Raw genomic sequence first — 288,358 nt, forward strand, 5'->3', positions numbered from 1 at the left:
ACCTTTAGAATCCTCAGGGTGTTGGAAAAAAGAAGATACAAATTTGTTGTGGATACCTTTATGTGAGCAAAATGATTTTGGAGCCTAAGCGGGAACTACCCCAAATAGCCCAAAAAAGATGTGGCGGGGTAGGGGTGAAGGCCTGGCAGTGAAGGTGTTAAACAAAAGCAAATAAAGATATCTGGGAGGAGCCTAAGCAGAGATCTCATGGTGAGATTTTATTGTCTGTCAGCACTTCTACCAGAAAGTGCTGGCATCCATCTTGGGACCAATGCATATGATTGCAACCCATTGTACTGAATGGCAAGGTTTGAGGGTCACAAAAAGGAGAAATCATTTGTTGATAGTACCATACTAATTTAGGAATAGTGGTGTGCTCTGAGGTGAGTTTCCCCTGTGAAAAATCCTTCTGCTGGGATTTCATCAATCATGTTTGAGAGAAGGTTTCTCTTTGATTTTCTCTTAGAGGTTATAAAAGGTACTCTAGAAGTTAAAATAAGAGTATATTTTCGGTAAGTTCACACTATTTTTCTCAGCCATATAAAAATGAAGTCTGTCCTTCCCAGTAAAATATGGACTTCTAACCGGAGCAGCCTGTCAGTTGATTTCCTTGTGTTCTATTGTAGCCTCCCAGGGTGTTCTAAAGAACAACTAGGCGACTAAGGGCCATATGTACGATTGTCAAAATAGTGCCTTGCAAATTGCGAGTATTTTGCGACTCGCAATTTACAAGGCACTATTTTGGATGTACAACAGTGTGTAACACACTGTTAGTGATTCCCAATGGGGTCGCAAATAGAGAGGCTCATGAATATTAATGAGCCTCTCGCAATTTGTGACCCCATTGGGAATGGCAGGCCCTCCCAGGTATGGTGGCCTGCTGGGCTCAGCGGACCACCATGTCTGGGACTGCTTTTAAATAAAGAAGTTTATTTAAAAATGCATCCCTTAATGGGAAAAGTGATGCATTTTTTTTTAATAAAAATGAAAGTTTTCGTTTCATTTTCTAAGGGCAGGCAGTGGACCCTGGGACCACTGCCGGCCCTTAAAAAATACTTTGCCCTGCGTTTGCAAAGGGGAAGGGGTACCCTGGTGACCCCTTCCCTTTTGCGAACCCATTACCACCTTCTTGAATAGGGTGGTAATTTGCGAGTGTTTTGCTCCCGCAATTGCGGACACCAAACATTGTTACATTGGGTTGCTCTTGCTATTAGAAAGGGAACGCCCCTTCCTAATAGCGAGTCGCAAAACTCTATCTTATGAGTCTCAAAATATTGCGACTAGCAAAATAGGCTTTGTACGTTCCCCATGGTGTTTTTGCACGAGCAAACTGGTTCGCAAACCCGTTTGCACATGCAAAGATGGTTTTACATCTAGCCCTAACAGTCTTACTTATGACAAAAGTATTGCACACCTGTAGCCATCTTGATTGAATCAAACTAGTAAAATGTAAAACATTCAATTTAGAAAGGAGCAAATTAAGGGGATTCCTTTTGTCATTGAAATTATGGTTAGAGATGTTAAAAGAAAAATAGGACATGTTTTAAGTGAGTTCCCAAATGTCTTCCTCTTCTATTTTATTAAAACAATCTGACATGCAGACTGAAACATGCACTTTCAACATCAGCTGCAGACTGCCAGGTAACTCCCTGGTATTCAGCAGTTTACTACCATGTTCTGATGAGCAATTAAAGTGCTAACATTCTGAATATATGCCAAAAGTGTTGGACATCTGACTGCCATCTTGTTGGAATCAAAGTGGAAAACTGAAAGCATTTTCTACTGAGGATACTGCAGTAGATGGAGATTGGGGAGCTTCATAACAAATATGTCTCCTAAGATGGCCATCACAGAGAAAAGAGCCCAAATGTAGCACAAATATCATCCACATTTAGCCCAAGTATAGCCCAAAGTCAGAAGGTGTGCAAAACAATTAATCGTTGAAATAAGATCCTCTCATTTTTATAATTTCTAAAGGAAACGTTTTAGGTATTACAGTTTTGATTACATCTAGATGTCTGGTGTGCCATACATTTGTAATAAATAGAGGGCCTCAGTTGCAATATTTTGATGCACAGCAATCCTTCCAGCTGCTGTGCGTCAAAAGAAAAGGGCAGGAATGTGCCGTATCTACAAGATACAGCGCATTTGTGTACTTTTCCCTTGCACTGATGCACAATGGGCTGTCATGCACCAAATCAGGCATACTTGAGCTATGGTGCAAGGGTAGCTGTGTTGTAGGGGTGATTGTTTTTGTGCAGGAAGGGACACTTTCCTGCATAAAAATGATAACAAGAGGTATTTTTTCTTTCGCAGCACACATAGGAAAAGGAAAAACAAGCTGAAATAGCCCCGCCCCCCCAAGCATCGTAAACCCACCAGACGGCGTTCAGCACGGCATTCCCGAGAGCCAGGGTGTCTGAGGGTTTTTGTGTTGCTGCTTTTTTTCGTTGGTGTCGAGGCTTAAACGGAGCTTTGCCCTCGGTGGGTCTGCGGCCGGGAGCTTGCCGGGTTTCTCGCATCGGTGCTTCCGAATGAGGAGAAGGAGCACTTCTTCGGCAGCTGAATAGGAGTAAACAGCAACCCCTGCTGAGGTGAGGAGGGGGTGTGTGCCTTCCAGTGAAGGCCTGGACAATTGTAAGAACTATAAAAGGTGCAGGAAGGACAACGTGAGCCTGACTACAAGTGCAAAGGTGGCAGTATATGGAGGGGCTTGTGGAATAATTAGCCTCTATCTCTGCTGTGACTGCACTGCTTGTATGCAAGTTCCCAGGGGCGCAGCATTTAAAGTATTACACTTGCACCTTGTTGCCTGAACTGCGGAGCCCAGAGGTCAGCGGGACTACAGGAGTCAGCTTGCCCCTCCCTCCAATCACCGGGAGACCTTCATCACCTCTCGCGTCTCCCGCTTCGTGGGAGACACTCGCACCTTGTTGCCTGAACTGCAGAGCCCAGAGGTCAGCGGGGCTACAGGAATCAGCTTGCCCCTTCCTTCACCCACCGGAAGGATAAATTTACGCATATCAACCCGCGACGCGGGACGGCGCTGGGCTAAGCCCGGGCAAATGACCGGCCATCTGTGGCAGTCGGGGGCTGGTGGAGGCTGGACTGGGCCCCCCTCTTTTATCTGCCACACGCCGTATTAAGTTATCAAAGGTACTGTGTAAATACCGCTGTTATCAGCTGGGCCTATTGAACCTTAATTGCCTGTTTCTAGTGCAATCCCATTGCAATAGTGTGACTGGTCCTGCAGTGAGGCTTTCTCTTGTTACCCTATTGTTATGGGAACTAGGAAGGCTATGGAGGGGGGTACCCATAAATAAAAAAGGTAAAAAAGCTAAGAAATTTCCCCATGCAGCGACAAACTGTGTGTTGGCTAGAATAGAAGAAATAGTCAATGAGTGTGAAGAGGTTCTGGGTCGTAACAGCACCAAAACTGCGAACAGCGCCACTTGCCAACTTGATGAGGCTATGTCTTTGGCCCAAGGAAGAGTAATCCCTTCTATGTTTACCAAACACAACCCCCATAAGCATCCTGCATGCGAAGATCACAGCACACCAGCTCTGTTTAAAGAGGGTGTCGACTTAAACCCTGTTGGACCTGGCCCTTTTGGCAGGTTCACCCCGAAACTTTTTGCTTTTTCCTAGCCTGTTTCTAGAACCTGGTGTTGGTGATTTTAGGCCTCTGCGCACTTTTTCACTGTGGTACAGTGTAAAGTGTGTGAGCTCCCTGTGTATGTATGGTGAGTGACCTGCCCTCCCATAGGAATGAATGGGGAATATGTATGCCCATGGTAGTTCCTGATGTGTGGGGAGTTCAGGGTCGAGTTTGATGTGTGCGAACTCGTGAGATTGAATGCTGCGTAATGGTGGATGCGGCATGATTGTGTCTAGTTTAGAAGTGCCACTTTTAGAAATTGGCATATTTGTGTAGTCTGTGGCTGGCGTGTGATTGGCTGGTGTGCCTGGCCCAGGAGTGCCTGGGCCTGCTCGTGGATTGACTGTCTGGTTTGAGGATGACAGGGGCTGGGGAGTCCCCAGGAGGTTGTCTGAGTCAGCCCGTGGATGAAAGGCTGCATCTGCTGCCAGGGAAGTGGGAGGAGATAGCACCTGGGAGTGAATGAGGCTGTGCCTGCCTGCCACAATGCTGGCTCCACCTCCCCTCTGGGCGACTGTCACCTCTGTCCCTAAAACTGAAAGGAATTCCCTATAACCAGTTCTAGCTGGTTCTCACACTGCCTGCACCCTAAAGACTTCAAAGACTTTGCTCTGTATAAGAAGGGGCTGTGTCCCCTTCCAAGAGGTTCTTGTTTTTGGACTTGAATCTGCCAGGGGCGTGCTGCTGCTTGGGCCCAGGGGAATCCCTGGGCCCTGCCCAGCCCCTAGACACCTGATGGACTGCTGATGTCCTGGACTCTGGAGACCTTTTACTGGGTCCCCTTTGCTTCACTTTGCTTAAGGACCTTGCTGGACTTGTGGACCTTTACTTGTCTCTAGCACTGGGAGTGCTTTGCTTTCACCCCTAGCGCCTGGTGGCGCTTTATCTCTGCCTTTAGCGCTGGGAGCGCCTTATTTTGCTGTTCTAGCGCCTGGAAGTGCTGTATTTCCCCCTGAGCGCCTGGGAGCGCTCTATCTGTGTTTTAGCGCTAGGAGCGCTGGGGATTGTCCTTTGGCGCTTAAGAGCGCTTTATGTGCAGAAGCCGGTGCCCACCCGGCATTGCCAGCGAGATTGAGGATTTCCTTACTAGCGCTACGGGAGCGCTTTATTGGTAATTAACGCCGGTGCCCACCCGGAATGACCACGTGTGTTCACCGCCGCAGCCCAGGACAAAGAACTATCGGGAGAAGCTTCCCGGAAGAGCCGCACCACCATTGGTGTACTGCAGGAGGCTCGTCTCGGTAAGCGGCGCTCCGATTGGTCGGGAGCGGCCGCGTCAGGAGGGGCTCGGCTGACGGTGCCGCGCTGCCATTGGAGGAGAGCCCCGAGTGAGGAAGAAGGAAGATGGCGGCCCTGCAGGGCTCCCATGAGTGGAGGGAGCCCTGCAACATGGAGGGGTTGTCCTGTGAAGAAACGCGGTGCAGCGGGACCCGACGAGGCTCCCCCTGAGCGAGAGAGAGCCCCGCCCTCTGCTGCCGCGCCGAGTGCCGCCCAGCCGTGTGTCCAGGGAGAAGGAGGCCACGGATCCGGTGAGTAGGGCCCCGGGGGCATGTCTTTGCTTTCGAGCCCTCGAGCAGGGCTCCTACGTTGCAGGGCACCATTACCCTTCAAAACCCCGTGGGGGCCGGGCATATTTCTGGAGCGTCCCCGGAAGGTAGCGGGCTGCTTCCCCTTTAACCCCCACAGCGTCAGGGGCATTTTGTTTACTTCGAGTCCTGAGAGGCTCTAGGTGCCCCAATGTTACTTCGAGTCCCCAGGAGGGGGACTCCAACGGTGGGGGCCATTTTGTGTTTGGTGCCACGAGGAGCTCTGGGGGCATTCTTTGTTGTAGAGCCCCGAGAGGCTCCCTGCCCACCTTGTTGTTTTGCGAGCCCAGAGAGGGCTCTTAGGGGGCAAAGTTAGTGTCAGAGCCTGTGTGGCTCCAACATTCGCCGCAGTGTTTGGTGACAGAGCCTGTGTGGCTCCAGCAGTGGGCACAGTTTGCGCCTAAGGGTCAGTGAGGACCCTGTCGCACTTTTGTTTCACAGCTGCCCAGCAATTAGTGGGCAGCTGCACCGTTTAGGTCTTGTGATGGTTCCCAGGTGCCCAGCAAGTAGTGGGCACCTGCAACGTTTAGGTTTTGCGCCAGTGGCGCACCCCTGACTGGCGCTGCATGGCAGCGCGCCCTGACATTCTGGACACAGGGCTCTTTTACTCCCTCTTTATAAGATGGGGGCTGGTATGTGACTTTATTTAGGCACAATGTGATTATCTATGTGATGGTAATTGCCTAATGTGAGTTTTGTGCAATGTGATATGGTGCGAGGAAATGTAATGCATTTATTATGATTACGCACCTTGATCTTACACCTCTGAATGTTTTGGCATCATTTGTTTTTGCGCTATTGAGTTATGGTCTGGCACCTCTGAATGTTTTTATACATCATGTGTCTTCCTTGATTTTACACCTCTGAATGTGTTGGTTGATGCATCATGTGTTTTCTTTCCTTACACCTCTGAATATTTTATGCATCATGTGTTTTCTTTCCTTACACCTCTGAATGTTTTATGCATCATGTGTTTACCTTTTTCCCTACACCGCTGAATGTGTTTTTGATGCATCATGTGTAATGTGTTCTTGCTTCTACCCCTAAATGTATTTTATTCTTAGGTGGTTGTGTTTTGCCTAGTATAGTTTATACTAGAGAGGTTATGTGTCCATGCGTGATCTAGGCCTATGGTTATTAGTATTGCGTAGTGTGTACCTACCTTTACCAGTAGTTACTGGTTGTCATTTATAACTGTTATTTTGTGCTATACTTATTATAATTTCTGACAGTATTTTTATTTCTACTAAGTGCTGATTATGACAGTGGCCCATGTGGCCCTGTCTTGTGAATAGTCCCTTGTGAATATTGCCCGTGCCAGTTGGCACAATGTACATGTGTGATTTCTATCGGATGTGTTTTGACAATACAAAAGTTATTTTAATATAACCTTGTGTGGAGTTCCTTTTGGTGTGTGCCTAGGATGTTGTTGCTGTTGTGTGCTGACGCAAATGCTTTACACATTGCCTCCGAGTTTAGCCTTACTGCTCGTGCCAAGCTACCAAGGGGGTGAGCAGGGGTTATCTTGGCGTGTGACTCCATTGCCCTGACTAGAATGGGGGTTTCTGCCTGGCTTTGGCGTCAGCCTTAGCCTACCAGAAATAGCCAGTGCTAACAAACCCCATTACTAATCCAGTAATAGCAGTTGAATCCCTCGGGGGTTATATCAGGACCATTGCAGCCCTTGAACATGAAATTGCAGATATGACTGCATTATCACTGGGGGGACACACTGATAATGTAACTATTGAGAGTGTGCCCAGTTGTGTTGTGTGTGGGTCTACAAAGAAGGAGTTACTAGAGAGGATCAGAGAGCTGGAAAAGGACAAGGCATCCCTAAGAGACAAGGTTGAGGGTCTAATTGCCGGACGGGATGGCCTACCCGTTGGTCCTGCCCCACCCATCCCCCCTGGGCCCAATAAGATGGTTACAAGGGTTGGAACAGAGTTCCCCAGGGGTCACCCTCCCAGTCTACCCCCTTTAGTATGCCATCAATCTCAGGGTTCCCTGGGTACAAACACCACACCACCCAATGCTAGAACATACACTGATTCTGTGAGAGCTAGGGTACTTAAGGGGCGACCTATGGGCCAGGCTTCTTTTATGGTAGGCAATCATTGCTTGCCCCCCCAAATCTGCCCCGAGTAAGCAAGTCACTAGCTCAAGACCACAAGGTGACTTAACTTATTGTGACTACCATATGCCAACAATATATAAGACACAGGTACCAAGACTCATCATGGCTGGGGGCTTTGAAAATAGTGAATCCATTCATAATAAAGCAATACATTGGTTGAGGCATACAAGGGGTTGTAGATCCATTATACGGGAGGACACGGCAAAAGTGAGGCGGGTTACAATGTCCGATTCTAAGACCGACTGCATTGAGATACAGTTTTTTGACCCTATGATTGCAGAGAATCTATTGGCACTTAAGTTTAGAATGTACCCCGAGCATTCCTCTATCCAGATCCAATGCAATCCGCTTTGGTCAATGGCCCGGGAGGCGAGAGATTCTGGGTTGAGTTTACTCAACTGACTAGAGGATGTTTGGCCATCCGATCTTCCCCCTGTTCCTCAGGGTTACACACGGAGAGAAAATGTTGTGGATCCTGGTTCATCTGAGCCAGGAGGCAAAGCAATGGAGATTATAAAAGACAACCTTGATTTACCAGTGCCAGATGAGGCGAGACACACCGATCTTACCAACATAGTCGTAGGGGTGATCCAATTGCTCTACTGGAACATAGCAAGGTTACAAAAAAAATGAGCTCTTCCTGAGTGGAATGAATGTATTGGCAAATATGACATCTGCTTGTTCCAGGAGAGTTTGGTCCCCCTACATATGCCTGGGTTTTCTACATATTACATCCCGGCGATTAGCTCAGGCAGGGGACGTCCATCGGGGGATCTCCTTGTTTGGATTAACATTGGGTTAAATTGGTCCATAATCAAACACAATACCCCTTCCCAGGATATCTGGCATTTGACAATTAGAGGGAACAAAAACGCTGTCCACTTGGAGATTTTTAATATCTATGCTAGAGGGTCTCCAGGTGCCCAAACGACCTCCACTCTATCAGTCTTAGACCTAGAATTGTCTTCTATCGATACCAACGCGGGGATCATCGTTGCAGGCGACTTCAACTGCACGTTTAAACCCCTGAGCGGAGAAGACATCCTGGGTACTGGAGAGGAGGACACCAAATGGGCCATTCCAATACTCAACATAGCGCCAATAAAGAAATGGACCCAAAGAGCCATACAAATTAATGCCTTGAAGAGCAGTTAATGGCAGGACCCGCTCTGATCCCTGTGGATCAGTTCCCCGTACCGCATTGATTATATATTGTTGGATTTACGTCTATGGGCTGACCTCATTGACATGGAGGTTATTCCAAGTCTTGATAGTGACTACAACCCTCTGTCCATGCAAATTACACGAGAGGAGGACACCACATCCATCATGAGGGGTAGAACTTTGATGCTTTCAACAAGGGAGGTAGTACCATCTAACTGCAACCGACGTCTCAGGTTGCATATGGTTGCTAAGCAGGGTGAGTCACTTGCAAATATTATGGACCTTCTGGGGCAGAGGATCTTGGATCTCAAACTTTTTAACACCATCCTTGAGGATCCACAGGATTCTAAGTTCCCCGGGCTCTATCACAGGACTATAGGCAGGCTGGATGAGTTCTTCTGTATAAACGGCAATAGGGATCAGAAAGCCCATACCCCACAATCGACCAATTTGTGGTACTCTGCTATATGCAGGGAAAAAAGACAGGACCTATCTCTGGCCCTTATGGCAAAAGACCATGTTAAAATAAGCCTAGCTAGAAAGATCTATACTAGGACAATAGAACAAGCGAAGCGTTTGTGGGAAGAATCACACTGGCAGGAGCTCAAATCCACTACACAGCTGAAGGATTTTACTACATTTTGGAAGCTCATTAATATAAGCACGAGGAGGGGAGCAAATCCACTTCCCAATCATATTTCAGGTCGCCAATGGTTTGACCATTTCCATGGCTTGTATTCTGGAGGTGTAGGGAGTATACCCTCTGATCAGGGGACTCGACCAACCATCATTGAGATCCCCAAATCAGAGGAAATATTTGGGCTAAATGAGGTGTCATCGGCCATTGCAAGCATAGCGTCAGGCAAGGCAGCGGGCCCAGATGGCATCCCTGGTGATTTTTTATTACATGATCAAAAGCTTTGGGCCCTTTTCATCCTCCAGGTAATAAACCTCATTGCGAGTGGACATCCTGTCCCTGATTCTTGGAAAGGCGCCGAGGTAGTGACCATCTATAAGAAGGGGGATAGGGAGGACCCTGCCAACTACAGACAAATTAGTTTAATCGATGTAGTACAGAAAGTGGTAGGCAGGGTCCTCCTTACGAGGTTAAGGTCGTGGATGGATGAGGTTAATGTCTTGTCACATTTCAGACAGGGTTTAGACAGGGGGTTGGCACAATGGTTCAGGTCTTCAGATTCTATACTATCTACTGGAAATCTGTGATCATTGAGAAAGGCAGCCTTTACTTGGCTTTCATTGATCTAAGAATAGCCTTCGACCTGGTCCCTCGTGCCAAGCTTTGGCAGGTATTCTCTGACTTAGACACTCCCCCTTCGATTCTGGACTTCATCACACGCCTCCATGAGGGGAATTACGCCAGAATTAGGTGGGGTCGTCAGGGTCACCTGACAGAAAGGTTAGCAGTAGAGAGAGGGGTATGCCAGGGTTGTGTTTTGGCCCCGACTTTGTTCTCCCTCTTTGTTAATGGGGTGGTAGACCATCTGAGGGAGGACCCAGCCGACGCTCCAACCCTAGCAGGGGAAACCCCCCCACTCTGCTTTTTGCCGACAATACTCTCTTAATTTCAAAAAGCCCGATGGGACTACAAAAACTATTGGATCGGTTTAGTCAGTTCTGCAATTCCAGGGGACTATGTATTAATACATCTAAAACCAAGCTAATGGCACTGGCACCATCTAAACGGGTTCAGGAACACCATCAAGTTGAATGACTCCCCATTAGAACTAGTCGAAGCTTTCGACTACTTGGGCATACGGGTCAACAACTCGATGAAGTGGAACTCCCACTTGTCAAAAATGCTGCTTAGCCACAAACGAGTCTCGGGGGCAATAGCAAGACATCAGCGACTTTCCCATAGTAGACCAGTAGCCCCTGCCATTAAGGTATATGAGGGAAAAGCCCTGCCTTCATCCCTGTACGGGGCGGAACTTTGGGTATTTGAGAACACCACAGACTTAGTGAGATCAGAGAATACGGTTTTTAGAGATCTGGTCTCACTCCCTCCATCGACCCCATTAGTCCTGCTCCGTCATGATTATGGGAAACACCCAATCAACTAAATAGCAAGGCTACGCCCTCTATTATTCTGGGTGCGCCTGAGAAGGACCCCACAATTGTGTAATTACGCTTCCGCCTTGAATGAATTAGTCCGACTAGACACGGGCCACAAGATCAATTGGATATTCAAATTGAAACAGCTTGTGGGGGACATTGGATTGGCAGAGGCATGGGAAAGCCAGACCCCGCCGCCAAAACAGGCAGTAAAGAAAGCTTATTGGGAGTGGGTCACTATAGAAGCCACATCAAATTCCAAGCGGGGCACTTTGACGGAGCAGTTCCTAGACCACAAGGCCGTCTCTAATCTGGAGCCCTTCCTTGATTTTATTGAATCTCCGAGAGAAAGGGTTTTATACCTGAAGTTGAGGTTCGGAACACTCCCACTCAATGATTTCACAGTAGGGTGAAATCCTAATAATGTGAAAGTTAGCATGTGCCCTGGCTGTGCTTCTCCCACTGAATCTATTCCTCAGTTTCTTTTTGCCTGTCCGGCGTACAAACACACGAGAAGAAAATGGCTGAAACCCGTATGCATCAACCTGCGAGCCAAGAACTATAGGGAGGTACTGCACATTCTAAAAACCGACACATCCTCCCTTTGCACAATTTGTGGGAGAGCTAAATACTTGGGATGTGCCTGGTTAACCAGAAGCAAGTTATTGAGGGGTGATAGTGCTAAGAACCAGGAACCAAAGTAAGGTCTCCCTTTTACACTGTGGTTTTTATGGTATATGAATTGTTTTTATCTTTGTATAGATTTTAAGGATTTTTTATATTTTGTATAACTTGTTCTTAAATAAGACGAATGTCGTTTGTGTATTGATTGTATGACAATGAGATACCGTTTTCTCTCCCAACACTGGATTGTCCTAAAGTGATGAAATTAGTCTGTTTATACTTTTATGATATTTTTTATATCGAATAAAGTCATACAACAAAAATCTTTTTCCTCATTGTATCTATTTTTTTACGCCTCCCCTGGGGAGGTGGAGCAATCTTACGCATTTCCAGGTTCACTAAACCTTATAAATATGGGAATGTGCCAGGTTCCATGTATTTTGTGTGGGAATACCCACAAAAATACCTGTGGAATGCCAGTTTCATGCAAAGTAATGTGTGAAAGGGTGCCATATTTCCAGGGCCATGCAGGGTGTATTTACATGGCCTTGTAAATATGGGCAGGTACAATGCACCACCATTGCATTAAAAAAAAGTGACATACTTGTGGAAATAGGCCGCATAGAAAGCTAGCATTCTAGTTGTTCCTTAGAATACTGGTGGAAGGCAGATATAATGGGCACAGACAGGGATAGTTGAGGACAGGGAGGAGAATGATTGGACCACACTGGGCAGGCTGGAGGGACAGTGACAGTTCAACGGACCATGGATGGCAGGAGCAACAAACTAACCATGCAAGGGAGGCTGTGGAAAGATAACAGACCATTGAGGGCCGAAGGAAGAGACAGTGGCAGTACAACCATCCAAGCCAACAGACCCGAATCAGGCAGGAGACTCCTGATGTTTTTCAGCCCAAAAGGGATTTATTGTGTCCTCTGCCTAAAATCTCCTCTTTTTCATTGTAAGTACACTAGAAAATCAATCCCACCGTTTTTATTTCCCAAAGTCTCATGCATACCAAGTTCAAAATTTTGGCAAGCTTGGTACGTGGACAGAAGGAATGGAGTAGGGACATGGACTTGGATACAGGGAAGGGGCACCGAAATTACCTTACAGGGCAGGTGTTAGGGGTTGCAGCAGCACAATACACCACACAGGAAAAGCGGGATGACAGTGCAGCACAACAGACTATAGAAAGCAATAATGAGGGGAAAAGGCTATGCACATGGGAGGCAAGCGGACCACACCCTACAGACAGGAGGGACAGTTCCAGCATAACGGACCATGAATGGCGAGGGGATAGGGGCCTGCACATGGAAAATTGATGGCAGGGGGTGGGGCTGGAGCAGCACGTTAACAATGGAGCGCCGGGGAAATGGGTATTGGAAGCACAGCACATGATGGAAGCCAACAGTGGGACTATAATGTTAGACACACAGAGAACGGAGGGAGTTTGGGTGGGGGTCAGGTGCAGCAAGCTAATCACACAGGGCAGGTGGGAGGGACTGTGGTTGCATAGAAGGCTGTGCATGACAAGTTGAAGTGTTACTGGCAGCACAATTGCCACAGTAGACAAGAGGAAGGGTGCAGGGGGAGCACAAATGACCATGGAGGTGAGAAAGCCAGATTGGCTACTGGCACCACCTTCATTCATCCTTGGCCATTCTTCTCCTACTCCATGGGAACTCGCCTCCTTGCTTATTACCATATTTCTCCTTGCCAAATCCTTCTTCTTATTATTATTATTATTTAAATTTGTACGGCGCACAGCTACCCCAAGGGGTTTCCCCACGCTTGCTAGAAAGGAAAGGGGACAAGTAAAAAGATTACTGATTGAACAACCAAGTTGTGAGTCCTCTGCGAAACTGCTCATTGAGTATTTCCTTATCTAAAGTCAAGGAAAGAGAATTCCACAGGGAGGGACCTAGGTAGACAAAAGATCAAGCACCTATGCGCAACAGTCTACCTCTGGGAACAGAACATTTCACTTGCAACATAGAGCGGAGAGAACGTGCATGTACGTAACGATGGACCAAGGATTTAAGGTATAGAAGGGCTGTGCACATACCTTGCTATCTCACAGAAATAGAAACCCTTCTTTTACTAACTTATGAAGCTTTGTCCGCACCTGCAACAGAAACAAAAATGCAAGCATTCAAATTCTACATTGTAGACTAAAGACTTAATTAGATGTAAAACTTGAGCTTGTGCTGAAAACTGTGCTTGAGGCCTATTAATCATGTTGCTCAATAGTGTACAGGGTTAGAGATATGTTTGCATTTCTAAATACATAACAAATGCTGTTTCTTAATGCATGAATACATTATAAAAGTTTACAAAAACAATGATATTGCAAAATACACCAATATGCATATAATTTCTTGTAACACATGTAAATGCCTAAACATTAGTCTACACATACACTTTATTTCACCTAACTTTAATTTCTCTTAGAATATTAATATATATGTTGCAAAATTTGTATTAGTCACTTTTCCGTGCAGCACGTTTATAAGTCTCATTAGGTTTCACATGGAGAACTTTAAATATACAATATCCCATCTTCTCTTAGGAACCTTAGTCACACAGAATATATTTGAGTGCTAACTACACAGTATTACGGTGCACACCTACTTAGTGATGTTGCTCCAATCTCGCCCCCCTTTGATGGCGTATCAAGCCATCAAATATTCCCTTACCTTTTTTTAATCTTTTCAGATTTGTCAATCTAAACCCTTGACTTGGCAACTGCTTTTTGTCTGAATTCCTCCATAGGCTTCATTTCATTATAATAACCAATCTGCTTTCTCTCCAGCTCTGTCTTCTCTTCTTCGAGAGACTGCTTTGCTTGCCTTATATCTCCCATACGCCTTCACTGCTGCAATATTAACTGCTGCACAAAGAGTAATAATCAAGAAAGGTCTCAAGTGGGAACCAAAAAAACTACTTCCCAAGTTCGCAAACCATCAACCTATGGCATTAAATCCATTTCTGACTGAATCTTAAATACCTGCAGTTTCCAATCCACTCAACCCTCTCTGTATGTCAGTAATGTTCTTTATATATTTCTGTAAGTCCTTATGTTTATCTGGGATAGTGGTACAACACTGTTAGACCTTCAATATCCGGTAGAGTCTGCCATCTTTTTTGAGAAAAATGTCTAAAGCAATCTGATTCCACAAACCCATAGCCCTAATAGCAAACATGTCAGTATTTAAAAGCAATAAAGCTCCAGCAGTACTAGTAGATAACCTATCAAATACAGTGGATACATTTCTAATCTTGATATCATTAAATATCATGCTTATATTTGGTATTATGGCATAATAAATATCTCCCACGATTTCTCCAGCACTAGCACTTTGTTTAGACTTAGATTTTTCTTCCCAAACAAGATGATCAAAATTCTCTACATGATAAATCTTCGGAAACATTACTCCTAAATAACATGTCCCATGCTATTTATTAGGCAATTTGGAATAGACACACTTCCCACAAATTAAATAACTTCCGGCAATTTTCAGGATCGCTACCATCTAAAGACACTTGCCAAGCTCCTCGAACCTCAAAGGTATGGTCACGTTCACTCTTCCCCACAAGAGCAGGATCATATTCATTCTTGTCATTTTGTATCACAGCTTCCCTTGATGTTGCCAATCTAATGTCAATGCTCCAGTGTCCTCAGCTGTCTGGTGATCCTTTTCTTCTCGTGGCCAAATAGAAAAGTGAGTTTATTTACTTTCATTAGTTTTCACTGCTCTATATCTTCTACTTGATTTAAAAATTACTTGTCTACATCAGTGAGAGCACAGGTCAAATTATGTCTATGTGCATAAGCAGTGTTTAATGTTTTAACTGGGTCAAAATACTAGCAGTTTCAGTAATCTGAGCATGGAATGTCTATTCAGGAGCTTGAATAAAGGAACTTCTGAAATAAAGAAACCATAGTTAAATAATAATACTGGGAATTACCATTTCCACAAAAAATACTCAACAATAAGCTACCAGTAATGCCATATGTTAGAGGTATACGATGGTAAATAATACCTTCAACCACCGAAGTAGGCAACTGCATACAAAGATAGCAATCCCTTGCCTCCATAGTATCAACATACTCATAAAACAAACTAGTGCATTCCCCTCTAGATAAATCAAGATGTAATCTCTGCTTTCCTAATGAGCCTAATCCTCATCTACCTCATGTGATAATTTCTGGTCAGGTATGTGATTTTCTTCTACAGCGCTAGCTGAATCTGCAAATAATCCTAAAAGCAATATTAGGCTCAACACAAATTGTTATTATTGTACCTATTATGTACCAACATCTTCAGTTTGATTTATTAGTTTCCATATTATTTAGACTCGGACCAAGTGGGTAGAGAAATAGAAGCAAACCCAGTCTTTATGTGTTTCAACTTTATTTACAAATGTGTTTACAATTCTTCGTGAGGCTTCCATAGCTGTACTCATTGTTCTTCTGGATGACAACCTTAAAGTTATTCTTCTTCCATTTAGGCCTAGGTAATCTTCTTTAATGCAGCTCAACAAAGTTCATTCAACACCTCTAATAATAAAAGGACCTTGTTCATTAATGAGCATGTCTAACATGATGATTTTCAGTCCATCAACGAGCACAGGAAATTCCCCTGAATCCAGACAGGTAAATTCAGCTTCATTCAGTTCTCAGCATCTCAAAGCACTCAGTCTTGTTGGGTAAGGAAGGTGAAAAGTAAGAAGAAAGTTAGATCAAGTTCCAAAAGTCTTAGCTGAATCTCCAATATTATTCCAGAATCCAAGAATGTGCTCTTGTCATATGCAGCAAGTTAAGTCCACTCAGAAGACAAGCCTTTCTAACAAGGCATAGCACCCTCTACCTCTTGCTCATTCTTAGATCAGACCTTTCACATTTATCCCTACTCAGCTCAGATTCTCCAGAAGCTTCAGATATGGGTGCAAATGGTCTTTTAGAGGACAGCTTCAGTCTTCTCCTCACATGATTTTTTGGCTAGCTTTCTTCCACAGTCGCTAATGGCCCCACAGCACTAGTTCCTTCGTTTGAGTTGGAAACTGGCTCATTCAGCACCACAGTCCCAGCTTCCTCTGAGTCAGCTTCAACTTCAGATTTACCTGTCCCCCTCCCCGCACCCCCCAGAGCATTCTAGTGTTGCAGGCTTGTCTGGTCCACACAACTTAACAAGCCTCTACCCATGGCCTTTTGACCCCTGCTGGCATCTATTCTGGGAGAGGTGCAGATACGTCTTCAAGGGGACACGGGTCTCCTTAAGTATGATATGCATGCACCCAGTTAGAAAGGAAGCCAGACTTCACAGCAGTCCTAGTTACCAATATCACCTAATACTGACCACACCAACAAGGCTCTTGGTCGTTCTTTCTCACATGCTTTTTCACCATGACCCAGTCGCCGGTACAAAGGCCAGGACACTGATCCTGATGTGGTGGGGCTATTGCTCCTTCAACCTCGTAAGACACAGAATGAACCACATCAGCCAATCCTTACAGTAATTGAGCACAAAATAGTCTGTGATGTTGACAAGCATATTCACTGGCACAGCAGGCAATCACATAGGCCTCTCAATTATGATCACATGAGTTGATAATCCTGTTCTTTAGTCTGGGACACTGCGAAGATTCATCCCTACAAGAGGCAAACTGTTAGGCCATTTTAGAGACTTTTAAGCACACACCATAGCCAATCTTGATTTCAGAGTGCTGTTGACCTGTTCTACAATACCCGGAGCTTCTGGCAGATAGTTGCAGTGCAATCTCTGCTCCACTTGAAATGCTGCACATCAATTTTAAGAACCTCCTAATTAAAAAGAGTTCCTCAGTCAGATTCTACAGAGGTTGGAAATCCGAATCTCGAAATGAGCTCCCTTAACAATAGCTTAGCTACTGTGAGACTGTCACATCTCCTAGCTGAGCTGCACAGTCTGCAGTGGCCTCACCTCACCAACCAGACATTCATCACGCCCTCCTGGGACAACATGCGCTACACAGGCAAATCAATGAGCTACACTGCACATGCCACCTAGAAGTAAGCTACAGAGTTGACTTTAGAGGGACATTGCTGGGGCATCATTGTTAATGCAGTGAGTAGGACCATGTACCTGTCCACCACAGGCGGAACTCTGCGGAATTTCACTAAGTTTTTAGATAACTCTGCAAGCTCTGCCCACCCCAAACTATAGCTCTGCCCTGACTACAAAATGACAATATATGTTGAATGAGGAGCGGCACTACAGCAAGTGTGTTTTTACTGTGCATGCACTCTCTGGGCTGCCTGAGAGCCTATTGTCAGTGTTTTCCGACACAGACAAGTAACAAACTAACAACTACCCACATTAATGATGCGACCATGCCGTGTCAATAATCAAGCTGAGCCATGCTGCTTAGGCCATCATACCAAGTGGTCTGCCGGTGGGTGGTTCAGTAAACTCACAATCCGGAAGAGCAACCCAGCCGTGCACTAAATTGCAGCAGGGACTGGGGGGGGCACCTTGACCATTATTGTTTTACCACAGACTGCATTTATTGCCCCCCCTCAATTAGACACCTCAAGTAGCATGCAGCAGCTTTCATTTTTAGGTCAAGCCTAGAAGCAGTGTGCATGCGTTGTTCTGGAGGCATGCTGTATTCAGTCAGTGGCTTTTGAACACACCCACCACATGCCCATCGCTTTTCATTGGTTGCTTGGTGTGCTTTACTAATTCCATAATTTTCATTGGTGAATAGTGTACAATTGTCATGCCTTATGGCTGTTTGTTCCCACTTTGCTGACTGCCCGTGCTACATGGATCCTTTCAGTAGAGGCCATATGTTTTTTTTAACTGCACTACTTTTTCTTTCTGCCCTCTCCTCACCGCTGGCTGGCACACGGGGCTGCAGTTTGCTTAATCTCCTCATTTGTGGGTATTCTTTGAAGATGTCACATATGCATATTTAGTTTTATTGATAGCATTTTATATATTCTAAAAAATCAGAGTAGGTTTCATAATTCTAAGCAATGCTGGTCATATGCTAAAAATATTTCTCATTGTTTACAATATTTTATTTTATACCATGGGAAGTTGGGCTCGCACACCAGTAGGCAGAAGGCTGTTCCTAGGCATGTCTGACCAGAAAGAGGTAATTCCAACTTCTGCTCTGATAAGAACAGTGCCCATTTATCCTGCTCTGCCGCTGACAGCTGTCCTTCCTGTCTTTCTTCCTCTTCTTCCACTCTTCCCGTCTGGCTCACTCCTCTTCACTGGTTCTTACCCTCTCTTTCCTCCCCTTTCCTTTCCTTCAATCGTTCCCCTGTGAATGGATCCAAAAGAGAAAGAAACACTTTTGCTGGAAATGTCACCTTTTTCTCACATTTTCTTTTCCATGGTGCAGCTTTGGGACAGAGAGACAAAGGTTCAAAATAAGAGTCAGCCCAAACGGAACCCTCTAAAAATAAACCTTAAAAAACTAAAATCATGACCGTAAACTATCACAAGAAGATGAGTCCTAGCTGTTACATGTTACATGGACAGGAATCGTCTAAAGCAAGTAACAAGCTACAAATACCTGGAGGTACTTTTAGATCAAACAATTCCTTCAAGCCTCAGATGGAATCCTTGCAAAAGAGCCATGACTTACCTGGCACTTAAACCTCTGAAGAAGATATTGCCGGATCTATCATTAGATCCTTCTTTTAAAAGTCCTGCAAGCCAAATTACAGCCCACAATTACCTATGGAAGTGAACCATTAAAAGGAAAAGACGCAGCAACTCTAGACAGCATGATAGCAACCTCCTACCGTGCAATTTTTTTCCAGCTCCCTAAATATGTTTCTCCGGCCCAAATAAGGCTGGTATTTGGGCTTCAAAATCAGGTGACGCAGAGAATGGGAGCCTATGTAAAATGCTGGCACAAACTTGGAGCTGCCGAAGACGACAAACACCTCTGTGTAGAGCTGACCCATACTAAGAAATCGCCAGTCAACGAGTACCTCTTGGATTCCTTCAAGGCTCTAGGTCTGACAGACCTTTGGAACACCGCAACGGCTCACTCAGCATTAAAAAAATAGTTACAAAGTCAACAAGACTTGTATCAGCCATAAAGGATAAGAAAGCACTGTCAAAGCGAGCTCATGGCAGGGTTGTGCTCAACAATTAAGAAGTCTGTAAACCTCAACCCTATTTCAATGTAGGTACAAAGATAGCGATCAAGGAAAAACTCTTAAACCTTTACTTGGGAGTTGGTTTGATTAACCATTTCTACCATGGGAAAGAAGAGGAGGGGACCAGTCATGCACGTTGTGTGCTTGCGGTTTCGAGAACCTTACCCACATCATTTGTATTTGTGACAAACTAAAGGAAATAAGAACTACCTCACTAAATCCATCCTATAACCAGCATGGTATTAGGTCCTGCAGGCAGGCGGTAATCCTGTGCTTAAATCCAACCTTAGTAGAGTTGAACTGTCGCCTTACAAAATTCTTTGATCTCACTGAACAGAGACTGAAGAATCTATCTTCACTGGTTACCAATTAGCTTCACATAATGGTCTTCGGTACCACTTTAGTCAGCTCTGTAAAGTCACATTAAAACTCTTAGAACAGTATCACAAGCTTACTAACAGACGTAAATTGAAGCTGTGTTCTTAGCCTTGGAGCACCTTGAGTGGCTAGAGTACCTCTTGGAAGAAAAAGAAAAATCGAAAGAGCAAAACCTTTGAGAAGGACTTTGGTGGGTTGACTGCCTAATAACATAACACACACTAAACCGACTTTTAAATTGAGTAAGCACCAACTGTGTAGAGGAACTAATATTTATGAGATTATTATTTATACTGTTATACTCTCAACAGAAAGTGGGTCATTTTAAAATTGTTTGTATCCGCGCATTGCATTTTAATTTTAATGTATTTTTAATGTATGCAACGGTTTTGTTTAATAAAGCTTAATAAAATTTACCTTACCTCTTGTCGGAGCCATAATTCATGGTCCATTTTGAAATCCACTCAAGTGTACAATACAGCATACAGACATTCTTAAACTGATGCATCTTTAAACTTACACAGTGGACAGAGCAGTCCATAGTCTACAGAGTATTCTGAATTTCATCTAGCGAGATTTTGCAAGTGAGTGTCCAACTCTATTTGGCAGCCAGTAATGGGCTATAATCTGTGCTATGCGTGGAAAACGTCTGGTGTAATGCGCTAATCTATGCTGTCCTGGTGCCCTATACAAATAAGACAAAATGTCTGATTCTTCTAAATTTATTAAATTCTTGCAGCCGCAAAGAAAATAGTCCTGCAACTGTAAATACTTAAAGAAGAACAGATGTGGAGATCCAAAAAAGTATGAAGAGAGGCAAATGAACAAAACCCGTTATCTTCAAATAGCTGCCCCACAGTCTCCACACCTAGCCTTGCCTTTCCTTGCACATTGAGTGTGGAAAATACCTTTTTTTGGATCCAGAGAAGGCTCCAAAACTGTTGACCTCATGTTATTAATCTAATAGCAGTCAAGGGATTGGTTGTGAAAAATAGCAACATCGCCAGCATAGACTGTGACTTTAAGCTCACAGCCATTGGAAATGACTGTTTGAATTCCCTAATTAAGGGGTCGATTAGGATGGCGGATGGACTTTCTGTCTGGGGCAGGTACCGTCCACCACAAGGGCAGAGGAACCGTGCCCCCAATTAGGATGCACCCGCCACAGTGGCGGGTGCATCCCGCATTTTTCACATCGCGGCGGACGGTGCATAAAGCACCGGCCGCCGCAATGTGAAAAATGCATGTTGTGTGTTTCACAACACCACATGACAGGCACCGTGCGGTGCCTGCCATGTTGTGCTGTGAAACGCAGGGGGGTACCATAGGTACCCCCCTGTGCACCTCCCACCCCCCTTCACCCTGGGGCCCGCAACAGCCCCCCAAAGCTGGAACCGTATGCCTTTTCGTGGAATGCCGCCACGGAAAGGCATTCCCCTCAGGCCATCCTAATATGGCTGCCAGTGTCTGATAGACACCGCCACCATATTAGAGCTTTTCCGCCACGGTCGCAAGCCAACCGCGGTGGAAAAGCGGCGGACGGTCTTCCCGTCCGCCACGGTCCCGTCCGCCATTGTAATATGGTGGGGGGGAAAATAGGTGGCGGACGGGCAAGGATGGCAGATGGATCGCCACCGCCTGCAAATAAAAGTGGGGGAAACAGGCACCCCTGTCTGATGCCCCTAAAGACCTTAAGTGGAAGAGTGCAGTTCATGCCATACAATAACGTAGCCCTAGAATTCTTATAGAGGTAATGTACCCACTTGGCAAACCTGTCACCAATACCAAGAGCCCCCATTGTTGCCCACAGGCATTCCCAAGTCTCCCGGTCAAACACCTTCCCTTTTAGCACTTCTTCCAGCTATAGCAAATGCTGTAATAGCTGTGTCGGTATGACTTGTGGTGTCCCTACCAGGTACAAAGCTGTGTTGTTGAGGCAACATCAGAGTCTCCATTAAAGGGGCCAGTCGGGTTGCTAATACTTTTGAGAATGCCTTTTCATCGATGTCAGGCAAGTTCTAAAACAGTGCCCTTTTTTTTGTCATGCAGGGGTGAGCAGCCCAATTAGTAGAATCCAAGTCATTGTCCATTACACACTTGTAATCACCCACCAATATTAAATCCACCACCAATCAACTAATTCTAAGCATAGCAAATCAAACATTCCTGGATCATCAAAATTTGGACCATATTCTCTACAAATAACATAGTTCTCACCTCTCAATGAGAGCTGTGCAATCACCGACCCAGCCCTTTGTATCAGCTGCAGTTTTAAGAACCTTAACCTCAGAGTGCTTGGCCAACATTATAGCACACCTCAAATAGAAGCAAACTGCAAGGTACATATAACAATATCATAGCCAAGGTGCAGTCAAATAAAACGATTCCTATGCTAAGTGAGTTTCTGTTAAGCATAATAATTGTAGTTTGTACAACATATTCCACTCTCATACTAATTTACGCTTCTTAGGGTGGTTCAGTCCGGCAAGCTTCCAGCACATAATTTTTAATCGATCCATCACAACGGACACTAGATCCTCAATAAATCCATCCCATTGTAACATCTCAAGGGTCTGCCATGACAAGTAGCCCTTTCAGACAACATATTACTGCCATTCTGACCTTTTACATCTAATGCCTCTACACCTCCAACCCTTCACAACCAGGGCACCTGCTAGCAAACTTTGAGTGCTACTCTCACCCCCCCACCCATTGTCCCCCTCCCAACTATGTCTAAGGAAAGGAATCATCCCATGCCTGTGCTGTAAGTTGGAGTGAAAGCAATGTGCGATTTCTACCCGGGAACTTCGCCCACCTCCACACTACCGCCCTCACAAATTAAAGAATGAAGGTGAACCTTTTTACCTAAATAGTGTGCACAAGAAGTTGAGAAAAATGGTGATAACAGGAGGAGAAACAAAAAAACAAGCAGGAAAAAAAAGGTAAGCATATTCAAACCAAATAGACATTTCAAGCACAGGTCAGACATTAGTCCAGCAGATAATTTAGCATAAACACACAATCAAGACCCCAATATTTCAAATTAAATAGTCGCTGTTGGAGCGTGACAATGACTACGAAATTTCTCTGCATCTGATTCAGTATGATAGAACTATGTCCGACCGACTTTATTAATATTGAGTTTGGCTGGTTCCTAAAGGAAGATTTGTGCCCCATCGCTTTCAGTGGATCAATCATTTGGTGTAACTTCCAGCACCTATCCATAGTGAGCTTAAAGAGGCCTGATCATGCGACACAGACATTGAGTCAACCACACAGGACCGTTGGGGCAGACTTTAAGAGATCTCCTGCCTAAGTAGAAAATTGGCCACAAATATCAGGATAGAGAGAGGGTCCATTGGGTTGTCATTAGCAGAGAGACAATGCACCCACTGAACTTGGGGGTCAATATCCCAGTCCGCCAGGTCTGGGAATGCTTTTGCAACCAGCTTAACGATGAACTGCTGTGTATCATCTCCTTCTTTTCCTTCTGGTATTCCCCAAAACCTCAAATTATTACAATGTTGCAGTATTCAAGATCTTCAATTTTGGACTTGGCCTGCACCAGCTGAGTCATGTGCCTCTTAATAGACTTAATGGCTGCTGACCCAACTTCCTCAGTCCCTGCAACCCACTGCTGGAGCGCCACAATTTCTGTAGTAAGCGCTAACACCTATAACCCTCTATCAGAGATCGTTACAATATCTCATTGTCTGCTCTTACTTGGGCATAATGTTGCAGTGCCTCTGAATGCTGTACCTGCATAAGCTGCATAATTGTTGACAGTGATGGCTCGAGGGTGCCCCCCGGTATCAGGTTGCTAGTTGATGCAGCTGGAGTAGAATGCTCTTAGGAGCCATCATCAGATGAATCCAGAACTGTTCCTGAGTTAAACTTAAGTCAAGGCTTAGGTTAGGGCTAAGGGAGAACTAGAATGCTGAACCAACTTGGGGGATGCTGACTGAATGTCCTCTCCCCTTTAAACATGGCCAGCAGTGGTTAGCTGTGAAGTTAGAGACTTTACCTCCCCTTTAGAGGTGACCCAGTTCGGCAAAGAACTGCCCTTAGAGTTGCTTTTAATTTAGGAGGTCGCTGAGCTGCCATGCCAAGCTTTTTCAACATTATACACAAGTCTTAGTTGCTGCTTATTTATTTTATGCAACTAACAACCATTACCAAAGCCAATAGTCCTGACTTCTTGAAGGTATGATGTATTTGTTGTATCATATATCTGGATGTAATGAGAAAAACAACAAAATACAAGCTGGGTGGCACACTATGCTAAGCACAGATTTTTAGCTTACCTTTTTATTAAGCCACTCCCTTAATTACTTTGGCCACGCCCCTTTGAGAGACCCCTTAGTTTTTTCATCCCCCTTAAAGCCCTGCCTAGACTCTGCCATGTGTTCTATGCACTCTGTCCCCCTCCAAAGCCTCCTTGGGTGTGAGGACAGATTCCGCCCTCATGCTGTGTCGGATCTTCCTCAGCAGTTTGAACAACAGAAGGGGGAACAGCAGCACTGGTAACAGATACAGTGTTACCTTGTTAAAGTATTGTGGTCGCCACTGAAACATTGCAGCAGACTGCTGGTGAAGCCGCCGATTTAGAGGAATCCACCCCCCTGATACGGTTCCCTCCATTAAGATATCCACAAAGTCTGTGGTCAGTGTCTCCATGCCGGGGACAGACTGATCCTCTGCACACACCTGAAGCAGGCTGCTCGCTGTGCCTGATTTCAGTAGTTTAATAACAGGGCGGCCAACACTGGAGACAGGACTCTTCTCTGCCACACTTCAGGGAAAAGTAAGAGCTCAAAGAGCTACTATTGAGGCTGGACCAGAGACCACTGCTGAACTGCCCACCCTCCAATGAGCATGCTTGTTCATCGGAGCCATGCCGCAGGGCCGGTTCTAGGATTTGCGAGGCCCTGGGCCAAAAGAGAATGTGGGAGGACCCTCTAATTTACATAAGTTATCCCTTGCAGGGAGACAATTCAGAGACACTGCGGGAGGCCCATAGTCCAGCATTTTAGCGCCCCCACAGTTTTAACTTCCAGGCCACAAGCAATTCTCCCACATTCAACCCCATAGGTGTGAGAATTGCTTGTGGGCTAAAAGTTAAAACTGTGGGGGTGCTAAAGTGCTGGACCATGGGCGTCCCGCATTGTCTCTGAAAGGTCTCCGTGCAATTGGGACAAGAGAAAGCGTCTCCCTCCCCTAGGCCTCCTGACACAATCCCTGAGAGGCCCGGGGAGGGGAGCCCTCACATGGACCCTAATTGCAAGGAAACACGTTTCTTTTAGAGTTTTGACAGGGAAACAACAGGACATGCATCAGTGTGGGGCACCATGCTGGTGGGCTGAGTGTGAGGCCCTGGGCAGCTGCCCACACTGCCCATGACTAGCGCCGGCTCTGCCATGCTGCTCGCGGAACCACAGGGAGCCGAGAGAAGCTAAAGAAACAAATAGTACACAAGGCTGCCCTGCTCAATTGTCACATTGGAGTTCACCCCTATAATGACACAGGATTCAGCTGCCGAGAATTTGCAGCATCAGTAGGCAGCATGTGAGCAGCACGGTTAGTGGCGGAATGCCATGGAGAGAACACCCAGCAAACGCATCAACACGCCATCTTCCTTTCCCTTGAATAATCAGACCCCCTAATGGACTTAAAGAAGTTTAATGAGCCGCAAATTCAGTTCCTACTTATATTACAAAAGCCAAGGAGTTTGGAAGTGGGTATCTGCTGATAATAGTTTAGTGTATATCAAAATTTCAAAAGGTATAGTCACAAAGAATAAGGGCACCTCTGTCGCGTGTTTTTTTTTTTACGGTTTTCTATAGCGCACTCCTACCCTAAGGCCTCGTAGAGCTTGGACCGGGTGAGCAGAAACAAAACCAGACTGTACAAATTAGTGAAAGTGAAAAGTTTTCAAAAGTCTGCGAAACTTTTGTAGATCAGTTTCGCTGCGCAAAGTGAATGGCAAAGAATTCCAAGAGGTGGCAGCATTCCATGAAAAGGAGCGTCCCCCCGTCTGGCTCGTCGTACTTTCCGTGGAATTGCAAGAGAGGCTGTGCTAGAGCGCAGATTTCTAGAAGGATGGCAGGGAGTCACTAAAGAATGAATCATAGCAGGGCTGAATGCCACATAGCTTTATGGGCTATGCACATCGCCTTAAATCGAATCCTAGCCTGAATTGGCAGCCAGTGGAGCTTCCTCAAGGCAACTGACCCCGACTGCCTTAGAGGCAGCTCCAAAAGTAAATGGGCCGCACAGTTATGGGTCACCTGCAGTTTTTTAATGATGGCCAGTGGTGCACCCAGATACAGGGCATTCCCGTAATCTAGGCGGGACAAGATAAGAGCCTGCACCATAAACCTATGAGCCTGAAAAGGAAGAAAAGGCAGAATTTTTCTCAATACCCTCATCAGACCGAAGCAGGTGGCGGAGAGCTTGGTAGCTTGATGGTTAAAGCAAAGAGTACTATCCAGCTACACTCCGAGACTCTTAATCTGATCTTTAGGCACCTGCATAGTGCCCAGACAGGTCGGCCAGCCCAAAGCTGCTCTGGGTGACGGGGACTTACCTAAGAACATCAGTTCTGTCTTTTCCGGTCAGCTACCGCTTCTAGGCAGCTGCCCAGAGGGCTAGATGATCCCTCCGGGTGGTTAAAAGCAACCACCAGTTGGGTATCATCTGCATAGGTGACAATTTTGATGCCGGAAGGAAGCACTATCCCAGCTAATGGCTCCATATAGATATAAAAAAACGTGGGGTTCAGGGAAGATCCCTGCGGAACCCCACAGCTAAGGGGCCATAGTTTAGATAGAGTAGCACCCTCCGAGACCTGAAAAAATCGGTCTTTCAAAAAGGATTGCAGCCAAGTGAGGGCCAACCCTGTCACCCCAAGATGTTTTAGTCGGGAAAGCAAGATGTTAAGATCCACAGTATCGAAGGCGGCACTGAGGTCCAGCAAGATAATTGCTGATATGCCGCCTTGGTCCAAATGCTTTGGTCACCCTCTATCACTGCCAAGAGCGCTGCTTCCGTCCCAAGCTTAGGAAGGAAACCTGTTTGGGAATCATGAAGTAGATTGTTAGACTCCAGGTAATGGACCAAGATGGTATTGATATGTTTCTCAAGCAGATTGCCCAACCATGGAAGGAGAGAGATCGGGCGATAATTGGCCATGATGGAAGGATCCAGGTTGGGTTTCTTCAATAATGCTCTAACTTGGGTGCATTTCCACACCAGCGGCACCTTTCCTGAGGTGATGGAAGCGTTTAGAGCATTCAGGATCACTGGCCGAATTACATCCGTAACTAGCGTAAGGTGGCACGGAGAGGCTGAATCAATTGGAGAACCAAATGTTAATCTAGAGATTAGTGTGTTAAGTAGTGCCTCATCGAGCAGGGGAAACTCCATTAAGGGACACTGTGGAATCAAAGGACTACTCTCAGAGCCGAGAAGAAAGAATTTAACCTGAGAAGAAGTAAAGGAATGGGAGATGAACTGAATTTTTTGATGGAAATATTCAGCCTGCTTGTCACAACGATTTTGGGCCTCTTTAGGATCAGGGAGTTTTTGTGGAGTGCTAATGAAAGATCTGGCAATCCGAAAGTTCTCCCTAGGCGAGCTGTCTGTCACGCTAATCCTGCCCTCATAAAATACAGATTGCGCAGTTTTAATTTCAGCCTAATAGTTTCTGATTGCTTCTCTATAAGCGTTTCTACTGTCAGCTTCTGGAGCCTGCCTCCAACTCCTTTCTAGTTTCCTACACATTTGTTTCAGTTCTCATAGTTTGGGAGTGTACCATGGTGCCAATTTTGATTTCTTTTTTTATATGACATTTTCAAAGGGATTAAGGAATCTAACAAGGTTTGTATCCAAGCATAAAAATTACTGTTGTCCTTTCCAGGGTCTGAAACAGACAAAGGAGTGGTAGCATACAGTGAGGTAGACCACTGGCTGACGGAAAGATTAGGCCATTTCCTTTCCAACAGTGGAGCCGGACTTTGCACCGCGGAGAAGGCCATGGTTTCCCATTCCATAGGAACAAGTAGGGGATTTTGAGGACCAACATGGAGTTTTAGGTCATTGCTAAACACAACATCAAGAAGCTGGCCCTTCATGTGTGTAGGTGCAAAGCCCTTCTGGACAATTTCGAGAGCTGATAAATTAGACAGAAGATCCCTTGCATGGTGATCAGAGTAGTCATCTAAATGTATGTTCAAGTCTCTGAGAACTGTGAAATTCGCTGGAGATAATGCTAACTCAACAACAAGGGACGGAAGGCTGTTAAGAAACTGACCCATTGGTCCTGGTGGCCGATAAAGTAACAGGCCAGAAAAGGGGACAGTTGGTGAAATTTCAAGTGCAAAGCTCAAACTTTCACAGTCAGGTAGTTCCTCAGTTGAAGAACGACAACGAAAATAATCTTTGAAGATTATCCCGAGGCCCCCACCTCTGCCATTTTTACGATCCGCTCTATGTAATAAGTACCCTAGCTGTAAAATCTGAGTAATGGCTGGGTCAGCCTCATCCCGCAACCATGTTTCAGATAAAAAAAGAGCATCAGGATTAAAATTTACCAAAAGAAGCAAAAGTTCATCAGAAAGCTTGATAAGAGAACGACAATTCAGAAGAACATTTTTTATTTGGGACCAAGACCCCTGAACTGGCTCAGTATGGGGATTAAGTTTAAAATCACAGTGGGGACAATTTGAAACAATATTAACAGGACACATAGAATGTAGACACATATCACCAGTGGCTGCCCTTAGATTCCACAATGTCTGTGAATTATAGCTATAGTGGTAATTCTTAATATTATCCAAATTACCAGGGGTCCTGACCCCTGGTCCCGGCTGGGCTCGGATGGGCGCAGACGGGCTTGCCTTGGGCGCGTCCGCTGCACGTGCTTATGACGTGGTAGCTATATAGTCTAGGGTGCTTCAGAACTAGAGCGCTACCCCACCGGAAGTAAGATTATGCTCCCGAAGGCCCTCCACACAACCGGCAAGAGCCGCGATGGACCGGGGCGGGGAGAATAGGCAGGTAAGAGTGCTCACAAACAATAATTTTAAAAAGTATGACTATTATTAAAACAATTCAGCGCAAGTAGCATTAAACACAATCACACAGCAACTGGCAGCATCTCTTGCTACAGAGAATCATCGCATCCGCCTTTCTCAAAACATTACAACTGCAAAAAGAAAATGGAGGCCCTCACCTGCCCAAGCTGCCGACTTAATTTAAACAGGGAAACCAGAATGCAACTCCCAGGGGTATCCCCCAGGTACCTCAAAAACAAGAAAAAGGTGCCATCAGCAAGAACTTGTGAAGAGGCTTGTTTCACAATAATTACTAGCGGCTGACATGAATTCAATCATTCATCCTTATGTCTTTGTCCTCCATTCAGAAAGGCGATTTTCTCATGCTAAAATCTTTGTGTGCAAGCTGCTTCATAAACCTGAGCAACTGTTATCACATTTTCATCAATACCTTTGCTTTCAGTTGTACATAACGTGTACATGGCCCGATGGATATCGCAGTTTTTTTTAAATAAGAATAGTTAAAACTGATTGCAATCAGTTCACATTACACAGATTCAAAGTTACGAAAATAAGATTGACATGTTTCTACTTACATGTTAGGGTGAGGATTACTCGGGACTTCAACAGTTAAATTGCTTTATGGAAAATTGAAGGAATGGTAACCATTAGCTTTAACCAGTTCTGAAAGTCTAACTGTCCCCGACAGGAGGCATTCTAGGCAGGCAGCCATCCTTCCTTCATAATGCATGCAAGCAGTTTACAAAGGAACAGTGTCTTTGGTTTTATAAAAGAACATCATAGAGCGTAACAGCAAATTACAAAAGAAAGATTTCAAAATGCCATTCACCAAGGTAATAGAACCATACACAGATAAGAGTTACGTAAATGTAATGCTGGTCTTCAAGGATGGCTGCTAATGCACTTGCCAGTATATGCCTGGACATGACGTGTTGAGTCTTTTCCAATTGTTTGGGAGGTTTAGACCTTCTAATTCTAGTTCACCGGCAACATGGGTATCACCACAATGACTCCGGACTGGTCAATGAAGGGGAGCCTCAAACCCTGGGTGTGGCTGTTTAATCCACCATCAACAATGGAGAGTCCAGTCACAATCCACTTTCAAGCTAGATCTCATGCATAATGCAGTGGGCATGATCATGGGAAGCATTTTCCGGTGCATGCAGCATTTGCATGAAATCCACATCTCCCAGGCCGAACAGGGACCAACTAATGGATTGGCGCTGGGAGAGGGAGGGGTCATACCACAGGGGAGGGCATCAGTTCTGCAGGAGTCATCCAGACAACATTTGAGTCCTCAGCTTTGCAGCCAACCTTCTGGGTGACTATGCATCCTACATAGGGTTCTTGAAGTAATGGGACCAGCAAGTCATATCCCTTTGTCGAGCCCAGCAGGAAGCTACATCCCACAGCAGCAATCACAGCAAGGACAGAAACCTCTGCAATGTAGCTGTCCGGGTGGGTGGCCATACTTGCTTTGGTTTGTCCATGGAGTCCTGGGGCGAGAGGAAAGCAGCTGGGTAAAGAAGGAGCTAGGGAGGAGGTTGTCCACCTAATTCCTAGAGCCCATCTGGGAGCTCCAGGTTACACAAATTGTCTTGTTTTCTATTAATTTCTTGTTTCCTTATAATAAATCCGAAAGTCTTTTAGAATTTGATATAGATGGGGCATCAACCAAAAACAAGGATATACCTAACTCATGGCTTACCTGCCCCATTCAGAGGTAGGTGTGTTTTAAAGTTTCTGTCAGAGGAGCATCATCTGCCTCTGCCTGCAGTAATGCTTGACTGATGGTCAATCTGTCACTGGACCATAACTCTGTGTAAATCAGAAAGTCGGCTCTATTTAGGGCTGTTCTTCCATGGTACAGTTTTCCTGTTCCTGTGGTTGGTGGTTTGTTTCTTTAAATCCTAAAGATATCCCGACCACCCTATTACCATGCATTCCAATTTTGCTGCAACTGGCTCTGCAGAACCAGTGGAAATAATTTTGGAAAAAAAATCCCCACCATTTAGGTGAGGTTCTCAAAGTATGGTTGGTAGCCTCGTATTGAGAAGCAGGAAGCATGAACCATAGTCTGAATTACCACCTTTGTTTTCTCAGCCTTGGAATCTTCTTGAAAATGGAATGTAAATATTTGCCCAGTTATTTATGGCCTGGCTTGCAGCCGCAGTCGTTGACAGACAATTATGTGAGGTTTGCAGTAAGGGCATTTGTCTCTGCCAACATGTTGGGAGTCAGGAGTACATACTTTGATGGGGGTCAGGAGTACATACTTTGATTGGGCAGAATCTGTGCGATTCCACAAAAAAGTGCTTGCCCGCCACACAGCTGTGAACATTTTGTTTATTTATTCAGCTTGAATTTTCAGGGGCCCATAATGCCATTGTAATGTTATTTAAGTGTCTGAGATAAGTTGCTGATTTATGGTGTTTTTTTCTGGGCGCAAAGTAGATGGAGATGGGCAGGCATTAAAATACAGGGAATGTTTGGGCTGATTGAGAATGCATTCATAAACCGAACCTTTTGGCATTGCCAAAGATTGTTGTATCCAGTCCCTTGTCAGTAATACATCCAGCTATCAAGAACGCTTTAGACTACGGTTTAGAATGTGGCATGTGTTTTCTTTGAAAGGGCATGAGGTCAGTGCAAGAATTGCATCAGCAAACTAAAGAACCTGTTTTCAAACATCATAGAGAACTCTATCCACACTTTCGTTGGTCTTCAGAGGATTGAACGAATTTTAATCGAGCAATTGCTTCAATGGAAAAATGAGTTGTCCTTTATGAATGCTATATAACAGGTTTTAAGATAATTTATTCTAACATTTAATCTTATAACACTTTTGATTAAATGAGTTTATTCCAAATGTATCAAATAGTGGCGATTTAAGATTGCCTGGTTTGCAGTGTCCCTGAAAGAATACAATTTGGAAAATTGACTTTCTTGTCCCAGAATAATGTTTGATCAATTGGTCAAAAACCAGTAGCTAAGAGCCTTGATAGATTTGCACAAAATTATTCATAGGTAAAAGATAGGAAGTAAACGTAGCATCCCTGAGTTTGCAACGCTCCTATTAAGACCTTGTATACACTGAAACCAGAAGGGTGGGATGAAATGTGTAACAACATGCTCTACTCACAAAAAATGCCCAGGATATGTTGAATATAATCTGAAAGGGGATGAGAATTTAAAGAATGTTTCAAAGTCCATTTCCCTTTTGCACCAATAAACTTTCGGTCCTCTGTGGAGTTTTGATACCCAATGTACAATTTGTGAGCATAAATATTTTCAAACGTGTTTTGTTTATTGTATTTCAGGTCCTCCAGTTCAGCCTCGCTATGGGTTCCAAGGTCATCCTGGAGTTCCTCCAGTTGCAACTCAACCCGGTGTGGATGGAAATATGTGGATGCCAACACCTGTTGCTCCTCAGAATTGCGCACCTGGATTGGAATACCTGTCTCAGGTACGGTTTATTTTTTTGGGGAAAAACACCAATATAACAGGGCTTCCGTTTCAACTGCTAAGATTAATACGATGGCAGCCAAGGCCGTAACTTTGAAGGTACTCAATGGTTGTCTCTGCATTTAATGCCATTTTTATTTTTTACTTCTCAGAATTTAGGCCCGCATTGTTCCCAAACACACCTGGGTCCCATGTTGGCCACTAATAATAAAAGCTAAAATAATTTCTCACTCACCTGGTACATTTACCTTGGATGTTGGACTCATGGAGGTACCCTCAGGGTCTACACAGTGGAGAAAAAGGACATGTTTCTCATTAGCACGGCTGTTGCCATTTAGCAGGGTTTGGTCAGAGTGGAGACCTTTCAGACCTTTCTAACAAATTGTTGTGAACTACGTCTCGTTAAGGTTCTTGAATTAATGTTATTAAAATAGTTAGAGTAGGCTTTGTATTCGCATTTCAATATACATTCTGGTCAAATCTAAATCACTTTAATTGAAAATTGGTATATTTAATTAGGAGTAAACTGGTAAATTCACTAAAGAATGCTTTAAATTTCACACTTTGATATTATTGTTCTTTCTCAGGTAATGAAGGTGGTGGTATTGGATTTAATTTCTACAATTACATAGTGCCTCCCTTGGTGAAGGGAGGGAAAAGAGTAAAGAAGTTAGCGGAAATGGGCAATATTTTTATTTACCATTCCTAAAATCTCTCTTAATGTAGCCTTCATAGCATCCTGTCCCACTGAAATGCATGATAGGTAATATGGGCACTTTTTAGTGAAATACTGCCTCAATTTAAATACTATATTACTTCTAAAAGCTGCAGGAAGGTTATTTGTATTTAAGTTTTGAATTGCACTGAGCATCAGAAATTACTAGACACTTCTATTTTCAATTCCAGTAGTGCTTTTCTAATGGATTGCATACCTTTACATAGACTTTGTGTTTCAAGTCTCCAATCTGGGAAGATTATGAGAATAAATATATTTTTTCTTCTTCTGTGGATGAACTGTTCCATTCCCAACTAATATATACACAGCAGATTCGTAGGTGAGACTGGAAGTTGCTTTTTGAAGCTCATTGATAAATTTGTGAGCAGCTAGCACACAATATGTATCACTTTATCACCTGGCTGTGGTCCCTTGCCATCACCTATCAGTGTGGACTGCATTTTCAGTCTTTCCAACCAAGGGGGTCATTACGATGTTGGGCGGAATCACTTCTGCCCGACTCGGTCATGGGACCTAAAGACACCCGGTCGTCTGACCTAACCTGCCCATTAGGATGCAACCGAATACTGTCCGGTCGCATTCGTACATGTCACTATGAGAGCATGCATTATGGCCGTAAAACTGTCATAATGCATGCTCCCATAGTGAAATGGGAGGTGCAGATCATTTCTGCACCACAAGGTGCCTGTCACATGATGCAGGGATTATTCTGCTTGTGTTCTGTTGTTTTGGGATATCACTAAAATATTGTTTCTTCTTCCTACTGCTTTTTTAAGTTTCTGTGGTCTAAGCATGCAGGGTTTAGAAGCATCTTTTAGGTCTTATTTAATTATTTTGTAAACTGCAGAGAATCAGGAAATATCAACCTCTTATTTTATATATTGGCTAAGTTTGATTCTTTCACTGATAGGTAAAATGGTTGGTTTCATGAGAATCTTTCCCAATATCTACAGTCACGTTTACCCACAGACATCAGCCCCTTTTTCTAGCGAGTCAGTATTGATAGTAGGTGAATTGCCAAACACCTGAGGCTTTAAACATTCACTGCAAGGTGTAGTGACAGGTATATGTGAAGAGAGTGCTGTCCCGAAACATCTGAGTTAGTGATAAAAACATGACATCAGACGTTTGGAAAACATGTAAGGCAGTGTCTCTTTGAATGCTGCTGCAAAAAGTTCCTACTAATTTCAACAAAGATTGGAGTGATATTGTTAGTATTTGCAGTAATTCAGCTATGTATATGAAAAGATTGTGTGGTGACCTGTCTAAATCGTTACCTGAGTTCTAGTGCTTACCTGAAAGAGATCCTTGCCACTTGCTTGATGGTATGCTGAAAGCATCTTTACAATCTTCAGAGTTCATAAAGAATGCTATTGACCATGTAGTCCATTCTGGTGCACCGTTTCATTATGCACATGAACTAAAACACAAATATTTCCCATCTTGTGATTTGTGTGGCATCAAAGAAAGAATCGTCCCAACTGTGTCATTTAGCCGGTGGTTCTCAGTCCTAGAGATAGTGAATTCTATTTTATCCATGTGGCGACCATTTACAGAATTTTTGCTTAGTGAAGATGCCAAAAGCAAGAAATGTGAGGATCTTTGGTCGCACATTAATAGTGATGTGAAAAAGTACACTACTGCATTTTTAGATTTTACAGGAAAAAATGACTGCTGTAGTGGACATAATAAAAAAACTAGAGTCTGAAAACACCCTTGTCTACCAATTAATCAGTGTATTTTTTTAACTTTATTTTAAGTTTTTAGAGAAAAGAAAAGGAAGGAACATTACAGCAGTACTTGCAGTATATACACGATACAATCACTTTGGCATACACAATAATTGATATAGCAATGTAAAGCCAGTATAGGTAACATCTTCAGCACCTAGTCCACAACCCTCCTGTTCCATACCAAAGAAGGCTGCTGCGTCCTGTGGGTACCTGCAATACTCTTAAGTTTCATAATAATTTACAAATCCAACTTATTCTGTCGCCCTTCTTAATTTGATGCAGTTCTGCCTACCGTTACATGCACTATAATGCGACCGCAGCAAGCAATAGCATTATTCTACCTACACCAGTCCTGTCCTGTTCTGTGCGGGTAGAATCCTCTGCGGCTTTTTAATTTCAAATTTGTTTTATTGGTTTTGAGAGCAAAAATAGGCAATACAAAACAGTAGGTATGCAGCAGGCATATATAGCGAGCGAGGCATACAGGCGCGTCTTCTCTAAAAGTCATCAAGTAAGCAAGAAAAATATGCCAACACAGATATGCAATGCCGATGCTATGATTAAGGTGCCGTGCAATAAAGTCAACTGACCAGAACAAGAAGAAGAACCAAACCCCCCTCCCTCTTCCCAACATCCCCTCCCTCCCCCCACCCCGACCAGTATGCCGTTTGTCTGAAACCTCTGTTATGACATGTTCAGAGCTGTATGCTTCAGGGCATTCGAGTTTATGGGGGATCTTGTGGTGGTCCTGCAAGCCGTAGAATGCGGAGATACTTTGGGCATGTGATTTCGTGAAATTATTTGGACATGAGGGACAAAAGCGGCTGCCAAACCTTCTGAAATGAGTCTGCTGTATGTGTAAGCGTGGCGTGAATACGTTCCATGCCTAACGTGAACCATAGTTTATGCAGCCATCCAGTGTGAGTGGGTGTGGTGGTTGATCCCCAGAGTGATAGGATATGTTGTGACGCTGCTTGCATGGCAATACCAATCTGTTTACCGCGAGGGGACCTCAGAGGAAATGTAAGTGCGTTGGGTAGTCCCAAGATTGTGTATGCAGGGAAGCGTGGAATTTCAGTTTCAAAGGTGGAATCGATATCATCCAGAACCGCCTTCCAGTATTCCTGAAGTGCGCGGCAGTCCCACAGGAGATGGGTCAAAGTGCCCCTTTCACCGCAGCCCCTCCAACACAACGCACTTCGAAGTGGATTGCTTTGATTGAGTCTGACCGGGGTAAGGTACCAGTATATGGCCAATTTCACCGCCGCCTCTCTGGCACTAGTATTATGAGTGGTGTGTGCAGCTCTGTAGTATACAAACCCCCATTCCTTGGGCGATTATGCCCTGCCGAGTTCCGTTTCCCAGCGTTTCTGTCCCTCCGTCTGGCCTGGGCCGGCCGCGGGTGATAGCATCTTGTAAAGGTCTGAGACAAGGTGCCGATCCGAATCTTTCGTGACCAGCCACTTCTCGAATGGTGTCATTTGCCGACTAACTAGGGGAGCGCATTCCGGGCTCAAAAGCCAGTGGCGGAGTTGGAAGTATTGGAACATGTGAGGCTTGGTCACTCCATAGCCTTGTACAATATCGGTGAGGGGGAGAAAGCCCTCTAAGTCAAAGAAATGGCCGGCAGAACGGCAATCCATACCACGCCATTGTGGAAAGGCACGAGAGTCAGCGCCCGGTGGGAATTCCGGATTGTCTAGGATCGGAGTGAGTGGGGAGGGGAAAGTTGTTAGGCCTCTCTTGACCACCACCATGTCCCAAGTCCTCATAATGGTGCGCGTGATGGGGGATCGAAGAAGATATCGTGGTCTGTGTTGGCGAGCAAGGAATGGGATCTTCCATAGTGACGTCTGGGCCATTGCTCTATCCTGAAATAGCCATCTCTTCTCGGACTCTGGCCTATACCATTCCACCAAGTAGCGGAGTTGTGAGGCTTGAAAATACTGCAAGAGGTTGGGGATTCCGAGACCACCTTCGTCTACACCTCTGTGCGCCACTTGTTTATGCAGCCGCGCGTGTTTCTTTTCCCAAATGAACTGATGGAAAGCGGTTTGCAGGTCAGCAAGTGCGCCAGACGGTGGCAGGGCGGGGAGAGTCTGGAAGACATACAAAATCTTAGGTAAGGCTGACATCTTCACTGCCGCTATGCGGCCCAGCAAGGAGAGGGGTTGTTTCGACCAACGTGTAAGATCGGCCCGAATCTGAGAGGCGAGCGTTTTATAGTTAAGCGTCACTGTCGAGTCCGTGGAGGAGGTGAGAGTAATTCCCATGTATGGGAGCTGTGCGGATGTTTGTAAATCGCAGCCAAAGTCAGGCGCCGGAGTGCGAAGGTGGGCATTGCTACCCAGAGGCAAAATCAAGGATTTCCCCCGGTTGATTTTGAAGCCAGACACCGCCCCAAAGCTCTCCAGTTCCTCCAGGAAAGCAGGTATAGAGTGGGATGGTTCATGGCCGAAGGTGATACCGTGGATGCGAGGATTGTCTCGGATTTTCTGCGCAAGTGGCTCCACGTATAAGGCGAATAAGAGGGGCGAAAGAGGGCACCCCTGACGTGTGCCTCGCTGTATCTCGAAGGGGTCCGCTTTAAGGCCTCTTAGCCGGACCCGAGCTTGAGGGTGGTAGTAGCAGCTTGCGATCCAGGCTTGAAAGCGGTCGCCTAACCGGTAACGCTGTAGGACCTTCTGCAAGTAGGTCCAGTCGACTCGGTCGAACGCTTTCTCTGCGTCGATAGCCAACAGCGCCGAGTCTGAGTTTTGGAAGTGAGTCTTATCCACTAGATGCAGTAGCCTTTTAGTATTATCGCTGCATTGGCGGTTCGGGATGAAGCCCGATTGATCCGGTTCAACGATTCCCGGTAGGCAAGGGCCCAGACGGGCCGCTAGTACCCCTGTGAACAGTTTCAAATCTAAATTAAGTAACGATATGGGGTGGAACACAGAACAATGTGTTGGGCTTTTGCCCGGCTTGGGCAGTACTACTATCTCTGCCGCAAGCATATCCGGGGGTATGGAGCTCGGGCCCTCGAACGAATTAAATAATCTCGTGAGTACCGGTGCTAGTATCTGGCCAAAGAGTTTATAAAAGCCTGATGAAAAGCCATCAGGTCCCGGCGATTTGAGCGGGCGCAGGCGGGAGATAGCGGCCAGGACCTCGTCCAGGCGGATAGGAGCATCTAAGGCCTCTGCGTTCGTTTGAGACAATGGTGTGACTTCCGCTGACTGCACTCTGCGGCTTTTTTCAACAAATATGCATGAAGTGGCCCCCAAATATCTTTAGATTGACATTTAACAGGCATTAACACATTATAATTCTCAGATTGCATAGAACAATAGGCCTGATCAGTGTGCCATTCAGATAATTTAGGTAAGGGGCCACGCATCCACCTCATTGCAATCCTATGCCTGGCAAGTAGTAGGCCTAAAGAGGCCAGCCTATGCACAGCTTTTGGAATGTTTTTGTCAAACCCCAGTAGAGCATCCAACGGAGGCTCTGGTATTACCCGATCCAGCATTTTATTCAATGCGGTGAACACCCCGCCCCAAAATGTGCAGATACCAGGGCACTCCCAGGCCAGGTGTGTGAAATTGGCATTTAGTGCTGTACATCTCATGCCTCTATCGTCCTCCCTCAGCCTGTATCTATGTAGATGCACCGGAGTGTAATAAGTTCTATGAAGGTATTTAAAATGAATTAATCTGTGCCGTCAGTTCTGCAATATAACTTTAATATTACTAAAGCAGTGGGACAATTGTGCAACTGTGATTTCCATTCCTCCCATTCTATCTGAAATGTCTGCTTTATTGGGTTGCCTGACCTTTGAGGAGTATGTAAAGTATTGTGATGCCATGTTGTGGGGATTCCGATTGTAACAGATACGTCAGTGGTTTTATTTCTTGCGGTTCGGACATGTTAGGTCCTAATGTCGCACGCAGTGCCTGTAACACTCTGTACTATTGGTAAGTGTCTAATGCAGTCAACCCTTGGGCCGGAATGGACACCTGTTCCCACGTTCTCACAACACCGTCCCAGGAACAGGTCTCCCATGTGTACTATTTTCAGTTTATGAAGAGTTTGTATTGTTGCACGGTCATTACTGAGTGGTAACCATTTGCACCAGATTATGGGTAGGTTGGGGGAGTATATTAAGCTCAGCTGTTGCTTAACTGCTATTCTGGGTAACTGAGACCCTGTGCAACCTACTGGATCAAATATGCCGGGTTTACTCTGAGAGTCACCAGTCAACAATTTTAGTAGCGGGGTGGGGTAGACTATATGATATTTGATATGAAGATGCGGCAAGTTATGAGGGCCATGTATCCAACCATGCGCATGTAGTGTCTGTGTGGCTCTGTAATATCTCTCCATAGCGGGGGTATTAAACCCCCCCTCCGAACATGGCTTGGTTAGATTTTCCCATTTTACTCGAGGTTGTTTTCCAACCCCGGCAAGGCGTGTTAGCAATGTGTGTCAGCTATGAAAAAAGGATTTAGGTAAACTGATGGGAATGTTTGAGAAAATAAATAGAAAGCGAGGGAGCACCACCATCTTCCTTAGTGCGATAAGGCCCACTAAGGACAATGGGAGTTTAATCCATTTTTCAATGACCTCAGTTATTTTTGTATTTCAACATCCGTAGTTTTCGGACAGTACAACCTCTGGATCTGTATGTACCTTTATGCCAGGAATCTAACTGGGTCCGTAGTCCACTCTATATGGTAGTTAGTATGAATGGGAGTGGTGATAACTGTTAACAGAAAGATTGTTGACTTATGCTAGTTAATATATAGGCCTGAGTGTTGCCCAAATCGCTCCACCTCCTGCAACATTGGTGCTAGGTTTTGCTCAAGGTTACATATATAGAGTAATGTATCATCCGCATATGCTGCAATAGTTAGGTTATATTGCAGGGATAGTATACCCTGCACAAGAGAGTTCATTTACTCAGAAAGGATGACCAAGCGTGGGGCCCTTGGACCAAACACAGCAAGAGGTAGAAAAGGCAATTATCTCCTATCTGAACACTCAAGAGTGGGAAGATATGCTTGCCAGATATTCACCAGATCAGCCACAAAGAAAACCCCGGCCTGAGCACCCCAACAGGAACCAGCACCCGCAAAACTAACTAAAAACGAGTCAAAAACAAGTGAGCCCTCAAATGAACAAGCTACTAGTACTTGGGCCTCTCTTCTAAATACAATTCAACTGGCTGTGGAAGCGCTCCAATACCAGTCAGAAAAGATGGAGATCCAGCTCTCATTGTTGGCTCTATTCACATCAGGCATTGATGAAAAATTAGGGGATATGAATGGCCTGATAAAGAGAGCCCGATCTGACGCATGCGTCAGCTCCAACCAGATTGTTTACAAGATCGCCACCATGCCCTCAATACTGAGCAGTGTCCTAAATTAGATAAAATATGAAACTGCTGGTCCCACAAGCAATGGCCAGAATAACCCAGATACCATGCGGGCACGGGCCAATTTGTAAAACCACTAAATAGTAAGTCGCCCCCAGACAACTCACAAGAGAATACTGAGAAGTCAGGCGGGCCTGGAAATAGAGGAGTAAACAGAGAAATGTTAACAATCCAATTAGAAGGGGATCAAACTTCGAACCTCAACTCCAAACAACGCAGAAAACAAAAAAGGAAAGGACGCCAACAAAAGGCCACTGTAAATCCAACAGCCTTCTATCCCATTTTCTCAGGAAAGTACACCAAACGGGACATCAACTCGGGGGAACCAAGCCCACAAAAACAAACCCCGCGGCTGCAGAACAGTCCTACTAAGCTGGTGGAACAAGGAGGCACTCCATCTTTCCCAAATACAGATAGGGCCCACACGGAAAATAGGGGAGTAAAAGGACAAGGACCCATAATTAATCCATCAACTACAAAATCAAGTAACAGCTATGATCATCAGCCGCAGCACTGCCAAATTCCAATAGGTGAGTCCTGCATACCTTCTAAAACTCCTGAATACAACCAACAGACAAATGCAACTGGGGAGCAACTCGTGGGACAGTCCTGGGCAGAAATAACGGGCACTGCAGGTAATAAGAATCAAGTTATGGGCAACATGGGGATCATCCGGGCATCAGAACGGGGCTAAACAGGGATCAGGGTTGCACAGAGGATAAACATGCCATCACACTTGCTAACGACTGTTCGAGCTGGAGAAACCCACAAAAGCTGAACCACCAAAGCGTGCAAGCTACAAAACAGCCAACAACAGCCAAACAAAGGCATGGAATGTCACGCCAAGAGGTCAAAGCAAACGAGTGGAAATCCAAGAAACCAGTTCTATACATCAACCCGCACCAACAATAACCAACACGGATTATTGGCCAATACCACAGCAAACATGCACCATGCAGCGAGAACCTCAGGCTATAACGATTATTACTAAGTTGACAATTCAATTTATTTTATTATGCTTTGGCTCTCGACCGAGGGCCACATAAAATATACAGAAATACAATAGAAAACAATACAAATGCAGAGGTTATCCGCCCAAGAAGTACCTAACTTACATACAGACTAATTTACACACCAGAACAGTAAATAATTGGCAAGTCAAGAAGCATCTCCATGGAATATCAATAGATAGCTAAAAAACCTTTAAAAAAATTAAAAATGTGGAAGCAGAACATTTCGTTAGGAGGACAATACAGTGCATGAAGAAAATCATTCAGGGTTAAAATGCCAAGACGGAGACAAATTACTTTTATCCATCTAGAGCGCCATTTACATAACGCCGGGCAAATCAATAGAACATGCATGCAGTCCTGAATATTTGAATTACATAGATTGCACAGAGAGGTGGAGCCATACCATTTAGATAGTAGGAGATTTAAGGGTATTAAATCATAGCGTAGCAGGAACCAGAATCTTCGTATGCCGTGTGGGAGGGACCATCGCACATAAGGTTGTGGCTGCTTCATCAGATAAGTATCATAGAGGATATCAACATTCCTCTTTCCATGAATTAATTTTTTGTCCGATTGGAAGCAGAGGTCCCAAGAGGCTGCTTTTAAAACAAGTTTTAACTGTGTAGGGGAGTACACAAAAAGAATTGTTTCATCTAATTTTAAAAACTTTACGGCTATTCTGAAATTACGAACAAGTTGGGAGAACTCATTGAAATTACCTAATAGTTCATTTTTGAGAAACGCTCTCAATGTCCCAACTTCCGCTCTTGCAAGGCAAGCCACCCATCTTACTAGGGCGCAGAGTCCCTGCACCCAACTGCTCCTTAGACCGAATTCGAGCCTACAGGCGGCCAGAGAGCATGCAGTATTTAATGAGGAAAGAGATCTTAAAAGTTTCCCCTCAATCCTATGGCAGAAGTCCCACTTTTTCACCTCTATTAACTCTATGCCATAGAGGATTGTTGCTGGGATTTTAGATCTGTACACCTCCAATAAAATCGGGAAGTGCCGTTTCCCCGTTGCATGATATAGTGAATTTAGACCTTTGCCATGAGCAAGAGCTTTGCGCGAGCAGTGCTCTATATGGAGTTTCTCACTCAGATTGGCCGTAACAATTTTCCCCAAAAAAATATATGACTTGACAACCTCTAATTTTTGCCCCCCGATGCACCAACCAAAATCTGCTGCTCGACACCTCTTTTTACCTACTATACACATAACTTTACTCTTGGTTATGTTAATCTTCATGCAGTGAGCCACAGCATAACTATGAAGAGCATGTAGCCGATTTGAAAGTCCTTTGGGAGTTAGATCAAGGATGAGAACATCGTCTGCATACATCAAACAAGATATAGGGGTCCCCCCCACCAAGGGGGCGATGCCCTCTGTGGCAGACAGAGCGGCGGGCAGATCAGCCGTATATAAGGAGAATAAAAGGGGAGCCAATAAACAGCCTTGTTTGAGGCCATTACCCGATGGAATTGGGTCAGAAAGCCCCCCTTCACCCCCCAACAGGACCCTACACCAGGTCTCTGTATGGAGGGCCCGCACCAGCTCCAACAGGTAAGGCGGGAGACCAAGCGCAGCCAACTTTCTCCACAACATTCCACGGTCCACTTTATCGAACGCGGTGGAGAAATCAATAAAGGCTGCATACACCGTCCCCCGTCGCACCTGTACATATTTGTCCGTAACCACATGCAGAACAGTAAGATTATCCAGGGTTCCGTGATTCCTGCGGAACCCAGTCTGAGCAAACGGCAGGATATTGTTTTCCTCAACCCAAGCGGAGAGGGATCCTAGAAGGCATTTCGCGAAAACCTTCCCGATTGAGTCGAGGAGCGCAATCAAGCGATAATTACTTGGGCAATCCCTAGTTCCCTTCTTAAAAATGGGGACCAGGATACTCCCCCTCCACGAGGCGGGTACCTTTTTAGTCATAAAACATACTTTAAACAGAGGGTACAAAATTTTACTCCACCCGAACGGGTCCTGTTTGAGGACCGTCATGGGGAGTTCGTCTGGACCCATTGCCCCAGAGACACGCATATTTTTTATGGCCATCTCAATTTCCTTTACTGAAGGATAATTCGTAAGGCCATCCGCATCAGGACCAATGATACCAACATCACCTATGATAACTTCAGGGGCGATAGTATCAGACGTACAATTCCCTGCATACAGGTCCCGGATATAAATGGACCATACCTCTTCCGCTATAGGAATAGGGGAGGGGCTTAATCTAGACCCACACCCCTTACCTATTATTGCCCAAAAATCTCTAATCCTGCCATGTATAACAGATTCCCGCAGGTCAATCCAGATAATGTCTTCCTTAGCCTTTTTTATTTTTAGCTTAAGTCTATTTCTCTTTCTTTTTAGCCTGGCAATCTCTCTTCCACGTTCAATGCCTCTTTCTAGATATTGTTCCCGGACAAGGTTGTTAATTTCCTTATTTAAAATACACAGTGCCCTGGGAACTTCAACCCCTCTTCTCACTCGTGAAGATTTTTTAGCACAAGAGATGACCTTCCGCAAAAATTCTTCAAAGCATACTATTTCGTTACCATGCCACTCATTAAGAACTAGAATAGTATCGGATAAAAGTTCCTGCACCCCTTTGATGGCAAAGGAATTCCAATAGCACCTTCCCGTAGAAACATGGAAGGCCGCATCGCTGCCATTAAGGGACCAGGGTGCAGTAGGCAGGGTTTTTAAGGAAATAGTTACCAGTAATAAAGTATGATCACTCAGAGGGGTAGGTATAGTCTTGAGGTCAAGAATAGATGGAAACAGGCCATAATCAACAATGACATAATCCAAGATGGAAGACCCAAAGGGAGACTTATGGGTAAATTTTGCAGGGACGTCCGACGGGAATCTCCCATTTACTATAAGCCCGTCGACGGCCATTAGCTCTTTTAGCAGGATCTTCCCTCTTCTATTTGTCACTGACTTTTCAGGGAAGAGAGCCTGGGGGACAAAGTGCGCCTCTTCTTTAGACTTATTCCTGAAAAGCTCCAGACTAACATTAGAAATCTTACAATTCAAATCACCCATAATCAAAACCTCCGGGGGAGATGGGACATTTTTAATTTGATCTACATAGCGAAAGACCCGCTTCATTAACACGTTAAAACATTCTTCTGGAGGAATGTAAACATTTAAAATCACAATAGGGGCCTTAATGCCAGCATTAAACAAATTTTCAATAGTTATGGCATGGAAAAGTTTGCTGGAATCAATATAATGGGAGAATCTCCATTGCAATTTATTAGATAATAAACAGGCGATTCCCCCCCTGGCGTGTCCTTTCTTGGAAGGGGCAGCAGGCACTTCCAGGACATAAAAATCTTTAAACACATTCAACATATTGACACACCAGGTTTCCTGTAAACAAATCACATTCGCTCCTAATGAGAAGAGAAAATCAAATTTCTCTGGGCTGCTATGAATCCCTGATGCATTCCAAGAAATAATTTTCAGCGAGCTGTTAAAGATGCTGAAACAGTCTGGGATTGTCTTTAATTTTTGTAGTTAAGGCTCCGTGCAGCCAATTCCACCGATCCTTAACCTCTGTGCAAGAGGAAGTCTGTATTAACGGGGGTGGTTTCGCTTGCAAGACCAAACGTTTTCCCTTGGAGACCTGAATCTTCAGATCCCCAAGGGAAGAGGGTACCCCCTTGATTTTATCTCCTCCAAAAGCCTCCCCAGATGCATACTTAATGTTGCCCAGGTTAAAGATCGGGAGAATATCAATACCCGTGCGTTGGAAAATCTCAGCTTGCTGCAATATCAGGTTTACAATAATTGGAGAATAGAATTTAACCCTTATACTAGAAACCTTGACTTCACCAAACAGGGTAACCAACTCAATATCCCTAGTTTGGATATGGTGGAGGCTTTCACTCTCACTAAAGCGCTTAAGAAGCCAGGCTCTATTTAGGGGAAGGTCCACATCAAATAAAGGTAAAAAGTCCAAGACAAGAGTGTCCACTGGAACTTTAGATGTAAATTGGGGGACATCCGCAATAGGGCCATCAGCAGTCTCTAAAGCTAAAGAAAAGGAAGGCGCCAAGGGATTAAGAGACCCGGATGGAAAATTACTTGGGTCTCCATTCACAGGCGGTAGAGACTGACTTGGCAAGGGACCCCCCATTCGCAACAAAACCTCCTGGGATGATAGGGGACCCGGTTCACATTCACCATTTGAGGGTACAGAAGAGAAGGAGTTCAACTCAGCATCCGCCTTTGCGGGTAGTGAGCGGGGTTCTGAATCAGCTACTTCATTCTCCCCTTCGGCCGAACAATTTTGAAATATTATTCGGCGCTGCCTTTTCTTCCTATATTTACGAATAGGTTTCTTTTTATTCCCTTTATTGTTTCCATGTTTGCCGATTTTTTTCTTTACAACAGGTTTAGAGTCATACACGTCTTTTCTATTCTCAGACGTAAAGATGGGAAAAAGGTCTTGAACCCCGTTACGACCAACAATAGGATCATTTTCATCCTCAATCTCCAAAGCAGAGTTCTTAATGCAGTTCGGCGCTGCAGTTAAGGGGATAGCTACAGTATGTAATTGGGGAGATGTCGATACATCCTTCGTAATGGCGACTTGTGCACCGACATTTATTTCACCCGCTTGTAAGCAATGTTCCGTCATGGGGAGAGGGGCACCTTTCAAATCAGTTGATTTTTGTAACAGAGCCTTCAGGATTTGGGTAACTGAATCCAAGATGCAATCTGAGCTGCCAACAAATTTCCCCAATAAGGCTAATATCGAGGATAATAATTGTTCCAGGGCAATCATGGAATCAGAGATGGGTTTTTCACATGCCTCATGGGGGTGGCATATACCTGATAGGTTAAGACCCAAAGACCCAGAAACATCTAACAGATTGGACATGTCCTGATCATTTAAGGAGGGGGTACTACTATGCAGCATAAGCCTGGAAGGGGTCACATCGCCCGGAGATCTACTGGGGGCCTTAGTTTCCACTTTAGCTATATTTACACATTGCCCACAGGGTTCAGGGTCGGTGGATGATGACAACAAACCGCCACCCGACCCGTCAATCTGTGGAGTATAAGACAGCAGTGGATGCATCGTATGATCTCCTTCAGGTCCCACAAGATCAGCCGTGCCCTCTCCCTTCCCTTCAAAGTTAGCCAGAGGAGAGGACACCGCCAATACAGAATGTGGTGCAAAAGACAGCACCGAAGTGGGTGGGGGCGACATAAGAGCAGAGGTATGGATCTCCTGGCCCTTGGCACCGGTGGCTTTATTCATCGACACGTTAGCGTTCTTAAGGGTCGGCAGAACCCAGAGATCAGATAGTTGGCATTGACCCTTCAATGGGGGGTTATTCACAGATTTATTTCTTATGCGGACAGGGTTTTTTTGTGAGGCCAAAATGCCTCCAAATTCCCTCCCTGAACGCAATGTTTTAAAACTTTTTTAAAAGTGTACCTCACGAAATAATAATACAAAAGTACCAACTTCCAGAAGAATTAATATAAAATATTTAAAAATGTTTTCCCAAAAATAAAAAATATAGTCCTGAAGATCCAATGGTGACCGCCAAAAAAGAACAGTTCTAGGGAATATCAACACAATGTCAGAAGATAAGTATTCCTGGGATCGTCCAACACACTCAGTTCAACGCAGGAATACACAAAACAAATAACTCAGTCTATGTAAATAACCGGGCCCAGCCCAGCCTACCTCGGCCACTGAGGGCCACAGAGGGCCCGCCCTTTGCCCGGGCTTAGCCCCGCGCTTTGCTCCGCGCGCGTCCCGCTAGCGCGTCAGTAGCGGATGCTAGATAACGGGAGGGGCGGGAAGAGGACCAGCTGCGGCGAGTTGAGCAGCGCTGCGCCTGCTGGTCCTCGCAGTCCCGACAGTTAATGGAACTAGTGGCAGGTCCCCCTGCAGTGAATCCGGCGCTGGTGCAGGTGCGTTACCCACGAGTGGCGCCCGCGGAGCGGGGGCCGCGAGGCGTGGGTAGAGAAGGCGACCAAGTGTTAGACGGCAAAAGTGTCAAGCTGCAGACACTCCAGCAGCGTTTCCTCCAACAGCCAGGTAGAAAGCAATGAAGCACCACGCAGTGTTTCGTCAACCCGCAGTTTTTCAAGACCAGGCGGGAGGGGCGGGAAGAGGACCAGCTGCGGCGAGTTGAGCAGCGCTGCGCCTGCTGGTCCTCGCAGTCCCGACAGTTAATGGAACTAGTGGCAGGTCCCCCTGCAGTGAATCCGGCGCTGGTGCAGGTGCGTTACCCACGAGCGGCGCCCGCGGAGCGGGGGCCGCGAGGCGTGGGTAGAGAAGGCGACCAAGTGTTAGACGGCAAAAGTGTCAAGCTGCAGACACTCCAGCAGCGTTTCCTCCAACAGCCAGGTAGAAAGCAATGAAGCACCACGCAGTGTTTCATCAACCCGCAGTTTTTCAAGACAAGGCGGGAGGGGCGGGAAGAGGACCAGCTGCGGCGAGTTGAGCAGCGCTGCGCCTGCTGGTCCTCGCAGTCCCGACAGTTAATGGAACTAGTGGCAGGTCCCCCTGCAGTGAATCCGGCGCTGGTGCAGGTGCGTTACCCACGAGCGGCGCCCGCGGAGCGGGGGCCGCGAGGCGTGGGTAGAGAAGGCGACCAAGTGTTAGACGGCAAAAGTGTCAAGCTGCAGACACTCCAGCAGCGTTTCCTCCAACAGCCAGGTAGAAAGCAATGAAGCACCACCCAGGCTATAATATTTTGCCCCTGTACACCACCAAGGGTCATCAGGACACTCTAAACAGAGGCAACATTATAAGATTAATGAAGGCAATTCCATGTCTCATGGATCTGTGCTCAATGGACCTTCTCTCCATAGAGTTTATAAATACAGCAAACTCACTATTGTCAGAGGCCACAAGGGCAACTTGGAAATCAGGTAAAAAAGCAGAGAAAATCCTAGCCGAACAGGTGACCTTCCAAGATAGGGGAATTGATGTTTTGCCTTTCAAAAGAAATAGGGTATCCATTTCCCTTATTACCACAAAATTCCAGCATGGTACCAACACTGCATCAAACACACACAAGTTCCGTGCTCAGAGGGGCTCAGGGGTGATCCCTACAAAAAAATGCTAGTGGCACACCGGACTCTCAAGAAGGACCATGGATAGCATCAGCCGCCCAGAGCCAATCAACAAATAGAGACCTAATCACTCGAACTTTAACTATACGTGCAGAGGAGTGCTGCCGCTTTCTCACATGAGGAAGGCAGGGGCTGAGCAAAGGGGAGGCCATTTCGATTCTGCTCTTGGAATACCAATTGATTATCAACAAAAATAGAGGACATGGATTTCTGGGGATACGTTAACACTTTTGACATCATCATGCTGCAAGAAACCTGGCTCACGGACCCACAGCATTTACAGGGGTTCATGTGCTTTGTCACACCAGAGACAAGGGGCGGCAAATTTGGTCACCGGTCTGGAGGGCTTGCAATCTACGTGTCTATAACATGTATACCATCAGCGGCACTCCTGGATTCAACTTTGGCTTCAACTTTAGCAGAAAGAATCACCATTCTCCTCCAGGGCAAAAAAATATATAAGTATATCCATCCCAAACGAAAAGTAAAGGACTCAAATAAACTTACGGACCTAGTGACAAACTACAAAACAGAGAAGAAAACTGCAACGATGGTCGTGTCAGGAGACTTAAACCAAAACCTCTTTGGCACTTCTGAGGGAGAGGAGGTCCGCATACAAACAGAAACCCACAACTTCCCCACACAATGCGCACCAACTCGCGGACAGAAGATTTCCAAAAAAAGCTGCCTCCTGGCCGACTTAGAACACCTACATCTACGAGCGTTAAATGGCAGATTCACCGATGATTCACCTCCTGTTAACTCTTACTACTCGGCAACAACGAGGTCTGTACACGACTATACGTTTGTAAGTCTTTCACTGTTTCCATACATTAAGGGGCTCAAAATGGGGGACAAGGGGGAGAGCAATCAACGCCCACAAGAACTGCAGTTAATAACTTCAGTATGTAGCTCTATTACACAAGTCCTATCCTGGGGTCCACATACATCTCCAATTTAAGAAGGATCAAATGCACCGTAAATAACATTGATCCTCGGGCGGAAGATGCAATCGTACATTTTAATTCTCTTGCGACAGGTCCAATGGATCAAACAGCCCAATGGTGACAATTTACAGCTACATAATTAGATCGCTTTGCAGCTATTCCAAACAAAAAAGCAATTCGCAGGCCATGCGTCAGAAATACAGAATCCCGAAAGGCCAAAGAGACCGTCTCAAGTCCCTCAAAAAAGCATTAAATCGTACAATGCGCAGACTTAGAAGATTCCCGGGAGATGTTAACACTTGCTCACTCCTGAGGGACCAAAGGATATTACTTAATAAACCTGAAATTGGATATCACTAAAGACAAAGAAAATGCAACTTGGGCAAAGCTGTTACATGATCTAAACCGTAATGACAGCCCCCGTTTTTGAAAAACTGTAAACATGATAATCCATCCACACCATGAAAGCATATCATCACATATCTGGGAAGAAAGCTGGGTGAAATTCCTAACTATTCACTTCAATACCAAAGGGGAGATGCCGGAACAGAAGATCCGAATCAGTGGCTAATAGAAGAACTCTCCGGAGCGAGCGACACAGAGACAGGGGAGACTAATTTATCAATGACAGAATTCACAGCACCTTGTGCAGCTGGCAGCCCATTGCTCCTTTTAATGAAAAAGCAGATTTCAAAAGGAAGGAAAGAAGGGGCACCAGGACCAAATAGCATCCCTCCTGCGCTGTTTAAAGCTACGTCAGAGGACTGGGCTGGTATCCTGCAACCTCTTTTTTAAGAAGTCAGGCTCCTGAACAGATTACCGGAATCATGCAAGGGCTCAACAATCGTGCCAATCTACAAAAAAGGAGACAAGGCAGAGACAAGCAACTATCGGCTAGTAGCCTTAATCGATAACCAAGCGAAATACTTTGCAGGTACAATTCTAGAGGAACTTACAACTTGGGCAGTGGCAAACAAGATAATACCACTAAATCAAACTGGCTTTCGTAAAATGGCGGGCGCATCAACTAACATTCTCGCAATCTCACTATTGATAGACGCAGCAAAAACATCAAACCTTCCCTTACACTTATGTTTCATCGACATTAGTGCAGCATTTGATAATGTGGAGTGGGGCAGACTGTGGGGGAAGCTGGCACGCTGGGGAATTCCGCAGTCTATCCTAAACATCCTGTGTCTTCTCCACACAGACACCTGGATGCAGGTGAAATTAGGGAGCGGAACTCACCTCTCCTCTAAAGTCCCCACAACCAAAGGCTTGAAACAGGGTTGTGTGCTTGCTCCCACCCTGCTCAATTTATTCATGGCCGACCACCCCAAGGCACTCGATGCCTGCAATTCACATTCCCTGAAGCTAGGTGGAAAAACACTGGCCAATCTTATGTATGCAGACGACGTAGTTCTGCTCAGCCACACTTATGTAGGTCTCCAACACCTACTAACGGAAATGCAGAACTATGCCACAGAAAACAACTTAAAAATCAATCTCAGTAAGACTCGGTCAATGGCAATAAACAACGAAAGAAATCGGCAGAGGAGTTGGTTTCTGAATGGTAATAAACTTGAATCATCGCAGGACTACAACTATCTAGGAGTCATAATTGACAAGGAAGGAACCTTCAAACGCCAAAAAGAGGAAATAAGAAGGAGAGGGTTGGCAATAGGACTTCAGTAAAAAATCTTGCTAACAAACTGACGGGGTTGACACTGAGCCCGCTGCTGAAGGTAGTTCAGGCCAAACTACTCCCGACGATCACCTATGGCAGTGACGCATTGCGGGGGAGGGACGCCAAGATATTAGATAGTACGCTGGTTAAAGCCTATAGAATCAATTTTTGCCTCCCTCCTTATAACTCACCGGCTCAAATAAGGTTGGAGTTTGGTCTCCTACATCAATCCCTGGCCAGGCATGGGTTATCTGCTGGCACAAAATTAGAAATGCCACTTCAAATACGCTGAATCAACTGCTGTGTCATGAAATTGAGCACAGGCACACCTGCCAAGCAAGGAGATATCTCTGGAAAGCACTGAGCTCATGGATCTTTGGAGTGCTCAACTTGGTCATTCAGTTTTCAAGAAATTGGCATGGAAATGTGTAAAACAAATTGCGGTGGTGGAGGACAAGACAACCTTTGCAGACAGATCCCATACCTGGATGACCTTGAACTCTTATAAATTACTTGCACCACAAAAGTACTTTAATCAGGGCCACACCAAAGAGATAACAAGCATTTACAATGCAATAGGTTTTGCAGCATTAAAGTTTGAGTTACTGGCATTGTAAATGACAATGCTTTGCATTAATTATTTTTTTTTAATTTGGAATTGGTATATAAACATTGTTTGTTAATGGTTAGCTGTTGCTTATGCTACGCAAAGTTGGCAGTAATATAGAGTACTAGTCTTGCTTGTTATAAGCATGCTGATTTAAAGCGCTCTGATACCTGCGGGTAAAGTTTGCGCCATATAAAAGTGAAAACAAATAAATAAATAAAAAGCCTACCTGTACCACATCCGTTCTTATTCTTTGATGCCACATATCTTTGGGTCCCTGTATTTATTAACTGCACCCGGCTGTGGGAAACCTCCATGGCAGGAACAACGTGTTGCGGGGCAGACACGGGCAATGTAACCACTGTCTTGAGGCTGCACCGCGGGGTAACAGAGTAGGAGCAGGAATGCAGGCAGTTGGTAGTGCTGTGCCATAGCAGTGTAGTTTTCTGTGTATGCTGGGCATGGGGGTTGCTATTGGCTGACAAGAAGTGGTGAGACGGCTCCTTCTAATGTTTAGCAACGGGGTTCCATTCATAAAAGTCATTTGTTATGGACTAAAGTTCACTGCGGTTTACATTTTTGATTATGTTGCTGCCCTCTGTAGTACCAAGAAACTGCAGGATTCCAGCGCTTTATAACCTACCAAGACCTGATGGCATTATATCAGAATCCAAAATCCGTTCAGAGCACAGACAAATGTGGGCCTTGTATGTGTGCATCAGACGTGTGTGAGGCTGCAGGAGAGAGCAGCGGTGCCCATGCGCAGGACACACGTGGCATGGAGGGTGATAACACACAAAAACATGTCAATAAGCCACTTTGATACGGTGAAACATGAATAACGTCTGGGCTGCATGAGTTTGTAACTTGTCCCAGCAGGAGGCGCTCTGCAGCCCTGACCTCTGCCCTCAATGCACCAGGTACCGTCACCAGGAGGGGTGGGGACCCTTACTCACTCTATTCCTCACTGGTGGGCAGTTCTAGGCTGGTCCTCTCATGCCCACAGCTCCAGTTCTTGCCCTCATCGCTGGGTTAAAAGCCTGGACTTCAGTGGTTTCTCCATTCTGGTGCGAGAGCGCCTCATGGCAGCAGAGTACAGCCGCACAGACACATGGAGAGGATGTGGCCTAAACAACCAGAGCGGACGACTTCGGAGTGGAGGATCCGCGTTGGTTGGAGTCGCGGCGTCAGCTCAACATCCTGTGATTCTGGGCAAATCACCTACTCTCCCCCCTGCATAGCAAAAATGAATGTGCCCATTTGTAACACAGCTGGTGCTCGTGTAAAGCGCTCTGATACGTACGGGTCGAGGTCGCGCTATGGAAAACTGCAAATGCAGCGCCAAGAAGCAGGGGCAGGCAGCGCTTGTCCTGCCAGACGGGGCTACTCCCCTCGTCCAACTAAATCTCTGCTCTGTGGTAAGCATTCACTGATGTGGAGAAAAGTGCCACTGCAGGCCGGAAAACAATCTGGGTGGGAGGAGAGAACATGCCCCCCCTCCAGCTCCATCACCTGAGTGCTTAATATCCTTCACCCATGCTGCCAGCCTCTTCCTCAAACCACCTGGCTTTCCTACCTCCCTGCTTTGCACCCCATGTGTGCCCACTGCTGTATCAATATCTAATTTATGATTTATCCTTTACTCCATAGGGGTTTGTGATCTCATGAGTGCTCCTAAGTGAGTATGCATTGCGGTGTGCAGTGACCTTGAGTACGCGCCTCTCGGCGTCTGTGCACTGCTCTCAAAACCCTCTTGTTGGCTATAACTCAGCCGATGTGGAATTGTTACGTTGTTCGCGTTATGTAGATGAACAAATCAGTTTTTTCTATCGTTATTTTTTCACATTACATGACATATAAAATGTTTCGGAATCGGAAAAAGTTATCAAGCTAAAAGCACACTGAATAATGTTTTCTAAGGTAATTGCCCACCACAGAACTAACGCCGTGTGTCGAGTGTGCCCGAACACGTCTCTCCGTTTCTCGCAATGTGTGATCAGCATTTAAATGACAGTGACAGGTGTCCTCTTAGTGGAATTGTAAGCAATTTTCTGAATGGAATTCATTCAGCCCGGCCGGTATTGATCTGTGAGCAATGATAGCTATAATGCATAAAATGTCTGCCCCTTGTGATGTCATTTACTCGTAAACCGGCTCCTTTTTGGCAAGCTCGTAACTCTCGACACCCAGCCGCGGTAGACAGTGGTTTTACAGAAGCTTGCTGAGGTGCTGTTTGGACAAGTAGCAGGTTACACTGTGGAGGAGCACTTGGTTACAAAGGGGTTGTATTTACTGTTCTGTAACAAGCAAACTCACCGCCGCAGCCCGGCTTCAACAGGAAGCCAGGCAACCTTTGTTGGGACGGGGGCGGGGCCGGACAAATACAGGAAGCAGACGGGAGCCTACCCCGCGCTCCTGTGCCCACCGGAAGATTTGCGTCTCAGCTAGCGGGGCTCCTGTGCTCGTGGAGAGTCCCGCGGCCCCCGCCTGTTGCCCAGAATGACCAGCTGGCTGCTGAGGGACACTCGAGAAGAACCTGGTGAGTGGGGTGTGTGGGGGATGTGTGCGCGCTTGTGTCTGTGTTTGCGCGTGTGTGTATGTGTGCGACGGCGGGGGTGGGAGGGGTTCTCAGTATGTATGTGTGCGTGCATGGGCCCTCGTGTGTGTGTCTCTGTGTATGCGCATGCGTGTGTGGTGTTGGAGCTTCCCAGGAGACAGCAGCTGGCCACAGCGAGCGCGTTCACATGCGCGTGGCCCGCTTCGATCGCCTTCTCGGACAGGAAATGCGTGCTGCCAGGTGCTGTCTCCTGGGAAGCAGAGTCGGTAACAATAGATATCTGGCGAGACAGCGCTTCGCGCTGTAATCGCCACGAGACCCTAAAAATGAAATTCCTAAAGCACAGACCGGGCATCCTCCCGTGTATCCAGCCTCTTTCACCATGGCTGAGGGCCACAACCCAAAGCATGTGTAGGCTGTGCAACTCCAAGCAAGGAGACATTTTACATCTAATCTGCACCTGTAAGGATCTACATCAAGATTGGCTACTGCTGTTAAAAGCTCCCCTTAAGCAGTTAGGTATACGCACCAGGAGACAAGCAGTGTTGGCTTGCTTCAATCCGGGAAATACGCAGCTGAACTGCAGATTAGTAAAATTCTTAAAGTTGGCCGAACAAAAAACACTTAATATTGGAACAGCCATATAAGTAAGCCACACAAGGAAGAAGCCCCAGTGATGCAACTAATTTATAATCCGTGACCGGTCCCCCTAAAAAAATAGAGCATTAGCCCTGTTCTTGAACAAAAAATTACTGAGCAAGATCAAACAACAAGAACAATACAGACTAAAGGGCTCGATCAACATGCCCACATCCAGTACCAGCTAGGTACAGTGAATGCACTGCACTTTATCTTGCAAACAAATGAACCTTGGCATAGCCTGTATAGCTAAATTTCTCTGCATAGTAATTGTGGTCCCTGTTTTATGGTTTTTACTATTGTACAATAACAATTTTAACATAGTTTTTGTTCTCTTTTTAAGCAAATGTTGCAGTGGTTTTAAATAACTATGCAAAGTAAAAATAAACTTAAACTTAAACACTCTATATGTGTGGTATTCACGCATTGCACATGCCAGCGGTTCCGCCACTAAGGAATATAGAAGGGGGGAAGTGAGCATCCCAGCCTCGTGCCTTTGGCGATTTCTACCGGAAGAGACAGAGCACCATTAACTTGCACATGTGCTACTGGCTGAGCATACAGGACCTCCACTAGTTTTAAAAAGACATCCCCCAAGCCCACTCGTCTCAAGAGTGCATATAGAAACCTCCACTCTACCGGGTTGAATGCATTCTCAATATCTATAAATAATGCTGCTGCTTAAACATTCGGGTTGATTCTTGCTATGGTTCCAAATAGGGTGCATAGACTACTAGTTAGCCAGTGCCCGGGGACAAAGCCTGTCTGTTCCAGCCCCACCAATTTAGACAGAAGGGGTGCTAGTCTGTTCGCCAACACCTTGGCAAACAGTTTTGGATCTGTGTTTAGCAGTGACAGGGGTCTGCAGGAGGAATAGTGTTCTGGAGGTTTTCCAGGTTTTAATAGGGGACCAAAGTGGCCTCTCCCATAGATGGTGGCATCTTGCCCAGTTTAGCCATCTCTTTAAATAGATTTACCATGTGAGGGATCAATTTATCTCTTGATATGCCTTATAGAAAGCAACAGTTAATCCATCTGCCCCAGAGGCCTTTTCGTTAGGCATTTCTTTCAGTGCTGCCAATATTTCTGTAGGCCTTAGGGGGCTATAAGTCTCCCTCTGTTATTCTCCAGCCATGTTTTAGCTATATGTGCAAGGTATTCCTCATCTGATTCCAAGGCGGAGGATTGATTTGTGGAAAAGTAAATTTTGCCATGTTCTGTGTCCCTACGCGTCCTCCATCATATGTTATCTGTGCATGATTAATATGCATATGTATTCCCCATGTTCGATTAAAAGACGCAATTACAGTTGTGTCCATCTCTAGTATGTCAGTTTTCAGTTCTCGTGAATACTACGAATATCAGGCCTATGTAAAGTTACGTTGCCACGTTTCTCAGTGTGCACGTTATTCCATTGTAAAGTCCCCGTTTCTAGGCCTCAAAAGGGCCCGGACACCAGATTCAGCTCCTGTCTCCTGAAGCCCTCGCTGAGGAGCGATACAGCCCCCACCTGTATCCCTGACCCTTCACTTACTTCCTGCCTCACAGTGCCCGGTTCAGCCTGGCTCTGCCTCTGAGTCTGCCAAGAGTATGTTATGATTCTAGTTATCAGTCCAGCCCTCCTTCTCTGCATTCCTAAGTTACTGAATCGCATCAATAGTTTCCGTCATAGTCTAGCCTTTACGTCTCCATGTAAGAGAAATACTGTATTTATGGTCATTTAATATTCTTCATCACGCACTACATGTAGAATAATGCATGCTCCAGTCTTAGAGTCTGTTAGCCTTTACCCCGATAACTTTTGGATTCTATCAACATGTTCTCTAAACATCAGATACTAGATACTGTTTAGGTACATGTCGCCCTGACTCTCCAGACTTCAGTCTCTGCTCCTAACACAGAGTTCGTAGCCCCCAGCTTCTCCTAGTAATACGTCATTGCCAGTTTGCGCGCACCATCAGGTTAGAGGTCCCGGCTCCTTAGGTAGCCCCCTCCATGTTTCCGCCCCATTTATGACATATTCTGTTACGTTTACATCACATGTCTATGTATACGCCTCTTGTTACACCTACTTTCACCCTTATCTTTCGCGACTACTACGCGTCACACCCTTTGCTCCACCCACTGCTCCGCCTATCATATGTACTGTAATGCAACTGTTTTACTATATATACTTGTGTATTGTTATTAAATGTTACGCCAGTCCTTTCCCCAGAGCGCGCTCATCCCAGATCCAGCCCCGGCAGCTGCCGGGCCCTGCCATCCTATTCCTGTGCAGGTTGTCCTGTTCCTGTCCTTTATGCTGTAATAAACCTGCAAACTCCTACTACCTCGAATCTTGACTCTTATTTATTGAGCTATCTGTTATTGCTATGCCTAGTCAAACCTAGATCCGGTATTATTTATTTATATACCACATAATGGCGCCCGAATAGGGACTTGCCCTTTCCCCACGCGTCGGTGAAGCCACGCCGGCCCCCTGACCCTCTGCAGTCGTGACGGAACTCTTCTGCGCACCGGCAGATATTTCTGCTTCAAGTATCCCTCAGGCCCACGGAGGAGACGGAGGAGGCGGTCCAGCATCCAGACGAGACGGTGGAGGAACGCGGCGAGTCCCGACCAGAGCCCAAGCCGAGAGTCCAAGGTCCGAGGTATCCGGAGGCCCACCCGTAACAGAAGTCCGAAGTTCGTCCGTCCGGCGTCGAAGCAGTCCAGTCTAGTCCGAGGCTTTCCGTTCTTGCTGCCCGGTGAGTACCGTTGCTGGGGTAGTATCTAGACAGGGTCAATCTAAATTGTCTCTGGTCCGATGGGTCTGGGTACGCAGATCTGAAACGAAGTGTTCACCTAGGTGGATACGGGTCTTGATGCGTCCCTTTATGGGACCGGTATGTTCCGTGCTGTTTCAGCAGCGCATCCAGTAATTCTAGCCTGTTCCGTTCTCGAGAAATTCATGTGTTTCTGTTCTCAGTGTTCCAGGTAGTATTCTGTCCGAACTGTTGCTTCATAATGTTATTCAATGTATTTTCAATGTCGTGGTATGCCTGAATTGTTTTCTCAATTGTTATTGTTCCTCGTGTATTGTATTGTGTTCAGATTCAAGTTTGCAATGTCCCTCTTTTCGAGATTACGTCAGTTAAAAACTAGAAAGGGTCTGCTAGAAGAAGCAGTTCCTGTCCCGCCTAGGGACAGTCCAGGTCATTTTATGTATCATAAGCGCCATATTATATCTAGATTTATGGGTAGAGTATACCAAAGAGTTAGAGGAAAAGTATAGATGGCCCGTATCAGGTACGTGGGATGCCGAGTGCATCATGAGAGTAGAAGAAGCATTATGGAAAAAGAAAGCCAGACAGTCACAGAAAGATGCCATCGAGTTATGGCGCAAAGAATCTCATAAAAGAACCGAAAAAGAAATCAGAAAGTCAGAATTAAGTAGAGAATCCTTAGAACGAGCCCAAGAAAGGGAACTAATCGAGATAGGTGAACGAGTCAAAACCGAACAGTCAGACAGACAGAGGAACGCCCTCATTAAGGGTATGTACCCTCTTCTTGCCGAGGGCTTGCCAAAAGCGACCCCGGAGGCATCCAGTAACTTTCCGCCACCATTAGTTCTGCTCAAGCTACGTCACAAACCGACCGCAGCTGATATTTTCATCTCGTCCTATTTGGACGACACAGTCCCGGAATATGCAAATCCCGCTCCGCCAGTCCCTGTAAATCAGACAATTCCTGCTCCTCCAGACACCGGGGCACCCCTTGCAGTACCTGCTACGGCACCCCCGGTCCAGCCTGCATTTCAATTTCCCGCCGCGCTAGTACGAAGAGCATCAGTCGATGGTTCCAGTTTAGGGGCCGCAGGAGGAGGTCCTCCTCAGACCCCACCGCCAAATAGACGTCCAGGAGCAGTCGAGTTACATGAACGTGCGTTACAGCGTACGCCTAAATATCAGTCCATTGCAGAAATCAGGCGAGCTCTTACTGAATGCTGTTATGATCCAGTTCCAGGCGAGGATAGTATGGTTATATTTTCCGTGCGTGTTAGGCAGGTGTCCGAGTACTTGGTCACTTTACCGAATATGAAGGAAGATCTAGACAGAATATATCGTTTCATCCGTACAGGGGATGATCCAGAAAGTATTAGTGAAGTCATGTCTCAAAGGAAAGTTGAGATCCAGCTCATGATATTAAAGTTTCTGATTAATTGTCTAATAAGGTAACAAGATTATCCGACCAAAGATCAAGTCGAAATGAGAACCCTGACAAGGTGGAGTGAGAATATAGCTGAGGGTAAGCACAAGACTATCAGTAGTATAGAGAGTATGTACAAGAAAATTCGTAAGGAAATACTAAAGTTACACGAACAACGTAAAGCAGCACAAGTAAGCGAGAAAGAAAATGACTCTTCTACAGAAGAGGTAGAGGACGAGAATCCCACTAGAATAGCGTATGTAGGAAAATCTAGATTTCCAGATCGCCATTTACGCCTAGAACACAAGTCAACTTTCCATCACCCGGCACCAGAACAAGGTTCTCTAGAACAAGTATTTCAAGCTACCGATCACATTCTGAAATCACGAATCGGTTATAACGAGTTAAGTACTATGCATGAACAAGAACTAGTCCGATCAGCAGTCCGATGGATTACTGATTCTACCACTTTTCCAGACGAAATAGTGGCACAAATGTTTCTGAAACTGCCCCCAGCCGAGCAACGACTGGCGGGTATGTATATGATCCAGCACCTCATTACATTGTATGAGGGTCAACATTCTGATCCAGGTCCGTTACATGATGTCCTGAACGAGTTACTCCAGTATAAATGGAAAGGTTTAGGTACTGATTTAATTAGTGTCATTCTAGAACAGCGCCACAAATATAGTATGTTTCTGAACCCGCATTTTGTTCATGTCTCACCTCCAGAAAGTAAACCCTTTTACATAGACAGACAGAATCCGTTACGAGAAGTACACCCAGTTAGGACAACAGATGGTGAAATGCAAAGAGTGTTTGTTTACACTCCGATTACAAAGATGGAACTGTTAGAGATGAAAAAATTAATTCCCTGTCATGATAAAGATCCAGCAGGGTTCCACCGAGAATTAAAAGACATGCTCCGTATGGGAGAATACACGTATCCAGATATTATTAAAATGTTAAAGGTCCTGTTGCCTGCAGGGGTATATGAGAAACTCAAGGAAAAAGAATGGGAGGTGGGAGAGAAAAAGATCGATTGGGCAGTTCTAGAAGCTGAAGATAAGGCACGAGTACCAGGTACCGGTCTTGGAGATAAATGTAAAGAATTACCTGAACTGTTAATACAAGTTTTGCCCAGACTATTAGCAACTAAAAAGGAAGACTGGGATGCAATCTCAGCATGTAAACAGAAACAAGACGAAGACACTAGTGATTTTTACTCTAGATTTGAAAAATGTTTTATTATAAACAGTGGCCTCAAGACGAGTAGCGAGTCATACCCTCATCTTTTTGTTACTAAACTAGTCGAGAATTCAAGTCCACAAGTTAAGAATCGAGTTTTGAAAGTCGAAAGTACCTGGCAAGCTAATACCCCGTCCCAGATGTTACAGATGCTTCAATACCACCAGAATAGAATCAGAGAAGAGCAAGATCATGAGAGAAAGCGTATGAAAGACACGAAAATGAAAGTACTAGTTGCACAATCTGTTCCTCAAGACAGTCAGAAGAGGGGACCAAATCAAGCCAGTCATCCTGCAGCTCCCGTTAAAGGGAACTGCAATTATTGTAAACAGCCAGGTCATTTTATAAACGAGTGTGCAGTTCTGAAACACAACATAGCTACCGGTAAGACTAAAGAAAGACCACGTCCGCCTAGACAAGAACAAGTTTCACAGACTCCTCAGCCACAGAATGCACAACAGACAGTTACTGTACCGCAGCCCATCGCTGCAACACAGCATGTTACACAGCAGATGTACCAGTATGCTCAGTCAGAGTATCCAGAGTATCAACCGTATTCATGAAACAGCCTAGAGAGGGAGGTAGGCTTGCCTCTCATCGAGATACCTGTAGATCAAGAAGGTCCCTATGTCCACAGTCAAGTATTAGGGAAAGACAGAAAGTTTCTGATTGATACAGGGGCAAGTAGGACCACCATCAGCCACGCCGAAGTTCCAGGGGCTCCGCTCTCAGGCTCTAGAAATATTTCCCTTGGATTTTCGGGAAAGCCTATTGTAAATGAAATATCAAAGCCAGTTACCCTAGAAGTAGGTCCACTGTCCCGCACTACTGATCTGTTACTTACTAAGTCATGTCCAGAAAATCTATTAGGCATTAAGACACTGAAAGAATTAGGTGCAGTTATATGCTGCTCCCCAGAGGGAATACGATTGTTCCTACGTGACTTCAAGGGTCACTATGTATTACGAGATTTTGATCCGAGATTGTCTAATGTCCCGCAGCATCTATGGGCGCAAGGTCCAACTGATGTTGGCTTTATGCAAATCACACCCCATCGTGTGACTCTTAAACCAGGTGTAGTCCTGCCACGAATCAGGCAGTACAGACTGCCACCTGAGGCTGTAACAGCCTTATCCAAAATTATTGACGAGCTCATCGCTCAAGGAGTAGTTGTAGAAACTGACTCCAATGTATGTAATTCTCCGATCATTCCAGTCATGAAACGTACTGATCCAAATGCACCCCCAGTATATCGATTAGTGATTGACCTTCGAGAACTTAATAAATGTATTATTCCCCAGTACCCAGTTGTCCCAGATATCTCTTCCCTATTGACAGCCATTGATTCCGAAGCTTCATTTTTTACAGTCATAGACCTCAAGAACGCGTTTTTCAGTGTCCCCATTCATCCAGACAGCCAGTTTCTTTTCGGATTTTGTTTAAATGGAAGGAGCTATATGTTCACACGCGCTCCTCAAGGTTTCACAGAAAGTCCTAGTATTTACAGTCAAGCACTCAAGAGACAACTAGACAACATTCACATGCCAACTGACACTGCCCTGCTCCAGTATGTCGATGATCTACTGATCACAGCCCGTTCTGAACGTGCTTGCGAGCAAGCCTCACTTACAGTCTTGTATTTCCTTGCCGAGATGGGGCACAAGGTGTCCCCTTCGAAGCTTCAATTCTGTGTCCAGCAAGTGGTCTACTTAGGACACTTACTGTCCAAGAGGGGTAGGCAGTTGACACCAGATCGTATTCAGTTAATAGCGAGTCTTCCTCAGCCCAAGACCCAGAAGGAGGTACGTGCTTTTATCGGCCTTACTTCTTATTGCAGACAATGGATTCCTCAGTATGCATTTCTAGCCAAGCCACTGATACAGTTAACGACACAGGAGGCAGCCGTATCGACTGTTCTCCCTTGGACATCTGAACATACACTTAGTTTTAATGAATTAAAGAAAGCCCTATGCCAAGCTCCAGTTCTAGCTACACCAAACTACAGTAAGCCTTTTACACTTTTCGTCACTGAACGCGAAGGTACAGCATTATCTGTTCTCACACAAGATCAAGCAGGACAATACAAGCCTTGTGCTTATTTTTCGAGCACATTAGATCCTGTAGCCCAGGCTCTGCCTGCGTGCCTCAAGTCAGTTGCAGCCACAGCACTAGCTATCAGACAAAGTGATTCCATAGTTTTAGGACACTCCCTGACAGTACAAGTTCCACACTCCGTGGAAGTTCTTTTAAACCGAACACAAACTCAGCACTTGACCATTGCACGTTTAACAGGTTATGAATTGACACTGTTCCAGCCACACATAGAAATCAGACGCTGCAACGTCCTAAATCCTGCTACACTGTTACCGTCAGTTACTTTGAATCCTGCCACACACGACTGTGTGGAAGTAGTTAATATTATGACTAAGCCAAGACAAGATCTGACAGATATTCCATTACCAGATCCCGACCTGACACTTTATGTGGATGGTTCATGCATGAGAACAAGTACAGGAGAACTAGTCGCCGCGTATGCAGTAACTACTGACACTGAAGTTATTGAAACACACCGTATTGACACCCTGTCTGCTCAGGCAGCAGAGCTAGTTGCTCTGACTCAAGCCTGCATACATGCCAAAAACCTGAAAGTTAATGTTTACACAGATTCACGTTACGCATTTGGAGTCGTACACGACTTCGGAGTGCTCTGGCAGGAGAGAGGTTTCATGACTTCTCATGGAACGAAGATTCAGCATGGTCTCCTTATCCAGGCTCTGTTAGATGCCATACACTTACCGACATCCATTGCTATCATGAAATGCAAAGCACATACGAAAGTTACTGACATTATTTCCCAGGGTAATGATCTAGCGGATCGCACAGCTAAGCTTACAGCACAGGCTCCAGACATTTCAGTTAAGCCAACACAGACACTTACTCCAGATCCGACTACATGTATGACAGTTAAGGACCCTACTCAAGATGTCATAGATATCCAGTTACATGCTACTCCAGATGAAATCAAGAAATGGTCCGAACAAGGAGGGGTCCAGACAGATCAAGGATGGTTAACGAAGGGTAGAGCCACATGGTTTCTCCCCGACTCTATGGTTCAAGTCATTATTAATACCGCACATAGTCCAGCACATTTAGGAGAAAAAGCTATGTTAGACAGTATCCAGAACATTTGGTTCAACAAGCATTTACGAGCTGCAGCCAAGCAGAAAGTCCGTACCTGTATGATATGTTGTCAGTTTAATCCAGGTAAAAGTGTTCCGGTGGAACAAGGTGGATTCCAGCCCCCTGACCACCCTTTTGAAGTCCTCCAGATGGATTACATTCAGATGGAGCGATGTCGAGGTTTCAAGTATGTCCTTGTAGTTGTATGCGCTTTGTCCAGGTGGACGGAGGCATATCCAGTCCCAGATTACACAGCCACGACTACTGCCAAGCAGTTGGTTCGTGAATTCTTCCCCCGTTATGGACTCCCTAGAGTCGTATATTCTGACAACGGCCAGCCATTCTCATCCGAGCTAATGAAACACGTGTCCCTTTTGTTAGGGTACCAGTGGAAGTTCCATTGTGTACGCCATCCTGAAGCAGCTGGTCTCGTAGAGAGACATAATCAGACCCTGAAAATTCGAATTGCAAAAGTTTGTCAAGAAAAAGGTGTAGACTGGCTAGTAGCTCTGCCAGTTGCCCTGTTCTATATGCGCATGGTCGCACATTCCAGATCAGGTCTGTCCCCGTATGAGGTCGTTTTCGGCCGCCCCCCTAACATGTGGGGTACTCCTAGACCTCGAAGTATTACCGATGTTTCAAGTAATATGCTGACAGATTACCTAGCTTCCTTGATGTCTGCCCTCAACTCTTGTCGTTCACAGGTTGCTGCTGCATTTCCAGACAATACCGAGGTGGCACCGCATGAAATCGTTCCCGGATCCATGGTCCTAGTGCGAAATTTTGATCGTTCAAGTCCGCTGGAGCCTCGCTGGAAGGAGCCCCGACAGGTCCTCCTGGCCACCCGTACAGCCGTGAAGTTGGAGGGACGCAAAGGCTGGGTGCATCTTTCGCATATCAAAAAGTTTTATGGATTGAAACCAGTTTCAAAGAACATTTCCGAGGATTTAAAGGACTGCCAAAGTACTATTCTTAAGGACTGTCCCGCAAAAGACACTGTTACTACACCCTCCCTGTTAGAGACAACTCCGCAACAGGAGTATAAGAAAAAGTTAAGGTCTAGTAAAATAAGTCAGCCAGTTTGATTGTCTAAGTCCTCCCCTAGGTGAAACGGTTAGACCGGTTTCTGACATGTATAAAATAGACCCCCATAGTGAGAGAGTTAGTCAAAACTCAATCCGATGTATCGTTTTTCTAAGTTTCATATTATTTCTCAGCATTATGATTTCCTGCACCAGTTATGCATTTTACTTGTATTTTCCAGTTTCTCATGTAAATAAGTCTTCTAATGTTACAGTAGAGCACACGTTTAGTGATCTGCCTCCTCATGAACTCTCTTACCGCCTCGCTATGCGTAACAATTCTTTTATCCGCATGTTACATTACTCACACCAGACCAGCAATGCCACTAATTGTTGGGTGTGTGGTCGACTCCCCCCTTTCCAGACACCGAAGGGAGTTCTGCCACTCTTTCCTTATCCATTTTCACATAATGGTTCGTGTGGAGCATGGTCCACGTTAACGTCATCCTCAACAGATATGTCTTTCCTTAACAGTACATGTTTCCCAGACAAGCAAGGTCTTCCCCACAGAACAGGGTTAGATCTAGAAAATGAAGTTTACAACTTAGGTAATTATTCTTCAAATTTTATGGTCCTGAATGTTCAGTCTGATACTACTCCAGACTTACCTGCTATTTCAGTACTACCAGTCAAAGGCGAATTATGTGTCCGAAATAATGGTTCCGTACATGTAGGCCATAGTGATTGTACTACTATTGTCAAGTATAGTGACAGTGGGAAATCTATTTTCAAAGCTTCACGTCATTCTTATTTTTTTTGTGGCCAAACCGCATATGTTCGTCTGCCCCTCGATTGGGAGGGAACCTGTTACATTGCCTTCCTACTGCCACCAGTTTTCCTAGCCCCATCTGATTATCATAGAAACACACATCTAGTACACATTAGACATAGAAGGGAGATCGAGTCCCCGATTGTCGATTATACTGAAACTGCTCTAGAACAATATACAGATTTCAATAGAGGTTTCTTCTTTTTTATAGGCCCTATCCAGAATAGTAAGCTAATCCGTAGGTTAACCAGAACCCTTGAAGCTGTAGTGAATGAGACTGCCTCTGCTCTAGGTAACTTAACCGAAGAGCAATCTGCTATGAGATTTGTCGTTTTGCAAAATCGTCTCGTCCTTGACGTCATACTGGCCGATAGGGGCGGGGCCTGTAGAGTCATCGGATCTAGTTGCTGCATTTTCATTCCAAATAACTCGCCGTCTGTTTATTCAGCTATAACCAGACTCCATAAAATTGCCCATCTGTTACACCAAGATCCAGGCACCTGGACATGGTCCGGTTGGTTCTGGAATATAATTTCCGCCTGGGGATGGAAAGTATTGTCCTTTCTAGGTATTGCAGTAGCGATCATATTCAGTTGCTGCCTCTGTATACAATGTGGCCCTGCGATTTGCGGCATTTGTGCTACCTCTTGTATTCCTAGTCCCAAGCCCCGTTCTAAATCCCGTTCCAAGAAAATTCGAGATGAGCAAATGATACTGTATGAAATGATAGATGGTATCATGAATATTGATGTTTCCTGATGGAAACGTAGTGACAAGGAGGGAATGTGGAAAAGTAAATTTTGCCTTGTTCTGTGTCCCTACGCGTCCTCCATCATATGTTATCTGTGCATGATTAATATGCATATGTATTCCCCATGTTCGATTAAAAGACGCAATTACAGTTGTGTCCATCTCTAGTATGTCAGTTTTCAGTTCTCGTGAATACTACGAATATCAGGCCTATGTAAAGTTACGTTGCCACGTTTCTCAGTGTGCACGTTATTCCATTGTAAAGTCCCCGTTTCTAGGCCTCAAAAGGGCCCGGACACCAGATTCAGCTCCTGTCTCCTGAAGCCCTCGCTGAGGAGCGATACAGCCCCCACCTGTATCCCTGACCCTTCACTTACTTCCTGCCTCACAGTGCCCGGTTCAGCCTGGCTCTGCCTCTGAGTCTGCCAAGAGTATGTTATGATTCTAGTTATCAGTCCAGCCCTCCTTCTCTGCATTCCTAAGTTACTGAATCGCATCAATAGTTTCCGTCATAGTCTAGCCTTTACGTCTCCATGTAAGAGAAATACTGTATTTATGGTCATTTAATATTCTTCATCACGCACTACATGTAGAATAATGCATGCTCCAGTCTTAGAGTCTGTTAGCCTTTACCCCGATAACTTTTGGATTCTATCAACATGTTCTCTAAACATCAGATACTAGATACTGTTTAGGTACATGTCGCCCTGGCTCTCCAGACTTCAGTCTCTGCTCCTAACACAGAGTTCGTAGCCCCCAGCTTCTCCTAGTAATACGTCATTGCCAGTTTGCGCGCACCATCAGGTTAGAGGTCCCGGCTCCTTAGGTAGCCCCCTCCATGTTTCCGCCCCATTTATGACATATTCTGTTACGTTTACATCACATGTCTATGTATACGCCTCTTGTTACACCTACTTTCACCCTTATCTTTCGCGACTACTACGCGTCACACCCTTTGCTCCACCCACTGCTCTGCCTATCATATGTACTGTAATGCAACTGTTTTACTATATATACTTGTGTATTGTTATTAAATGTTACGCCAGTCCTTTCCCCAGAGCGCGCTCATCCCAGATCCAGCCCCGGCAGCTGCCGGGCCCTGCCATCCTATTCCTGTGCAGGTTGTCCTGTTCCTGTCCTTTATGCTGTAATAAACCTGCAAACTCCTACTACCTCGAATCTTGACTCTTATTTATTGAGCTATCTGTTATTGCTATGCCTAGTCAAACCTAGATCCGGTATTATTTATTTATATACCACAGATTAGAGATATATACGCCTGTGTATTAGCTGGTAAAAGCCTCCAATACCCACGGTGTGCTATCCACCAGTTCACCACTTCTGTTGTAAATTTTTGTGACCTATCCTTCACCTTTGGCTGGTCTAACTGTCACTGTTAGGGTGGCGCTGGGTCTGGCTCCCTCTGCATAAACTCTAGCTATGGCATATGTCCCTAGATGTTTAACTTCAGTTTCTGGCAGCTCATTATACTCGTCAATCTGTGCTCTAATTTGTGCGAGTAGCTGGGGATACTCTTCCTGGAGCCTACACTCCAGTGCTTTAGGCATGTTCTCTACCTTTTGTAATTGAGTGCTAATGGGTTTTAGAACCCCTCCATGTTTAGAGATAGGCATGCCCCTTATGTACATTTTAAAAGTCTCCCAAATAGAGTCCATGGTGGATACGCTGCCCAAGTTCGTGGCAATTGCATTGCCCAGTTCTGGACGGAAAACTGTATCTAATAGCGAGTATTGAGAAAACTGCCATGCTCGCAAGTTGTTGCTTAGAATATTTAGTATTATCTGTAGAGTTACCGGGGAATGGTCAGATAATGTGCATGCAAAATGTGTGCAGTCCTGTATGAAAGGGAGAAGTGCACATGAGGCATACCGACAGTCTATTCTAGTCTGTATGTCATGGACAGAGGAATAGTGCGTGTACTCTCTGCCCAATGAAGAACGTTAACGCCAGACATCACAAAGACCCTCCACCTCAGCGATACTGGCTATTGTTCTTGCAGTGCGCGATGGACGCCTGGGGGCTCCTTTTGACATGTCCAGTTCCGGGTTCTGTATGCAATCGAAGTCCCCCCCAGAGTATTGGCATATGGGAGTGTCTAATTTTTTGTCTTGTAGTGCATAAAAAAGTAAGGATCATCGTAATTTGGCTTATAGACCCCCACCAGCAACACGTCATAGTGCCCACACTCCCAGCGCTTACTCCACTCCGCGCCCCATAACACTTACATACCAAGAAAACTCATGAGACAGATTGTGGGAAAGCAGTGGTGCAGGTTTATTTTGCACAACAGGTAGAATAAGGTGGGCCATCTTACGGGCGATCCAATGCGGCAGCCCCTCGCTGACCCGCATGCCTAACCAGCCATCTTGCACGGCGAGTCGATGCTCTGACGGTGCAGTACATTATCCCTTTATTTCGATCCACTCCCGCCCCCCCTGTCAGGGCGGAGCGATGAGGCACACCCCCGGTCGGTTCAGGCCCCCCGCCCGCCCGAAGGACTAACGGGGCGCCGACGCTGTTTCCTGGAACCCCTTCGGCTCCAGGTTCTTGGCTCAGGCACCCCTACTGTGCCAGGCAGAGGTATTGACTGTATCCTTCTGCCGCAGAGGTACCCCTACTGTCCATCTGCTTCCAGATCGCCCTGTGACTCCGCCTGCAACACAAAAAACAGACCGTTAATAGTTCCTAACATGCCTGCCGCTCTGCTGCTGGGTCTGAGCCAGGGAGGGAACAGCGCAGAGCAGTCAGGAACGCGACGGCAGAAAAGACCGAGCCTTTCTGCCGCGCTAAACTTTAAACCCCTTAAGGGCCGCCCCTCCAACCTGGTGGCCCGCGCCCATTGGATGCGCCTGAAAGGGGGCGGCCAGGGGCTGGCTTGCACCGTTTTGCACGCGCGGAATGTGGGACTAAGATGCTGTCTCGCTTAGCTCCCCTTCGCGTCGCGCGGCCAGCGGCATAGTGCCCACACTCCCAGCGCTTACTCCACTCCGCGCCCCATAACACTTACATACCAAGAAAACTCATGAGACAGATTGTGGGAAAGCAGTGGTGCAGGTTTATTTTGCACAACAGGTAGAATAAGGTGGGTCATCTTACGGGCGATCCAATGCGGCAGCCCCTCGCTGACCCGCATGCCTAACCAGCCATCTTGCACGGCGAGTCGATGCTCTGACGGTGCAGTACATTATCCCTTTATTTCGATCCACTCCCGCCCCCCCTGTCAGGGCGGAGCGATGAGGCACACCCCCGGTCGGTTCAGGCCCCCCGACCGCCCGAAGGACTAACGGGGCGCCGACGCTGTTTCCTGGAACCCCTTCGGCTCCAGGTTCTTGGCTCAGGCACCCCTACTGTGCCAGGCAGAGGTATTGACTGTATCCTTCTGCCGCAGAGGTACCCCTACTGTCCATCTGCTTCCAGATCGCCCTGTACTCCGCCACAGCTCTGGAGGAGGCTTCCGTCGATGACAGAGCCCCCCACCCACCTAGCTACTTTCAGTCGCTGTTTAGTGCACCTCTATCATAGTACCCTTCACCACACCACTTATGGATATTTCTTAGGTCGGTTCATAGGACACGCCCTTCGTTACATAAGCCGCACCTCTGACGGGGAAAACTTAGCTACTGTTCTTAGGCCACGCCCCTAGTTACATAAGCCACACCTCTTACAGGCACCTAGTTGTTGCCTTCACTTTTCGTCTGCCAGAAGGTATGTCTTTGCTCGCCTGAAATCTAATTACATAAATCTCCTCATTCTGTACTTGGAAGGAGGGTGCTGAAATAACACATTTGTTCACTTCTCCTTGTTCCGCTGAATATGCCCGTTAATTGGGTAGGACAGGGGACAGCAAAGACATCTGGAATCTTACAGGCCTCTCTTATGTATAGCGTGACAAGCCCCAAATAGTGCTAATAAATCGTTATTTGGGTGGGTAGGGACCGACAAAGCATCTTGTAATCTTACAGTGCTTGGACTTATATATAGCATGAACAAGTCGCAGGGAACCCTCTCTTAAGTCCCTGTGGAGCATTTGCCATTTCTTTCCACATTGTCCCTGTACCTGAGTTTGGTGCTATTACGCAACGCGCACCCACCAATTATCCTTGTAACATACTGTTTGCTACTTCTCACATGTTGTTTACCTTTTCTGCTTACACAAGTGCCACCATCGCCTATGTTACGTTTGCTCCAGTGCCCGAGTGTCTAGCATAAATTCGGTTGACCCTCTTCCGGCCTTGCTCTATTGCAGCTACCGACCGTCTTCATTCTCGCAGGAGTAGTCATCCTCCCCATTCCTTAAGCTTACTTAAAGGCGAACTCGGCGGCCGTGCAGAGGAAATAACTTATGACCTTTTATGTCGGGGTTTTAACTGTACTTCACCACCAGGTGATCAGTATCTTACCTGTCGCACTCAGTTAAAACAGAATCGATCGCACCTTTGCATGATAACCTGTCATTCCCTTCGTCTACCCCCAATAATTAGGGTCCAGTTACTTCAGGGGTTGTAAGTATTTCCCGTTACCCCGGTTTGAATTTGACACTCAAAAATTTGCTTTTCTGGCTCTTTTTCAGAAGTTATTCCTTCTCCGTTTGCCTGGGGTCTAAATACTTAACTTTACCTTGTCTAAGAAAGCAAAGTGATGGTATTATGCAAGTTATCATGTAGTCAAACTTATTTACTTGCAGCGTGGGCACAGTAGCTATAATAATTATGACAATGGATGTCCTGGCAAATCACTTCGAGATCATAATGGTCCTAGCAGGATATTGGTAAACACGGATATGGGAGAAGTGGATGGGCACAGTTTCTACAGTCGTGATAGTGCAACATGCCTATGGTTACCCCACTTCCTGTGGATGCCAATCGAAAGCTGATTGACACGATGACTATTTACAAGCTTGTGCTAGCACACTAGGACATCACACAATGTTACGAATATAGCTTGCATAACGTTAATGCCTCCAGTGAAAAGTACAACATGTAGCATGCAATGACTGACTTGAATTTTGTAGCTTGTTACTTGCAGCTCACAGACCGGAATCCTTCTAACATAGCACTGTGGACAATGCAGGATATGGGACTCTGTACCTTGTCACCCTCGCTGACTCATGTAATACATCGTGCATGCTGCTTTATTTACCCACTTACACAATGTCTTGTCCATGTATAGTGTGCATGATACCAAAAGGCGCTCTGCCAGCTTGCTTTGGGAAGCGTGGTGCTAAAGTAAGCAAATGGGCTATAAGTTTGATATTTTAAGTAAGTACCGGGGCAGACAAAGACAACTGGATTTCTTACGGTGCCTGCACTTATATATGGAGTGAACACGCTAACAAGCTGTGTCCCTTCGTTTTCCCCAGGAACCCGATGGTACTGGCGTTCACATATTCGCATTGCTATTACTTGTGTCTCCACCCTTATTGACACAGGGAGGTTAGGGAATTTATTGGAAGTACCACTAATTTACTCACTATTGTCAATGTAAAATGCCGCACTCATCTCCCCCCATTCCTGAAATAAATTTCTATTACTCTCACCTCCCCCCATGGAAGGGTGAATTTCCCCGGTAAGAAAACATGGCGATCTGACCTAGTGGCGTTACTTACCCCTGCACATCACATTCGGGATCCATTACATAGGCACCGTTCACCTTGAACCCAGCACTACCGTTGTAACCATTTAAATTAAGCCCATTATTCAGATGCTTAAGCCTGAAAATGACCATTGCACTTTGGGTGTGTAATTTAGTTTCACATCCTAACTCGACCCTTTCCGTTCTACCCAGGAACCCCTCATCCCAGGCCTCCCAACTGAACTCCAAGTTCCCCTCCTCTAAGGGCATTACCAATACAATAATGCTCTTCCCATTATCTGGGGAAGGCCTTATCATTATAGCAAGTTCTATTCACCATGACCTTGGGAGTGACTTCCCATGGGGTTCTTGAGGTTAGAGAGTCTGCCATTTGTCACAGTATTATCTGTCTACCTGTTCTTAATACTCTTTGTACCGGTCTGTCACCTTTTCTCAACACACACTGTTTGCTACCCCTACCTCGTGTTTGCTTCTGGTACTTGGAGTGCCACGCTTACTTACTTAACATTTGTTCTTGTGTATGACTGTCTACCACCTATCGCAGTCTTACCCTCTACTTGTACTTAGTAGACTCATGCACTCTATGTCAGTTTTTTTCCCCTGTGGATCACCATTTGGGGTGACTGTATTGGTGACTGGTCCTACTGTAAGAAGAATGGTCACACCATTTGGGGTGACTGTATTGGTGACTGGTCCTACTGAAAGAAGAATGGTCACACCTGGCTATCTACCCTGGACTGCCACGTAATTGTTGAAACTGTTCCCACGGCACCCTTCCCCTATATATCTTGTGAAGCCCCCCCCCGCGCCTCTGATGCAGATTTGTGCTATCTGGGAGGACAAGTGTATTCCTGGGTAAACTATAGCAGTGAGTATCTCCGGACTGCATTGTAGCAGGGTGGAATAACTTAGGGTCCCTCCCTCACCGGATTGGCGCCTGGGGCCAGTGGGCAAATGCTGACGCAATAGGCAGGAAGGGGAATGAAGGGAGTAGCTCCAGCCCGCGTATTTCTGGGGTAAAGCAAGGCCCCAATACATAAGTACTCTCACTTATCTGTATGTGAGACTGTACCCTACATGTTTTCCTGTAGATCGTATTATTGCTATATGGCAATGAGCTTATTTACAGGGCTTCCTGCCGTTACATCGACTGAGACTAATCTGGTTGATACCCCGAACATTGTTGCTCCTCCAGCACAGAGGGTTTCGAGCACGAAGGTTGCAAAGGAACACTGGATGGCTTAGGAGCCTGCTGGAGGAGGAAATCGATTGCATACAAGAGCCTTAAAGGGGGGATCTCAGCTCTTTCCCGGAGTGCAAGGGCGGAGGAATAAGGCTAATAAGTTATCCTCTGGAGTTTCAGATATATTCGTGGAGCTCGAAGTCTCTCCTCCAAGATCCTATCTCGACCAAGACTCTGTATCCCCGCATTTAGAGATCCTGTCTTTAACTCGCCAGGGCTGGAGCAATTAACTGAAAATTGGCATATGCGGTAGCACCCTGTGCATCTTCTGCAGCTCCATGCTGTCTGCATAAAGCATGTGCGAACAGAAGCAAATTGTCCGTCACTGACATCTGTGCCTACTGAAGATGCGAACTACTCCATCCGTGCCGAGTTGTGTTTGTACAATAGTTCCTCAATTCTTTTGCACCCAGGGATGCACCTCGGAAATAATTGCATCAACCCGTCGAGTGCTGACCGCAGCCAATTTAATTATTTATTCTAATTGAAATTTTTTATTTATTTATTTATTTATCTCCGGCGTATTCAGTGACGTTTTGCAGAGCACTCGTTAGTAATGCACCGCTAACTTATTCAATGGGTTACAGTAACTGACGTCATAACGTGGCAACCTTCTCTTATTATCACCTCTACTTATAATCATAGCCCGAGTTTCTTAAAGTGCCCGGGGCGCCACAGACCTTAGCTAATGCTGTGAGATCAGGGCCTGGGCGGAGGTTATAAACTGTTTGAGTACATCTTAATCTAAACAGTGTTTCCCAGCAACCGTAGCATCAAACACTGTACAGTTGAGAAGATAATGACACCGGTGTGAGACACCTCATCTCTTGGATACGTTGTCCCCTTTCTGATAAGGCATTGCTATTTATTAAGTCCTTCGCTGAGGTTTGAGCTCGGATGTATCATCTATTTGCAGCAGATGGAAGCCTATAGTACTGTAAAACCCTTTTAGCTAATGTCTTTATTTCTGCATTAAAGTCTAGTTATGCATCACCGCAGACCCATAATAGGACAATGACATCACTACTCCGCTCCTAAAGGTAGTTGTGGTGAAAGCACACGAACGTCCGCTGCTGAGTTAAAAGGACGACCAACTTTGCAGTTGTCTACACGACTATGACCAAGCATAATTGAGTCACTTCGGACCGCCCTGGCCTCCCACAAACCCGGGCCTGAGTGCAAGCAGCTGTGGCATACAATCCGACCCGGGAAGCTAGGTACCTAAACCCCTGGCCAAAAGGGGTGGGGGGCTGGCTGGCTGGCCCCGACAGGGGCCCCCCTGGCCTGCCCTCACTACACACTTCGACCAAGTGACGAGGACGACCGTGGTCGCGTGACCACTTCTGCTGAGCCCATGATACACAGCAGAATGGCAGTAGTGAGGATGATTATGAGGAAGTTCACTGACAGCGCCCAGGACTGCAACAGTGAGTGCACTAAGCACCCGTTCCCTTACGCGCTGCACCTTTACATTAAGCCCGACGTTGTGTGGCAATGGAGGCGCTACCCAACAAGTGACCTCGACACGGGGCTGTGCTGAGACAGTCTTAGCCTCAGACTCAAATTTCCCCCCCTCTGGATCACTCCCCTCCCACTCAGCACCGGCCAAGACGGAGCCCACGGCCCCCAGAATGGCGCAGCTGGAATGCCCGCTCCGGGCGCCAAACCGCTCCTGGCTGGCTGGCAGGGCCACCGTGAAAACATTTTTTTTAAATTTTTTTATTATTATAGCGCGAGCTGGCCCGAAGGTAATGGAGTGCTTTACATGAGGACCGTGTTTGCATGACACATCCAGATGCGGGGAGGATGGAGTGAAAATTCACCGGATGTGGACACGACTTGGAGGCTAAAACACTGGTTTCGAGCACCATTGTCGGGAGTTTGTGCTGACGGCCCATCTCCCCTCTTAAGTAGGTGGCAAGGGCCCCGCTGACCACGCTACCGGGGGAGGGGAGAGCACCGGGGCATGTTGTGCTCCAGCCCTGCCCCCACCGCCATGTCTCCGATCCATGGATTGTGCGGGGTGGAAGAGAGGCACGGGCTGAACGCGTTAGCTACCAATGATCCCGGCTGCAGGAGGCGCACTACCGCAGCATTGGGAAGCAACCCAGCTCGAACCAGTGTGGCCCATGCCCGCAGCGGGTTCCGTGTTGTGGGTGGGGGGAAATAATTCCGAAATTTGATAAATGCAGCAAATCAATATATGCAGCAAATTATTCGACGGAAGCGGAGCCTTGAACCACCCACGCATAGATTAACGACGCAAAGTCCTATGACCAGGCGCGCTAAAACTGATTCAGTTGAGCGATATAGGGCCCCTAATGCCCCGTGAGCGACCTACCGCGCCCTCTGCATGCTCCGCGCGGCCATTGATCGTCGCCTGACACGCACTCGGCAGTCGGTCGCCAAAGAAGGGCCGGTGCCCGCACCCCCACACCCCAATTGCTGTCGTCCGGCTACACGGCCCGCCCCATCTACCTCTGTGTGTGTGTGGGGGGTCCAAAGGCCATGCACACCGCATGAAACCAGATGTGTGCTTCTCGACCATGCCTGCCCCGCACCAGTCGACTGAAAGGCCATCGCCACACATGTAGGTGGGGGGGGGAGCGCTACTCCCCAAGCAACTCCGCAAGCCCCCGCCCGGCCTTATTTAAGTGCCCGTGACCCTCGGCGCTGATACCGAGAAGACCTGAGGTTTTCCCACGCTGCTGATCGAGCCCACCCGGGCAAGCATGAGCTGCAGCTGAGCCATCCTCTGCCCCCGTCTTACCTCGCCCTGCAAAAGTCCCGCACTGAACCCAGGGGCAACACTGTGCAACCTGGTACTGCGAGGGGGGGGATTGTAGCTGAGCTGCACTCACCGTTGAGCCGATACAAATGCTCTCGAGGCACTCTCGGGCCCGAGGACAGTGACGAGGCCACGAACCACACACGACCTTTGAAATGGCGTTGGAGCGAGGCAGGCAATTAGCAGGATGGCCGGCAAAGCCCCGGGCCGGTGGGGTTTATTCGCATAATTAGAACGGGACCGCGCGCCTACAACGCACCCTGAATCATATGAGGCAATTTCGGCACAGGGGTTTCCGCGATCAGCCCAGGCTGTTTCACGCCAAGCAACACCCCGCCCGACCGTTGCCGTATGCCGCCATCCGGCCGGGCCGGTGAGGCTCTACAATTTAAACCAGTAGCGCAAATAACGTATTCAATCGCATTAGTTTAAAAAGCATGAACGCTTAACTTCTTCCACCCGCGCACTATGCCCGTGCCCGCTACCAACTAGGACAGAGTTCGAGCCGCGATGTGGGCCCTTCACGTGCGTAGCCATGGGATTGCATTGTCTATTCTCCCTACAACGTGTTAACTCCCCCCACAGACCCGAGCCTGCGCTCACGATTCTTCCGCCCGCACTACGATGGCGTGGCCACCACTCCCCCCCCCCGTGGTCACCACCACTGGGGCCACGTGCAACCTGGTCATGCCCAGGGACGAGGCCGGGGGGAGGTGAGACAGCAGCACATACCTGGCTTAGGAAGGACGCACGACGATACCCGAACCGATGAACAGCACAGCACAAACAGCGCAGAGCAGTCAGGAACGCGACGGCAGAAAAGACCGAGCCTTTCTGCCGCGCTAAACTTTAAACCCCTTAAGGGCCGCCCCTCCAACCTGGTGGCCCGCGCCCATTGGATGCGCCTGAAAGGGGGCGGCCAGGGGCTGGCTTGCACCGTTTTGCACGCGCGGAATGTGGGACTAAGATGCTGTCTCGCTTAGCTCCCCTTCGCGTCGCGTGGCCAGCGGCAAAGTTCTCTTTGCGGCACTTTGCCAACACATTTCTATTTCCTGTACTTGTAAGCTTGAATTTCTATGTGCCCAGGTGAAGATGCCTCTAGCGTGGGAAGTGAATGTGTATGATATGCATGTGCCTTTTATTCTTCTAGGGGTCTGTAGCCCTGATTTTGGAATAAGGTGTGATTCTTGTAAGATAGCATCATCGGTGTTGTGCCTATACAAATAGGCCACCACTTTACGTATTTTTCTCTGATTATTAAGGCCCCTGACATTCCAGGACATTAATCTGATATTGGTTCTAGCTTTAGGGGGCTGCGACAGGTGTCACTTTATGTATCCAATCTGATTTATCATGCGATGTATATGCACTGACGTAGTTCGGTGTGTACATTTTCTGCTGATACATTAGGCATAGCAGATAGACTGCTGAGTGTAAATAACTCCCCGTTCCCCACCCACATCATATCAAAACTATTAGACATGGCACTTTTATAACACCCCAACTAACCTCCCTCCCACCCTGAAACAGACCCTCCCGCCCAGAAAGTTTTTCCACAAATACTACCCAGGTGTAATACACTCTGAGGTGGTAGCCGCCAGACCTGAGGTGTTACTAGATAGCCTACGATTGCACACCCACTGTATTACCATCCAGGCATCTGGTTAATTGTACTTTATACCTATGCAGTGGATTTACATTATGTAAATCTTTACAGTGCAATTACAGCAAAGCGACCATGCCCAGGAAGGTCAGTGCAGATATTGTCTAATATAACTGTGCCATAACTTGTATCCCATTTACACTTACGAAGCCGGTGGGCCCGGCTCACATAGATTATCCTGTTCAGAGTCCTCAGGGTCACCGTCCTTCTCTGCTGCCGGCGGCCAAGTTGGTTTTATGTGATTTTTCAGGACTGTACTTTCTGAGGTCCCGTTGCATTTGGTCAGGATTGCCTTATATTTTGGATTTAAGGCAAAGTTCACCCGGAGTCTGCCATTGCATAGTCTAGTTGGAGTTCCTTTAGTTTATGCTTTACAGGCCCAAATTTCTTACTTGCCTCCTGTACTTGCGGAGTGAAGTTTGGAAAGAGGGCTAATTCTGATCCCTCATATTTAAGTACTTTCAGGTCTCTAGAGCATCTCAAGGAAGCATCTCTGTCTCTATAGTTCATAATTCTCGCAATCAGAGGGCGAGGTGTACCACCAGGAGGAAGTGTGAGGCCCAGAGTGCGATGGGCACGTTCCACAACGAACACCTCTGAGAATGGTTCACAGCACAAAGTCACCAGCAGTTGTTCAACGAATAATTCCATGTTTCCAGTAGCTGTGGTCTCAGCTAGACCTAGTATGCGCTCATTATTGCACCCAGAGTGCCCTTTGAGATTTTCAGCTTTGTCACGCATTGTTGTTAATAAATTAGCCATTTGTTTGTGCGTCGTCCCCATTTCTGTTTGTGTGTCCTTCCCTTCTGATATTCTGCGCTCCGTCATATTGAGCTTTTCAGCGTGTTTGTCTACACGTTCGGACATCTGGTCCATATGGAAAGCCAATGAGTCCATCTTGCCATCAATGGATGCCAACCTCTGTTGCATAGCCACTAGTATTTGTTGAATGTCACCTCCAGCGGCAGTTAGGTCCTCATTTTGCTCCGCAGTTGGGGGATGGGATCCTCGTCTTTATTCCTGAATGATTTAAGCTGATCAAACTGGATTTTTGTTTGTGTTGTCGTCGTTCACCATGTTTTCCACCCCCTGAGTAGTTTTAAAATTCATCTATGTAGACCAGCCAACTCAAATGGCACACCAAGTAGGCAGTAGGTGTCCTGGCAGTGGTCTGTTGTTGCCCTAATGAGTGGAACAATTTGCCAGGTCATCAGGGTCTGCCCGCTCCATGACCAGGCCCAACCAGATGCGTGCCAGGAGCCACTCTATGGGGCAGCCAAGATCAATGCCCTTCTGTCAGAATCCGCTGTTATTATTTTTGTGCCATGCGGGACAGGGCCAGAGGGCAAGGGGGGCACTGTGAAAGGAGAGCAGCACTATCTCGTGACCATAGAATGACCGTTCCCTGCCACCGAGGGAAGAGAGGGGCGAGGAACCACCACCACAGCAGGCACAAGGGAGCACAAGCACACTTCTTCTCACTGTCCGTTATTGAAGACGTAGTGCTTTTGTGGTCGCACCCTGAGTTCGGCGTGGCACACTAGGCCTTACAGCCCACATGCTGAGTCTGCCGCAGCCTGTTGCCATGCTGTTATTATTTTCACACAAAATCTCTGTAATGAGACTCCGCTGAGACTCGCAGTTAATTCAGTGCGCTTCATAGTGCTTAGAAGGTCAGGGCAGTCGCCGGGTGCGAGCCCATGCTGCCCTGCCCTCTGCAGTGTTCCGGTGGTCGCACACGTGAGGGAGGCACAAGCAATGTCTGAGCCGGGGTCCAGGTCTATCACCCACACGGACAGTCTTAATGCAGGTTCACTCAGCCAGTAAGCGCTGCCACGCCTCAGTCTGCGCCAGTGATTTCAGCCAGGGGCAGACCGATGTCTTCTTCCTTGCGTTGTCAGGGCAGCAGCCCCTGAGTCCACCTGCGAATCTACGTCACGCATCTTTCGCTGCACAATGCACCCAACAGGCCTCAGGAAGGTTGCTGCTGAGTCACTTGCCACTGCCAGGGACAGGAGCCAATCTAGAACACCAAACTTTCAGGGACCATAGTTTTCCGCTTGCTGCACAAATTCCACTGTAGTAGTAGAAAAGCTTTATTCGATTTTAGAACAAAATAAAATCATAAAAGCAACAATCATTATATACAATTACATATACATCATAAATAAATACACAATAAAAATAGTATTAAACAATATATGTATGTATACACATGTGAAAGCCTTTCAACCATACAATGGATCAAATAAAAAGTTTGGATTGTGTCTGCTAATTATCTAAAATCAGGCATAACAATCTAGAGTGGTACATTTCTAAGTCTCTGTAGATCACCATAAGTGGCTCGGATTTTCAAACAGGTCTTAAGAAACATGGCAATGCATTTGGCATTTGATACTTGGTCTAAAAATTGTAGGGCCATAAAAGCTGGGCGGCATCTTCTCAGTCCCAGGGATAACAGGATTGGAATGATCCAGCGTTTGCGTGGTACTTCATAATATTTACAGAACAGTAATACGTGAATATTGGACTGTTCAGAAGTACCATCGCAAGGACACTGGATGATAGAGTTTGACCAATCCTGTCTTCCTGGGAATGTTACCAAGCGGAAAAACAAATTAAGACTTAACCGAGTTAGCAAATATTTTTCATAGGTGGACAAACAGAAAGTAAGATATGGCTGGATGCCCTGAGTACATTGGATAGTTAAAATATGGCGATTGGTAGCTTCATGGATTTCTTGTGCCATACGAAGTTCCCCCAAGTGAGATAAACAAAGTGATCTTAGGGCCTTTCTAGTAACGGTAGTTAAAATTACAGGTTCTTTGAAATATTTGGAAAGGCCCAGATCATTAAGGAAGTTATGTACATAGGACAGCCATGGAACATCCAGCCAGTTGTCTAAGACCAAGCAATCTGCAATTAGTGCACGGGTCAAGCTACACTGCTCCGTCGTCCAGATGCGATGCCACAATAATATTGGCTGGATTTTTATGTAGTCAGCAATATAATCCATGCCTAATTCAATATGGCAGGCAAAAGTTGGAGAGCACTGTGGAACAGCCAAAAGGTAGCGTATAAAATTATTCTCTGCCTTCTGCAAGGGGACCACAGATACATGGCCCCACACCCCAGCACCATATACAGCTACGCTATGGCACTTGGCGTAGTATATTTGCAAGAGTTCTTTTGGGGGTGGTTTCCCTATTTTACGAGAAAAAGCTATCAGCGCAGAGGAAGCTCTTAAAAATAGAAGATATCTACTATCAATGGCCGATTTCCAAGAGGAGGAATTATCAAATACTATACCTAAATAAGGATATGTCCTAGTGCAGTCCAACTTAGCTTTTTCAATACATATCGGTTTTTTCTTATTTCTCTTTTTGCCTAGATTCATGACCAGTGTTTTCTTAATATTGACCCTTAAGTGTAATGAAGCCATAAATTTACAGTATGAGTTAGCTGGTTCTGGAGTTGTACTGGGGTTCGAGCCATAATTACCGCGTCATCCGCGTAAAGTAACGCGGGAATCTGACGACGGGCGATTGTTGGGAGGTCCTGACTCCCTTCTAACATGGCCTTCTCAAGGCCATTTGTGTACAGGTTGAATAGAAAAGGAGCCAGGAAACACCCTTGTCTGACTCCCTTAGTTACTGCAAAGGAATCGGTGAGCTCCCCATTCACCCCAAATCTCACCCTTGCCAATGCTCCTGAATATAGCTCACGCAAAAAGGATACTATTTGGGGGTCCACTCCCATTTCCGCTAGGATTGACCACAGCCTAGAGTGTGAAACACAATCAAAGGCTGCGGTCAAATCCACACAGACCAGGTGAAGATTGCCTTTCTTCGCCTGGACATATTTCCCAATTAGAAGGGAGAGATTCAAAACCTGCTCCACTGTACCCAGTCCCTCCCGGAAACCGTATTGCAGGTCTGTCATGATGTTGTTATCTTCAGACCAGACCCGCAATCTCTCCAGGATCAAGCGACCTGCAACTTTACCAAGGGAATCCAGGAGGGAAATGGGCCTGTAGCATGCTGGGTTGTTTCGGACACCCTTCTTAAAAATGGGGAGCAGGATAGATGTAGACCAGGATTTTATGAGACCACCTCTTAGTGCCGCTTCAATTACTCTGGTTAGTACTGGCGACCAAAGCTCCTGGGTATGCGTATAGATGTCCAGCGGAACGCCGTCCGGCCCAGGAGCTTTACCAGGCTTTGAAGAGGACAGAGCGTCCACTGTATTTTATGCCATAATCTTTCTGCATGATGCTGATAATTGCAGGATAGTATGGGCGGGTGCTGGAGCTTGCTCAGTCTGCAGCCATCTTGGAGTCAGGAAAGCCAAGCCCCTCGATTCAGCGTAATTGGTGTTTATGCGAAACATCTCATGAGAGTAGGCTGGGTGACACTTTTAGTGACTTTTACACTGCAACATGTTCCATGTTACAATTCTTGCCCTTGGTGAGCAAAAATTATGTTGCGGAGCAATTCAGGAAATTGTATTTTACAGTGCATGAGAAATGGCTTGCAATGATGAACAGAAATGTCCCTTCACCAACCATGGCATTTGAAGTCGATGAAGCCTCACTGAGGTACTTTGCACAAGTTCTAGATCCCTTCTGTAAAGGGGAATTTTCTCTGGGCTTTGAAAAGTACTGCTTTATTTTTTATCGATTCAATAACTCTGAGGGCATATGCGCCCAGTTCAACGCATATGCTGCAGAACCTGTCCCAAGGAATTTCAATCTTCAGATGCACTAGGATTGACATGGAAAGCTATGTCAGTGGCCAGACTTAGCAAATTGTCTACTGGCCGTTTTGGTGTTGCCTGTATCACGTGTCAATGTTAAGAGGGCCTTTTCACATATAAATGTTTACATGGGAAGGAAAGAGTGAGTGTGGATGACCAAAGACTCACCAAAGAAGTATTGGATGGTGTACTACAATAAGTTTGATTTGCAAAATTGTATTTGGACCTCATATACCCTGTATGTACACTGTCTATGCACATACACTATCACTGCAGGAAGCAAGCATCAGTAAAAGCAAAACATTCCATAACCACCGGAAAAACACTGCTTCTGTATTTTTTAATGGAATGAAAATGTGTAACATTGATAACTTCTGTTTTTAAGGTATTAAAAACACTGAAACCCCCCACCAGAATTTACCAAAAATAGCAACTGTAAATAGGAAAGCCTACAGATACTAACGATGTGACCTTCAGAACTCATCAAACATAATAGCACTGAGAAGCAAATGCTCCATGAATTGTCGCCCAGGTTGATAGCTTTCAATATTGTTAGTCAGATAGGCCGGGCCCATACCATGCAGGGACTTAAAGACCATGCAGAGTAGCTTGAAGATGGCTTGTTTCCTTACAGGAAGCAAGTGTAAAAGGCGTAGGAGAGGGAGGAAGGGAGTTTGTGCTGGTTTGTTAAGGGCAAGAAAGGCTGCAGTATTTTGCAGTATTTTGCACCACCTGCAGCTTGGATAGCAGGTCTTCCCTAATTCCTACTAACAAGGAATTGCCATATTCAAGGCAACTGACAAGGAGCGACTGAATGAAGGTCTTTCTGGTTGTCAAAGGAATCCAGGGAAAGATCTTGCTGAGTAGCCGCATGGTCCGGTAACAGGTATCTGCGAGAGTTTTCACCTGATCTTCCATTGAAAGCTTGTTGTCTATTCTACAAGCTCTTAAGGAGGCTGAAGGGATGGGCTTTCTCATCAAGATTAATGACACCTTCACATTTGCCGGTGCCTTAAACTATCGCCCCCCGGGCCCATGTATGGGCTTCCTTGAGAGTATTGGGGAGGCTCTGAGCACCCTGGCACTCCGGTTCTCCAACTTTACGATACTAGGGGATGTCAACATACATCTTGAGGCTTCCATAGATGCGTCTGCAATCTCTTTTAGGGACAACATGGATGTGTTGGGGCTAGCTATTCTTACCACACAGCCCACTCATGAGGCAGGCCACACTATCGATTGCATTGCTACTAATTTAACTTCTCTTAAGGCTAACCAACCCAGGGTCCAGACTTGGACAGATCATGCGCTGCTACCCTTCACCATATCATTAGAAGGGACTAAGAAAGGCAAGCAATCGGGAAAAAGTAACCAGGTTAGACAAGAGGAATTGAAAGCCGCTATGGGCCATCCGGAATTGGCCAAACTGGCTAGGGATTGTAGGCCTCACTTGATAGGACACACGGACGTGGATAACAACACCATTAGGGAATGGATGTCCGAACTTAAAGACAAGGCAGGTCCCATGAGAAGTAGAAATAGACCGGGCAATAAGAGACAATCCGCCCCGTGGTTCGACCAATTGCTTAAAGCAAAACAAGGGGAGGTGCGTAGAGCTGAGCGTAGATGGCAGAAAAACTACTACGATGAGGAGCGCGGTAAATACACATCAGTTAGGAGCGCATACCATATAATGATCAAACAAGCGAAAAGGAAGTTTTATACGGCAGCGATAGAATCGGTTAGGAACAAACAAAAAGCCATTTTTAAGATCGTTAACTGCTTTAATAAGCCCAAAATATTAGTGCAGGAAATCCCGCCCTCGGAGAGTCTCTGTGATACCATCGCAGATTACTTCGAGGAAAAAATACAGGGCATTACGAAGGACTTTGCAGTTCCTGTGCTAGAGTCTGAAGAGGGGAGCCGGAAGGGGAGCCAAGCGAGGGATCAGCTAGCAATCTTCCGTCCAATCAGTATGGAGGAGACACATGGGGCAACATTGGCGGCTAAATCTGGGTCTCCATTTGACCCTTGCCCCATTTCGCTACTACATCGGATTGTAGAAGTAGCTAATCCTGTGATAAATGAAATCGTGAATACCTCACTGGCCACTGCTAATATTCCCGCTGAATGGAAACTAGCGGCGGTCAAACCGCTGCAGAAAAAACAAATGCCCGATCCTACCACGCTGTCCAACCTCCGACCAATTTCATTGCTCCCCCTACTGTGTAAAATCACAGAATCTTTTGCTAATCAACAGATTACTAAGTTTCTGGAGGACAGTGAGGCTTGGCACTCGAACCAATCAGGTTTCAGAGCACATAACTCCACTGAGTCAGCGCTCCTATTTACCACCGATACCATCCGCATGGCGCTGGACCAGGGTAAGAAGGCCGTCTTGATACTGTTAGACCTGTCGGCGGCCTTCGACACGGTCTCGCATGCCATCCTGATTGAGCGGCTAATAACATCTGGCATTACTGGGACAGTCCTGGAATGGATTAAGAACTTTCTGAGTGGTAGGAGACAAGTGGTTACTTTGGGCGAATTTTGCTCAAAGGAGAAACTACTTACGATGGGAGTACCGCAAGGGTCGAGTCTGAGCCCGACATTGTTTAATGTCTACACTACCCCTCTGATTAGGCTGATATCATCATTTGGCATTGATGTGGTGGCATATGCCGATGATACTCAACTGATCCTAGTCCTTGATAAAGACACTCAGGACTGGGAAGCCAATCTCAAATGCTGCCTGACGGCTACCTTTGACTGGATGAGGAGAAACCATCTGAAATGTAATACGGGAAAGACTGAGATCATGCCGATGGGCCCACAAAACGACTTTGTCCCCAGACTATGGTGGCCGGAGAAGGCAGAAATACCGCCTCATACTACAGACTCGGCTCGTAATTTGGGGATTAACTTTGACTCTGATCTGTCCTTCAAGCAACAGGCACTGAAGGTAGCAGGGACATACCTTGGTATCATTAGGGGGCTAAGGAAGTTTTTTGATCTACTGCCGCTGGAGGCTAGAAAAACTGTAAAAGTTGCCCTTGTGACATCAAGGATAGATTACTGTAATAGTCTCTATGCTGGTACTAACAAAGTGGTCACCCATAAACTCCAGATGGTGCAACATGCAGCAGCCAGACTGGTGCTGAAGTGGCCGAAGAGATCATCAGCAACTGCTGCACTAAAAACCTTGCACTGGCTACCCATAATCAAAAGGGTCCTCTTTAAAATACTGGTCATCACCTTTAGAGCTGTTCACTCCTTAGGGCCCAAATACCTATGAAAAAAGTTCACCAGGTATCATCCAGCCCATACCCTGCGTTCCTCAAATGCTAATCTGCTATCTGTTCCAGCTTTCAGACTTAGTACGAGAGGGGTTAAATCTCTACCAGTTCTAGGTTCAAAAGCTTGGAATACTCTTCCTCCACACCTTCGCGCACTGGAGAGTGAAACGGAATTCCGGAAAGAACTTAAAACTTGGATTTTTAAGCTACAGGACACCATAGCTAGAACTCTAGTGTTAAAGTGGGATTAGTCAACATTAGCAGCCGAACCTTTTTACATCACTGGGTCATTCTGTTGGCGCCTAGATGCTCCTTGGAGCGATAGTAGCGCGGTATAAAAAACGCCTTACATTACATTACATTCTGACCCCTAGGTTTTTAGCCCACCCTCTAGGGGCAGGTGCTTCTCCTAATTCTTTCGGCCACCAGTCAGCGCTCCAAAGTTTTTCTGCCTTGCCAAACAACAAAATCTCAGTTTTAGAGGAGTTAAGTTGCAGGAGGTTTTTCCTCATCCAGCTGGAAATGTTCATCATATAAGTAATACACTTTGCTTTGGTTATGCGGGGTTGTTCTCTATGTGTACTATCAGCTGTGTGTCATCAGCGTGGGATATAGTTTCAAAACTGTAATTTCTGATGATAGAGGCTAAGGGGGCAACATAAAGATTGAACAGCGTGGGGCTCAATATAGAGCCTTGTGGAACCCCCTTGTCCACCACAGTTGTCTGTGACACAAATGAGTCCAACTGAACACATTGTTTTCTGTCAGACAGGTAACTCTGAATCCAGTCAAAGGCCAAGCCTCTGACACAAATCTTGAAGCCTGCTCAACGGGATACGATGAGAGATGGTGTCAAAGGCTGCCGACAGGCCAAGCAGCACTATCATGACTGGAGAGTCCTTGTTTAGTGCCATACTGGGCGTGTCTGTAACCTCTAGTAGAGCGTCCTCGGTGCTATAGGATGCACGGAACCGGACTGGGATGGATCTAGTACTTTGTTGTGTTCTAAATAACTAGAGAGATGTTGGTTAATTATTGTCTCCATGATTTTGGAACAACAGGGGAGAAGAGAGATTGGCCTGTAATACTGTAAGTCCGTAGGATATGCTAAGGCCTTTTTAAGCAGAGGCTTAATGCATGCATTCTTCCTTGTGCCTGGGAAAGTCGCAGTCGCTAATGAGATATTACATATCTCTGCAAGTGAATCTGCTATGACCGGGGATAGTTCAGACATACCCGCAGGAGGTACTGGGTCTAAGACAGACCCCGAATTTGCCTGAGCTAGAAGGGCGGCTACCTGTTCGCCGGTAATGATAGGGAAGTATTCTAATATCGGGGAACAGGGATTTTCCTGGAGAGGGGCTCTCTCATGAACATCTTCTTGAACATCCTCATGAACCATATAGTTGTGTCTTTTCACTATTTCAGTTACAGGCAGGAGATCTGTCAGAACACCTACAAGTCCAGCAGGGCTGGGCCAGAGTCAGTCACAGAGGCTGAGCTGCAGTCTGACTTCTGCACAGAGGTCCAGATGTCTTGCAAATTGAAAATATTCAGTGGTGTTGAAGGCAGATCAGGGTTGGATGGGGCTTGGGCAGATTACTTTTCGTATTTCCTGACTATAAATGAAAACAATTTACATTATCCTGAATATCTGACAAATAGCCTGCCCTGTGGTTGCACTGGACACCCTTAAAATAACATTCAATTTTGGAAATGAGATCCCGTAGGCAACGGATAGTGGAATCATTTTGCCCACAATCACAGGATGTGGGTTCATGTGCAGCCAGGATTGGAGATCACGTCACCGGATGCTGACTTCCCTTGTGACTGTGTAATCAGCAGATCACAGCCCCACAGACTGCCTAAAATCTGGGAAGACTTACCTTCAGTGCTGCCATTCTCTTTCTCTCACCAGGAGCTGCAGATTTCGCAACTAGTTCCTTTGGGTAGCCCTGTCCTCTCGGCTCACTCCCGGTCCAGGAAATGTGTGTGCATGGAGCTCACTGTGTAAGCAGTAGAGGGCTCCTACACTTACCTATTTTCCCCTTGGTCATCACCCCCCAGGAATGAAGTGGTGACACCATGGGGTCCGACTTCTTAGTTCCCTGAGGGCCTCATCCTCCTGTGAGGAGGGGGGCAGGCTGTATTTTGCAATACACAGCCCATCATCCCAGTGTCAAAGGGAAGAACACTTGTGTTGTGCTGCCCGCCTCATGCCCAATCTGACCCCCGCAACTCCACCAGGCAGGAGCTAGCACGAGGACTGGCGATCATTGGCAATCCCTGACCCCGCCATTGGCTGGATCAGGGGCTGCCAATGCTCATTTGGAGGTTTGGGGATCACAGCAGCAATGCCCTGAACCCCTACATTGCAGAGCCTGGCGAGGGCTCAAGTGTGCATGTCGGGCTAGTCGAAGGCAGGCACTCGTCCAGCCTAACGTGCACTTCGCCCTAAGGAGGCCTGGTACCTGCCTATCATCAAGCAGGTTCAGAGTGGAGGCTTCACCTGCCCCCACTAATGTAACCTCTTTGCTAAGCATGCTGTGCACTCCTAAAAAAAAAATGGAATCACCCATTAACATTTTACGGCAAAGAAACAGGAGGGTGATGCCCCCGCTCCCCTATAAAGATACCGATCCTCATTTTCTTGAACAAATTAGGGCGATGGTGACTACTTCCTTTTTGGTGAAACATTTTGGACAGCAAAGACAACATCATTTGTTTTAATTTGTTGTTACTGTTTGTCTGCTTTTCTAAAACTGCTTCCATTTCTTGTGGAACCAGGGGAACCTCCTAAACAGTGGAAAGTGTGGTTAGACTTGTTCCAAGGTTATGGACAGGGGTTAGAGGAAGTAGATTGCAATTCACTAAGACCTCTTTATTTGTTAAAGCATTGTTTGTGGCCAATCGTCCTACAGAAAGAGAAAAATTGGCCTTCTGCTATAAATTGTTAATCTATATGTGTACAATGTTGTCTTGAAAAAGATGCATTAGAGATGTGGATGAAAAAAAATATTATGTTGGGGAGGTACAAACTTCATACAAGAGCACAAAAAGAGGGGGGATACTATAGACCACTATTTACCCACTCTAGGGCTTTGGTGGTCACATTGAATTTGAGCACTTAACATATGACCAGGTGTGGTAGTGAAAGCACCTTAGAAGTGTTAGAGGCTGCCTACTGGAGGAAATATTATCAGATTACATTGTTGCGCTACAGGATAACACTTTAGGTGGTCACAGGTAAATTACTATGTGAATTAAAGGATGGAAAGCCACTACCTACCAAGGTAATGTCTTGATTGTTAATCAACAGACTGAAGGAAGGTAAGCATAGGTGTCAGGATTGGGAAATAAAGTATAAATTGAAGGTGTACCAAAATATGAGCGCACATGTTGATGGAAAGGAAAAGAAAAAGAAAAAGTAACAATAGATGGTCTGATGTATCTGTTCAGCAGTATGTTACAGAAAAAACTTGGTTTTATTGATAAAGGGTGTGCTGGTTAGTCCAACCCATTAAGTGCCGGCAGTCATGAGGTATATCATGAAATTAACTAATGGGAATGTGTGAAGTGCGTCAAAGTGCTGAAATAAGAATGAGGCGAATTGAAAGAGGTATAGGTGAAGATGAAGAAAGCAGTTTCCAGGAGTTGCGTGGAATTAATAGTCCCAAGATGGTTCAGTTAACAGATCTGCGACAGATAATTTTGATCCATTACATGACTTTAACTTGCCATTAATGACCACTTCTGGTGATGGTGTGGAGTAAACTGGTAAAGAGCCCTGACATGGGAGTGTGAAGAATCATCAAACTAGGTTGGAATTAGTTTGATTCAAGAAGTAGTTCAAAAGTGCTTAAGGTAAACAAACACTTCAATGATTTTGTTCAAAGGTAGATGTTTTTTTTTCTTTTACATGTGTATGTATAAAGTGGGAAATGTGTGGGATTGGCTTGGAATGTCCATGGGTGTAATGAATAAATATTGTTTATGACTGTTGGTGCATGACTGTAAAGTAGAAAAGAGGCGTATGTTGGAATAGGTTTAAGTGTAGTGAGTCAGTTGGGTGCTGGATGTAGTTACGGTCACTGAACAGATCACTCTTCTTCCACCTTGGACATATTTTTTGTAGAAATAAAGATTGACTATGATTCAGGTGACTTTTCCAACTGGACTTCAACAAATCTCTTTGTAAGCTATGCAAAGAACACAAAAGATAACATTCATCTCAATCAATGTATTGGAGTTATGTGCTTTTCCTGGACCTAAAGACCTTTTTATCCCTAATCACGCCACATTGAAACTGATTCACATGGCTAATACTCCTACTCTATTTTACATTAGGAAACTTTATGCTGCTTATCCCTTCTCTCTTTCAATGGTCAATTGAGACCTTAAGAAGGAAGGGTAATCCATATTTTGTGTCTGTCTCCCATTGCAGTGGTGCTGACCTGCTGACCCTTATGGCGGGCTTTCTGAGTAAACACTTACTTATGATTCAAGTGTGGTGCCACAGCCAAGACAATCTTGCTTCCAATTGTGAAGGCTCTACTGTCATGATGTCCTGCACACCTTCAGATTTCAGACTCTGTCAGGGGTAGTAAGGAAAGAGTGAACTCTGGATGCTCACACACACTTACTGTGCAAGCAGAGCCTGCATTGTCCATACCCCTTGACACAGATAGGACCAAAACAATTGTTTTCTCTTCCACATGCACACAGATTTCCTCTAGGCCCTCAAAACCAGAGGATGTTTCTCACTGCAAATACATTGGTATTGCATTTTCATGAAGTATGTCTTAGAAAAAAAACAGCCCTACAAGCCACAACCATGTCCTTCTTTGCTTTGATTTCAATTGTGTAGGTTTATCTTTTGAGCCTCTTTTGAAGTTGGTGCAGCTCAAATAGACTCCCCAGGCCCTGAACGGCTTGGTATTGATGCCTCCTGTGATCTGGAAGGGATTGAAGGGCTCTCAGAAAAAGGTTTTAAAGATTTCAGCAAGTACAATGATGCGAGCAGTGAGAGTGTAGATAGGCTTAACTGGATCAATATGATTGGCAAAAATGTATATTTTAACATTCTTTATTCCTTTCAGCTGTCCCCATAAGAAAATATCTCATCACATTGTTTACATGCAATTAAGTGGGAGCGTTGAATTTGTTTGTTGGTTTAAAAGAAAATGTCCCCAGGTATAGAAATTACCAAATACCCTAAATAGGTTTGATATCACATTGACACTAATGGAAAAAGCTTTGTTTCCCTTGGCTATTTCCTTGCCATTGGCAATGGAGAAGCTCTATTTGCAGGTTCATCCGTCTATTAGTCTAACTCTACACTCATTGGGTAGCAAAGGTTCTTTTTCTTAGTTAACAAAATTAGCTGATCCTAAATAATGCAATGAAATCATGAGAAGCAGCTTAGTATCACTCCTATTTGGCAATTGTTTGATGTATCCATCCAGAATCGAGCTCAAGTGGGGGTCGGGGGTCGGGGGGAGATGTGCATCTATGATTTGAATGTCAAGATCAATCTTTGCTATATTTTATTAGAGTATTTCATGTTCTTGTTTTTATGTAAGAAATGGTTAAGTCCTTTGTTTATTAAATTCACTATCCACAAATGGGCCTATGTACAGAGGTGTTTAGGTCATTCGTAATGTAATGAATTTGTAATTGCTGTCCACAGTTTTTATGTAATTTAAATAGATGTCATTTATTGATGCGAAAAGCTATGTAATGGTTTTAGAAGACTTTGGGTCTGATTTAGACTTTGGCAACCAGGCCACTCCATTGCAACTGCAACTGAGTACCCTGACTGCCAAACTCTCAGGCAGGCCCGTACTCCCTATGAGTCGAGGAAGCGAAGCCATTCCACCATCCATCTTACTTATAGTGGGCAGTCTGATTGCTTAATTTTTTTTTTAATATACTGTCAGAACCAGAATTAGGAACAGTAAAAACAAACAAATAACCCCACACCTTGGATAGAAACTCCCATGATGTTGTGGCCATTACTTTAAATTTTCCAAAAACAAACTCTTGCTTTGGGTGTTTGTTTTTGAAAAGTATTACTTGTGGAAGAGGATCAACGATTTTTTATAATCTATGGACAGTTTTTAACTGTTTTTAGAATTGTATGTGTAAAATGATATGTTTCGTGTTTTTATGTATGTATCTTTTATGGCTAAAAGCTGCAGAAATAAAGATTTCTGAATCTGAAAAGTAAACACATTTAATAGTTTGATATAAGTGTTCATCACAAATAACAGATGTACACCAAACTTTTAAATGGCTTTTTATGAACTGCTGTGACAGCAGGTCATACAATTCCATATATTTCACTGCACTAAACTTTGAATTTTCCAGACAGTCTAGGTAGGGGGAAGATGTAAAGTCCTCTACCACCTTTACTCAATTTCTATACAAGTTGCGATCCAGTGCCTCAAACAATGGCTTTATGCTTCATAGGAGGGTATGTGTGGGGCAGAAGGGGGCGTATGAGGGCCACTTGTGGGCTTCCATTACAACTGGTATAATCAGTAATCAATTTATATGGTTGTAATTTGATCTGTACAGCATTTTTAATGACATCTAGTCAAACCATGTAGTCAACTCTTCCACTTGAGCCTTACAGAATTCTCAGTCTTTACTGACAGTCGAAATGCAATTTCATATAAGGATTCACTTCCATTGTTGCTTAATGTGCGTGTATCAATTTTCCTTAATTTGCAAAATCTTTGTCTTTTTTTGTTGCAGATAGACCAGTTATTAGTTCATCAACAGGTTGAGCTGCTGGAAGGTATGTGCCTTATTATACTGATGTAGTCATTTTAGTTTCTGAAGAAAACAGTTTCTTATTATTTCAATGTATCAGCTTCTAAGCAATAAACAATTTTGACCATAGCAAAAGAATAGTCGGCTACCTTTTCTTGCATGGTTTCTTAAACATAAAACATGGGGCGGTATAAGGAAAAGATAGGGTTGAGGTGGAATTTGATCGGCCAATGTTCGATTTAGATGTCTGTATGAATAAATACACATGAACAGCATAGGACGAGGATTATCATATGTCCACATTCAATTAGATTGAATGTGTGCAAATTGACATTAAAAAAAATATGCAAGATTAATTTCTCTAAGTTCTTTTGACTGTCCCTGGAGTTAATGAGTGCTCTATACAATCTGTATAGTGCATAGGGTATCGCTCCCTGTTGCCTATATTTTTTCTAATAATATGGCGATTTGAGATAATAGTTGTAAGGTTACAGTTGATGGTTTCTCAACAAGATTTTGCTCGCAAATCCAATCACAGAGTCCCGCACATTCTTACTTGCCACTTATGTTCCCCATTTCTACTTGTGAATTTAGTGTCCACGTCGTATACTTTCTCTGTTGTGATGCATTTTCATACAAAGGGCATATGCTTAGATGTCCCAACATGCTCTTTGCATTGTCAGCTGACATTTTAAGCTATTGGTCCCGATTCAGAAACATTTTTGTGCACCTGGAACTTGGGCGTACAGATACTATTCATTGCTAGTGTAAGTTTGTGTTGCATTCACAAATAACGAATGTGCATTTCTAAACAAGATTGCTCATACTTAATATTATACCAATGTGTGTATTATTGCAGATCAGCAAATTCGCACCCGGTTGTGGATTGTGGGTGTTCCACAATGGAGTATCTGCCTTACCTTTTGAATACCCACGCACATATGAGTATGTGCCTGTAAACAACCTTGGGCAGTCAAGTAACCCACTTCCCCACCGCGGGTAGAGTATGAAATGTACTCCAAGAGGGTCAGCTTTAAATCCGTAACCAGAGTGGGAACTACAAGGAAGCGCCCCTAAAATTGGTGAGGGTATAGGAGAAGGGGTTCGCCAAGCAGGAAAAATTTGCAGATGCAGTTGGACTTTGGCAGCACACTTCCACATGTCTAAATACATACCTGCTTCATATAGAACAATTTAAAAGTGCTGGCAAGAAAACTTGAATTATTTTCTCACACTAATTATTATGGGCAGCATTCTAGAATATTTTCCTTTGCTAACTTGGCATCTACATACATGGATCAACTTCAGGATCAAACAGTCGTGGTCTTACCCCAATAGAGACAGTCCCTTTAGAATGCAAGGCCACAACTCTTCTGCAGTTTCAAGGAACCACAACCATGTTTCGGCCTTGTCAGTGAAGCCCAGCTTGAATCTTATGACACAACAAGCATGGAAACCATATCCAGGCATACTTATCACGATTGATAAAAAGAGATCATTTTAATGTGCTACCTGAGACACCCAAGTGATGTGGATTTGCACCGATATGTTGTTGCTTATTCTGTCATCGGAGTGGAAGCTTTACTTTTCTAATGAATTCACAGATGGAACGTGGCTTAGTCCTGGCCTATTGTAATGGAGCTGCACCACAGCATCAAGGCTGATATGTGGTTGGCCAACTTCTGATGACACAATGGGCTGACAGAACACAATGCCTTGGAAATTCACCTGGATTAATCACCAGTGGTCCTATCAAAGCAGTTCCATTCAATTATTACTCGCTGTTCATTGGCTGCTGTCATGCATGTGAGAAGGTACAAAAGAATTCCAAAAGTAAAGCTGCAAGAATGACTGCTACACCTTCCCAGAAGTACTCCTGGAATGATTTGTGAATTCTTAAACCACACATTTACTTCAAATGTATTAATATTTATGGAGGAGTAAAGTTTCCTTTTTTTGGAGTTCCCCTTTGAAACTTATCTGATGGAACCAAAGTAGTACCAATCAGAGTTATGTCGAATTCGAAATGTAAAGGGTGTGGATAGTACCAACTTTTGTAAATGCTTTCAACAGCTTCCGCCAGACTGGTTACCACACAAATAGATCCAACTGGAATTCCATCATCGGGTTCTTCTTAACTGAAATTTGATTGGTATGTTCATAAATAGCAGTTTTAACCAGGCACTAAAACAGTAGTCCTCCACATTGTTAAAACTGTTTTGGTGTTGCACCCAATCTCGAAAAATCGAGTTTCCACCCTATTTTGAAGATTGTGTTTGGATTCCTTTATTGCACCTCATGGAAAGAAGTTCTTTAAAATTATTTTCTCAAACACCACGTTACTCTACTTGAAGCAAAATTATTTTGACAAATCTAGTCAAAATATATGGTTCGATGTTCTGTGACAAACTGCGTAACATTTTTCTTTGCTGTAGAATGCTGGCAAGCTTCCTCATCATGCGGCCATGTTAGTCTGCTTCTCTTGCTTCTGACAAGATGTTGTTTTTCAGCATGGCTGAAAATAAATCTGTGCACAGCCTTGGCATCTATTCACAGAATACACCCAAGGGAAATGGGTCCTCAAATATATATTGACCTCAAAGCAACTGTTGCCAATATAACCAGCTGCTGGCACTGTGGAGATGCTGTGTCCCTTTTGGGGTCCCCCCTTAGTGTGGTAAAAGCTTTGGCAATGTAGTCAGTAAACAAAATGCAGTTCTCACTTTCAGTGGTGGTGTTCATGAATATGAATCATTTCCATATAACCTGCAGTGATAGTAGGATAGTGTGACCGAATACCAAGTACCACTGTTGTGGTTCTTATCATACACTGATTGGTCAACATGGTGACATACAGGGTATTGTGCTTTAACTTTTTCATTATAAGCTAACTCCACTTCTTTCACATGCATTTGAGGTGGGATTGAGTAAAGTCCCTCCTGGGTTCCCTCCACACGTGATATAATCATTTGTTATGGTTGCAGTGTGTATATAGCCAGAACTTGACCCAAATGTATTGGAGTGCTTCACACCACCACCAGTTATATTACTCAAGGGACATTCATTTTATGACTAAACATGTCGGAGGCAGCTATGCCTGGTATATGTACATCCATCAACTGTATCTGGCAGTAAAGGCTAAATCTAATAGTCGTAAGCAAAACATACTAGAGTTCTTTCTAGTGGTGCTCACATGGTGACAGCACCTAGCCACATTGGGTGCAATTCGCTGTATAAGAAAGTCCAATTGAAACGTAGATGAGTGATTTAAATGGGCCAGTACTCACTGGTACCGAGTACCAGCACTCATTTTTTCCCCTTGAGTACCTGCACTTTTCCTAGAACAAAGAGAGCACCTGTAGTCATGAGGACCTGACTTTAACCCAGGCAGCGCTCCCTCCATCACTCAACTCAGCAGCAACGTTAACAAGCACTGCACAGAATTAATCACAGGAGCTCTTGTCGCCAGGACACAGCGTGAGCTACTTTGGAAGTCATCAAAGCAGGGCTGTGTCTACAGAGTGATTAGCTTATCCATTGATCTTTCACAGTGGGCCTGAGAGGGGCTGTAAAATCTAATGGTTGATGGTTAGATGAACTATTCAGGAGAGACCAAAATACATTTGTTGATGCTTTCACCATTGCCAGACATCTAATTGTCTACTTGCATGTGTAAATAAGAAGGGATCTGGTTACCAAACTAACTGGTCTCTATTTTATCGACCTTGGACAGACAGTAAGTCAAGTGAAAAATGTGAAATGCTCTTTGAACAGAGGTGTTTGCAGCCAGTGTTAAAACACTTAGGCCTGAATGCCACATGGATGTGCACAGCTGTGTTTATATGAAAAGCCAGTAACTGTGTTGCAGGCTAGGGATATGCGTGTTATTCACACTCATGGTTGCCATTTATTGCACACTGTCATCGAAAACCAAAGGCAAGAAACATACATTTTTCATTTATTTTCGACTCCCAGGTGGTCGTCTGTACAAGTTACATGATACAACCACAGAAAACCTATTTAATTTGTAATAAGCCCCATCTCTAACCAGCACTTCATGTCATCGGTCATATTTTGATTCAGAAAGACCATCTTGCCATTTATAATGTGACTTGCAAGCTTGCTCCTTTTCTTTTTAGTATTTCTGTCATCGACAATTGCGAATGCAAAAATGCATTTGACATTTAGTATAGTAAGTATTGTGGAGAGGATGTGGCCTTACGGCTAGGGCAGCTAACCTCCACGGTGGGGAACCAGATTCTAGTCTCTGATGGGATGCCTAACATCCTATTATTCAGGGCAAATCACTTAATCTCACTGTGCCTAACAAAAATAAATGTGTCCTTGTGTAATGCAACTGGTGCTCATGAAAAGCGCTCTGATACCTGAAACCTTCTGGTCAAGTTTGCGCTATATGAAACTCTAGATATAAGGCATGTAACATGAATTATTAGCTGAATTAACACACATGGGATCATGGTGTGTATTTTTTTTAAAATTTCAAGAAAGAAGTTCCCTTTGGGCAGTATTACACAACATGCATATTTACATGGACAGCACTACATTCACAACAAAAAGATGAACAAAGAGGAAATGTAAAAATAAATTCTTTAAAAAGTATACAATTTATTCAGATAATTATTAAAAACATGATCCAGCCCTATCATCAATACATTACTAATCAATAAGGAGATATAAATACATTTGGACATACACAGTTAAAACAAAGAAATGGGAATCACAATAAGGAAAAATAATTCCTATTAAGACGAGGGAAATACAATAGTCAACCAGAAATCAACTCTGATTCATATTTCAGTTGCAGTCAGAGTTGTTGTCTCCACAGACTTAGCGTCATTTCCATCATATATGCATCGACGCGTTTCGGCAGGCAAGTAAATAAATAGCCAACAACTTCTTCAGGAAAAATTATTTTGTTCCCACACTAACATGTAATATCTGTAATATAAAAACAGTAAAAAATAATATGTTACATAGCCCCAATAGTTAAAAATAGACAACATATATTTTTACATAACCTCAATGCTCAAACTGTAAATCGTTTATACTAAGACAACAAACACAACAGACATGCTAGCATTTCATATGTTTGATAGTCAGTGCAAATAGATAAAACACAGAATAAAATGGGGTTGAAGAACCTTCATTTTCTGCCATAAAGTCAAATATAGTTTAGGATATATATTATGGTCTTAAGGTAAAAAAACCTTCATTAATTTCCAACAAATTGCAGTAACACTAGGATGTGCCGAGCATCGGGCAAACCACGCCTCCATATGCTGACATTGAATATGGACCAATGGGCTTAGTGAATGACCAATATCTGAAAAAACACATTCCTATAACTGAATCCTAGTCGCTAAGGAGGTTATTGCCCAGTACATATCAATCTCCATTTTTTAAACCAAAGGGATGCACATATAATTACCTTTATTTGTCGAGTTTAAAAAGACCTCCAATGTTGAAAACTTTATTTAGGAGGACACTTTGTTGGTTTCTGCATATAAGAAAAAAGAATACACAAAGCGCTATTCTAGCATGAGCCAGTATATATATATATATATATATATATATATATATGAAGTAAAATCTGGTTCTACAGCAGTTGCATAGTAAGGAACACACCTACGTTATGTTCTCTAGCCCCACGGCTATATATCCAATAAGTGATCATTCAATAAGTGTTGAGCCGGTGCTGAGATTCAGTGAGTCTACAGAGTGAAATCTTTTTGTAGCTGGCTCTGTCATGTGCTTTCTTCTCTCCTCTCCCACTCCATAAAACAGCAGGAAAAAAAAATCAAAGAAATTGTTTCTTCGCTCAAAATTGGCACTGGCACTTACCACAATTGAGAAAAACCAAAGGTGATGATGGACGGAGCGCTGACAATACAATCACTCACCCCCAGTCAACTGATCTGGGTTAAACCATCATCGTTCTTTAGCTCACTCCTCCACCCTAGTTCAGACATGGCCATATGCAAATCAGTCTGACCCTCTGCCTCATGGGAACAGTCCAGCCCGAACTGCCAAGCCATGTCTTCCCTGGACCGGAATCAAGCTTCCCAGGACCTGTTTCTGGCATTACAGCCGTCTTCAGCCGGACTTGCTTGACTCCAGTGGCAAAGTGAGTAAGGGACTCACGTCTGAGCATACCCTGCCAACTTAGAGCGAAGAAAGAAAAACCAAAGTTGGCAGTTCGGGCTGGACTGTTCCCATGAGGCACAGGGTCAAGGCTGATTTGCATATGGTCATGTCTGAACTGGGTGGTGTCTAGTGCAAAAAAATTATGGACTTAGGCCCAGATCTCTGTACTGGGGTGAATGTATGTCATTGTTCTGCATTCTGTCCATCAACTGTTGTTTTGCATTTGTCACCCCGAGTGGAATGGGTATGCTCAGACATGAGTCACATGCTCTCCACACCACTGGAGTCAAGCTATCCTGGCTGAAGACGGCTGCTAGCCAGAAACCGGTCCTAGGATGCTTGATTCTGGTCTAGGAAAGACATGGCTTGGCAGTTCGGGCTGGACTGTTCCCATGAGGGCCAGGGTCAAGGCTGATTTGCATATGGCCATGTCTGAACTGGGGTGGTGTGGAGTGCAAAAAAACGATGGATTTAGGCCCAGATCTCTGTACTGGGGGGAATGTATGACATTGTTCTGCATTCTGTCCATCAACTGTTGTTTTGCATTTTTCACCCCGAGTGGGATGGGTATGCTCAGACGTGAGTCCCATGCTCTCCACACCACTGGAGTCAAGCTATCCTGGCTGAAGACGGCTGATAGCCAGAAACCGGTCCTAGGATGCTTGATTCCGGTCCAGGAAAGACATGGCTTGGCAGTTCGGGCTGGACTGTTCCCATGAGGCACAGGGTCGAGGCTGATTTGCATATGGCCATGTCTGAACTGGGGTGGTGTGGAGTGCAAAAAAACGATGGATTTAGGCCCAGATCTCTGTACTGGGGTGAATGTATGACATTGTTCTGCATTCTGTCCATCAACTGTTGTTTTGCACTTAGCACAATTGCACTTTGTGTAAAGGTATTGGCACACAGCTGTGGGAAAGGAATTTCGCAAAGTTCTGAGAATAACACACGACTTGGACAGTGGATTCATGGGATTTATAAAGAAACAAAACTTTTTTTGATGTTGCAGTTTTATATAGATTGTATATAGTTTGTATATGGAATTCAATCCAAAGGTATTGAAGCGCTTTTCCGATTATATTATACAAGGAAACATTAATTTTTGGTAGGCCCTGGAAGATTAAGTGATATACCAGAATCACAGGATGTTGAGCTGATGCTGAGACTCGAACCTGGCTCCTCAGTTCCAAAGGCAGCAATTCTGCCCTTTAGGCCACATTCTTTCCATACACAACTTGCTGTACAAGTGAATTAGTGTGGGACGGTTATGCTAGTGCTCAAATTGGACATGCACTGTCATAATGAAAGTAGTGTTTGAAGTGCAGCAGTGTACTTGAAATTTGAAGTCAGTCTGTTTGTGGCTGTCGTATGGAAATTGAAAGAAGCATGATCACACAACCCCCATGTATACAGAAGCCTTTCTTATTGTTTTTAGGAGCTAGGTCAAGTCTAAACCCGAAGGCATTTTTGGTCTGTTTTGCAGACATGCATCCTTTCCACCTCATTTTCTTCCAGTGCTCAAAATCAATGTCCCTAGTCTAGTAGAATGTTTTGATTACTGTTCATGCCAGCTAATGATTTGGCTGCAGCATCAGATTTGGAAGGCGGGCATTGGGTGATGGGCTGGTGCCTACGGGTCACCTGTGGGCCGGCTTTTGTTAGCAACTCTGTCAACCGGGCTATAGAGTCTTACTGTCTCTTCCCCGCCAGGCCACTGTAATGTGCGGGCCTGCATCAGGGACTTGCAGATTTGGAGGAGGTAGTTCCCAGCAATGTCGCTAGGTCAGTATTCCGGCCACTGTCGACAGAGCAGACGGTCAGAAGCAGTGTCATACTTCCCTGCTTTGCAGTTAAACTGTAGCACCTGGCTGAGAGCAGGTTATGTGGCCGATGGCCATCATCACCTCAGCTACCCTGGAGCAGCAGCAGCAGATCCGTGCTTTTCTTCGTCCCCTCCTATCCCCTGCCAGGCCATTGCCCGGAGGCTATAGTTGAGTGGGGAGGGGAAGAGTAAGTGAAGTAGCCTCGCTGAGAGCCTGTTGTTGGCACCTTGGCTCCTGAGTCTTTCAAGCCTTGGAAGGGGGGTGGTGTATGTTTCCATAGGCCTCGTTGTGAGGCAGCTTTCCCAGAGAGAAAAATTGAGAGGATGTAATGTTGGTGTCAGTGGTTCTGAATTTGGAAATAGGGTAGAGTGCCAGCCTCAGCTTAATATCCTTTGATTCTGGGCAAATTACTTAATTGCCCAAGGCCTAAAATAAACATGAATTTGATCTTCTGTAATGTGACTGGTCCTCATACAATTGCTGCCCTTGGGCTGAGTTCATGCTAAAACTGCAATAAAAAAATAACATGTTTCAAGAGTCTGCAAAGTCTGGAATATTATAATAAAAGAGGATTCATTATATAATAATAAAAACATGTGTATCCCTCCTTAACCAAGCTTTTCTGTCTTTGTTTAGTTTTTAACTCTGTCGCGGATCATTAAAGGAGCTTTGGACCACATTTTAAACTGTGTTCACCTTATGTTTATTGTTTAAAGTACATATTGATCAGAGGAGAAACTCCCAGCTTTAGGTGATTTTCTTCATTTTCCTACCGGCCAGGACATCAAAATAACAGTAATGCCAGTTGAAAAAACAGGCAGGTGGTAAACATAGCCACAACAGGAGTTGCGGCCTTTGGGCCACTTTATTTCACCTCACTCACCCAGCCAAAATGCAGGGCTTCTAGTTTTCAACAATGTTTCTGGTTCTATGAGCTTTAAAATACAGAATTTATCAAACATTTCTCTAAAAATGAGCCCAATGAGACTAGCCAAATGCTGTTTCATAAACAGGTGTGATACGGGAATGTGTACCACTTTTATGGGGGTGCCCTGGCCCAATTGTGATCTCAATCTGACCCTGCTTGGCTGCAACTTTCACAACAGGCAAGTGACATTTTGAAGGGGTGTTTATAACAGATCGGACATTATTCTGAAAAGTAGCATTTACTTACTTTCATACCAGATGGCGATGCTAGAATGCGACCAAGCCACTATAAGTCTTCTCAGCCAAGAGATACCATTATTGATCAGATCCCTGGTAAGCACGGTAATCATGTGCTACTGGCACGGTTCTCCACTGGCACTTCCACTTTAACTCCCAAAGACAGTTGAGCCATATGTGTACCTGCTTGTAGCATGCACCTGGGCTATCAAACATATACAGCAATGTTCAGAGCCATAGGCTTCAAATGCATCTCTGAATTTATTTTCATGGCTGCATTGTTTTTAAAATGGTCACCTCCCCTTTGCTTAAGGAGACATAGTGGTTTCAAGCAAGGTGAGCAGTTACTAGAAGCTCCCATTACCTCTACCATTCATATGGCACCTTTCAAAAGTCTGCACCATAGATCCAAAGACTCTTATGGGGGAGGAATCGATAAGCAGGTCTCATCAAATGTACCCGATATCTGGTTTTCAACCTTTGTCCAAAGCAAACGTTTTGAATCCAAGAAAAAGCTCTAGAATTTCAATGACATACCAAAGGCAAGTGTAATATCTTTGGTCTTGACGGACAACTAAGACTGGCCTGCTGAACTGCCTTTCCTGTTAGAGCTCAGTACGAACATTGAGTTATGCAGACTGATTATTAAGCATGTAACTTTCATCCTCTCCTGAATCACTATAAGGCGCCTCCTTCAGGCTGTAGACACGTTAGTGATGCAATTTCCAAATACAGCTGACTATCATTGGCATGTCGATGAATACAGACTCCGCAGACCACCACCAGATCTTCCACCATCTAATCAAAAAGACTTGATGAGAGTTTTACAAGTAGAGCAGATTGCACCTCAGTGGGGGAGTGGGGTGGGGAGGGCATGGGGAGAAAGGTATTTGAGGGACTTGTCTACTATAAATGTATGCAAGCAAATGGTAGAAACCCATGCATGGAACCATGCATCCTGCAAGAATTGTTTTTATGCTCTGTGGTGAACAGGGCATGCATTTCTGAGCGCAGCACCAGATTTAAATAATAAGCAAATTTGTTTTGGTTAAACCGGTCCCGCCCCTATCTGTCACCAAGACAGGGTGTAAAAAACATAATTGACAGGGGATGTAACGACAGCTTAAACCGCTCAACACGCAACAAAGTAATCTGAACACGTGACAGGCCAATGAATACATCAACTTTTTTTTATGTTTGAAAAAGCTTTATGGAGAAAATTGTTAACAAGCATAGGTATCAGCAAGAAAGAACAGAAAAGCGATGCAAAAATGATATAAAATAGGAACAACGCTGATATCAATATTAAGAAACAAACAGCTTTTTGTGGAATTTTGAAGATGAAGGAAAAGGGGAAGGGAGTGAAGAAGAGGGGAGGAGAGAATTAGAATTTAAGCTAGCAATATATAAGCATAAATAGTAAACAATGAATAGCAGCATACATATAAATGAAATAACATCCACAAGGAGGTTTAACATTTTCTGAGTTGATAAGCATAGATTTCTTTAATGCTAATGCTAAACGATCCAAATAGGAGGTAAAAGGTAACCAGAGAGATCAGTATTACGGGGTGGTTTACAGGAGGAGGCAATAGCAACATCCAGTCTGTGAAAATGGCATAGTGTATTCCACCAACCTTGTATGGAAATGTTCGTGAGGACTTCCAATTAGATTAAATGTCTTGAAATGCAAGAGCAAGCATAAGGTCAAAAAGGCCATGTGAATGTGTAGGTAAGTCCAAAGAATCAGAAAGACTGCCCAAGAAGAGAAGAGACATAGAATAAGGGACAGTAAGCGTAAAGATATGTGTAAGATATGACCAAATTTTGTCCCAGAATTTAGACACAACAGGACAGAGAAAAAAGAGATGAAGAAGATCAGCATTAGGAGTACCACACTTCCAACATTTAGAATCAGAGGAGGTTGAAAAACGTAACAAAGAAAGAGGAGAAAAATAAAGTCAATGATATAGATAGAATAAAGATTGAGTAAGAGAAGCAGAACGAGAAATTTTTAAGGATCTGGACCATATCTTATCCCAGAGAGCAACAGACCAAGTACAATCCAAGTCCACTTCCCAGGAAAGTTCCAACTTAGCTTTGATACAGTCTGGACTAGGAGAAGTAAAACATGTATAAACCAGAGACGCTTTAGGAAGGGTAGTGAGAATTTTCAGGAGAGGAGAAGTAGACATATGTGATGAGGAGGATGGGATGGAATAACAAAGGTCAAGAATTAGTGCCATAAGGATGGTGAACTTCTGTAAAAAGGATCGCGGACAATGAAATAAGAGTTTAAATTGGGGAAAGGAACAAGGCAAAACTCCATCGAAAAGTTGGTTAACCCACATGATGCCGTTTATTATCCAAGTGTTCCAAAAAAAGGGCCTATTATTTAAAAGGATCAATGAGTAAAACCGAATGGGGAAATTTAAAAAGGATTCAAGTGTGACAGTAGCAGGAGAAACCAGGGGCTTTAAAATAGAAGAAGTGTGTTTGAATAAGGGAAATGAGGTTTGAGGAGATTTGGCAGAGAAGCATATAATTTCATCAAAGGAAAAGGGGAGCAATAGTGTTCGATCAATAAGAAGCCAAAGTTGAGAAAAAGGGGAAGGGTCTGGCGAAAGCCATCTGAAGGCTTGACGTAATGAAAAAGATTTATGATAGAGAAGGAAATTTGGAAAATTAACTCCACCATTAGATTTGATTTTTTGAAGAGTTGCAAGAGAGATTCTAGATTTTTTGTTTCTCCAAAGAAACTTTGAAAGAGATGAGTCAATTTGTGTAAAATGGATTGCAGGAATATGAACAGGTAACATAGAGAAGATGTATATTAGAATAGGAGGTATCATCATTTTAATTGAATCTAAGCGACCCCACCAGGAAAGAAACCGCAGATTCCAGGCGGAGAGTGATTTATCAACACGGAACAAAACAGTGGACACATTTAATTTAATTGAAGAAGGAATAGAGTTAGGAAACCAAATACCAAGGTATTTGATCTTTGAACTATTCCAAGCAAAGGCTGTAGAAGAGAAAAGATGGGGAAGACAAGTTTTAGTTAAAGGAAGAATTTCGGTCTTATCTGTATTAATTATAATTAATCTTATATCCGGAGACCTTTGAAAAGAGGTTAAATTCAGATAATTAAGGGGGAACGGATACTTCTGGATCAGAAATAAATAAAAGAATATCATCTGCATATGCAGAAAGTTTCAGTTGATTATCCCCATATGGAAAGCCAGAAATGGAGGGATTATTACGGATGGATGACAAAAAGGGTTGAAGTGCTAAAACAAAAAGGAGTGGGGATAAGGGACAACCTTGACGTACACCAGTTGAAGAGCAAAAGACGAAGAAACCTGACCATTTACAAGCCCGAAGCTTTGGGTGTCGAGCATAAGAGAGAAATAAGGGATAGGAATTTGGAGCCAAAGCCGTGCCATCGTAATGAGGCGAACAAGAAAGACCAATGCACTCGGTCAAAGGCTTTTTCTGCATCGACAGAGATGGCGGCTAGAGGAATCGAAAGAGATGAGGCTTTATTCAACACATGAAGAAAAAGTCGAGAATTGTCGTAGGTGAGTCTGCATTTAACAAAGCCACATTGTTCCTTACCAATAAGATGGGGCAGGAAAGGGTCTAAGCTGAATAAAGTAATTTAGCGAATAGTTTATAGTCCACATTGACTAAAGAAAATCGGACGATAATTTTTACAGAATTGGGGATCATGACCATCTTTAGGAATAAGACAGATGGTGGCATCTTAAAAGATAACTTCCGCCTTACCAGATGAGCAGAATGATTGAAAAAGCGTGACAAGTCTAGGAAGTAAGAGATCAAAAAAGTGTAAATAAAACTCATCTGGAAAACCATCAGGACCAGGTGTTTTACCTTTAGTAAGGGATGATAAAGCTATAGAAAGTTCATGTAATCAGATATCAAGATCAAGATCCGGAAAGTTAGAATGAGAAGGAGAGGATTTAGGAAGTTTCTCAAGATAGGACTGAATAAGAGAAGGAGTAGGAGGAGATTCTGGACTATACAGCTGTTGATAAAATTTTTGGAACTGATTAAGTATGTCCTTATCTTTATGAAGGAGGTTTTTTTCAGAAGAGTAAATAGATTCTATAAGAGTATGTTCTTTACGTGACTTCAGATAATTAGCTAGAGGTGTTCCCAGACTTATTACGACCACCATAATAACGTGCACTACTACGAAGGAGAATCGAAGATGCGTTATTCGTAGTGGACTTATTGAACTCCAATTTTGCTCGTAAAAGTTCTGGGGAGATACATTTGTCTGAAGAAGTGTAAACTTTATGTTCCAAAGATTTTATATAAGCCAATGAGTCTTTCCACTTCTGGAGATATTGCTTCTTCTTCTTAAAAACAAAATCAATGATGAAACCTTGGCTTTAAAGGAATCCCAGAGTATATGGGGTGGTGTATTAGGGTCACTATCATGCAAGAAGAACTCATTAGTAAAAGAACGGAAAGAGGAAGAGAAATTAGGATCAGTAAGAAGGGAGCTATTGAAGCGCCAGCGGAAAGATTTGAGGTGTGGTGAAAGTAAATCAAGGTCTATTATGATGGGAGCATGGTCTGAGATTACTATGGGTTCAATAGAAGAAGACAATAAGTGTTGAGATAGGGAATGAGAGAGAAAGATGTAATCAAGACGAGAAAAGGATGAGTGGGGAGGAGAGAAAAAGGAATAATCTAAAGTATCAGGATGAGAGAGTTGCCAAAAGTCAATGAGACATGATAGTGAGATAGTGTCAAGAAATTGTGAGTTCTATGAAATATAAAGCAAACTGTGGATTTACGATCGAGGAACAGATCAACAATCTGGTTACAGTCGCCACCTAAAATAAACAAATCATCTTGATGTTGAATATCTTTTTTGTGATTAAAGGCCAGGAAGAGGAATCGGGTTGTGTGGGACCATAAACATTCAAAACAGTTAAAGGTATAGAATTATTTAATAACTTAGCTAATATCCATCTACCATCAGAATCATTTTCTTGTGACAAAACTTACATTTTAGTTTTTTGTGACATAAAATGGCAACTCCATTCTTTTCGTTAGTTGAAGGCGAAAACAAAACCGTCCCCACCCAGCTCCTTTTAAGTTTAAGGGATTCAGCCTCTGTAAGGTTGGTCTCTTGTAAAAGAACTATATCAGGGTTCTAAGAGGCTAGAAGGGAAAGGACTCTCTGCCTCTTAATAGGGCTACTAAAACTTTTTACATTCCAGGAGACAACTCTGAATTTTCAAGCAGTATAAATTCTATAGAAGCAAAAGCCACAAAATCGCATACAAATGAAACATTGTCAAAACATAAGATAAAGAAGAAGTGAGAAAAATAAAGAGCATCAAAAAAGGCACTGGAATGAAGGAAAACAAAGGAATGGAAGTTTGTACAAATGTAGGCATAAAAGAAGGATAAAGGCAGTAGAAGTATGCGCATAATCAGCGAATAAGAATAAGAAAGAAGGTAGAAAGGAAAGGGAGAAGAGGAGAAAATACAAGGAGAGACAGTACATATCCAAAAAGGATGACTGCAAATAACATACCTGAGGGGAACATAAGAGAAGACAATGGGGAAATGGTAACACTCAACAAGACAAACCAAGAGAGAATGGGAATCCAAACCGTGTCAGGATGGGAGATGAATGAGAGGAGCCATATGAGTTGAGGGGAAACACATCAACAAATCTATATAAATAAGTATAAGAATAGATTAACAATAGGGAAATACATTAGGTCACATATAATGGAGAAACAATCTGTGTGGAAAACATGGAAAAAGCAAAGAGCAATAGTATTAATGTCAAAGAGTATGCAAACATATCATCAAGAAAAACTTAACTTAACTAATCAAGAAATCTTAATAACCAGAACTGCATTAAATAAGCAAATGCGAAACAACAGAAGGAATCCTGTTGGAATTAAGAAGATTAAATAGTCATCCATTAGTAGAAGTAGACGTATCCATACGGTTATTGGTTTGAATGTGAATAAAGTTCCGGAGTTCTGCCACGTCTTGAAAGGTCCAGTAATTACCAATTACAAACCTCAATTACCAATTAAAAAAATTAATTGGCAAATAAAAAATGTAATTACCAATTACAAACCTTAATTACCAATTAAAATACTAATTAGCAATTAAAATAATTAATTACCAATTAATAATTAATTATAAATAAAATAATTATCAATATCAATTAAAAATAAATAATTACTTAATTACAATTAAATTACTTCCCACCCAATTCCCCTATAAACCCACAACCCGCTACAGAACTTAAACGCAAAAATGAATTAAAATTAATTTACAATTACTAAAAATTAATAATTAATTTACTATAATTAAATTACTTCCCACCCTATTCCCCTATAAACCCACAACCCGCTCCAGTACTAAAACATAACATTAAATTAAAAATAACATTTTTAATATATAAAAAATAGTACACATATAATTTAAAACAAATAAAAAACTTAACAAAAACATATAACACATACATATAAAATTCATAATAAAATACATAACAACAAACAAATATCGATATTACTAACATCAAAATTAGTAACATCGATATAATTGATATCGATATTACTAACTTCGATATTACTTACATCGATATAAAAAAAATCGATATTACTTACCGTAGGTTCGATATTCTGTCCAACGATATTCTTGACCTCGATATTCTTCACCTTCGATATTTTTAACTCGATATTAATGTAGGTCGATAATTTAGAATCGATATTTTGACTGTGCACCAAAATAAACGCCCAGGAAGTCCTACATGAAACAGTTGATAAAACATTAAAACACTTTAAAACAAACACATGATTTAAAAGCCTTATTTAAAAATTTACATTTACATTTAAAATTGTATGAAAAGGGGAGTGGAAAAGCTGTACAAAAAAGTGCATAGTGCTATAGTCAAGATACATAGTTGTGGAACAACATGATCAATTGGAACATCTCATTTTGTTCCATCTGATCACCCACACCCAGCCCAAGAACTTTGCTGTACCAACCCCAATCAGGCCTTCCACTGAGGTTTTTAAGATTCGGAAGGCCTCACTACTGGAACTAGTGCCGAGACTAGAACATACAGGTTTCAACCAGATAGGTCTTGGTTTAGAGTAAGCTTGGCATGCAAAGAATACGTGTGGCAACAATTCAGTCATATCTGGACAGAAAGGACACAGTCTGCTGTTTGTATTACTCCATTTGGAGTTGAAAGAGTGTATAGGCAAAGATCCCACCCTAAACTGGTGAAATAATTTCCTATCACGTGTAGACGTGATCAGGTCCCAATACCCCTCAAACTTGGGCTCATGTTTTACTTCAAGAAAAGATTTCAACAGGAAAACGACTGGAACAAGATGCTCAATGTTTCATATTAATCAAGTTCGAATAAGCTGCCTTTGCTCCAATTTGCTTGGAAAAACACTTCCAGCTGCAGCAGTCCATAAATAGCTCATTCCCAGTTCACATAATAAATTTTTAACACAACTAAACCACACAATTTTTCGATTAACATCCAAATCCCTCACTTCTAGCAGGGCCAATGCATAGTGTGCAAGCTTAGGAGTCACCCAAAGCCGCCTCCAATAGGCTAAAAGCCTATAATGTGCCACATCCCTTATTGAGTGGCATCCCAAATCCAGAAGAAGTGGTGCTAAAGGGGTGGATTGGGGGAGATCAATTAGGGACCTTAAGAATTTATTTTGGCCCACCGCTAAAGTTTCTAAATTGGCATAGACCCACAACTCCACCCCATACAGGATTGATGCCCCAACTTTAACGTTATAAATCTGTAGCACAGGTGCTATGAGTTTAGTGTGTGAATGTCTGTGCTCCTTGAGCAATGTACTGGATAATTGAGCATGTTTAACATACAGGCAGTCAAATTGTGGCTTCCAACTCAGTTTCCTATCAAATAATACCCCTAGATACGAGAAGGTCTCTGTATGTTCCAATGATCCTTCGCTCATTCTAACATTGCCGGTCACTTTTTTAGAGTTATGCAATACCATATATTTGGTTTTATCGACGTCTACAATAAGGTCGTGGTCTGCAAAAAACTCTTCGAATCTTGAAAGGGCACGTTGAAGTCCCTGTCTCATCTTCGAAAGTATAAGAGTGTCGTCGGCAAACATTAGTAACGGGGTCTTAACCCCGGCTAAAACAGGAGCATCTGTCGGGAAATCTTCGAAGTAATTCACTACCCCGTTGATATAAATAGAGAAGAGCGTCGGTGCTAGGACACATCCCTGCCTAGCTCCCTTCTCGACCGGGAATTTTTCCGTAGTCCCACCTGCCGTGTCCCATCTCACCTGGGCAAAATTATCTGTACATAACTGAACCCTAAAAGCTAAAAGTTCAAGCGGCATACCAAGTTTTAGCAGGGTGTGCCACAGCTTAGGTCGTGGCACAAAATCAAAGGCTGACTTTAAATCTACAAAGGCAGCATAAGTAGAGCCTCTCCCCAGAGTTACAGTGCACCAATATATAAGAATGAACTTTAAAACCTGGTCCACAGTGCTGATGCATTGCCGGAACCCCGCTTGCAAATCAGAAAGGATATGACAATCCTCCATCCATGCCTGGATACTACATAACACCACCCGGGCTATGACTTTTTGGATGCAGTCGATCAGGCTTATAGGCCTGTAATTGCCCGGTATCGAGCGATCCCCCTTTTTGTGGATCGGTTTAATTACTGCTCCTGCCCAGGAGCTGGGTAATAATGCCCCTTTAGCTATGGCCTTCAACAAAAGTTGAATATACAGAACCCAGGAACCAAGATCGAATGGAAACAGGTCCACAGGGATACAATCTAGCCCGGGAGCCCTGCCTTTTTGAACCTTGGGGAGAGCCATTTCAACTTCTTTTTTAGTGATATATATAGCGGAAGTAGGAGTCGGCATTACAAAAGCATCATGAGCTGCTGGGCCACATTCAAACTGATATTTGTAATGAAGAACCCATTGATCAGGCGCCACATAATTAATTGGAATTTTACTTGACTCCCCATTCCCCCATTTCACCAAATGCCAGAGAGCGGTCAAATCTTTCCTGCTACATGCTGGAAGCAGGTCCGCCCAGTGTGCTTTGTCCCTGTCCCTTTTGGCTTGAGATTGAGCTACCTTATAGGCCGACCTTTTCACTCTGATCAAACTACCATCTTTGCTCCTAATAGCAGCTGCTAAAGATCTATAAGCAGCACGGCAGGTTGAGTTATACCATGGAGCAGTTTTCTGGCATGGTTGTTTGGATAATTTTTTGGGTTTGGCAAAAAAAAAGAGTTTAAGATCACTAAAAAGCTGTTCATGAACCTGTGCAGCTCTGGAGATGAATACGTCGTTGGCAACATCAGCCTGAAGGGTCGCTATAGCATTAGTTATCATTGTACTAATTTGGTTCAGATGATCAGCATTATTCGCCACATTTGGCCATCTAAGACGGCGAGTATCCTTTGTTGAGATGACTTCCACAAAATCAGCACGTGGTAACCCTCCATCACCTTGATTAGGAAACCTATCCCCCAAGGAGAGAAGGAGAGGATAATGATCGCTTTCCAAGCGACAATGGACCTTCATGTCTAACAGATAAGTCCATAACTCCTTATTAATAATAATGTAGTTTATACGACTTGTGCGTTGACCACTAACATAGCTTGGCTGCCCCCTTTTTATCTAATATGGTACGCCCGTTTACAGCTCTTGCCCCATGTTCCAAGCAAAGTACTTTTAATTGGAGTGATGAGCTTGTCCACCTTTTTATTGGCGTAAGCTCAAGGGCGGAAATCAACCATTTTTCGTCCTCTTCTGCACTAAAGTTCATATCTTGGAAATCCAGGGGTTCAAAAGTGCAATTAAAATCTCCGGCTAGTATTATGTTGTTTTGGCCTTTATGGTTAGTTAAAAAATCATCAAGCAGTGCTATGGTGTTTGAGGACTTCCCTCCTTGCAGCCCCCTGGAATAAACGTTAATATATAGAAAGTCAGGAAGGTTACCCTTATAAAACCTGACAAAAAGAATATCCCTGGAGTCAATGTAAATTTCCTCTAGCTTATACTGTAGACACTGCCTGGCCCAAATTGTCAGACCCCCTTTGGGTCTGACCCACTCTCCCTGTTCTGCACTTTTATGGAAATTAATGTAACCTGGGTGGAATACCTGGTCCACTGCCCAAGTCTCTTGAAAGGACAAAACATCATGTTCCTCAATTAATGCAGACCAGTCAGATGAGGCAGTTTTTTTTTTTTTATAAATTCTTTTTATTAAGGTAAAAAGTCAAAACAGTGGTCAACAGAGTCACACTTAAGACTTACATGGCGCACAGTAGTTCACACAGGGATACAACAGTACATAAGTTTCATGGCATTTACATCGCAGTATATCGTGTCTCTTAGATGTCTACCTCAGTTAGCGAGCTGCGAGGCTGGGGTGGTTCACAGATATCGCCTCTGTATTCGTTCCATTTATCCCATACCGCCCCCCATTTTTTGGGGCATCCCCGGGCCATGTACACTGTCCTCTCTTGAAGCATGCACCAATCCATGTCTCGTTTCCACTCGGTGAGCCTTGGAGGTGCATCTGCCCCCCAGTGTATTGCAATGTTACGCTTAGCTACCATCTGTCCAAGCGTCACCCAAAGCTTCCCTCTCGCCGGTAGGTCTGTTGGCACCCATATGTTCAATATGCAACATTTCACCTCTGGGCGCAGTTCCACTCCCCAAACACCCTGCAGACACCGCACCACTTTTGCCCAATATGACTGTAGCACCGGACATTCCCATACCATGTGGAAGAAGGAGCCAACCAATCCGCATCCCCTCCTAAACCCATCATCCTCGCTCCTACCCATCCTCTTCAGCCTAGTGCTGGAAATGTATACCCAGTGTAGGATTTTAAGTTGGATGAGCCTCTGTCTGGACGAGATTGCCACCTCTTTAGGGGAAGCGAGTGCACACCTCCACTCCTCCTTGTCAATTTCTAGACCATCCGCCTCCCATCTCCCTTTTAGGCCCAGCAGTAAGTCAGGCATGTTATTGATAAGCTTCTTGTAGGTGAGTGAGATAGCGTGTTCCTGTATGTGACCATCTAGCAGCCTATCCTCCAGGGGGGAGGCCGGAGGGGGCACAGAACCATGTGGAATGTTCATTTGAAGTGAATGACGGACTTGCAGGTGCCTAAAGTACTCCATGGTCGCGAGTTCAAATGTGTTTTGTAAGTATGCGAAGGATTTGACCCCTCCAGCGTCCCAGAGGTCCCTTACATGAGAGATACAAATAAGGTCCCAGTTCCGGAACCCCTTGATGCGGCCCAGTAGGCCCAGTCGGTCAGAGATCCAGAGTGGGGTGGCCATGGTGAGAGTGTTGTGCCAGCCCATGTTGCGTTGGACCACGTGCCACAGTTGTACCGAGCGAAGGGTCGGCCCTGTAAGAGCATGTCTGGCAGGCCTGGAGTATAGCGCTGCTTCGTCATTTTCCCCCGGCAAGAGCCACCTGTCCATTCCATATGCCGGATCGTTACCATCACAGTAGGTACCTTGGTTGATAGCTGAGAGATGCGCAGCCCAGTGGTACCTGCGGATATCGGGCAGGGCTATCCCCCCGTCATACCAACCCAGAGTCAATTTCTGCAGGGCAATTCGGAGAGCACCGGACCAGAGAAGGTCCCTCTGCGCCGCCTCAATAGCCGCGAAGTAGGAAGATGGCACTAGATCCGGGTAGTTCTGCAGGGCATATAGGAAACGGGGCAACTCCATCATTTTAAACAGAGCCGCCCGGCCCAACAGGGAGACCGGGAGCTTCTGCCAGGTGTTGGCATCTCGCTTAAGTCGTTGCAGGGGCGGGAGTAGATTCCTGTCGTACATCATGGCTTTGTCCTTGGAAATAAAGATACCCAAGTATGTGAAGCCCTCGGTGACCACCTTAATTGGACACTCGCGTGGAAGCACAGGGGGCTACCATGCAGGACGTAGAGGAGAGACTTACTCCAGTTGATGCTATATCCAGAGTTCTTGCCGAAGTTCATAAAAATGTCAAGTGCTACGATCAAAGACCACCGGGGCCGCGTGAGGTAGAGGATGAAGTCATCAGCGTACAATGAGATCCTGTCCTCCCAGCCGTCCGCCCATCGAAGCCTTTTCAGGAATACGTCTTGTCTGAATCAGGTGGCCAACGGCTCAAGGGCAAGGGCAAACAGGAGGGGAGAGAGCGGGCATCCCTGGCGAGTCCCTCTCCCAAGGGAGAAAGCCTCTGAGACCTTGTTGTTCACGACCACCTGAGCGAGTGGGTCCACGTAAAGGAGCCGCACCCATGAAATGAAACTGGGTTCAAAACCCAGTTTGCGGAGAACTGCCATCATGTACGGCCATTTGAGGGTATCAAGGCCATCGCGGCGTCGAGAGACACCACAACTGCGTCCTCGCGTAACGTATAGACCCTCCCCAACATACCGTTGAGTCTGCGGAGATTGAGTGCCGTGTTACAGTGGGGCATGAATCCAGACTGGTCTGGGTGGACCAGTGTGGTGAGGACCGGTTGGAGTCTATTCGCCAGGATTTTTGCCAATATCTTAAGTTCTGCGTTCAGCAGGGAGATGGGCATATACGAGGCACACAACTCCCTGGGTTTCCCCTCTTTAGGAATTGCCACGATCATGGCCAATCTCTGGTCGCGAGGCAGTACCCCTTTAGATTTACTTTCATCAAACATTCGTTTAAGATAGGGGCTGACGCCGTCGGGTTTGAGCTTGTAGAGCTCGATCGGAAGGCCGTTAGGCCTGGGCGCCTTGCCGGGATGGAGATCTCCGATAGCGCGCTCCACCTCTGTCGTGGTGAGTGGCGCCTCCAATAGATCGCGTTCTGCGTCGGAGAGAGCCGCATCTTGCGGTCTGCCAAGAGTGCAACCGAGTCTTCCTCTGGATTGTCAGACCCCCGTTCGTCAACTGTCCTGTAATGACGGGCAAATTCAGCGACAATGTTGTGGGGTTCCGTAAGTATGGTGCCGTCCGCTGTATGAATCTCAGCCACTACCTTACTAGCCTGATGCTTCTTATCAAGCCAGGCCAGGAGCTTACCTGCCTTGTCCCTCTGGTCGTAAATCCTACCCTCCCTACTGGTACCCATCTTCTTTGCTGCCTCCGTAACCAATGCCTGGTACTCAGCGGTTTTCAGGGACAGCCGGTGACGCGCCCCGGGCGTGTCCTCCCTGTGCGCCACCTCTTCCAGAGACCCAAGGTCAGCCTCCATCGCAGCCAGCTGCGCCTCCCTGTCTTTAGGGCGGCCAGCAATCGCCGATAGGGCCTCACCTTTGAGGACCGCCTTGAAGGCCTCCCACAGTGTAACTGCCGAGTCCACAGAGCCGTCGTTACCAATAAAATAATTGGTTATTGAGAGGGTAAGTGTCTTTCGGAGGTCCTCGCTCCGGAGATGCCAGGCATTGATGGGTGCTATGCATCCCTCCCGCCTATTCTCGATGGTAAGGTGGGCCATAACTGGTGAGTGGTCGGAGATACCTCGTGCCAGGTGTGTTGCGGTGCGGACCTCTGTGCCACGTTGTAAAGGAGTGAGGATATAGTCCAGATGGGAGAAAGAGTGGTGTGGCCCCGAAAAGAAAGTGTACTGTGTGTCCACGGGATGTGCTAGAGATGAGGCAGTTTTGCTAATGAGGCCCGCTATATTCTGCGAAGCCATTTTCAAGCCAACACAATTATATATAGGATCACTAATTCTTGGTTGGGGGCACGTATCACACAAAGTCACAAGGGGGTCTGCTTCTGTTCTTCGGGGTGTGCCACAATCCAGTGCCCTGCTCTGTCCAGACGAGCCTTTACACTGTAATGGCCCACAAATAATGTAGGAAGGAGAAGAATCTCTTGTTGTGGGGGAGGAGACTAAGTCACCCCCACCTTTCCATCTCTTTAAAATGGGAACTAGAAACATCTGCCTCCTGGGACATAAGACAAGTAGGGTTGAATATTAAAAGTTGTTAAAATTAGTTGATGATGGAGGGCAGAGGGCTTCAAGATCTCTAATGTCATTCTCTGGGTGTCAAGCAGCGTTAAACACTCTCTTCTCAAATCCTTTCTGGATACTGTTTCAATAGAAAAGGGATTCGAGTAGTAGTGTAACTGGCCCATATCTCTAAAAAAGTTATGGACATATCTCAGCCAGGGAATCTTCAATGCTCCTTCCAATGTCAGTATATCTGTAAGGATGTCTCTGTTTAATTTAGTTTCAACTTTCGTCCACAGCCTGTGCCATAATAGCACAGACTCTATCCTAATTAAATCAGAGAAAAACTGTAAGCCCAGTTCAGCATGGCAGACACATCCTGAGGTACTTTTCGGTACGGCTAAAATGTATTTTAAAAAGGAGTTTTCAGCTATCTGTAAAGGGGAAAGATCCACAAACCCCCATATTCCACTCCCATAAAGTACAGCAGAGACACATTTAGCCTTATATACTTTAATTAGTTCCTCTGGTGGTTGCTTGTCAAGTGTTCTGGCATAGATAATAAGCGCAGATGAGGAGCGTAAAAGAGCTATTTTTTGCGGCTATTGCTTGTGCCCAGGAATCGTTCTGGGGAAAAAAGAATACCCAGATAAGAGAACTTTTTAGCGACTGCACTTTATCCTTTTTTTAAGGAAGGCTGGAGATAACACACAAATATAAGTTATAACTGATCCTTGCTGTTTATTTTTTTATCGTTTACCATGAAGTTTAGTTTTTATCTGAATAATATTATCACTGAATGCTTAGTGATTATGATATAATGAACTGGAATGTTGTTTTTATTTTTAAGGCAAGAATACATATCTCTTTTTTTTCTCTATAGATGACTCTATCTTAAGACATAATCGATCCCCGTTATTGATTCCTTTATTTATTTTTAATATGACGCTTATGTGTTTGGTATTAAGTAATAGTATGATTCATTGTGTATTGACTGTGATGTAATGTATTTATCTCTATTTTCCGCTCATTTTTGTTTTTAAAAGCTATCCACCTACTAACCAGTTTATTTAACCACTCACTCATGAACCCACACAACCATACAACCACCGACCCATCAAGCGCTGTATACATCAATTCATTTACCTATCACCACCACCTTGTGTGTCTATTCATCAAAGATTTTGCATGTGTGAATGTCAGTGGAAGAATGGGTGAATTAGTACATGGTGGGGTGGCTTATGGATTGATTAGAGGGTTTATGGAAAGTGGGTAAGGGGACAAGTAGATGAAGAAGTGGATTGGTGGGTGAGTGGGTAGGTAGACAAGTGAGTAAATGGGTAGATGAGAACAAGGACAAGGGAATGGAGTTCATATGTGTAGACAGTTTCATATGCTTAGAAACTGAGGCTTGTTAGCTTTGATCGTGCATGTGGTGGTTGGTGCTAAAATGCCAAGATATGACCAATCCTGAGCAAGCAAATGCTGAGTATTTCATTAATAAAAAATAAAAAAGGTTTTTGAGGTCTAAAAGGGTCAATGCCTCTCAGTCCACAGTGGTGTGTGGGGTTTTCTGGCAAAGTTAGGCCAGAGGCCGCAACTGATATTTGGGTAAATTGGAACTGAGGGTTCAGAATTCTTCTGACATTTATCCTAAGCACTTAAAAATAGGCACAAAATGTTCATGGGCAAGATTTCAACTGGAACAAATTAAAAATGGTTGGGTGTGTTTTTGTGGTAAGTGGATTCAAAACCTGTAGGTATTTCTGCCCATTTTTTCGTAATTCTAGTCATCTCCAACATATTGAAAACAGAAAGGTGGATTTTCCTGCAGCACAAGGATTCCTCATAGTATGCGCACAACGTGACATTCCCTCCTCCCCAAATTCTGTCACCTTAGCCCCACTATGCCCAAGAAATCTCAGAATCAAGGTAGGTTGTCTATGGCGTAGCCTTTTATTCACACCAAGCCAGGAATTAACCACAGACCATTACCAGGTAAAGTATCCTTCTTGGATATACAAGAATTATTCACAGCATCACACTTTAGCTGCATCAACATGTTAACAGCAGTAAGGAAATGAAGTACAACATTACATTTTAACTTTAATTTGGCCCTACACTAGAATAACTTGGCCATACATTTGAACTTTACACTTTAACTTTTTAACTCAGCTGTACACTAGAACTTGGCCGTACATTTGAACTTGGCCGTCTCAGCCAACAATGTCCCACTCTGCTGCGCACATTGTGCCGGCAGGCCCCAACGCGCTACAGCCAACAGTTGCACTACTCGAGATCCAGGGCACCGCATAACGCACCGGCCCACAAGGGGTACCTGCCCACAGGCAGCCTCCCCAAAAATTTTCTCAGTCCATACTTCATCGGAGTAGAGTCCAGGACTACAGGCAGGTCAGTCCCTCTTTCCCACCGACCCACTGCAAACGTGGAGTCTACCCCATCCTGGGGTCCGTGTAATGGCTGCATCTCCATTGTTGTGCATCCGTCTTTGTTGTTAACTGTCAGTGCTCCGCCACAGGGTGAGAAGCTCCCTGGAGCACTCGCCCTCCCGCCCAGACACTGACTATGCTCCACAACTGCTGCCTTTTGCCTACAGACGTACTTTATTGTTACAGAACAATGCCAAAATCCTGACTAGAATAAATGGCATACACCAGAAAATATATGAGACAACTTTACTGCATGCATATTTCCTCTCCCATCAGTGGAGAACATATTATTTGAAACGACTGGTGAGCGCAGCATGCTGGCAGGCCCTGCCTTGCAACAACTTTTAAGCCTTTCCCAGAGTCTCATGTAGACACCCTTGCCTGTTTACTGTTCTATTTCCAATACATCCCACACATATTAATGTGACATCCGATGCATCCCACCTGGACACCTTTACCTGTTTATAATCGGTAAGTAACGGAAAATACGCGGCATAAATTTACCATATGTCTATGTCCTTCACCATTAATGGAGAACATACCTGTTGATAGCCCCACTGAGCGCAGCATGCCAGTAAGCCATGCCTTGCCACAGACTTCCCCCGGGTCCTAATCAGATCCCTCGCCTGTTTATAAACAGCATTTACTTTCGCTGGGCCCAGTGTGCCATTAGGCCCCGCTTTGCAACCACCTTTCTCAGGTTCCCATCAGGACATCCCTGCCGGTGTATAAATGGCCTACACTGGAAAATACGTGGCATATATTTACCATATGTTTATGTCCTGCACCATTAATGTAGAACATATCTCTTGAAAGGTCCACTGAGCGCAGTATGCCGGTAGGCCCTGCCTTGCAACAGCCTTCCCCAGTGTCCTAATTAGCATTTACATTTGCTGTGCCCAGTGTGCCATCAGGCCCCGCTTTACAACAACCTTTCTTAGGTTCCCATCAGGACATCCTGATGGTGTATAAATGACCTACACCGGAAAATATGTGGGATAACTTCACCACATGCCCATACCGTCCATCATTAGTGGAGAATATACCCAATCATAAATGGTTTACCCTGGAAAATATGCGGGATAACTGAACCACCTGCCCATTTTGTCCACCAACTGTGGAGAACATACCTTGTAAAACGTTTGCTGTGCACAGCCTGCCAGCAGGCCCCGTCTCGCAACAGCTTTTCCCCAGGTTCCACCCGGGGCATACCTGCCTGTTCCCGCAGGAAGTTTGCTGAAAAAGGATTCTGACCACTACACCAACTACGGGCACTGCATACCGCATTGGCCCCCTGGCAGATTTTAATAAACATCAGATAAAGCCAGCACTGTGCACAACCAGCACTTAAGTTTGAATAGTGGGCATTTGGAGTAGAAGCAGATTCGGCACCTACCCTCAATGTTGCACAATGGAAGTGCTGCCACCGGGATACCTGATCCCAGGAGACTCCTAGTAATAAACTGAGGATCCCCTTCCCATACTGTTATTGTTTTACACTTTATGAAGAGTACTAACTCGCTACAAAGTGATGTACTTTGATAACAATGCATGTCAAGAAACTGTTACCTCGCAGGTGCTTATTGATGTGTTAAACTAGCTTCTATTAGCCCAGTGTGCTGTTTAGCATGGTCCCAGACTGATTGTCCCAACTTTGGGTAGAAAGCGGTCCTTTTGCGACGAGTGCCTCCAGAAGAATCTTGCAATTGCTCCTAAAACTTATTAGTAAACCAGGAAAACCCAATGAGAGACTACCGATTAATGATGGGAATTAGTTCACCCCCGTTGCTATCACCCCAGGTGCCAGCATAGGTATATGGGTAACACTCGCAGAGGCTGCCCCCAAAGGGGGCTCGAGAGCCGGCGCCATAACCAGCGCCGTGCCCCCAGACACAACTGGTAGGGGCCAGTTTTGGGCACCAAAAATAAGCAGGACAAAGGAGACGCCCGCCCCCTTCACACAGCGGCCGCGGGAGAAGAGCTGGCCAATAGGGACCGAGGTGAGAGGTGAGCCCCCCCCCAATAGGCAGGGGCCGACCTGGCCTGGAAGACAAAGGGGGGGGCATATAAGCACTGCTCCCCCAAGGCAAGCTCCTATCTTATCGGAGCGGGGGAGCAGCACCGGCGTCGGAGCCCAAATTGTTGAAAAGGGTTCCTTTATCCGAGTGTTCCAGGGGATGGCGGCGGAGCGCACCACGACTGAAGAGCCGGCCGCTGCTGCCCGACGAAGAAGTAAAGTTTGCCAGAGACGTCCGGGGGCTCACCCCGTTCCACATGCAGAGCGTGAAAGACGGCCCGGGAGATCCCCGGCCAGCCCCACCAGCTGGAGCAGGAAGCAGTACATCGGCGAGCGGGAGCCTTTACGGCAGCACCGTGGACCCCGGGTGGGGTTCATCCAGGAGCAGCAGGACAGCATCAGAAGAGGCAGCACCTCGCGGGAGCCAGGGTCCAGGAGGCTGGGACCAACGACCAGACGTCCGAAAGCGACCGGGGCGGAGCAGAGGCCTGAACGGCGACCCGAATGCACCTTCAGCCAGAACGGCGGTGCCCACGAGGAAGCGTCCAGGGCAGCTGGCAGGTGTTCAAGGATGAAGGAACAGCGGCCAGTGCGGGACCAGCCAGCGGTCGGGGCGGGCGGTGGTGCCCCCGAGACACAAAGGCCGGGGCGGGCGGCAGTGCCCCCGCAGCCATCACAGGAGGTAAGGAACAGGGCGGCGCGAGTACGTAACACAGCACACATATAGATACAGCTACCACTGGGAATGAAGACATTCTACAAAGCTACTCAGCAAATCCTTGCACACATTTTACTTTAGTACTAATTTATGATTACGTAACGCTGAAGATGCCTTAAGTTTACATTGTGATCGTTTGCGTCCTATTAGTATTGAACCCTCTGGAGGGCAATGAACCACATAATTTTAGGTGCCATCTTGGTTCACCAGAGGTCCACTGTCTACGGCCTTGCGTCCTTAGGGGTGAGAGGTCATCTAATTAGAGAAAGCGGGCTCTAAGTGGGCATGTGCCCAATGGTCCTGAGAGGCACCTCTCCAAGCCATAAGGGGTCTTGCTTAAGTGGAAGGGCAATGTTTTTGCATTGGAGAAATGTAATAATGCGCTTCCCGCATGTGTCCCCCTGACCCCAATGTACGTTTCTCCTTTCTGATTTCCCGAGGGCGCCAATTTTATTGCCCGTAGCACTAGCAGCTTGCACGAATTCTCCTTCGAATGAACTGCTTGGGCCCCGACTCAGTCCGAATGCCAGATGCTCCCTCAGTCTCAGGTCTGTTGATCTTGCGAGTGCTGACATAACGTTGCTTTTCCATGCATGCACTTCATGTCCTACTGGAATCTAAAAAAGCTGCCTTCTCGACTTAAAATGGGTTTGGCGCTTCACCCAGTCTAATGTTGGAAGTAACACCGGTAGAACAATGCCAGATAGACAGCTGTAGGTGGCTGGCTGGGCGGGAATCCAGCACCGTTCCATACCACCTTCACAAGAGCTCTACCTTTAGGCATGGCTCAGGTGTAAACGCGTGGTAGAAGTAGCAGCGAACAATGGCAGCGTTAGTACAATGTTGTAAAGCCGCTTCCTCCCCATCGGTACAGCGGCCCAGACTGGATGCACATGGGCAGTGAACTGGTACATTGGTTCCGTTCAGAACCATCAGCCAGAAGAAACACATAAGAGGAAGTAGTGGGACTGTAGTTATTTAGTTACACGTGTACAATGATGAACACCAGCTTATAGAAGGCGTGAGGTTTTTCAAGGAGTCTGGGGTTCGCAACCACAGCTAACGGCTCATGTTGAAGCAGCTGTGAGCACAACATGCTAATCCCGTTTACGGTTAGATTACGCTCCCGAGAAAGGAAGCTTTACGTGCCTGCTTTATTATTGGCAGGGGTTTGAAATGTCATGATGTCATTATCGTAGATGCGGTCAAAACAATCTAGATGGACACTGAATCATTGCAAACCCATTTTTAAAAAAAAAAGAGAACAAAAAATAAATGTATTCACTTTTTTGCATTTATATAATGCTTGTTACCATGAATCATGGATAATTTGCATTTTCATGACATAATTTGACCTGCCCTGCCGAGACTAAAGCCAAAAGAGTGCACTTTTCACTCACATTTAGCTCAATGAAATAGGCGCCTGAGGCAGTTTGGGGGGTAAGTGACACCACCATGATGACATTAACTTTTCACTCGAGTAGAGCCTACTCCCCAGTTATCGAAGCAAAAAGAATCAGAAGTTTGTAGCCTTAAGATTTGAAGTTTTGCTTTAAACACTGTCAATTAGAATGGGAAACAACCGTTACAATGCATGCATTATAGCACATGCTTTTACCCCGCATGCCAAGCTTACAATGCAAGTGGTGCGGTTCTGGGCCCAGCCTGTCAAGTCTGACGTGCAAGCAGAGAGAGTAATGCATCCGTCACATTGTGGGCTCATGCCAGGCCAGGCCGCGGAATGGGTACACCCCGCAAAAGCAGACGACGAGCACAAGGAGTTGAAAGTAACCAGTTTCACCGTAGAGTGGGATTATAGAACATATGGCGTCATCGAACCTAGGAGACACATAGCTCCGTAATAGAGAACACCTCGGTGCATAGCGGGCAGCAAGGGTACGGAGTGAGGTGCCCCGTCGCACGAAGGGAAGGGTTACATTCCGGTCGTAGATGCAGGGTTGCGCGGGTCTCTGATATGCTTACAACTTCTACCGCTAGGACACGGTGAGCAACACAGGCACAATTCATGCCAAGTCATGCAGCTGCTTCCAAGGGGGTCCCTCGAGAACGGGTGCTGCAGACCAATTATAGCCGGTGCTCCCCGCCGGGGTAAGCCTCACCATCCCCAGGCCTGTTGTACCTGGTTTCTGCCCGCTAACAAGGCACTTAATCCCCCCCCCCTGCCGGAACTTGGAATGGAAGCACGGGGCTCGGGCAAGGCGCCCCCAATACCTGCAGGCCATTTTGCGCAAAAAAAAAAAAAAGGCAACGAGGAAAAGGAACACGTTACATAAAGGCAGGGGGACTGAACTGATGCTAGAAACGAACGCTCTACATGAGGCTGAATAAGCAGTGCCATGCGGGCGGGGCCTTGCAGCATCGCCATCTTAGTTAGCGCCCCCACCATCCCGAAAGGTGCGTGCGGCATGGTGGGAAAGGTGCGTGCGGCATGGTGGAAAGGCACCTCGGCAGCCGCTGGCCCCCAAGGCTACGGGATCAACTACAGTGGTACTGGCTATGTTTATACTGCCGGTTAGCAGGCCGGGTTTTTTGAGTATTCGAACCAACAATTGTGTAATGGCACAGAATAACAAGTTTTCCTGACACAGCTTACGTTTTCACAAACGAAGATGCATACTTTCGATTTCTGTTGGTAACGCTGTGACGTTTGTGAAAGAATAACTAAACAGCCTTCAAGTTATGGAGGGTGAGGCATTGATCTGAAAAATCTTGGTTTGATAGATATTTACCTTTGACGGCTCTCATGAGCAACACTGTCTTCATGAAGCCACGCAACACATACTGGTGTGAGTTGGTTCAAAAACGGCAAAGGGTTTAAAGACATGCCTAAACAGCAAGTCGGGGCACGTGAGCATACTACCTGGGCTGTGATAAGACGGGGACGCCTGATTGGATTCCAGGCCAAAATAGCAGGCTCTGACAGAGATTCGCTCACACGCCACAGGCTAATTGAGTCAGGGACACCCAGCGCAGGTCCTCCGGGAGCGTAGGCATCGGAGTCGCGCCCGATTCTGGGGGAATCAGGGCAAATAACCGCCCGCGCCCGAGGGTTTAAGGTAGACTACGGTACTCATGCTAGTAATGAGAATAGTGATGGGGAGTGACGTCAGTAGAGGCCCCCAGGTACTTTATCAGAGAGATAGGTAATACAGGAAGGTACAACTTCGGAATAATTCCTTAAGCAGGAATAATTACAACTTACCCCAGCGCTAGAGGCTTGTTGTGTAAGAAATAGTGGTTGCAGTCGACGACCTCTTCACGGAGAGGACTCATCGGCTCACTGATGTATTCAATTGGGTATCTCGGCCCAGGAAACAATGCTGCCAAAGACTGCCTGTACTTACCGAAGCAGCCTTCAATATACAACCAGCAGGGCACGTAGTTGTTTCACTGAACGTACTATATCTAAAGGCCAATGTCAAGGTTACCCGAACACCTATGCAGGCTTCTCATTTCAGCAGAGTGCCCCGGACGCCGACAGTCTCGAACCATGCCTATAATCTGTTGAGACACCCGTATATAAGGGGGAGTGCACGAGACATCAAAGTGCAATCCACGTCCGTATTCTGTTCCCCAGATTAAGTGGTCCCCGCCATATCAGGGGGGGGGGGGACCCCACCACCAGGACGCTGGTGGAGTGGCTTACACCGCCAGGCAGCGCATCCCCCCCAGTACTGGGTGATATTTGAATTCCAGAGGGATATCGCTCTCTTGGTGGAGCAATCCTCAAACCAGTTTCTAACGTTATCACAATAGAAGGAAGCGATGGAAGTGTACCAAGCACCGCATGGTAAAGAAGGCTAAACTTGATCTACATTTAGTGGAGGTGAGAGGCCTTGGCCTCAAAGGGATCTCGGCCCATCAAGGACAATGGTCCGAAATATTGGGGCGGACTTTACTAGAGACAGGAGGATGGAATTAGGTGCGCTATTATGCGTACAGGATCCTGCTCTGAAACCTTCAGGTTCAAATGCCTTGCCCCCAGTGAGCAGTTAATGGCAAGCTTAGTCTCGAGGGAAGTCAGTGAAGCCCCCCAGCGCCCACGCTGTCGAGTCCTTACAGCAACAGTGGCAGCGGAACACTTGCCCCCACCAATCTAAGAACTCTACGGCCCACCTAATAAAAATAATGAACGGGGGGCTAACATGACATATGAAGGCAACGCACTGGAACTCGGGTACTTACCGCCAGGCTGACCCCAGGTAAGGCGACGAGGATCAGAGGAGCAAGTTTTTCACAAAAAAAAAAAAAAAACAGCCAGGGGAGGGCGCTGGGGGAACGAAACGGGAGGAGACAACAGCAGAGAATGGATGCTCAAACCGGTCCAACCGGAAGGGAGCAATGGTCCTGGTAGGACGCAAAGATGGAAGATCAGGACGTAGTTGGGGGGAGCCGCGGGGAGACGGAAGCCTCCCAGACGGCGTGGCGAAGAACTACGCTGATAACGGTTGGTAGGGAGGCACACCGGAGGGCGGTGTGCCAGAATAGGTCCACTCACCTTCAGATGCCTCACGGCTGGGTGAGTTGGGCCTAAGGATAGGTGTGTAGGACCACTCACTCTGGGATGCCTCACGGCTGGGAAGTTGGCCTACCAAAGATTGGGGGGAGTAGCAAACGGGGACGGCACTCGCAGCCCAGCCCCTGCCGGAAGGCAGGGCACAACAAGAATCGGACTTGGTAGCGAGGTGGCCTAACTCCGGGACAGAAACTACTCCCTCCCGCGCAAAGGGAGCGCAAAAAATCCAACCTAACAAAGGAAACGACCCAGAAGGGCCAAGAGACAATAACAAGGAAGTTTGCCAGGACTTAACAGGCAAAATATGCAAAGTATATATATATATGTTTCCTTGTATTCCTAATAAACTGCGCCCAATAAATGACCACCACAAGATGAGCGTGTACGTTGGTTTTCTTGGCACGAGAAGGAATACTATATGAGAGAAGGTATTGTACAAGTGGGAGTGGGGCACTGCGGGGGTTATGAACTGAACACAACTTCTCTAGCCAGACCTTTTTACCTTGGAGAAAATTAACCACCATTGTCCATGACATTTGATAGACTTGTTGCATCATATATATAACTGGATGCAATGACAGAAACAGCAAAATACAAGTCAAGCGGCACACTATTGTGGTAAATAAATAAATAATACCCTATTTTTGACTAGACTTATAGCATAACAGATAGCTCAATAAAATAAGAGTCAAGATTCGAGGTAGTAGGAGTTTCTGCAGGTTTATTACAGCATAAGGACAGGATCAGGACAACCTGCATGGGAATAGGACAATAAGGCCCGGCAGCTGCCGGGGCTGGGTCTGGGATGAGCGCGCTAACATTCAATAACAAAACATTGATTTATATACATAGCGCAAACACATAGCATTACATTGCAGTAGGCGTAGCAGTGGGTGGAGCAGAAGGCGTGACGCGTAGCAGTCGCGAGAGATAACAGTAAAAAGAGGTGTAACTGGGAGTATACATAGACATGTGATGCAAACGTAACAGAATATGTCATGAATGGGCGGAAACATAGGAGGGGGCTACCTAAGGAGCCGGGACCTCTAACCTAATGGTGCGCGAAAACTGGCAATGACGTGTTGCTAGGAGAAGCTGGGGGCTATGAACTCTGTGCTAGGAGCAGAGACTAGAGTCTGAAGGGTCGGAGCGACATGTACCTAAACCCTATCTGGTATCTGATGTTTAGGGAACATGTTGATATAAACTAGAAGTCATGAGGGGAAAAGCTAACTTGATTCTAAGACTGGACCATGCATTATTCTACATGTAGTGCGTGATGAAGAATACTAAATGACCATTAAATACAGTATTTCTCTAACGTGGAGACGAGAAGGCTAGACAATGACGGAAACTATTGATGCAGTTCAGTAGCTTAGGAATGCAGAGGAGGAGGACTGAACTGATAACTGGAACTATAACATACTTTTGGCAGACTCAGAGGCAGGGCCAAGCTACACCGGGCACTGCGAGGCAGGAAGTAAGTGAAGGGTCGAGGATACAGGTGGGGGCTGTATCGCTCCTCAGCGAGGCTTTCAGGAGACAGGAGCTGAATCTGTGGTCCGGGCCCTTTTGAGGCCTAGAAACGGGGATTTTATAATGGAATAACGTGCACACTAAGAAACGTGGCAACATTACTTTACATAGGCCTAATATTCGTAGTATTCACGAAGACTGGAAAATAGCATACTAGAGGTGGACACAACTGGAATTGCGTCATTAATCAGGCATGGGGAATAACATATGCATATTGGTCATGCACACATAACATATGATGGATGAAGCGTAGGGACACAGAACATGGCAAAATTTACTTTTCCACACTATGCTAAGCACATTTTAGCTTATGTGTTTTGTAAACCACAACCTTAATTACCTTAGCCACGCCCCTTTGAGAGGCCCTTCAGTTTTTTCATCCACCTTAAAGGCCTGGTTCTCGTCACTTTTTGATTTGTTGAATTTCAAGATGTCTGACATCGACAATGAACATCGGGGGTCTCATGACTTTCCATTTAATGAGCCTTCGGTCAGCTCAGCTGTTTCGTGTTTCTCTCCTGTTTGAGCCAAAGGCTTGTACTTTTTGTACTCACAGATGGCAGGAATGTTTTTACGGACGACAGGGTCACGCGCTTGCCTATCCATTGTGACCTTTCCACTGCCACAAATCTGTTCTCCACATTTAGACAATACATAACATTTATAGGTGTTAATCCCCGAACGCGGGTTCCCTATCCTCCACACGTTCAACACTGGGGTGCAGCGGATGGACGTTGGCAGCAGCTGCACCCTTCGCAGTAAGTACCGGCAGTAAGACTCTTAATTGCCTCTTTTTTAGCACGCTATTGTGGTTATTGTGACACTCCTCTAAGCAATAGACTGGGAGCAACAAGTGAGAATGAACTTGCGCCATTCTTTAACCCTACACGCACGCCCACAACAACTGCCCGCATATCAATAGGTTAAATCGCTCCGCGCAACGCCGGCCAGCAAAATTCCGCAAACTACAAAACTACATCACTCACATATCAATAGAAGCCCTAGCTTAGGGCAAAACGCTACACCAGGCCCCCTCCAACACAGCCCGACAGCGACAGGAATCTCACTCCATCGTCGACGCTCCTTTCATCCAGGCTGTACACCAATGGGACAAAGAGAACGAGTCTCCCCCCCCCCCCCGTGCCCTGTGGCACAGCCTTCAATATCTAGGTTTCATTTAGTGCACGTTTCATTTCTACGTCACCCTGGCTAGCCAACCAACTTCTTTGTCCAGGTGCCCCGGTGGAGGCCCAACCCTGTGGCGCTACTAAGGGCACCCATCCCCTAGATGCGGGGGCTCCTGTCAATTTGTGCAGTAAACAATGTGAGGAACAAGAAATACTTGTGTGGTCGATTACCATACATGGCTGAGAAGTGAAAGTACCACAAATGTAATTGCATTAGTGTAGTTACATTGGCCGGTCCCAGAGAGTGCACTGAAACATGTTACTCAGCATGGGATGCTGTGTGTGGTGCCTGACCGCTAGAGTGCTAGGAGGGCCCGGCCTGTAGGCACAGCACACAACCTTCCTGATGGGAAGTTCAAGGGAAGCGTCAAGGGTCCCGTCAATATAATTACCTTATTTAAATTATCATTAAGGTAATTACGTTGTCAGGCCCCTCACATACTCTGCAGATTAAACATCAAACAATGGATTATGTGGCAAATACGGCAAATCTATAATTATGCGAAAAAGCTGCCTCCAAAGAATCGCATAATTCAAGTGGCCCTGCCCAACAAAAGCAACTGTGGTGGGCTGTAGCCTTGAGTTTCTTTTACCGACGAATGTAACCCTAATTTTGCACATTTTTACCTCTGTATAAATTCGCCCAACAATTTCACCTAGCCCTAACAACAGTTGGATCACGGAACTCGGATTGATATAAACTGCCTAAAAAGATATTCATAAAGATCTGTTTTGAAGTCCGTCTTTGGGAATACCATGGAACGGAGCCTCTCCCAATTTGTTCTCCGAGTGTAGAAATGCCACACATAGTCACTCAGTTTTTTGATTGTCATTCATGATTTTTCAAAGTGTAAAAATCTAAAATTATGTTTTATTTCTTCTAGTTTTAACCGGATTTGAAACGAACAACAAATACGAGATAAAAAATGCCTTGGGACAACGAGTTTATTTTGCAGCCGAAGAAAACGACTGCTGCACGCGAACGTTTTGTGGATCCGCACGACCTTTCGTCATCAGTGTGATTGATAACATGGGTCGTGAGGTCATGAAACTACAAAGGCCTTGTAGATGTTCAAGCTGCTGCTTCCCTTGTTGTCTTCAAGAGGTACGTACATTTTATCTTACATAAGTCTTAGAATTGGGCCAGCCATAGAGAGGGAGAACCATGGAGTCCTAGAGAGAGCCAAGCCGAGCCATCAAAGATAAAGGCTTTTACATAACACAGCAGATATCTTATAAAGTATGCTCCGTTTAAATTGCATCGACTTCAGTTAAAATTAATATTTATTGAGTATGAATTCCTCTCCCACACACCCCTAACCACCATGCCCTTAAGTCCCTGGTGCCTTTACCCAAAGGTGTAGGTTTATCATGTGCACTATCTATATGGCCAACATTGACTGTGGAGTAAGGTTGTTGTCCATTAAGCTATAAACAACTGAGGTCTTTTTTTTATCGAACACAAATTCTGAAATTCATTCCAACAAGGGGGCGTCAGATTTGACCCTTAGTGAACATGAGGCACATTGAAGCAGAGATTTGCCTGCGATCACATAATTTGGTCATGTGGGGAAGGTGCGATTTCAGCCTAGGTTCTTCGATTACACATTTCCTAATGAAGCCAATGTATGAAGATATTCTTCTTTCTTCAGTTCACATGGAGGGACAATGATGTGTTTTCAAATATTTCACGACCTAATTTACAAAATTACAAGTATTGCTTTTCATTTCTGTATGAACTTGTTTAACGTCTCAACGTCTTTCTTTAAACAAGCATTGGCAAAGCCAACAGGTCTGCCAGTATGTGATGTTGCACGCAAACTATTTCTACATGCCTGAGTTTGCAAGCATTGTCAAAGTCAAGCCCGTTGACTTTGCCAGTGCATTTGTATTTTTGGTGCTTAGACTATTTTTGTTCCAGTGTGAACCTGTCTGCAGTACTTCAGAAAAAAACAAGTAGACTATCTCATTGATTTTCCCAAACTGTTGTAGACTGACAATTCCCCTTTCTTCTCTAAATCTGTACACTGACCTCTTCAACACAAACTTCACTGGTCCTCTCCTCTACCCTGAGCAGCCCTCAGCTTGAAAATTGCAGGTCATGACAAGCAGTCATTTAATTGCTCATTTACTGGGTCTCCCTCACATGACTTGATTTAGAGCTGTAGGCGCCCGTGCGACAATTGTTTTTGCCCCCTCTCTTACACCATGACCACCTCCTTGGATTCCCTCATGACCAAGAGGTAATCATGCCCCTCATCTCTCCACTGCCCCTCTTCTCTCCATAGCCCCTCTATTGCATACATTTGATTTGTTTTGAAGCGCTTGGAAAGGCTGACTTTACTACATCTACCAAAACAAACAGTTTTCAGCTACATTTGGAATAGATAATGAAAGACTGGGGAGGGGGACGGAACCTCCTAACCTATTTTTTGCAGTTTGCATGCAGCTCGTTGGTGACCGTTTGGAACAGTCACTGGTCTTTATAAGGGTTGTATCATATGAACTGCGGTAACAAAAGGATCTCTGTGACAAAAGCAGTAATCCACTCAGCTATCCACAAAACATACAGATCTGTGATCTGCACGGTACGTGTTCATTGCAACACTCTTATATTCATCCTCTGTGCGACTTTATGGCGAGCCAAAACTTCCCCAGACCGAGCTCTGATCTCTCTCAAGCAGGAACATTAATCACAAGAATTATCTTGACATTTTTACTGCTGCCTGAAAATTAGATGCACAAAGAACCCCGCTGAAGGCGTTTTTAAATCATAAGCTACTGCTAAACACAGCACTCCCCTGAGGTCAGCACCCCTTCCCCAGGTTAGCGCCTAGTGCTGCTGCACTAGTTGCACTGTCCTAAAGCTGGCCGTGCTCCCTGATTCTGTGGTACTTCTGTTAATGTACTTGAGACCATCCACATTAATCTTCTGGCCTGACCTGTGCTTGGCTACACATGCTCCTCTGCTTTCCTCAATGCCAGTGCTGCTTGTTTTGACTATCTGACCCCTGCTTGACTTTAGATTTGTCTTACTGGACAGGGGCGGCCTTAGGCATGTGCAAGCTGTGCATCTGCACAGGGCCACCAAACCCCAGGGGCCATCACACCAATATATATCCTTAATATAATAATCCTCTGAGGATGGATACATATTTGCATGGCGACCCCTGGCATGGATTTGGCGACCTCCGGCTCTGTTCCACTTCCAAAGACCCCGACCCCCCCTCTTCACTGGCCTCCCTCTTCCGGGACCCCCTACCTACGCTCCCTGCCCAGGGCCGCCATGAGCCTAGAGCCGCCCCTGTACTGGCCACACAGTCCAAATATTCTCAAGGATTAGGCTTTTCCTCATATCTGTTTTATTTTTAGGTCGAGGGACCGTCGCACTGCGAAGCAGTGGGCGGAGTCCCGAAGAATTAATGTTTTGGAGTATGGGGCCATGAACCCGCCTCTCTCCTCCATTCTCCTCCTTTGGCTGGCTTCCTAAACGGAGGCCAGCCATTGGAGGAGAAGGGAGTCACTCCAATAAAGCCCTGTCTCTTTCGGATTCGGGGCGTGTTTTTTGCGTTCTTTAGCCCTGTGACGTCATCTGTCACTCAGAGCGCAAAGAACACGCCCCCGATTCCGAAAATTTCGGAGGATTGCGGCCGCCATTGTTGGCCGGAACAGCCTCGCTGCCACTGGAGGTAAGGTTTCTTCTGACCCTGATTGTGCTGTTTTTTCTTGTTCTACTTCCAGTGGTGACTCATTCTCTCCCTCGCGCTGTGTTATCTTTCTCCCTCACTCTCTCCTTTTCCTCCCTGCCCGTTTCTCCTGGTCCTGTTTCTATAGTTTCTCTCTGGCCGGCCCCGTGTCTGCCTCTCTCCTCTTTTGCTTTCGCTCTCCGCCACAGCCGGTGCAGGCAGCACCTCTCCAGGGACAGGAAAGAGAAGTCTCTGCTGCGTGGACTTTCGTAATGTTTGGGGAATTTGCGGGGCTCGTTTCCAGCCAACGGAGTAATGGTGCGCAGTTTGAATAGCCTGCTCCTCCTCTCACCCTCCGGTCCCTCCTTCCACCCGCGCCGGGCGCCTCACTCCAGTTGTGAGAGGGATCATGGCGCTGTCCGGCAGGGGGGTCTGTCCGGCTGAGCGAGGGTCACCCCTGTACTGACCGGGGTCCGAGGGCGCAGCCCTCGCCGCATCATTCCGCTCCTGGACTTCATCTGGCCCTGCTTCTCCTGGGCCAAGGTAAGGGGCCCCCAGCCCTCCCTGACCCCCGCAGCACTCCCCGACCCCCGCTTCAGGGTGCAGGAGAAGCCACGGAAAATTGACAGCGTGTCCAGGAAGACAGCTGTGCAGGCAGGGAGTGGTGGTCTGTGCAGGCAGGGAGTGGTGGTCTGTGCAGGCAGGGAGTGGGGGCTGTGCAGGCAGGGACTGGGGGCTGTGCAGGGAGGGGCTGTGGTTATGCATGTAGGGGCTGGGGGTTGTGCCGGCAGGGGCTGGGGTGCGTGCAGGCGGCCGGTGCGTGTGCTGAAGCAGCCTGGGGAGGGCGTCTGCGCAAATTAAATGGAAGTTGTACCTACCAAGCATGCAGCACTTTGTAAAAGTATTTATATAGTGCTTGCCACTTACTACCCCTAGCGAGACGTTGAAGTGCGAGTAGGAAGCTCTATATATACTATAGCTTGAATCAAAGTGCAACTAAAAATAACACAGTAACTGTAAAAGAGGAATTTAACCCCCAAACATTCGCCTTCGAGAAAGACTAGTAAGTACACAAGTTACCTTTGCAGAGCTCTGAACCAACGGGGGGGCGAGGGGGACGCAGGCTTCATTGCGGACTCATGCGGCTCCAAGAACGGCTCTGCAGCTGCAAGGGCTCTCGGCCTCCTGACACCCAGCGGAAGTTGCGATGGACAGACAGCGCAAGAGAAAAGAAACCAAGGAATGAGACTGCAGAGAGCGAGGGAGAGAGGGGCTTCCGGCGTTTAGTGGTTTTAATTTAAAAAAAATATTATCGTCGATATAGTGGTTTAGTCTTGGTGCTGGAGAAGCTGGCCTATCACTGATTCATTGGTTCAAAATCACAAGAGTTCACGAGGGAACGCCAGCTGGCTGTGGGCTTCGGAGACATAGTTAAACGTCCCAAATTGCATGACCCGGCGAAAGAGAAACAAAAGAAGCTCTCCCTCGAAAGAGAGGGCCTTCTTCAAACCCTTGAACAGCTATTGGATTCCAAAGGGAGCAGCAGCTCGAGACCAGATTTTCCTTTGCGTAGCCATAGGTCAGTGTCTCTGGGGTCTACATATTCCACTGCTGGGCTTTCGTTCAACTACCCGGGGCACTCTGGGAGTTGTAGTTTTGTTTCGATTTAACGAGACTAAAGAATCGGAAAGATGGGTTTTGCACCAGTAAAGCCGAGGGCTGTAGCATGTGAACCCAGATGGCTCGGGCAACTGGTAACTAGGCCCATCGGGGATTAATCTTACCATGTGCTGACACAGACGTGTACTCGTCTACAAACAAGGAAAGAAAATGAGCATTTCACATCATAAGCTGTCATGTCATTTCAGGGCAAAATTCAGGAAGATTTTTGCTCATTACACAAAACAAGCATTCGAATGACGTGCTGCATCGCCGCCGAGCGGTCTCAGGTCACGCGTAACTACAGTTAATTCCGCTGCGCTAACACAACAGCACATTGCATTCTTAGAATTTAAGTTTTCCTTCAAAGACTGTAAGTAGGTCTAGTTGGTGAGTTGTTTACCTCAATTGTGCCCTTAGGGAAGCACTTGGCACAGGTTATATATAACACTATCTTCAGTCAAACTCTACTTTCCTCAACATCACTTTAGAATTTGCACCGCAGACCAAGCTCAGCTCCCTGATATAACAAGCCCACAGGACTGAACGATTGATAGGTTTGCTGTGAATCTCGAGGGCCATAGGAAATAGTAATACCTGTTATTTAGAGCGCTTAGAAAGGGTAAGCGTGCTGTATTTAGCGCTATAAAAACACACGTTATATCGCACTATTCATGCTCTTCATCTGTGCCTTCGAAATAAGTTGTTTTACTCTATCAGTGACCGCATCCCTTCCTCTAAACATTGGAGCTCCTGCGGCCTGGAGCCTCTGAGAACAGCTGGCGGTGACCCGGCCCTGACCCCTTCGGTATTATGTGCAAGGCTTTCAGGGCTGGAGAGCAGTCAGTCACACTGTGCTGCCGCTTGTCAGGTCTCACACCAGCACTCAGTCCTGAACCAAAGTGCTGAGACTCGAGCCCACGCTTATGAAGGGGACACTCTAAACTACGAGTCCCAGAATGCCGAGCTCTGCTGGCTAAAAAAACTCCAGAAAAGGCTGAAGGTTGGACACGTGACCGTAGTCAAATTAACATCGACGAAGCCACGCACTAGGATCATCTCTGGGTAAGGAAATAGTTTGTCATTTACTGTTTTTGAGGTATTTACATTTTTTTTGTATCAATTACTTACTTGCCCATGCCTGATATTCCTTATATTGTATCTGCTCTCCAGTGGCTTCAAAGAATAACATTTAAATAAGATGTCAGTTCACATTTTCTGTGCAGTTAGCCATGAATGCAATGTAGGGGGTGGTTCTTGGGCACTCCACACTTGTGGTGGAATCGCAACATCGCAATGGACCTGGAGATTTAAAATCAGGGTAAATGTGCTTTGCTCTTTAGGTTTGCATTAACAGCAATCGGAAGAGAATTTTAAGCCTCTTAATCCAATGTATATATTTTCAACATTAATGAGGACTGCGGATTGATGTATATTTTTTATGACTATGATCACTGTTTGTGACACTGCAAAGTCTTCTTAGACGTTCAGCCTCCTCCTTTGATTCCACGATTCACTTTTTTGGTGTTTCTAAGGACTGAATGGTTGAGATTTGGTCTATTCTCTCTGGTTGAATTTTGTGTCCTTTTTAGGTCGAGGACTGCGTCGCACTCTGTGTGTGTGTGGGGGGCTCGGTGTGTGTGTGTGGGGGGGGCTCGGTGTGTGTGTGTGTGGGGGGGGCCTCTGTGTGTGTGTGGGGGGGCTCTGTGTGTGTGTGTGTGTGGCTCTCTGTGTGTGTGTGTGGGGGGCTCTGTGTGTGTGTGTGGGGGCTCTGTGTGTGTGGGGGGGCTCTGTGTGTGGGGGGGGCTCTGTGTGTGTGTGTGGGGCTCTGTGTGTGTGTGCTTGTGGGGCTCTGTGTGTCTGGGGCTCTGTGTGTGTGGGGCTCTATGTGGATAGCGTTTTTTGTAGGTGGCTCTATGTGTGGGTGGCTCTGTCTGTGTGAGGGTGGCCCTGTGTAGGTGGCTCTGTGTGTGTGTTAGTGGCTCTATGTGAATGACTCTGTTTGGGTGGCTCTGTGTGTGTGTGTGGCTCTGTGTGGGTGTAAATGCAATAGGTCATGCATATGCGAGTGATTAAGCTATTGGCATTGGAAATGACAATGCCATTTATTTAACGATTAAGCTATTGGCAATGTAAATGACATTGCTATTTATTTAGGATTTAGAAAGAAAAAAAAAGTCATGAGCAATGCCAATAGGTCTACCTTTAATAATGCCGAGACCATCGCATTGTAAATGCTTGTTATACAAGGCTATTTGGGGGCTAAATGTAGTTCCCCAGATTTCCCTGGTGGTATCCTGTCACATTGTTATACTATAGGATTATCCAGTATTGGATCTTTCATAGATTCACATGCTTGAATCATTCCCCGTTGGCGAAGTGGGCATCCCATGGTACTGTAATAAAGCAGCATGTATTAGTATCATAGACTATAATGACAATGGCTAAAGAAAGTTGAATAGCCTATCTACACCCTTATTAAAAAAGGACCAAACTAGAACTATAACCAATCAGGAAACAGCACTCTCTAGAACACTCCCAACAGAGGCTTAGTCCCTCAAATTTTTTACCATACGTCATTTGAAGGGAGTCTCCCTGAGCTCTGCTCAGCTATCCACCAACTGGTATGTTAAAACTTCATTTTTATTACTATATTGACAGAAATGCTTTGAAAAAGGGCTCTCTAGACCCTGAGGCTGTGGTGGATATCTCGTTTTCATATGGATAATCCTTTCATGGATTACTTTCATTACCTCTACCTCATCATTTGGTAAGAGGGAATGCTGCTTTTATAGCATCAATAGGTATAATTACCTTGAAGAGTTGTGGAGAAAAAGGGAAAAATGTCAAAGGAGTAACTTAATACAGACGCTCTCAGAAGGTCCTTTACAAGATTCATCTTGAGTCACAAAGGGCAGTTCACAAGGGAAACAGAAAGACCTCATGAACTTTGCTGTCGGAGCCTTAATCTCCTTACTATCACCCCTGAAGTTTGCACTTTCCATTGCCATATGGGCCTGTCAAGAGCAAGCCCAGAATCTTGGCCTACACTGTCTCAATGATGCCAATGATGTCCATGACAGAGCTATCAATAGCGACTCAACATCGACAGCTCCACGGTACTCAGCTTTGTCGACAATGTGCATCCCATCAACAAAGGTTTCGTCAGCTTACTTCATGTCGGTCGATGATGGCCCCATTGGCACTTCACCATCGAGTATCACTGCTGAGGGTTGGGTCAATGACGGCGATGTTGGTCGACGATGGTGGTTGTGTGCCATTGTCCATAGTGAGGTCTGGTCTCGTCGTCATTGGTGGCTGACGTTGAGGGCAGCCGTCAACGGCGGCTGCCGCTGACGAAGGCCATTGACTACACTGTAAACGAAGATGCTGCTTTCCAAATGGAAAAACAACGGCTCAGAGCACAGGAATGTTGGAATAAATTAACACACAAGCCTGAATTCAAATACCAACTGTCATTACGGAAGAAAAGAATGCTTTGATCATTAGGCATGCGATCCCTGAAGCGAGCAAAGGTCTATTATAACCTTCAAAGCCAAAGAACAGAATGGAAATTCACTTGGAGAAAATTGCCCCGGTGAATACATAAGTACAATAGAGAAGGTGGAACACAGAAAACCACACATTTCAATAACCTAATGAAAATTGCCTTAGCCATAGACAGAACACCTTAATAAGAAGGATTCAAAAAGAATCAACAAGCACTGCAAACACAGGAAGAATGCAGAACAAATCCAGTCTAAAGGTTCTGAGGAGAACCCCATACCTAGGACGGGGCTCGAAACGCATCGGCGTCTAGCACTGCTGGGATAAATCAACCACTAAAAATGATTCAATGCAGGGAGCAAGTAGACTATTAATATATACCCAGAAGTCAACAACCTTTTGATTTGATACACAAAAGTAGCACTGCATAATTAAATACTGGTTATTGTATTCTAAACTGACTGGATTCAACCTCAATGTATTCACTATTTATGTTTTAGGTATATATTTAATGTATTTTCATTCAAGTTGGATGTTTACATTGTTTGTTGAGTATACGTAAATCACTATGACAATGGTGTGTCTTGTGGTCAGGCATGCTTTACAAATGAAAAGAATTATTTAAAAAGTCCTAGTCTGGGAAAATCATTTCAGCCCCAGAAATCAGACGGTTTGGGTCCTTTCCTGGTTTTTAATTGTTACGGCCCTACCCAACCGCCCTAGGGCCAACCCCCCTAGTGCTATACCAAATGGAGGCATTCAATACAATACTAACAAAGGGAAGTACTCCAGTGGCTGGAGATTTCTCTACAGCTGGCAGTAGATTGTGTGCTAAGGGGCTTATGCTTAATAACAGGCCTAAAGAACCTAAAAGTTTATAATTAATCATCTATGTGATTAGGGCTTTCAGAGGCTGATTACACGGTTATATGGCTTTGCAGTTATTCGAGACCGGTGTGAGAGAGAATACGTTAATGACCCTTTTTAGGGGTGTTTCACCTTCTTGTTGCTGTTTCATGGGCTGAACAGTGCTGTCTAGAGCACTGTGTCCAGCAGTCCACTGTCTCGCTCTATTGCTACGGTGATGTGTAGTTCAGTGGTTGTCTCTTGTGCCTCTGTTAAAAAGGCTTCCCGGAAGCAGGGGTTTGGGTCCTAGCCAATGCTGGGGAACTTCAAATGTAACCTGTAGGGACCTACAATGTGAAAAGAAGTACTAGGAGACACTGCCACATCATGTCCTTTGCCCTTCACAGCAGATGCTTTGGCTGGGCCTTGCTTTTCTATAAACTATACTTCACAGGGGCCATTTCGTTTGCGACTGCAGCAAGATACAGCGTGCTGTAACACTGCCACATCACCAAGCGTGTCCTGGTCCCACCACTTGGAGATTCTCGGTCACTCCTCCATCGGGAATTCCACGGTATCCAAGTGACGACCCTAAATCTCCATGTGGAAATCACCAGGAGGTTTTAAATTCCTGATTTGTCCAGTCTACCAGGAATGGAACATCTGACTTCTTACTACCCTATCCCCACCTTGCCCAGTAGTCTTGCATCCAAAACAATATATAGCGGATTTGGTAAAAATCTGCTAATATTTTCCAACTGGTAATGCCTGCAAAATGATTTATTATTTTGTAGAATAATTTCTAGTGAGTCCCACACTGCTTTATGTTTGTAGAGGAGCAAAAAAAAGTGGGCAACACAGCTATCTCTTGTCACTTGTACATGTTCAGTGTAGGGCGAATTCACTGGTCACTCTGCTGGGTAGCCATGGCTTGAATTTATTCTTGCAGAGGTTTAACATCTCCCTGGATACCCCTGCATCAGTCGCACCGGATTGTGGGGGTATGTTCTTTTACGGTTAGTGCAGGAAGTTTTCCGCAGGGTTCAGCTATCGTCCTGGATAGGCCATCAGCATTGGCTTGGTCTTCCCCTGGTTTCTGTTCCATCCTGAAGTTTATACCCTGTAGGGAAATGGACCACTCCAACAGTTTTCACTCATTTGCATAAGCCACCTGAGGAGTCTTTAGACAGTCAGAATCAGGAGGTGAGTACCACACAGGTATGGCCTCAGCATCTTTAGTGCCCAGACCATAGTAAAAGCTTGTTTATCAATAGCATTCCGCCTTTGTTCCTTGGGGAGTAACCTCCTGGAAATGAAGACTACAGGTCACTGAAGGCCCTCTTCATTAAATTGTGGTAGTACTGTTCCAAGCCATGCTCTGAGGCAACTGTATGAACAATAAACTCCTTGGATAAGTCAGGGGCCTTGAGCACAGGGGCTGTGCACATGCCCTACTTAAGAGAGTTGAATGCTGTTTGACATGCCTCTGTCCAAATCTTGTTTCTGGGCTGCTGCTTAGAAGTCAGCTCTGTCAAGGGGGCAATAATGATGCCAAATCCCTAGACAAATCTCCTGTAGTGCCCACTGAGGCCCAAAAATGCTATAAACTCAGTCTGGGTTTTCATGGGCTCCCAGGGCATAATAGTCTCTACCCTGGCCTGTAGGGGTTGCACCTTACCCCTGCCCACTAGGTGACCCAAGTACACCAAAGACCTCTTCCCTATCAGGCACCTACTTACCTTGATAGTCAGACCGGCCTGTTGGAGAGCCTGAAGCACCTCCTGGGGTGAAAAAGGTGGTCTTTCCAGCTATTACTGTAGACAGTTCTGTCATCCAGAAAGATAACACCGAAGGCTCCATACCAGCAAGGACCTAGTTCATCAACCTCTGGAAGGTGGCAGGGGCATTTGGGAGCCCAAAGGCATCACTCTAAACCGACAGTGGCGCACTGGAGTGGAGAAGGCTGACTTCTCTTTTGTTTCTTCTTTTCGGGCAATCTGCCAGTACCGTGATGTAGGATCACATGTACTTAATTACTGGGCAGACCCTAACTGGTCAAACAGCTCATCAGTGTGGGGGATGGGATAAACATATATCTTTGTGACTAAATTGAGGCCTCTTTAATCCACACAGAACCTGAGTTCAGTTATGGTGGCTGGTGAGGTGGAATTTGTTACCAGTACCACAGGTCTGGACCGGGGGCTACTGAAGGGTTCTATCACCCCCAAATACAGAATTTTGGAACTTTCAACCTTAATTCTGGCCCTCACCTTATCCAGACAACCTGTAAGATTTGTTCTTTACAGGGAGTTTGTCTCCTATGTCCACATCATGGGTACTCAGGTGAGTGGTCCAATGGAGGAGGGAAAACAAAGAGGACTGCTGCCCTAGCACGTGGTGGCAGTCCCTCTGCTGCCCAGGAGTCAGACTGTGGGGAAAGGATTACTCACTCCACTGAACACTCTTCCTCCTTAGTGTCTAAGAGGTCAAAGAGAGGTTCAGTCCACTCTTTCTCTTATCCATCTGTCATCAACAACATGGTGAGCTCAAACCTCTCAAAGTGGGGTGTGGGACGATTTACATGGAGCACCCTGTACAGTTACTGAAGGGTCTTAATGTCCACCAGATGGTGGCCTACCCTTCCTCTCAATCACCTCATAGAGCCCAGTCCAGCAGTCTTGGAGGGCCCTGGGCTCCACAGGTTTAATAATCCACATTTTGTAGCCCAGGTTTCATTTCCAAAGTGGTAGAATTCTGGTCATACCACTGCTTCATCACTTACTGACTAGCATCTAAGTTGTCTGAAGCTTGCTTCTAAAAATTAGTAATTGGCTTTTAAAGGCCAGCATGTAGCTCACTACGTACTGGAAAATCTTCATGGGAGCTTATCCCACCCTTCTTTCACCAAACTCAGAGGTCCTCTGAATGAGTGTTCATTCAGAATCTCAAAGATGCTGAAGCCCTCTTCCTCCTGTGGCACCTCTCTGTATGAAAACAAAAGGCATGGCAAGAGGATATTCCAGGCATTCCTCAACACCTCAGGCAGGCCTCTGATCATGCAAATGTAAGGCCCTGCAGCATTGGGGGACTACAATGCCCCTTGTTATCCATGTACAGGAGCGTTAGACTCACTGTAAAAGAGGTTTTCCTCCCAGTAAATGTGAGGACTACCAGTGGCATCACCTGCCGCTTGGGCTTCAGCCTGTTGCCTCAAGGGTTAGGCACTCCCTCTATGCCATACAGACCTCCTTCTTAGTGGGTCCTCCTTCCACATGTCATCTTGAAGGCTGTTGCAGGGCACCAAGGGGAGCAGTACCCTCCTCAGTGGGCTACGGAGGAGACATCGCAGGTGCCCTATCCACCTCACCGAGAAGACACTCAGGGCTGGTTTTGCCACGCCTCTATATTTGCCCTTCTTAGCAGTTGGCTGGGCCTTTATTCCAGGCTCCAGCCCTCCTTTACTTCCATCCTGGGCATCAAAAACAACAACAAAAGAGTGTTCGTAGCTCATCGGGAAGGCGAGATTCAGAGCACTAAGAGAAAAACAACACCCATTTGGTGTTATAGCAAGCCCTCACTCACCGACCTAGTCGGTGACATGCTTCATCATTGGGCCCCACTGGGAGTGGCCGAGTGCCACCCCAGTGTGCTTCAACGCCAGATTTACCGCGGAGCGGGTAATGTGAAGTTGTGACTGGCTAGGTGGTTATATAGGTGAATAAAAGAAGTGTAAGTGGTGAGGTTACAAATGTCTTAATTGTATCAAAAAATTCCTTTATTGCCTGATCAATAAGACATATTAAAATATGTGTAGGAAAGCTGAGCCAAATAGATTGGATGGCTTGTTTCCTATAAATGTACGTGCTGGTCAACATGTTTCTGCCAATGTTGGTGTTAATTTACCTGGCATTCGTCAGGACCTATGGTGTACTAAACCCCGGCGGTATGGACACGCTAAGGCCCACCCTACCAAGGACGTGAAAGTAAAAAGTTATGTCAAAAAAGTGCAACAAAATGATAGGTACTCGCAATTTTGTAGACCACGCAAAAATTAAAATGCACCTGTGGAGGGAAGGGAGACAGACACACATGAAAAAGACATACAAACAATTAGATAGCTTAAATCAGAGGTGTGTCAATTGTCAACAGTGACTCTGTGCTCTGGTGATACCAACCACACATTCCCACATGGGGACTAGCGGTAAATTCGGGGCTCCGTCTGTGGGTATGTGTAGGTCTGCGGTAGTATACAGCAGACCTATAATGCCTTAATCGATGGACTAGGCTCTGATCGATAGGCACAAAGCTGCGCCCATCGCGGCGCGTGTCTGTATGAGAACGCCTGCAGCCAGTGAGCTGTAAGTGATCACGAAATACTAGCGCTACACATCCGGAACTGCGCTTGGTATAGCGCGTGGGAGCAAGTGAAGGATCAATTAGCCAAAGGCCAGTGAACTCTGATTACTGCAGGTGAAGTTAAAACAAAAAATAAAAAATAGTTCTCACTTGACAGGTGAGATTCTATCACACCATAGACCTCGGGAGGGGGGTGGTGACGCAATTGGCACACCCTAGGGGAGGAGGGGAACACAGGGGTTAGACTACATCAAATGCGCGAAAAGGGAAGCAAACTACTTAGCTGGTAGCGATTCCGTGGTGTTTCAAGCACTTACGCCCTCAGCATCAAGCACTCGCTTGGTACCTGCTACTGCCCTCGGGAACCGGGTCTTGTGGATGAAGGGCTGAGACCGGTGCCGGGATAATATGGACAGAAAGCGAGGACGCTCACGTTTCCTGGGTGGGTGAGGCCTGCGTGGGAGCGCGTGGCCAGGGCCAATCGGTGGCCGTGCTGTAGTGAGGATAGGGGGACGTTTCAGAGAAGACTAGAGCGGAGAAAATGTTACCGCGATGAAATTCCTGAAACTTTATTGAATCCCGTGCTAGTGTGAAACACCATACGCGGGGGGGTAGCAGTCTGTGCAGGCAGTACAGTTTTCACAAAGGCGGCTAGAACAGATGCATTATCCAGAATACATAACGCATATCCAAACAACCTGTGCACATGGTGCAATGCAGGTGGTACAGTTATTGAATGGACACATTAGTCTGAACACATAGTGCATGCCTATAGCGTATGTGAATATGTGCAGAGACCATTATAAACCCGGTGACCACCATGAAAGGCCGGGGTTCTCCTAGGACCAGTGCCAGCTAGCGAGGGTACCGCAAGAATGATGAAAATCTATGCCTAAAGGGAGGTCCCATGTGGGGACCAGGGCGAGATTCAAGGTCTGAGAGTAGACCATGTGACACGAGATGGTGGGATCAATACTACCAGAATGTGGGGAGATGTTCCCACTGCATATGTTCAAGAGTAGCCAAGTGGTAGAACAAATATAGGCCGACCAGAGGCTACTGGTCATGTCCGATGCTGATTGGCTCAAAAGGATGTAGTGGGATCTACAGGGGGACTGGAGTAGTTCATTTGAGAATAGAAGACCACAGGATTTCATCGTTAAGTCCGTGGATGTGGGTACCCAAACGGTACACCCACCTCTGCTCTTTCTCAAAGAGTCTGTCAGTAATGGTTGTGCCTCCATTTAGTTGCTCAATTATGGTCCACCTCAGATCATTTGTGGTATGGTTAGTCTGCAAAAAATGGTCACTCATTTTGGTTGAAGCTTTCCTGCATCTTATGTTGCTCCTGTGTTCACAGATCCTCTGTTTGACTTTCCTCGTTGTCATTCCGATATATCGTAGCTTACTGGGACATGTGATTAGATAAATCACATTGGCAGAGTTGCAGTTGGTGTGGGTGTTCTGTATCCAGGTTTTCCCTTGTTCTAGTGAGAGAGTTTTGGTGGCTGCCCTCAAATGGCAAACACTGTAGTTGGAGCAACGGAAGTGTCCCGTGATTTTGGGCAGGCCCCATGCATTAGTGATACTCCGGATTGGGGTGTACTAGGGCATCCTTCAGTCCTGCGTCCTTTTCTGAAAGAAAACAACGGTTTTTCCCATGTCTTTTTTGTGCTTGTGATAATTTTCCAGTTTTTGTTAATGGATTTTTTCATCAGGTTAGAAAGGCTGCTGTAAGTAGTCACGCAAGTCAAAGGTGGCTCCTCAGGGGTTCTCTCAGCGGTCTCAAGGAGGGCTTCCCGTGGTTGATTACGTGCCCGTTTGAAGCCCTTGCTAAGGATGTTGCTCGAGTATCCTCTTGCTTGCAGTTTGTTGGTGAGACGTGAAGACTGTTGTTTAAAGTCCTCAATGTTGCTGCAGTTTCGTCTGATCCTCAGATATTGGCCATAGGGTAGATTTTCCTTCAGGGGGCGAGGGTGAAAACTGGTGAATTCTAGCAGATTGTTTTTCGCGTTGGGTTTGTAATGGGTTTTTGTCATGAGGGATGTACTTGTACTGGTGATGACCACGTCCAGGAAGACCACTTCGGTCAAACTGACCGTGTTGGTAAACCTGAGGTTTTTGTCTGCCGTGTTGATCCATTCCAGGAACTCATCGAGGAGGACCCTGCTCCCTTTCCAAATTAGGAGGATGTCGTCGATATATCACCTCGAAAAATAAATATTTGGGGCGAAAGGTTTGGTGGTCGGCAGAATGTGTCTAGCCTTGAAATCATAGACATACAGGCCCACCACACTGGGGGCGAAAGTGCTGCCCATAGACGTCCCGGAGCACTGGAGGTAGAGCTGACCTTTGTACGCGAAGAAATTCTCCTTAATCGATGGACTAGGCTCTGATCGATAGGCACAAAGCTGCGCCCATCGCGGCGCGTGTCTGTATGAGAGCGCCTGCAGCCAGTGAGCTGTAAGTGATCACGAAATACTAGCGCTACACATCCGGAACTGCGCTTGGTATAGCGCGTGGGAGCAAGTGAAGGATCAATGGGCCAAAGGCCAGTGAACTCTGATTACTGCAGGTGAAGTTAAAACAAAAAATAAAAAATAGTTCTCACTTGACAGGTGAGATTCTATCACACCATAGACCTCGGGAGGGGGGTGGTGACGCAATTGGCACACCCTAGGGGAGGAGGGGAACACAGGGGTTAGACTACATCAAATGCGCGAAAAGGGAAGCAAACTACTTAGCTGGTAGCGATTCCGTGGTGTTTCAAGCACTTACGCCCTCAGCATCAAGCACTCGCTTGGTACCTGCTACTGCCCTCGGGAACCGGGTCTTGTGGATGAAGGGCTGAGACCGGTGCCGGGATAATATGGACAGAAAGCGAGGACGCTCACGTTTCCTGGGTGGGTGAGGCCTGCGTGGGAGCGCGTGGCCAGGGCCAATCGGTGGCCGTGCTGTAGTGAGGATAGGGGGACGTTTCAGAGAAGACTAGAGCGGAGAAAATGTTACCGCGATGAAATTCCTGAAACTTTATTGAATCCCGTGCTAGTGTGAAACACCATACGCGGGGGGGTAGCAGTCTGTGCAGGCAGTACAGTTTTCACAAAGGCGGCTAGAACAGATGCATTATCCAGAATACATAACGCATATCCAAACAACCTGTGCACATGGTGCAATGCAGGTGGTACAGTTATTGAATGGACACATTAGTCTGAACACATAGTGCATGCCTATAGCGTATGTGAATATGTGCAGAGACCATTATAAACCCGGTGACCACCATGAAAGGCCGGGGTTCTCCTAGGACCAGTGCCAGCTAGCGAGGGTACCGCAAGAATGATGAAAATCTATGCCTAAAGGGAGGTCCCATGTGGCGACCAGGGCGAGATTCAAGGTCTGAGAGTAGACCATGTGACACGAGATGGTGGGATCAATACTACCAGAATGTGGGGAGATGTTCCCACTGCATATGTTCAAGAGTAGCCAAGTGGTAGAACAAATATAGGCCGACCAGAGGCTACTGGTCATGTCCGATGCTGATTGGCTCAAAAGGATGTAGTGGGATCTACAGGGGGACTGGAGTAGTTCATTTGAGAATAGAAGACCACAGGATTTCATCGTTAAGTCCGTGGATGTGGGTACCCAAACGGTACACCCACCTCTGCTCTTTCTCAAAGAGTCTGTCAGTAATGGTTGTGCCTCCGTTTAGTTGCTCAATTATGGTCCACCTCAGATCATTTGTGGTATGGTTAGTCTGCAAAAAATGGTCACTCATTTTGGTTGAAGCTTTCCTGCATCTTATGTTGCTCCTGTGTTCACAGATCCTCTGTTTGACTTTCCTCGTTGTCATTCCGATATATCGTAGCTTACTGGGACATGTGATTAGATAAATCACATTGGCAGAGTTGCAGTTGGTGTGGGTGTTCTGTATCCAGGTTTTCCCTTGTTCTAGTGAGAGAGTTTTGGTGGCTGCCCTCAAATGGCAAACACTGTAGTTGGAGCAACGGAAGTGTCCCGTGATTTTGGGCAGGCCCCAAGCATTAGTGATACTCCGGATTGGGGTGTACTAGGGCATCCTTCAGTCCTGCGTCCTTTTCTGAAAGAAAACAACGGTTTTTCCCATGTCTTTTTTGTGCTTGTGATAATTTTCCAGTTTTTGTTAATGGATTTTTTCATCAGGTTAGAAAGGCTGCTTTAAGTAGTCACGCAAGTCAAAGGTGGCTCCTCAGGGGTTCTCTCAGCGGTCTCAAGGAGGGCTTCCCGTGGTTGATTACGTGCCCGTTTGAAGCCCTTGCTAAGGATGTTGCTCGAGTATCCTCTTGCTTGCAGTTTGTTGGTGAGACGTGAAGACTGTTGTTTAAAGTCCTCAATGTTGCTGCAGTTTCGTCTGATCCTCAGATATTGGCCATAGGGTAGATTTTCCTTCAGGGGGCGAGGGTGAAAACTGGTGAATTCTAGCAGATTGTTTTTCGCGTTGGGTTTGTAATGGGTTTTTGTCATGAGGGATGTACTTGTACTGGTGATGACCACGTCCAGGAAGACCACTTCGGTCAAACTGACCGTGTTGGTAAACCTGAGGTTTTTGTCTGCCGTGTTGATCCATTCCAGGAACTCATCGAGGAGGGCCCTGCTCCCTTTCCAAATTAGGAGGATGTCGTCGATATATCACCTCGAAAAATAAATATTTGGGGCGAAAGGTTTGGTGGTCGGCAGAATGTGTCTAGCCTTGAAATCATAGACATACAGGCCCACCACACTGGGGGCGAAAGTGCTGCCCATAGACGTCCCGGAGCACTGGAGGTAGAGCTGACCTTTGTACGCGAAGAAATTCTCCTTAAGTGCGATGGTCGCACAGTCCAGGATAAACTTCATTGGGGTGTTGTATTCCCAGGTTATTGAATTCAGAGCTGAGCCTAGTACCCTGATGGTGTCATCCTGAGGGATGCTAGTGTATAGGCTCTCTATGTCCAGAGTAGCCAAAATCACTGTGTCCTCTTCAAAGGACATGGTTTGTAAGAGCTGGAGGAGACTTTTTGTATCCTTCAAGTAGGTAGGGGTGTCTTGGATGATCGGTTTTAGGAAATGGTCACAAAAGATCGAGAGTGGTTCAAGTATAGAGCCAATGCCTGACACTATTGGGCGTCCAGGAGTAGGAGACTTGTTTTTGTGTGTCTTTGGCAGCGTATAAAAATATGGGACGATGCCTTTGCTCTTTGTCAGAAAATCTGCCTCGTTTTTGGATAGATGCCCATTCTCTTCTGCTTCCTTAACGATGTTGATAATGCGACCCTGAAGTTCCGCTGAGGGGTCTTGGTTAAGAGGGGTGTAATTCCATCCTGGGCAGCCATGGTCCTTTTTGTTGCACAGATTAAATCAGGTAGACCAAACTTCTCTACATGAGTCTTGAGCTCTACTTCTTCAAGGTAGTATGCTTAATGTCATTACCAAGTAAACAGTTCACAGGCATGTCAGGGCTTACTGCAACTTTCAGAAGACCTGACCCCCCCCTATGGGAGGCTGGCTTAGTATGTGGTGGATACCTAAATGAGTAATACAACTTGCACTAATCCAGCAACCCTTAGGGTGATTTTAGTGGTCCTCGATAACCATAGAAAGCTCTCAAAGAGGTATCTGTGGAGAGCTGCCTTAAGACTTATATTGAATGAGTGTAAAGCAGCTTGTTTACCACATTTATTCGATATTGTAGATTAGATGGAAAGAAAGCACACAGTGTCTATAAAAATAAGTCTGTTTATTATACAACACAATCATTAACCCATCGGTATATCTCCTAGCCGGAGATACCAACAGTACTCATGTAAATACTTCAGAGAATTCAGGTAAGTAGCACAAATATACACTGGTCTCCAGGGGGAGACCAAACCATATATCAAAGAAGTGGAATGCGAACTGCCAGGAAGAATGGGACGTGGACCAAAGGTTTCATAGGAGCTGAGAAAACCAGGAATCACCCGAGGTAAGTATTCAGGAATACCATGGTGGCTGTGTGCAGAGGGGAAACATATTTGTGTGCCCAATGGAAGTCTATGGAGAAGTAGCAGTTGTAGTTTTAAAGAAGTACCCTACCCAGAGGACCCAAAAGAAACTCTTTAAATGACAGAAGATTGGAAAGCCACCCCTCTTTTACACAAAAGAGAGTGAGAGAGGAGCAGATCAGCTGCAATCTCCCATTTACAGTCTTAACACATATAAGCAACTCTGCCTTGTTAATTCTCCTTAAGAACTCAGGGCTTTTAAAACAAGGATTCTGACAGTATATGGTGATCTCCCTCTGCTTTATCTTTGGTAGTAGGGGTATCCAAAGGTATTGGAGTAGACGCCTCACTCACTAATCGTCACATGCTTAATCATTGGCGCCTATCCACACCCGGGTTAGATGGTTCTACCCGGGCAGACTCAACCATTGATGAGATGGGAGTTCTTATTTTAAGCAAGTAGTGGTCATGCAGGGATCCAAATGCGTGATAATTAAAAATGACTTCAGGTACACCCAAACACTGCCATGCCTGTTAGTAACAAGACCAAACATAACCACGGTGGGAGGGAGGGAACAGGACTGGAGCGAGGAGGACCCAAATCAGGGTAATGTAGATTACCGATTCAACTATCTGACTGTTCCTGAATGTCGAAGCAGCCTCTGCAGCTCCTTTTGAATAAACAAGGTAGACCTTCCAAAGCTTGATGCTGCATAGTTTCTCAGGAGTATATGGAGTTTCCAGAAGAGCCCTAGAAATCTTGGACGTTTGCATTCACATGCAGACATAAGTCTGGTTGCGAGCTTTTGCATTCACAGATCTAGAAGGGTTTGGGATGTTACACTTTGCTGGATAATAAGCATATAATAAAGGTGAATTTATCGTGCTATTTTCAAGAAGTTTATCTACAAATAAGTCCAAATTTATTGAATAACAGTTTACAAGAAGGAAGGAACCATTTCCATAATGCTCATGAAGTCTAATCAGCCCTGAAGAAGTCCTGTAACTAACGAAACGCGTTAGCTATCTGCTTTTTAATCAAGAAAATTAAATAAAGAATTGAGCAAGAATTGTGGAAGCCTCCGTTCACTATTTCTTGGGAAAACTGATAACACTGAAATAGCTATATTCTAATAAGATCTTTATTTGTAAGATATGACACATATACTTGATCATTGAAGGGTGCACACCATTTGTGTAAAATACCCAAACACTTTGTTTTATTTGGAGGGCACCTGGGCCATGTATAGAAATGTGAATGTATTGGGTTTTACTGAATATGATTATTCAGTTGTACCTCTTTTAAAGTGCCAACATGTTTCGGTCCTCGCTAGGAGCCCACGTGGGTCTGGGGCCTTTTTTTCAGGGCTATTTACCTACTTCTTTTTTGTCCCTGCTTCTATAAGGTGCACGCACTCCATGCACTAACTTGAGACCTAATGAGCTCACCTGTCTTCTTTTCATCCTCAGTAGACTTTCTAGCAGGAGGAGAAATGTAAAAAGTCAAATTTACAATGGTGTGTTTTCCCTATGTATTCCACCCCACCTGTGAATGCTCCAGGAACCAGGTTAACTGCACCAGGGAAGCTGTGTGCATAGGGGTGAAGTGACCTCCGAACCTCCTGTAGATGACAATGGAAGTCTTGGGAAGAAAGACCTTTGGAGAAGTTTGTGAAAACGTCCAGTGGAACCCAAGCGTGGATTCTTGAAGAGGAGAACCTGCAAGCAGAGGGGGCAAATTCAATGCCACTTGGAGGTGACCAGGAGGCACGTAAACACAATGCCCACCTATGTCAGGAAACTCAGAAGAGTTGACAAGGACCTTGTCTCTGCAGCTGTGGTTACCAGGCAAAGCTGAGAAAGACCAAGCGCCATGCAAGAGCTGTCTCACGTCAGATGTCAGTGCCTACGTGGTCATTGGTAGCCGCAAATGGCATGGAAAGTAAAAAGATGCAATCATATGGACCAAGGTCAAAGGCGTTCATCAATTGCAGGAGAGTGAGACCAGGCACAGAGCAAGCAGCGGGAGCCCAGCAAAGGAGAAAATTACCCTCAAGAGGACCCACAGGCTGAAGGCACAGTAGAAGCAAGAGGACTTCCAGCAGCTCACCAAAGATGGAGGGCCACGATGCAGTGGCGCCTCGCATAAGGCGTGCTGTGGGACAGTGGGGTGGGGGAGGGGCGTGATGGGGGGGTAGTAAACTCTCACATATGACAAAACAGAGGAACGTAACTTTTCTAAATTCCGTCGTATGTCCGAGTTTACTATGCCCCCACCCCACCCTACCCCTCCCCCGCCTCACCGCCCCGCAGGACGCCCTATACGAGCCGCCACTGCCACAATGCAAGGACTGCAGAGAGGACATTGGTCTTTGAGTGATGAGGTGCTGGAGACCGAAGATATCTGGAGTGCAGAGCTAACAAACCTTGGCAACGGTAAGTCGACCAGGTGCACAGGGATATGGTCCCAGGGGCTCCGACAAGGGGTACTGCTCTGCAAATTGAAGGGAAAACAGGTCAGGCCTCTGGAGAGGCACAGAACCACCACTTGTGTTGATGAGTCTCGAGAAGTCCGTAGGACAACAGGAGCAGCAGACCGGTCAGCTTTGTTGCAGTGCCTGCAGATGAAGGGGAGTGACTCCTTCATTCTAAGGGAGATTTCTTTGACTGTCCTTTGAGCCCACAGGTCTTCTGGAGTGTCTGGGTGAATCACAGACACAGACAAGCGGAATACTTAGCAGAACATCGACACCAGGAGGACCAGGTGTCTTAATTGATGCAACTTCGAATTTATTGGACTTAGCCTGTAACTAAGTGTCCAGCAGGTCAAAGAGTGTCTTGGTTTCAAAGGTGAGTCTTGTTCTACGATGAATCTGAGGGCCCACCCCTGGGGGAGCCCTTAAATACCCAAGGAAAGGGTTGGAACAACTTGGGGGGGTTCCTTCCAGAGGAAGGCAGGACAGAGAGGAGGATACTCCCCTGTCCTTTGTCCAATTTCATACCAGAGTGGGAACCAAGGGCTCCTGAACTGGCTCAAACCGGAGTATGCAAGGAGGGCTCCAAATGTTCCCTTCAATGCAGATTGGTGGTGCTGTAAAGAGCCCCCACCCAGCCCAATCCACCAAGTCCTGCTTGGGAGGTGTATACACCTCCCTGTGACAGGAAACCCATATTGTAGCAGCAGGAGGACAGAACAGTGTCTGTGGTCGGCAGCAGAACTAGTTTGTTGGCAGACACTGAAAGGCTGTAACCGGGAGTACAGGGGTCTCCTATAAGGGGTCCCCCAGTACATGGGATCATTAGTCCAACACCAGAATCGGTGTTGGGGTATGATTTTAACATTTTTGATTCCAAACATGACCAGGTTTGGTGCAGCCATTATATAATTAGACATCTTGTAATGACTAACCCGGGGCGAAGCACTACGCTACGCTTGCGTAGTTTGCGAAGTTTCCGCAACTTGGCACTACGCGAGCTGCACGTAGCACAGTTCGCGGTCCTCAACGTCATGTTCGCGCCCGTGAACAAGCAAAATTACATCCCGGCGAGACTCTCAACGCGGGAAGGTCAGGTTTCTCATTGTGAGTGGTCGTGCATGCTCGCGACCGCTCGCGATGAGAAACAACCAGTTCGCGTTGAGAAAGCTGCCGCTCGAGTAAAAATCTACTCGAGCGGCAGAAAACTACAGCTCGCACTGTGCAAGATGTCGTTTTCAATGATTGCACAGTGCCGGATGCTTGTTCGCACTGTGCAATCATTGAAAATGCATCTTACACAGTGCGAACATGCTACTAAGCAGCTCGCGTAGTGCTACGTGAAGTTTGTGTACTGCGAAGTGCACTTCGCGTAGCTTCGCGTAGGGCTACTTCGCGAACTACGCCCACCCTTAGTAATGACTGATGTCCACTATATTTCCTAAAGTGGCTGACCGCACTTCTAAAACCTGGAGAATCGACTCAGGGGTTTGTGGGGGTGCCCTGCTCATTGAAGCATCATCACACTTATAAGCACCCTTCCCTCAGGACTGTAGGGCCTACCTGAGGGGTGACTCATAGATTTTAAGTGTAGTGCCTCAGATATAAAAAAAACATATATCTGTACTGAGAGGTGGAAGCACCATCTTACACAAGCTGCAATGGCAGGTCTGCAGTCACAGTTTAAGTGGACTCCCATGGGTGGCACAGTACATACTGCAGCCCATGGGAAACCTCTGGTGCACCTACGCCCTGGGTACTTCAGTACCATGTACTAGGGTCTTATAAGGGTACACCAATAGCCAATTGTGGACCGCAAACCACTTTTGTTTGTCATCCTCCCCGCATAACTGTGCACCAAATCCTTGGGTGTTCATTCTCTAACTTCAGTAATAGGCTCTGTAAGTAAGCTGCCAGCATTACTGCTCGACTTCATTTGCATGGCTTTGATGTCCAGCTCTTGGAAGGTTAGCTCATGGGCTAGTTTCTTCTACTTCAGAGCTAACCTCTGCTCTTCTAAAACTTGCTAATTCTCCAGCTTCAACTTGGTAAGCTGTAGATTATCCTTTCTCTCCTCCCTTCTGTCTGCCAGCTGCTCTGGTGACAGGTTCGTGGAGGAGACACTTTTCCCTGCTCCTGGACCCTCCCTGCTTCCATCATGTTTTTGGCCCCTTCCACATGCAGTCCTAGATCCACCTCAGTATCCAGGATCAGCTGCTCATCCTTCTCCTCTGGGAGCCCAGACTCTCAGTGCCTTTTGCAGCTCCACCTTCCAGGTGAAGCCTTTAAAGCATACTTGGAACTCCTTGGAAAAATCTTTACGGTGGGCCATATTGTATGATTTTAACTGGGCCAGCTCCAGTTTAATTCCTGAAGCAGGAAGCTTCTCCAGAGAGAGGCACTGGTTTGCGAAATTTTTTTAATTGAATTGAAAATGGTTTGAATTGCTTTTAGTATAGAGTTGCAGTGAACAATGTTTTACCATATGGTATTGCACAAACACAAGTCCTTTCCTCACCGCTGATCACCAATGTTAGAAACTGGGTTTCTGGTTTTCAGAGTATGCACCCTGTACAAGCAGGAACCACAATTCTAGTCAGGATAAGTCATATTCACACTAAGAGATGACCTGTGCTCACCCTCCAGTAGCATGCACAGAGCAGTCTGGCTAGTCTAAAGTGTGTAAAGTATTTGTGCAACACAACACACAGTAACACAATGAAAACGCCAAAAAAATACTCCACACATGTTTAGAAAAATAGTTTAATATTTTCTAAAACAAGACCAAAACAACAAAAATTCAATAAGAGATCTAAATTTAGCACTGTAGAGGTTAAAAGAGCTTGCGCTGGACCCAGACAAAATCTTCGGTTCAGGCCTCCCATGATGGAGAACAGGCCTGCTACAGTACCCTCATAGGGCCTGCTGAGCAAAAGTACCCGAGTCCTTGTCACAAAGCACAAAAGGCAGGATGCATCGATGATATCCTGCAAATGAAGATGCGTTGATTTCACACACGCACTGATGGTGATGCATTGGTTTCTGAAGACGAGCCTCGGAGCCGCGATTTTTTGATTTCGAAGCTGATGTGCTGGGGTTCGACAATCTTCTGAAAGGAATTTTTCAGTTGTCCTACTAAGGTGGCACCAGCAATGCAGTGGTTCCTGTGATGCTGCTTGGGCCCCAAATGTGATGTGCCCATTCTACTCCCATCACAGGGTTGATGAATTGGGTGCTGCTTCCAGCATACAGAAGATTTTACTGGTGCATGTATTTGGGTCCACCACTAGTGAACCAGGCACAGGTGCAGTGGTAGAAATTTAGATAACCCTGAGTCCCAAGCAACAGGAAGCAACCAAACAAGCACTTCGACATCACTTTGGTTGCAAGGCAGAGTCCAGCTCTCCCTCAGCAAGGTCAGAGAGCAGCAGGCAGCCGAGCAGCACAGTAGAAAAGCAAGTTTTCAAGATGAGCAGTCCCAAAGAGTGCCAGTCCTTGATGCAGGACATCCGTTTGTCTGACAGAGATTATTTGGAGGTCCAGAAGTGTTTGATCTGAGGGTTTCCTGGACCCAGTACTTCTACCCAGTTGTGCCTTTGAAGTGGGGGTTACTTGAAAGATGGGTCTTTGAAATGCACAGCAGTCCTTTCTTCCCAGTCTGGGCTCCAGACTATCTGCAGGGGGTAGTCTGCCCTTTGTGTGGAGATGGGGCACTGTTGTTTCCGTTCCTCCCTCCAAAACTGCCAAGGGTGAGCCATCTGAAAGCAGATGGGCAAACAGACACACCTACTCTTCATGTGTTTGTGGCTGTCTAGAGGAAATATACAAAGTGAAGCTGTCAACCTCCCCAGATGTGCATCGGAGACAGGCTGTAGGCACACAGAGCTTTAAGTGTAGAGAAATGCTCACTTTCTAAAAAGTAGCATTCAGAAAATAGTAATGTTAACTCTGACTTTACAATTAAAGAGGATTTATCATTACCTTTCCAAAGATATGAAACACTACAGAGCTACTCCTTTCTAATCAGGAATTACAGCTTAAAAGTGTGTTTAGGAATTCCCAAAGTAAACTTATGAGAGGAGTAGGCCTCACAGTAGTGAAAAACGAGTTTTGGAGTTTTTTACTACCATGACATGCAAAACTTAAAAGTAAATGTCCTGCTTATATAGCACCTTGCCCTATGGGCTACCTAGGGCCTACCTTGGGGTGATTTATGTGTATTAAAAGGGGAGTTTAAGGCTTGGCAATGAGTTTTAAATGGCAAGTTAAAATGACAATAAAACCTCACACACCGGCTCTGCAGTGATAGTCCTGAGACATGTTTAAAGGACTACTTGTGTGGATAAATCCATGCTCTAGGGCCACTAGCAGCATTCAAGTTACAGGCCCCGGGTATAGGGTATACTCCTTTACAATGGACTTACAGGTAAATTAAATATGCCAATTGTGTGTACACCAATGTTACCTTGTTTAGGGGAGAAGCACATGCACGTTTTCCCTGGTTAACAGTGTTAAAGTGGTCAGAGTCCTAAGGCAAGCAGAAGAGGGGGGTAAACAGGCAAAAGTCTTGGGATACCAAACCTAAGGCTTACAGGTCTAAAAGTTTCCTTCAGTAGCTCCCTGAGGAGTATCACTGGCTTTCCAAGTAGGAAGCTGTCCTGATGGGATAGCTGGTGTGCTGCACCTCATCCCATGTGAAACCCGGCAAATACTCCTAGGACCCGATGCTCAACATGAAAATGTAGTCATTATGGGGTTGAGGCGCACCGCAAACCTCCTATGCAGATGCAACCTCCGCAGTCATGTCGATTAATGAGACCCACATTCTAAATTGCACCCATATTTGGAATGTTAGGTGCTAGAAAAGGTTTAAACAGCTGCAATGCTTATGAAATGCTTATGCTTATGAGCTTCCCTTTTTGCTTGCCAGATTACTTTTTTTTGATTCGCTTTTAACTGTGTTAGCTCCTTCTGACTAATGGGGTCATATCCCGTTTGCTGGAGCCAACGTAATGTTTTATTTATTGCCTTCTTAGGCTCCTTAAGGTTATGGATCTTAGGTCTGGAGAGATGATTCTCCTGGTTGTCTAACAAATAATGTAGACTCTGTTTTTCAAGAGTTTCCCCAGATTTTGAGCCGGAGCCGGCTCTTGCTGTTTTCTTATCTCCTAAATTTTTTATAAAAAGTTTTCAGAGTGTTATCATGTTTGAGTTTGCCAATTCTGGGTTGTCTCAAAGTGATTCTATGATTCTAGGATTATGAGAGCTTTCGGTTTCATCCCAGTGTCTTATGCGAAGGACACACAGCTCCTTTTTCCGTTCAAATCTCTTACCTCCGAGGTTAAAACATCCTTTTCTGAAGGCATGAAGGCAGTCGCCCAGTGGATGTCCTCGAACTTCCTACAATGTAATGTGGGTAAGACTGAGGTCATGCTCTTCGGGGAGGCTAAAATGTTATGGACCCCTGATTGGTGGCCGTCAGACGTAGGCCCTGTTCCCGAACCCAAACAGGTGGTAAAGAACCTGGGGGTACGATTGGACCAGGAGCTATCCCTAAAACAGCATGGAAACAACATAGTGGGATCCTGTTTCCATGTTATAGGTCTCCTTTGTAAAGTGTTTCCCCTACTCCCTGATTTCACCAGAAAAACTTTGGTGCAGGCCCTGATGCTTAGTCGCCTCGACTATTGCAACGGGCTGTTGGCATCGGCCAACGACGGAGTATTAACGAAACTACAAGTGGTACAAAACACCGCTGCTAGGAGGGTCCTTAATGACCCTCCCAGATCCCCCTCAAAACCTCTCTTAGATAAACTACATTGGCTGTCAGTTCGCCAAAGAGTTACATTTAAGACCTGTTGGGTAATCCATAAGAGCTTACACGGATTAGGACCTTCATATTTGGCAGAAAAATGTATGCCATACAATCCCGTCCGTACCCTTAGGGCTAGTAATCAGCTCCTCCTCCGAGTGCCTATTGTAAATAAGACAAGACAGGGCAGCAAAGCTTTGTCAGTGGTTGGTCCTGTACTATGGAATAAACTTCCTCTTATGCTTAGGCAGTGTTCGGACCACCTGACTTTCAGGAAAAAACTGAAAACTTTCCTGTACCGGAATTAGCACACCTCTATAATTGATTGCTCCCTGCCATCTGCTACTGGCGTTTGTGCGCAGAGATACTCCTTCAGGAGTCGATTCAAGCGCGGTATAAACCCATAAATAAATTAAATAAATTCTGCTGAAGCCTGCAGTATTTCAGGTTGATTGGTTTTAAATGTTATCCTCTGAAGTTCTCAGCGTGTACGGAGCCTGGATCCTCCACAGGCTAGTCTAAGTTCGAACCGAGTATGCTCATGGTGATTTCCTCTGGTAGGTGATCGCTTCGATCTTGTGTCACTATCTAAAAGTCTGTAATCTTGTTGATGAGCGATAAAGCTACGAAGGTGTAATCAATTAATGTGCTGGCAGAAGCATTGTGAAATGTTGCAGCCGGAGGCTGATCTCCGGAGAAGCGTATGTTTAATGCCATAAAGCTTAAACGTTCCATATCTCTTATTAAGTTCCTTGCACACAGGATGCTCCTTGACAGATTGAGGAACATGGGCATTGAAGGGAAATCATTAGCCTGGATTACATCCTTTTTGGAGGACAGAGAACAGGTTAACTGGACCCTCAATTTTCAGCCTCAATGCCCTGCATACAGGTTGGAGTTTCGCAGGGATCCTCTTTAAGTCCAACTCAGTTCAATCTATACATGTCACCTCTAGCATCATTGGCAGAGGCACAGGACGCCAGAATAATCTCTTATGCTGATGATACACAGCTGATTTTTACATGAAAAAAGGTGAAGACTTCAATGGGGATGCACTTAGATCCTGCCTTACTAAGGTTTTTAGATGGTTGAAGGAAAACCAGCTCATGTGCAATCCTGACAAAACTGAGATTGTCTTCCTCGGCCAACCCGCTGTGAACAATTGGAGCCAATGGTGGCCTGCAGATATTTTCCCTCCCAGTACTGCCCAAAACCTGGGTACCTACATTGAAAATGAGCTCTCGATGCGGTCCCAGATTCGGTCCCTAGAGGGAACCTGTTTTGCCCTACTGCGGATGCTGAAGAAATTCCTGCCTCTTCTCCCCCTGGATTCCAGGAAGACAGTGGAAGACAATGGTGCAGGCACTGATTATGTCCAGATTAGATTATTCCAATTTCCTCTATCTGGGACTACCAGACTATCTTCTCCAGCACCTTCAGGTAGTGCAAAATTCAGCAGCAAAAGTGTTTCTCAAACTGAAACCCAGATCCCATATGACTCTCCATCTCAATTCCTTAAAGGGGCTCCCAGTGAGGGAACAGATAAAATTCAAGACCATGGTTATTTTCTTCATAGCCTTCCATGGCATGGGTGCCACCTACCTTAGAAAACTAGCTAGCTGATTCACACCCACTAGAGCACTCAGATCATCCTCCGATATGGCCTGCATCCCCAAAACACGTCTGGTACGTAGAGGGGGTAGGTCCTTTGGCTTTTTAGGAGCCCCCCCAGATAGGAATGAACTTCCGGCAGCTCTGAGAGCATCAACAGTTCTCCCCTACCTAGGAATACAGTTAAAAATATGGTGGTTTAAGAACTAAGCCTCCTAGTAGGGCAGGCATATGTGAACTGTTAGTACCGGGACACTACAGCTGGAGTAGCTGTGCGCACTATAAGTACTGGTCATTCATTCATTCAAGTACTGATTAGGTTGTCTTGTTGCTCTGTTCCTGATGCAGAATGTTCCAGGCCATAACTTGCTGTTCCAGAAACTTGCCCCTTCTTTGAGAACCCACTAAATGCATATTGAAGTCGCCTATCATCAATAGATTAGATGTTGTTTCTTCTGAAAGCAATCTGGTTATTTCGGATCCCAGCAATTTGACTGTTTTGGTTTTATCACATATATGTATGTACCATAGGCAGAGCTAGGCACACACTCCTGCTCAACGCCAGGATACACTTGCAGGTGGTTATGCAATTTACAAATACCCATAACAATGTAGGGAGAGGTTTTGACTGGGTTGCTGAATGTACAGTTGTAAAGGAGTGCCTCCATAACTACAGTAACCTAGTGAGACAACCTCTAATAGCCATTGGGAAGGGGCTAAACAAAGCCATGCATAACTTTTCAGAATAATGGTTAGGAGATTAGGGGTCTACAGGGCCAGACAGGAAGCCAAAACCGGCCCCGGCAAAGTGCTCGGACTGCCCCCCTTCCCACTCGGAGGGGTTGGAGGTGCCGCCGAGCTCTTTGCGGGGCCGGTTTTCGGCCAATTTTGGTACAGGGCCGATTTTGCAGCTATGCTATGCAAAACGGCCCCCACCTGTGCGGCGCACCGGGGAATTGCCCGGTGCTCGCTATGGCCAGTCCGGCCCTGGGGGTCTAGCACACTCCAAAGCTCTGAGGTCCACTCTCTGGTCCTCGCAGTGATGTGGGGAAAAAATGATCCACTATGTTTGTCTACCAGTGCTTTAAATTGAAATGCAATGGTGCAGGTTGTCACTATTTAGAGTGCCTGTTTGCACCTGAGAAGTGCGAGTACTCGCCCATTAAATGTATAGCAGCACTGTTGAGAAGTGGAAGAACTCTCAACTTAGGGAAGTGCAAATACCCAGTACCAGGCAGTCCCTGCCCATCTAAAGCACAGTAGACTACCCCAGAAGTTTACTGTTTGGCAGGGCTGCATAGATCCCATTGACAGCAGATGTAATTCTGCTATATTCAAGGGTTTTATTCTGACACAGAATTTACTTTGTAAAATGGGGGCATTTGCATAGAAATCCAGTTTCCAATGTGTTGTATTTATAGACTGTAGAAAACTAGCTTGGTTAAGTGTACTTTATAAGTATGAATAAGTGCAGTTGTAGAATAAGCTTGTTTAAGGCCATCAACCCAATAATTTTACCCAATTTAGTGGGTTCTTGAGACAGTTCAGTCCAAGCTGTTGGCTGCAAACAGCATTTTTGGGTTTGAGAACTGATTAGCATTAGATGACATCACAGAAAGTGATAGTACGCAAACTTGACAACAACATCAACACGAGGGGGAAGTTTCCTCAGTAAAATAACACAATTAAAATACATTTAATAAAGTCACACCAGGGGGGTGCGGCCAACCATCATGGCCAACCAGGCGTAATTCGGATCAGCTCCTCCCCAGGCCCAGCCACTTATATGATTCCTAAGGCACTGCTATCCCCCAAAAACGAGTCGCCTGATGTTGTAAGGCATGTTGGAGATAAGGGGGGCCTTCCAGAGGAGAGCATCGAGCCTCGGGTTCAGTGTAAGTGGCAAGGACTGTTCTGTTCCCGGAGCCGGCGGCGCATCCGAAGATGGCTCCCATTGAGCTCTGCCATCGGCTTTACCGCGAAGGCCCCAGGACTGGATAAAGCAGACGAGGAGGGCAGCAACACAATCCGCCTGGCCCCGGGACGCTCCTCCAGCCACCTGAAAGAATTGTTCCACACGCCAGCACTCATGGTGGGAAATGTGGGCCATATGCTGAGACCACCAGTGGCGGAGGGGGACCCCCGGTGGAGTTTTAGCGCTTGGGTGCCTGTGCTGCCCCTAACGTCAGCTACGGAGGAAGGCGGAGGGGCTCCCCATATACAAGGGTGGACTGCCAGGAGCGAGTGTTTTTCAGCGGGCCTGACCCTAAGATGGTGGCGGTCAGGCACCATCACACAGCCTAGTGGGGAAGCCCGGTTTACTGACTCTGTGTTCCCTGTGATCCCCTGAACTCAGAGACCTGTCAATGCCCCTGTAGTGCTCCTTAGTCCGGCCGCTGCCCCCTCAAGATCTCTTTCCAGGTGTGGCCCCAGGCGGAGTGAGATCGGGGACACCAGGTTGGTGAGCAGTGGAAGCTGTGCACAGAGGGGTCTCCAGGAATCCTTGGGGAGTGACAAGGCCCAGGGGAACTGCCCTCCAACCAATGTTTTCAAGCTGTGCAGAATGGGTGACTATACGGTGAGGGGATCCATCACTCCGGGGTGCAGCAAGGGGCAGCATGGAGGAGTGAGGGGGTCCCTTAGTTCCGTGAAGCCAGGCTGCAGCGCAAAGCTTTCTGGACAGTGGCTTGCCCCTTCAAGAAGTGGTCCCTGGCTAGCGGACAAAAGTGAGGGAGCAGCAATCAGACAGAGACTCTGTCTTCACAATATGGTGTTACTAGAATTCAGTGGTGCCCCACGCCAATGTCACTGAGCACCCATTAGCCACTCCAGAACGATCTCTCAGCCAACTCAGGGGTGCTGATTCAAGGAGACGAGGCAGGCACCGGCCTCCCCCGATCCTGTTCTTTCTGTTGCGGAGTGGCCCGAGTAAGCCTTGGGCGGTGGTCCTTATGCCACCCAAAAGAGCACAACCCACAAAGGTCTCCAGCTTCTTCACCCAAGCTTCCAAAGGATCAGTCAGTGAAGAGTCAAGGCAACAGGAAGGCACCATATTGCTCACACAGGATGACCCAATGGCCTCACTACAAGAATTGAAACAGGAACTCAGGGAGGATATCGAGGCAGATATGGGGACTTCTTTTGATGCATTCAAGGCCAAAATGGTGAGCAAGCTGGTGACCCTCCAATTTTATGTCAACTCAATTGAGGCCCGCGCTCTCGATCTTGAGGCAAAATACCAGGAGATGGAAGACCGTGTGCGCCCCTTAGACGCCCAGGCTGGTGACCTACGTACTCAGCTGAAAGCCATGGTGCTCAGATGCGAAGATCTCAAGCACCGCTCCTGTCGGGATAACATCTGTGTGAGGGGCTTGGAAGAAGGATGCCTAGGCCTGGACCTAGAAGCAATCAGGTGGGTCTCTTCTCGACTGTGCTGGGAGAACCTAAGCCATATGTTCGTCTGGAGCAGGTCCACCGGGTGGGGCCCTGTACCCCGGGAGATTCCAGGAAGCCCAGGGACATGCTGTCAAAATTCAACTCTTTAAAAACTAAGGAACTGGTCCTTCAGAAGGCGCGCAAACTCGACAAAGTGTTTTCCAAAACGCAATGTTTTCCCTGTACCAGGATGTAGCCAAGGCCAAACTTGTTTGACCCCAGCTGTTCCGCTCAGTCACAACAGCCTTAAAAGACCACAAGGTGAAATATAGATCGACTTACCCCTTTGGCCTGGCTTTCTCACAAGACAATAGGAATTATCACTGCACTGACCTGGAGGAAGCTACAACTATCCCGGGTATTTTGGTACCTTCCCCGATACGAGCAGCGGATACGAGAGTGGTGGATGATGCAGTGGGCTTGAAAAGGCAGGGGGGTGGGCCCTGACTAAAGCAGCGGAGGGCAGGTAAGAGCACTACGGGATGATATCTCTGCTTGTTATCATCCACATGGTAAGTTTCTTCGGAGGACTCTGGTCGCCCTTCCGGTTTTCGTACCTTTGCAGGGGCCTTAGAGACATGACACTCGGACTTTGGCCGCTCTGACTCTTCAAGATAAGGCTGACGGGGCAGGGTCTTGGCATTAACAAGACCGTTAGCAACCCTTGAGGTCATATTTAACTAATATCTTACTTGTGCCTTCATAGTAGTTCTATGGGCTATGGAGGCGGAACTTGGACCGCCCTAGATAATGCTCGAATGGATGTTCTCCTCTGCGATTGAGAACTCCTGAGCTCACAGTTATGGTTTATGTATGTTAATGTTTATATTGTTTTGGTGTCACAGTACTTTATGCTCTTATTTTATGTTGCTCTGGTGGGGAGGGATGGAGGGGGGAATAGAGATGAGGCTATTGTTCCCCGGCGTGCAACTAGAGATGCATGCTAGAAGGTTTTATGATTATTGATGGGGGTTAATTGCTTAACGTGGAATGTCAAAGGCCTTAATTCCCCTAACAAAAGAAACCGGGTCTGGAAATTCCTAAATGACCATCAGATTCAAATAGCCGCACCGCAAGAGACACATCTCTCATGTAAAGAGGAACAAAGATTGAAACATAGGGCCTACCCGCAGATCTTTCGCTCCTCAGCACACACTAAACACAATGGGGTGGCTCTTCTTTTTCACGCATCGATCCCGTTACTCCACCATGACACTAAACGAACAAGGAAGGGAGGTTCTTGATGGTTTGGGCGAGCTTCGAGGACAGTCATGCACTATAGCTATGATTTATGAACCTAACACAGGGCAACATGATTCACTGGGCTCATTCCTTACCACACTGGAGGGATTTGCAAGAGGCGACATCATATTGTTCGGGGACTTCAACTTGATATGGGACTCGGCTCTTGACACTTCACACTCCCATAGGGCAGCGGGGGAGTGTTTAGCAAAACACTTAAAGCTAATTTGCAGGGGTTGGGGTTACAAGACGCTTGGAGTGCGGACCATCCCGTGACCTGGGACTACTCCTTCTTCTCACATTTACATAGGACATACTCCAGGAACGACCATGCATTTGTCAGTCAGGCCCTTCTCCACACGATAGTGGGTTCTGAGTTCCGCCCGATTTGTTTCTCTGACCATGCTCCCTTAGAGTTGACCTTTGATTGGCCTGACCCGCGCTCCAAAATTGTTAGGTGATATTTCCCCAACTTCCTTTGGAGAGATCGGATTCTCAGCGACGAATTAAGAAAGGCAATCACAGATTTTGTTTACCCTAACGACCCGCAGCAACCTTGCCTAGCCAACAATTGGGACGCCTTTAAGGCGGTTATTCGGGGGAAGTGTTTTGAGCTAGATGCCACTCTCAAAACACAACGCAAGGGGGAACACCTCCTCGAGGGGGAGCTCCGAAAGACCAAGAATGACCACAACTCCAATCCTTCGTTCCAATCCCTCCATAAGGCACACAGGTTAAGGGGAAGCTTCAAGCTATTTGCACAAATGGGGCTGTAAAGACCCTCCTCCGCTTGCAGTCTCGTAGCAGTGAGGGTGGGAGTAAGGTGGGCTATCTATTGGCACGTCAAATGCGAGTGAGACAGGAGAAAGAGTGTATTAGGCACATAGTCGATGGGAAGGGGGTCTCTCACCAAAGCGAGGTAGGGAAAGCCAAAGCTTTTGGGGATTTTTATTGTTCCTTGTATGCTGCAGACCAATTAGACGCACAAGTTCTGGACCAATACCTAGAGGCTCTGGACCTGCCCCAGGTTCTGGCCCCACAAACAAAGACCTATGTAAGCCCATTTCCACAGAAGAGGTTCAGCAGGTGATAGATTCCCTTAAGCTCCGAAGCGCCCGGCCCTGATGGTCCCAACGTCCACTTTTATCGTACTTTTGCGCTGGAATTGGTCCCCCATCTAGTGACGCTCTTCAATGACATCACTGAAACACACAAAGTGACCCCCCTTAATGGGGGAGGGTCTGATCTCTGTCATCCCCAAACTGGGGAAAGACCCCCCTAGCTGCGCTTCTTACAGGCCTATAGCGCTCCTGAATGTGGACGCCATGCTATTGTCTAAAATATTGGCCTCATGCCTGCAACATGTTATGCCGCTTCTTGTGCAGCCAGATCAGGTGGGATTCATCAAGGGGAGGCAAAGTCATGATAACCTCCGGTGAGTGGTCCACGTCATCGAGAAGGCACAGAGGAAAGCCATACCTGGGGTCCTTCTCTCACTTGATGCAGAGAAGGCCTTTGTCTGGGTGGACTGGTCTTTCTTAACTTATACACTGCGTCGGTTTGGTTATGACGAGACCTTCATAGGCATGGTGCGGGCGAAATATAGTGCGCCGCGGTCCAGGGTCTTGGTCAATGGAGTGGCTTCGGAGCCTTTTAACCTCTCAAGGGGAACCAGGCAGGGGTGCCCATTGTCCCCATTGCTATTCGCTCTTAGCATTGAATCTTTCACAGAGCGCATTCGATCCAATCCAGACATAGGGGGAGTACCGTTTGGCACAAATGAACGCGAGATTTCCCTCTTAGCAGATGATGTGCTCCTTCCTGTCACAAGGCCACAATCTTCTCTCTCAACGATTCAGTCTGAGCTTATCTTCTATGAACAGGCCTCGGGATTCAAGGTGAACCTCCCAAAATCCTTCCTTCTTAACTTAACTGTGCCACAGGAATCCATGAGGGCTATTGAAGGAGCTTTCCCTTTTCAGAGTGCTCACAAAGACATCACATGTCTCGTCATTAAACGTACCCCCGGGCTTGAACACCTTTACAGAGCTAACTACTCTTCTCTGTTGCGCCAGATTAAAGCTGATCTGACTAGATGGAGGACGGCCTATCTCTCCTGGATAGGGTGGGTCAATGCCATCAAAATGATAATTCTCCAGCGCTTGCTATACCTTTTTCAGGGACTTCCTATTTCAGTAGATCGAGCGCTTTTTCCTGCACTGAAAACAATGATTAGCAAGTTTTATTTGGCTGGGGCAAAGAGCACGGCTCTCCAACCAGGTGTTAACCAGATCGAGAGAGGAGGGGAGCTTGGCCTTGCCCGACTTCTTGGGTACTATAGGGCAGCCCAATTTAGGGGGATTACGGAATGGTGCCTCAGAGAATCAGAAAAACTTTGGCTCCATGTGGATCGACAAATAGTAGGGAGGACAATCTGGGATTTCCTGTGGAAGCAGAAACACAATGCCTATATCAGTACCCCTACGGTGACCACCTAAGGGTATAGGATGAGTTAACTAGATCCACTCGCCTTACCACCTTCCCTTCCCCCTACAATTCCATGCATTTCAATCCTGAGTTTCCTCCAGCGCTACTGAAGGGACCATTTGAGACTTGGCGGGAGAGTGGCTGTCTCATGCTCTCTCATCTGTTTTAACAGGGGACCTTCAAGGAATGTGTTAAAGCCTTTCACCTTCAACCGTCTGAAGAGTATCACTATGTGCAGGTTAAGCATTGGGCCCTACAACCGCAGCTACGCATGGCTGCCACTAGGGACTTACTTCCCATTGAAAAAATTTGTGCAGTCAGGGCCTCTACGAAGGGGACCATCTCATCTCTTTCCTTTATTCACTCATACGGTCTTTGGGATCTCATCACACCCCTAGACATCAAAGGTTCTAGGATGCAATATTGGCCTCCCCATTGGAGAAGAAACAATGGACCGCACTATATAGGGATATGCCCAAGTTTAATCGCTCCATGTTTTTAAGAGAGGCTCATTATAAAATGATGTACAAATGGTACCTGCACCCCCAGAAGCTAAACACTATCTTCCCTAACTGTTCGGATAGGTGTTAAAGGGGATGCGGGCTGCTGGGGGACTTCACACATATCTGGTGGGACTGCCCATGCATCAAACCTTTTTGGAAGGAAGTACTTTTTAAAATCAAACTTGTTTTGGGCTATCTGATCCCAGACACACTGGAACACACTCTCTTGGGGATTCAGGATCCCATCCTGAAGCGCCAAACGCAGGGGGATCGCTCCATGATGTGGCCATGCCTCGGGCCGCTAAGATGGCAGTAGCTGCAACTTGGAAGAAAATAGAGGACCCTCCCTTACCCAATGGCATGCCAGGCTTCAGTGTGCACTAGCAATGGAAAGAATGGCGGACATTGTAGAAGACTCACAAAAGAAGTTTGACTATGTATGGGCCCCTTGGTCGAATATCTCTCGGAGGGACTGCCTCTGTTTGCATGTGGGCCTCGGCTGCGAGATCTCCATCTCTTTCACCTCTAGGACCCAGGTGGCTCCCCGGATTCGCTGCGTTGGTTTCCGGGATTGGGTAAACCCCCTCTCCCTGTGGCCCTGCCTTCATCTGCAACCTCACTTGAACTTTCTTTGATCATGACCATAGTTTGAATATTTGTGTTCATTGTTTATGAGTTAAGGGGAGGGGGAGTGTGGAAGGAAAGGATGATTTCCAGGGTCTTTTCTGACCTCCCATGAGATCTGGAAAATGTATGCAATGTGAGGGGACTGATGGAAACCTGGGAGGTATACGCTGTACATACTTAGAGCCTGCCAAGTCCTAGTTCACAAACTGTATGTGATATTTTTGAGTTCTGTAACTCCCGGCATACACAATGTATAGGTATCTCCTTCCACACTGTGGTTTTCTGTGCACTTTTTGATCTTTGAAACCAAAAAAATATCTTTGACAAAAAAATAGTCACACCAACACCTCTCTAAAGTAGACTTGTGACTTACAAAAGTAGTGAATGGGCTCGGATGTATCCAAAGCTGCGGCCCTGTCTAGTGAACTCATCTGCTGGAGGAGGGCCTCTCCTATGATTGCATTCCACTCTGAAGCCCCTACAACTCCTGCTCTACACATACAAGTCTGATTCAGGTTCTACATGCAATAACAAGGATCCCCTGGTTCTATAGAAACTTCTAGGGCAGGGTCAAACAGTATGTAGGTATCTCCGTAGACGGTCTAAACAATACATAGATATGTCATGCCGAGGCCTAGCAAGTAAATTGTCAAACAAACAAAGCTAAATGGAAAAGTACTAGATTTATTGTATTTTTTTTTAAAACAGAAGACATTTTTGTTAATAAAACAAGACAAATAATTTTTATATCTCAAGATGCAGTGCATAAAGTCTTCAATCGTAATATACAGCATACATTAAATGAATATAAAAAAAGTTCATCATTAAAAAGTGCATTATTCAGACAGTGCATCATTTCTTATTGTCAAGGGTGTGGCGAGATTGAGATTATTTCCGACGCGCGTTTTGGCACTATACCAGCGCCTTCTTCTGGGGAATGGAGCCACAGATTCCTGAAGGTAAATAAGAACAATATCTGTATTATTCTATCCTGTAGTTTGACAATTACTGCAACTTAACAATGGTAACAATGTGGACTTAAACATAGGCTAGCATGACAAAACACATGATATTATTTGAAACAGAACTATGAAGTGCATTGAAAAGAAAAGGAAAAGGTGAATATAATTTAGGGTGTCTAAAATAGTTCAGAGTAGTGCTATGTCTTGACCAGTCAAAGGCAGCGATGTTAATAAAAATAGCTGGAGTGGCTATACATGAGAGGAAAAAGTGATAAAATGGAAAGAGTTGTAATACAGTACTTAAGTTGGAATCAGGAAATCACTATTATCAACAAGTTACGAGCACTACTCTGAACTATCTTAGATACCCTAAATTATATTCACCTTTTTCTTTTCTTTTCAAGGCACTTCATAGTTCCGTTTCAAATAATATCATGTGTTTTGTCATGCTAGCCTATGTTTACGTCCACATTGTTACCGTTGTTAAATTGATTTACAGTAATTGTCAAACTACAGGATAGAATAATACAGATATTGTTCTTATTTACCTTCAGGAATCTGTGGCTCGATTCCCCAGAAGAAGGCGCTGGTATAGCGCCGAAAAGCGCATCGGAAATAATCTCAATCTCGCCACACCCTTGACAATAAGAAATTATGCACTGTCTGAATAATGCACTTTTAATGATGAACTTTTTTATATTCATTTAATGTATGCTGTATATTACGATTGAATACTTTATGCACTGCATCTTGAGATAAAAATAATTGTTATCTTTTTTTTAACAAAAATTTCTTCTGTTTTAAAAAAAAATACAATAAATCTAGTACTTTTCCATTTAGCTTTGTTTGTTTGACAATTTACTTGTTAGGCCTCTGCATGACATATCTATGTATTGTTTAGACCGTCTAGGGAGATGCCTACATACTGATTCAGGTTCTAACCAGCCTGGCCAGGTGGGACATTTCACCTCCTGTCAATGAGAGCTCAATTAAAACAGCGAATGTGCGAGTGTCAATGACTGAGACTCGAGGAATCTTGAACTCTGTTTTTCCAAAACTGTAAGTGCTCTACTTGTCATCATGAAGTAAATTTGTTTGGCTATGGTAACAATGACCTGTGCTTTTTTCAGTTATGCAGCTGTCCATTTAAAGCCAGGATAGATTACCAACACAACTGGTGTTGCCCTGTTTTGAACAATTGTATAGCATAGCTGCTGAGATTTTTTGGGGGAGCAGTAGTTTATCTAATGACCATTTTGAAGGTAAGCTCACTGTTATACATGCTTATCTCCAATTCGCCTCGCCTTGACCTGTAGTTGACTAATAAAAATTGCAAGCCTGAGAAAGTCTTTATCAATCTAATATATCATTAGCAAAGTCTGTTGGACAATACATTTCCTCTTCTCTTAAAATTCACTCTTAAGATTTAGCTACACCAAAGGTATGTGCATCTGCAAGTATGAAATCCTGTGTGTTTTCATGCACATTTCATGTCTCTTGTGAGTTTTCCTAAAAGTCCTTCCTTGCACCTTTTAAGGAAACAGCAGTTGTTGATTTAGTATAGATGAATCTGAATTCTAAGAGCTGTGGAGGGAGCCTGTCATCCAATTTTCAAATTTCAAAACTTATCAGCAATATCAATTAAACTATGGAAATCTTGCTCACAAAGGGGAAGAAATGGTGTGGGGGAGAGTTAAATCTCGCTGAGAACATGGGAGCATATAGTATTACATAATTCCCCCATGGAACGTGTAGAAAACCAGTGAGGGGTGAAGGAGGAAGCAAGGAAACTGGGCAAAGAAAGCAGGGGAAAGCTCACTTACCACACGATGGAACGTCACATACCTTGAGAAGTACAGCCTGAGGTTGTACTGAAACATTTAAAAAGGCCAATCAGGAACCAGTGGACCAAATGTAAAGGCCTTCTAACCACTATATTCCCACTTGCAGTGATGAAAGCTGCAACCACTTTCTCATACACACACTCACACTCACACAAACTGTTTCTTAAAATACAGCCATTGTAGGCGCATAACCTATAACGTTTTTTTCTAACAGGAATCACAGGCGGTCAGGCAGATGTCACTAACACTCAGCCCATAAGGACAATGGGTGAAATATTATTTATCAGAAGGGTCGTATGGATCCCGAAATACAGGTTCAACAGCAAAAAGCAAATAACATATGCTGTCCAGTGAGCTCCTACATGACACAAACATACATGCCAACAATTTGGAAGAGATAAGTGGGAGATTTTAAAAGGAAATGTTATGTAGAATATATTTCTCTCATTAACCTCTGTTATGGCCTGCGTCGATTCTATTGCAATGCATTGGGCATGCAGGTGTACCACTTCAGGAGCGGATATCAGAAATGCAAATACATTTATTTTCCTTACCTGTCAGCAGCACAGAGAAATCATTATGTCAGACAGAGAGAGCATGACAAAAAAGGTGTGCATGTGCCTGCAGAAGCAGATTACTGATAGTGCATAGTCCAAGTCACACAAGACAAGTCCTTGCCACCTGAAGCCCGCAGAGGAATCAGGTTTTGCATGCAGGAATCGGGATGCGGGATACTAGCCTTGAAATCGTCTCTCACCTGAATTGGGAGGGTTGGCATGTATGCTCACAAGCCATGTTTAGCCTGTCATCTAAGTTTGTGCATTTCATCAAAAACAGGAAGTTGGTCATCAATAGGTCTAAAACCTATGTGATGGAGTGTAGGTCGGGCCGAGCTAAACCGAAAGTTAATTCTCACTATTACATCGAAGGCGAAAAAGTTTTAAAAGTTGATAATTTCTGCTATCTAGGCATTAACTTTTCAAAAAATGGTAGCTGGGATATTGAACATAAAGCAGCTAAAACTAAGATGATTAGGAGTGCCAATGGGGTTTTTGTATTTGCCAGTAAGTTGGGGAGTAGACGCATCTTGGAAATGTTAAAAATTTTCCAATCCAGATGCCTATCTGCTGCCCTGTATGGGGCAGGAGTTTGGGGTGTGACATCAGCCGGGTGCCTTCAGGTGGAGGAGAACAATTTCCTGAAAAGGCTCCTGTGCTTACCCAAATCTACCTCTAACATTCTGGTTCATAAAGAAACAGGGATTCACTTTCTTAGTGATTTGATCATGTTAAGACCTCTTTTATTGTGGCGCTCCGTTTGGCTGAATGAAGGCACCTCATTGAATAGAGCCATTATAGAGGATTGCCTTTCTTTGGACCAGCACCTGATGATCCCGTGGATTAAATATAACATTGTTAATTTTCAAAATGTTTTTGGTTTCAATGTGTTTAATGATCGGTATTGTGCCTCCGTTATCTCCAAGTCTAATTTGAAAACTACGTTTCTGAACTTTTGTGCGGAGAAGCGTGCTTTGGAAGAACTGAACCAATCTACATGTAAACTGTACAATAGCATGAATGAGTTCATTGGATTTCATCCTTATTTGACAGAGGTGACCAGAGTCTCGCACCAGTTTGTACTAACCAGAATAAGGATGGGAATTGTACATTATCTGGTTGCGTGCCCAATTGTAAAAGTACGCCCTACTGGTCCCTGTGCTTGTGACAACAAGTCTGAACAGAGCACTATGCACTTTCTCTTGTCTTGCCAATTGTACAGCGAACTACGGAAATTCTATCTAAAGCCCATCCTAAATAGATTTGGAGTAAGAACAATTATTGACTCGATGAAACTGCTTTTTAACTTGCACCATCCGGACATTTGTTTTTTCACAGCAACTTTTGTACTTAAGGCCATTAGTATTAGGAAAAGCATGTGTTTTTAATCATTTTAATATTTATTCCATCCCGCACTGGATGATTAATGTATTATGTGTCTTTTTATTTTTACTTTTTTTTCCTTACAATGGAATGTCTGTATATGTAACTGTTTGTGCTTTTATGGACAAGTTTTATGTTCCGAATAAAGCTTTATGAAATGAAAATGAACTAAGCCAGTGAGTTGCTTCGTTAGGGAGTTAAGCCATGGAAGTTGAGTAGCTAACATCCTAAAGAGTTCTTATGCCATAAAAGTTCAGTTGGTCATTGCCTCTAATAGTTCAATGATAGATGTACTATGAATTTTAGCAGTTGAGATTTGCTTTGGAATTTCCATCTGTAATGCCATACGTCACCTGTTTATTAAACTGTGGTCTTTGAACTCCAAAGAACAGGTAGTCTGATTTTATCACGTAGATATATCAGAGCAATCCGGAGCTAAGTGACACATGCTTTAGTTATGATTGTATTCAAGAACCTGCAACACAGATGATGTATGGGCTCTGCAGAAAGGCTAGTACAGATAGTGTTGTGACTAACGACTATACAATAATTATTGAGATGCCCACCTGACAGAAGTCTTTCCACACAGCTCCTCAAAGCTCAATCATACTTAATCTTACAATTGTCTGGCCGCCTCTACATACAAATCTAGCTTTCGGTCCAGTCCCTCTCCACCTACAGAATATTTTTAGGTCTGGCGTTCGCAAGGACCTTTTGACTTTTCCTAAAATATGCAGAATATGTTAACATACGGGGGCTTTCAGCCATCTCTCTTCATTCAGTTGTCTGTTATGTCATTAAAGTTTTGCGTCTGCCCACTACAGCTACACAAGGAGCACATATACACACAAGCCAGTTCCCTTCAGCGCTAGGGTTTTTATTTTTTACTTTTGTATTCCCTTTGTGTTTAGAGCCTAATGTTGTAGCAGGAAGCTTCTGATGTGAACATAGTGCACATTCCATCTTTATCAGATCCCATCTCCCACCAATGCTGGTGTTTATTCCTTTTATAGGATTTTGCTTTTCTGACTGCTGCTATTTCACAGCATACCAGATTGTGTCCATTTGAAATGGTTCTGTACTAAGTTATCCTCTTATTACCCTTTTTCTTTCTCTGCTTTCTTGCCATCCTTATTCAATCCTTCTTTTTTCCTAGACTGACTGACATTTTTAGGTCTTAATTAGCCAAGACTTTCCATTTTACTAAAATGAAGGGTCTATGCAACATAGCTACTTATAGGGGTTTCAGACAAACTTCATCCTTTAGTCTGTGTTTCGTGTCATTCACATTTTTCTTCCCAAACTCCAGCATATTTTAAGGGACAGAGATTTAGACCACTTCAGCCACTGGCTGACTACACTACGAGTTTCGGCCTGCCACCCTTTCGCAAGGAACGCATCCACACACAAAGTAGTAGTAATGTGTGTTTTTATTTAGACCAAAAAAACTTTTTAGCCTGTAGAAAATTGATGTTATAGATTAATTGGTGTGGGGGCAGATTCACGAACAATGAAGTTTTGCAAAAACCATGACAAAACAAGAATTTCCAGAAGGTTGGCGGCCAATGCTGGAGCTATTGGCTTTGCTTGTTAATATCATGTGAGAGCTGATTTAGATCCTAGAAGGATAACAAAAGCTGTGGGCGGACCTGTGAGACTTAATTGTCACTGAGGGCTTTCAGTATTCTGCAACTTTCATAGCCATCTACACGGCATAGTTACATGCAAACTGCATTTAATGTCACTTAACAGTAGTTTCATCCTTTTGTCAAGAATGCTATACCTTTCTCTCGAGAAATGTCTGCTTGTATGCAGGTGAGCTAACAGTTCATTGTTCAAGTGCCAGTTGGACACTTTCCAACGTTTTGGTTTCCATTATTCAGCACTTTCTGCCCTGATCGCCTGTTTTGTTGACAAGTTCATTGGAGCATCAGACTGTGGCAAGCCATTCTCTAGGAAGTCTTTGTGGCAGTGAGCCTTCGCCATGCATGGCAACCCAGGCTATGCTGATCACACTTGCTGATGGTAACAAAAGTAGGCACAAAAGTATGCACACACATTGGATAAGAGTACGGATCAAAGACCTCATGTGGTTTATGCCCCACACCTGGCCAGAGAATGTACAAGGTGCATATCCAGGGCAATGATCTACTACAGTGAGGTCCGGGTGGTTAACTACATCCCTTCCCAACTTAGCATTAAACTTTACCTTTAAACTTGGCTCACAAAGTCTTTCATTCGTTGCCTGGGCTGTGGATTTGGCCTGAGGTTGATCCACTGATCAGTCTCATGCCTCTTCAGTGCTCAGGTCATTGTGCATGTTTATGCCACTCCTCTCTCCCTCAATGGTCTGCTCTGGAGCTCTGTCACCTTGAGTTGAGCTACTGGGTCTCTTGTCCATGGGTGGGTTATCCATTGTGGTATTTTTATCTCCTTTTTCAGACTCCTGCTGACTTGGTATGTCCACATTTCGGAACCATGACATGTTTCTGGTGACAGTTTCATTTAGCTTACGCACAGTTATTATGGTGCCCTCTTCGCTGAGTACTGTCCACACTCTTGGTTTGAAAGGTGTTCGAAACTTCCATCCAAGTTCTCTGTCTTTGATGATAACCTTATCATCGTTGTTCGACTCTTCAGGCTTGCACCCACATTCTGTGTTTGCCGGTTCTGTGTATTTACGGGATCATAGGTTGGAAGGGTCCAATCTGGGTGGACAGGGATTGTTTTCTTTTCTAGGCCCATTAGCATCAGAGATTAGGGAGGGCACTGTGTAATGTAAAAAAATGTAAATTGATACTTGTATAGCGCACTACTCACCCGCAAGGGTCTCAAGGCGCTTGTACGAATACCGCTGTGGAACCCATCCTGGCTTTCCCTGTGAGGTGTCCACTCCTGGGCACCCCCAAGGTGGAGGCCAGGCATCCTTAGCGTTGTTGGGGCCGTTGTGGAGATTAAGCAAGCTATTGCCCAGAGTTGCAGAGTGGGACTCCATGATTGGAATAGGCACCGAGGCGAGAATTATCAGGTCCTGGGAATTTTTAGCCCAAGACCCGCCGAGGCGGGGAATTGAACCCTGGTCCCGGGCTAGACCTCTGCATCAGGGTCTGCCGCTCTAACCATTGAGCCACACTTCTCCAATGCTGAGATTGGGGTTGAGCCCTTCATCCATGGCAATTCTGAGGGATTTGTTCAGGGTGCGCATGGAGCTCTCTGCCTTTCCTTTTGACTAGGACCATGTGGTGTGATGCTGCGATGTCTGATTCCCAGATGTTCAAGGAGGTCTTTGAACTCTGACCCTTTGATCCATTGTCTGTTCTGATCTCCTCTGGCAGGATGGACAGTGCACATATCTTTTCTAGCACTGGGGCTACATTAGAGAACATCAATGAACATCAATGATTGGGTATTTCGAGTAGCTGTCCACAGAACCACCTAGACTCTCTTGGACCATGGGGTAGTGCAGGTTTCTTTTTTTATATTGATGGGTACCGGGCTTCATGGGAGCTGGTGAGTTGGCATGCAGGACATAATTGTACCAAGTCATCTACAGTGGCTTTGAGGTTTGGGAACTATATTTTCTCCTTCATGTATGATTTCATTTTCGCTATTCCTTGATGTCCACCATGGGCCAGTGTTGTCTCTTAGGGTTGCAGATGTTTGGGAATCACCAGCCTGCAACCTCGCAGTATGACTTTGTCATGGTTAGCTCTGAGTTCATTGTACATCCTCCACATTTGGGTGAGACTTTACTTGTCTAGGCCATGCCACCTGTTGTTGTCACCTAGGAAGTACAGCCACAAGCCTTGCTGTAGAGCGTCTTTCACTTTCATCAGCATTGCATCATTTATCATGTCTTCCTAATTTCATGCAAGGTCAGTGCTTTTGGGCAAGCTCCTTGGGACACCATTTGGATGTTTTCTAAAGTTGTCTCCATGCCAGCATCACCTTCTTCGGCGACTTGAGGCAGATGGCATGAGAGGAAGCCTTCAGGTTTTTTGGATCCGTGATGAGTTTTTGGATCCTTGCTGATGAACCACAACTGTGTGGTAGTTTTGTAGCTGAATGGCGCAATATTCGATTTGAGGTGATGGATGGATTACCATATCCCGTAACAGTGAGACAAGTGGCAGGTGGTCTGTGACCACTCTGAAGTGCCTCCCACAGAGGTATATGTGGAAATGTCCACATACCGATTTAATGGCTAGGGCTTCCCTTTCGATTTGGGCGTACCTTGCTTTGGCTGGTGTGAGTTTTTTGCTGGCAAATGCCAATAGTGCCCATCACCCTGGTTCCACCTCTTGGGTGAGCATGGCTCCAAACCCATAGGCTCACATTAGGCCATTGGCTCGCATTAAGTAGCTCTGTCTTCTTTGGGTCAAAGTACGCCATCATTGTTTTGCTCAGGAAGGCTGCTTTTATCGCCTGTAATGTCTTCTTGTAATTGTGGCATCACTTCCAGCAAGAATTGACCTTGGTCAAGGCTCTCAAAAGCTCAGTGATTGGCAGAAGATTGGAGATAAAACTGCACACCTCAGATGGGGAGGTCAGATAGGGGGCCTGCTTGATGAGTTCTGATTTCAGGGGATTGACATTCACCCCTTCCAGATTAAAGACGTAACCAAAGAAATCTATGAAGGTTTGAATGAATTAGCATTTTTCTTTCTGCAGATTGATGCCATGGTCCCTTAGCCATTTTAATGTAGCTCTCAGGTGTGTATGGAGCTCCTCATCAGTTCTGTGATACATCAGAACATAATCACTTAAGTTCATGACGCCTTGGAGCCCTGACAAACCTTCTGGTATGGCATCCTGGAATTCTTCCACCACTGAGGAAATGCTGAAATGTAATCTTTTGTAGCGTTGTAGGTATGTGGAAAATATTATTTTGTATCTGTTTTTCCCTGACAGGAGCTGTTGGTGGTATCTGGCATTGCAATCTAATTTTGAGAACCACTGTGCTTCATTTAAATCAGCTATAATATCATCCATTGCGGGCAAGATGTGCCTTTCCCGGTTTATAGCCTTATTTGGGAGGTGCATGTCAATGCATAAGAGCACTTTTTCAGGTTGATTAGGCTTTTTGGCTATAACCAGAGGGGCAGCCAGGGCATTGGACCAGATACTTTCTCAATCACAAGTTGACTCACAAGTTTGTCCAGCTCTTGTTGGGACAGTGGCCTCAGGTGGAACGGCATGCTTCAGTGGCCGAGTGCTACAAGTTTCATTGATTTATTGATGTGTAACTTGATTGGGGGGCCTTTAGGCATCCTAGGCCATTGAACAGTTCATAGAATTGGCATTGTAGTTCCTCAACTCGGTAGGCTTTCACGTACTGTGCAAATGAGACGATCCCTATGTCCTCTGTGGTGTGACTTCCTGTAGGATGTCAGCTTCTTTGCCAACTACTTGAAATGTTGTCAGGATTTCTTGGTCATTCGATCACACGTTTACTGTCTCATGTCCTTTGAAGGGCAGCGGGGACTGGCTCCTGTATGTGAATATTTTAGTGTGTGATAGAAACAGCACGAACTTTGGATGGAGGCATTGGTATTGCCGAATGCTCATTATATTCACTGATGCCCCTGTAAAACCGATAAGGGATTTGACTTCCAATCTGGTAATTTCCATCATGCGTGTGGGTTGTGGCCTTTTGTGTCTTCTGAGGTCATTTGTGAATGATATGAGGAAGACATCCTCCTCTACTTCTGATGGTGAGTCTTCTAACCAGTGTCTCTATTGTTGACGCGATTTGGCGGCTCCCAGGTTGTTGGGTTTATTAAGGGATAGCTGTTGCATTGCTTTGATAGGGGTTAGCCTCCCTCCGGCACCTCTCCCTATTTGCCCTCTACGGCTTACAGATGCAAACTGATGGATCTTGTTGCAATTCGTGCATATGTGTGCTTGAGCTAGGCAGTCACCTAAGGGATAATGTGACCACAATACCTCAGCGAGACCCTGTCAATGGAGGAGCAGACATTCTGTTTTTTTTTGTTTCCCCTCTTGAGCACACATTGTTGGCTTGCACCACTTTCACAATGGGGGTATTTCTAGTGTCTGGGTTATGCCAATATCCATCTCATAGGTTCTTGCAGTATACAGATTGTTCCATTAAGCCATGATAAAGATGTCGCCTAGGCTAATGTTTGGCTGTATTTGGATGACGCCTCTGAGTGTCTTGTTTTGACACCCTTGGATGATCTGTGCCTTTATATCCTTTGGCTTATAAACTGCTGTACATACACTGGCAAGCGTGCATAGAAGATGGCCAGCATAGAACATGTCAATAGATTCCCCTTCTCAGTGGTGGGCCTGGCGGAGTTTGAAGCGTTCGATGTCGGGGTTTAATTGTGGATCAGGATGCGTGTTGAGGGCTTCTACTGCTCCTTCATTGTCTTTTGCTGTACTGGAATTGGGGAGGTACTGAAATAAGTTATACATTTCTTCTCCTGCCTAATGGAGATGTAGTGAGTTTTTATCAGCCCCATTGTTCTCTCAGGTTACAATGAAATATATGTGTAGTCTCCCTACCCATGTTTTCCAGCAGGGTGAGGCTGTGGCTGGGTCGACTAGTTCACTGAAGAGTTTTAGAACACCTATTAGTGCATGTTGTTGGAAAACTTATATTTGCTGCTGTCCTTGTCAGCCATTATTGGGTGGTTCTTTGTGTAGGATATATTATGTAGAAATGGAGATCTCACACGTAAGTAGTATTTGTATAGTTGGTTTAATGCAGCACAGAAGTAAACAGGTCTATCGCCTATCTGGCCAAAGTACTAACTGCCGCAGTGTAGAATACAGACAGGCATCATTGATAGAATTCATAAGCAATCTAGAAGGAGAACACTGAATCAAAGCTAAGCAGATTACAACATATCTCTCCCCCTTATATGACAAAAGAAATTAATGGAAAACAAAAAGGTATTAAGGGACAGAAGATCTATCAATGAATGTAATCTTCCAAGTAAGCTGGAGGATGCCGGGAACGTGGACTCCTCAAACTGATACCTGATGGAGCAGAGCGAACAGGATTAGAATCAACAGTAGAGTTGGCAGTAAGAGAAGGACTGGCATCATTATCGCACATTGAAGTCGAAGCATCACCACCACCTATCTCCCCCCGTACAGCAGATGGAGAAGAAACACCTGAGTTACTATGAGAAGTTAACATGTAGCCATTGCAGTTCTTATCACACTCCTTCGAAGAATCTTCCTTAGAAACAGTTCCCCGCTTTTGATAGAGTGCCACTCTCCTGTAATTCCATTTTTTACCATTGTCAAGAAGGACAAAATGAGAAAAAACTTTCCTAACAGAAAAAGGACCTCTAAATTTAGTTAGACCTTTAGAATAGCGGCCAGGCTTTACTTTGACAAGATCACCAACCGAAATTGGTGAAGAAGTCAAGACTGGTGGAGAAGGTTTATCAAAACTTCTCAACCAAGAAGGAATTAACTTCGAAATAGGAGGACGCCCACGCATCAACTCAAAAGGAGACTTTTCTCCATGTTTGTGAGGAGTTGAGCGATAGGCCCACACAAGTTCCTGAACACGCTCACTTGAGAAGGAACCACTCGCAACAAACATCTGAATCACACCTTTCACCAAACGATTTACCCTCTCACACAGACCATTACTCTCAGGGTTGTACAAACAGGTACGATGATGTTCAATACCACACTCACGAACAAATGAAGTCATTTTGGCAGACGTCAATTGAGTACCGTTGTCAGTAATCAGCACTGAGGGAAAACCCTCATCAACAAATACATTCTTTAGAAAAGCAATAGTGGAGTCAGTAGTGATCTCCTTCATAAAATGAACAGCTAACCACTTGGAAAAGCAATCAATTACGACAACAGCAAAACGCTGATTATATGGTAACTCGTTCATTGGACCTATGAAATCGAGGCAGATACTATGCCAAGGTAAATTCTTAAAGGAAATGGTCCCAATAGAACGAGAGCCTACAACCTTAAGACGCTTCTCACCCTCTTTACAAAAACCACACTTAATCACACAATCCACAGCATCGGAATCAATCAAGGGCCACCAGAAATTCTCTTTCACACGTCTTTGGGTGAGAGTCTGTCCCAAATGACCCTCATGAGCCATATTAAGAATCTTACTTCTCAATGAACTAGGAGGAACAAAACGATCGCCTCTCATCAAAACATTCTCACCAGACAGAGATAATTCGTCCAACACTCTAAGAAAGGGTCTAACTGGAGGCTCTACAGTACTCTCTCTTCTTGACCCTTTGATAACTAGGTCTACCACTGCTTTTAAAACATGATCCTCCTCCATACTTCTCGACCACTTTTCAGCAGAAAAGGAACCTTCCCCTAAGAACAAAACATCTTGTAAGGAAGCCACGGCGGCATCATCAGGGACAATATCTGAAGAGTTTTGTAATTTACTAGACTGTACTGGAAGACGAGATAAGCAGTCAGCTTGTATGTTCTTCCAACCATGTACAAACTTTACATCAAATTGATAATCCTGTAAACGAGAAGCTAACCTGGCTAACCTGGGTGAACCTTTCCCAGTACCCCCAGGAGCTGAAACGTTAAGCAGGGGCTTGTGATCAGTTCGAAGAACAAACCTAGAACCCCACAAGTAAGTTCTAAAGTAACTTGCACCCCACGCAGCTGCTAGTGCCTCTCGCTCTATCACAGAGTAGTTCAATTCAGATGCAGTCAATGGTCTGGATGCGAAAGCAATAGTCTTTTCTATTCCTGCATGTTTTTGAAGAAGGACAGCACCCAGACCTATCCCACTTGCATCCACCATCAGGATAGAAGAACGACTGGTATCAAACGGAGTAAGTACATTAGCAGATTTAAGTTCGGCTTTGATCTCATTGAAGCAAGCATCTTGCTCTTCAGACCACACAAACTTGAGTCCCTTTTTTAATAAACATCTCATAGGAGCAGTTTTGGTAGAGAAATCTCTTATAAACTTTGCGTAGAACTCAATTAACCCCATGAAGGATCTGAGTTGTTCCTTATCAGCTGGAGGGGGGGCTTTTTCAATGGCTTCTAACAGATTTTTCTTTGGCTTAACACCATCAGCAGACAAGGAAAAACCTAAATATTCCACCTCTTTGACTAAGAATGTACATTTCTCTCTTCGCAAAGTGAGACCAGCTTCCGCCACCCTGCGCAAAACATTTTGTAAAATACTATTGTGCTCCTCTAATGAATCACCAAAAATCAGAATATCGTCCTGAAAGTATATTACTTTATCCAAACCCTTAAACACCTCAGTGACCATGCGCTGGAAAACACTCGCAGCAGAAATTAGCCCAAAGGGTAAACGAGTAAATTGAAAAGTCCCTTCTCCAGTAACAAAGGCTGTCAGGTGTTTAGAAGCTTCTTCAAGGCGAATTTGGTGATAAGCATGTTTTAGATCTAACTTACTGAAAAATGTTGCTCCTTTGAGAGTAGAAATTAATTCCCCTATATTGGGCAACGGAAACACGTCAGCCACCACACACTTATTCAATGAGCGTAAATCTACACAGAACCTAATTTTGTTGTCAGGTTTCTGAGAAATCACAACAGGGGAAATCCATGGAGACGCTTCTACTGGCTCTATAATCCCACCTTGTAACATTTCTTCAAGAACGGATTTTACCTCATTACGCAAAGCAAAAGGTACCCGTCGAGCTTTATGTTGTACTGGAATACTGCCCTCTTTCAACACAATTCTATGAAAGTATCCCTGCAATTCACCTAGTTGTTCTCTAAAGACATTGTTATAACTGGTGAGAATATCATTTACAGTGAGATTGTCTATAACCATGACAGGTTCCTCAGCCCTTGGATTCACCACAATATGTAAGTCATATTGATGAGAACGTCCTAAAATGGCAGGGCCATCTACAGATACATACACTTTTGCCCAAGTGGATCTGCCTTTGAAAACGATCTTCCCATCAAAGTAACCAAGAAGGTTAATCTTTTCTCCTTGGTAACCTGTAGGAAAGATGTCACATTCATGGAGACTCTTGTCACCCCACACTGCTTTTACTAAAGACATAGGAATAATGGTCCACTTTGAACCAGTGTCCACCATTAGACTGACACACTTATCATCAATCATAAAGTCAGCTTTTGGAATTCGCTCTCTTTTCTCAAGACAGGCACACACTGAATCACACAAAATAAGAATTTTGTTAACATCACGCTTTAGTTCACTAAACTCATCCACTATTGTTACTCTAGAATTAGACTTGTTTTTGCACATCTTGGCAAAATGACCAAGTTTACCACACCGTAAGCATTCTTTGTTATTCGCAAAACAAAACCTCGCTTCAGATGAATGTGAATAACTACCACATCTTGAACACATTTTGGGATTAGGCCTAAAAAAGGATTGTTGAGAAACATTTTTCTTTTGAAGAATATAACCTTTTTTTCTTACTATAGCAATAGCAGCCGCTTCACTGTCACTATTGTCACTATTAATTACTTTATGTTAAATTTCTGCAACCTTCATTTGTAAACTACTCTTCTGAAGTTCCTTCATGCATTTTTCACTTTCTTCTACTATTTTGGCTAATTCAATCGCTACTTTCAAAGTAGGGTTTTTGGCTGCCCATAAACGCTCTTGTATTTTCCGATTATTAGCTTGTACTATAAGTTGATCCCTAATGAGTTCATCTGCCATTTGTCCAAAGTTACACTTAACAGACAATTCGCGTAAACGCGCCACAAAATCGTCAATACTTTCATCTTCAAGTTGCTTGTTCTTATAAAATTTGTATCTCTGTAGGACTAGATTTTCTTCTTTACCAAATCTGGTCTCTAACCTTGTAACTGCGTCTTTAAACTCATCTAGAGGAGAGGATGAACCGGAGGGTAAAACTTGAGGCAAATATTTAAATACACGTTGTCCTTCCTTCCCTAGTGTTGTCATGAGAAGAGCTTTTTGTTTTTTAGGGGAAAAGTCATCTCCATCCAACGCTTCTATATAATTATTAAACATAGCAATCCAATCTTCCCAAGAAGTGGATGGATTTCCAGGCTCGCTCAGGAATTGAGGAGAAAGAGCTACATTGATTGACTGTGCCATTATCAGTACACTTATAAATGATATGAGAATCACCAATTAAATCAGGTGGTCAAGTGGTTTGTGCAAGATGTAGAACAAGTGATCAATGAAATGAGCCCGACTGTAGTAATTGTCACAGTTCAATTTGTTTTGTATAAATGATCAAACTTTAACTCCACTGGCAAAGTTATTAGCTTGTTGAAAACAATTGTTAAATAAAATTATAGATATGTAGCGCAAATCAGAAATGCGCGCTTACTGTTAATCCGGTGAAGTAAGTAATGAAAGAAGAATTCCAATGAATGACAGATGAGGCAAGAGGAATTGTACATGCGATTAATATACTTTCGCGGTATCTTCTAAGACCATCGAAAGCCGACGAGCTTCCCGAAAGATGGCTGACAGCATCAGACGTCACACTAGCGTCAAACGTCACACGTTTGACTCTGCACACCGACGTCTATTTGACTGATTGTTATGTATGCTGGTTGCTAGGTGACGAGATGAACGCGGTGCGTCAGAAGCAATAGTTTGTGAGTTGCTGCGGTAACTAAATGAAAGGCTGACTCACCGCTGAACTGTTGCTATGCTGACACAGAGAGATGACGTCAGTAGGTTGTAGTAACTGCAGCGCTGGAGGGAAAACACTGAAATAGTGTTATCAGTCCATTTTCATCGGCGCTTCTCGATGTCGGAAGTAAGAGAATTACTTCCTCTCTCACCGCTTGTCACGTAGGTTCTCTGGGAGATAGACTGCTGTTCTTCTGTATTATTCGACTCCACTGCACTTCTTGGATAACGAAAAATGGCCAGATGCTTCCGCATGCCAAGTCGCCAAATGTAGTATGTAGAAATGGAGATCTCACACGTTAGTAGTATTTGTATAGTTGGTTTAATGCAGCACAGAAGTAAACAGGTCTATCGCCTATCTGGCCAAAGTACTAACTGCCGCAGTGTAGAATACAGACAGGCATCATTGATAGAATTCATAAGCAATCTAGAAGGAGAACACTGAATCAAAGCTAAGCAGATTACAACATATCTCTCCCCCTTATATGACAAAAGAAATTAATGGAAAACAAAAAGGTATTAAGGGACAGATCTATCAATGAATGTAATCTTCCAAGTAAGCTGGAGGATGCCGGGAACGTGGACTCCTCAAACTGATACCTGATGGAGCAGAGCGAACAGGAATAGAATCAACAGTAGAGTTGGCAGTAAGAGAAAGACTAGCATCATTATCGCACATTGAAGTCGAAGCATCATCACCACCTATCTCCCCCCGTACAGCAGATGGAGAAAAAACACCTGAGTTACTATGAGAAGTTAACATGTAGCCATTGCAGTTCTTATCACACTCCTTCGAAGAATCTTCCTTAGAAACAGTTCCCCGCTTTTGATAGAGTGCCACTCTCCTGTAATTCCATTTTTTACCATTGTCAAGAAGGACAAAATGAGAAAAAACTTTCCTAACAGAAAAAGGACCTCTAAATTTAGTTAGACCTTTAGAATAGCGGCCAGGCTTTACTTTGACAAGATCACCAACCGAAATTGGTGAAGAAGTCAAGACTGGTGGAGAAGGTTTATCAAAACTTCTCAACCAAGAAGGAGTTAACTTCGAAATAGGAGGACGCCCACGCATCAACTCAAAAGGAGACTTTTCTCCATGTTTGTGAGGAGTTGAGCGATAGGCCCACACAAGTTCCTGAACACGCTCACTTGAGAAGGAACCACTCACAACAAACATCTGAATCACACCTTTCACCAAACGATTTACCCTCTAACACAGACCACTACTCTCAGGGTTGTACAAACAGGTACGATGATGTTCAATACCACACTCACGAACAAATGAAGTCATTTTGGCAGACGTCAATTGAGTACCGTTGTCAGTAATCAGCACTGAGGGAAAACCCTCATCAACAAATACATTCTTTAGAAAAGCAATAGTGGAGTCAGTAGTGATCTCCTTCATAAAATGAACAGCTAACCACTTGGAAAAGCAATCAATTACGACAACAGCAAAACGCTGATTATATGGTAACTCGTTCATTGGACCTATGAAATCGAGGCAGATACTATGCCAAGGTAAATTCTTAAAGGAAATGGTCCCAATAGAACGAGAGCCTACAACCTTAAGACGCTTCTCACCCTCTTTACAAAAACCACACTTAATCACACAATCCACAGCATCGGAATCAATCAAGGGCCACCAGAAATTCTCTTTCACACGTCTTTGGATGAGAGTCTGTCCCAAATGACCCTCATGAGCCATATTAAGAATCTTACTTCTCAATGAACTAGGAGGAACAAAACGACCACCTCTCATCAAAACATTCTCACCAGACAGAGATAATTCGTCCAACACTCTAAGAAAGGGTCTAACTGGAGGCTCTACAGTACTCTCTCTTCTTGACCCTTTGATAACTAGGTCTACCACTGCTTTTAAAACATGATCCTCCTCCATACTTCTCGACCACTCTTCAGCAGAAAAGGAACCTTCCCCTAAGAACAATACATCTTGTAAGGAAGCCACGGCGGCATCATCAGGGACAATATCTGAAGAGTTTTGTAATTTACTAGACTGTACTGGAAGACGAGATAAGCAGTCAGCTTGGATGTTCTTCCAACCATGTACAAACTCTACATCAAATTGATAATCCTGTAAACGAGAAGCTAACCTGGCTAACCTGGGTGAACCTTTCCCAGTACCCCCAGGAGCTAAAACGTTAAGCAGGGGCTTGTAATCAGTTCGAAGAACAAACCTAGAACCCCACAAGTAAGTTCTAAAGTAACTTGCACCCCACGCAGCTGCTAGTGCCTCTCGCTCTATCACAGAGTAGTTCAATTCAGATGCAGTCAATGGTCTGGATGCGAAGGCAATAGTCTTTTCTATTCCTGCATGTTTTTGAAGAAGGACAGCACCCAGACCTATCCCACTTGCATCCACCATCAGGATAGAAGAACGACTGGTATCAAACGGAGTAAGTACATTAGCAGATTTAAGTTCGGCTTTGATCTCATTGAAGCAAGCATCTTGCTCTGCAGACCACACAAACTTGAGTCCCTTTTTTAATAAACATCTCATAGGAGCAGTTTTGGTAGAGAAATCTCTTATAAACTTTGCGTAGAACTCAATTAACCCCATGAAGGATCTGAGTTGTTCCTTATCAGCTGGAGGGGGGGCTTTTTCAATGGCTTCTAACAGATTTTTCTTTGGCTTAACACCATCAGCAGACAAGGAAAAACCTAAATATTCCACCTCTTTGACTAAGAATGTACATTTCTCTCTTCGCAAAGTGAGACCAGCTTCCGCCACCCTGCGCAAAACATTTTGTAAAATACTATTGTGCTCCTCTAATGAATCACCAAAAATCAGAATATCGTCCTGAAAGTATATTACTTTATCCAAACCCTTAAACACCTCAGTGACCATGCGCTGGAAAACACTTGCAGCAGAAATTAGCCCAAAGGGTAAACGAGTAAATTGAAAAGTCCCTTCTCCAGTAACAAAGGCTGTCAGGTGTTTAGAAGCTTCTTCAAGGCGAATTTGGTGATAAGCATGATTTAGATCTAACTTACTGAAAAATTTTGCTCCTTTGGGAGTAGAAATTAATTCCCCTATATTGGGCAACGGAAACACGTCAGCCACCACACACTTATTCAATGAGCGTAAATCTACACAGAACCTAATTTTGTTGTCAGGTTTCTGAGAAATCACAACAGGGGAAATCCATGGAGACGCTTCTACTGGCTCTATAATCCCACCTTGTAACATTTCTTCAAGAACGGATTTTACCTCATTACGCAAAGCAAAAGGTACCCGTCGAGCTTTATGTTGTACTGGAATACTGCCCTCTTTCAACACAATTCTATGAAAGTATCCCTGCAATTCACCTAGTTGTACTCTAAAGACATTGTTATAACTGGTGAGAATATCATCTACAGTGAGATTGTCTATAACCATGACAGGTTCCTCAGCCCTTGGATTCACCACAATATGTAAGTCATATTGATGAGAACGTCCTAAAATGGCAGGGCCATCTACAGATACATACACTTTTGCCCAAGTGGATCTGCCTTTGAAAACGATCTTCCCATCAAAGTAACCAAGAAGGTTAATCTTTTCTCCTTGGTAACCTGTAGGAAAGATGTCACATTCATGGAGACTCTTGTCACCCCACACTGCTTTTACTAAAGACATAGGAATAATGGTCCACTTTGAACCAGTGTTCACCATTAGACTGACACACTTATCATCAATCATAAAGTCAGCTTTTGGAATTCGCTCTCTTTTCTCAAGACAGGCACACACTGAATCACACAAAATAAGAATTTTGTTAACATCACGCTTTAGTTCACTAAACTTATCCACTATTGTTACTCTAGAATTAGACTTGTTTTTGCACATCTTGGCAAAATGACCAAGTTTACCACACCGTAAGCATTCTTTGTTATTCGCAAAACAAAACCTCGCTTCAGATGAATGTGAATAACTACCACATCTTGAACACATTTTGGGATTAGGCCTAAAAAAGGATTGTTGAGAAACATTTTTCTTTTGAAGAATATAACCATTTTTTCTTACTATAGCAATAGCAGCCGCTTCACTGTCACTATTGTCACTATTAATTACTTTATGTTAAATTTCTGCAACCTTCGTTTGTAAACTACTCTTCTGAAGTTCCTTCATGCATTTTTCACTTTCTTCTACTATTTTGGCTAATTCAATCGCTACTTTCAAAGTAGGGTTTTTGGCTGCCCATAAACGCTCTTGTATTTTCCGATTATTAGCTTGTACTATAAGTTGATCCCTAATGAGTTCATCTGCCATTTGTCCAAAGTTACACTTAACAGACAATTCGCGTAAACGCGCCACAAAATCGTCAATACTTTCATCTTCAAGTTGCTTGTTCTTATAAAATTTGTATCTCTGTAGGACTAGATTTTCTTCTTTACCAAATCTGGTCTCTAACCTTGTAACTGCTTCTTTAAACTCATCTAGAGGAGAGGATGAACCGGAGGGTAAAACTTGAGGCAAATATTTAAATACACGTTGTCCTTCCTTCCCTAGTGTTGTCATTAGAAGAGCTTTTTTTTTTTAGGGGAAAAGTCATCTCCATCCAACGCTTCTATATAATTATTAAACATAGCAATCCAATCTTCCCAAGAAGTGGATGGATTTCCAGGCTCGCTCAGGAATTGAGGAGGAAGAGCTACATTGATTGACTGTGCCATTATCAGTACACTTATAAATGATATGAGAATCACCAATTAAATCAGGTGGTCAAGTGGTTTGTGCAAGATGTAGAACAAGTGATCAATGAAATGAGCCCGACTGTAGTAATTGTCACAGTTCAATTTGTTTTGTATAAATGATCAAACTTTAACTCCACTGGCAAAGTTATTAGCTTGTTGAAAACAATTGTTAAATAAAATTATAGATATGTAGCGCAAATCTAAAATGCGCGCTTACTGTTGATCCGGTGAAGTAAGTAATGAAAGAAGAATTCCAATGAATGACAGATGAGGCAAGAGGAATTGTACATGCGATTAATATACTTTCGCTGTATCTTCTAAGACCATCGAAAGCCGACGAGCCTCCCGAAAGATGGCTGACAGCGTCAGACGTCACACTAGCGTCAAACGTCACACGTTTGACTCTGCACACCGACGTCTATTTGACTGATTGTTATGTATGCTGGTTGCTAGGTGACGAGATGAACGCGGTGCGTCAGAAGCAATAGTTTGTGAGTTGCTGCGGTAACTAAATGAAAGGCTGACTCACCGCTGAACTGTTGCTATGCTGACACAGAGAGATGACGTCAGTAGGTTGTAGTAACTGCAGCGCTGGAGGGAAAACACTGAAATAGTGTTATCAGTCCATTTTCATCGGCGCTTCTCGACGTCGGAAGTAAGAGAATTACTTCCTCTCTCACCGCTTGTCACGTAGGTTCTCTGGGAGATAGACTGCTGTTCTTCTGTATTATTCGACTCCACTGCACTTCTTGGATAACGAAAAATGGCCAGATGCTTCCGCATGCCAAGTCGCCAAATGTAGTATGTAGAAATGGAGATCTCACACGTAAGTAGTATTTGTATAGTTGGTTTAATGCAGCACAGAAGTAAACAGGTCTATCGCCTATCTGGCCAAAGTACTAACTGCCGCAGCGTAGAATACAGACAGGCATCATTGATAGAATTCATAAGCAATCTAGAAGGAGAACACTGAATCAAAGCTAAGCAGATTACAACATAGGACTTCTAGCAATCTGGGGAATTACCATGGTTTGGTAGTTCTCACTCACTTGGCTAGATTATATGCTCTTTCTTTGTATCCACTGTTTATTTATTTTTCTTTTGTTTTTCACCTTTGCCAGTCAACTGATGAGCTGTTACTAGCTGTGTGCTTTTGTTATATCATCCTGTTGTCTTTAAATCATGGGACAATGTCCACACTAGCCCCCCTTGCTACCGGTCAGTGCATCTTCTGTTTGTGCTGCTAGGCTGCTCTTGCCCTGCTGAGAAAGCTTATGTAGCAAGCCTAACAGCCAGCTTGTAGCCTCTTCTGCTGCCAGTCACAGTCCTTAAATTCCGCCCTTAGGTTCCTGTGCCCACTCTGTGTTTTCCCACCATCGGTTTCCCACTGCCCACCTTCCTAACACTCTCCCCCAGACCTACTTAATAGAGGCCACAGCGTAACCCCATGGAGCAGGTCCTCACCAGCTCCCCTTACTGCTGACCAATGCCTCTTCCACCCTTTAACATACCTAAAACTCCCTTTATAATATATATAAGGCACCCCTAAGGTAGGCTTTAGGCAGCCCATAGGGCAGTCTGCATTACATTAAAAATGTGAACATGTACTTTGAAGTTTTACATATCATGGTAGTGAAAAAAATAATCACTACTTTGAGGCCTAACCCTTGCAAAGGATAACATTGGGTTCTCTTATTACATTGAATAAGTTGTAACATTTGATGGTAAGCAGGTTGGAAAGTCATGTTTGGTATTTAAGGAATTGTATTTAGAAAGGTTACATTTTCCTGTCATTACCATTTGGTGCCTGCAGCCTGTTGCTGGGTCACATGACAAGGTGTAGTTGGCAGTTGGCTTTTGTTTATGCCTCCCAGACAGCAACACAATAGAGGGCCTAGGTGTTGTGTGGATAGGCCATCTCAAGCAGGATATGGGGTGGGGCGGAGCTGTGCACAGCCCCCTTGAACAGCAAAACATGTGCCTCAGCTCTCAAACAAATCGCTTCACACTAGCATATTTTGCCTGCAGACAGACGTGGACCAGGGCATGGAAGCATAACATCCCAGACATTTCTCTGGTGGGTTTGAGCATCCAGAAGTTTCTTACACTACAATGGGGGCACCCAATATAAAAATAGAACCATAAGACCGACAAATCAGTTCACTTTTGGACCTTTGGAAGGATTCAGAGGACTGCACTGCTGTACCAAGAGGTCTGCCGTCCTGCCTGAAGCCTGCCTTGTGCCCTCAGAGGGCTGCCCTGATGTTTGAGTCCCATTTCCTGCTGGAATTCAAGACTTCGAGTGACTCCAAAGGCTAGTTGGCTGGCCTTCAGATCAGAGCTTCAGGTATAGAACAGGCGACAACCATATTGAACCAGCGCCTAGCCCCGGTCTGATTGAGTCCTGACAACACCACAAAGTGGTGTACCTTCAATCCTGGCCTCTGAGGAGTGGTGCTAAAGGTGCCAAAACTTGGGACTTAGTAACTTATCAGCCAAAATGTGCCCTGAGAACGGAGATGAGAACGGTACCTACCTGTTCGCAGATCCTCGCAAGTTGCATCTCTGATTTGTCTCACTTCACAGCAGGTCCCATTATGCTCTTTTCCACAGCAGCATATAACGTTCTGTGGCTCCTCACAGAAGGGGTATCTGACCTCATGGAGCCCTCATCAGTTACAGCCTCCCGCTTTGTCCCACGAAAGATTTTCAACTTCCAAAAACAGACCCAACATTGAAATCCTCACTGCAACCTTATCCAGCGGCTCCCTGATGACAACACTTCCTCCTTGGACACCGCTGACTGCCATGCCTGCTAAACTGTTACCTTCCCAAACATTTATCTTCAAAATGTCTTCGAAGTCTGAAGGTAAGCAGAGACTTGGCCCAATCCACTGAGTGTATCTTACCCGCAAGCCGTTCTTGCGCGACATGATGTCCGTAGTTAGATCTTTGATCTTTTAGGCACTCATTTACACTGTAAGCTTAGAAATTCATAACTCCAGGTCTATTGATTGGCTGTACGACGTTACAACGCATGCTTTTACCACGCATGCCTTTACATCGCAGTTTTTACAACGCATGCTGTTACAACGCAGGGCGTTAAGGGGTGCTGGATAGTGAATAGTTTAATTTACTATTCCAACTTCAGTCCCCGTGGATAGTAGGGAAGGTGTTGGATAGTAAATTAAATCTATTCCCTATCCTAGAGCGCCCCCCAGCGCTATGCGTTGTAATTGACATGTGTTGTAACAGTTGCGTCGTAAAGGCACTGCGTGGTAAAAGTTGCGTTGTAAAGGATGTTTCCCCTATTGATTGGATATTTGTTGTTTTTGTGTCAAGTATTATTTTTAGAAGCTCTTTTATGTTTCTAAATTAGTGTGATTTTTCTTCTTGTGATGATTTTTCAGTTTATTACTGTTTACGTGCTACATAAACACATTGCCTCCAAGTTAAGCCTGACTGCTTTGTGGCAGGCTACCAAAGAGTTAAGTATAGGTTAATTTAATGAATTTTTGTGGTTTACCCTGACAAGGATTGTGGCTGTTGCTTGAGGAGGGTTTCACCCCCCTCAACCAACAACCCAATTTCTCACTCTCTCTTACAAGGTGTGTTCTGTTATATTGGTTTGTATAGTGCACTAATCACTCTAGAGGGCACCCTGGCACTTGGGCATGTTTGTGGTCCACAAGGTGCTTGCTTTGTTCACCCTAGTTGGCAGGGTATTCCCAGATGTGGGTCCCTTGCTCACTTAACCACTGGATTCAAGCTAGCTTGGCTGATGAGTTACCCCGAAACCGGTCCCAGGATGCTTGTTTTCGGTTAAGGAAAGACTTGGCATGGCAGTTCGGGCTGGGCTGTTCCCCTGAGGCACAGGGTCAAAACTGATTTGCATATAGCTGGGTCTGAACTGAGGTGGCAAAGTGAGCTAAAAAACGATGATGGCTTTAACCCAGATCTGTGACTGGGGTAGAGTGTCTGAAAAGTTTCAGCGCCCCATTCATCATGTCCTTGTGTTTGCTTATATGAAGAGCCAGCTCTTCAGCGTCTTGTGGCAGCTCTGATGAGATTTGGGAGGTTGTTCCCGATCTTGGGTGCAATGTAGGAGAATGAGCAACCTCAGGTTTTGCTTTTGAGGATCCAGGGAATGTTTGAGTGAGGAAGAGTGTAAGAGTCTGGTGGGTGGGTGAAATAGTATGCATCTGTTCAGGGATTCTGGTCCTGTGTTATTTAGGGCTCTATATGTGTGCCTGAGAAATTTTAATTTGCTGCACTTGTGAATAGGGATTCAGTAAAGCATCTTGATGTGCTGTGTGATTTGGGTGCAGTGTGGTAGGTCAAGTATGAGTCTTACAGCATTGGATGGTTTGGATTCTGTGTGTGTAGGTGTTGATTTGAGGTTCCAGCACAGAGAGTGTTGCCATAGTCTAGCCTGCTGATGATGAGTGCTTGTGTGAAGTGTCATGTTGTGGTTTGATTCTTAGATGAACAGAATTGTTTCCAGGATGTGGTAGCTTACTTTAATTACATGTAACAATGCTATGCATTGTGTTGTTCTACGGTATAGTGGACTGATATGTTTTGAGCTCAGTGGACTCTATAAGAATCCATAAATAAATACATGGTAGGATTGTAACAAAACTATTGTTTCACTGTGCTTTGCCAATATATGCTTCAGAATGTTAACACACCTCCTAGTCAACTCTTTGCTGAGTCTGGAACCCCAACAATGTTGTCCCTGTACTTCTTGAAAGTCAATGTAATCTTTTGATTGCAGCTTTATTTCTCTTGTTGATTCAGAGTTAAACACCCCAGCTCCTTGTTCTCTCCCTCACTGTTTGGCTTTTCTAGTTCCTTTCTGTAGATTGCCTGTGCCCCTGAGCATTGCTTCCATTCCTCTTTCAAAATCTGAAGGTTTAAAGTTGCATGCTAGGTGGGGAATTTCCGATGTAAGCAAGCCATAGGTTAAGTAATCCACAGCATCCCCCGAAGATACATGTGTCACTCCAGGAACCTGGGTTGTATTACTTGCCTGTTGCTATAGGAAGCTGCCACACAGAGATTTTTAAGTAACAGCAAATCTGCTTGCAGAAGGAGAATTACCATAGACACTGCTCTGGCATTTAGAGAGTGCCTTAGATTCCAGTTGACCGGCATGGTAGACTTTCATTTTATCCGCTACACCAGTTGAAAGGGCAGGTCTGTGGATCAACATGGCAACCATGACTCCATAAATCTAATGACAGAGTGGCTTGGCACTTGTATGTTATGTTGGTGCTTCTCTAATTGTATATACTGTAGTCATATTTTAAATGGAAACTGATAACTAGCACATTGCCCCTTATTGCCCATTATTCATCCTCGCTCACAAATCAGTAATAATGGCCTGTCGCCTTCATTGGGCTTCTTTGGCCTTGCTGACTCCTGACACTGGTTCTTTATTGGTTCTGGCCTTCCGCCAACAGGATCTTGGCACTACACATGTGGCCCTGCTGCCATTCCAAGTATACCTGACTGGTCATTCGCTGCAGGCTTCTGGCTCTAGCACAGCACTTTCCTGTTTGTTCAATGTCATCAGCCGTGTTCAGCTGGAGCGACCTGCTTGCCTGGTTGTTCCTTGCAGCCCGCAAGTTCTGATTCCACCCAGGGCCATCAGACAAATACAAAGTCTACTGTGGATTGCAAGGTGGCATTCACCAGGGTTAATTTTACTCATTGCTTGGCTGACCTGTCGTGATAGCATGCTGTGCAGAAAAGTTGTGCAAAAATGTTTATAAAAATGAAAATATAGATTCAAGCAAGCAAACTCCACTTTCCTGTGCACATCATAACCAGCAGTAGGTACTCTTTAAATATGTTTACAAAGTCTTTCATGCATTTACAAACTCATGTTTGGATTGAAGGGTTTACACTTGCCATTTTTAATTGGCAATTTACTACCTCATAGCTAAAGTTACACATGAAGAATGTTGAAATAAATTGGCCCATGTACAATTCTTGTAATCCGAAGCTGAATGCCAGGTAGCCTATTTCTTAATAAAAGCCAAGGCCCAAATGGATAACAAAACATATTTTTGTGAAACAGACAATAAATGTTAAATGTAGTCTGTAAAAGACAGGAAATTGGTAAAAAGCAATTTACGTCATTGGTCAAGTGGGTGACTGCCTTTGTTTAGGCAACTAGTGCTTCCTTGCCCATTACACATTGTTATTAGACTGTTCAACCCTGAGATGATCTTTTCTCCAACCTTTTGCCTTTCCCGTCTATTTTTTCTGATATTTTTGTTTTGCTGGCATTAGGACTCTGCACACTTTACCTCTTATAACCAGTGCTAAAACATATTTGTTCACTCTTTAAAACATGGCAATATTAGCTTATCCCCAAATGCCATATTTAATTTACTTATAAGTCCCTAATAAAGTGGTACTGCATGGACCCAGTGACTTTAAATGTAATGCTACTAGTGAGCCTGCAGCACTGATTGTGCCACCCACGGAAGTAGCCCTTTAAACGTGTGTGTGTGTGTGTGTGGGTGTGTGTTTGTGTGTGTGTGGGGGAGGGGGGGTTAAACTGCCATTTCAACCTGGAAAATAAACCTTCCTTTTAAACACATATAAGTCACCTCTAGCATAGGCTCTGGACAGCCCAACATGCAGGGTGCAATGTATTTAAAAGGCTGGACATTTACTTTTAGGTTTTCTATATTCTGGTAATGAAAAACTCTTAAATTTATTTGTCACTACTGCAAAGCCTATTCCTCACATAGGATAACATTGGAGTTGTCCTATTACTTTTTATAGATGGAATTTTCAAATGGGAAGAGATAACAGCTTTGTGTTTGGTCTCTCTGGATTCACAGTTTAACCCCTTCGCTGCTAGGCCTTACCCTCCCTCCCCGTGCTAAGCCTTTTTTTGGCTATTTGGGGTAGTGCTCGCTTAGGTCCCTGTAACTTTTTGACCACATAAGGTATCCATGCCAAATTTGTGTCCTTTTCTTCCAACATAATGGGGATTCTAAAGGTACCGAGGGTTTGTGGATTTTTTTGAAATGGGAAAAACGGGCTGCAATGAAAGCGTCTGGGGTTTTCCCTGCAAATGTTATCAGAAAAGGGTTTGTGGGGCTACAATCACCATTTTCGCAGCTTTTAGGGAATGACAGACTTTTGTCAGAAAACCAACATTTTTTACACAGTTTTAGCATTTTTCTGGGACATAGCCTATTTTTGCTATTTTTTGTGCTTTCAACCTCCTTCCAGTTAATGGTATAAATGGGTGTGAAAGCAATAATGGATGCCTTTTGTGTTAATGTTTTCACCTGTAACTTCTTGTAATTATGACAGCTCTTTAAAGCAATATACCATTATATCCGCTGGACCTTCCTGGTTGTGGGGATATATCGGACTTGTAGGTTTACCAAGAACCAGACAAATCCAGAGTAAAACACTGAGTAGCAATTTGCAATGGCTTTTTTAATATGTACCGGGTATATAGTAATTATTGTGGGAAAATCTATACATGGAAATATCGGTATGAAAGACACCTATGTATTTCTGAAATGGGACGAAATTATAGAGTTTAGAAACAGTGCATATTTGCACATTTTCGAAATTGAGAATACTCATACTAGCATGAGATTTATCGGTCATTTTTCAAAAGGACTTCTTTTTTACACAATGTCTTTCATTTGGAAGGCTGAAATGCATCGAAAATCAACAGGTAATAACAGTTGCTTTACAAATCTGAATTACCCTAATTCTCCCGATAAAAATGGTACCTCGCTTGTGTGGGTAGACATAGTGCTCACGACAGGAAATGGCTCAAAACCCAACCTGAACACACCACATTTTCACAATGAAAATGTACCCTTTTTTTGTGAAGTGTCTAGCTGTAGTTTTTTAACACCAGCTCTGCCGGCACCTAGGGAAACCTAGCAAACCTATACATTTATTAAAACTAGGCACTGGGCGGTCAAACACTTTAAGTTCTTCCTCTGGGGTTTGAATTTTACCATTTGCACTGACCACAAGCCCCTCATGTTCATGTTTACTTTCAAAGTCATGGAACACAGTACACCCGCATATACAAATGGATACTGGGCCTGGAAAACGTCTGCTTCAAGGTTGAGTATGTTCCGGGGGGTGATAACAAAATTGCAGATTTTCTGTCCAGTACACCGTTGCAAGGAAAACCACCAGAGGATATGCTAGACAGTCGTATCATGGCCATAACAGATCCTGCACTAACAGAAGAGGAATGGGAAAAAGGCATGGAAGAAGATAAGGGTTTGCGTAGGTTAAAGGAGATAATGGTGGAAGGGTGGCCCAACTAGTGCAGTGAAGTCAAGGAAGAGATCAGAGACTTCTGGGAGGTCAGGTTTGAACTGAGCACAATAGGAGGCAAAGTGTATCACAAGAATAGAATTGTACCTCCGGAAGGTTTGAGAAATGGAACCCTGGAATTGGCACACGTAGGCCACCTGGGGTGGAGCATGACAAAAAACAGAATTAGAATACATTTCTGGTTCCCCAGGATAGACCCTATGGTAGAAAAACTGGTAAAAGACTGTCACAGTTGTGCCAAAAGTAAAAAATCCAAGTCCACCCGCAAAGCTCCTTTGTCCACTTTTGAGGTTCCTATTAATCCATGGAGTAAACTTGCCATGAACATAATTGGACCCATGGACAACTTAGGGATGTACAAACAAATCATGCTGGTTTTGGTGGACTATACATCCCACTGGACATTTTCTCAAGGGAAGAGATACCCTGGTGTAATGACCTGATAATTCTGCCAATCACCAGGGCATACTTACCTTATCGCCTCTCAGGTCCCAAAAGGATATAACACTTCACAATACTTACCCATGAAAGGAATAATACTAATGATTATATATAAATATATATATATATATATATATATTTTTTTTTTTTTTTTTTTAGGTAGGGGGTCTGCTAATAAATCCACTAAAATATCACCAGTTTGGAGTGCCGTCTGCTTTCTTTTGAAAAAGCGAGCGTGTATCGATATATATATATATATATATATATATTACCTACAGGAGGTCGCCAGTAGGTAGTTATAGTTAGGACCTAGTTTCCATAGGAAATCCGCAACATTCTATTAGGAATAACTTTGGCGTTGATGGACGGAATTGGCTGAATTTCTCCAGGAAAATGGCCAGCTCCGCTCCGCTCCTTCCCCAAAAGTTTGGGGGGGATTCGTCAAGCGGGGGCTGAGATAAAAGGGGGGTCCCAAAACGTGTTTTCCCCATGTTAATTTCCATAGGGCGGTTGGACTCACTTTTAGCCCGAACAGCTGAATGGATTTCCACCAAACTTGGCAAAATTGTAGGGACTGGTAGCCCGATGTGCCTTTGCTATGTCTCAAGATATGTGCTCCAGTAGATTTTGAGTAATTTAGGTTCAAAAAAATTTATATATCTATAAGCGCGCCCGGTACGCGTACCGGGGCGTGCACCAGCGCGCTACGCGAGGTCGCAAGCGGAAAGGTGATTGGCTCTCGGGTTTCTGTGAACATTCCAAACAGTCCGTAGCGGCCGCCATCTTGTGTCTCGGTAGGATCGAGACACAAGAGGTGGCAAAAACAAAGGGGGAAATGACCAAAAGGGGACAGGTTAGACCCCCCCCTGACCCCCTAAGTTTGATGTGGGGGCCCGATTTTCACGGAGGGAGCGCCCGGTACGCACACCGGGGAGCGTACCGGAGAGCGTACCATGGAGAAAAAAGAATGGCAGAGTTTTAAAAAAATGTAGCATTTTTTTATAAATTGGAGGTAGTTCTAAAAAGAACTGTTTTTTTAATTCTTTTTGTTGTTTTATATTTTTTATTGTTTTTTTGAACATTTTGTACTTTTTTTGGCTTTTATGAACAATTTGTTACTTTTTTTGTAGTTTTTATGGGGACAAACAAAAATCAGGGAATTGTAAACGGCTCAACTGGAGCAAAAAAAATCAGGAAAAAATTAAGGCTTCTTTCGGCAGTTGTGGTTGTCTCCAGCACGGTTGATGAGTTTGATGCTTTGCTCACCATAGGAAATTGTAGTCCCGCAAAATATACAAATTATTTTGTAATCTCCGAACTGGCGTTGTATATTTGGGACCACCTCCCTTGTCTCTGGACCCGATGGAGTGGGTTGATTTGTTTTGGAGGTGCTAGGAGAAGATTGGGGAGAGTTTCTGGTCAGTTCTCTGACCTCTGCCGCAGCATAGTTGTTAGGGTGCCTGCGTTGCATGTGGCAAAGCATTGTGTGGTTCCCAAATGAATATTTTTTGGCAGGGTTTCCCCTGGAAAGTACAGTGCCACAGATGAGACATGTCACCTTTGGCGCATTGACTTTCTTTTGGTCCTTTGGGATTTTAAAAAACTCCCACACAAAGTGCTCCTTAGGTTTATAGGTGGTATTATCTTCAGGCAGGAAGTGCCTTCTCTGCTCTTCCTCCTCCTCCTCCTCCTCCTCCTCTTCTTCTTCACCACCAATGTGGTGTTGTGGTGGTCCTTGTGGTGGTGGTGGTGGTGCAGATGCTCCTGCTGCTGCTGCTACTGTAGCCATTTCTCAATGAATAGAAACAGGTCTTCCTCACTCAAAGAACAAAGTGAGAATGAGGAAAAAAGTTGGGGACTTTCATCATTTGGAAAACAAAACTGTTCTGAACCAATGAAAAATGTTATTTTCAGGTCACATGACCCGGGCTTCCATCATTTGGAAACAAAAACTGTTCTGAACCAATGAAAAGTGTTATTGTCAGGTCACATGACCCGACGCTTCCGGGCGCGCTTACGCCGTGCGTCATAAGACGCATCACGCGGCTACGCGGTACGTCACGATGATGTTTTCGTTCGCGGCAATAGCGCTAATGGGACGCTCACCGGTATGCGCACCGGGGCACGCCGCAACTAGTATTACATAAATATACAATATAAAATTCATTATAAAAAATATATTTCATAGCTATAGAGATTTGCTATTAAAAAACCTTTGAAATTCACTGAAAAAAACATAGGTTTGAGGCCCTATATATAATTAGGAATTAGCATTTACAAAACCTATGAAATTCACTGAAAAAACCATAGGTTTCACACCAGTTATAGTTAGGAATTAGCATTTAAAAAACCTATGAAATTCACTGAAAAAACCATAGGTTTCACACTAGTTATAGTTAAGAATTAGCATTTAAAAAACCTATTAAATTCACTGAAAAAACCATAGGTTTCACACCAGTTATAGTTAGCTGGAAATTTTACTGACATAAAACCATTGAAATTCCCACGTTATAGTTAGTTGGACTCACTATAACTCGCGCGCCCGCAATGCACTGCTGATGATGTCACATTTTACATCATTCATGACATGGTTAGTGACATCACTGATGACATCACTGATGACATCTCAAATGACATCACTGATGACATCTCAAATGACATCACAAATGATGTATAGAATATAATAATAACAATAATAATATCAGTATTTATAGAGCGCAGCGGTTACCTCAAACAGAAGTGTCCCGGTGCTATAGCAGGCAGGCATGAAAGGTGCATAGCCAAAAGTTCTAGCCATGGTTAAAAAGCCAGGTCTTGAACGTTTTTCTGAATACCAGTTCAGATTGGATCAGGCACAAATTATTCGGCAGAGTTCCACAGCTTGGCCGCCCCAACTGTGAAGGATCTGCCCCCAATGAGTACTTTAGCAAAGTGAGGCATGCGAAGCAAGTTCTGAGAGTTGGACCTCAATGATTGTTTTTGTTGGTAGCAGCATAACTGGTGTTTAAGGTAGCTAGGACATCTACCATGCAGCGCCTGAAAGGCCATTGTTAAGGCCTTAAACTCAATCCTTTTTTCTACCGGCAGCCAGTGGAGCTGTCTTATATGTGGAGAGATGTGGTGCCGAAAAGGCACTTGCCTAATTAATCTTGCAGCTGCATTTTGTACTATTTGTAGTCTCTTGACCTGATAGGTGGGCAAACCCAGGTACAGACAACTTGCATAGTTCAGCTGAGAAGTCACTGTGGCATGGACAATGACTCTACAACTGTCCTTCGGTAGTAGATGTAAAAATGTCCTCAAGCTTCTCAATTTGCCAAAGCATGAAGCTGCAACCTGCCATACTTGGGATACGAATGAGAGATCCGCTTCCCATTTTAAGCCCAAGTTTTTAGCCGTGATTGCTGGAGTAGGTGGCAGGCTAATTTCTGCCGGCCACAAAAGTCCAGCTGCCGGCAGGAGAGCCTTGCCAAAGAACAATGCCTCAGTCTTCTCTACATTAAGCTTAAGTTTGTTAAAATTCTCCAACAAGAGATGACCCTCAAGCATCCCTTAAACCTAATGAAGGAATCCACAGCATTGTCTGTTAGAAATGGGATCTCTGGTTGGCTGAGGCTTGCCCCAAAGCCAGGCAGAGACCACCACTCTAGTTAGGGCAAGGGAGTTACACTCCAAAGATACCCCTTGGGAGCATGGCACGAGCAGTTAGGCCATGTGTAAAGCATTTGCGCACGCACAAACAGCAACAACATCCCAGGCACACTACAAAAGGAACTCCACACAAGGTTATATAAAAAAAATAGCCTTTGTATTCTCAAAACACATTAGAATAGTAAACACATAATGTACACTGTGCCAACTGGCACGGGCAATACTTACAAAGGATTATGTACACCTGACAGGGCCACCTGGACCACTGTCAGAACCATCACAATGTGAACTTGGTAAAGGTAAAATAGGTCATAAAATGTACAACCAGTACACACTGGTAATCACTGTACTTTGCATCAGTCTGTGACATAAACTACATTATGCACAGTATCCCACAAGTCTAAATACATTAGACCCTAACCACCTAAGTAAAACTCACACTAGGGGAGTAAATCACACAGGGAAGTATAATCTCCCTAACACAAACCAAAATAGGTAAAACAACCTCATAGTCATAAAACATGTTTAGAGGTATCAAACAGGGTGCGCAAAACATACTATACACAATACATTTCCTAGCACCAAAAGCATTAGCACATAAACCACATTAGGGCCTGGTGCCCTATAAAAGTAACCATCCCCCTGGCCAACTGGCCATCTCAAATAGGGGGGGCTCAAAGGCCCTATGTCCACAGAGTCAGGGCTGCTGCCTAGGCAGCGAATGGTTCAAGAGTGCGCCACTGCGCAAAACCTAAACGTTGCAGCTGCCCACTACTTGCTGGGCAGCTGAGAACAATAAAATGGGGCCTAAACGATGCAGCTGGCACGAAGTGCTGCGCAGCTGTGGAAGGCCTGGCACCTCTGTGCCACTTCTGTCCCTCTCAGGGACTCTCACAAGAATTGCGCCTCACGTTGCATCTGCCCGTGCTGGTGCGGCGCAGCTGGGGAGAGGACAAAATGGGCCCTGGCACAACTGTGCCCTCTGGGCCTTGCTGGGGCTCTTTAAAATAACATTGCCCCTGCTGGAGCCACGCACGGGCTCTAGAACTACTGTGGGGCTTGGAAGCCATCTGGCTCTGAGAACATTCTGCCCCCACGGAGCGCACTGGCTCCTAAAATCATCATGCCCCCATCGCTGGAGCAGCTCCACTATCAAGCGGGGGCTGCTCGGAAAATGAAGGAATCCAGTGTGGTGCCTCAATCTAGCACTCTCCCCCCCTCCAGGCAGCTCTACTCACCGACTGCTCTCGGGAGGCGGTGGGGGACGCTGTCTTTTCCTCGCGGTCTGCCGGGGCTCTCCCTTGCTCACGGGAGCCTCGGCGGGCTTCATCGAGGCAGCGGGCGAGGCTCTCTCTTACTCTTGAGAGCCTCGCTGGTGGCTGCACTTCCCCTTCACCCGGGCCCCCTCTTGGGACCCGGGACTCTTCTGCTATGCTCCGGGAGGTGGGGTGGACTCCCATTCTCCCTCGTTGTACATCCCGGGGTTCACATCATTTCACTGGAGCCCCGCACCGGCGACACGCAACCGGTCCTGCCACAGCGTCACTTCCACCTCCGTCCGGCGGCCCCTCTCACAACTAGGTGGACCGTGGACGCGGCAGCGATTTTTGCGGCATTCGAGGAGTAGGCTCCCTCTACAGTGACGGTTAAAGGTGGAATGCGGAGTGGGCACTCGCAGCAATTATATAAAACAGCGGCCATAATGCAGGGTGGGCACCTGCCATTAGATATCACCATATAAGCGGGGTGGGCTTCCGCAAAGTCCCGGCAATCTCAGGGGAATCCCTACGCCGGGGATTCCCTCCAGGCGGGAGGCAGCCCGGTGCTACGAAGCCCGCGCTCTCCCTCAGCTGGGCCAGGTTAGAGGAAAAATAAAGCGCTCTCAGGGCGCTGGGCAGGCTTTGACAAGCCTTGGCAAAATCAGAATCAAGAGGAAAAGGTTCAAGAAGTCCTGGGGCTTTAAGGGTGGCGCAAAACAGCTCCCAGTAAGGAAAATACTCCAGGCATCCAGGGGCAGGGCAGGGCCCAGGGAGGAAAGCCCTCCCCTGGGCCCCAGCAGCAGCACGCCCCTAGTAGATTCAAGTAGCAGAACAAGAACATTTTCATCGGGTCACAGCCCCCTCTTTATACAGCTTTTTCCAATTGTGACACAGCACAGGGCTAGGAGGGAACCAGTTACAACTGGTTCAGGAGCACTTGAGCACTTTGTTTTTCTCAGCTCCTCTCCTCTATTCACAGGACAGGCCAGGGACATCAGAAGCACCACAGGGGGTGGAGCCAGCATTGTGGAGGGAAGGCCCAGCCCTATTCAGGTCCCAGGTGCAACTCCTCCCTCCCATCCACATGCAGATCTCCCTATTCACCACCGGGCAGACCAATCCTGGCTCCTGGAGCCAAGCACACCAGCCAGCCCCTATCACTCACAAGCCAGCCAGTCAATTCACATTCACTGCACTTAGAAATGCAAACTTCTAAAAGTGACACTTCTACACTAGTCACATTAAATCTGTGCACACCGTCGCGCAGCATTTAATCTCACGAGTTAGCACATACCAAACTCGGCCCTGCACTCCTATCACATGAGGAACTATCATGGACACATATATCCCCCATGCATTCCTATGGGAGGGCAGGCCAATCTCACCAAACACACTCAGAGAGCGCACGCACTTTACACTGGGCCACAGTGCTAAAGTGCACAGAGACCAGAAATCACTACCACTATGTCATATTAAAAGGCAAGAAGTTCAGGGGTGAACCTGCCAAAAGGGCCAAGTCCAACATGGTCCATGAAGGAGAATAGCAGCTGGGTGTCATCTCTGAATGATATTGCCTTCACATCCCAATTTGCTAGGAGCGAAAACAGGGGGGCCAGGTAGATGTTTAAGAGAAGCGGACTCAGAGCCGATCAGTAATAGATCAGCCGCTACCTATGCTGGCCATGCCACATCTGTTAGTGAAGGTCTGAAATCTTTACATGACCCGAAAGCCAAAACAATTGGCATTGCCATTGCCTTTCAACTTTACCGTTTTTGTTCTCAGAGTGGAGAACCCATAACTAAGGACGTGAAGAATTTATTGTAGAATTTGTGGGAATGCACTTCTTTATGGGAAAAAAAGTAGAACGTTTAGTGGAAATCATGTTCAACTGAGTTTTTTTTTGTAATTTTGAAGAACTAATTCTACTTGTGCTTTTCATTTTTTGTGAAAGCTTGAGGTGCAGGCACCCCCTGGAACAACCGTGGGTTATGTTATCCAGAACTGGCACCCATGTTTGCCCAAGTTTACGGTTCAGAATGAGAAAAAAGAGGGGGTTTTGAAAATTATTGGCCCTTGTGTTCCTTGCAGCTGTTGTGCAGATGTGAATTTTGAGGTATGTTATGTGCCATTTTTATTCCTTATCAAAAAAATGTCAATGCTTATGTAAAACTAAAGTGTTTCTTATTTTACAATAGGCCACATACTGAAGTCACTTACATGTAACTCTAAAAAAGAGAGAAAAAAGTGGATGCAATATTTCTATAGGTAGTGGGCGAAGGGAAGGTGCTTAGACATTTTTCTGAGGTTGCATGCGTAATACATAATCAAGACCAGATTTATGAATTTTATGCTGTTCATATAAAAATCATGACTTTCCCATACTTTTAATTGCAAGAGCTTCTTGACATCTTTCAGAAGAAGAAACTAGAGACCACCTTTTTCTCGAAACTGTCCACTGCAGTGAGACTTTTCTTCTCTCCCAAGACCCCAAGAAAATGCTCCTTGGTTGACCATAGCACAACAGTGCTTAAGGTGTAAAAGAATAGGAGCCAGAGGTCAAAGTTTTACTTAGATGCCTGCAGCTACAGAATATACTAGGCTGAGCAAGAACGCTAAACTTAAGGGGAAAACTGATTGTGTAGCAGGCAGCGGTGGAAGAACTTTAATTAGTGATCATGATCGGAACTTTACAGACAAATCGGAGTGGCGTGTAGCTATTCAGTGAGCTTTATGGCAGCAGCCTTAGGAAATCTTACACCGCACGCTATGATTTAGACTTGCAGCACGGATATTGCTGAACAAGGTTTCATTTTGTGCAAAACTTCAAAAAGATCCTTGACTGGAAGTTAACTATGATTCACAAGGCGGTACCACGAAATTATGCAAAATTGAGCCCTGAGGAAGCCGTTGGGTTACCTTAACCACTGCGAAACGCGTTGGCATAAGGGATTGGAGTTGAGAAAATAAATTAAAGAGAAAGAAACGATCATCAAGAGCCCAATGGATTGTTTTATGTTTTTGTAAAGATTATTGTGTGATACCGATTATGATAAGTGGTGTGCTGCGAACATTACTTGTAATACTGCTCAATCTACAGAATGTCATGGTTTCCATGTACCAAAAGCTGCACAGTCTTTCTACTCCGTGTGCCTCCTTCATCCACACTCAGGCACTTCCTGCCCCTTTATTTTCATCAATTTCTTTCTCCCAGTTACTTTTACAGTCTTTCTCCACCCTAGTGCTGTGTTCTCCCTCTTGTTGTGGGTCAAATTTGGATGAGGAAAAATAGGTGCCATGGGACATCTGGTGGATTCCTGCTGTGCCTGGTGTTTTGCCTGCTAGGGAGTCTGTGTCCCATAATTCTGTCTCTCGAAGGAGAAGGGGCCTGTGACCGGGTTCCCCGCTCTGCACACCGCATAGCTCCTTCCACCTTCCGTGCCAAGGCAAAGCCCGAGCCAAGGTTAGGCTCCTCCGTGCCCATCAGAGCCTGGAGGAGACTGGGCTGGGCCTCCCCTCTTGGCTTTGAGTCCAGGTGACTCTGGTAGCTGCCAGTCTCACCCAGATTCATCCCTCTTGCATCGTGGAAAGATGTGTGCGTTCAAGCAGATCTATGCCTCCACCACCTGATAACAGCTTGAGGGGCTGGTAGGAGTTGTTCTTTTTGTGGACCTCTCTTTCAGATGTGTATCCCTGCCTATACGTGTGTGAACTGGTACTATCTGAGATACACCTGGGCCGCAACTGTAGCTTGTCATATCCTGGAATTTTTGGGAACCACACCCACCCTCAAGTTTTTCGGGATGTGAAGGGAGTACTTTGAAGGTTTTACTACTTCTCATGATTATCCTGCTGGGAGTTGTTTGTTATCTTGGGCCCTAGGTTTGTACTCTGGTAAGCTAGGGGTGTCCACGAGGAAATGTAAGCTTCCTGTGCACATGGTTACTACTATGGACACCTTTCTGCAGTGCTTTGCAGGGCTCAACAACAAGGAAATAGTTGGTTGCTCAATGACTTTCTCGCTTCCACTTGGTCCTTCTGGCACCCCTTCGTCTGCCTCTCCTGCCCAGGGTTTGTGACCTGTAACATCACCTCCTGTGCTGGATAAAGGTCAGGGCGACATCACACCTGTATCACCTGCTGTGGAGGAATCCCTGTTCTCTCACCCATGTGAATTTGGGGATGACTCTGGGGTCAGTGATAAGAGGAAGCACCTGATGATTGGCAGCAAACACAGCATCCAAGTGTTCATGGTGATCTACCTTCAAGAAGTATTGACCCCCTTGTCATGGAAAAGTCTGATATGGTGGATTTGGTGGACTCCCTTCATAAATTCTTAGTTGCTGCATTGGAGACCAAATTGGAACCCATAAGTCAACGATTAGCAGCAACTGAAAAGGAACTTTTCAATTGGAACCAGCTAACATGTTCCGTGGGAGTTCCCATTTTCAACCACCCCATTACAGGCCTATCCACTATTGTCAGGCCACATGGGTCACAGAATTCAGTAAGGGCACAGGACAACGAGCTGATGAAGGCCCAGGGTATCAATACCACCGTTAGTTCCCATACTCAGCAGTTGGGGTTAACGATTACGCCTCAACCGTTGAGAGTGGATGTGCACTCTGGAGGTGGTACTGGCAGTAAAGAGTTGAGCCCAGTTGGTATGATGAGATGCCTTGCAATCACGTATTGAGCTCCTTTCTGGCTAGACTGGTGACCCTCAATCTACCCACTGAAGCCACACCTTACGTGGTAGTTTTGGGTAACGTACCCTCCCTTTCACCAGGTACCTCGGAGAACTTTTATCAACAAAAAAATAAAGTCATGCACTGGCTGGATTTGAATACTGCTCTGAGGGTTAGGGTGGAAGAGTAGATCAACATGGTACAAAAAGTGAATTGGGTAGGTAGGACCAAGAACTTTTCTAAAGGTTACTGTATTATAAACGTTATCAAGCCGAATATGGTGAGGACAATTTTAGCATTTATTAGGCGCCCCCCTTCTAGTGGCCCTGCCGCTTCTATTTTGGCCCTACCCTTGAGGTTTATTTAATAGACCAATGTTTTGGGACATTTGGTTCTTGACTGGGACATTCAGCAAGGGGTTGCCACTGATATGGTTCTTCCAAATAGATTTGCTCCCCTCTCTTAGCTGGATTGCTGTGATGACTGGCCATGAATGGATCAGAAGGCCATTCCAGCTCAGGGATCATATGATTATCTGGCTTCCAGTTGTAAGCAGTGTACATTTTTCAGCTGGAATATCGTTGAACTCATCAGCAAGTATTATGACCTTAAGTGGCTGACCTTTATTAAATATTAAATGGGGTACCATGAACTGCTATTTCTTGGAGGGTTATAAGACATTTTGTTTTGCTTGCAACCTCATCTCAGTTGGGTAGATCAATGGGGGTTGATTATTTTTGGGTCCCTGTCTATTAGAGGAAAATTGGACATTTTATGTACAGGAGCCTCTACCTTGCAAGCTTAACTATTCTCTGCTGGCTCCAACAAGTTATTGTTGAACTTTTATAGTGCTATTTCTCCCTCTTTGGGGATATGTAACATTCAAACACTGGGCTCATATTTATGGAAGTTGAAAGGTCTCAATATGTCCACCGTAAATAGCATGGTTACTGGTGATTTTAATGTTAATTTATGTGGGGAGCCAAGGGTAGATGGGGCGCACACCTCCGGGTGTTTTGTTATGTCTGGCATGCATATGGAACATACCAAGCAGGGCTAAAGCCTTAATGTCCCCTGAAACGAGTTTGATATCGTTTCATGAATAGGCAAGATGTCTCCCACTGGGAGGAACATTAATCTTACTTTTACGGGGAGAGGTAGGGACTCTTTCATTGATTTTATCTTTCTTTATGCAGCTTTTTTCCGCGATATCTTTGGATTTGCGATACCCATGAGTTACTTTAGCGATCACGATTCAGTGTGTGTTTCAATCTGTTGGTACTTCTGGGTGGGCTCAAAGGGCCCTTTAAAGTTGCTGATGGGCGCAGGAGGCTCAAGTGGTCTCAGATAATTCCAGATCTTTCCATATCTCTCTTTATTCCCAGTGTAAGGAGTTTGAAAACTGCACATCCCACACAATTAATCCATTCAACATCCCGGAGGCATTCTCTGAGATTTCGGGCACCGTCTCGACTCTTTTGGACCACCAGTGTTGCAGCAACATTGTATGTTGGCGAGGTGCTTTGACACAGGTTGCTCCCAGATGCTGAGAAATCTTAAGAGAGCATTGAGCGCTAAACCTAGGGATTCTACCATAGCTTGTATACATGAGAATTGGTTAGACACAAAAATGACTTAAAGGGGGAGGTCTGGTAATACTTAATGGAGGCTAGTACCCTGGAAGGTAGTTCCAAATTTTTGAGTATAATTAACAGTAATCTTTTAGCAGTAGATGCAGCTGATCCCCTGGAAGCGCACATGACCGAAGACAGCTGGGTGGCTCACTTTGAGGAAAATTATAATTCACCACCTTCTGCACTCAGTAGGGGAAAGGGTATGGTAGAATTAAAGCTGTCTTGATATTCTCCTCAGAAGAGGTCAAGAAAGGTATCATGGGGTATCATGGGGTTATCTAGGAACAAGGCCCACGGTCACAACGGGATTCCATCTGACCTAATTCTACATGATGTGGAGGCCTGGCACCTGTTTTATTAATGCAGCAGTGATGGCTGGTGCCCCTCTGTCATGGGCTTCGCCTATCATTGCACCCATCTTTAAAAAGGGAGATAGGAGCAGCATCCACTGCTATAGACCAATTCCGTTGATTGACTCGGTCGTCAAGGTGGTGGGAAGTATCTTCATGGACAGACTCTCCTTGTGGGCTGACTACAAAAACTTTTTATCTTAAGTCCAGTATGGATTTCATTCTGGTAGGTCAACTGTAGATCAGTGTTTGAATTTGTATCTGGTCCTAAGCAAATACACTGTTGAATGCCCCGGTCCCTTTAACTTGGCATTTTTGAACCTCTCATCCGCGTTCAATTGGGTCAATAAAACCAGACTTTGTCAGATCATGTTATTTATAGGGGTGGACCAGGACATTGTTTTATTCATGTGGGACCTTCAAAGGGATACCATGGTCATGGTACGCTACTCTAAAGACCTTAAGGTTACACGCCATTTCCAAATCCTAAGAGGAGTGTATCCTGGCCCCATTAATGTTTTTAATAATACATTAACAATTTGGGGCAGGCTCTAGCTCACTCAATTGTAGATTGACCACAGGTACGACCGCGCTACTTACCTGTTCTATTGTACGCAGATGATGCATTCTTTATGGCTAAAACTGCCAGGGGTCCGCAGTCCCCACTGAATTCCTTTGTTGGTTTCATGCAGGGGTTGGATTTATCATTGATTGAAAAAAATCTTTAGTGATGGTTGTCGGTCCCTGATTCACAAATCTCACCACATTTAAAGTTAGCTCCTTCTCCGTGCCAAAGACTAGTGTGTTTTCTTACCTGACTTTGATGTTCAATTCTGCATTGGCGTCCCCTGGCTGGTTAGCAGGAAAAATTAGGATTTTGTTTGGGCTAATTCTGCTGTTTTTAACTTTGCTTCACGGCTGGCTAGCAGAACCACTGGGGATCTATTACAGCTCTAAAGGGCCAAAGGTATTTCTAAAGTAGTTTATGGGAGTGAGATTTGGGGATATACCACAGAGGATGGGTTGCAAATTGCTGAAAACTCTTCTGAGATGATTTCTGTGTGTCCCTCAAAGCACCGTCACATTTTCGGTGCATGAATAAATGGGATTGGCTTATCTAACTGACATCACAGCCTTTTGCCCTCTCTTCCTCTGGGTGAATATATAGTCTGGGCCAGGGATCCAACTGAGCATAAAGGATTGTCTCTTAACTATTTTCACCACATTCCCTGGTTGAAAAATACAAGAGGGGCTCTCTTTTGAGTTCAGTTAGGGAGCTATATTTAGCAGTCCTGATGGGATTTGCAAGGCGGATTATGAATGGGGGAAAGACCATTCTTTAGACAGAAGTTGTTGGCAAGGGAAGAGAGTGCCTTACCAAAGCTCAGTGTCCATCAACACGTCATGTTGAAAACTAAACTGTGCCTTCCACCAAGCCCCACCTCCTGTGTGTAAAAAGCAGATATGACTGTTTTTTATTAACTATGTTTCGGCTGGACCTATTGCCTTATTTGTTAGCTTACCCTTGTGGTAGTAAAAGGGGCCATAAACTTATGTCCTGCGGTTGCGACAATAGGTCTCCACAGGTCACGCTACATTTTACCACGTTTTTGCAGTTTTTATGCTGCGTCTAGGAAGTTATATATTATCCCCATTTAAAAAATGGCTAATTTTACCCAGGTTTGACCCGCCTTTATGTACCTGCAAATGCACTCTGGAGACATTATTGTTAGCGTCCTCAGCTTTTTAAAAGTTGCTGTAAGGCTGAGAAAAAGTTTTGATTAAATCCCTTTGGTGTATTAGGATGGCAGTCTGCTTTTTAAGGCTCATTTTACAGGATTTCTAATTGTAATTTATCACCTAATCTCTGTTTTTACGTGTTTTTATATTTTGCAGGTAATCTATATTTTTAAATTGTATTCTTTGAGGTTGATTTATAGCTGCTGTATCAAGCTATGGTGTTTCACTGTTATGGTTTTTACCTCAAAGACCGAATAAAAGTGTACATTGATTGATTGAAGTGTTAGCCCTCAAAAAAAATGAGTGTTACTTCCCAGCACCCACAACCACTGGAACAAAATAGGCACTATATAGGCATAATACAATCGGCAAGTTCCATGAGCTACGGGTAGCCGATAACTGGGATTCACAAGAGATTGTGCTTAGTAATACGTTATTATATCCAGGCATAGTTTTATATATGGAATGCATGGCCTTCTGGGGGAAGATACTAAAAACAGCACACAAATACTCTTTCTTATTAAGAGCAGCAGTAAGGTCGCGTAATAACCAATTGTTGTTCAAAATAACACTTGTAGAAAGGGTTTCAGGCTGTGGTCCTGCCTGTTGTCAATCTTTGATATAACTGTAGGGTCAAGATATATACCTTTTGATGTACCTGATACAGTGATGAAGAAAACACATTTAACCCCTAATCTGTATTTGATGTTTGTAGTAGTTTGCACTAGTCCCTAACCAAGCTCCCATGTCTGTAATTGTCAGACAATACGTTGTGCATATGCCTACTTACTGTAACCTTTGGGCACTGAATGTGGTGTCCGATGTCAGAAGGTCACTCGGTTAGTTTTGTCATGAGGAAAACTCAAATGTAATGAGTAGTTACCTTGGGTTTGCTTGTGTGCTCATTCAGTGGGGACCTGGCCTGGCCTTTAGGGGTGGTCTGTTCCTATTGCAGCACAATGAAGGCTGATTTACATATGGCTGGTTCCAGTGTGAGACAACATGGTGGACACAAAATGGTTAACCGGATTGCAGCTCAGAGAGACTATCAGTAGCTGGGAATAATTCAAGCAATCCGCCTATCACTTTTCAGTTGTCCACAGTTTTGTAGTATTTACTGTAGCGACCTGTTATCGTCTGTCTCCCCTCCACCCTGCTTGGAGCGACTTTGAATATCCTCTTGATTCCCTCTTTCTTTAAGGACAGTGTTGCAAGTTCCTACAGGTGCTGGATTTTGGGTGTGTTCTTTAATGACATCTTTACAGGAAATGGTGCAATACTTGGGATCTCTGGCAGGCCCGAATACGGCTGTGTTAATGGACTTGGCCTCTTTGCAACTCTTACTTCTTTATGTTAAATAGGTATAATGCCTAACTATGATACTGTCCCATTTGTCTACATCGAATGGAGTACTCAGGGTTTATTGGTTGTACTTCATGGTTGGTTTGTAATCGCAGTTCTTCTGGAGGTTCCCATTTTATACATGACAGCTTATTTTTCCTGTAGCTTGTGTGCTTGGATGTCTTTTTATTATGGCAATATGTGCCATCTGTGAGATGTGGCTTGTTCTGAAATCCAAATCCTTCTTGATCGGTTAGCATCCTTTGATACAGTCGACCATAAATTTTAATGGACTCCTTGTGAAGTTCTGCTGCATCATGGGTACAACCCTAGAGTAATTTCACTCGTCTATTTGTAGCCAACAAATTCAATTTGGTTCCTCATCAGTGAAACCCGTGAAAAATGACTGTACCGGAATCTCCTGTAACTCTGATTTTATTCAATATATATTCATGAGTCCACTTAGACAGTTAAGCCTTCAATATCCACTTCAGTTCTACATGGAGCCCTGTAAGATCATCACCAACTTGGTTGAAGAAAGTGTTCCAGATCACATAACAGGTGAGCTGTGCTTTTGACTTGCCAGACCAACTAGGTGACAGACTGACTCGCCCAAAGTTGCAAAAAGTATCAGAGAATAGTTTGACTCCGATCTTGTCTTGCCTGCAGCAGTAATCGAAAACCTAACTGTCCATCCCATACTGCTAGGAAGGATTCCACTGTTGCTTTAGCTCCATCATCAGATTAAAATGCCTCAAGCCTTGGTCTATGGAGGCTGGATTACTGCAGTTTTGTCTTCACGTGCACAAGAATATTCGAGAAGCTTAAGAGAGATCAAAACAAGGCATCAAGATTGTTTCAATTTTAGGAATCCTTTCCATATTTCACTTGCCCTTCTAGAATTAATTGCAAAGGATTCTTGTGGCGCAGAGAACAAAGCTTAGATTCCAATGCATTGTCTTGAAAGGAAAGGAGGCTAGGAACTCAAAATATCTCCGGTGGCTGTTTAGAAAATACTCTCTGAAGCAAAAGATCAGTTCTACCAATGCTAGTCTGCAAATTCATGTTGATTCAACTCAAGGAGTCCAGTATGAGGGCTGAAGTCAGCCCGCCTCACGTCAGCTCTACTCTTGAACACTCTGGACCAAAATCTGAAAAATAAATCCAACATGATAGCTTTAAAAAGAATCTGAAAACAAGCATCTTCAAATAAGCTTATCAGTGACAATATCAGCACTATGGAGCTTGCATTCCAAGATGGGACAGGTCCATGTGCAAGTTATTTGACCGTCAACAAAGCCCATATGATATCAAGGCCCTTATGCCCTAATACTCTCTAACCTTAGTCAGTGGACTTTCAAGAAAGAGGAACATTTGTTACTAATACTAATACTTTAACTTTCATTGCTTTCAGTATTCTAAGAAACAAATACATGTGTGCGGGTGTTTCCATCTTCCAATGGAGTTCTTTGGGTACAATCCCTGTGATCCATTAACTGATAGATTCCAATGGTTTTCTTTCCGATACCTCCAGACCAAGCAGAGGCTGAACCTTCTAAGAACCTCACTGACACATACTCTCTTTGTGTTAAAAAGCTGCCATTGTTATGACACAAGAGCACACAGAGCACTGTGATTATATAGGTAACTTTTATTTCCTTTACAGTGACAGATGTTATATGGTAATAGCAGTGCATATAGTGCTTCTCATGGTAATGATGCTAAGTGATGTAATCTGATGCCAGGATAGGTGCTCGCATTGAAGTAGTGGACATAGGATCTTCAGTAGGAGTAGGGGTACTCTTTGTTGCAACAACCTGAGGACCATTGGACTGGACTACATGACCCAGAACTCCCTGCTGGTGAGGGAAGTAAAGAGGAGCCCAGATGTGCTATGTAGAGCACATTCGAACCTGCTGTGCAGGACGCACCCAGTAATGGACCAGACAAGACTATGCTCGCCTGTGCTAGTCAGAGTCCATTGGAGGCTGGGCTTAGCCAGTCCTCTGTGTTCTTTATGCTTGGCTTGGAAGGAGCAATGGGAAAGGAAAACTCACCACTGGTAAAACATGCACTAAGGCTAATATCTTAGCTGACTTCCTATCGGGAGCAATCAGTGTCTTAAACAAAGGGATAACTATTCTTAACTCTAGAATTAAGGCTACCCATCAGCTTATATCACCTAGGCGGAAGTAAATGAGGTGGTAGTGTCCCCCGCTACTCCAAAGAACTCAAAATCAACAGGGTTGAGGCAAAGCAGGCTTGATGGTGGAACTACAAGTGGAAATCCATGTCACATAGTGACCCTCTGTCAGCAATATCCTCATCACCTGTGGCATTTGACAACCCCCTCTGAAAAAAAAAAAATCTCAGGTTGAGAGAGTGCATCAGATCCTTAACACTGTTTTCATCTAAAGGTGCATCCAATTGGAATGGTGGAGGTTACTTCTTAAGTTTGGACTTGCAAGCCTTGCAAAAGGCAGTAATGATCATCTTCAATGTTTGCAACATTTGAGGTGAGGTTGAAAGAACACTTGGTTAACTTTAATTTGTGCCTCATGTCCATAGAGAAAAGTCGGTACTTGTTTTGCGCCATCAAGGACTCACAACACATAATTACTACTGTTGATGTAAAGACTAGTGGAAGCATTGTAAAAGTGGAACCTGAGAGCAGGAATTATACATTGGAGGTGGGGATGCAGGACAAATTAGAGCAGGCCCTGCAATGAATATAAATGATCAAACCAATTGCCACCTTATACATCTGAATGCCTCAGATGATAACTATCTGGACCATCCAACAGAGGTGACCCCTTATGTCCTGGTGCTGATTAATGTCAGCAAAATAAGAAAGAAAGAAAGCTGGTCTGATATTAACTAAAATAAGTTTGTGCACTGTATGAAGCCAAACATTGGACTTGCAGACAATATTCTGAGGTTATTATGATGGTGAGGAGGGTGAATTGTGTGTGAGAGGACATAAAACCTGTTTAAAAGAATGTGCTCCAATAAATATTAGAACCCTAAACCTGATTGTGAATATCTTAACCAGACTTAGATCATCTCTTTTAGTCACTACGCAGATATCAATTGTTCCACTGGGATATTTCTATACACCCAAGAACGTTTTTCCAGAGACCAAATCTCAGATCTCTCATCTACTCAAGTGGCAAAGAAACCATTTGGCAGAATTCACATGCCCTACAGCAAATCTTTTCATCTTTTTAAGTGCTTTTGTGGGCACAGAATGACACTTATTGATACATGAAACTCAAACAGTGCAAACCGGATGGGGCATATATTAAAATCTCAAAGTCCATAAGATTTTTTTTTAAATGAGAGCCCTCACTGAGGAAGCCAGCATGTGTTGAAAATCCAGAATCGATGGCAAGAAGGATGGAGAAATCCTGATAGGTGTTACACATGCCCCATTGAGAAGCATCTGAGAAGGTGTAGTGGGTACAGGAGGATACAGTTGGTTAAGCCAGATGGCACTAGTTTGAGCATCCTATAGTGAAATGTGGGGAGCCTACAAAACAAATTAAACAACGTTTAATTGGTTACTTTCATTGAAAGATATTCCATCCATTGCTTTAAAGAGACATTATCATTAAAATCACTCCATAATAATAGGTATATGACATTCCAAATGCCAGCAAATAAAGTCAATTCAGGAATAGCCAAATAATGTCTGGCTATGTATATTTCTAATCTAGTGAATGGGAGTGTGTAGAAATATCAGGCTGGTGGCGCTTAATATAGCCCCTACTGCCACTCTATCCATTTCCCCATATTTCGCTTCTGAAAGTTGAGCAGCTTCTTCTACATTTGAGATCTGGTTCTCCGGGCGATCCAGGTCCCCATGGGATTTTGCAGTTCATTCCAGATCAGATTGCTTCTTCCAGAAAAAGTCTACAATGAAATTCTTTTAACAGGTATTTGTCCTCAGTCTTGGAAAGATGCAACTGTGGTCCCTCTTAAAAAGAAGTCTCACTGTGATCCTGAAGATCTTAGTAATCTTCACTCAATTTCTCTTCTGCCTGTACCAGATAAGATATTGGAAAAATATATCAATTAGGAACTGGTAGCATTCATGGCAGCCCTGGATCTCTAGGATCCTTCACAGAATGGGGTTTGTGGTGGTCATAGTTCAGAATCTGTGCTGTTGGCAGCAATGGATCTCATTTGTTGCCAATTTGATCATGGAGGATCTGCCATCTTGGTGCTGCTGGACCTTTCTGCTGCGTTTTACAGGGTGACCCCGTCCCGCCTGCTTTACAGACTCCACCAGGCAAGGTTGGTGGACCCCGCTCTGACCCCGTTGGAGTTCTTTCTCACTAACAGATGTCAAAGTGTGAGCTGTGGTCAGTTTAGGGCAAGCCCTTTGCAGCTGCCCTGCGGGGAGCTGCAGGGGTCCTCACTCAGCCTAACGAAGTTCAACTTTGGCCAAAGGGGCACAGAAAAGGTGATCAGGTCTCGCAGCTTCAGGGTACTTTTGTATGCAGATGATACACACATTATTGTACCCATATCCCATGATATTCCGGAGGTGGCTAAGAGGTTTAAACACAGTATGATCAATATTAACAACTAGATGTAAGAGAATTGGCTTAAATTGAATGCCGATAAGACAGAAATCCTGATTTGCAGAGAGCAAATGTCAGTATGGTCTTAATTTTGGTGCGCAGAATTTTGCGGCCCTTTACCTCTTCCTGTTATAGATTCACAAACTTTAAGTGTGTTGTTGACACCTCTTTCCATCTATAATCTGGCGAAAAGGACTGTGAGTTCTTCTTTGTAAATTATCAAAATTCTTAACTAGGTTTTTCCTTTCATTTCAACTGAGCTCAGAGTTGCAGTTGTCATTGCCCTTATTACTTCTCACCATGACTACTGCAATTCTTTGTATTTAAATTTCAACATATCCATGCTCAATAAACTTTAGACTATCCAGAACGCGGCCGCTTGGCCTGTCCTGGATATTCCCAAACAGATGTCATTCAGAGAGGGCATTCTCTCCCTGCACTGGCTGCTGGTCAGGAAGCTTGTGATTTTCAAAGCTCTTTGTCTAGTTCATACTGCTCTCCACTGCCAGGTTCGGACACACCAGTAAATGGCTTTCCACTGGTACATCCATAACAGACAGCTAAAATCGCTCTTAGGAAGATGGAGATACTGAGATTTCGTAAAACCAGGTGGGGGCGCACAATCTTTTGGGTCGCTCCTGCCAAGTTATGGAACACTCTTCCCACCCATATTGCTAGACTCTCCTCACATGTTTCCTTCTATGAGCAACCTGGGTTTTCTCCTTTGCATAATGCTGAGTTTTGGTCTCCTCGCTGGTAGTGGCTTTTGACAAGCTAGTGCTTTGACACCCTCAGGTATAATGCTGTCTTCAAATCTCAAAAATGCAAAATGCGAATTAACTGAATATATACGAGCGTTGAATAACCTTAGATTACAACTCCATAATTTTGAACCTCATGGAACTTGCTTTAGTTACTTCCTATTTACCCTGCATGTGAATGGGCTTGAGTCCGCCTTGTAATCAGCTGCGGCAGATTGCCCGAAGGCTGGTGACAGATTTCTCCCTGTGTTAATATATGCAGATTGTGCAGTTCTCATGGCTCAGACCGCTCAGTGGCTGGACATATGTCTGGCCAGTTGTGTGTCTTTCATGGGGAATCTTGATCTGGCTGTTAATTTTTCGAAGTCATACCTGATGCTAGTAGGTCCCAAATCAACTAAGAGCAAGACCTTTAAGGATGCTTATTCTTCCCTGAGCAAAGTGAAGGAATTCCCCTATTTGGGGTTTTTATTTGATGTAAATATTTGTTAGAAATCTTTGTTGGATGCTAAGAGACCTGCGTTTCAAGAACTATGGGGACGGATTTTAGTTTTGCACAGAGAATTGGCATTAGGGTGCCAAGGAATTTCTTAATAATGTCCAAGGCTAAGTGTATCTCTCAACTATGATACAGTAGTGAGGTATGGGGGTACGACAAGCTGGATCACATCCAAAAGTTTGAAAATTATTTTCTTCATAGAATGGTACAGGTTCCATACTCTACTCCAGCTTTTTCTGTCCATGCGAAGCTTGGGCTTGATCAAGTGACAGATTTGATATCTCTGAGTCAACTCCTGTGTTTGGTGAAGATTTGGCGTAGGGTGGATTTGTCTTTAAACCGATTGATCCTAGTGGACTGCCTGGTCCTTGACCGGGTGTATAGTATACCCTGGAGAGTCCATGTCAAAGCTGCTTTTACTACATAGGTAGGTCTGATATTTATGATGATCCCACCTCTCTTTCCGTGTGGGGGTGGTGGGTGTTAAAAATGTGTTCTTACAACACTCACACCAAGAGAGAGAGTGCTTAGAGCTTCAGAAAATATCAGTTAAGGGTCATATGTCATTTGTTGCTAAACACTGCAGGGGTTGAAACTGTATCTCACCAAGGTTCGCATACAGGACAATAGGTTTCTGTTGGCCAGAGTTGGGTAGAAACAATTGCATCACATTTTTGCATCCCCCTTTTGGTGGGTATGGCCTGGGGCAAGGTTATCCTGCAGCTGAGAGAAGATATGTCCACAGGATATGTTACATTTTACAATGTTTTGTTCTTATTATAGCTGGCCGAGGAAGCAATTTTAACTCATTTGTTGGAATCTTCGAATTTAAATCAAGTCAGGCCATCCTTTTTGTATCTCTAAATACTTCCTACTGATCATGTTCACCTTACAGTCTTGTCCTTTTTACAGGCAGCCGTGGTGTCCAGAATATCTAGACCTGATTAATTGCCCCTTTACTCATTATTTATTGTGTAATCTATCCTGTGTTTTTTAAATGTTATAAATTTGTCAAGTGAAGTTCTTGTTTTTTATGCTTTCATGGTGATTTTATCAACCAAATAAAGATTGTACTGACTGACTGACCTACACCTCTAAGTATGCAGATTGATTCTTATGTATGGGAATCCCAGATTATGTGCTATAAAGATGCTAGAGAAGTTAAGGTGGTTAGCAAAATTAATACCAGAAACAAAATTCAGGTTAATGTTTACCTAGATGAGTATGCCGTGAACTGATCTGGGTTTTTTAGAAGATTCAGATATCAGGGGCGCACTGCCTCAATTTCTACGTTACGGTGTGTGTTATAGATTCACAAACTTTAAGTGTGTTGTTGACACCTCTTTCCATCTATAATCTGGCGAAAAGGACTGTGAGTTCTTCTTTGTAAATTATCAAAATTCTTAACTAGGCTTTTCCTTTCATTTCAACTGAGCTCAGAGTTGCAGTTGTCATTGCCCTTATTACTTCTCACCATGACTACTGCAATTCTTTGTATTTAAATATCAACATATCCATGCTCAATAAACTTTAGACTATCCAGAACGCGGCCGCTTGGCCTGTCCTGGATATTCCCAAACAGATGTCATTCAGAGAGGGCATTCTCTCCCTGCACTGGCTGCTGGTCAGGAAGCTTGTGATTTTCAAAGCTCTTTGTCTAGTTCATACTGCTCTCCACTGCCAGGTTCGGACACACCAGTAAATGGCTTTCCACTGGTACATCCATAACAGACAGCTAAAATCGCTCTTAGGAAGATGGAGATACTGAGATTTCGTAAAACCAGGTGGGGGCGCACAATCTTTTGGGTCGCTCCTGCCAAGTTATGGAACACTCTTCCCACCCATATTGCTAGACTCTCCTCACATGTTTCCTTCTATGAGCAACCTGGGTTTTCTCCTTTGCATAATGCTGAGTTTTGGTCTCCTCGCTGGTAGTGGCTTTTGACAAGCTAGTGCTTTGACACCCTCAGGTATAATGCTGTCTTCAAATCTCAAAAATGCAAAATGCGAATTAACTGAATATATACGAGCGTTGAATAACCTTAGATTAAAACTCCATAATTTTGAACCTCATGGAACTTGCTTTAGTTACTTCCTATTTACCCTGCATGTGAATGGGCTTGAGTCCGCCTTGTAATCAGCTGCGGCAGATTGCCCGAAGGCTGGTGACAGATTTCTCCCTGTGTTATTATATGCAGATTGTGCAGTTCTCATGGCTCAGACCGCTCAGTGGCTGGACATATGTCTGGCCAGTTGTGTGTCTTTCATGGGGAATCTTGATCTGGCTGTTAATTTTTCGAAGTCATACCTGATGCTAGTAGGTCCCAAATCAACTAAGAGCAAGACCTTTAAGGATGCTTATTCTTCCCTGAGCAAAGTGAAGGAATTCCCCTATTTGGGGTTTTTATTTGATGTAAATATTTGTTAGAAATCTTTGTTGGATGCTAAGAGACCTGCGTTTCAAGAACTATGGGGACGGATTTTAGTTTTGCACAGAGAATTGGCATTAGGGTGCCAAGGAATTTCTTAATAATGTCCAAGGCTAAGTGTATCTCTCAACTATGATACAGTAGTGAGGTATGGGGGTACGACAAGCTGGATCACATCCAAAAGTTTGAAAATTATTTTCTTCATAGAATGGTACAGGTTCCATACTCTACTCCAGCTTTTTCTGTCCATGCGAAGCTTGGGCTTGATCCAGTGACAGATTTGATATCTCTGAGTCAACTCCTGTGTTTGGTGAAGATTTGGCGTAGGGTGGATTTGTCTTTAAACCGATTGATCCTAGTGGACTGCCTGGTCCTTGACCGGGTGTATAGTATACCCTGGAGAGTCCATGTCAAAGCTGCTTTTACTACATAGGTAGGTCTGATATTTATGATGATCCCACCTCTCTTTCCGTGTGGGGGTGGTGGGTGTTAAAAATTTGTTCTTACAACACTCACACCAAGAGAGAGAGTGCTTAGAGCTTCAGAAAATATCAGTTAAGGGTCATATGTCATTTGTTGCTAAAAACTGCAGGGGTTGAAACTGTATCTCACCAAGGTTCGCATACAGGACAATAGGTTTCTGTTGGCCAGAGTTGGGTAGAAACAATTGCATCACATTTTTGCATCCCCCTTTTGGTGGGTATGGCCTGGGGCAAGGTTATCCTGCAGCTGAGAGAAGATGTGTCCACAGGATATGTTACATTTTACAATGTTTTGTTCTTATTATAGCTGGCCGAGGAAGCAATTTTAACTCATTTGTTGGAATCTTCGAATTTAAATCAAGTCAGGCCATCCTTTTTGTATCTCTAAATACTTCCTACTGATCATGTTCACCTTACAGTCTTGCCCTTTTTACAGGCAGCCGTGGTGTCCAGAATATCTAGACCTGATTAATTGCCCCTTTACTCATTATTTATTGTGTAATCTATCCTGTGTTTTTTAAATGTTATAAATTTGTCAAGTGAAGTTCTTGTTTTGTATGCTTTCATGGTGATTTTATCAACCAAATAAAGATTGTACTGACTGACTGACCTACACCTCTAAGTATGCAGATTGATTCTTATGTATGGGAATCCCAGATTATGTGCTATAAAGATGCTAGAGAAGTTAAGGTGGTTAGCAAAATTAATACCAGAAACAAAATTCAGGTTAATGTTTACCTAGATGAGTATGCCGTGAACTGATCTGGGGTTTTTAGAAGATTCAGATATCAGGGGCGCACTGCCTCAATTTCTACGTTACGGTGTGTGGTATGGATGATTGTTGTGTAGTGCGTGAAGAGCAGGCGGAAAAACACCCTTAACCGTCTGAAAAAGTCAAAGACTCAACAACATTACAAAGCTGTGCTCTCGCAACTACATTAAGGTGTCACAGAAAAAAAGTACAATGACCAATGTGATTCAATGAACAGAAGCAGATTCTTTCGTGTGTTTCTTGTCACAGCAAGATGATGGTTTATTTGTATCCAGACTTGAGGAATATCACAGTTAGCCGACACGTGTTTCGTCGTGTATAGTTGAGTCAACATGACTCTTCAGGGCTGGTGGTACAAGAATAACGTATGCATATTCAATTATGCGTCATGTCACTGTATCATACTGCATATGGTGACTGGAGTGCATTCTACATGCAGTAGTGACGTGCGTATCCATTCGCACATAGTGGGTGTGTTTGGTGATGACGCTCGAGATCTAGGAAGTGTACCACTACAAGGATGTGAGTGGTTGACCTTGAGTGGTAGTGCAAAGGTGATGAAGTTTGGTGATATAACGTCTGAGTGTGTGATGATTATTCGCACGCACACAGTAGTCCTGCAGACAGAAGGTTCGTGAAGTGATAAAGCGTCCAAAAGAAAGCAATCTAAAGTGAAGTGAAGTGTGAAATTAATGGTGATAAGGTCAAACGGGAGCGTTTATGTGTGATTTAGAATTAAATATCGGCGGTGTCCGAAGTGAGTTAAAAGAAAACAAACTCTCTCTAAACGGTAAAGTATTTACCTTAAGACTCAACTCCAAACGTATGGGTTGAGACTAGTCTGGACCTCGTGGTTGTGTTCTGTGTAGGTAGATAAGAGAGAGACTGGAGGAAAAAAGGAAAGAAGGAAAAAACTCATCAGGAAGGCATTAAACGGGGGATGTCCAAGGACATCTGTTTATCACGCTGAAATCGAAGTAGTAAGGTTAAAAGGGGGACAGAGTGGAAGGTATCCTTACCACTATGTCATTAAGAATCAAAATTGTGACTGAGTAGGAATGGTGTATCCAGTGGAGTCACGTGTAAGATACACTTTTTGCTGCTAAATTCCGCCCTATTGGGTAGGTCAGCGTCTTCGAATATTAGCGCTCTAGTAGAGAGAAAAGCATGAAATGCAAAAATATCAGACTTGAGGTGCCGTATATCGCGGCGCTCTAGATGACATTAATTATAATGTAGGCGGAAATCATTGGTAGGTTGAGAGTAAAGCAGTACCTGAATGCGGGTGCGTATCAGGCAGTAACCGGGAGGGGATCCATCTGTAAAAGTGCTGCAGAAAACGGGTTCGTTTTCTCTTTGGCAGTGAGCTGTAGAGAGTGAAAAGATTGTATGCGCACGCATTAGACATGCGAGAGCCTGGTCGTATGGGCTTCGAAAGTTGATTTAAAAGGGAAAATAGTTGTTGTGGAGAAAACCCAACAACTTACCCGTGGTGCGGTATCCCTCCTCTGTTGGTTCCCGGTCGTCGTCTCTCGTGTACGGACACGTGACCTGGTGGGAGGTGTCGTCATATAGGAGTATTAGACATAAACGATGTCCAGTCATATGCTGTCAAAACATGGACGCCATGTTTGAGAGGGGAGCTATATATGCGAGATGTTCCGTCTTAAAGTGTTGTTGTCTTGTAAACGAATGAAGGCGTGCAATTATTGGAAGGGGAAATGATGCGTACCGAAACAGGATATGTGGGCAATATTATTCCAAATATTGATAGAAGAAGAATAAATTCTAACGATTGATGGTAGAATAAAATTGAATTCTAACGACTGTCAAGCTACTTTGTCTTGCTCCATTCAATATCTAGTCAAATCTGATTACGCAGTGTCCTTCCGATTAGGTGAAACGTAAATGTGAATACCAACGGCTGGTGTGGGCCGGTGCTGATAGATGTGGTGTGATATATAGAGAGCAATTGGATGACATAGCTGCCACCAGGGTGAGAGTGCACCATCATCACCACTCATTCGTGAGTTCACTCATAATGTTCTCAACAGTAATTCGTTTCAATATGAATTGGCAAACGGTGTGATTGAATTCATGTGACAGACCACAGTACAGGAAAAACATTAAGTTATACAGTACATCTTAAATTCAATACTAAACAGTACATGCAATCGGTGGCATCATCCTCTTCCAAAAAATTATAAACATCTCTAGCAGTGTCTGTGTTTGTTTACATGACTCAGTGACTGGTATTTAAAAACAACAATGCAGTGAATGTCACAAATAGAGGATCCCAAGGGGTAACTATTAGTCACCCAGAAAGAATTGAAGCTCAGGATCGTAGTTAAGCCCATGTTCCACGCTTTGTAAACGCATGATCCACGTGGCTTCTCTACGTCTGAGTGTCAATTCACGGTTGCCCCCTCTGATATTGAGGGGAATCATGTCAATCCCAAAGACACGTACTTTGATGTCATCCTCCAGAGGTTGACATTCAGCTATGTGTAGGGCTACTGGGTATCTGGGATCTCTCTTCTGAATAGCTCTCATGTGTTCTGAGATTCTTTCTTTGAGAGCCCTGATCGTGCTGCCTACATAAATCTTGCCGCATTGGCATTCAATTATGTACACTACGAATTTGGTCAGGCAAGTAATGTTATGTTTGATTTTGTATACTGTCCCTTCAGGACCCTTGAAAGTAGTGGTACCATGTTTCCCCCAGATGCACATGGAGCAGAAACCACACTTGTGGAATCCAAGGCCTCGTGTGGATAGCCAATCACGAGCTGTAGTGTTCGGGGGAACTGTGGGGCTCAATTTGTTTCTCAGAGTAAATCCTTTTCTGTATGTGATGGAAGGTCTGTCTGGCAGAAATTCCTTGAGCACAGGATCATCTGTTAAGAGTTTCCAGTGTTTGTTAAAGCTCTTTTTGGTGGTGTGATTGAGTGCATTGAATTCTGTTACAAGTCTGATTTGTTGGCCAGAGGACTCTGCCTCTGTACGTGTCTTTAAACAATCTGGTCTTGGGATGATTCTGGTCCTTAGTTCTGCTTTCTTGAGGGATGTATTAGAGTACCCTCTCTTACGAAACCTGTCCTTCATGTTGGAGATGCAATTATCATACTCACTGGATTCGCTACAGTTACGTTTAGCTCTTAGGAATTCTCCATATGGGATGGAACGTAACTGGTGCTCAGGGTGAAAGCTAGAGGCATGAAGTATAGAGTTACAGGAAGTAGGTTTCCTGAACAATTTAGAATGTGGTCGGTTGTCCTTCACATAAAATTCTAGATCTAAGAATTCCATATTGGTAAGGCTATGTCGCATGGTGAAGCTTATTTCCCACGTGTTGGTGTTCAAATACTCAAAAAAAGAAAGAAGAAGTTCCTCAGATCCTGACCATAAGAGAAAACAATCGTCGATGTATCGACCCCAAAAAACTATGGAGTCGACGTATTGAGTTCCTTTGGTGCCCCAAATCAAATCAGCCTCCAAAGCCCCCATAAAGAGATTAGCGAAGGAGGGAGAGAATTTGGAGCCCATAGCTACTCCCTTTTTTTGTCGATACCATTTACGATCAAAGAAGTTGTTCTCTAGGATGATTTTCATCATGTGTAGTAGCATGTTGGTGTGTGCCCAAAGTGAAGCCGGTCTGTTAGATAGAAGTTTGGTAATGGCCGATATGCCTAGTTCGGGATTAATGCTGGTATAGAGAGACACCACATCCATGGTTACTAATATGGTGTCTCGTTGCCATTCCATATCTGACATGATACTCAGTATGTGTTTGGAGTCTTGTATGTAAGAAGGAAGGTTCTTGACTAGAGGTCCCAAGAAAAGATCCACATACTCTGCGATTCTTTCGGTGGGACCCCCAATACCCGATACTATCGGTCTACCCGGTGGAAACGGTAGATTCTTGTGAACCTTGGGTAAAGTATACAACCAAGGATAAGTGGGTCTGAAGACTTTGAGGTACAGGCACTCATTGTCATCCAGAAGACCAGATTGTTTCCAGTTAAGAAGGAGTCCATTAAGTAAAAGTGTTAGTGGACCCATGGGGTTATGGTTAAGTAACTCATAACATGAGTCATCATTAAGCTGGCCATGGATCTCGTTGTTGTAGTCGGTCAGATCCATGACCACCACATTACCCCCTTTGTCTGCCTCCCTGATGATAATGTTGGGGTTATTGCTTAAAGTGGAAAGTGCTAGCCATTCCCCTTTAGTCAAGTTGTCTTTATACTTAAATTTGGTGTTTAAGTTCTTGGTATTAATGTTATTAAGATCCTCAAGAACGTGTCTGTGGAAGTTGTCAATTACATTACCCCCTGATAGTGTGGGTGTCCATTTGGATTTGCTTTTCAAACCGCTCGCCATGCTGTAATCAGTCTCTACATCAAGCTCCTCAAGTAACCTTTCCATTTCAAGAGGACTGTCTTCCCTGTCTGTTAAAGAAAGAAGCAGGTGTGTAGATTGCACATCTTTAATGGTCAAAGAAACATCATCAAAAACATTAGGAATGTGTCTAGGTTGTCTCTGCGTATCTTGTAATCCAGCAAAATGTTTTTTAAGTTTAAGATTGCGTATAAACTTAAAAATATCAATCTTGGTTTGGCAAATGTCACCGGTGGCATAGGGATTAAAGTTCAGGCCTCTACTGAGTAAGGAGACCATCTCCGGTGTCAAGGGAAATGAGGAAAGATTAATGACTTGTACCGTGTCGACTGGTGTGGCTAATTCCTCTGTGTCCCTGACCTCAGTTTCCTGCGATAGTCTTCGCTTGTTCCCACGTTTGCCCCTGTGGGGTTTGGGCCTGCAGCGACCTTTGGTGGCTGTGTCCTGTTGCCCTTCCTCACACGTTCCATTTCTAAAAAAAAAGGTAGAACTGTTGGGCTCTGTATTGGCTAGAATTTCGTTCTCAATGTCACTGAGTCCAGTAGAGCTTAGTGAAGTGGTGCTGGAATTGATAGAACTGGTGGTAGTGGATCTACCTGCCTGCGGACCTGCCTTGGGCTTAGAGATCAGGGAATCATATTTCCAATCAAAAGTATAGATTCTACCATTCTTGTAGTCTGCCTCATCCCTTTTGATCTGACGTGCCTTTCTGTTTTTAATTTCCGCTTGATGTTTGAGAAGAATCTCATCCAGTAGGGTGTAGTTCTTCACAGTGGCCTCAGGTTTATTTAGGTCTTTTATCTCCTGTTCCACTGTAGAGATTTCTGTTTGTAATTTGGCGGTTTTACGGTCAGCACTCTCAATGAGAATGTCCATGAGTGTAATGGAATTCTGATTCAGTGAGTCTTCCCATTTAATCATGAGATCTTGGTCTAGATCATCATAGGTCGGGAAGGTTTGGGACCGTAGTCCTCTAGGAACTAGTTTTAACCTCAGGTAATGTTTAAGGGTTGCTCCATCCCACCAACGGGAGTTTTCTTGTTTCTTTAGTTTCTCTAGTTTGAAGAACTTATCTCTTAAACCTTCTATACGTGCAGGACCTGCTGTGGCCGATGGGATCCTCTATTTGTGACATTCACTTCATTGTTGTTTTTAAATACCAGTCACTGAGTCATGTAAACAAACACAGACACTGCTAGAGATGTTTATAATTTTTTGGAAGAGGATGATGCCACCGATTGCATGTACTGTTTAGTATTGAATTTAAGATGTACTGTATAACTTAATGTTTTTCCTGTACTGTGGTCTGTCACATGAATTCAATCACACCGTTTGCCAATTCATATTGAAACGAATTACTGTTGAGAACATTATGAGTGAACTCACGAATGAGTGGTGATGATGGTGCACTCTCACCCTGGTGGCAGCTATGTCATCCAATTGCTCTCTATATATCACACCACATCTATGAGCACCGGCCCACACCAGCCGTTGGTATTCACATTTACGTTTCACCTAATCGGAAGGACACTGCGTAATCAGATTTGACTAGATATTGAATGGAGCAAGACAAAGTAGCTTGACAGTCGTTAGAATTCAATTTTATTCTACCATCAATCGTTAGAATTTATTCTTCTTCTATCAATATTTGGAATAATATTGCCCACATATCCTGTTTCGGTACGCATCATTTCCCCTTCCAATAATTGCACGCCTTCATTCGTTTACAAGACAACAACACTTTAAGACGGAACATCTCGCATATATAGCTCCCCTCTCAAACATGGCGTCCATGTTTTGACAGCATATGACTGGACATCGTTTATGTCTAATACTCCTATATGACGACACCTCCCCCCAGGTCACGTGTCCGTACACGAGAGACGACGACCGGGAACCAACAGAGGAGGGATACCGCACCACGGGTAAGTTGTTGGGTTTTCTCCACAACAACTATTTTCCCTTTTAAATCAACTTTCGAAGCCCATACGACCAGGCTCTCGCATGTCTAATGCGTGCGCATACAATCTTTTCACTCTCTACAGCTCACCGCCAAAGAGAAAACGAACCCGTTTTCTGCAGCACTTTTACAGATGGATCCCCTCCCGGTTACTGCCTGATACGCACCCGCATTCAGGTACTGCTTTACTCTCAACCTACCAATGATTTCCGCCTACATTATAATTAATGTCATCTAGAGCGCCGCGATATACGGCACCTCAAGTCTGATATTTTTGCATTTCATGCTTTTCTCTCTACTAGAGCGCTAATATTCGAAGACGCTGACCTACCCAATAGGGCGGAATTTAGCAGCAAAAAGTGTATCTTACACGTGACTCCACTGGATACACCATTCCTACTCAGTCACAATTTTGATTCTTAATGACATAGTGGTAAGGATACCTTCCACTCTGTCCCCCTTTTAACCTTACTACTCCGATTTCAGCGTGATAAACAGATGTCCTTGGACATCCCCCGTTTAATGCCTTACTGATGAGTTTTTTCCTTCTTTCCTTTTTTCCTCCAGTCTCTCTCTTATCTACCTACACAGAACACAACCACGAGGTCCAGACTAGTCTCAACCCATACGTTTGGAGTTGAGTCTTAAGGTAAATACTTTACCGTTTAGAGAGAGTTTGTTTTCTTTTAACTCACTTCGGACACCGCCGATATTTAATTCTAAATCACACATAAACGCTCCCGTTTGAACTTATCACCATTAATTTCACACTTCACTTCACTTTAGATTGCTTTCTTTTGGACGCTATATCACTTCACGAACCTTCTGTCTGCAGGACTACTGTGTGCGTGCGAATAATCATCACACACTCAGACGTTATATCACCAAACTTCATCACCTTTGCACTACCACTCAAGGTCAACCACTCACATCCTTGTAGTGGTACACTTCCTAGATCTCGAGCGTCATCACCAAACACACCCACTATGTGCGAATGGATACGCACGTCACTACTGCATGTAGAATGCACTCCAGTCACCATATGCAGTATGTTACAGTGACATGACGCATAATTGAATATGCATACGTTATTTTTGTACCACCAGCCCTGAAGAGTCGTGTTGACTCAACTATACACGACGAAACACGTGTCGGCTAACTGTGATATTCCTCAAGTCTGGATACAAATAAACCATCATCTTGCTGTGACAAGAAACACACGAAAGAATCTGCTTCTGTTCATTGAATCACATTGGTCATTGTACTTTTTTTCTGTGACACCTTAATGTAGTTGCGAGAGCACAGCTTTGTAATGTTGTTGAGTCTTTGACTTTTTCAGACGGTTAAGGGTGTTTTTCCGCCTGCTCTTCACGCACTACACAACAATCATCCATACCACACACCGTAACGTAGAAATTGAGGCAGTGCGCCCCTGATATCTGAATCTTCTAAAAACCCCAGATCAGTTCACTTCAATTTGTGTCAGATTGGGTGCCTCCACGTTACAATTTTAACCTCCAGATCTAACTCATTCCCATACTTGTCCATCACATCATGGACAGAGACAAAGCAGTGGCAGATCTCTTTGATAATCTGGCCAAAGGCATGCCCACACACCAGGCATCGGCCACAGCAGGTCCTGCACGTATAGAAGGTTTAAGAGATAAGTTCTTCAAACTAGAGAAACTAAAGAAACAAGAAAACTCCCGTTGGTGGGATGGAGCAACCCTTAAACATTACCTGAGGTTAAAACTAGTTCCTAGAGGACTACGGTCCCAAACCTTCCCGACCTATGATGATCTAGACCAAGATCTCATGATTAAATGGGAAGACTCACTGAATCAGAATTCCATTACACTCATGGACATTCTCATTGAGAGTGCTGACCGTAAAACCGCCAAATTACAAACAGAAATCTCTACAGTGGAACAGGAGATAAAAGACCTAAATAAACCTGAGGCCACTGTGAAGAACTACACCCTACTGGATGAGATTCTTCTCAAACATCAAGCGGAAATTAAAAACAGAAAGGCACGTCAGATCAAAAGGGATGAGGCAGACTACAAGAATGGTAGAATCTATACTTTTGATCGGAAATATGATTCCCTGATCTCTAAGCCCAAGGCAGGTCCGCAGGCAGGTAGATCCACTACCACCAGTTCTGTCAATTCCAGCACCACTTCACTAAGCTCTACTGGACTCAGTGACATTGAGAACGAAATTCTAGCCAATACAGAGCCCAACAGTTCTACCTTTTTTTTTAGAAATGGAACGTGTGAGGAAGGGCAACAGGACACAGCCACCAAAGGTCGCTGTAGGCCCAAACCCCACAGGGGCAAACGTGGGAACAAGCGAAGACTATCGCAGGAAACTGAGGTCAGGGACACAGAGGAATTAGCCACACCAGTCGACACGGTACAAGTCATTAATCTTTCCTCATTTCCCTTGACACCGGAGATGGTCTCCTTACTCAGTAGAGGCCTGAACTTTAATCCCTATGCCACCGGTGACATTTGCCAAACCAAGATTGATATTTTTAAGTTTATACGCAATCTTAAACTTAAAAAACATTTTGCTGGATTACAAGATACGCAGAGACAACCTAGACACATTCCTAATGTTTTTGATGATGTTTCTTTGACCATTAAAGATGTGCAATCTACACACCTGCTTCTTTCTTTAACAGACAGGGAAGACAGTCCTCTTGAAATGGAAAGGTTACTTGAGGAGCTTGATGTAGAGACTGATTACAGCATGGCGAGCGGTTTCAAAAGCAAATCCAAATGGACACCCACACTATCAGGGGTTAATGTAATTGACAACTTCCACAGACACGTTCTTGAGGATCTTAATAACATTAATACCAAGAACTTAAACACCAAATTTAAGTATAAAGACAACTTGACTAAAGGGGAACGGCTAGCACTTTCCACTTTAAGCAATAACCCCAACATTATCATCAGGGAGGCAGACAAAGGGGGTAATGTGGTGGTCATGGATCTGACCGACTACAACAACAAGATCCATGGCCAGCTTAATGATGACTCATGTTATGAGTTACTTAACCATAACCCCATGGGTCCACTAACTCTTTTACTTAATGGACTCCTTCTTAACTGGAAACAATCTGGTCTTCTGGATGACAATGAGTACCTGTACCTCAAAGTCTTCAGACCCACTTATCCTTGGTTGTATACTTTACCCAAGGTTCACAAGAATCTACAGTTTCCACCGGGTAGACCGATAGTATCGGGTATTGGGGGTCCCACCGAAAGAATCGCAGAGTATGTGGATCTTTTCTTGGGACCTCTAGTCAAGAACCTTCCTTCTTACATACAAGACTCCAAACACATACTGAGTATCATGTCAGATATGGAATGGCAACGAGACACCATATTAGTAACCATGGATGTGGTGTCTCTCTATACCAGCATTAATCCCGAACTAGGCATATCGGCCATTACCAAACTTCTATCTAACAGACCGGCTTCACTTTGGGCACACACCAACATGCTACTACACATGATGAAAATCATCCTAGAGAACAACTTCTTTATTTTTGATCGTAAATGGTATCGACAAAAAAAGGGAGTAGCTATGGGCTCCAAATTCTCTCCCTCCTTCGCTAATCTCTTTATGGGGGCTTTGGAGGCTGATTTGATTTGGGGCACCAAAGGAACTCAATACGTCGACTCCATAGTTTTTTGGGGTCGATACATCGACGATTGTTTTCTCTTATGGTCAGGATCTGAGGAACTTCTTCTTTCTTTTTTTGAGTATTTGAACACCAACACGTGGGAAATAAGCTTCACCATGCGACATAGCCTTACCAATATGGAATTCTTAGATCTAGAATTTTATGTGAAGGACAACCGACTACATTCTAAATTGTTCAGGAAACCTACTTCCTGTAACTCTATACTTCATGCCTCTAGCTTTCACCCTGAGCACCAGTTACGTTCCATCCCATATGGAGAATTCCTAAGAGCTAAACGTAACTGTAGCGAATCCAGTGAGTATGATAATTGCATCTCCAACATGAAGGACAGGTTTCGTAAGAGAGGGTACTCTAATACATCCCTCAAGAAAGCAGAACTAAGGACCAGAATCATCCCGAGACCAGATTGTTTAAAGACACGTACAGAGGCAGAGTCCTCTGGCCAACAAATCAGACTTGTAACAGAATTCAATGCACTCAATCACACCACCAAAAAGAGCTTTAACAAACACTGGAAACTCTTAACAGATGATCCTGTGCTCAAGGAATTTCTGCCAGACAGACCTTCCATCACATACAGAAAAGGATTTACTCTGAGAAACAAATTGAGCCCCACAGTTCCCCCGAACACTACAGCTCGTGATTGGCTATCCACACGAGGCCTTGGATTCCACAAGTGTGGTTTCTGCTCCATGTGCATCTGGGGGAAACATGGTACCACTACTTTCAAGGGTCCTGAAGGGACAGTATACAAAATCAAACATAATATTACTTGCCTGACCAAATTCGTAGTGTACATAATTGAATGCCAATGCGGCAAGATTTATGTAGGCAGCACGATCAGGGCTCTCAAAGAAAGAATCTCAGAACACATGAGAGCTATTCAGAAGAGAGATCCCAGATACCCAGTAGCCCTACACATAGCTGAATGTCAACCTCTGGAGGATGACATCAAAGTACGTGTCTTTGGGATTGACATGATTCCCCTCAATATCAGAGGGGGCAACCGTGAATTGACACTCAGACGTAGAGAAGCCACGTGGATCATGCGTTTACAAAGCGTGGAACATGGGCTTAACTACGATCCTGAGCTTCAATTCTTTCTGGTTGACTAATAGTTACCCCTTGGGATCCTCTATTTGTGACATTCACTGCATTGTTGTTTTTAAATACCAGTCACTGAGTCATGTAAACAAACACAGACACTGCTAGAGATGTTTATAATTTTTTGGAAGAGGATGATGCCACCGATTGCATGTACTGTTTAGTATTGAATTTAAGATATACTGTATAACTTAATGTTTTTCCTGTACTGTGGTCTGTCACATGAATTCAATCACACCGTTTGCCAATTCATATTGAAACGAATTACTGTTGAGAACATTATGAGTGAACTCACGAATGAGTGGTGATGATGGTGCACTCTCACCCTGGTGGCAGCTATGTCATCCAATTGCTCTCTATATATCACACCACATCTATGAGCACCGGCCCACACCAGCCGTTAGTATTCACATTTACGTTTCACCTAATCGGAAGGACACTGCGTAATCAGATTTGACTAGATATTGAATGGAGCAAGACAAAGTAGCTTGACAGTCGTTAGAATTCAATTTTATTCTACCATCAATCGTTAGAATTTATTCTTCTTCTATCAATATTTGGAATAATATTGCCCACATATCCTGTTTCGGTACGCATCATTTCCCCTTCCAATAATTGCACGCCTTCATTCGTTTACAAGACAACAACACTTTAAGACGTAACATCTCGCATATATAGCTCCCCTCTCAAACATGGCGTCCATGTTTTGACAGCATATGACTGGACATCGTTTATGTCTAATACTCCTATATGACGACACCTCCCCCCAGGTCACGTGTCCGTACACGAGAGACGACGACCGGGAACCAACAGAGGAGGGATACCGCACCACGGGTAAGTTGTTGGGTTTTCTCCACAACAACTATTTTCCCTTTTAAATCAACTTTCGAAGCCCATACGACCAGGCTCTCGCATGTCTAATGCGTGCGCATACAATCTTTTCACTCTCTACAGCTCACCGCCAAAGAGAAAACGAACCCGTTTTCTGCAGCACTTTTACAGATGGATCCCCTCCCGGTTACTGCCTGATACGCACCCGCATTCAGGTACTGATTTACTCTCAACCTACCAATGATTTCCGCCTACATTATAATTAATGTCATCTAGAGCGCCGCGATATACGGCACCTCAAGTCTGATATTTTTGCATTTCATGCTTTTCTCTCTACGAGAGCGCTAATATTCGAAGACGCTGACCTACCCAATAGGGCGGAATTTAGCAGCAAAAAGTGTATCTTACACGTGACTCCACTGGATACACCATTCCTACTCAGTCACAATTTTGATTCTTAATGACATAGTGGTAAGGATACCTTCCACTCTGTCCCCCTTTTAACCTTACTACTCCGATTTCAGCGTGATAAACAGATGTCCTTGGACATCCCCCGTTTAATGCCTTCCTGATGAGTTTTTTCCTTCTTTCCTTTTTTCCTCCAGTCTCTCTCTTATCTACCTACACAGAACACAACCACGAGGTCCAGACTAGTCTCAACCCATACGTTTGGAGTTGAGTCTTAAGGTAAATACTTTACCGTTTAGAGAGAGTTTGTTTTCTTTTAACTCACTTCGGACACCGCCGATATTTAATTCTAAATCACACATAAACGCTCCCGTTTGAACTTATCACCATTAATTTCACACTTCACTTCACTTTAGATTGCTTTCTTTTGGACGCTTTATCACTTCACGAACCTTCTGTCTGCAGGACTACTGTGTGCGTGCGAATAATCATCACACACTCAGACGTTATATCACCAAACTTCATCACCTTTGCACTACCACTCAAGGTCAACCACTCACATCCTTGTAGTGGTACACTTCCTAGATCTCGAGCGTCATCACCAAACACACCCACTATGTGCGAATGGATACGCACGTCACTACTGCATGTAGAATGCACTCCAGTCTCCATATGCAGTATGTTACAGTGACATGACGCATAATTGAATATGCATATGTTATTTTTGTACCACCAGCCCTGAAGAGTCGTGTTGACTCAACTATACACGACGAAACACGTGTCGGCTAACTGTGATATTCCTCAAGTCTGGATACAAATAAACCATCATCTTGCTGTGACAAGAAACACACGAAAGAATCTGCTTCTGTTCATTGAATCACATTGGTCATTGTACTTTTTTTCTGTGACACCTTAATGTAGTTGCGAGAGCACAGCTTTGTAATGTCTAGATGAGTATGCCGACAACATGGAAATTAAAGGGTCTTTTGTTCCAAACTCAAATACTATAAAAGATGAATTCGCTAAACCTTTTAGCAGAAGAATCATAAAGGTTCAACCACAAATTCAGAAAGGCTCTTGCGAGACTTAACGCTGTACTGAAAAAAGGTAATCAATCACAGAGTAAGATTGTGGATTGAAGAAAGGCGTATGTTGGTGCTCTCAGATTAATAAAATCATTATGGAGGAGGCACCCAGTAAGGCAAAGGATAACCTGGCCTTCTGGTAATTTATAAATAATTGCTCAGATATAATGAAGCTATCGTGGTCCTTGAATGGATTGCTCGTTTTAGAAGTGTATATGCAATTGGAAATACGGTTGAAAAGGCTAATCGCAAGGAGGGGGAATCCTATAATCCCTTTCATTTCTAGTGAAGATTATGCAATGTTCATGCAAACCTTGCAAGAGGTAATCAATGAAATTATTAAATGTCCCAATTCAAAAGCTGCAGATCCAGTGGGGTCCCTTCAGATCTTTTGAAGGCCATATGTTCCGAAGGCAACTTGTAAAATGGAAACATGAATACCTGGTCTAAATCCTTAATTGTACAATCTATAAGAAAATCCAGTTGTAGTGACCTGATGTCTTTCTTGGACAAACTGGTCAAGGTGGTAGAAAGGACTATCTTGGATAGATTGGGACACTGGGTGGCATATCATCACTTTTTAACAGGTATTCAGTATGGATTTCGGAGGGATATATGCACTGTGGAATAGTGTCTTAGCTTGAAATACACAATAGCTAAACTTGCCATGATTTACATGGGTTTTGTGGACCTGTCAAGTGCTTTTGACTGCATCATGTCATGGCTGTTGATGGAGGGTATGGGGTTGATGGTCATTTAATTAAAATAATTAGGAACATCTAATCTGTACTGATGCCAGAGTGAGATATGGAATTGATACAGAAGGCATAGCGGAATTTGCTATAGATAGGGGGTTGAGGCAAGGCTGTGTTCTCTTTCTCTTCTCTATACCCATAATTCAAAGAAGGTCTTGGTGGAGGATGCAAGGAAAGGCCCCAAGTTAATAATCAGCCCATCTCCGTATTCCACTATGCATATGATATGGTCCTAATTGTCCAAACTCTTGCCACATGGGAGATTTGGATCTTCAAATCAACTTTACCACGTCATTTGAAATGATCTGTGGTTCAACTGCCCCAGAAAGCAACACTTTAGTATACAAGGTATTGGTTTGAATTATACATCTAACTTCTCAAGCTTGGTGTAATATTTAATTCTGCTGGCACCTGGAAACAGCAGGTTAATGGGAGATATGATCAATGCACTAAGGCAACTACTGTTTTTTTTTCTCCTTTTCAGCAAAGCTGGGACTAAAGCCTGTGACAAAACTCTGCATTATTTATTGGCCCAAGTTCTTATGTTTTGTAGCTTCTTAAAAGTATGGATTAAGGGGCTGTGGTACAGTGGGAAAGATTACTCTCGCTGAAAATGTAAGTCTGAAAAGACTTCTATCGGTCTCCTCAAGTTGAATGACTGCATATGTCATAGCAAATTAGGCTTGCCATGTTTAGAAGACCTGAATAGAGTACACTCCCTTATCCTAATGCATAGGGTGTGGACTAATCCTGAGGATGAGGTGGTCTTTGATTAGAGTAAGGACAAGTATCTAATTTTTAAAGAAATGTGCATGGCGTCTTTTACAATTATTCTAGTCCCTTCTAACACAGAAGGACGTTCCAAGTGATAGGGGCAAGGAGTTAACTCCAGGACCAAGCACACACAAGTCACTATGTTTAATAACTTCTACAATATATCTATGCTATCATCACACACATTTATACTCTGTTACTCCTTGTTTTCCCAGGTGAAATCTCTTGACGAGTCACATGATGTTGGGCGGATTTCCAAGCAGTGGACTGGATTTGTCAAGGAGGCAGTCACAGATGCAGACAACTTCGGGATCCAATTCCCTATGGATCTTGATGTGAAAATCAAAGCGGTGCTACTTGGTGCCTGTTTCCTAATAGTACGTTTTTCAAGAGTAACTGTCACATGCTTATGGTACAGTAGACTGCCAACAGTATTTTCTATGGGATCCAGAGCAGGGTACACCATATCTGAGGTTTCCATGTGCAAGATGTACAGTTTCCCATACATCAGGCTGTTCGTAACCACAGAGTGGTTTTATAACAGACTTTGTAACACTTGTGGCATTAGTTTGACCTTGTAACTCTACCTACCCTCTCATTAAGGATCCACTGGTATCTGACTATGCTGGTGAGTGCACCATTACACACAAGTTCTGGTGTTTGAGAAATGTTTCACACAGAGCAAACTTTCCCTAGAGATAAATACATTCATCATTAGCCTTCATTAATCAACCAGCAGCATCTTGATGAATATTGTAAACCAAACAATATATGCATGGCTTTGTAAATTGTCTCAAGGGTATCACTGTCTGGTATTACTGAGTAGTCAGCTTTTACAGAAAAGACTCCACTTTTCAGTGCAGTGTACTGTTGTGAATCCTGGCAGATCAAATAACTAGAAAATGTGAGTTTTTCTTGAACTTGTCAAAGTAGAAGGAAGTTAGTTGTACAGAAACCCTTCCAGATTTTCATGAAACACAGGCATGCAGATATCATCTGTGATAAGCTCACCGTGCTAATGAAAGTTTGCGTCAGGCCTGAACTATACAAATGCTTTTACCCAGGTTACTTGTAAAATATGGTGGTGCCTTGGCTTGCACCCCTCTTTCCTCAGGTGTTGATCTTTCAAAACTCTCTCCCTCTAACTGATAACTCCCAACTTAAAATATGTTTTCCTCACTTCAGCATCAACATTCCATTTTTGGCATCACTTAATCTCAGCAAAGGCTTGCAGTTGAACATTTAGCACCACAATGCTAACACAGCGGTCTACCATATGGCAGACAGTTTATTAAAATGTATAGATGAATCCTGAATATATAATCATTTTTGACAAAGTACATAGGGTCACCTAATGAGTAACCCTGGGGCCCTTTGTGAATTATTTGTACTCACTGCTGTGAAATTTACTCGACTGCTAATACTAAAAGATGCACCCCCAATAGTAGTATACATATATTGTATTAATCCACAGATTACATCAAAACAGTGTATAGCAATCATCATAAATAATTAGAAAATACTAGATGTATAGATTAAAAACTATAAAAAAAATGACTAAACACGAGGAGCTAATACTTTGTATGAATAGTCTAGACGTTTCATTAGTCTTATAATAGATAATATTTTAGAATTAAAGATAATGGTTATCACAGCCTCCAAGGTAGATCCTATTTGTGCCTTCTTGAAAAACAGTCGCAAGTAGAATTTTCTTAGATTCGAAGGTTTGAAGCAAATTTAAAAAATGTGTTTTAGGGTTTCAGTTGTAAGTCTACAAAATCGACAATCAGATATTCCTTTAACAGCTAGCTTTCATTTCCACTCAAATGTATAAACAGCAATATAGAACAACCTGAATCTAAGGTATTTTTTTTTATGTAACTGGGCAAATTTACCCGAGATATTCTTGGTCCTTACAAACAAGGGTTTCAAAAACAAAATCCATGTCTTGCTACTTCTGTAGCATGGCCAGGTCGTTCTTCCTCTGGCTACTGAATAGAGTCCTTTGCAGCAGACATTTTCAAGCCACTCGATTTAATTTAGACATTGACTCTTCCTTAGGGAGGTTATGCTTTTCTAGAGCCTTTTTTAACAATGCAAAATTCAGTTCTGTTTCCTTGTATGATGATTTCTTGCGTACCAGGTAAATTAGGAATTTTAAGGTTATGGAGCTAGCCCTTGCCCAATCACATAAGTAATTCAAGCTGCCCCTCTAGTGGAGTAAAGAAAACACAAGGAGATGATGGCTGGAGCGCTGAAACATTTCAAACACTCATCCCTAGTCACAGATCTGGATTGAATCCATCATTGTCATTGTTCTTTAGTTCACTTTGCCACCCCAGTTCAGATCCAGTCATAATCAATCAAATCAGTCTTGACCCTGTACCTCATGGGAACAGTCTAGCCCGAACTGAAACAAGCATCCTGTACCGGTTTTGGGGAAACACCCCTTATCAGCCCGGCTACCTTGAATCCAATGGCAAAGTGAGCAAGGGACCCATGTCTTGGCATACCATGCCAACTTAGGGTGACCAAAGCAAACATAAGGAGATAATGGATGGAGGACTGAAACTTTTCAAACACTCACCCCGTCTCAGATCTGGGTTGAATACATCATCATTCTTTAACTCACTTCGTCACCCCAGTTGAGAAAAAGAATACTGGATTTTATCCAGATCTATTGACTGGGGGTAAATGTTTGATTTACTCTGCATTCCATCTATCATCACTGTGTCTTTCGCTATCTCGCCCTAAGTGCGCCGGATAAGCCCAGATGTGGATCCTGGGCTCACTGTGTCACTGGATTCAAGCTAGTCTGGCTGATGAGAGGTGATGCCCTGAAACCGACCGATGATGCTTATTTTCGGTCCAGGGAGGACCTGGTTTGGCAGTTTGGTCAGGACTGTTCCCATGAGGCACAGGGTCAAGATTGATTTGCATATGGCTGGGTCTAAACTGGGGTGGTATGGTGAGCAAAAGAACAATGAATTTAACCCAGATCTATTGACTGGGGTGAATATTTGATTTGCTCTGCATTCCGTCCTTAATCTGTGTGTCTTTTGCTCTGTAGTGGAGTAGGCTCAGAGTACTTATGAAATGTTGCCTCCGGACCTAAACTATATGAATGCTCAGGTTACTTGTAAAGTATGGTGGAATTTAGCCTGCACTGCTTCCTCCACAGGTGTTGATCTTTCATAACTCTCTCCCTCCGACTGATAACTCCCAACCCAGAATGTTGATGCTGAGATGAGGAAAGATATTCTGTTTTTGGCATCACAGAATCTCAGGCTTGCAGTTGGAATTCAGCACCACAGCACTCATACAGAGGTCTACCATAGGGCTGATAGCCAATAAAATTTACAGATGAACCCTTGGGAGGCATTTTCATTTTTGACAAAGTACGTAGTTCCACATAATGAATAACCGTGAGGCCCTTTGTGAGTTCATTTTATTTCCTGCTCTGTAATTTACTTGACTGCTAATACTAAAATATGTACTCTGTCAACTATTACTCTCAGAATTCTGAAGCAGACTGGAACAAACATCTCAAAAAAAATCTTTGCCTTGACCGTTTTCAGTGTTCAGAGAGAAATACTTGCTTGCCTGTAAACTCTTCTCTTTACCTACTTTAAACCTTCCTATAGAAGTAGTAGTAACTACTTTATTTCGGTCCAGAGACCATAAAAGTGAAAATGCAATAAATACACCATGATAATAAAAAATATTAATAATGATAATAGCAGGAAAAAGGGAAAGAAAATACATAAAAACATTTTAATTAAATGTAATCCATAGGATGGGCCTTATGAAGGACCTCCTCTTCCTATATGATCTGAAAATGTTGCAGTGAGGTCACAAGATAGAATAAGAAGCTGTTATAGGTATTTAAGAGAATATTGGCTGATACTTACCTTCTCTGAAAATATGGGCCCAAGAATCTGTTATAGGTATTTAAGAGAATATTGGCTGATACTTACCTTCTCTGAAAATATGGGCCCAAGAGCCACATGGGTAATTAACAGCCATTAATACCCACCAGTGCAGGCAATACAGGATTTTAGCAGCCATCCATACCCCTAGAGTTGTGTTCATCTGCATTGTGCTGCCCAGTTGCTTTTCATTCCCTTTCTCCTTCAGGGTGAGGAATATGGTATAAGGAGTCAAAAACCTCCCAAAGAGCTGAGAGCAGGTTCCCATGGAAATATCCCTTTTGCAGGCCTGAAACAGTAGCTATAGCCAACAAATGGACAATTCTGATTTCCTGGATAGATCCAAGGATTAAAGTAAGGGCGTTAAATCAACTTAATTACCTAAAGCTAAAGAAGTGACTGAATTTAAGAATCTTTCAATCCGACATCTGGTGATCTGCTAAATGAGCAGATCGCTAAGATGGACTGTATTTAACTGCAAATGTTTAAAATCTGTATTTCAGGTCCACCAAATTAATATTTTTTTGTCCATTTCTTTTTAGGATTTGATGTTTTTCGAGCACCAGCCAGAAAATAATAGACACTTGTGACCTTGACACCTCACATTGACTGCATTAACTGGCTAATATAAATGATTGTTATATACTTCTCAAAATGTTTTACATATATTTTAAATGAAATGATCAATATATTTTTCTTAAAGCAGAGACTTAAGTGTGCTTATGATGCATAGATTTCACATCAGCTATGTTATTAAACTGAATTTTACCCAATTGATTAAATTTGTTGTTGGACTGGGTGGGAGCAGTGCTTAATTGTTGCCTGAGTTTGCCAGCACTCTGCACCGGCAATTCTGTTTCAACACCAGCACTTGTTTCTTACAGTCTACCACTACCACATGATGGCAGTGCTAGTCTATTTTTGAGCAGAGCACTTAAGCAGCTAGTATAGAAATGTTATGTACATCAGAATAACAATACGTCGTCCTGCCCTTCTTAAATGTTTTCTCATATGGAATAATCAAAACATGTATATTGCAGTACGGTGGTTATCAGGGAACAGCGGGACTCGTATTTGGTAGCACCAGGAGGGTGTGCAAGTTGCAGTCTTCTCCCATGAAATACTTATGTTCAAATTAAGCTCTGGGTGGGAGTGAGGGAAGGTAGTGAGGTTAAAAGAGTTGTATGCCTGTCATTGTGATAGTTAAGATGTTATCAGATATTCTAAAAGTTGGGGTGCTATTTTTTTCGTTTTGCACTGTATTGCCACTACTGCAGGACATAATGTTACTGTTATAGCTGAGGCTGGCATGCCTTTAAAATGTACCTTGCATTGAACAAAACGTATTCTGGTTTGAATGGGCACCAAAAACATATTTCAGTTTTGATGGATAATAGTGATTTTCCAAATTTGATGACAAGAGAATCTGAATGTCTATAAAGAAATAGAGGCTCAAATTAAGATTTATTACATTAATACCACTTCACACAGCACTTGAAATTATCGTACAACACAAAGAAAACATTCTAGAATAGAACAGTCAGTATACATAAGAAGTCCATGCAGTGAATATTCTGCCACTTTTAAATGCAAAATGGAACTTCCATCCAAACTGAATAGGGAAGCGACTCGTCTTGAATGACAGAAAACAAATTCTCATTAACATGCCGAAAAATGCTAAGGATCTCTCTGTAAATTACCAATAGATTGCGGATTTTACAGAATAAAAGCAAAACCACGTAGAAATATTCTAAACAACAAAGATTATGCATATTTCAACAGATAACAATTAGATATTACACTATAATTACAATACAGATAATTAAAAACTCAATTATTTCATTAACAGTTTAAATTATTACAAGATCCTTAGCTACTACTTAATAAGTATATATTTTAATATGTATGTATATATTGTTGATTTGCATGTAGACAAGGCAGGACTAGTGGGATAATGTTAGCCTCTGTCTTTAATGAAATTCATATTCTCTTGGCAACAAATTTGGAGGATCACTAATTCATTACAAGACTGGTGGCTACCATTATGCATGTTGGTAGCCCCTCAACATTACCTTAGACATATGTGCAATTGGTTTACAATAATGTTGTGCTAAGAAGGAGGAATTGGACCAATTAGCTTCCTTCATAATATCCCCCATCCTGCCACCCCTAAAAAATACACTGGCTGGCCATTGCCCCCCCCCCATTGAGTGAGCCTGACATTTTTTGTAAATCTAAACCTGCCTGTTGCATAATTTACTTTACCCACATTGCAATTGTAGCTGTAGTAACTTCTTTGTAAGGGTTAACAAAGCAAAGCAGTAGTAGATCAGACCAATCTGGTCTAAATTCACTTATTCTGGAGTCATACTTCTTCATGCAATTCACAACACAAAGATTTTTGTAAGACTCAGACAGGATAAAATATAGAATTAGCCTTTGTCTTCATTCTTGTGGTTATCTCAAAGGTTACACCAAAGGCATCATAACCCTGTTACTTACCTCCAAGGTGTAGTGACCGAGGTATTTTCAAATGATTGAGTCGGTTATGATCATTGCCCACCACCATCTCAGCATATTTTAGCCTAATATAGTGATATTTAGGCCTGTTTCTGACTTTACCTTGTTTTATGGCAGTGCTGACTATTGTCTTTGACATGCTTTCATGTTATCTTGCTTTGCAATTAATATCATCACATGGACATAGTGATGTGTAGACCTGAAGCTACAAAGAAGGGTTTGATTATGTCTCTTTCTGTTTCTGCCTTCTTCTTTCTTACTGGCAGGGCTTGTCTATTGGCTTTGGCATGATCTTATGCCTTCTTGCATACTAATGTTGGCTCTTTGCAGGAGTAGGTCCCTATGCTTGAGCAACTCCATATTCTAAACTGCAGCCATCTTCTGAGCCTCTTTAGGTGAGAGGTTATGTTTTAATTCTTAGTCGTTATTCGCTTTTCCTAAACTAGAGAGGACCGGTTCTTATCAGAGGAATGTGCTCACTCCGTGCCGGAGTCATAGCAAACGCCTGGCCAGCTGGTGTTGTGCTCTCTCCGTACGAGGTGGTACAGGAATCTGATAAAGAAAGTAGGAGGATTGCATTTTATATTAGAGAAAGGATCCGAGTTCTCAGAGAGAGTGTGAGTTAGTCTGGTGGTTTAGCGGTCTGGTGATACATCATGGTGCAGACGTGCAGTCATGGCTGTGGAGCAGAGAGTCCTGACTGCGCCATAGGGAGAGAGATGTGTAGAAACTTGGTGAGGTGTTCCACTAATTCTTATTTTCTAACTGTTTCTGCCTAACTATTATTTTTATTTTCAGCTTCTACATATATGTATATGTCAGTAATTGCTATTGTGAAGAATGTCTACTGTGATGTTTAGTTATTTCTTTCTTTTGCCATTCCATCATTGTGTAATAAAGAAACCCCAGAGCATATAATTTGTCTGTATTCCTTGTGAGGGAAGGTCGGGCCCCTTTTTTACCAGGTGCTCAGGGAGGGATTGGTAATTTCCCCTCCAACGGGTAGTTGTTGATACGGAGGGGAAATCGGCTCCCAGCAGGGAAGTCTAAATTCTAAGGGGCTCATTAGGATGATGGGCGGACTTTGTCCGCCCGCCATCCCGTCGGAATTCGGGACCGCCCGCCATTAGGGCGGGGGTCCCGTGGGGGTTATTAGGATGTGCCCGCCACAGTGGCGGGCACATCCTGCATTTATAGTATTGTGGCGGGCTGTGCTCTCTGCACCGCCCGCCACAATGCTATAAATGCATTAATGCATTTGCATAAACAAAGAGGCAGGCACCGTGCGGTGCCTGCTGCTTTGTTTATTCAAATAAAGGGGGGTACGACAGGTACCCCCCCATGTGCAGCCCCCACCTCTCCTTCACTCTGGGGGCGCACAGGGGGCCCCCAGAGTGAAGACCGCATGCCATTCCGTGGCAACATCGCAGCCGCGGAAAGGCATCTACACAAGCCCATCGTAATATGGCTGGCGGTGTCTATTAGACACCGCCACCATATTAAACCTTTTCGGCCCCGGTCGCAAGGCGACCGGGGCGGAAAAACGACGGACGGTCTTTCCGTCCACCGCGGTCCCCCCCCCCCGCCATCCTAATATGCCGGGGGAATTTAGGTGCGGATGGCTGGCGGGGGCAATCCACCCGCAATCCTATTGGGCCCCAAAGTGTTTCACCCCTGCATAGTGGAGGAGGTATGTGTTTGTTCGCCGGAAGGCGTTGTTCGCACTGAGGTGCTTTGCCGTGCAGTGGCGCGTTGTTCACCGGAAGGTGTTTGTTAGAAGCGGCTGTCTCTAGTTGGCAGAGGTATACACTTCTGACAAATAGGGACACACCTTTTCTAGTCAGGGCAAGGGGATCACACACTTAGATAACCCCTGCTCACCCCCTTGGTAGCTTGGCAAAGCAGACAGGCTTATCTCAGAGGCAGTGCGTTAAGCATTTATGACCACATACAGTAATAAAGTGAATACACTACAAATGGACACGACACAGTAGTATTATAAAAATAAGTATTTTTATATAAGGCTTAGCACAAGACCAAATAACGACAAAATATACCACAGTCTTAATAAATACTCTTGGAAGGAAAAATAATAGTTCAAGCACGGTTTCTTCTTAGCACAAAGTCTTTAGTAACAAAAGCAACTCTTCTTCTTTAAAACACAGTTCTTGGCAACAATGTAACCCACACGGGAGTCACACGACGTCGAGGCAAAGTTAATCCAAAGGTTCGGCGTCGACCGCGAGGAGCGGTACGTTTAGCCCGGAGTCGCACAGACCCCAACAACACAGTACCTTGGAAAAGTGAAGCACTCGATGATCAGCGGCGTCGAGATGTCCGGCGTCGCGTCTTCGGCGTCGATCGGGCCTCGGAGTCGGGGCGATCTGCAGCGGCGTCGACCGAAGTCAGGCGGGAGCAGCGCTCACGAGATGAAGCAGGATACGGCGTCGTCGATGTCGATGTTGCAAGAGTGAGCAGCGCTCACGGCGTCGATAGGGCTCGAGGTCGATGCAATCAGAGCGGCGTCGACACAGGGTCACTTGGAGCTGGAGCCGAACTCGCTACTCACTAGCGTCGCTACTGGCGTCGATCGGGCCCGGCGGCCGGCGTCGAAGGTGCGAGACACTGAAGCCGTTACTCACGATGTCGAGCTGGATTCGGCGGCGTCCGTCGGCGTCGAGATTGCTGGATTCTTCAGAGGTGCTGGATTTCAGGTTCCAGCAACAAGCACTTTCAGCAAACAAATGAAGTCCTTTGACCCTGTGACTTCAACAGGAGGCTGGCACTTCTTCCAGCCCTTGGAGATGTTCTTAGCAAGCTTGAGAGTACACACTCAGTTCCTCTCTCCTGGTTCCTTGGCAAAAATAAAGAAGCAACTGCAGGATTCCCCCATCAAACAGCACTCTGGCAGAAGGGGTAGACAGTCCTTGGATCAGCAGGCTTCTTGTCCTTGGTTCAGGTTTCCTTGTCAGAAGTGATCTAAATTCTTGGTTCAGGGGTCCTTCTCTTATACCCCTTTTTGGCTTTGATCCCTTTGTCCAGGCAGGGGAATTTCCCCCCATCTTGGGTTTGTTGTGGGTGTTGCCAGGCCGAGGCACCTGGCCTCTTCACTGTGCAGGGCAGAGTCTTCAGCCGCCCAGCAGGAGCGGAGCCAGCATTGTCACTGGCAGGGGCAGGGCCATCAGCTGCCCGGCAGGAGGTGGGCCAGGAAAGTCCCTGGCAAGCACAGAGTCATCAGTCGCCTGGCAGGGGGGCGGAGCCAGCATTGTATCAGGCAGGGCAGGCTATCAGGAGCTACTCTTCCCCTACTCTCAATGCAAATGCCCCACTCATCCCACACTGACTCATTCAGACCTCTGGAGCCATCCAGCTCCTGTCACACGCACACCAGAACCAGCAGAGACCGGTAGACAGTTAGACAAGAAAATAGCTACTTTCTAAAAGTGCTATTTTCAAACACAGAGTCCAAAAACCATCCACACAAACGGATGCGTTATTAAACCCTGAGTTCAGGGATACCAAACTCGACATTGCACCATGCTCCCCGAGCCCGCTAGGATTATAGCATTAATAATCCTGGCAGCCCATTCTAACTGATGGAGAGCAGGTTACCTTACAATAGTGAAAAACGAATATGGCTGTAATTCACTATTAGGACATGCCAACTTTGTCAGGCTTGTCCTACCTTATGCTTACAATGCACCCTGCCCGTGGGCCTACCATAGGGGTGACTAACATGAAGTTAAGGGAAGGTTTAGGGACTGGCAAGTAGGTGTACTGGCGCAGTCCTCGTGACAGTCAGACTGCACGTGGTCTAGCAATGGTAGACCTTCAGACATACTTTTACTAGGCCGCTCTTGTGGGTGGCACAACATGTGCTGCAGGCCCACTAGCAGCATTTGTATTTACAAGCCCTGGCACTCCTGGTGCACTCTACTAGGGACTGACAGTAAACCAAATAAGCCAAACATGGAATTCAATCAATACAGCAATTTCACATAGGGAGCACTTGCACTGTGGCACTGATCAGCAGTGGCACAGTGCCCAAAGCAATATACCAGCAAAAAACATCGTAAACAGAGGAGGCAAACAGAAAAAATGGAGGAGAGACTCATGCCAATGATGCCAGGTCTAACACGTGTCCCCTCCAGCTGAAATGTGGGGCGAACTACCCTTACCCTAGGGAGTCCTCATCACTAAGGCGGAAAAATCTGGACAGACCATCAGCATTGGCGTGATCTGTGCCAGGGCGGTGTTCCACCGTGAAGTCCATCCCCTGTAGGGAAATGGACCACCTCAACAGCTTTGGATTCTCACCCCTCATCTGCATCAACCATCTGAGGGGCCTGTGGTCTGTCTGAACACGGAAGTGAGTCCCAAACAGGTAGGGTCTTAGCTTCTTCAGCGCCCAGACCACAGCAAATGCTTCTCTCTCTATCGCACTCCACCTCTGTTCCCTGGGAAGTAACCTCCTACTGATGAAGGCTACAGGTAAGTCTCGGCCTCTTCATTCACCTGAGCTAGAACAGCCCCCACGCCATGCTCTGAAGCGTCCGTCTGGACAACAAATTCTTTAGAAAAGTCGGGTGCCTGGAGTATGGGTGCTGTGCACATTGCAGTTTTCAGGGTGTCAAAGGCCGTCTGACAGGCGTCAGTCCAGATCACAAGTCTTGGCTGCTTCCTGGAAGTCAGCGAAGTCAAGGGGTGCACAATGTTATCATAATCCTTGACAAACCTCCTGTAGTAACCCGTGAGACCCAAGAAGGCTCTCACCTGAGTCTGGGTTTTGGGCGGTGCCCATGCCAGGATGGTACCAATCTTGGGTTGCAGGGGGGCCACCTTGCCACTCCCTACTTGGTGCCCCAAGTACACCACTGAACCCTGCCCAATCTGGCACTTACTGGCTTTGATTGTGAGGCCTGCTCTGCGCAGGGCCAACAACACTTCCTGGAGGTGGCGCAAGTGTTCCTCCCAGCTGGCGCTGAACACTGCGATGTCGTCCAGGTAGGCGGCACTGAAATCCTCCAGTCCAGCCAAGACCTGGTTGACCAACCTCTGGAAGGTGGCAGGGGCATTCTTCATCCCAAAGGGCATAACCCGGAACTGGTAGTGCCCATCTGGTGTGGAGAATGCTGACCTCTCTTTTGCCCCATCAGTCCAGGCGATCTGCCAATACCCAGACGTTAGATCAAACGTACTGAGGTACCGGGCAGCCCCCAACCGATCTATGAGCTCATCAGCTCTGGGGATGGGGTGCGCGTCAGTCTTGGTGACTGAATTGAGTCCTCGGTAGTCCACACAGAACTGAAGTTCTGGTGAAGCACCAGGCGCTGCAGCCTTTGGGACCAAGACCACTGGGCTGGCCCAAGGACTGCTAGAGGACTCAACCACCCCTAAGGCAAACATTTTGGAGACCTCCTCCTTGATGTATGCTCTGACCTTGTCAGTCACTCTGTAAGCCTTGTGCTTCAAAGGAGTGCTGTCCCCAGTGTCAACATCATGGACACACCACTGAGTGACACCAGGAATCAAGGAAAACAGATCAGGGAATTGTCCCAACAGTTGGCGACAATCCAGCTGCTGTTCAGGGGTCAGTGTGTCAGAGAGGACAACACCATCCACTGACCCGTCTTGCTCTTTTGCATACAGGAGGTCAGGAAGAGGCTCACTCTCCTCCTCCATTCCAGCATCTGTAGCTAGGAGCATGCCCACTTCGGACCTTTCTAAGTGGGGCTTCAAACGGTTGACATGCAGGACCCGCAAGGGGTTCCTGGGAGACTTCAAGTCCACCATGTAGGTGACATCGCTCTTGTTCTCCACAACCTTAGATGGTCCAGTCCATCTGTCCTTGAGCGCACAAGGTTCCACAGGGGACATGACCCAAACTTTCTGTCCAGGCTGAAGCTCCACCAGAGTGGCATTCCGGTCGTACCACCGCTTCATCTCTTCCTGGCTGGCCTCCAGATTTGCCTGAGCAAGATCTCTGAAGTGCCTAGTCTGGTTCCTAAAGGCCAGCATGTAAATGTATACATCCTGGGGAGGTTTCCTGGGAGATTGCTCCCAGCCTTCTTTGACCAGACTCAAAGGTCCTCTTACCGGGTGTCCATACAAAAGCTCAAAGGGGCTGAACCCTAGAGACTTCTGTGGCACCTCACGGTAAGCAAACAACAGGCATGGCAAGAGGACGTCCCATTTACGCCTCATTGGTTCTTCAAGACCCATAATCATGCCTTTAAGGGTACGGTTGAATCTCTCAACCAACCCATTACCTTGAGGGTGGTAAGGAGTGGTGAACTTGTAGGTTACCCCACACTCCTTCCACAGAGACTTCATATAGTTGGAAATGAAGATGGTGCCCCGGTCTGACACCACCTCTCTGGGGAACCCCATTCGGGAGAAACCACCCATCAGTGCCCGTCCCACCAAGGGGGCCGTCACCGTTCGGAGAGGGATGGCTTCCGGGTACCGTGTGGCATGGTCCACCAAGACCAGGATGAACCTGTTGCCCAGGGCTGTCTTGGGGTCCAGGGGCCCAACAATGTCAATCCCCACCCGGTCAAAGGGGGTACTGACCACGGGAAAAGGTTGGAGGGGAGCCTTCTGCTTCCGCCCGCTTTTCCCACTTGCCTGGCAAGTTTGACAGGTCTTTCAATGGATATCTGTATCCCTTCTCATCTGAGGCCAATAAAAATGGGTGACAAGCCTGTCATAGGTCTTGTCCTGCCCCAGATGTCCAGCTAACGGAACGTCATGAGCCAAATCCAGTAGGAAGGCTCTGAAGCGCTGGGGTACCACCAGCACACGGGCTGACCCAGGCTCAGCAGCCTTAGGCTCGCTATACAGGAGATCGTTCTCCCAGTAGACCAAATGTGACCCTGACTGATCACCTGTTGTCTGGGCTGAGGCCTGCTGCCTCATACCCACAAGAGAAGGGCACACTTTCTGTTCTGCACAAAATTCTTCCCTGGAGGGACCACCATCCTGCTGCCAGTGGGTCAGCTCGGGCAGGTCTCCCAGTTCAGCAACTTGTTCACCGGTGGGTTCCAGGGCATACCCCTCAAGGTCTGCCTCCTCCTGGACCACGGGAACTACGGGGGACGGTTTCCCGCGCCCCCTGCCTCTTCTCTTCACAGCTGGGTCCTGGGCCATACTTTCAGGCTCCAGAACCCCATCAACACCCTTACTTGCTGTCATCGATCGAGTGGTTGCACACACCCAACCTGGCACACCCAACATTTTCAAATGTGTCTCCCTCCCCAACTTAGCCCAAGGGGAGTCTTCCAAATCATTGCCCAGGAGACAATCAACAGGCATGGCGGGCCTTACAGCAACTTGAAGAGTACCTGAAACTCCCCCCCCCCATTCAAAGGAAACTTGAGCTACCTCACACTCTCTCTGGGAGTTGTCAGCAGCTATCACAGGGCAGAATGCGTGGAGAACAACCTGCTCTCTGGACACCAAGTGACACTTGACAGCTGTCACACTCGCTGCGGTGTCTTAGAGAGCTTCCACTCTATGGCCATTAATGGTCACCCACTGCCTATATTTCTTAGTGTTACTAGGCAGAGGGGGTGGAGGGACCATTTCCATATCTCCTAAAGAGACCAGGGACATCTCTGCGGGACCCTCCCCACCATGGGCAACCATCTCCTCCCCTCCCAGGGCTACACTCGCCAGCTGACGGGGTGGTGCACTGGGTGGTGCACTAGAGTTCTTCAAGGGACACTGAGGATCATAAAAACGGTGTCCCACCTGCTTACAAGCGAAGCAGGTCATTGGGCCCCTATGACCAGGTTTACCTGGCGGGGCCTCTGATTTCTTCACAGGGGGAGGCTGGGAACCCTTCCCTTGGTTCCCTTGGGGATTACTTTGGGGCCCATTCTGGAACTCCCTCTGTTTACCCTTGTCCCCCCACTCTTCTGCTGGGGACCCTGCCCACCTTTGGCTGAGTCTCCCACTGGACCCTTGTGAACCCTGGTACTGACCCAGCGGTCCGCCTCCTCAGCAAGTTTTCTAGGGTTAGATATCTTGCTATCAATAAGGTGCTGGCGCAGCTCTGGAAAACAGTTATTAGACAAGTGCTCCCAAGCAAACAAATCATAAAGAGCATCATAACTTTCCACTTTGCTGCCCTTTACCCAACCATCCATGGCTCTGCAAAAAAATGACGCATATTCAACCCACGTCGTACCAGGCAACTTCTTACATTCTCTAAAGGCCTGTCTGTACTTTTCTGGGGTTAGGCCATACCTTAACATTAAAGCATCTTTCATATGAGTATAAGACATCCTATCCTCAACAGGCATGTCTAACAGGGTATCTCTTCCCTCATTCACAAAGCGACCCCACAACCCCGCTCCCCAATCCTTCTCAGGGACCCGGTGGGCCAACAATGCTAACTCATATGCTTTAAACCATTGACCAATATCCTCATTCTTCTGAAAATCTTTGATCACATCTTTAGGAAAATAAAACCTACTTTCTGCAGGCACAGATGGGATGCTGCCACCAGAGGGATTCAATTCTAACTCTTTAGCTTTGAGCTCCAACTCCCTCAACCTGGTATCACGCTCCAAAGCTAACTTTTCTCTTTCAAACTCCAATCTTTTGATCTCCAGATCAGCTTCTCTCCTGCCTCTTGCATTCTCTATCTCCAACTGCCCATTTATCTTAAGTTTTGCCATTTCCATGTTGTATGCTCGCTCCTTCGCCCTTTCTTCTCTTTCTTCAGGAGAAAGACCTTTGGAGGAAACACTGCTGCCAGGAGGAGATGTGGGCCCATTCACTGGCACTTCCTCCTCCCCTTCCCCTGTCGGTACCACCACCGGATCAGAGGGATCTCTGGCCTCTAACCAGGCCTCCAATGCTTTGAAATATTCTTCCTTAACTTTGAGGCCTGTTGTAGGAACTTTAAATTGCTTGCAAAAGGATTTCAGCTGCTGTAACTTGTAATCCTTTATCTTACTCCTATCAAACTCCTCCACAACAACAACAGGGGCAGTGACTCCGGCATCACTCATGGTCAAAACTGGCAGTTTTCAAAAATCAAGCTCCAGGAAATTGGAGAACAAAAATAGGATATCCAACCAAAACAGATTGTGGCTGCGCTATGGTCTGCTTTCACTATGTAGCGCACACTAATCACTGCACATGGGTCATAAATGCAAAGTTCAAATCCTCACCGCTGACCCACCAATGTTAGAAGCGGCTGTCTCTAGTTGGCAGAGGTATACACTTCTGACAAATAGGGACACACCTTTTCTAGTCAGGGCAAGGGGATCACACACTTAGATAACCCCTGCTCACCCCCTTGGTAGCTTGGCAAAGCAGACAGGCTTATCTCAGAGGCAGTGCGTTAAGCATTTATGACCACATACAGTAATAAAGTGAATACACTACAAATGGACACGACACAGTAGTATTATAAAAATAAGTATTTTTATATAAGGCTTAGCACAAGACCAAATAACGACAAAATATACCACAGTCTTAATAAATACTCTTGGAAGGAAAAATAATAGTTCAAGCACGGTTTCTTCTTAGCACAAAGTCTTTAGTAACAAAAGCAACTCTTCTTCTTTAAAACACAGTTCTTGGCGACAATGTAACCCACACGGGAGTCACACGACGTCGAGGCAAAGTTAATCCAAAGGTTCGGCGTCGACCGCGAGGAGCGCTACGTCGAGCCCGGAGTCGCACAGACCCCAACAACACAGTACCTTGGAAAAGTGAAGCACTCGATGATCAGCGGCGTCGAGATGTCCGGCGTCGCGTCTTCGGCGTCGATCGGGCCTCGGAGTCGGGGCGATCTGCAGCGGCGTCGACCGAAGTCAGGCGGGAGCAGCGCTCACGAGATGAAGCAGGATACGGCGTCGTCGATGTCGATGTTGCAAGAGTAAGCAGTGCTCACGGCGTCGATAGGGCTCGAGGTCGATGCGATCAGCGGCGGCGTCGACACAGGGTCACTTGGAGCTGGAGCCGAACTCGCTACTCACTGGCGTCGCTACTGGCGTCGATCGGGCCCGGCGGCCGGCGTCGAAGGTGCGGGACACTGGAGCCGTTACTCACGATGTCAAGCTGGATTCGGCGGCGTCCGTCGGCGTCGAGATTGCTGGATTCTTCAGAGGTGCTGGATTTCAGGTTCCAGCAACAAGCACTTTCAGCAAACAAATGAAGTCCTTTGACCCTGTGACTTCAACAGGAGGCTGGCACTTCTTCCAGCCCTTGGAGATTTTCTTAGCAAGCTTGAGAGTACACACTCAGTTCCTCTCTCCTGGTTCCTTGGCAAAAATAAAGAAGCAACTGCAGGATTCCCCCAACAAACAGCACTCTGGCAGAAGGAGTAGACAGTCCTTGGATCAGCAGGCTTCTTGTCCTTGGTTCAGGTTTCCTTGTCAGAAGTGATCTAAATTCTTGGTTCAGGGGTCCTTCTCTTATACCCCTTTTTGGCTTTGATCCCTTTGTCCAGGCAGGGGAATTTCCCCCCATCTTGGGTTTGTTGTGGGTGTTGCCAGGCCGAGGCACCTGGCCTATTCACTGTGCAGGGCGGAGTCTTCAGCCGCTCAGCAGGAGCGGAGCCAGCATTGTCACTGGCAGGGGCAGGGCCATCAACCGCCCGGCAGGAGGTGGGCCAGGAAAGTCCCTGGCAAGCACAGAGTCATCAGTCGCCTGGCAGGGGGGCGGAGCCAGCATTGTATCAGGCAGGGCAGGCTATCAGGAGCTACTCTTCCCCTACTCTCAATGCAAATGTCCCACTCATCCCACACTGACTCATTCAGACCTCTGGAGCCATCCAGCTCCTGTCACACGCACACCAGAACCAGCAGAGACCGGTAGACAGTTAGACAAGAAAATAGCTACTTTCTAAAAGTGCTATTTTCAAACACAGAGTCCAAAAACCATCCACACAAACGGATGCGTTATTAAACCCTGAGTTCAGGGATACCAAACTCGACATTGCACATTGCTCCCCGAGCCCGCTAGGATTATAGCATTAATAATCCTGGCAGCCCATTCTAACTGATGGAGAGCAGGTTACCTTACAATAGTGAAAAACGAATATGGCTGTAATTCACTATTAGGACATGCCAACCTTGTCAGGCTTGTCCTACCTTATGCTTACAATGCACCCTGCCCGTGGGCCTACCATAGGGGTGACGAACATGAAGTTAAGGGAAGGTTTAGGGACTGGCAAGTAGGTGTACTGGCGCAGTCCTCGTGACAGTCAGACTGCACGTGGTCTAGCAATGGTAGACCTTCAGACATACTTTTACTAGGCCGCTCTTGTGGGTGGCACAACATGTGCTGCAGGCCCACTAGCAGCATTTGTATTTACAAGCCCTGGCACTCCTGGTGCACTCTACTAGGGACTGACAGTAAACCAAATAAGCCAAACATGGAATTCAATCAATACAGCAATTTCACATAGGGAGCACTTGCACTGTGGCACTGATCAGCAGTGGCACAGTGCCCAAAGCAATATACCAGCAAAAAACATCGTAAACAGAGGAGGCAAACAGAAAAAATGGAGGAGAGACTCATGCCAATGATGCCAGGTCTAACAGTGTTGTTCGCACAGTGGTGCGTTGTTTTGTTCGCCGGGAGGCGTTGTTCACCGGAAGGTGGTGTTCGCACAGTGGTGCGTTGTGTTGCTCTACATATCCTCCTAACTATGGCTATAGACTTGCAGTATTTATAGCTATCAGCGTTATTCCTTTCTCAGGTAGGTATTCTAAAGTGTGGTGTTTTATGAGTCCTGAGAAGGGCTGTGGTAAGTAATGGCCTGGTAACTGACAGAGGCACCAAAACATGTGTAAAACCAAGTCATTACACAAGGCCTTCACATTCGTTACCGCATGGCAATACATAAGGCAAAATAAGGTGGCTAGTTTCATTGAAAGTCTCTTCAAATCTAAGTATCTATTACTTGGCCAACATAACAGCAAAGAAAGGACTAAATATGCTTTTAGAGGTCTCCTGCATCTGATGCTCTTAAGCACTCTACACATCAAGACATTATTTCCTACAGAACTGCCAATATCAAAACTTGTCCTTTTTTTAATTTATTTTTTATTTCTTTATTCGATTTTTTTCCCCATTTTATGCAAGAAGGACAGAATCGAAAAAGCAACATCAAGAAAAGAAAAGACAATAACAGAAAAACAGAGTCAAAGCAGAATATAACATTTCAATATAAACAACATAAGTCAATTCCATTCAGAAAGAGAAATCGCATAATAACATTATGCATTATCAACAAAATGCAAGAGAGACATAACATAAAAAAACTATACCAGCAGAATGTCTAATACATCCCAAGAAAAAAACGATGGATTAATCCAGTTCCCCTTGAATCCACTGCCGAACCGGTGCCCAAATCTTCAGGCCTAAGGTTCTCTTTTTTCGGCCCTTCGTTCTATATATAGCCACTTCTATATTATATATGGCTAAGAGACGGGCCCTCCAGGTGTCAAAAGAAGGGGGAACTGGGTTAATCCACTCTTGCGTGATACATGCCCGTATCAATGCCATACATATGAATAATAGACTTTTCCTCCCTTCTGCTAGTATATCAGATGTAATCCCAGTTAAAACTAATTCCCCTGTCAGGATAATTGTTGAGCCAAATAATACTGCCAGAAATGTCTGAATTGCGGAAAAAAATGAGGATAACCGGGGACAGAAAAAAAACATATGTAATGCACCAGCTGCAAACATCCCACATCTACTACATGATGTTCCTGCTGTCGTCCCCCATTTAGACATTTTTAAAGGCGTATAATACAAATCGAATATGGCCATGTAATGCTGTGAGCGTGATCTGACAGTGATCAAAATACTGTTCGCTAATGCAATAGATTCCTCTAACTGAATAGCATCCATACCCAGCCTTTCAGCCCATCTCTTTTGGTAAACCTCTATATCATCTGAGCATGAGGAAATAAATAGATTATAATAATGCCCTATCGAATTTTTAGTAAACATACTATCAATAAGTGGAATCCTCCACAGGCCATAACGCTCCAATAACGATAAGGTATTAAAAAACTATGAATTTGTAGATACTTAAAATAATAATTGCTCATTAGCTTATATTTATCTAGGAGATCCGCCAAAGTGATCAGCTGGTCATTCTGCCACAGATCACCCACACAATGAATTCCGCAATTACGCCATCTAATCATTACATAATCTTGAAAAATTGGGGGAAGGATGCGTGGTGCTGAGAGAGGTGTATACAAAAGAATTCTCTGAACCCCTAACTGACGCTTAATTATTCTCCATACCCCATATGCTGCTTTCAAAGTGTTGAACCGAGTTTTTTAAAAATAACTAGGCTCTATGGGCCAGATGTAGGTGGCCATTTACCGGCCGGTAACGGCCGATTTCGGCCGTTACCGGCCGGTAAATGGGTTATTGGGATGTAGGGGGCCAATTTTACAGAATCAGTAAATTTACCGAATCGGTAAAATACCGAATCGGTATTTTTACCGATTCGGTAACTTCTAGATGTAGGTGGGACTCTTCTGAGTCCCAAAGGCCTTTCAGATTCGGTATTTTACCACCCAATCCAATTGGGTGGTAAAATACAGAATCCAGGTGTGCATGCACATATGTGCATGCACACCTATGCCATGTGCCACATGGCACACATGCCTGTATTTGGGGTGCTAGAGGGTGTCAAAGTGACACCCCCTGCACCCTTGCTGGAATCGGTATTGATTCGGTAATGCCCATTGATTCCTATAAGCTTCAATGCCCATAGGAATCAATGGGCATTACCGAATCGGAATTTACAGAATCGGTAAATACCGAATCTTAACGATTCGGTATTTACTGATTCTGTAATACCTACATCCCCCCCTCTATTTTACCACTTCTTAAATACCGAATCGGTAATATTCGGTATTTAGGAAGTGGTAAAATGAAATTACCTACATCTAGGCCTATATTTTTAACGAGACACCCCCGACACTCTTCTCCCAAAGCAAATTCATATATTGATGGTGAGTGGCTAACTGGAATCCGTGCTTTAACACCAATTATTAGTGGAATAATAAACTGTATTACAGCTGCCAAATAATAGTGCAGAAAATGCGGAACACCCCACCCACCCCTAGCCCTGGGGAGTATCATCTTCTTGAATGCCCTGCGCTGACGTTTATAGCCCCACAGGAATCTGGCTGACATCCATTCTAATTGTTTGAAACAGCTAGGGGGAAATTCGAGCGAGATTGCTCGAAACATATATAAAAATGTGGGGAGTATAATCATTTTTAACACATTATTCCGGACATATAAGGAAAGATGCAAATGGTTGATGCGCTCTAGCGAGTAATTTGCTTTTTTAAGAACTGTATTAAGGTTTAGCTCTTGAATAGCAGACACTGGGGATGTAATTTGAATGCCCAAATATGTCGCCACTGCCACTGTTTTAATCTGTGCAGGCGGAGTCTGACCAACAAATAAAACTTGAGTTTGGAGATATTCAATTTGTAGCCTGAGAAGGCTCCAAATTGAATTGCCAAATCCTCAATTCTTGGCAAGGCTCTCTGAATATCTGTTGTGGTCACTACTATGTCATCCGCGTAAGCGAGAGCTCTATAATTAGTACGCGCGACTTTTACAGGTAAAATATCCTCAGCTTGGTTCAGTTTTATTTAAAAAAAATATCAATGTACAAAGCAAACAAAAGTGGTGAAGACAGGCATCCCTGTCGGGTGCCCCGTGAAATAGAAAAAGAAGCCGATTTTTTTCCCTGCAATTTTAATGCTTGACATTGGAGAAGTGTACAGAGCTCTCAATGCTGAGATCAGCTGAGGGCCAAAGCCCTTCAGAGACACGAGATCCCAAAGATACGGCCATGCTACCCTGTCGAATGCCTTTCTCGGCATCCAACAGGGTAATACCGAGTGACGTCTTAGTCTCATGAGCCCTGTCCATAAGGGCGATCACTCACCGAACATGATCTGTAGTATCACGGTTAGGGATAAACCTGTGTTGCCAGTGTGAAACAATTGATGTGATTATACCTGAGATACGTGAAGCTAAAATCTTTGAAAATATCTTTCTGTCAGCGTTTATTAATGTGATAGGCCTATAGGAGGATGGCTGAAGAGGTGACTTATCTTTTTTAAGAAAAGCCATGATAGTCGATTGCCACCAAGATACCGGTGCTTTTAACAAGGTTGCAAGAAGATCTTGTTTTAGCAAATGACGGAATACCCTATAAAACTCAAGCGGAATGCCATCCGGCCCCATTGCCTTACCGGCCGCAAGAGAGAGAATAGCCAAATCTATTTCTTCCCATGTGATGTCTAGATCTAATTCTGCAGCTTGTGCGGGATTCAATTTAGAAATACTACCAAAATCAGAAAAATTCAATGTGCAACAGATGAGTAATTTGACACTTCCTCTTTGTACAATTTGCTGTAGAATACTCAAAAAACCTTAAGGATATCATCTGGTTGATGATGAATTTGACCCACCTCATCCTGAATAATATTAATAGAATTGAATACTTCCTTCTGCCTGATCTTTTTAGCCAAGATACGTCCCGAGTTTTCCCCAACTTCATTTACTTGTGATCGAGAGATTGCAACCTGTTCTGCTAATTTCATAGCAAAAATCTCATATAACATAGATTTATGAATAGACAGAGTAGATTTAAACTGCTCAGTATCTTGCGAGGAACTAATAGCTGTTATTAACTTAGCTTCCCATTCCCACACTTCTTTGTAGTAAGAAGCCATTTTGTCCCGAGATGTTCTTTGCTTGTTAATCGAATAGGATAATCTCTCCCCACGTATGCCATCTTTCAGAGCATATAGAAACAAAATGAGGAGTACCACCCAAGTGGAATTGTCAGTTCCTAATGGGGTGCAGGCTGATGTAAAAAGGGAGGGCTCTCCTTTTGTTAAAAAACCCCTCACTCACCACCTAGTGGTGACATGCTTCATCATCGGGGTCCACCCTCATGACCTAGCGTCATCAGGGTGTGCTACAACACCTGATTACAGTGGAGCTGGTTGTGAGTGGGGATGCGTGAAAGAAAAAAAGTTTGTGTGTTAAAAATTGTCCTGGTTTAACTTAGGAAAATAGGATTTTTATTTGTAAGCAACTGGACAATGTTAAAATCAAAAGTGCGAGATAAGTGTGGGTAATTATGAGCCCATGTATCTCTATGTGTTGCCAGGTCTACATGTTTCAACCATGAAGGTGGTTCACCAGGTTTTCTTCAGGACCGTTGCCCTGAGGGTGGAAGGTGTGCGTCCCCTAAAAGGCGCACCCTGTCCTACCCTCTGGGACCACAATAAGTGACAAAAATATGTCTGTGGTAAGAGCTTGACCCGGTTGGGTAAGCAGGAAAAATCAAAATACCTGTAAAGGAAATTAATGACTGTTGTCAAATATTAGGTCTATGTACAAGCCTGTAACGTCGTGCAGTGTCTCACATTCGTGTCTGCATGCTGATGATCCCTTTAGGATAAGTACCATTCGTAAGTATACTGGTACTGCTTCTCAGTGCGGTGATCTGGGGGTGACTGAGCTGTTTATAGGCGGTATAATGCTCACCGCATCTTGCACACATCGCTAGTTTTACGTGTGTATAATATTTTAATAAATAATAAATGCACGCGCCTATCATACCAATAATGTGGCGTGGAAAATCTCGAATACCGTTTGTGCGGGCGAAATTGTTTTGTAACCGTGCGTATGCTGCCATACTCCTCATGCTTCACTCATTCAGGACTCACACACAAAGAACACTTAAGACATACAAGGGTGCTGACTTACTCGTATTAGGGTATTGGGATACCTCATAAGGCGGGGAGAGGTTATCCTCGTTTGGAGAACGTATTCTGAAACAAAGGTTGATGGATTGTTTCATGAATAACGTGTGATTAGGAAAGAGAGTTGACAAAAGGCGGGACCGGGCGCTCAGGCTTACTTACAGTTCAGTAGCGAGGTTAATGGCCGTGTACCTACTGCGGTCCTCCGCCCTGTAGCAGTGAGACCGGAGATCGAGTCTGCATTGTAAGCGTTCAGCTTCCGCAATGGGCGGTGCTGAGTGCTGGTCACGTGGGGCGGCGCTGGAGGCGTCACTGTCAGAGTGTCTCGGACGGTGGCTGTTGGTGCTCAAATGGTCATGCCATAAGGGGGTTCGAATCCCGCTGTGGGAGTCGGCGGGGGGCACAAAAAATTTGGGTTGATGCTCTGTGCTAGGTTCAGAATTGTAGAACACTGGAGCAAGAATAAATTAGTGGGTTGATGCTCTGTGCTAGGTTCAGAATTGTAGAACACTGGAGCAAGGGACTGTGTTAAGGGAATTAAATACCAATACATGCCATATGATTAGAGGAGTGGTTTGGATATCGCTACAGTGAGGGTCTGGAGTGGTGGGACCCTGGGTGTTGGGCTATAATGAAATTAATAGGTATTACAAGAGCCCACTAAGTAGTCCTAGATCAGGGATAGTAGATATGGGCAGATGTGTCAAAAAAGTGATCAATGGGTGATCAAGAGGGTTATATTCTCGTGTCATTTCAGAACAGAGTGCCACGGGATATTATCATTAAGCCCTGTACTATGGGTCGAAAGTCTGTAGACCCAACATTGTTCTTTTTCATAAAGGAGCCGCTGGGTGTTGGGTCCAGTAGGGACTTGCTCGATGACGGTCCATCTCATGTCATTGGGTGTGTGGTGAACCTCGAGAAAATGGTCAGTTAGTTTTGTCGCCGATTTCTTGCACCGTATTGTACTGCGGTGCTCACAGATACGTAGTTTTATTTTCCGAGTAGTCATGCCAACGTAGGATTTTCCGCAGGTGCATTTGATCAGGTACACTACATTGGCACTGTTACAGTTCGTGTGTGCACGTTGTTCCCACACCTTTCCTTCCTCTAGGTTCAGTGTCTTTGTGTTCTCCGTCAGATGACAGACACTGCAGTCTCCGCACTTGAAGTGTCCTGTTACAGGGGGTAAGTTCTATGCTGTGGTGATGCTCGGGTTTGGATTGACATGATTCATTTTTGGTCTGGTGGAGACTAGGCTGTTTTTCAAACTAGGTGCCTTTTTATAAGAAAACAGTGGCTTGTCCCAAGTGAATGCACCTGTGTTAACTATCGACCAGTGTTTCTTGATACATTTACTCACTTGGTTAGAAATGGTGTTATATGTTGTGACACAGGTAAGTGGTGTTTGGTCATTTTCCACAGTTTTTTCTTCGAGGAGTCCCTCTCTTGGTTGATTCCTAGCCCTCTTTTGACACTTTTCAATAATCTTAGTGGGGTATCCACGTTGTTTGAGTTTATCAGTAAGGTCTAGGGCTTGTGCCTTGTAGTCAGATAAGTTACTGCAGTTTCTCCGGAGTCTTAAATATTGCCCGTAAGGTAGATTTTCTCTGAGAGGGCGCGGGTGGAAACTTTCATATCTGAGTAGATTATTTTTCGCAGTAGGCTTAAAGTGGGTTTTAGATATTAAGTCATTTCCATCCTTAGAAATTTCTAGATCCAGGAACACAATGTGTTGTTTATCATAGCAGTGGGTGAATTTCAGATGTGGGTCGCGGGAGTTAACCCATCTGATGAACTCATTGAGTCTTTCTTCTGGTCCTTGCCAGATGGCTAGGACGTCGTCAATGTAGCGTCGCCAGAATTTGATGTGATCAATGAAGGGGTTAGTCTCGGCTTGGATGAATTTCTCTTCAAAGTCATGCACATATAGTCCGGCCACGCTTGGGGCAAAAACACTGCCCATAGAGGTCCCCCCGATTTGGAGAAACAAAGAACCCTCATATTCAAAATAGTTCCTTTTAAGTGCTAAGGTAGCACATTGGAGGATGAAGGATACCGGTGTCTGGTGCTCCCAGTTGTTATTCGTTAAGACCTTTTTAAGTACATTGAGCGTCGCATCCTGTGGTATGCTGGTATACAAACTTTCTATGTCTAGACTGAGTAAGATAGTTTCCTCGTCAACTTTGATTTCCTTGAAACTCAGGGGTATAGGAGTATTCCCCAGTTCACTCAGTGAACCAAATACCTTGCTCTCCCCATTGTTTTTTCACATCTTTCAGAGCATCCCATACCATTTGAGTTGAGGCAGACCCTCGATTGAACTCCAAAAATTCCTCTATCGATTTACCCATATTCTCAATGTATAATGGGTCTGCCAACAGTTTACACTCAAACGTCCATGAGCACCCCTTAGGTGAAGAGTCCAGGTCTACTTTAATTTCTATCACTGGGATTATGATCCGATATTATTTTGGGAAATATCTCATATCCGATGTCACTGATAAGACAGGAAGTGACAAAAAAATAGTCCAAACGGACAAATTTCTGATGAGGGGCTGAGAAGAATTTATAACCCGGGACAGAAGAATTTTTAACAAACCCAACATCACATAGCCCAAATTCCTTTGCTATGCCTCTGATAGCTTTATAAGTCCTTTTTCTAATCCCAGCATATGTCTGCTCACTCCTAATGTCAAAGTCTCCCTCGAGATGAATATTAAAATCTCCGCAAAGAATTAAGGGGGCAGGCCAACCAGCTAGCTCGATACTGAGGAAATGTATCATGTCTGGGTCGTCCAAGTTTGGGCCATAAATCGAACAGAGAGTCCAGCACTTACCCTCTATACAAATCTCACTGATGACCCACCTACCATACTGCCCCCACTCCTCTGTTCATCAAGATTGCCACTCCCCGTGTAGTGGACCCTTGACGGGTGCAGCCTACTACTTGCATACCAAGGTCTTTAAGCCAGTGTCTATCATTCCATGTCAAGTGTGTTTCCTGTAAGCATAGTAGATCTATCCTCATGCTTTGAATTATTTGGGACTATATCCCTCTTTTTTCCTGTTATTGAGCCCACAAATGTTCCATGAACAAATCCTTAATTTAACCATATTGATATTTTGATAGATTGGTGAATGATAAAACAAGAACAGCAACTCTGATTCTGTTGGCCTCTGCCTTCCTTATAGCGAAACATTTTTTACTAAACACATTGCATCCAATACATATCATGAAACAAACAGTTCTGTCCTTACTTGCCCAACCACCCAAACACTCCAAGAGATGATACACCAAAACGAACAGTTACATGCATGTTTGAAGTATTAGTTCATAATTTGCAATATAGGGTGAAGTCAAATAGACGCTAGTAGCTCCTTCGCCGCACTCTCCGATGTTAGGTAATGTGTTTTACCTTTGTGGATTACTTTCAATTTTGAAGGGTTTAAAAGGAAAACCTGAGCTCCTTTAGCTTGGAAGGATGAAATGAGTTGACGGAACTGCCAGCGCTGTTGAACTGTGGCATGGCAATAATCTGGGCGAACGAAAAATTCCACTCCTCTCCCCTACGTTTCCGGTCAGGCCTGGCCAGATTGTATTATCTTCACGAGCAAGGAAGTTATTTAAGCAGATTAATATAGCTCTTGGCTTGATGTTGAGAGAGCCTCTGGCCTTCTTTTGTTGAAAAGGGAATCTATGAGCTCTTTGAATCTCCATAACCCACTGCCACTGGGTGAGTTCCGGAAAGGCTTCCGTAAAGAGCTCGATAACGAACTGCCTGGCATCAGACCCCTCACTCCCTTCTGGAATACCCAGAATACGGAGATTGTTCCGCCTAGATCTGTTCTCTAAGCCCACAAGCTTCCAATTAACATCTTCACGTAGTGTTTCCAGGGAAGAGAGCTGGGAGTTTTGTTGCGTCATTACATCTTCAATCGCAGAAATCCTACCTTCTGCCTCTATTACTCTCGTTGATATTTCGTTACAGGTTTTGACCACTCGCCTCACATTATTTTGGAGCCTTCGTACTGCTCCATGCGTGTGCAAGTTCTCCGCTTTTGTTTCGTCACGATGTTGGAGCATAACCTGATAGAGAGTATTCAAGGTGATTTCTGGCACATGAGACTGACCCCCCAGAGTTGCTTCATCAGACCTACTTAGAGTAGGAGAGGCTTGGCTGCCTGTGTCCCCAAGATTTGTAGGAATGGGCCTATCAGGGGCCAACGGTACCTTACGCACTGTATTTCCTTCCATTCCCCACTCCATTCTAACAGGAGGCGTTGTTCGATTCAGCCCAGACTCTCCGTATACTGAATTCGCCCCACCCTCTAATTGTGCAGAACTTGTTAAACTAGTAACACTCACGTCATCTCTCCATTCGCCATCTCCATCCAAACTCTCTGACTCCAGAGCGTTTGAAAGGTCGGACATAGAATACAAATTGCCAACAGAATCAATTGACTCTGTGTCCCCCATTACTTCCAATGAGTCTTGATTTATGGTAGAGATAGAGCTTGGTAAATTATTTGTTATTTCTTGTATTTTTAGAGGATTAGTAGTGCTGGAGGCAACAACCACTGCATCCTGTCCTGGCTCAGACCCAGTTAGTAATATAGCTCCGGCTGATTCCACCAAATCATGCGTCTTAGCTTTAAGGGTTTCAATGTCATTACCATTTCCATTACTATTACCAATAGCTGTATTGACTGCATTAGAAACATCAATCACAGGAGTATTCATGCCAATACTTAGCCCTTCATTATTAGCATTTGTATTCTTTTTTTTAACATACTGGGAATTTTCTGGATGGCTCCAGTCCTACAACTCCCAGCATCCACTGTTGAAGTTGATGATACAGAGGCTGAGTGTGCACTGGAACCAGATTCACAAGCATGAACATTAGTCTCCACATTTGAAGCAACACTCATGCTGGCCCCCTGAGATCCTTCAGGCGCAGCGTTTTCCTCCATAGCAGCTGTTGCCGCCGTTGCAGCTCGTGTTTTCGGCTTTGATTTGAGTGCTGAATTGGCATTTGGGTTCTTCGGGGGCATCCTAATACTGCAGCTACGCCTCCTCGAGAAACTCCTGCCGCAGTCCGGTGAAACTACCGTCCCTTGACGGGGTTCGCAAACAGCCCCAAACAGACCACCGGTCCAGCCCAGCCGAGCAAGCCGTTCTGAAATGAGAGGTGAAGAATGCCAGACCGCGCTCAGCAGCCGGCGGTAGCTACACGGTAAATCCAGGCGCATGCCTCAAAACACCAGTAAAACAGGAGCTGCAGCCGGTATCTTTACTGTTTACCGCTTACAGAAGTCCAACATCGGGCGGATAGGCGAAAGAGCAAGTCAGCCGCTAGACGATGGGAAGCGAGAAAGCAGCGAGGTGCAGTTCAGCTGCTCACTCGGATGCAGACGCAACCGCCATCTTGCCCTGAAAAAAAAGTGGGTGTAACTCTTACTATCAAAACTTGTCCTGCAGATTTTGCTGACCTATATCAGGTTGTTGTTCTTTAACCCAGTCCTCTATCAAACTATTCCTCAAGGAAATTGACCACTTGAACTATAGGAGCTTCCACAGGATCCAAATCTCTTTCCAGGCAACAACAAGCCCATGATTTTCAGATTCCACTGTATCTACAGTCTGTACCAGGGGCCCAGGATTCATGCAAAACCTCATCCGCTCTTGTCTAATGGCCTGACATTTCTCTAGATCTCCTGATACTTTCCAGGCAAGAAGGTTGAAAGTCCCTGTCAACACCAAAAGATGTACTTCCCCATCTGGGTTTTGCAGACAACCTGGTAGAGCCTGAAGGAAAAAATGAACATCTCAAGCAATCGCCAAAGTCATAGGAAACCATGCTTGGGAGACCCAAAACGGGTTTATCAAAACAATTAAGCACTTCTCCTGTCTCATCTTCTGTAACACTCTCTGATTCATTGCAAAGGGGGGAAATGCATATGCATTCTTTCTCTTCCAAGTTTGGAGTGAAGCGTTCACAGCTAGAGCACCGGGATCTGGCATTCAACTGTAATGATCTTTCAGCTGAAATGTCAATCTGCTTGCAAAAAGATCCAACTCTAGTGGTCCCCAAAACTGATTTAATCTGCTGAAATAATAACTTTTCAGTTTCCAGATGCTGAAATCCCATAAAACATTGAATACCAGTCTGCAGACACATTTACCTTCCTAAGTAAATACTCTGAACTGAGATCAATTGTGTGTTCCAAACGAAAAAAGCTAGATTCTTTTTGCTAAATCTGATACGTCTGACGAAATCGAGCCACTACAGCAATTTATATATGCTACTACAGAAACATTGTCCTTTTTCAGCAAAACTGCTCTCCCTGGTAAACAATGTCTCACACTCATAAGGGCATTAATACCTGCTGTCAAGGCTGGATAATTTATATGATGCCTTCTCTCTATGTGTGACCACAAGCCACCAGTATCTTGAGCTCCTAAGCGTGCACCCCAGCCTGTCAAACTGGCATCTGCCTCTAGTATAAAATCCGGGAACAACCGAATATCCCCTTGCCATTCCAAGCGTCTAGGTTCTCCAACCACCAAGACAACTCTGATCTTGCATCATCGTCTAGACAAACCTTGTCTCAATACCACAGGCCCTCTCAAAGAGCCTTTGCTCTTACCCTCTGCAAGGCTTGATAATGCAGTGGGCCTAGAAAGATTGCCTGAATGGAAGACGAAAAAGGACCTAACAACATGGCCAGCTGTCTCGAAGTTAGACACTCCTGCTTGAGGACAAGTCTTATCTCTTTTTGAATCGTCACAATCTTCTTCAGTGGTAAAAGCAACATTACTTTCACAGTATTGACAGTGAAACCCAGAAACTCAGTGGATCTGGAAGGGGTTAAAAAAGGTTTTTACCTGTTGATCAACAATCCCAAATCCTCCAAAAGGGACATGACTATGTGTAATTCCCTCAAAATTTGGTGACGGCATTGAGATATAAGAAGTATGTTGTCCAAATAAATGATCATCCAACCCTTCTCTCCCTGACATGGGAAGCTATGACTCTCATTATTTTGGTAGAACACCACAGGGCTAAAGAAAGGCCAAAGGGGAGTGCTTGAAACTGATACAGACGACCCTGCCAGGCGCACTGAAGTTAAGCTTGATATTCTTTGGCCACAGGAATTGTGAAATAGGAGCCCTTCAGATTTAGTTTCATTAACCAATCCTTGCTTAACAACATATCTCTCAAAAGATGGATCCCTTCCAACTTGAAATTTCTGTCGGTTAGGAACCTGTTCAGGTCTCTCAAATTTATCACAGGTCTCCATCCTATGTCTTTCTTTTCTACCAGGAATAAGGTCCGTGCAAAAACCTCTGTACAATTGCCCTTTTTGTAATAATGTTTTTTCAGCTCTTCCTCTTCTACTTGCTGTTGTGCAGCGATTAAGGAAAGTTCCCTTTGAGTAATTACCTGTAATGGATCTTTCCAGAATTATATCTTGAACCCATGAATGTTTTCCAAAAGCCAAGGATCCTGTGTTATAGTCTCCCTGATGAGGGAAAAGAATCTTAGGCACCCCCTATCTTCCCAGGGATGAAGGTAAAATTGCAGTACTCACTATGGTAAATAGAAGAGCCTTGTTCTCTTGACCTATTTCCTCTTTCTCCATGAGCGTATCCTCTTCGGGGATAGAAGGGGATGGTCAGAAATCCTCCAGCTTGGTAGCCTCTTTCAAAACCTCTGGGCGGTCTAAATTTGAAGTGGGACCTCTGTGACTCATGGTTGGCACAAGTTTCCCTCTGCAGGCCTGTCCAAATACACTTGTATTGAATACCCTGTGCATAATACTCTGCTCCTTATCCAGGGCTGTAAACATTGCATACAAGGCCCTTAGAATTCTCAGATGATTCTCTTTCCGCCAGGTCATCAGGTTTTAGGCTTATTGTCATTACAACTACCTTCCACCTTTCCAAACTCAAGGAATCATTAGCGTTTCCTAGGAAGACCATGGGTCTTTGACTCTATCCCCTGAGGAGGTCTAGAGGGATGTCATTAGCATGTGCCTCCTCCACCATATCAATGATTCTTGCCTGGGGCTCAACTACATTAAGCTGATGATCCGGGCATGACTTCAGGGTACTTTCCAGTCCATTCCTGGAGTCTCGGCCCAGTTTAAAAATGAACGTTATCAGTTCCAGGTCAAGATTAGGAGTAAGGCGTACCTGGTCGGAATCATAGTCTAGAGCATTCAACGCTTAAGACATTTATTGTCCCCTTATAAATGGATTACAGATCCTATATTTTAAACTTTGCAAAATGATTCTGCAGCCACCATTGTTCACTGCGCATGTGCCTGATATTATCATGGGAGAACATTTCCCCTCCTAATGGATCTTTTATTGTAGTTTTGGAGGTAGAGTGATACTCTGAATCCATAAAAATGTCATCCTCATCCAGGTCCCCTTGATACAGGTCTAGTATGTATTTGTCAATCGGGCTTTCACTAATAGGTTCCTCCTCCCCCATATCAGAGACCAGATTCCCCTTTGGGGTATTTGAAAGTGCTGTGCCGCTTGGGGTACTCTTCTTTTCTGTGTTGCACACAACACCAATACTCTGTGAGGTGCTTAGACCGCCTGATCTTCACAAGGTGGTTAGACCTCCAAGGCTCATTGAGGTGTTTTGACCTCCCATCTTTTTAGAGAGTGTTGCCTCTTGTTCGGCATGCTTGCTCTTCCTCTTACCTCCCTTGCCTATCAGGGCCGAGACTTTACCTTAGAAGCACTCATGATCCTCTTCACTCTGAAAGCTTCTCATGGCCATGACCTGATTGAGTGTCTCTTATAGGCATGTGCACATTTCACTGTGTATCACCATTTTATTCATGTCTTCATTTAAAATCCCCGATGGGGTGTCAGTGGTATCATATTCAGACTTATTATCCAAATTGTATAATAGTACTCTACGGAGTATTCTGATAAAACATACCTTAGTCAATAAGTCCAATAGATTTAGGTTCCTCTAACTAAAGTTAGGGTAAATCAAGGTGTGCCCCTTAGCAAACTTTAGTAAAATGGCAATAATTATGTTGATTCGATTAATAGTCTATAAAAAATCTGCTCACTAACAGCTGTTCGTTGTTGAAGGGAGACTGTAATATCAACTGTCAGTGTTGACGTACTGCAGTAACCCTTGCCGCTAACCTGGCAGCCATGCAATGTCTCAGAGCTAAGATGGAGCTGTGCAGAATCATAGGGTCATTGCTCTGTTCATCCTCCAATAGATGCAGCCGTGTGGACTACTGTTCTGGGCGGCTTATCACCTTGGAATTCAACCAGGCTGATGTGTGAAGCTGGGACCATGGAGCTCTGTGCCGCTGGGACTATGGAGCTTGGTTCTTCCCAGTGTGGACTTGGCGGGACACACGAACGGGTGTCGCTAGTTCTGTGGAGGTCCACTAGGGTGGAAGAGGCCTGTTATTGTTATTGATGCCTCAGAGTATCAGCCTTGAAGGATCATATTACTGGAAACAGCGGGTGCCAGCATTGATAGCAGGTATGCTTGCCATAAAACCCTCATAACGGGTACCATAAATGCTGAATAAAACAAAGTTTCCATAGATTGGAAATGGTAAAAGCAAATACTAAAAAATGAAATAGATGGTATGCAGGACCTCCTAATAGAAATCATTGTTCGTCTAGATAATTATGCTCTAAAGATAAAAACACATATTCAAGAAACAGTAAACCTTGATAATGGGAAATGGAGGTTACTTATCTATGAGAAGGAGCTTTTAAAAGAGGCAGACTATTCACTGCATGGAATTCTTATGTATATTGACTGTTCTCATCTGGAATGTATTTCTTTTTGATGTATAATAGTTTCAAGTATTGTGTGGAGTGGCATTAAAGGAATAATGCATAATGGTAACCTCTGGCGTTAAAATGAAATTAGGAAACATCTTAAGTATTGCATATAAATGTTATGTTACCACATATACCACAAATACCACACTAAGCCTAAACATTCAAATGAGGCTGCTCAGCAGTACATAGGATATCTTCATCTGCTGATGAGTTTCCAAAAAGTTTAATGTGTGCAACATAAAGAGTCCTATTATGATTTCAATGACTGGAGAATGTGTTTTTGTGTCAATTTCAATGTTAATTTTTAAATGTTTTGTCACTCAAAACGTTTGACTGAGTAATAGTATTAAAATAGGCATTAGGCGAACAAACCTCTGTGTAATTCAATGAATGGCTTTTAACACTCGTTTGCCACTCCTGTGCATGGGTGTCAGTTTAGTTCTAAATATTGGCACAATTGTGTGGATACCAGGGCGGTATACAGGTAGCCTGTACTTGTAGGTATAACTGGTCCAATCTGCTGTAGAACTACAGACACAATGTAATTTGAATATTGAAGTAATATCAGTGTCACAATAAATACTGTACCTCTACATCAGTAATATCTTCCTGTTCTTTATTGGTGTTTTTTTCTCTTCTATAAAGCAATGAGCTGGGGTGTATACAGAGTGTTAAAAGGCAAACATTACATGATGAAAAAATCCTAAACCAACAAGTTCCTTGATTATCTGGGAAATATGGGAGGGTCTAATGGAACTCTTGAACGATTGCGCAGGGAGCCCCCATCATATTGCGTTGCACCACTGGTTCCAATGTATAAGTCTGAAATAAAACCAGCATGACAAAAGCATAGAGAAGGTGTGGGAGTGAGAAGAAAATGTACTTTCCCCTAACATAGCAAACACAACAAGATAATGGATGGAGTGCTGAAACCTTTCAACCACTCACCACCAGTCAAGAGATCAGGGTTGAATCCATCATTCTTTTGCTCACCATGCCACCCCAGTTTGGATCCAGCCATTTGCAAGTCAGTCTTGACCCTGCTCCTCATGGGAACATTCCAGCCTGAACTGCCAACCTGGACCAGAAACAAGCATTCTAGGACCGGTTTTGGGTTATCACCCCTAATCTTCTAGGCTAGCATGAATCCAACAGCAAGCAAGGGGCCCACATCTGGGCATACCAGGTGCACTTATGGTGAACACAGAAAACACAACAAGATGATGGATGGAGTTGAATCCATTGTTGATTTGCTCACACTGGCACCCCAGTTTGGATTGAGCCATTGCCAAATCATCAGTCTTGACCCTGCTCCTCATTGGAACAGTACAGCCCGAACGTTGTGTTGCTATTCCCCAAACATGTCATAAGGGTTCCACCACACCTTTTAGACACAATTCTCTGACCATTTCAGGCACCAATAGTTTCCTAATTTTTAAAATACAAAATTCTCAGTTTTGTGCCAATGACACCCAGTTTCTGATTGAAGTGGAAGACACCAATTATAGGGTACCTAAGCTACTCTGATAACTGGAAGAAAATAGAGGTTGAATGAGAGGGAGCTGAGTCCAGTTGCCCGGGAACAGAAGGTAAGTTATGCTGATCTAATGGGAACAAAAAAAACAGGTCGGAAATCACTGGCACTGATAAAGGAATGTTACTGAAAGAATATTAAACTAGGAATATCTTTGAAAAAAAAACTTGGGCTTGGCTACAACCAGGACACAAAAATGCACTTCCAACTTAACAAGGCAATTATTGGGATGTTCATAGTCATCAACTCAAGTAAAATAATGCAATGGAGCGCCCCATGAAACATATATTGGTATGTCCCTTTTAAACGCCATGCTGGATTAGGCATGTTGCTTCTTTTACTGGGACCTGAGGTCCCTTCCCAGCTGTAATGTCACCTCTGAGGATCATGTGACTGTGTTGGGTCACGTGTGTTGTGACATCATCCCGGTTATGGGTTAGTCATGTGCTCATGGTTCTAACACGTGATTAGGATGCTATCATAATAGGTAGGGGTCCCAAGGCCCAGTTTCTAGGACATTGTCAGAGGTACATTTTCAACACTCTCTGGGGTGCACCATATGTGAGTCTGTAGCAAAGCAAGCCTGGGCATGTTCAGACAGCCGCAGTTATGAAATCTTGATGACAAATGGAGGGATCCTCAATGATAGACTCTCTCTGGAGCTACATAGTTGTGACTCAGCCCCCCTGTCTCCCTGGGCCATATGTCTTGTCTTGTCTCTGGGAAGGCGAACGCGGAGGAAGAACGCCCTGCGAACACGTAACAAACCCGCTTTGGCGATGGAACTTATCATGGCTCCAGAAAGCGTTTAATAACTTGATCACCGATACTTGAAAGGATCATCCACATAGAAATCATATTGACAAATCCTTGATGTACAATACTAGAGGCTTAAAGGATTATTGCTTAAAGGCTCTGCTATAATTATTGACTCGTGCGAATACACACCGTTCACCATACCATACTATTGCCTTGAAAAAGCCCGCGGAGGGCGAAACGCGCGTCGGCTGTGACGATGTGGCAAGAAAGGAATCCATAATAAAGAATACTGAATACAAATGGACATTGTACTTATCTAATATTTTTGTGGACCACAAGGACATTGGAATTTTTGGACTGTCGTGGCTGAATGCCAATTGGATAAAAGTAACGAGTAGGGATGTGCACTGGTATTTTTCATAAATTGCTTATGATACTCTGCCACACCTTGAGTGGGTAGGATATCGTGGATGGGTGCTTTAGGGTGAATAAGCACGATACCGGTTTAGCACTCCTAGAATAGTGATCAAATTTATATTGTATATGTTTCTAACAAGGGAAATACTTATTAATGATGTGCTGATCTCAGAAAGCAAATTCACCTTGTGCTCTTTGTTGCTAGTCTTATCTTGGATGGTTCAAATTTGAATTAAAAAGGTCTTTTGTTAGAAACGTGTAGACAAATTCATAATTGAGTGAATACTATTGAATGGACCCAAATGCAGATGGCTGATACTCCACAACTTCCCAAAGTGCTCCCTTCATAAAATTAGCAGGCTGTAAGTATAAAATGTAATCCCAAAGGACACACATGCACATACACCTCGAAGCAGACATCTGCTAGTAAATGGAACTCAAAAGCAGGTGGAAGCTGCACCTCAGCAAAGTGCTCCCATCGTATAATTAGCTAGCTTTAAGTATAACATGTATAAATACCCTCAGAAGCAGATATCTGCTATTAAATGGACTCATACACAGATGGCTGGTACTCCACAACTCCCCCAAGTGCTCCCATTGCATAATTAGCAAGCTGTAAGTATAAAATGTTGTCCCGAAGGGCACACATATACACCCAGAAGCAGACATCTGCTTTAAAATGAAATCCAAATGCAGATGGATGCCCCACCTCAGAGAAATCGGCACATGCATAATTAGCAACCCCTTAGTATAAAACGCTGTCCCAAGGGGCCCCCACATACACATCCAATCAGCAGCAACAGTGAAAGGCTTAATTTAAGTCAGTACCCTGAGGAAAGCAAGAACAGTGGAGCACAGCTTTGAGATGCAGTGCGGGGAGCAGCGCATAAAAGGACAAATTCTATTGCAGGTAAAAACATTTTTACTTACAGCATTTACATGTTAACTTATTTTTAAATATTGCATTTCACCATTTTTGCTTTTCAAAACGTGTTAGATGGAGTTGCAGTTGGTTTTTAATGTATTGCAGCTGCTTAGGAGACTGTTTGGAAGTCTGTGTTTTCACACAATCAGGCACATTCATCAACCATTTTTGCGAGCGCAAACGGTGTGATTCGCAAAAATCTGCCGTTTGTGCCCGCAAAAAGGGCATTTGCGATGCATCAAGGTTCAAGGGAATCGCAATTTCAGAATTAGCAATTAATTGTGATTTCTCAAATTGCCCTTGAATTTACGTAATCGCAATTTGCGATTCCTTAAATGCAATGCAAGAACCACTTAGGAATAGCGATTTCGCTGCTAGGGGGCGCACTTTACCATCAAGTTGAACTTGATGGTAATTTGCAAAAACTTTGAAAAATTCACTAAAGTGCATTTTTCAAAGTTGTAGGAAACACACACACATGCCCTTGGGGCATATGTGTGCGCACATGTGTGCACAGAGCAATTTCAGGGGTGCTACAGGGTGTCCTTTTGACACCCTTGAAATTGTATGCGCAATTTGCAAGTACCTATTGGTACTCGCAAATTGCACATGCAATCTCCTATTCAGGCCCATAGGAATGAATGGAAAGGCATTCCTTAATTGCGACTCGCAATTTGCAAGTCGCAATAAAGGAATGTTTGGGAATCGCTAATTTTATAGCGAATCCTACATGCATAGGCTTTTGCAATTCCTTAATTGCGATTCCTTAATAATCGCAATTAAGGAATCGCAAAATCCTACATTGATGCAAATGTGATTGTTAACGGATAGATTAATCAAGGATAGGAAGCAAGATGGCGGCCGCGTAGTTCTGGCCGTTGCAGTAGAGCAGTGAGGGCAAGAAAGAGCCCAATGGAGAAGTAGCAAGCACAGCCAAGAATCTCCCGACACTGCAAACAGGGAGGAATTATTTTCGGAAAACAGGAACGGGATGCTGACTGCACTTACCTGCCGCGGGTCTGCCAAAAAACTCTTGCTTGCGGTCGCTGCCTTCTCCCCTAGCCGTGGACATCATGTGAGCACAGGAGGGCGGAGCCGAGTGCTGAGGCGGCGGAGTGGAGCGGAGCTCAGAGCAGAGCTCACAAGAGGGAGCGGGCGCCGAGGAGCTCTGACCCTGCCCTGTAAGAGGAGTGAGGCACTGAAAGAAGCGATGACTCCCAAAGTAAATTTAGGGTCAAAAGCGGCGTCCCTGAAGAAAAAAGCCACGCGGGAAGGAGCCGAGGTGGAGGGTAATGAGGACTCACGGAGAGACCAATCACCCCCGATGGAGCAGTTAAAAAAGAGGCAACAAGTTGTTGCAAGGACTAGTTTGGCTGCAGCGTCAATTTCTGATCTGTTCTCCAAAGCTGGTAAGGAGAAGGAGGCCAAGGAAGCGGGTGGCAGCATTCCTGCTGTGGCAGAGGCATGAGATGAGGTACCAATTGAGGTACAAATTAATGATAGCATTGAACCACCCCCCAACCCGGCCCCACCCCCGGCTAAGGTCACCCCGTTGATGGGAGGGAAACCTCAGGTTTTAGCCGATGGGGCGAACCTGGAAAAAGCAGCCCTAAGTATGGGAAAAAAGGATGAAATCTTCTCTGCGCTTTTGGAAACGGAATTAATGGCGGGCGGTGACCAGACAGCCTTGCAAGTTTCCACTATTGTTAATACGCCGGAGCTATCGGAGTTGGGGGCCACGGAGTTGGGGGCTATGGCTAATTTTGATACCCCGAGTATAGAGACTGGTCTGGCTGCGGGCGGAACCTGCAAAGAAAGGGAGAAAGTTCCAAGTGAAGCCTTCTACTGGGTTTCAGATGGGGTCGGGTGGTCTGAGGAGGACGAGGAACGCAGTTCCTATCTGGATTCGGAGAGTGACCCCGAGCTCAATCAGCCAGCGACCGCGGTAAGGCCTCAGGCGGTTACGAAGGGTCAGGTTCATCCCCAACGAGAACTGAGCTGGGATCATTCCTCTGCCATGCCCTTGCAGGGAAGCCCTTGTGTGGAACTTACCCATATGCCGCTTTTGGAGACAATCCATCAAGAGATAATCGTGAATAGGGAGGAAACACACCAAGACAACCGTAAATCCCAGGCTGCAATGAGGAAAATGCAGGGCGTGGTCAGGAAGTTATCTAAAGCCTGTACCAATACTGGGGATAGAGTCTCTAATCTGGAAGAGAGAGTGGTATCAACTGAGGCCGAGGTGGCCGCCGCCACCAGTAAGGTCAATGCTCATTGTTCTCAGGTGGTAGATCTACAATGGAAGCTTGAGGAGATGGAGAACAGGCTCCGTCGGAACAACCTAAGGGTCCTGGGAATCCCGGAGGGGGTCGAGGGCTCCGACATAAGGGCATATATCATTAAGCTTTTCGAGCAAGCATTTCCCGAGCTCTCCAGCTGGAACTGGTCCATTGAACTACAGCGGGTGCATCGCACTCCCTTCAAAACACGAAGGAATGCTAAGGAAGGGGACAAACCCCGGGCAGTTCTAATATTTCTTGGTAATTTTATCCTGAGGCAGTCTATCGCAGAAAAGGCTAGACCAGACGCTAGGAGAAGCAGTGATTGGGTCTCATTTTTCGTTCGCCCGGACTACTGCCACTCGACCGTAGAGCGACGTTGGCGATTGAGGGAAATGATGAAGCCTTTTCAGGATAAAAAGATTCAAGCCTTCCTGATAAATCCGGCTCAGCTAAAAATAATTAATGAAGGGGGGACATTATATTTCTCATCAGAAATCAAAGCGAAGGAGTACCTGGACTCTTTAGGCACATAGGTCTCATATTTAATTACAGGCTATAGGTTTCCTCCAAGAACTGAAAGGTTTGATGTGTTGTATAAAATCGGTGGGGGTATTGCTTGGTTGTGAATTTTTGTATTATGTTTATTGGTGTAAAGGGCTTTATCGGAATCTTAGGTTATGTTCCCAATATTAGTCCTCACTGCTAACACTGTAAGACCATCACGTGCACAGACTAGGTCTGAGCGCTTCATGGAGTGAGGTTCTGGGGGGGTTTCAAGGGGGTCTGGGGTCAAGGTGGGTGGGTTGGTGGGGTCAGAAGGGTGGAAGAGGGGGATGGGGGGCTGGGGAGAAAACAAGAAAAGTGAGAAAAATGGTGCATTTTGGAATTTCCCGGCTCTCATTCTGGACAATTTATAGGCCCAGCGAAGGACAGGTTGTATAAGGCTCAGATCAATTTAATTGGTCAATCAGACCGTCAGGATGGTGAACATTAGAATATGCTCAATTAATATAGGGGGGATGAATGATTGGAGGAAACGCCAAAGATTGGCCTATTTTGTGAAATATAACAGAATTGATGTTCTCTGTCTCCAAGAGACCCACCTCCCTTGGGCTAAGAGGAATCTATTGTTTCTTAGTGGTTTTGAGCTTGTTGCATGTTCAACGCAATCTTCGACATTCAGGAAGGTCGCAATTTTAGCAAGAACATCTCTGGGAGGGGTTAAACGGGTAAAAGCAGATAGCTATGGAAGTTGGGTAATTGCCGAGTTTGAAATGGGCTATACATTGTGTGTAGTTCTTCTAGAAGTAGAGCTAGCCGGTTGGTCAACCCCCTTAATATTCTGTGGTGATTTAAACATCTTAGGAGACAGGGATAATAAAGTAACATATGTAGGACGGAAACCGAGAGTTTTTAGGGCAGTAAAAGCTCTCATCAGATCACATGGGCTGAATGATGTTTGGGGGGTCAAAGAACCACAAAACTCAGGCGTTACTTACTTATCAAACCCCTTCCAGAGGTACACCAAGCTGGACTATTTCTTTATCTCTTCTCCTGAAATGAATAGGGTAGGAATAATAAAACTTCCGAGAATAATCTCGGATCATAATCCGCTGGTACTAACTTACGAATTGGATAATGTGGTAAGGAAAAGGACCAGTTGGACCTTTGAAAGGAGGTTACTGGCGGACAACAGATTTGTAGAGCACCTCACCAAATGGTCTGGAGAATTGTTTGCAGCTAATAGATATAGTACTTCACGAAATGGGGTTTGGGAGGCATTTAAAGCGGCTTTAAGGGGCAAATCTATAAGCTGCTCGGCCAGGCTGAGAAGAGAGGATAGAAGTGAGGTGGAGAGACTAATGGGGAAATTAGTTGTTGCAGAAGAACAGCATGTTACGGATATTGCCCATGGGGAGGATGGTAGCGAGAGCCTAAGGGAACTGTTGATTGTCAAAGCAGAGCTGCAGAAGGTGGTAACGCAGAAGGCGATTGGCGAATATCAAACATCCAGGGCCAAGCGCTACGAAACGGGTGAACAGGCAGGTAGAGCTTTAGCGTTACGACTAAGACAGGAAAAAGCTAAGAATATAATCTCCAGTATAGAAGAAAATGGCTAAGGAGATACTGCAGGTTTTTAAGAATTTTTATCAAAATTTGTATGAGGAAGATCGTGATGGAGAACAGGGGGAGGAGCGTTGGGACAATGGTCCCCGAATAGATGATCTAGCGAGAGAAGAGCTGGATAGGGATATTAACGGGCGTGAGATCACAGCCGCATTACAGGAGTTGGCCTCGGGTAAGGCGGAAGGCCCAGATGGGATCCCCCTGGAGGTATCCAAATCTATTGAATCTGAGATCACCCCGCTGTTTGTGGACCTATTTAATGGTGTATTGTGCTCAGGAGTGATCCCAGATTCTTGGAGGGAAACCAATATAGTAATCTTTCATAAGAAGGGGAAACCCAGGGAGAGTCCGGGGTCCTACCGCCCTATCTCGCTGATGCCGATACTAAATTGTACTCTAAAATCTGGGCTAAAAGGTTGGGCAGGATTATCGGCGGTCTCGTCTCCCCGTGGCAGCATGGGTTAATCCCTGGGCGTGGTACGACGGATCATACAAGGAGAGCAATAGCTCTGTTCGGCGCCCAGGGTGCCACGGGGGGGGGATGGCCTTGATCCTGCTCGATGCAGAGAAGGCTTTTGACCGGGTGTGTGGAATGTTCTTTGGGGTATCTTGGCAGGGAGAGGCTTTGGGGATAAAAGTATTAGAGCCCTCAAAGCTATGTATAGTGACCCTGTAGTGCGAGTGGTGGTCATGGGTGAGAGCTCAGATAAGATAGCTATTAAGAGAGGTACGCGTCAAGGATGCCCCTGCTCCCCGATCCTCTTCTCACTCTACATCGACCCTCTTATTCAGGAAATATTAGGGTGCCCTAGGATTAGCCCTGTTGTATTTAATGGTCACGTAAATACAATTTTGGCATATGCTGATGACCTGGCGATCATCACCACTAACCCCCAGCAGGCGATGCAAGTTTTGGCTCAAATGGCAAAGGATTTCGGCAGTTGATCAGGGTATCTATTGAACGAATCGAAAACACAGATCATTTTGACTAAAAACATTGTCAAATCCGACCATAGATTTGCGGACTCTGCAATTTATTTAGGGGTGAGAATTAATGCCTCAATTGATAAAATTGTGGATGAAAATTATCTCCCACTCATTAAAACTATAGAAGCAGATCTAAAAAGAATAGATGTATTACACCTCTCATTGTTTGGGAGGGTAAACGCGGTAAAAATGACAATGTTTCCCAAAGTGCTATACATGTTTCGGGCCTTACCTTTATTTATAGAGGATAAAATAAATAAAAGACTGGAATCTATCTTTATAAGGTTTATCTGGCAGTATGGCAAGGTCAGGCGATCCACTAACTTCATGTCACTTCCTAGGGAAAGGGGTGGGATGGCCCTCCCAAACTTAAGATTATACCACTGGACTTGCCTTTTGACACAAATGTCTGTCCTTTTTCATTCTGAGGTGAATTTTGTTGGGGAAAATACTGATACTCAGAGCCCCCATCTATCTTCGAGCTGCTGCTGGGGAGAAAGGCAATTGGTTTATTGATGTGCGAAGTCGATCGCAGATATTATAGGAGGGCCCGATTTAAGATTCTGGAAGGGGCATGGAGGGTTTGGAAGTCTACCCTAAAGTTTTGTAATGTTCCGAAGGTAAATTTGTATCTCCATATATGTAACTCTAGCTTTTTCCCCCAATTGGGCGCAGATAGGAACCTTCAGGCTTGGAAGGGGCTTGGAATTATGACTTTAGGGGATATTATGGAGGGAGATGGGATATTAGGATTCAGTGCTCTGCAGTGTAAGTTTGGTATCCCATCTAATCATTGGTTTTTGTATGGTCAAATTGTACGAACCCTGAAGGTACCAAGGCCTAAGCTGCCGCCTCCGGTGGATTTACCCTTGATGGACTCATTAGCTAAAGGGTGTAAGAAGATAAAAGTTGTCTATAATCTTCTTTTGATGGGAATCCAAGATGATATGGAGAAGACCGAATGTGCTCTGGCCCCGAAATTGGGCAATCCCGATGTTGATTTGGATCTCACCCTTAGCTTGAATAAAAAAATATTTCGGTCTTCAAACCTGGGAGCCCAGCACTATAAAACGTTGTTTAATCTTTACCATATGCCAGCAAATCTATTTGCTTGGGGGGTTAGGGAAGACGATAGTTGCCCTAGATGTAATGCTGGACAAGCAGATCTATTACATATGTTTTTCCACTGTGGTATGCTAGTTCCAATTAGGGATGAGATAGAAACATTTTGGGAGGGGCTGCTAGGTCATAAGATCGATCTATCCCCTACCCTGATGCTATTGGGTATAGACGATAAGCTGAAACTGGGAAAAGATGAGGAAGCTTTGGTCTTTATCTCAGTAGCGGTACTTCGGATCTTAATTTCGTCGGGGTGGAAAGATACTACCGCTCCCTCATTCCAAATGTGGCTTTCCAGATTATTGGGCATACATAATATAGAGTCTTGCCTATATAAACAGAAGGGTAAAAAAACTCGGGAGCTGGGAAGACGCATATGGGCCCCACTCATGAAATGGAGGGAGGCAAGATTGCAATTTTAGGGTACAGTATGCCATGTCTAAATATGTATTATTCGGAGGAAGCCTTCCTCCTGACAGGCTGGCTTGGACAAAGGATCTAGGGTTATGGTTTTAAAAGGCTTTTAACATTAGCTCTGCGTTTATTCTCTGTCTAATACTGTAATTGCCCTGAATATGCAGCTTTATGTCTGTTTTTTTAACTGTAGGGCTTCAGCCTTGTTTACTCTGTTTCGGAACAATGAACTGTATTTATCTCTTTTTACAATGCACCGGAAATTCCCAATAAAAATATTTTTAAAAAAGGAATAGCGATTTCACTACTAGGGGGCGCACTTTACCATCAAGTTGAACTTGATGGTAATTTGCAAAAACTTTGAAAAATTCACTAAAGTGCATTTTTCAAAGTTGTAGGTAACACACACACATGCCCTTGGGGCATGTGTGTGCGCAACATGTGTGCACAGAGCAATTTCAGGGGTGCTACAGGGTGTCCTTTTGACACCCTTGAAATTCTATGCGCAATTTGCGAGTACCTATTGGTACTCGCAAATTGCACATGCAATCTCCTATTCAGGCCCATAGGAATGAATGGGAAGGCATTCCTTAATTGCGACTCGCAATTTGCAAGTCCCAATAAAGGAATGTTTGGGAATCGCTAATTTTATAGCGAATCCTACATGTATAGGCTTTTGCAATTCCTTAATTGTGATTCCTTAATAATCGCAATTAAGGAATCGCAAAATCCTACATTGATGCAAATGTGATTTAAATCAAGGTTTTGCCAGGGGTAAAAGGTCGTCAGCATGCTTTGAATGTGCTTTCAAAAGCCCCTGAGCAACAGTTCATATGGTCAAAGGATGAGGGTGGAGAAGAAATCTGTGTGTGATCAATCTAAATCTAAACTTTTGATTTTTAGTTATTTCTAATATGCTTTGAACAATTATGTAAAGGGGCTTATTTAAAAGTGTACATCTTGACAAGGTAGACCTTACTAAGACCTTGTAATTATTAAAATGTTTGTGTAAAACATGGTTGTAAGTTTTCCCCTGTTAAGTCATGTATTTATTTATTAACTGAGAGGTCTCAAGACTCACGGTGTGATTTGTTGTACATTAGCTTTGCATAGGGGACTGAAGCATGTAGTTTTTTTTTTTTGTGTTGCAGCTGACTTAGGCGGCTGCATTGAAATCTACATTTTCACACAGTAATGTGGTTTAAACCAAGGGTTTGCCAGGGGTTAATGGTCAGCAGCATGCTTTGAGTGTGCTTTCAAAAGCCCCCAAGCAGCAGGACCTGTGGGACGAAGGGTGGGGGTGAAGAATGAAAACTCTTTGTGATTAATATAAACTTTTGATTTTGAGTTATTTCTAATATGCTTTGAACACTTATGTAATGTTTTCACCCTCCTTACATCTATATTTGCATTCATCTTTACATTTTCATTGATATGCCCACCACTCCATGACTTCACATCCATTTTTCTATCCCTACATCCAATCTTTTTTCTGCCCATACATTCATTCACTCTTGCTTCCTCCTTCTTTATACCCAGCTGTCTATTCTTCATTCTTTAAACTCTTTCATCATTTGATCCCTGCACCCTTTGCTTCATTCTTTCACATGGTTATATATTCTTTATTTCATCGTTCCATCCTTACATGTACTTTCTTTCAACATTCCTTCCTTTCACTCTCCCGTCTTAACGTACACATTTTCTTTCTTATTTCCTATCACCCTTCCCAACTCCGCCTGTTCTTTACATATTCTACCTCTCCAGCTTTATATCTCATGCTTACTTTTTCTTTCTTGCTTGTTTTTCTCTCTTGTGCTCACTTTTCCATTCAAAATTCCTTATTTTTCTCTAGTTCAAAATGTTTCTTTTTTCAATTTCTTAAAATGCACATATCAGTCATGTCCCACAGCCCCCTATCAAAGTGTTATTTGTGAGCATTTTCTCTGTATTTTAAAGCCCCATGCCTTAATCTGCCCTCTTGCAACAAAGTTTGATAGGAATGCCTGTTCCAGCAACTTTACAAGATTTATTATATTGTGAAGCCGGACATGTCTAGAATTATTTTTAAATCACTCAATCAACAATGACGTGTGTTGAGTGTTAGAGTTGTTTTTAAAGCAAATCTGTCTGCTCTGCACACGGGATCTCCCAGAATTAACATGGAAACACGAGGAAACGGTTGATTTTCAGCAAGGTACAGATATTTAGAGCACTATAGTGCTGAGACATTTCGCTAGCCTTATTGTCTCAACACCGTCGATTTATTTTTTTGTTTAAAAAATGTATTCTTGTATATATGTTTTTCTCAGGTTATGAAGCGGAAGTGCAGATAGCTGTTGAAACGTTAAAACAAATCTTAGAGTCTAGACACATCGGACAGTGTACAGCATAACCCTGCTATTACAGGTGAATATTTCTTGGTCTTGTATAAATGTGTCATGATTACCCTGTGCAATCAAAAAAAAAACAAGACTCCAGCGTGCCCTCAGAGTGTGCAAAATTGGTGTGTCATATTGGAAATGTGACAGTGAATTTCTTTCTTCAGAATTTCCCTGGAAGATAACAATTATGCCAGACTTCAGCAAAAGGTAGACCCTCCATCAAAAGTGTTGGCTGGAGCCTCAACAAGTCCTGGAAAGGTCACAACATTGTTCAAAGAATGAAGTCTTCTGGCCTACTGATAGACCGGCTCTAAAGAAAGGGGTTCCACAAGGGCAAAGCTGGCGTGTTTTACAAAAATGTAGAGTGATAAGAACACTAATGTATTTTTTCTCTGAAGCATGATTCCTACAGCATCTAGTAACGGCAACAAAAAATGTATAGCAATAGTTAGACAGGTGCTTACAATCATAAGGTTGTAAAGAGTTGTTTAGGATTGTTTTCCTTTTTTTCTATCAATGTGTTCTTTTTTTGTTTTGTTTCTACTGTAGAGCCAACACAACAGATCAGTGCCGCAGTACCATAAAAGGTTAAGTGCTTATAAAAGCCTCTAAAGGACAGCACAAATATCTGTCAAAATGCCTCTATGTCAGCAACCAGTGAGATGCACGGACTCAGGGCCATATTATCAAGAAAGGGCGATACATTATCGCTGCTTTTATCGGCAGGAAACTGCCGCTAAAGCGGCGATAATAGGCTTGATAATATGCCCATGTGAATTCCAATAGAAGCCCAGGTTCTGGTATGAACCTGGGCTTCTATAGGAATTCACAAGGGCATATTATCAAGCCCATTATCGCGGCGTTAGCGGCAGTTTCCTGCCGATAAAAGTGGCGATAATGTATCTCCCTTTCTTGATAATATGGCCCTCAGTTCCTAGAGAAACTTGTTACTCTAACCACTACCCTGCTTTACCAGCACAAGCCACAACACGTATGCATGCATACAGAAGGGCCATTTGTGTATAGGGGTGTAGACCTCAACAGAATGCACACTTTCAGCCACAAACACATAACAGCTAGGGTCATGTAAAAACCAGAAAGTAGAGCGCATACTAAACAAACGAAAAATGAGTTGCCTTTCCTTAAAAAAGAGGAAACCCACAGCTCTGAACCTACAACCTGTCCCTTTAGATCTATCCTTAAAAAACAGTAAATGTACAGCTGTCTCCCCCATAATCTTCACGTAGGTAAATGTTACTGTCTGAGTGTGGGAATGTCAATGTGTGCCCCAGAAGATCTCTAAAACAGACTATAAATATCTCACATAGCCTTTGGGAGAAAGGGCTTGAAAATTATCATCCAGACAGACCCTGACCCGTATTCTGAATGTATTGGGCTTCTCAGGGGCTAACTGGTGAGCCACAATCTCCCATAAAAATATCACAAACCTTAGTTGATGAAGGGATTGAAAAATATAATTCCCAAATAGCCACAATTTGTGTAGGTACGATGTTTCTCAAGGGCCTGCTAGATGTGCCAGCAAGTTCTGAAACACCATCCAGCACCTCCGCTGCTCACAGTATTTCTTCTAATGTAGATTCTGAGGGGCAACAAGAAGGTGTTCCCAGCCCAAATGCCTCCTGCACTTCTATCGCTCAGAGCAATTATGACCAACATTTAAATTTAATACCACAAAGAGGCCACCCTGGGTCAAGACAAAATAAAAAAGTGTGAAGAGTGTTGGAGGGGGGGGGGGTCCCTTTTATAGGACGAATTCCCTCACCCAGCCATGGGTCTTCATCATCGGGAACCTCCTCGCATTGTGAGCCTGGTCGCAGTGTGGGCTAAAACCCCCTATCTGAGAGGGAGGGGATCAGGGATGTTTTAGTTGTGTGTAACAAGAGGTATACTAAAACCTTATGATGAGCCGGGTGTGGAGGGAGAGTGTGAGAAAGAAAATGCTAGTGAAGTTAAAACTAACTACCTGGTATGTTGAAAAACAATTTTACTGATACACCCAGGGACTAGGGTTAAAAAAATAGTTGTAATCCCATGCCCGGAGAATTTAACCAAGCATGGATGTTAGTGATCATAGGGTCGACATGTTTTAGCCATAGTGCCCTCCATAGAGGTGCTCTGGCTTTCTTCAGGACCTAATGAGAGATGTGTGAAAAATTACCACCAGACTAACTCAAGTTGGTGTTTGAAGGATGCGATGACTGGTGGATTGGACGTCAGTCGTGGTTAGCTGGTGTTCAGCGGTGTTCCTATAGATCAAAAATTGCATTTAATGACAAGCATTAAAGGCAACACAAATACACTCCGTAATAAACAAGTCAAATCAATAGAATCTATGATTTAAATATAGTGGCTATGTACAAACAGTTATGAAAGTCATGAAGAATCAGGCTTACCCATCATTTGAGGGGAGTTAATGGCAACTCATCCTCAGCGCACTCGAGGGGGTTTCCACAAACCCTAAAAGAAGTAGGAGGAGGGGGCAAGTGTGGCTGTGAATCTAAGTCATAGGTGCATCATGGCCTTCCTTGTGCCTCCCCCAGTGGACCAAATTCCTCAGGGTGTCCATTTTTCACATTTGCTGACCCTTCCAAGATGGCCATTCTTTTTTACTTCCTACTCCCTGTTCCAGCCCATTTTTTATAGTCGTCCTCAGGGGATGGAGTTTCTGTCCACCTTGTGTAGTTCTTCACTGGCCAATGTCCCGACTGTTCCTCCTGCTCTCCTGGGACGCACTACTGAGCACAGCAGTCCTCGAGCAGAGGTAAGTTTTCCCCATCTTCAGCCCATTGTTTGCAACCGGCGTCAGGTGCATGGCCCCTGCCACAGCAGTGTGTCCATTCCCCTCCGCCCTGGAGCCGCCTTCCTGCTTGTTTTCACTCTGACCACAATTTACGGCCCTGGTGCCATGCACAGCAGCCGATTGTTGTCTTTGGTTGCGAGCTTGCGGTCAGAGCCACCTCTCTGCTTGCTTTAACTGTGCCTACATTTCCCAGCCACAGCGTCATGCATTGCGTCTGTAGCTGATCCTCCTCTTTGGCTGTGAGCTCAGCGGTCGGGCAGGTCATTCCCTCCTGATACGGCACCAAGGTAATTTTTCCAACATGCATTGAAGCGCGCTCTGCATATTGGAGCTCCTCCACCTAGGTTGCTATGGGCATGCTGTCTGTCCGACCAGCACTACAACTAATAGTCCATTGACCAAACACGCATTTTAAGTATGCCCGGCATCTCAGAGTTCCATTATTCAGGTTACTTTTGGCATGCTGCCTTCACGGCCAGCCTGCTCTTCCTTTCACTGGGGTCCGCCCAACAGAGGTCCCCCTCTTCCCCCCATGTGCTCTATCAGCAGCACCAGTGTAGGGTAGTAACGTGCTCTCTCTGCAGCGCAGGTATATGGTAGTGACTATTGAGTACAGCCACTGTGCTACGCTCTCACTCACACCTTTGTCCCTATCCTGTCATGGGCATCCTATTGACGCCCGGGTTGAGTCGCCCCCGGTGACACCCTCTTATTTTTCGCTCCTCAGCATCTGCTCAAAGAGTGTTTTCCAGCCTGTTGCTCTGCTCATTGCGGTGGTGCACTATGTATTTATCCTCAGTAAGCAACACGTTTGGCAAATTGTGCTGAGTGTTGTCAGTAGCTATTTAATTACAGATGATTTTCTTCTACCTCATTGAGTCAACTGGTTTTCTTGTATGCACCTATGACTGTGATTCACAGCCACACTTGCCCCTCCTCCTCCTTCTTTTAGGTTTTGTGGAACCTTCCATGAGTACACCGAGGATGAGTTGCCATTAGCTCCAGTGTGCTGTCTAAAAATGGGTTGGTCAATAAGAAACAAAAGTGGGCTAATAGTGCCAAGCAGCATAGACTTTTAATCAGTAACTTAAAGAAAGCTGGAATTTGTGCTACAATGAGGCATAAAAATGAATTGCCTCCGAAGGTTACTTTTAGCATGCTGCCTTCATGGCCAGCCCACTCTTCATTTCACTGGAGTCTGCCCAACAGAAGTCCCCCTCTTCCTCACATGTGCTCTATCAGCAGCACCAGTGTAGGGTAGTGACATGCTCTCTCTGCAGCGCAGGGATATGGTAGTGACTATTGAGTGCAGCCACTGTGCTACGCTCTCACTCACACCTTTGTCCCTATCCTGTCTTGGGCATCCTATTGACGCCCGGGTTGTGTCGCCCCCGGCGACTCCCTCTCATTTTTCACTCCCCGGCATCTGCTCAAAGAGTGTTTTCCAGCCTGTTGCTCTGCTCATTGCGGTAGTGCACTATGTATTTACCCTCAGTAAGCAACATGTTTGGCAAATTGTGCTGAGTGTTGTCAGTAGCTATATAATTACAGATGATTTTCTTCTAACCTCATTGAGTCAACTGTTTTTTTTGTATGCACCTATGACTGTGATTCACAGCCACACTTCCCCCCTCCTCCTACTTCTTTTAGGTTTTGTGGAATCTTCCACGAGTGCACCGAGGATGAGTTGCCATTAGCTCCAGTGTGCTGGCTAAAAATGGGTTGGTTGATAAGAAACAAAAGTGGGCTAATAGTGCCAAACAGCATAGACTGTTAATCAGTAACTTAAAGAAAGCTGGAATTTGTGCTACAAGGAGGCAAAAAATTGGATTGCCTCCGAATCAGAGTCAAACCCCCTAAAATGATTTGCCGGAGAGTTCAACATCCAACGCAAACCTCCAGTCTGAAGCTTCAGAGGTGGTGTTTTTAGAGAGTGTCAGACTGTACCAGAGCAATGTAGAGAGATATAACGCTAAAGAGTATTATGAAGAATTCTGGTTTGTTAACTTAGAATGCATAAACTCATCTGATCAGGATTTATTAGCTATTTACTAGGTCACACAAACGTTCATAAAGCGGTTGTTACACAATACGTGGCTCAATGATTTTTTTCAGCTCCTCTGCAACGGGAAGGGTATTGACAGCCCCTTGTTCAACAGGCAAATACCCCGCAATGTGTTTGACACCGTGGAATTTTTAGAAAACGGTTATAAAATGTTATAGAGTAAAGCAGAAACAACAGCATTTGGGACCTTTAGAATAGTAGCCCTCGTTGTTCAGGGTCACGAGGGGGGTGTTTTAAGATCTTTAACATGTATTTTCTACAGTAAAGTCATTGAAAAAACCAGCGGTGGTTTCTAAACTTTACCACCGGCATTAAAAACACGTGTCTGGCAGCTAGTATTGCTGGGTTACTAATGGATTGCAGCACTACCGATGCGGTCATTCTGTCTAGAGTGGTTGAAGCCCCTGCTGCGCTTGAAATAGTTCCTGACACACTGATAGGCTTTGGAGAACTGAATCTTTTGAGTACTATTTTGCTGTCACTGTAAAAGTTCTTTATTACAGTGTATCGTGGAAGTACTTCACATCCGGAGAGCCTGTGAAAAGTAAGATGGTTTACATTCTCCATCATGAGAATCACTTTTAAGGTATCTTGAACTTGAAGGGTTTTCTAAGAGCCAAGTTCTTGTGCACCCATTGCGACCACAAGTACAACTCACAGGCAGCTCATCAGGGTGAAATGCATTGTAAAATGTGTCAAAGGGGCATCTGTATTGTAGTCGCTGATCAGAAGGTGAGTTGTCCTAGATGTATCTATTCTGTAGCTCGCGAAACTGCTAGAGCATATGAACTGGGGTTGTTCAAATCATCCCTAAAAAGACTGTGCTGGTGCTACACAGCAGACAATCACAAATGCCAAGGTAGGAAATGCCCTTGTTGTATGGCATCTTATCCGCTGGGAAGAGAACATGTGTTACATGACTAAAGTCTGGCCCTAGACCAAAACAGAAGACTACACAGTGTTCGATATAGCCAAGAGATCAGAGTGCACCAGCCTAACTATATTTTCACACAGCATCTAACTTCTTATGAAAATTTGGAGTTTGAAGGCCCTTCTTGCTTGAACAAAATTCCTTACCACCTACATTCAGACAAAATTCAAAGGGTATACCATGATGACCCATAACTCAAAAGCATATGACTTGTTCTTTATTTTGCAAAATATGATTTGTGAAAAGATGCCTGTAGAACTCATCACCCAGACCTCGAAACTGATGCTGCTAACGGCTGCACCTTTACATATAAGGTTCATAGATACTTTGAATTTTCTGCCCATGAAATTTATCAAGTTGCCGAAAGCCTTTGGTTTTCTAGAGTGTAAAGCTTATTTCCTCCACTTTTTAAAAACCTTGGTGAGTTAGAATTGTGAGAGTCCCATGCTTCTGCCCAACAGCTGCGCTGTTGAGTATACGATGCCTGAGGAGAAAGAGTTTTGTACAGTGGTATGGGGAAAACCAAGAAAAGAAGTTTCATTTTCAAGCCAGGTTGAAAGCTTACTGTCAGGCAGATGTAATGATTTTGAGAAAATCTTGCACTGACTTCAGAGATGTTGTTGTAGAGATGACAAAACATGAAAAGGTTCTGAAACCCAATACCACCAAGATTACAAAATCCATATAGTACATTGACCCTTTTCAACAGGTCACGCTGGCTTCCATTTCTGTGTCTATCTACAAACACGTTTTTGCAAACTGAAAGCATTGCTTTAGGTCCTCCTGACCTCTATGATGTTAAACAGAAGCATTATTGTACTTCCTCTATTCAGTGGCTCACGTAAGTCGCTGTCAAGGAATACCTCTTCATCCAACATGCTTACATTGTGGGCCCTTAATTCCTAGATGGTACGCTGTAATAACAGTGTGCCAAGAGTCTTTCACTACAACAAATGCTTTTACCACAGTTGTCCCCAGTGTTACAAACCCCACAAGTAGAATAAGCTATTGAGTACCAAATTTGAGCACTGGCACAGGCATATTCTTTTAAAGGCGCACCATGTTAAAAACTGTGGTTTTGTTTTAAGATCCTCTGGGAGCATTAGTGGCTAGATATGTTAACCTCAGCTGTGGAACACTGCTCCTTCATTTAGAACAATAGGATACCCAAACATTTGGAGTCCTGCAATGCCTTATTTGGAGGTTGTACAAACGCTATACAATTTTACAGGGCCATGCGTAAAGGTGAGAAAATGCATTTCTATGATTTCACCATTCTGTATCCAGTTTCAGTTTCAGTTTCAAAATGCTTTATTCGGTTTGTATAGATACAACCATATAGCAACATTCATAAATACAATTGAAGTCACTTTTATAAAGAATGATGAAACTACTAAAACAATTGCATTAATACAGGCATTAATACCATTCTGTATCCATTTGTGAAGAAGATGAAGTTGTACCCCT

At 44.7% G+C, this 288,358-nt stretch overlaps 1 protein-coding gene across 1 annotated transcript; it reads left to right on the plus strand.

The window, feature by feature from the left end:
* Positions 1–30,523: 30,523 nt before the first annotated feature.
* On the plus strand, positions 30,524–239,559 carry LOC144790775 (phospholipid scramblase 1-like). Its single transcript, XM_078665470.1, has 7 exons — positions 30,524–30,584; positions 32,182–32,327; positions 92,124–92,166; positions 128,616–128,836; positions 202,677–202,838; positions 235,256–235,417; positions 239,512–239,559. The coding sequence occupies exons 1-7, from the start codon at positions 30,524–30,526 to the stop codon at positions 239,557–239,559; spliced, it is 843 nt and encodes a 280-aa protein (XP_078521596.1).
* Positions 239,560–288,358: the final 48,799 nt, after the last annotated feature.

Source organism: Lissotriton helveticus, chromosome 11 (genome assembly GCF_964261635.1).
Source record: "Lissotriton helveticus chromosome 11, aLisHel1.1, whole genome shotgun sequence".
Lineage (NCBI taxonomy): Eukaryota > Metazoa > Chordata > Amphibia > Caudata > Salamandridae > Lissotriton > Lissotriton helveticus.

Excerpts from the sequence above, each read along its gene's own strand:
- LOC144790775 (XM_078665470.1), top strand. The coding sequence starts at position 30,524 with ATGGGGCATCAACCAAAAACAAGGATATACCTAACTCATGGCTTACCT. Across the intron at positions 30,585-32,181 it reads CTTACCTGCCCCATTCAGAG|GTCCTCCAGTTCAGCCTCGC; the intron begins GTAGGTGTGTTT and ends ATTGTATTTCAG. Across the intron at positions 235,418-239,511 it reads TTGGTGCCTGTTTCCTAATA|GATTTGATGTTTTTCGAGCA; the intron begins GTACGTTTTTCA and ends ATTTCTTTTTAG.